At 45.3% G+C, this 243,793-nt stretch overlaps 2 protein-coding genes across 5 annotated transcripts; one reads left to right on the top strand and one right to left on the bottom strand.

Moving 5' to 3' along the window:
• The first annotated feature begins 18,877 nt into the window (after positions 1-18,877).
• On the top strand, positions 18,878-102,247 carry SLC25A26 (solute carrier family 25 member 26). 4 transcript variants are annotated; one of them, XM_050313237.1, is made up of 10 exons: positions 18,878-19,043; positions 21,408-21,564; positions 23,085-23,194; positions 37,983-38,087; positions 39,282-39,329; positions 77,556-77,600; positions 88,679-88,748; positions 96,652-96,716; positions 97,822-97,895; positions 101,790-102,247. In XM_050313237.1, the coding sequence occupies exons 1-10, from the start codon at positions 19,011-19,013 to the stop codon at positions 101,884-101,886; spliced, it is 804 nt and encodes a 267-aa protein (XP_050169194.1). In that variant the 5' UTR covers positions 18,878-19,010; the 3' UTR covers positions 101,887-102,247. The 4 variants fall into 4 exon arrangements, with proteins under 4 accessions (XP_050169194.1, XP_050169195.1, XP_050169197.1 ...); XM_050313238.1 differs by lacking the exon at positions 77,556-77,600; XM_050313240.1 differs by lacking the exons at positions 18,878-19,043; positions 21,408-21,564; positions 23,085-23,194 and adding exons at positions 24,390-27,615; positions 27,847-28,001.
• A 2,524-nt stretch (positions 102,248-104,771) lies between these two features.
• LRIG1 (leucine rich repeats and immunoglobulin like domains 1) lies at positions 104,772-195,796 on the bottom strand. Its single transcript, XM_050313236.1, has 19 exons — positions 195,401-195,796; positions 159,628-159,699; positions 154,773-154,847; positions 136,673-136,810; positions 135,516-135,659; positions 133,129-133,272; positions 132,183-132,326; positions 127,986-128,129; positions 124,060-124,140; positions 119,023-119,094; positions 117,653-117,724; positions 115,581-115,744; positions 113,310-113,630; positions 112,490-112,771; positions 111,540-111,959; positions 110,113-110,235; positions 109,383-109,529; positions 107,953-108,261; positions 104,772-107,710 (listed from the first exon to the last, which is right to left on the bottom strand). The coding sequence occupies exons 1-19, from the start codon at positions 195,568-195,570 to the stop codon at positions 107,484-107,486; spliced, it is 3,249 nt and encodes a 1,082-aa protein (XP_050169193.1). The 5' UTR covers positions 195,571-195,796; the 3' UTR covers positions 104,772-107,483.
• Positions 195,797-243,793: the final 47,997 nt, after the last annotated feature.

Genomic DNA, 243,793 nt, shown 5'->3' with positions numbered 1-243,793 from the left:
TATCTGCCTATAGCTGGCAGCAGAAACTCGTGATTTTTATAAACACAGGGGCTTTTTGGAGCCCTAGACTTGCTGCAGGGCAGGTGTTTATCCATATTCTTGGCTATGAGCTTAGGGAGACACAGGACCAGCTCATTGAAGCCAACGTGTTTGAAGCTCCCCTGGGCCCATAGAACAGGTTCCCATGGGATGAGGCAATCCCAAAACCTCATCCCAGTGTAAAATCCAGCCTGCCTGAGCAGCCAGCTCCCATGTCCTCTGCATGGGATGCACACACAGAGTGCCAAAAATAGTGATAGCTGAGAGAAGGGTCCATGGCCAAATGCACCCATCATGTACCAGCCCCATCTGGGGGCCCCTGGGCCAAATGCAGCCTTTTCCCCAGGGAGAAGCACCTGTGAGAGCCAGAGTGGTGGAAAAGCAGCTTTTGGGATGTGGGTTGTTGGTGTCACGTGGTGCTGGGGTGGCCATGGAGAGAAAGGTCATCCTGGACCCGACCTGAACTTTTCAACCCCGTTGCCCTGGCTGGCTTAGTAAGGACAGAGGGCTTTCAGCAGGGCTTGCAGTGCTTTGCTCGTTAGCTCATTTACTCATTAACTCATCGATAAAGAGCTTGAACAACAGCCCTGCCTCCAGACGCCATCACGGTGCTTACCAGCCTTGCCAGAGGAGGGAGGCACATGGCAGTCAGCTCCCCCAAGTGTAGAAATTTCACCCTGGGGATGGATTATCCTCAGTGTGCTTCCAAAGGAGCACAGGCAGAGCCCAGCAGCTTTGCCTTCTTCATCCCACACAGCTCTCTGGACCAGCAGCTGCCCAGTGAGACCCAGCAGCACGGAGACTGCCCAGGGATGGGATCTGCTCCCCAGGAAAGGCTTCTCCTCACACCACATGCTGGGAGATGAAGCGTAGTGAGAAATAACAAGAAAGGAGGGTAACCAGGAGACAGTAAAGAATCACTTGTGCTTTCCTCTGCTGAAATGTCTCTTGGCATAGAGCTCATTACAGGGCCACAAATCTGAGTAAGGAAACAGGCAGGTTAGTATTGTATTATTCATTCCCAGTTTGGAGATGGCCAACAGAGGCACAGTGCTGGCAGCTACCACCACTTCACAGCTCACCCACGTTACCTGTTTCAGCAGCATCCTTCCCAGGAGCCTTCTGGGAAGGCAGAGAGCATAGCCCAAAGCCTAGATAAGAAATAAAGATGCACAGTTTTGACAGAATGTCTGTTATTAAAGAATAAAAGTCACTCATGAGGTAACTGTGCAAAAAAATACCATTTCCTAGAGAATTCTTTGCTAGAAGTGGAAGCTTATGGCAATTAAAATAGAAATATTTCTTTCTTTATCAGGCGTGGGAACAGAAAACCAAGCATTTAAAAGCAGCTTCTGGGAAGGATTCATGCAGGATTCATGCGAAAGGAATGATCTGAAGTTGATGGCAGCACTTCCTGATGTTCATGCGTCTCTGCACAGTGCCAGGGCTTTTACTTGGCAGCCCTGTGACATTCAAAGCTGTTTCAGATCCTCATATGAGTAGCAGAAAAGTTCTCAAAATGGTCAGAAATGGGGATTTTTCCAGCAAAACAACAAAAGATTTCCTAGGCTTCTTCAACATGAAGAAATGCATGTCTCCATGTCCTCCCTGCAGTAACAGCAGTCCTCCAGCTCTCAGAGAGTCACAACCACCCTCCCAAAAGGCCACTGCTCCAGCCATCACTTTTAGGATGAGAGCTGCATTCCCACCTGGAGGAATGTGAAGAAATGTGGCCTTCCCCTGGTCACTGCTGTTTCCTGTGCTCTGAAGGAGATGGTTAAAGAGGAGCAGGTAGAAGCATCAAGATGCTGTACCTGGTAGAGCTGCAATTTCTCTGCCAGATTCGGCCAAGGGGGAGTGATGCAGCTCCTGGCAGGCACCAGGCAGTGGCCCTTGGAGGGGAGCAAGCCCTCTGCCAGCTGAAATTGCCTTGCTTTGCCCATAATGACTAGTGCAGGCAGGAGCTGAACATGCCTCCAAGGCAGCACATGAAAAAAAACAACAGTGAAAAGGATTTTAAATGTGGTTTGTGAGCAATAAGGCTTTCCCATGTTGGCTCAGTCTGACAATCTCTCCTCATACAAATTTCAAAGAGGGTTTTACCCCAGTGAAAATACAGTGAAAGACTCTCTTTTATATGTTTTTTAAAGCCTATGCAATCAAAAAGCTCTTTGAAGCTCCAGGAGCTGTAGACATTGTCTAAAAACATCTGCTTCCATTTTTCCACTGTATTTTCCCTTGATGGGAAATAAAACCAATCAAACTCTTGTTAGGGAGGAGAGGCAGGATGGCTCTGTGCTGACAGCCATGGTCCCAGACTGGGACCCAACTCTGCCAGGAGGGGTTGGTGGCACCTGCACAAACCAGCACCACTGGGTTTCCAAAAGCCAGGTTCTGCTTCCCCCTCCGTGAGGGATGGGATTTGATCCAGAGTGCTCAGGATGACCAGTGTGGCTGCAGTCTCTTCTCCAGCTATTTGCTGTCCCCAGCCCTCAAGCCCAGCTCCCCCAGAGCCAGCAGCATTTGCTGCTCTCTGTCCCTTCCTGCAGGTCTGGGTGGGGAAGCCTCTCTGGATGGTTGGTGCTGAAGGACACAACTGCCTCCCCAAAGCTCAGCCTCAGGAAGCTTTTCCCTTGGTTCAACCCCATCTATGATGGAAAAGAGAGCTCAATGGATGGCAACACTGGCCTCAGAGAGGCCCCAAGGTGATGCCCACACCATCACCAAGCCAGGGAAGAACATGCTGGCAATGCACACAGCCATCACATAGATCACTTTGAGTTTACAGTGTTCAAGCAAGCTGGAGAGAACAGCTGTGGATTTGTCGTTTAAAAGCATTTTAATGGGAGGAAGCTCATTTTTCAGTGCAAAAGCAGAAGCTCAAGGAAATATTACAAACTGTGAGCATTACTTTCTGCTTCCTTCACAGCAGGTCTGAACCATCTCATCTGCTGCATTATGAAGAAATTATTTTAGATTTTCTAAAAAAAACCCACCAAAACCAACCCAGAAATAATAGCACAGCTACCTTGCTGCTTCTCCCAGGAGGTAATTGCTTAATAGGAATATCTCACTGTGTCAAAGAAAAATAGAATAACCAGGCCCTGTAGGTCTTCTCTCCAACTGTTACCCGCAAGTACCCACAGCTGCTGCCTAATTTCTAGCACCCTGGCTGCTTCTATGTCACAGCTACAAGAATATCATCACCACAATCTACCTCGTTGTGTAAGAAAATAGGATTTACTAAGCTGGAGTTGATTCCTCGGTGACAGCCAGGACAACACATTCTGTGTCCCAGGAGAGGCAGAGCTGGTCCAGCCTCAATGGCAGTCAGGGTTGGCACACATCTGTCACCTGGGGGTCAGGTTGGGGAGCTGTTGGAAGGGCAGGGACTATCACAGCTTCGCTCCTTCACTTCTTCAGCCCTTTCGCCTTTCCGAGAGCCAGCCCCAGCTTCCAGTGACTCTGATTTTTGCAGCCTGATTTCTGCTCTCCTCCAGCTCTTCTCAGACAACTTCCAATAGCTTTTAATCATGTCTCCAACTGCTGCAGCTGCTGCCTGAAGACTCCCTGTTTCTCTGAGGGAGATGAGAACACTCTCATCCTGCTGTGTTAGGTAAGGTGGGCACTAAAAGCAGAACAGAGCTCTTAGTCCTTCCCTGTCCCCAGGGTGTTCTCCCAGGCCCTGAGCTGATGTTTCCCTCCTGCTGGAGGTGGGAGCTGGAGACTCCTTACCCTGGATGTCTGTCGACTGAAAGGCAACACCTGCAGCAAGGAAACTGTTTGGGAAAATGAAATGGCAGGAGGTGGAAAGCTCAGTGTAAAATTTTGTGCTCAGCTTGAGGATGAAAATCAGTATGTTCCCTATTCATTCACCTGATTTCTTTGCTCCCCATTAGCCTGAGAGGGCCATCAAAGCATCACAGCTGAACAGATTTCTGTACAGAGACGCGAGGAGTGATGATTTGGCATTCAAAATGGATTATGCAGCAGTTTGGGGGAGAGAGACTTGGAAGTAAAGCAGGAAGATTTTAAAATAAAGATTCAACCCCCCCCAAAAAAACACACACAGCCCCAGAAACACAAGGGAAATAATTTTTAACATCAAGGCCCAGCAAAAAAACCCCAGAATGATGTCAAAGCAAATTGCAATGCAGCGTGAGCCGCATCTAGTGGCCAAGGAAAGAACTGCTTGGCTTTGGAGGAGCAGTTCAGCTTGGTCAGAAAAGTAACTGTCAAATCCAGGAGTGGATTTCATGCTTCTCTCCTTGCTGTTCAAGGTTGGACCCAAACTACAATCATCCTCCCTGAGGGAGAACAAGAGCTCCTATTGAATCACCAGCCTCAGTATTTCCAACAGCACTCGTTCAGAAGGTGCCACAGGTGCCTCCTGACCCAGGTTTGCAGCAGCCCTGGAGCCTGGAGGCTTCTGTGGGCACCTCTTTGGAATCATCATAATGAAATCAGGAGGGTGATTCACAAAGAGGGCAGCGTGGGCTGAGGATTCAGGGCCGAAAGGCAGCAAATGCAGAGCAGGGAGTTGCACGGATTAGTCAAGACACCCAGAAAGCTGCCAGCACAGGCTAAGCCAGCCCCTGCAGCTTCGTGTTCTGCTCAGAGCTCTGTAATCCCTGGCTGCACGTCGTCAGGATGCTCAGCATTTCCTCCTGTAAATTTTGACAGTGTACTGATAACTCAATTGGAAAGCCAAGGTGTTTCCTTGACACGGGACTTTTTCCAAGAGGAAGGCAGAGTACGTCAACCCACGGCACGATTCATTACCCTCAGCTCAGCATACATAGCATGTCAGGGATAAAGCTGTGAAGTTTTGATTTATACAGGTTAATCAAGCAGAAAGCTATTAACTGAGGGGCAGTGGATTATTAAATAAAATGACAGGAGAAGCATAATGTCAAAACACCTGGTTCTGACTCCTGCAACATATAATTGCTCTTCTTATCTATCCCAAGTCTTTGCTATAAAAGTTAAAGCAATCCCTCCAGCTCAGATACAATTTTAAACACATTGAGGACTTGAGCCAGCTCCTATTTAAGCATTTAGAGCATGACAAAACGTTTGAAACTTTGAATAATATCACTGAAGGTCTTTCTTGGAGTACTCAGAGAGTTGAAAGACCAAGACCTGGGCACTATCTGCTGCAAAACTTTCAGTAAATTCTCCTTGACTGACAGCAGGGTCAGTGTTGGGGGGCACAGCCTGGAGGGATGTGCCACAGCATATGACAGAGTGTGAGAACCACATCCATGGTTACCCTTCCTACCACATTACACCACCTACCCGAGCAGGCTGCTAACCTGGCAGTGATTACACGTGATATGAGCCCCTGCAGCCAGCCCAGCTTCGTTTATGGTGATTCCAGTCAGGTAATGTCCTACAGCATTTCTCAAATATGACAAATTTGGCCATAAAGGTTTCACAGAGGGGTTCTGCTGCCACAGGTGGATTAGTGCTCTGTCTCTCCCCTTTGTATCAGTTTTCTTAAATTATCAGCCTGAGATCTCCTGCTGGGTTTAAGCTCTGAAATATTCTCCTGGCTTGCCTAACCCAAGCAGACCTGTAGCTTCTGGGAACCTTGGGAACTGCAGGAGGGGAATTTTGTTTGGGTCTGTGTAACAAAGGCACTAACAGGTGGAAGGAGAGAGAAAGGACATGAAAAACTCTGCTGCTATGGATATAGATAAATATCCCTAGGATATGGATACCACTCTGTGGTGGAAACAGTCTGTGAATGGCCTCTCAGGTTCCTCTGGTGGCTGGATATCTGTGGCAATAGAAAATGTTGGTGGCAAATCTGTCAAATAAGGTTTTCTCTTTAATCAATAAAACTACTCTCCTTTAAAAGGGATTTCTTGGCTGCTGCCACACAGCTTGCACTGAGAGAGAAAAGAGCCATCAGGTTTAGATGTCAGCAGTGTCAGTTTAACGTTAGAGAGAAGGACTTGCCTCCATGTCAGTTCTGAGACATTTTTCCCTCTTATCACATCTCTGGCCAGACCAGAAGTGAGATGGGCCATTGATTCTGACCCTCTTTGCTTGGGAAAGTCCCTTCAGCATTAGTTGGCTGGAGGGGTTTGCTGCTCTCTGACGCTGTGGTCTTGGCTACGTCTCCACAGCAGGAACGGTTCAGCTCTCGTCCTGGGGTAACAAAATTCCCTTGGGTCCATAATACTGAGCAGTTTTAATTTTTAAATGACTTTATCAGTCTGAGAAGAGTGATTAGGTGTGATGAGGATTACAGCTGAGGTGTCTGAGCTGAAGGAGAAATTTGAGATTTCTTCACAGTTCACTGGAGAGCATGTTTTAAGCATGCTGAAAATGAAAGGCAAGGGTTCAAGAGCATTGATACCTTCAGCCTGGGAATGTCAGGACAACATTGTGAAACTGTGTCAATAATTTGAAGAAATAAGATGCCATTATGGCTGCAGCATCAAAAGCAATGTAATGGCTCTTCTTTGCTATCAGCAGGTTAAAGGCTTTCTCTGAACTACAGTGTTTGAGTGGAAGATGGGTATAATGACCTGGCATGGTGCAGTCTGTCACAGCTTATTCAGTGTCTGCAGCAAAGCAGAGCTGCCTCAACAGTCCTCAGTGCAGTATTTTTCTAGTGAAAAATGCTGTTACAGCACATTGAAACTGTAAGTGGGGAAATAAGAAGATTTGAAGGCAAATTTAGGCACAAGAGATTTTTTTTTAATGTTTTTGAAAGTGTAATCAAAGTCAAAAGCTGATTTTTTTTTTTTGCAGTAACCTGGCCAGAACACAGGGTCCTCTTCCCTGTCAGGCAGTTTTTTAGGGCCTGCAGATCACTTGATGTCTCTTTGGACTTGTTTTTTCAGGGTGGGCACAGGAGGCAAAGACTGTCACATCATTAGGCTGACATTGCTGAAGTCACCTGCCCCTTGCTGAAGCAGCCAGAGCAGACCATCGGTGTGGCTGGAGCTCCAAGAAGGCTCCTGATTTGGGAAACTTATTTTAGAGGAAAACTAACTCTTCTAGCATCCTAGAGAGGCTCTAAACATTCTCATCATCCCCCATCAACAAATGTGAAGTCTCTTGAAGTGTGGCTGGTCCTGCAGAGCTGTGTAATGAGCCTCTCCAAGGAGAGCTTCAGATGTTTCTAAGGCAGCAAGAGCTGCCCTGTGAGGCACTGAGATGCCACACTTCATCTGTGCCAGTTTTGTTGAATATCCCAGGTGTGCTAATAAGAGCATTAATGTGTTTGCAATTTTACTGGACCTCTGGGAGAAAAATATGGAAAGCAAACATATCACTTAGGCTTCCTGTGAGAGCTATTAGTAAACCATCTCAGGGCTTTTTTCCCCCCAAATCATAAGCCTAGTTGACTTTTCTATTCTAATTCAAGTGGGAAAGCAAGCTGGCATTGTGTGGCCTTCAGTCTCTCTTCTATTTGTGCGTGTGTCTCGGGAGATGAATTATTTATGATAATGTAATTATAGAAGCAAACAAACAAGTGCATTGTACATTTTCCCCCCAAGGAAGCCGCAGTCTGTGTTCAGGACACTAGATGGTAGTCTCGGTCCAGAAACATTTCAATAATGTCTGACATTGCAGCGACAGTAAACTGGCTGTTTCAGTGGGGTTTGCTCCTTGCAACACAAGATTTGAGGAGATTTGGTTGTGATGGGGTAACATTACTCAAAAACAAGTTGTTTGTGGTTAGGTTTGAAATCTGTAACCAATTTCTAGCTGTTTTCCAGAAAAGGAGATCTTGAGTCTGATAGTTTTGCAGTTAGCCATCACTGATCTGCCCAAAACCAGTGAAATATCTATTTAAGACGGTGTGAGCACAGATTCTGCTCAAAAGAGAAACCCAGTCCCTTGGTATCTCAATCACTGACACCAGTGATGTTAAGGAAGACTCTCAGCCATTTTCCTGCTTGCTTTCAGTGTAAGGTTAATAAAAAGTGTGTGTGAGATATGGAAATCACCATTTTAAATTATTAGATATCATAGATTGCCTTAGAAATGAAACCAATTCTGACTGGGAATAGAGTGCAAGGAGAAATCAGGCATATGTTCCTCCTAATGTGATCATTTCAGTTTCAACAAATTGCAAACTAGTATTGATTTCTATACATAAGCTATGAACAAAAAAGAATTGCAAAACTTCTCAGCAGCCTGCAAAGCCAATATCGACCAAACTAGAATGGCATTTAGGAGAGGAATGCTTGGCTGATGAAAATAAATAGCAGTAAAATAGCTTCTCACTTGGAATTTTTATCTAATACCATATCAGGTCTGTAATGCTTTCCAAGTGTCATGCAATGCATCACTGGAGACTACAGAAATGTGCAGAATTAATAAAGAAGGTGCCTGGATGTGGAGTAGCTACCCACCTCCAGCCTTCCTGAAAGGTTTCAGTTTGATGTATGATATTCCTCTGGTGAAAGTATAAACTCTATTAGTTCACAAAGTGAGTCTTATTCTTGAGTTCCAGCAAAGAAGCCCTTTGCCTGAGGCCCCAGTTTCATACCATCAATCTGTCTTTATCCCAACATGCATCTTCAGCCGTGAAACTGCGTGGTTGTGTCACAGCACTTCTAACAGGAGTGACTGTGGGGTTGTAAACATGTGGATTAGAATAAAATCTGGGTTAATACTTTGCTAACTTTAAACTCCTGAAGCAGAGGAAGGGAGTAGAGCCAAAATACAACAAATATTGCCCAGAAGATGTGGGATTGGTTTCTCTGGAGATCCTTTCTGTTCTGTTGTCCTACCCCTAGAATGTTACTGTCCCACATGACAAGCATCCATAACTTCTAAGGAAAGGGAAAGGAGAAAGGCTTTCTCACTAGCACAGTCCAATCATCGTTTTGCACTTAAGAATCATCCTTTCCTATGTTTGTTTCTCCTCTGTTTCAGAGCAGGGGATAGAGCGGGCGGGTGGGAGAGCCCATAGGAATGGACATCAGCAGAGCACAGCATGTGTGATCAGTCCATTCAGTCATGCAGGGACAAACACAATACCCCAGTGCCAGAAGAAAAGAGCCTGTGGAGCAGTTGTTAGATCTCTGAATGCATCTGCCCAACACCTCTAATGTTTTGATGAAAACTGGATGTTCTGAGCCTTCCTTCCCTGACAGGTCCTATGTCTCCCTCATGTTCAGCAGAAAGACCCAGCGGGATGTTCCCTGTTCTGGAAAACAGCCTCCATGGAGCACTTCTCAAAGTACTGGACCCTTTTTTTCAAGGGAATTTTGAGGAATCCCTAGTTCTTTCAGTAACCTACTCTAGTAAGTTGAGAAATCCCTACTAGGTAAGTGCCACTGTAATTTTTAGGCTCAACGGGTATAAACCAGTTTGTTGTACTGGTTCTGCATAGATGTAAGATCCTGCTAAGGATGGGAGGTTGTCACTTGCAGTCAGATACAGGTATTTCAAGTTCAACACTCGAATCTTTATCTATTTGTGTCCAATTGCAAGCAAGAGCAGCTCCATCCCTTTGGTTAGAAACATTACTGTGTGACTGGTATCACAGTTTGAAAAGAAACTGAGAAGCAGGTTCTGCATATGACCAGACAAAGAAAAAGTTCAGGAAGCCTCTCTGTATCTTCAGATCAAGATGAACTTTGATAAACTTGGGTTATTAAAAACACAAGCAACATTTTTCTTCCTCTTTTGACTTGCAAATTAAGCTAAACTCACATAATCAAATCTGATGGGAGTTTATTTTCAGCTGAAGAGTTCACCACAGACATGAAAGACTAAACCCAAGATGATAATTGCATATTGTGGACTGCCCCTGCTGCAAAATTTTTCCTGATTTCAGAGCAAAAAACTACATGGTGAAAGGTGGTTGAGAACTAAATGAACAGCTAGAAATGCAGAATTTGATGTTGCTCATTCAAATGTAGTAAGGATTTTGATTTGGATCCCTTCTCCCTTCCTTTGAAATGCTATTTACCTACATCAGAGTTTAATAAGGTTAATGTGTTAGATGTTCCCCCAGTGTAAATTCTATCAGTGAGAAGAATACTGCCTGAATAGAGTCCTCCAGCTCTATTCGTTTGCTTTCAATGTGTCAAATTAATTTTGCCACATGGGTAATAAAAGCTGTGCTTCTGTGTATTTCTGTAAACATCGTACGATTTTAGAAAGTGTTTATGATTTCTTTCAACAATGAAACTTAAACTGTGCACAGTCCAATATCAGCGAGTAATTTCAGAAGCGACTGAGGCATGTAATTGAGTTTGTCACTGTAATTGTATTTTGGAATAGATAGTGGTATGTTTTTTTAGTCGTTAGCGAGTCTTGTATTTAGAGTGCTGATTAATTCTATTAGAGGAGTTAATTAGACCGAGAAGGTGGGGGTGAGAATGGATACAAATCACTTTAAAGCACTGCATTTAACTCAGGGTTGATTAGTCCATGCACAGAGAAATGCCACCTCTCCCTGTTTGGACTCACGCATGTGATTAGAGCTCATCAGTGCAGCCCCACGCCTGTGACAAGGGCAGATGATGAGTATGGATGCAATTCTCTCTCCTTTCAAGTGTGAACTTCCAAATTAAGGCACTGCAGGATAGAGGGTTGGCCTGACTTAAAAATAATAAGCTCCTGTGCATACTCTGTAGTAATAAAAATAATAATTACAATATCTGTATTTCTGGCACAGCCTCCCCATATTCTTTCCTGTAAAGAATAAAAGGCATAAGGAATAAACAGGCATCACTTAAGGGCACTCTCAGACTTCAGAAGAGCTTGGGCTCAAGTCTTAGCATAGGAGATTCAGATCTTCCCTGCAAAAAGAAAAGAGACTCGGATGCTGAAGGTCTGGCATCTCCAAGCAGGAGCACATCTTGTCCACAGGCACCTGCAAGGGCCCTGCCTGCACCAGAAGGGTGGATGCTCTGCAGAGCAGTTGCCTTGTCGAGAAGTGGGAGCTGAACTTGTGGCTGCATTAGAAAAGATCTGTAGACCTGACCCAGGGCCTGGGCTGGTGGAGGGCATGAAGTATTTTTAGAGAGCATCACTAGCAGCCCTGGGATGACAAATGGTGGAGGATGGACAAACATTTATCCTCCCTGTCTTCTAGAGTACTGGGCACAAAAAATGTACAGTCCTAAGAGTGGCCAAGGAGGAGCTGATGTGGCTCTTGGGTCCTCTGCATCTGACCCAGCATGAGCTGTGTGGGCAGGCTGAGCTCAAGCCCTTCTCCCCCTCTCTATCCCCACGGTCTGCCCCAAAGCCCTTCTGGGTGTGAGATGGGTGGGAGGAGGAAAGGGGGGATGGAGAATGGAAACAGCCTCCTTTAAACCCAATACATGTGAGATAAATATGTGCACAATAGATTTTTAAGCAGCAGTTGGTGTGTAATTTTTAATCACCTGGAATACTTCCAACCAGACAAACACAAGACACTGTCAGAAGAGCACAAAAACAGGCCTTGAGGCATCATCTGAGCTGCACAAAAGTCAGGTCCCTTCATAAAGCAAACCTACATATTGGGAGCTGGTGCAAAATTCTGGAAAACAGTCTCAGTCTGAATAGATGCGAAGGAAAGATACTGTCAAACGAAGCAGAGGTCAGGGCTGCACAAAACCCAAGTCAAGAGCATGCACATTTTCAAGGAATTGTGACACCATGTCAGGGAATTCCTCCCAGGCTGCCTGGTCAGGCCATTACAGTGCTGTCAGTAAAAATGCCCCTTATCTTCCAACTCCTTCCACACACAGATAAAGCGGCCGTGCTCAATACAGGGCATATTTTAATAAGATTCAGAGTGGTAACATCTGGCAAATTCACATGTCATGTGCTGCTCCTTCCCCACGTACAAACAGCCCCTGTTCCCATGCTTTTTTTGTTTCCCTTAGATAATGGCTTTTCTGCAGCAGAACGTGACCGGTAGGTTATCGGCCGGGAATGGCAATGGGGCTCACAATGGCACGATAGGAAGGGATGATCACAAACTTCCATCCCCTGAAAACCTCACAGCAGAAGGCAGCTCTGATACTCCCAGTGAGAGGAGAAGAGCTGGCAAGTTTCTCACTGCAAAAGAGAAGGAAAAGGAAAAGGGCCCTGGAAAGTCAAAGGAAGGTGAATAAGAAGTTCTTGTCACCAGCCTCCTTCCGCGGGTCCTGGGAAGGACCTCTCGGCTGCCTCTCACCGAAGGGTTGTGCTCCACAGTGTCAAAGAAAACATGGATGGGGGCCCAGCAGTTCTCAGCTGGTGGAAGAGCTGCTTATGTCCCCTGAGAGACTCAGCTCGTGGAGACACAGTGACTCTTCTAGAAAGAGTTAGCAGAGCTACCAAGCTGTCAAAGCCACCCACTTGTACCAATAAATCTGTGTAATTCGGGTTTGCTGAGCAGAGCTCTGTGGTGTATGGACAATGTGATGAATGGAGTTGTCCCATTCCACGCTTTTCTGGAGCTGCTGTTTCACTTCCCTCCAGGTGCTGTGGGTTTGACTTGCAGCTACTAGAAAACAGAAGAGGAAGACTGAGCTTAGGCAGCCTTCCTCCCTCTCCTCCTGAGGGACAGGGCAGCACACACCCCCTGTCTGTTTTGGATTTAGGGATGGGACTCTCCATGGAACAGCCACCTCCATCCACTCCAGGGATGTCCCTGGCCCTGCAGGAGGGAATATGAAGCAGGACTTCACATGGTCTTACAGGATATAGGCAGCAGTGTGGAGTGATGGCAAAAAGGGATGTGCAGGAATTTTGGGACAGGCAACACGTGCCCCAGCAGCTGGTTCTTATGAGTCTGTGCTCCCTTCAGCCCTCTGCTCCCTGTCCCCACGCTGTCATCCATGTCCTTTGGTTTCTTTGTCCTTCTCTGAGTAGCCTAAGCAGATTGAGAAGACTTTTCTTTGAATTAGATGATACTAAAAATGAATTATATCAAGCACACAGCGCCAAACACACAGCTCATTTTTTAAGGCAAGCTGTAGTATTTTTACAGTTTACATTTAAAAAATAGCTGTAGTTTGCATGCCAAAGTTCAGTTCAAATAAACCCTTAAGCTTCCTCCTTCAGTGACATGTCCCAATAGGTGGATTGTTTCAGCCATGGTGGCTGCTCTATATGTCATTGCAAACATTTCCCATGAGCCTTGCTCTCTGGGAGCTGGTGAGGAAATTTAGCTGATAAAAACACTGAGCTGAGCAAACAGCTGGCAATGAGCTAATTTTCTAAAATATTGCTTCTTGTCTGTACAGAAACAATTCCAATTTATTTCTGCCAGAAGCTGATGAAGCAGAGCAGGGGAGGTGAGTCATCCTTGAATTGGAGCAACACATCTCTCCCAGGAGTCACGGCCACCATCTCTGAGTGGTCATCCCAGAGTACTGCTGGGACACAGCATTGGGATGGAACACAAATCCAACCCTCTGGGACAGGGAGTAGTCAGTGTCCAACTCTCCAAACCCATGAAATTCAAGAAAATCCAATTTTAATTGAGTCTTTCCTTACAAGGGTTCAGCAAAATAGCCGGGGCGGGGGGTCATGCTGGGCCCGGCTGGAAGTGGAAGGAAAGTGGGTCCAGCACTAATGTTGCATCCACCCCTTCTCCTTGGAGAGACAACACACCTCATGTTTTGCTACCTCTGGCTGCAGCCTTTGGAAGAGACCATGTCTGTTAATCCTCTTTCTTTAAAAAGAAGGAGGACCTAAATCACCAGAATGACTCAAGAAAATCGGTGGCTGAAGGAACTAGGTTTCGTGGTTCCAACCACTCTGTGGGAATGTCAGGGATGTTCCTCTGGGACATTTGGAAATGCATAATTGCCTGGGCAGCTTAGGGCCACTGTGTTGCAAACTTTTTCTTAACTCTGCTTCCTGAGTCAACCAGGTCATTGCATCAGCCACGAAATGAGCTGAGGACAGACATGAGTGATTCCTGTGTCAGGGACTATAACCACAACTACAGGCATAATTGAGATTTTCCTTCATTTCTCTTATGTGCTAAAATGGAAATATTAGATTAACTCAGCTGTGCTGTAAGACTAACTGCAGAGAGTCTCTGGAAGACGTGTTCACACGGAAAGGTCACTACGTTGCCACTGGATGGTTATTTCACTTATTTTACTCAGTAGTTAAAATGTATGTTTTCTGTCTTTCCCAGGCCGTTCATCTTCAATTGTCCAGGCAGCCAATAAGGCAGAATAAATGAGGAGCATCCAAAAGTTGTACAGTTTAAAGCTTTCTATCATTATGCAAAATCTATATCATCATTAATCACCTTTTTTCTTAATGAATTTGGGGACTGGTGTTTCTGCTGCTAAGTACTCAAAGGAGTTATTAAATTTATGGCTGTCTGGTTCCCCCATCTGTTTCCATAAAAATTTACTGCAATTAGTATTTCAGCAAAATTTCTAAACCCTGCCAGACTTCTTAAGAACAGGGAACTCTACTGTAAGCGTGAGGGGGAGCTAATGGTGTATAAGTGGCAAAAAATAATCTGAAATCCACATTAAACCGGTTTTGCCTGTAGTTTGCAGGAGGGTTAAGGCAGGAAAATGGGGGAGAGGCTGGAAAAAGTCCTGCCCATCCAAGTCCAGCTGTCCACTGCTGGCTAGATATTGGGAAAATGTTTAGTTCATTTTCATTTTTCTGAAGGAGGCAGCTCCAGAAGAACGTGGACAGAGGTTTGCAGCACAGCTGCTGAGCACACAGAGGGGAACCAGGCAGTGGGGTGGCAGCTGGAGGCAAATATCAGTCCTGGGGGTAAGTCTTGGGAACAGGGCTCTGCTTCCCTGTGAAAAAGTCCTGGAGTCAGGGGCCTCTCAGATTCTACTACACTGACGCTGTGGCCAGGAGCATTGCTGCCCTATCCCTGGCAGAAATAAGCTGCAGAATATAAACCTGCACTTTCACAAGAATCTGGCAGGAGCTCTCACCTTAGTGTGGGCAATCAGATGTTTAAGGAGGCTGGTGACAACGCTGCCTCCTGGAGAAGGACCAGTGTCACACCTTTCTGCTGTGTGCAGCCACACCGCACTCCTGCAGAGGAAAAGCCCTTTGCTCTGCATTAATTTCACAGTTCTGTGTTTGTTTGTAATAAAAGGGGACAAACAACATTTTGATGGTCAAAGGATTGTGTTTTGTTCTTAGTGGGCCACGATGTGCTCCTGTGGTGCACTGCAGCCTCTTGGGTGCCGTATATGGCTGTACTATTGAAGTTCCCCTTTCAGCTGGCTTCCCTGGCCCCATCGTGCACCTGCTTATTATCAAATCAAAAGGATCCCCGAGTCTTTATTTTCACTGTATTTATGCCAGGATAAATTTTTTGCAGCTGATAAATTTCCAGCTGCTTTTACGAACAGCGGGACGGGCCCAGTTTCTCAGGAAGGAAAAGTTGCTGGGCGTTGTCCGAGCTACAGCAAAAATGACAACCCGAGAAGGGCTGACTGACTGGAAGGGGTTGGCTCCGATGTGCCTGGATTGCCCAGGAGGAAGATAATGAACAGAACGAGGAGAGCGGTTGCTTCAATAAATAAACTGGAACATGTGTGCGACCGATGCCGCCGGGGGCCGATACATGCCAAGAAGTCTGTTTCTAACATCTGCTCTTCAGCAGCCTTAATATGTTATGACCAGATCAATACATCTTCTGCTGCTGGTGTCAGACACCCTACAGCAGCTAGAAACTGGGGGAGGAAACGCAGGCAAACAAGCATACAGACATGACTACATATACACAGGTACACACATCCAGGCATTTCTGTGCAGCGTTGTATCATTAGGAGCCCCTGGTGGTCTAGGGGTAAAGGCGCCGCGCTATCACCGCGGAGACCCGGGTTCGATTCCCGGTCAGGGCCACTCCCGGGCAGGTGGGGCTCGTCAGCCCTTAAAGGCAACCCACCTACGTCCTAAGGACCTCACTGCCACCGTCCAAGCTCGCTTGGCCCCGGCAGATGAACCTTAGGATTAAAGGGTGGGCTCAGTTCCGCGCACACTGTGTCTCACCTAAAAAATCCAATGTGCAGGCTGGAAGGTGGAAAGACCTTCCCCGGATCTTCGCTCACGAAGACTGGCCATTATTGTATCATTAGAAGGATTTATAATGTGAAATCAATCAAAAATGGTGCTTAAGTAGCCCTGACAAAGAAGAGCCATCAGTGACATTCACTCCCTACAATGTCTCTTTTTTTTTTGCAGAGTTTTTTGCTAGAGGATTGCTATGTTTTTGGAAGCTCGTATCCCACTCGGTGCATTCATAGATGCAATATGTTCTTTATGCCACTGTAATTAAAAGGCTTTTCATCTCTTGCCAAGGCTTTTATGTGCTGCAAAGGCTGAGGGAGGCAGGTGAGGTGGTGTAGGAATAATGGCCATTTTTAAAAGCATTCTGGACAACCTGCAGCCACGGGCAGGGGAGGGCAGAGAAAGAGGAGCAGGGAGCAAAAAAATATGAAAGGAGTGGCAGAGCAAAAACATGTTGGCCAGCAAGCTGCTCTGGTGCTGGCATCAGAATGAACACAAGTGTTTCTTCTCTTCTCTGCTTCAGGGTATTGCACTCACAGTACCTGTGAAAAGCACCACATGGCTGTTCCTCACCCTCCAGACCCTGAGCTTCAGCCACAGCTGGAAGCAGGCCTGGGAGAAGGCACAGGACCATGGACGAGAGGAAAACAGCATCAAGCAAAGATATGGGACCACAAACATCTGTCATTCAGGTGAAGTCAGACACCACCTGCACCTGTGCCTGGTTCTTCTGCTCAGCCCATCTTCTCCTTTGCAGTGAAGATGCTGGAGAGCATTTTCTCAGAGGGCAGAAAGAACGCAAGAAACAGGATCTCTTTCTTCACTCAACTTACTCTGCAAGCCTGGGGAGAGCCCATTCAAGGACTTGGCACAAAGATTAATGTTTGGCCTGTGGCATTAAGCAGAACTTGTTCATTTAAGACAGGACAGTGGCTTGGAAGAATAGGGGGTTGCGACCTCCCTGATGCAGCAGCAGTTCTCCTGACAGAAGGTGATAAATAAAAGTCAGTGCCACAGAGTGTATCTGAAAGCTTTGCACTGTACAACGTGAAAAATGCTTGCTGTGACTCCAAGAACCTTTACATCAGGAGATCTCCTGTGCACATGTGGGTAATAAGGTCTGGTTGTAAGCGCTGCCATCAGTGGGTTGTATGGGAATAGCGGTAACTCTAAAACCACGCTTCATTTGCTGCAGATGTCTGATTTCCCCCCTCAGTATCGCTCCAAAGCACCTAATTTAGTGACAGAAATGGACCTGGCAACTGAGGAACTTTCAGCTTTTGTGTTTATTTAGCCCCTTACCAGAGCACCGGCTGCAAATGGTAGATTTCAGATCCTTTTCATTTCTATGTAAATAGCAGGGTTCTTTCAGCCAGCCAGGTGCTCTGCTAGATGTTAACTGCTCACAGTCCAGCTGTATATATTACAGCTGGAATACGTAACTGTGCCTCCTGCCTCTTCCAGGAACCAAAATCAAAGTTCTCATAGTATCGTTGAATGGTTTGGGTTGGAAGGGACCTTAAAGATCATCCAGTCCAGCCCCCCCGCCATGGGACTTTTTACAGACTAATTCCTAGGATAGCAAACTTGCCTGTCTTAGGCTTCACACACTAATCAGGCTTTGGAGGAAAGGTGGTCAGACAGTCCCAATGGGGACAAGTGTGGCAGTAACCTCAAAGGAGACCATTTGTTGCATCATTCCTGATATGAAACCAAGAAGTGTTTCTCTATAAACACTACAAAGCCTAAACTAAAACAAAATATTGATAATTCACCAGATTGTCATTAAAATGATAAGTTAGGACCAGAAAACCAAAGAGCTGCCTCAAAAATCAAAGGAAGCTGAGAAATATGACATTCACGTTCTTTCTATTTTTGCCTGCGGAGCTTTGAGCTTTTCACTCAAAAAGAAAAATAAGACTAAATGAAATGAAGAGTGCTCTGACACCGCCTGTCTCTGGGGACTGAGGCAGCACAGAAAAAAACCCAAATCATCACATTCCCAACCGCTGTGTCCAAGAGCCATCCCAAGGGATGTGCTTGCAGCCAAGGAAATCTTGGAATCGAAGCCTTTCTGGTTCTGCCTTTGCCCTTTCTCCCTCCCCTACAATCACGTTCGCCATAATTTCAGGTGTGGTTTCCTGCTGGGTGCGGGTTACGTGAGGGCTCCGTGCCAAAATCCTCCCTGCAGCTTCTGGAACCACCGATTGTTCGAATGCCCCTCGTGGAGAGGGGGAGAGGCCTCAGTGAGACACAAACGCAAAGCGTGAAAGTGCTCGGAACGGGAGTCAAAAATGGCGTTTTCCCTTCCAGGAGAGCCAGCACACCTCGTGGGAAGAGGCAGGAGAGATGACCCTGAAGAAAGGAGACGTCTTTTATTCAGCAAGGTGGAGGTTTCCACAAATCAAATTAAAAAAAATTACATCTTTTATACAGTAGAATTTACGTGAACCCTCCTATCTAATACATTCTCCGCCCACCTAATGCACATCTTTTTGGTTGATGTGATCTTTATTTGATGTGATCTTGTGCAATGCTTGAAACACAAAAGTTCTTTTCTTTATTAAGCGACTTCTATTGAAGTTATCTGACGTCACCAGCTAGGCTTACAAAAAGCGAGAAAAGTCGGCGTGAAGGCATCGACATCAACAGAGGAAAAGCTCCAAGGGACTTCGGGAATGTTTTTATCTTAAGAGTGTATATATTTTTTTTTTCCCCCAGGGGTACAGACGGCGGCCAAGCGATAACTCATTAACGCCCGGCGCTAATTGAGGGCACGGCCAAGGGCACGGCCAAGGGCGGCGGCGTCGCTTTCCCGCTGTGCGCAGGCGCGGTGGGAGCCGCGCTCACGTGACCGCGGGCCGGGGGAGCCAACATGGCTGCGCCCATGGGCGCGCACGCTGCAAGGTGGCAGCGCCGGGGCCGCTCCCGCTGATCCCGCTGATCCCGCGCCGGGGCCGAGGGAGCCGGGTTGGGCCCCCACACCCGACCGGCACCCCTGCATGGAGCCGCGGGAGTCCTGGGCGGCCTTGGCGGTGAGTGAGCGCGCCCGAAATAGGTTCTTTCGCCGGGTGCGTAAGAGAGCGATCCGTACACAGAGAGGAGTTATTTGGTTTGTTTACAGTTCTGCGGCGGGAAATCCACAAAGCCAGCACCGCGACTGCCAAAGCTTTTCCCTGTTTGTGCATTTTGGCAAACAGAGCTATTGGTGTTCATTTGCTACACGTTAAATAGCTTTCTTACTAGTATTCTGTCTTCTATTGGTTAATTATTTTCTGGTTCTTATGCTGTTTAGTCCATGTGCTTAGTCCTTCTCTTCTTTTGGGTTGGTGGGTTTCTTGGGTCGGTTGTTGTAAATTACCTCTTACCCAGTTGGAGCTGATTCAGCACAGCTGCTGAGTTGTCCTTTTCTCCTTCCTTTCCTCCTTATCTATGGGGCTCTGCCAAATGTCCCTGTGGCCTGTAAATTCTGTGTCCACTGTCAGCTGGAACAACCTTCTTCCCAGGTTTTGGTAACCTCCTCCTAGGTCTGAGATCATTGAAAGGTGTTGAGCCCTAAACCTTAACAAGGCAATTCCACCAACAAGTAATTTGCCTTTTCAGCACCTGGACATCACTTAGAGCTTGTTGGCTGCTCTCTATTGCATGGATTGAATCTCCTTTCTTCTTGGTTAGGTTTCAAAGTGGGCAAAGATCAAGCATCAAAGGACATCCTTTCTTAAGGAAAGAGGCGAGGGAGAAGGTGTGTTTTAGGTGTCTTGTTACCCCAAAATCATCCCTGTTCTCTGCAGATGGCGTAAGCACACAGATATTGTCACCTGCTGGCAGGTGCTCTGTTGGCTGCTCCATGAATTTAAATGACATTTAAGATACAGAACTCTGAGAACTTAAAGAAGCAATTAGTAACTTTTGATTCATGCTTTAACAGGTGGCTAGATTAAATCTGATTTAATCTGATCAATGTTATTTTGAGCAGATAAGGATTTTGATGAGAAAGAGTAAAGAAAAATCAATGCATGCAAAATAGCCAACTAGATTAAAAGAGTAATTAACTTATTGATTAAACCTTTAGTAGTAGATAGTGAACACCTCTCTGAATCCTCTGTTGCCCTGAAAAAAATTATCAGAGTAACACACATGTGATTTGTTTTCAGGCAGAGTTAAAAATCTGTGCAGCTGTTTCTCATGTGCTATTCTATATGAAGCAGACTTCAAACTGTCTTTTGTGTTCTAGCACTGCATCTAAATGATGTCTCATAATGGATTAATGCTAACTATTGATTTATTTTTTTAAATTAGGTTTTCTATTTATTTCAGTCTCGGCTCCCCATTTTTGCCAAGTAATTCTTTTCTACAATCAGCCATGCCATGGGGTAACTTAAAAAAAAATACAGTCATCTAGAAACATAGACAGTGAAAGAAGATTGAGCCCTAGTTGAACCAATTTTTTTAGGGTTTTGTTTTAACAAACTGCTTTGGATAAAATCCTTCCCCTTTTCCTTATGGCTTTGAAAACATCTTTATTGAACATGATTTCCAGTACCTGAAGAAACATGGAGAGTGACTTTTTACAAGGGCGTGTAGTGACAGGACAAGGGGGAATGGCTTCAAACTGACAGAGAGTAGGTTTGGATTGGATATTAGGAAAAAATTCTTCCCTGTGAGGGTGGTGAGGCCCTGGCACAGGTTGCCCAGAGAAGCTGTGGATGCCCCATCCCTGGAAGTGTTTCAAGTTGGACAGGGCTTGGAGCAACCTGGGATAGTGGAAGGTGTCCCTGCCCCTGGGACAGGGAGTTTGGACCTTTAAGGTTCCTCCCAACCCATACTGTTCTGTGATTCTATGATTTTTTAATTTTTTTTTAATATGCTTTTATCAACAAAAGAAAATAAAGCAGCTTTACTTTAGGCTTTGTTCAACAAAGGAAATGGGCTGGAAGGAACACTTTACATGAAGAAGTTTGCTGGAAAAATGTGAATGTGCTTTCTAAAGGTGCTTACAGGGGGAGCAGAATTGCTTCAATCTTTCTCTGATCCTATCACACAACTCCTGCAGGTGTTGGTCACTCAGTGCTGTGTCGATAAGTGACATCCACTGTCTTGCTTTTCTGTATAGTGGGGAAGTGTTGCACTGCTTTACTTGCGCTATTCAAACTGAGATTGTTTTGAAAATACCTTAAAAATGGTTTAAAAGTTGTAATATCCTTTCTTTTGTTGAAGCTTCCCTGTTATAGCTATAGAAGCTATTGAGGTCTGTGTAAGACCATCAATTTACAAACTGACCACAGGAAGGCCACAATCAGCAGTGCTTTGGGTTCGTCCTGCCTGAGTTTCTCACATAAGCACCACAGCTTCCCCCCTGAAAGTATTAATGTGCTTTATTCCATGGTTTTGTCTTGAAGGCTGGTGGAGTTGCTGGTGTCTGTGTTGACTTGATCCTTTTCCCCCTGGATACTGTAAAAACAAGACTGCAGAGTCCTCAAGGATTTAGGAAGGCTGGTGGTTTTCGTGGCATCTATGCTGGTGTTCCTTCCACTGCGATAGGATCCTTTCCAAATGGTAAATTGTCTTTGGGTTATGCTTTGTCTTATTACAGTGGGAATTTGTGTTGCACAGGACATTCATGCTTCCTCTCCTGCAGGAGCCTGTTTGGATTCTGTGAGTCCATGTCCAGCTGTGAAGGGCAGATTCTGGAATTGTGCAGTATTGAGCAAACTCTTGAGCAAGCCTGGAGTGAAGGCTGCTGCATGTTCACTCTGAAAAGCAACCCTAATTCCTTGGAAGGGTACCTGGATATAAACCTTACTTATAGGGGCACCCTAAAGCATTTCTAGGTGCCAGAGAGGGCTTGAGTCTTCCTTGCCCTGGACACTTTAGTCATGAACCCACTCTGCCACAACACTGGAAAGGGATAAAAGTCCAAAGTGCTTGACCAACAACATACTTTTGAAATACTTTTGAAACTGATCTTTTTAAAAAGTAAATGCTTGTAGTTCCTGCAGAGAAAAGGCATCTGAAATTCCTGATGCCTTTGTCCATTTTGTCTTTGGGGGGGTGGGATGAAAAAAAGGCAAGCTGTGCTGTCAGACGTAAATGTCAGGAGAACTTTGCTGACAAATGCACTGACACCTTCAGATGTTTGATGTCCTTCATAAGGTGATATAAAAAAAAAATCAGTTCTTTATCTTGGCTGCTCTGTTATCTCCTATTGAGGTGATAAGCATCTTTTGATTAGCAGAAGGCAATTCACATGGCCCTTCTGTACAATTAAAATCTTTTCCCCCGCAAGACATGTCATTTTTTCCAGGATTTACATCTCCAAAATCTGAACTGTGGTTTTATCTTTCCAACATATGACTGAGAACTGAAATTATCTTTAGGAGAAGAAATAACCCTTAAGGTGTAAGTGCCTTTGTAGCTGACTGTTGCAGTGAATAAACACAGCTCATGTTGCTGTGCTCAGCTTAGTTTTGTATGGTTTTTGTTCACTGCACAAAACTTTTACAAGTCTTTGACAAGCTTGCAAAAAAAATTGTGGCACTAAATTGCAAAATATTAAACTGACGATAGCAGGCAAGAAGTTATTAATAAACTGCTGCTGAAATAGTTTTGCACGTTAAGGAGGGCAGAATTGTATCAAGTGCCTTGATGAATTTTGGGTTGGTTTGTTTTTTTTTCAATTAATTGTTTTTTGTTCATGCCTCAAAAAACCACCATCCATTCAATTACACCAAAAGATCTCTCCATCTGGGAATATGGAAGGTACCATTTATTCAAAATGTGCTGGACGTTCATGACTAATTAACACATCTTTCCTTATCCCTGTACTAAATGTGTCCTAAAGCCCTGGCACCTTTGTTATTAATGGGGATATTTGCCGGGATAGCCAGGAGCATAAACTTCTGAAGGGATTATCCCACAGATTTTGTTCATACTATTGTATTGTTTTGATGTAAAAATATCCTGGTTTTAGCTACAGTTGCACAACAATAGGTGTCAAAATCCACCTCTAAATGCTTTTTGTGGTAGTTTTGTGATGGAGGAACAGTGAAATGATTGCATGTATTCTTGAATTTCAGCTGCTGCGTTTTTTATCACCTACGAGAATGTGAAATCCCTGCTGCCCCATGGCTCTTCATCTTACCTGTCTCCAGCGACACACATGGTGGCTGCCTCCCTTGGGGAAGTGGTAAGAAGGAAGTTCATGTATTGTGTGTCCATGAGAGGAGAGGAAACCATTCCATTATGAAAACTTGGGTTTGGCATCGTATCTTTCTGAGTGTTGACCATAATTGTGACAGTTCTTATAAACTGGCACTTGTAAGGATTGCTTCAAAGTGAGTAAATGACTTAATAAGAATTCTTTGTGGGTCTGTTGGCTGATCTGGCTAAGTCAGTAGGGGGTGAAAGGGTGGATTATTCAAAAACATAAACGAACATTTACAGGATAGAGCTGTGTGACTTCATGTGCCAAACAACGTGAAAGTTTTCCTGATGAAGCCTCTGTCAGTGGAAAATATAATGGATAATCTAATGAAGCTTCTTCCCTTGGGATGAACATTTCTATACTTTAGTGACAGCTTTTCACGTGGTCTCTCTGATAGCTGCAGCCTTTACTTTAATGTGTTGGTTGGGTTATTGCAGCTTAAAGATGCATGTAAATAATGGAAATAATTTCTATATATAGGCTTTTTGAAAACTCTTTCCTCCCACTGTTTTGAAAAGTTGCTGTGTTTCTTATCCATTAAATCCATTACTTTGTTTATAGCAGGTTCTGGAGCTGCTAGTAATGGCTTGCTTTGCCCAGGTTTTTACAATACCCAAAATAACTGGGACCAAATTTAGTAAACACTTTAGATGTCATTAAGGAAGGTCACAAAAGAAGCCTCTCTTGTTTTGCTGCCTAGATTACCCTTGCCTTGTTAACAGCATGGACTTGGCTGAAATTAATGGGAGTGTGTGAATTTTTTGTTTGTTTTATAAGTTAAAAATGAAATAGCATTAACCCATTGAATTTAAGTAACAAAATACTTCTCGCCCTCCTGATTTTCTAATCTGGCATGTGTAGGCTGTTTCCCAGCATATATTGACCACTCCTTAGAGTTTTTAGGTTTTATTTTATTTATTTTGAGAGAAGGAAAGGTTTTCAGTACTAAGGAAATGCCAAGGCTGTATGTGAACGTTTGAGATTTTAAAATTAATTTCATCACCAACGTGCAATGCCAGGATGACTGGACAACCTGTAAATCCACAGAACTGAAAGTGTGGCTCTGGCAGGAGCTGGTAGGTGACACTCTGTGGCAGATGTTGAAAGGAACACTCTTCAGTGTGATCAAACTATGACCATTCCTTCTCTGTAGGTAAATACCAAAGTCACTTTATCCACACTCTTTATCCCAGAAGCTTGAATATTTTGTTTTTAAAAAACTGTCTGAGCTTATTTTCAAACAAAAAGAGCAAGGCTGCTTTGGCTTAGCTGAATCAAATATATTACAGGTTCAGCAAAATCCTCCTTTCCCTGGATACTACTCTCACTTTTATCTGTTGGCACAGTGCCTTGGCAGTGTTTGGGGATGGGTGTTGAGCTGTAAACAGTCCATGCTGTTCCTGCCAGTGCTGGCCACCTCTCCTCTCCAATTTTTGTCACACAGGGTGTTTCCTGGCACTGCACTGATAAAATGGGGTGTGAGTTGATGTGTCTCCACAAGTTTGGGGCTGTATGGAAATGGCTTTTCTGGCTCTTTTGCAAGTTAAACTTGGGCTGTGGTGTGGGGCAGAAAAAAGTTGTGTCTGTGGTTTCATATTTGCTTTTATTAACTGATTTTTTCTTTTCTTTCCCATGGTGATTTAGCTCAGATGTAGGTTGGTCCCAAGCTCCCAGGAGTGTGGAGGTGCCTGTGCCATCTCAGGTTAACACCAGGTGCCTCACTGCTACAGCAGCACAGCCTGGCTACTTTCCACGGGAAGCAGTTCAGCTGTTCCTGCTCTCTGTGGGTTCAGTTTTGATCCCCAACTAATTTTCATTCTTCTGTGGAAATGATACTGATTAGATTGAATGGGATTTAGCCAGGAAACTTAATTTAACATACCAAGCACATGAAGATATGTGAGTACAGCATCTATAACCACTCTGGTAATGGCAGATAGAAGGTGATAGATTTAGGGCTGGGTGGGATATGTTTGTGTTGCTGACTCAGGTGGGTTCTTTCTGATCTTGATTAGAGCCTGTGCTGTCAGGTTATGACTTCCAACTTAAGGCAATGCACAGAACTTATTTCCATTAAAATTCTCTAAAGGATGTTTGAAATCAGCAAGAGGTTCTTCACCACCATGGCAGTGCATAGCCCTAAAATTCCTTGTTTCCTGATAACCTGATAGAATGGCAGATCCATGAGGTGTTTTAAGCTTCTCAAGTGCTGTTGCAGAATCAAGAGAAATGACAGTTGGGCTCATGAAGAGGTGCCAGTGATTTGGAATAAAATATACTGGGGAAAAAACCAACCCCAAACACCCTTCCTTGTCAAGTAGGTTATTTATAGTATACTCCCTCTGCCTGTGAGGCTTCTGTGAGAAAGCTGTAACTGGGTAGGTTAATTAATAGCAGCCAAAAACCAGTTGGCTACAAATTACTCCATCCAGCAGAACCTGTTGCCCGTTTTTTTCCAAGTTGGTCTGTAGTCTGTGACCCTTACAACTCAGACACTTAATGCTTTCATTTTGGAGCTGGCAGAGATGGTGCAGAACAGTTAAATGTGTTGCTCAGGGCTGTCTCATATGCTTGGCTCTTGCTACTCGAAGGCCAGAGAAATGTATATTGGTAGTCATCGAAATGGCAATATCACTTAATGGTGTGGAAACTGCAGTGTTGTAATAGCCATTTTTCAGCTCATTTTTCTGCTTTTTGCTAGCTTTTCCTCTCCTCTTGGACTGATGGGTGTGAGGGGAGAACTAAGCTGTAAAATACCTGAGACAGGGATTTGGAGATTTGCTACAACACACCTGTAATAAAATAGCACAAAGCAAGACCTTCTCACATTTAGTCTTAGTTGATCAATAGAAATATACAAACTAGTCCAAATTGCACCAGGGTGAAAGTTATAATTATAGTTTTATTGATTAGTCATTAAGTTTTAATCAGGGCATAACCACTGGGACTATTATTTTGTCAGTAGTTCTTTCTGATAATATGTACTTTTCTCGCATCGTATGCTCTGATAGGTATTTAGTATAAATTGCTTTTAAATGTGAAATAATAAACCACACACTCTGTCATGTTAGGATTCCTAAGGCATGTCTTTGCATTTCCACACTGTTTTTTTAGGAAACAGAGAAATTAAGATTTAGAGCAAAAAAGTCACGTTGGATTTCTAGGTTTGCTGTTCTTTCACAGGTGAGCATAAATGAGTCAGATACCTTCTTGTGCACCAGGAAAACGTGATTATGTGCAAAGCTTAAATGTGTGTTTATGCTTACCAATCTGTGTTTTGAATGTGACCCGCTAAAAATAATAAAATGGGTAAAGAGGAAGAGATACGAAGTTTGCATCAAGACATGATAAAATATATGTGAGAAATCAATCAAATGGGAAGTCTTAGTTGTTATAACAGCCCTCTTCTGTATTGTTTGCAGTCTGTGGAAATTCATGGGAAACAAAGTCCCCAGGGACTGCTCTGGTCCATTTTTCCAGGCTGGGAGGCACAAAACCAAGCAGTGAGAAGGCAGTGGCTGTAACACTGTTTTGTTTTTTTTTCTTTGCCTTTTAGGCAGGAGAAATATAAAAAGCTAATCTCATCTCCCAGAGTGAGATAAAGAAAAGTACATTCAAAATCTGACCCTGTTAAACGTAATTAGTTTTTCCTATAACTGAATCTCGCTGTATAGGGACTCTGAATATCCCATAATACATGAAAAATTACTTAAAAAGACACAGCCAAAACTCTGGAGGGCACACACATGGTACATCATCTCATCTCATCAAGGAAGAAGTAGGTTGATGAATATATGAGTTACCAAGGGGGGGAAAACCCCTTATTGTACCACTTGTGTAACTGAAATGTGGAGATAGGAAACACACTCCCTGCATCCAGGACATTGGAATTTTTCATCTTGACTCGACTTTGCCCTGTATGTTTAGTCTGCCTGTATCTTTACACTGAGCTGCCAAATGTGCTTGGAAAACATGATATCATAGGGAGTGGAAAGGAAAACCAGATGTTCTGAAATTTTACTTTTAATATTCTGAGGCGGTATAAGTAACTCTGAGAAGGAACAGTGTTTTTAACCTCCTAGTGCCCATTTTAAGTAGTAACCAGTTGTGTCTTGCAGAACCAGAGTAAATTGTACAGCTCCAAATTGGTTTGTACCGAGTTTTTTTAATGTCAGTTTAATGTGACAGTGTATGTATTAATTACAAGAAGCTTTGATATGTTGAAGTCCTGCTCTGAGCCTCTCGCACCAACCTCCTGCAAACATGGTTTTGTGGGACAAGTCTAAGGTTGTCCCAGTTTGACCGATGAGGTTTCCTTCAGGAGTGCCAAAGTGGTTGGATTCAGCACAGCTAATTTGGATTCAGCACAGATAATGTTGCATCCTGCTGGCCTTTCCATGGAGGTGAGAATAAAGTCGTTTGGCTCACGTTGTGGAGAAGGGAGCTGACAACAGCCTTTTCCATCTAATGTTTAGATATTGTTATGGTTACCATCTGAGCTTTGCAAGATATTCAGTGAAAGTTTTGGGCTGTTGCTTGTAAATACTGGGTTCACTCTTATCTCTCTGACCTTTTGTTCTTGATTGGCTATTTTTGATGACATTGTCTTTCTATTTTTTCCCCTACTCTGTAAGACAGCAAGTTACCTTTACATTCAGAGAGGAAGTGTGTGGGAGGACGGAGGACCAGAATGGGAAGGAGATGTCCTGTTCTTTTGGCAGGTGTTTGTAATGACCATGCTCTGGAAGTAGATTACCAGCTGAAGTTACTGAGCTGCTTTTGTCCTTGGGTGAGTCTCCAGAGTACTTTAGGGAGATTTGAATGCTGGAGGTTTGAAATGTCCAAAAGTTCGTCGCTTCAATGGGGAGAGGGGATGATGTGGCTCCACAGGGCAAGGTGAGGACAGGTATTCCAAGGTGAAATTCCAAGCTCACTTGTGTATTCCAGTGTGTTGCCACTTGAGGTACTTCTGTGATAAGAGCAAAATGTGTGGTTCATCTGTGATTAGCATCTGACCCTCCATATTAATAACTTGGGAATTTTTTTATCTGCTGTTGGGATGTGTCAAATAGGAAAACTTCTTTATGTTAGTTATCTTTCTGGGGAATTCAGTTAGCTTTCTCTGCTAGCCTTAACTTGTTTCTTACAAGAAGCAAGTTCGAATGCAATCAAGTTTACAGTTTACAAATCATGATTCTGTAGAAAGACATTTTGAGTGTGCTTTAAATTCAAATAAAGGAGGAAAATCTATGTATTTGTTTTATGCTTGTGTTTTTTGGCTTTCTTTCCTGGATAAAAAGAGACATTTTAAGCATGGTAGACAACACAGTGTTGTCTACCATCTGTGGCTGTGAATCAGCCCCTTTTTCCCTCTGCCCTGGCAGTATGGTTTGATACAGTTAACTGGTTTCAGTTTAATGGAAGAACAGGAATCTCCAAAAGTTTATTGGTATGAATTCCATGAGTGTAACTGTCCGGGTCAGAGAAGAAAGTTGCTATTAATGCCTGTTCTGAGGAAAAGGCAGAAGCATGAGTCAGACAAATCCACAGAGTAATGGAATGAGAGGATCTCCAGCAGGATAATTGGTCAGGGCTTTACAGCACAGTAAGCTCTAGATCAGCTTGCAGGAGTCCAATCTAACAGAGATAAAACAGCCACTCACAACAGACATGAAGTTAAGATTTTAGGTATTTGAAACTCCAAAAATTGCATGTTGGAAGATGTGGCTTTTCAGTTCAATTGGCAAGTTGGACACTGTAGGCAGAGCTGCTTTTAGTTCAACAAAGAAGTGATTTAGTACTTAGAGTGTCTAGACTTCGGGCTAATGGCTTTGAATTTTTAACTATCTCTTTTCCAGGAACTAATTAATAAATGGACCAAACTCTTTGTTTAAAACTAAAAAGCTGCATTTTCTGCCTTGCATCCCATCTCCTCTCAACCCATGTAGTGTGGGCTGGCAGATCATGGTATTCAAAGTAGTATCCAAAGTCTGACAGCAGCCAAAGTTTGGTGGGACTTCTTCCACAGTGCTTCAACTTTTTTTTTGTATCTTCATTGATCAGTACTTGTAATTTTAGCTGTGACTATGCCTTTTGTGCTGTGCATATCTGGCTGCATCCAGGCTTTTGGAAGGGGAGTATGCTGACCCTGGCAAGATGAGCAGTGCAGGGGAGTGAGCAACGTCGGTGGTCTTTTGAGTTAATCGTGGTGGGGTTTGAAATACTCATAAATTAATCTGTGTGAGGTCAGGTCTGCAAGACAGATGCTGTAGGATTTTTGCCAATTCCTTTTTCAGAAGCAGTGGTTGGGAGATGGTTGGGAAGGTGAGACTGCTGCCATTAAGAGTTAATGGGGAAGGAGCAGAGCTGGAGAGGATGGAGACTCAAATTAGAGCTGTGTCTGGGAATTGGTTGTAAATAAAGATGAATGCAGGAGTGAATCCACAAATGCTGCCAACAAATTCATCATACAATTAAAGGCTGAACAGCAAATTAAGAACTGTCAAACACCTAACCAGCCACCCACGCTGATCTTTTCTTGTATGCTCCATGCTAACTGCATATATTGCCTCTTCTTCATCAGCTGCTCTTCCAACACTGCTTTGTGTTATCTGCTCAGTCCAGGGCTCAGAGGACATGCTACTTTGCAGTAAAGCTTGATGGTTGTCGTGTCTTTTCTTTTAATGCTAGGGCTGATACTCAGTTGATTTAGAAATGTTCGTAGCTCAAAGTGTCTGTAGAGGAAAGCTAATTTGGATTAAGGAGTGTAAGTGAGAAATAAATAATCTGAAGGTATTTCCTGATGGATTTCCTGACTTATTCTACCAAATTCAGATTTGGAAATGTCTGAGATACTTTGGAATAAACTTACCTTAAACTAATGTTCTACGCAGGGTTTGTCAGGAACAACTATGAATAGCTCCATATGTGGACAAGCCCATAATTCTTCAAGTGAAAAGGCTGAAGGAAAGAGTAAGGGATCAATTAGAGGAAAATACTTGATAAAATACAATGTAGTTGAAATTTCCGTGTTCTGGGCCAATGTAGCCCCCAGAGACCGAGCAAATTGTAAAACACTAGTCATCTTTCAACAAGAGACTTAATGTGTTTTCAGAAAATATTGCCTGTGTTCTCTTGCCTGGAATCTCATTACCGTCTGTCCTCCTGTAACACAGCCTGACCCCACTTGGCTCCTTGGAAACGGTTTTATGCTGGATGGGATGCACCGTGCTACTTTTGCTGAAAGAACAGTTTGGCTGGTGGATTTGATTAGTTTCTTAAGCCTTTTAAAATAAGTTTAACAGACTCTCCTGGTGAAAGAGTTGCTGGAATAGATTGGATCATGCAGATGGTTCTGTACATTGAATTAAAGGTCTACTTCTCTTTGGTTTTAAGGCTTTCTGTGTTTAAATGTGGTAGTAATTTACGATTCAAGCATCAACCAGGTTAAGGAAGATTTTTTTAAAGCTATTCATCTGATTTTTACCACTTGTGTTTAACTTGTGACTCCTAAGGAACTTCAAAATCCATGGGACACTTAGTTTGTGCTGGAGTACAAAATTTGTAGGGAATGTAACTGGGCAATTGAAGGGCCATGTGTGGGGAGGGAAATCTGAGAGAGGGGCAGGAGCCCAGTAGCCCTGAGAGGGCTCCTGAGATGATGGATGAGGAGCCAGCTGAGGACTTCAGGCAGCTGGGGGTGAAGAGGCTCATCCAGGAAGGCCATTGTGAAGGAAGAAGTGTGTGGTGGTGCAGATGATGCTCTGAAGCAGGAAGAAGGGAGCTCTGGAAAGTAATAAAATGGAGGTGACTTAGGTTTGACAATGACAGGATGAAATAATGCTCTGCAAAACACCTCTGCAGATTCCAGGTAAAATTGTCTAAGGTGGGAACTTGGAGGAAGTTGAAGACATTTGTGCAGAAACTCCAGTTTTCCAAATGCTTATGACATTTGGTCCCTGTGAATGGTCTCCTCTCTGAAATAGTGTGTTTTTAAGCTCTGGGAGGTGCTGAGATCTGAGGGATCTTGCTGGGTGAGGTTGTTCTTTGAAGAAATGTTTCCTGCTGGCGTACAGGGGAGCTGCAGTTAAATTAATGAAGGCCTTATTGTGTCAGTCAGAGGCAAAGATGGGACAAAGAGCTTGGCATTGTCCAAGCTTTCCCATCCAGAGCCCATTAGTCAAAGCTTGTTCTCTCCATGGGGTTTAAATTAGGAGTGGAGTCACCTGTTCATGACCCCAGCAGCTTTACACAGGACTGAATTTAACTGTGCTGGAAGGGCACGTCTGTGCTGTGCATGAGAGGGGGAGGGGAAAATAAGATCAGCATATTCTGAGTTTTAATGCTAAAGATGAACACTTTTTCCCTGGGGCTGGCATTTAAAGCAGAAACTGATAGTGGACAGTGCACGTACTGGGCAGTTTCCGTCACCCCTGGAGGCAATTTCCTCATTAAAATAGGTGTTAACGCTTCAATTCTCCACTTCAATCCTTCTCCAGCAGGTAGCACAGCCTGCTGACAAGCACGTGTGGAGGGACTTGTTCTCATCTTGAGTTGTGACCCAGAGCAAATTACTGACCATAGAAACCTGTATTTTTGTTCTGCCTCGGTCAAAGGGGCAGTGATTATTTAGATGAAGGTTTGTTGGTGTTTGAGCTATTATGGGTCTGTGATTGCAGCAATTCAGGTGCTCTGTTCAAAGAAAATATGAAACCAAATGACACATGAGTATTTCCTGTTTTCTCTGCTTTTCTGTTAATTTTCCTGGTGGTGGAAAGGGGGAGGAAGTTCATCTTCCATCTACGGATACATCTCATGTTCCCTGCTAGCAAACATTTCCAAGAGCTGTGACTACAGTTTAGAAGCAGTTATTTGGAGGGTGCTTTGCTAATCTTATAATATTGCATTCACTTTTCTCTTCTGTTTGAGAGGGCAAATCCCAGAGAGATCTGAAGAACCAAACATAAATTTACAGGTTTTGGAGAGGCATGACAAGTGGCAGTGCTGAATTCAAGGTTTCTTGAGAGCCTCTGACTTGAACCAAGAGGTTCAAATTTCCCCTACTTTCTCAGGATCCAGAGGAAATCAGTGCAACTTCAAATGTCTTAATTTTAAACTCACCTATTATTTTAATAATTCAGTTACCTGAGAAGGGGAAAAGGACATTTTTTGTGTTTCAGATTAAAAATAGTAACTTCCTGCTTAGAAGGGAGCATCTGACATAGAAATTGAGATGTTCAGATTATGACATTAACCCAACCAAACACAAAACCAGCAACAAAACACACTTAAGCCCCAAGGTAGCTTTTGTCTGCAGGAGGTATACAGCACCTGTAGGGTCAGGGCTAATGCAGAGTACACTTAAAAAACCCACAAAACCAAATTTACTGCTGCTTCTCTTTGAAGGGGTTTTAGAATTATTCCATCTCTTGTGCTTATTTTACTTCATGTTGCAGCAAGCATTTCTTCTGACCTTCAAGAATGGGGTTGAGAGATTAGGATTTGTTAGAAGATTGACTGCAGCCTAAACATATGTCCTCTGATAAGTCATAGCCTCTTTGTTGTGATTTTTGTGCAGCAGCCTTTTCTCTCTAATGGGTTGCCGATTGTCTTGCCACAGGTATCGTGAGGTTTATCTTAAAGTCTCTGCTCTCTGGATACAAAGTTTTATAGTGTCATAAATTAGATTCTTATTTTATGAAGAGTAAATTTATGCAAATGGCATTTAAGAGTCATTGTCCCCAGGTATGTTCTTTTAGTTCTGTGTTAAGTTATATTTATATGGTGAACATCAATTAAAGCTTCTCAGCCTACTTAGGCAAATAAAGTCATTAAAATTAACCTCCTGCTTGAGAAATTTAAATATTAAAATCCTTTAGAAAGGGTTCTAAAGGGTTTAAAGGTGCAACAGAGAAAAGTTTTCTGGAGCTTACTGCATGTTTCTGTACCAGATTTTCCAGTAGGCTTAGTTGTGCAACCCAGAGATTTGCTCGGAGTCGCCGAGTGCAGGTTCCTAAATCACCAGCCACTAACAAATTCCAGAACAGTTCTTTGTCCTCAGACTACTCTTCTCCTGCCATGTAGCAGAATAGCTGGCTAATTACTACGTGGACAAAATTTGGTCTTGATCATCACCCAGGCCCAGGTTAGTACAGAGAACAGCCTCAGCTTGTTAGTCAGGAAGGAGTGCCTTAATAGAATGGGCTTCAGCAGCCTTTCCTGAGAGCATGGGCAATATCTGCCTCTTACTAAAGATAGGAAGTGCTCAGATTCAGGTTGTTGGAGCTTTTAAGAGTGTGAGTCAGATCATCAGCTGTGCAAGGTGCAGCCAGGCTGCAGCAGGAAATAAATGCCTTCTCAAGCTGCTCTCCTTAGAGCTACAAAGCTGCTAATGGTTTAGTACCAGCTGTATCCCTGGTTCTGACAAAACCTGCCATGCATCAACCCAATTTAAATACCCAGCATAAGCCCTTAATGGCAACTATAACACCTGCTGTCTCCTCTTCCAAATGTTTCTGGATACACCTTATGCACAGATCGTTTCTGCAAGGTTAGTGGTCAGGCTGCAGTGTAGGTGCCTAAAAACAAACACACATGTTAACTTTGATTCCCTACCAAACCCTACAAATCCAGTCATGGAGAAAATGGTTTGCCTGGAGCACAAACGGTGGAAGCAAAGGGCTGTTAATCTAAATGAGATATGTTAATATTTGGATGATAATGCAGCGCTGAGGACCGGGGGTGGGTGTGTGTTCTTTCCTAAAAACGTTGGCATTGTCTATGTTTGGCTTTGCTAAAGAACTGAACGTGTTGGATAGTGGAGCAGGGACCTGCTAGTGAGCTGGAAGTGGTGTCAGGGTGATTTGCAGTTAAGTGCTTACTCCTGGATTTGCAGTGGCAGTGCTGTTGGCTCTTTCTAGTCCAAGCAGCTACTTCAGATTTTTGGTCATGTTAACCAAAAAATCACTAACAAAAGGTAAAATAAAAAAAAAATCTCTTTGGTTGCGAATTTCCTTCAGCCATTTCATGGAAGGCTGTGTTTCCTGCTGGTTTCCCTGAATGAGCAGCGAGTTTTGGGTATCCTGCAGCTTTAGCAGTGCCTGGCTATTGAATCGCTAAAGCCTGGATCATCTACTTGCACCAAACCTTCTTATCCCTTTTTGTTCTTCTGTGTATTATTGTCTGGAGTAAAATGCTCAGTATCCCTGTGCCAATGAATTAGATGAGTCTGCCTGATTCTAAACAGCTGCTTTAGCTTTGGGTGGGATTTGCCCCTATGCAGAAATTACAGCTTTAAGATCAGGTGTTTCCAATAAACTTAGGTGAGTGAGCCCATGGAAAAGGCTTTGGGCAGGTTCCTGGTGCTCTTTGCAGCAGATCTTATTTTCTGTTAGCTCTGGCCACATGGGCATGGGTTTCAGGTATACTGAAACAAACTGTTTGATGTGGTATTGTATAAAACTTCAGGGCACTTTTGAGGCTTTATTTGTCCTGGTCATTCTTCACCATCAGTTGAGACATTGGTGAGAACAGCTAGGAAAATATTGTTCCAACGTGAATGCGACCAGGAGATGGCAGCATTGAAGCATGCAAAGAGCATCCAGAAGTTAAAACGCCTTTCCCTGAACTGACAGAGGTAAAAAATTACCTTGATTTAATTAGAACATATACTGTCTTAGCAATACATAGATAAATGTTAATGAAATAGTCCTGTTTTTATTTTTTTGTCCCTAACTAGCTAATGCAAGTTAGTAAATTAAAAATGCACTTAGGTTTTTGTCTAAATACTGGAGTCACCCTCTCAGCTGGTAATGATTTGATACAAGAATTTTGAAATTCAGTACCCTCTTGCTCAGAAGTTGTTATAGTCTTAAAAGGCTACAAAGATAATAGATGCTAATATTGTAATTTCTGCACACCTGCTCTATAAACTGATAATAGCTTTGCTCATAGCTGTAAAATCAGGTTTTCTTAAAGCTTAAATTTAAAAAATCTCGAACCTTTAGTTTTTCGGCGTTACCATCTTCCCACTCCTGTGATATGTATACATGTGCATTGACAGGGCAGAAGAGAGTCTGAAAGCTGGAAAACGGTGTTACCTGACCTGGTAAATAAGGAAGGAGCTTATAGGACAGCACCCATTTTTCCCCTGAAGTTGGTCTGGAGGATCTTGATTCTGTCTCTTTACTCCCATCAAAAGATGGGAATAATTCCTGGCTCCAGACCTTGCTTGTGAAAATAAGTGTGGCCCCTATCAACAGGGTGCTGTTGTCTGATGCTGTAAGTCAGCCGAGGGCCCACTGCTGGGCTCTCTCCATGGCTGGCTCTGCAGATGTTCTGCAGAGAGCTAATTTGTCACAGGGTCATCCCCAAATCCGGTAGGATGCACCGGGAATGGCCTGAGTCTGTCGGGCTGTATTGTACTCTTCTGTGGCAAGCAACAGGCTACATTTGTGTGAACAGCCAAGAGATTAAAAAGCAATTTCTTCCTGAGATCTTGGTGATCAGGGAGCTGAATGGGCTCCCACGGTGTGAGGTCACATTATTGTCTGCGTTCCGTGTCTGTTAATCCCGTAGTGGGTGCAGGTAAAAGCATTGACATGGGCAGTTCCTGTGGAGAGGCTGCACAGTTACGGCTTTCACCCTGGGCTATGCAATTTGCTTATAGCTTTCAGATGTCTGAAAACTGAAGTGTGAATTCTCTCCGTGCAGAGTTATCACACTGGTGCTGTTTGAACACGCTTATCTAAGAAAGCAAACTGTGGAGACTCACGTCGTGTGCTTTTACCTTTGGCAGCGTTACCGGGAAGGCACCGGAGCGATTGAGATCTGAGCGTGATAGAGCTGAGATTTTTCTGCACCCATCTGTCCAGGTTGTTACTTTTTAAATAAGATACCTGCGAACTTAATCTTGCATACTTGCCTTCGGAGACCTGTTCTCCACATCAAAAGGCTGCTGGGATTGTTACTGATACAAAGGAAGGTGCGTATGTAGGAACAAACAAGGCAGCGCGTTGGAAGTTCAGGTGCACAGCGCAAATGTCACCGTTCGGTCTGATCTTGGCAGTCGCAGCTCGTGGCTTTTTGAGTAGCAGAAGTGCCCTATGGAGCCAATCTGACAGCACTGCCCGGGTGACACGAGCCTTTATTTCCTTTCAGAGCAGCGCGGTGTAATCACTGTTTTTGTTCTTGTGCAGCCACAGACTCCCTTGTAAGTGCGAATTCAAATGGGAGAAACATCAAAGTTAATTTGAAATGAAATGCGCACCCCAAGTAGTCTGGGGGAAATGGAGACATTACTTTGTAGCCACCCTTCTGCTGCCAACACTGCAGCACCCCAGATGTCAGGAAGCCACGCTGCGCTCTTTGTCTGGTCTTGATTGACTAGATTGTTTTCATCTGAGCCTTTTTAAAGCTTTCCTCCTGCCTCCATATTTTTTAAGGAATAAAAAGCTAATATAAGGACATGGAGTGTTATGAAGCATGAAGTTCTATAAATATTTATGCTGAACTATCAAAAAACTTGACAGTTCTTATTTTCTTGACAGATTGGGGTCACTTGTTATTTTTGACCCTGAGAATTGAAGAGCACATGGAGTTAGATCTGTTTGTAATGACTTTTGGATATTGTTGTCTGGTAAACTTGTAGAACTGTAACAGGATAACAGACCTTTTCTTGGTGTCTTCATGAAAATGAAACTTAAAACTTATATTGTGTTAGCCACGAATGACCACTCAAGTTACTCTCTCTCACTGTAATCTCCAGTGAATTCCTGTACTTTCTTTGGCACACATAGATTTCCCACTTAGCTGCTTGGTTTGCCACTCTGAATTTGCAGTACTCTGTGATCACCTTTATGTCTAGGAATAGTAGTGTGCTCCTGAGCCCAGCACAGAATGGGATCAAGGAAGGCTAAAAGTCTGGCCTGTGGTGTCTCCAGTGTTTAGCCACCAGTCCCATCACAGTATTCCTGGAGCCAACCAAAGACAAACTCTGATTAAAAGTTTAAGTCCTGATGAACAGGCATTTTCCAGAGAGATGAGAGGCTTATAACTCCCACACTTCAGGATCCTCATTCCTTAAAATTATGTGCACAAAAGCTTAATCCTTACCTGAAGCTGAAGTGGCAGGTGAATGTTTTATAGGCCAAGTCTGGCTTTTTCAGAAAAGCTGGACCTTTATGGCAGCAGCCATGTTATTACATCCAGCTGCAGAGGCTTCTTCTGCCTTGAAAATTCATTGTCTAGGAAAGGATCAATCCATTGCTTCACCTTGAATGAAATCTAGTGTGTGTTTTAAGGTAAACCTTGAATACATTATGTGTATCTAAAACTGACCAGAATGTCTCTTGCTGTCAGTCACTAGAGGGCACAAAGGAACTACCAAGGAAAGAAGGTTGTTCTTAGGATCCTAAATCTCCGGTTCAGATATGTGAAAGTGTGGGGCAAAATTCCTCTAGCTGATAAAGGACGGGATGGCTTCAAAATTTTGGTTTCATTGGTGATTTTCTCCACCCAAATCTAGCTCTAGTTTGAAAGCTAAATATTCCAAGGGTCCTTCCATGTTCCTGTTAGTGTAATATTGTGTTCAGAAAGTACATGGCACTCAGAGCACATACATAAGCTGCTTATAAACAGTTTTTAAGTTCAGCTCCTATAATTACAAAACTGATTTCCTTGTTTGTCAGGTTTCTTTATGAAATTAGCGTCCAGTGTATGAAGAGAGAGGCAGCAAAGGGAATTGCTCTCTGACCATCTGGTTCTTCTGCAGGTGGCGTGTCTCATACGGGTTCCATCTGAGGTTGTCAAGCAAAGGGCCCAGGTTTCTCCTTCCTCGAGCACCCTCCGGATTCTCTCCCACACCTTGTACCACGAGGTGAGTTCAGAGCAGCATTTCTGAGTTGTTTCATTCTTCCCACTCGGTGCCATACATGTCCAGAAGCATTCCTACAACTTTATTCCAGTTCTGTGCTCTCCCAGCACTTTCCCCATCTATACTTGTTAAAAGTGATTGGCTTGTTAGGATTAAGGGAACCAAAGCCCTGCCTCCCCCTTGTGTGTGCACTCACTTGCATGCTCCAAACAACTCTTTATATGGGGTACCTCCATTTAAATGGGAGAAAAAAACTTTTAAAAAAAGGGATTTAGCATTCCAGGTTCCAAAGCTCTGCTTGTATGTATGCACACAGTCCTTGTCTGGGGCAGCAGAACATCGAGTCTCTGTGTGTGGAATTTGCTGAATGGTCCCCAGTTTTCGAAGCAGGCTCTGGAGGGGTTGTCCTCTGTGGGAGCCAGGAGGAACTCTGGAAATGAGTGCTCATCCAGTATTGGTGACTTTTGAAAGATAAGGGCTTTTGTCATCTTTTCAGGAGTTATGCTGTTCCCTCCTGTAGAAACCTGTTCGCTTCTGTTTTTGCAGAGTCTTACAAAGCGTGTTTCTCAGGTTGTATTCCATAAGAGAAAGTGGCTCCTGAAAACACTGTGGGGAGAGAATACTGTGCACATTTCTGAGCGTAAAATAAAAACCAGGAGAAGGAAGACATAAATATGATCTTTAAATGATTCACTTGATTGTTATTTGCTTTCAAATGAAAACTATTGTGATAACCTTGCACAAGAGGTTCACTGAAACTTCTTTCTGTGACTTGATCGTTCTGCTCTAAAAGCTGGTGTTCTCAAAACCAGATGTTTTTCCCCTCCTGTGTTGCTGTCCAGAGAACCATAAGCCTTTCCAAACACTTGAATGAACTGCCCTATAATAGTGAACAACATAATTTTATATATCCTTATAAAACAAGTTTTAGTTGTTTTGAATATTAGTCAGCTGGTTAAAAATATAAACTATTTCTGTTGATAAAAGCTCTGAATCAAGGCTAAGAAGGTGAAAATAAAACCCTCTGGCATTGTAAGTAACGGAACACAATATACAGTGTTACAATGAATATAGTCAATTTGAGGTTCAGGTGTGACTCTGGGTAAGGCTGTAATGCCTGCTGTGTAATCATTGACTAATTGTGCTCTTTGGCAAACTAATTCCCTCTGGATGATGCTTTCTTTTGTTGTTTTACAGGGTGTTCAAGGACTTTATCGGGGTTATAAAAGCACAGTATTAAGAGAGGTAAAAACACTTGTCTTTTTCTCTCTTTTTTTTTTTTAAATTGATTCCTTTGCCTCACTTAGTTTTCTAACAAGAGAGAGTTGTTCCGATCAATTGCTTGAACCATAAGCTCTAAAGCCCAGCGTATTTCATTGTAGATAAGTTACTAGTCTGTAATTTAAATAGAATACTGATAATGTGCACTAAGAAAAGCTGTGATTCATGCATCCTGTCTCTCAGTTCTCTTGCTGCTAAATCGAAAATGGAGGGAAAGGTATATGTTAACATGAGAAAACCACAAACTACAGTACTGGAAACTTTCTCAAGTCTTGTGATTGCATCATGTGAACTATATATGCCAACAATGGTGAACTGGTGGCATCAGGCCAAGTTTAGCACAGACAGATTTAGTCTTTCTTTAAATATATTCGTCAGCAGATGCCAAGAGATTATCTGTCATCTGTATATAGGGAGGATTGTGCTCTCTTTTTTTCTTTTTTAATGTGTGAAAGAAATGTATTTAGTCACCCAGTCTGTAGATTTGATATGGCATTACTTAACTCTAAATCAGAAGTACTTCACTGTTGGGGAAAAAAAAAAGTGTGGCTAAAAATATTTTTGCCTGCTTGGCAGAAAATAGTTCCTAAACTAAAATCTTTTCATAAGTGTAATGTGAATTGCAGGATTAGTATCATGGAAGTGTTTGATATGCTGTGTGGACTGAAGGCAGATTATAAAAGAAGTAGAAAAATCTACTGATCAACTCCCAGTCTACAATAGTTTCAGAATCAGATCCCAGGAGGTCATCTTCTGACAAAGCAGAAATTGCATCGTGTATGTGTAGCTCAGACAAAGAGATGAGGCTTTGTTCCTCTGAAAACAAAAAATCACAGAAAGGTTTGGGTTGGAAGGGACTGTAAAGCTCATCTTGTTCCAACCCCCTGCCATGGGCAGGGACACCTTCCCCTAGACCAGGTTGCTCAACCTGGCCTTGGACACTTCCAGGGATGGGGCAGCCACAGCTTCTCTGGGCAACCTGTGCCAGGGCCTCTCCACCCTCACAGGGAAGAATTTCTTCCTGAGATGTGATCAGGCATAACCCATGTTGTTCAGGAAAGTGCTTTATATGTGTATGTGGGGGGGTTTGTCCTCTCCTTACATAACTCAACTGAGTAAAACAACTTTGGCTCTTTCCTCTTTTATTTTTAACCACAGGTTCGGATCTGTTGGCTGTGTTGCCATTGATAATAAAGCCAGTTGCAAGGCCTTTTAAGCCTTGATTCAATAGCTCTTTTAAAAGCCTTTCTTCATGCTGAAAACTGTTGTTAGGTACAGTTCTGTTAGCCAACTCTTGCTGCAAGCATGGAATAAAGATGGGTATGACCTAAAGTAAGAAATACAAAACTTAGTGTTCCTTAAAGTGCTGGCAAATGCTAATACACTGCAGCCTATTTTAGCAGTTTTGAGTGTTTAAAAAATTAGTTATTTGTGCAGAGATGACACCTGCTTTTCTGAAAAGTAACCTCCACCACAGCTTTGTCCTGTACTTATTTTCTGGCTCACTAAACACGTTATTCACTCAGATTTCATTTGCAGACGGGGAAAAAAAAGGCCAACAAATACGGATCATTTTGATTTCTCTGAGGGGTTCTGAATAAATGAATAAATTTAGATCCCATTGAATACAGATTTTGCATACTAACAGGTAGATAAAACACACACTTGCTACTGGGTGCTATTCTCCTTAAAATTTGTTTTGACATATGTCAGGATGGTAATTAATTTGCAGGCCATACTCATGACACAGTGTGTGACCCTGCTGAGATAACTTTGTTTACTCAAAATGGCAGCACTTTGTTGGAAATTTAATGGGGGTCCTCTCCATTATGTATATTCATAAAAGATCCTTCAGAACTGATTTCAGTTGAAGTATTGCTTTTTGGGAGAATCTGTCCAATAGAATGAGAAATAAATGATTACCAAATGAAATGTGCTTTCTCTTCAAAATGAAACAAATCATAGGTGATGTTCAAAGTGAAAAAAAAAAATCTTTGAATTTAACACTGTTAAGACTGATGCATTTTTCTGACATTAAATTTTCTAAAGCAATGTCCAGTTGAGTAAGAGCAGATTATTGCACCTTCAGCTGGAGCTGTTGCAAGCCTGACATTTAATCTTGGGATTTTTCCTTCTCTTTAAGTACATTTCTTCCTTTAGGCAAAGTCTTTATTTTCAGATAAAAATCTATATTAATTCATTATTGGACACATCCTGGTAGCTGCATAGCATGTATAGGCTGACATTTAATTCCAGCTGACTTTTTTACTTACAGAGTTTGTTTACATGCTTTGGTTTTTTACCTACACAAACCCCTTTGTTACAGTGGAGTGGGATTTTTTGGATAGAGGGGCTTCAATGCATGATTTTTCACTTAAAAGAAGTAATTGGAAGAGGCTGGGAATATTGATGCTTTTCAGATGATGATATTCTCGCACTGCCAAAGTTCTTGAGCCAGAATTTAAGAAAGGTTAATTTTAGCTGTTGCACTGGGATAAAACTGTGTGTATTACATCAAGCAGATTTCAGTGCCTGGGCAGAGATCTGCTTGCCAGTTGATTGGACTTCAGTGGGAATGAGTCTGTTTATAAATGGAGTGTAATGTTGAAACCTCATATTTTTACTACAGCAGATCTTTTCAGGACAGTTTCATGTAATTTGCTTTAGCTGCTGTGCTGCTGCTGTTCTGGTGCAAGGTAGTTGTTTCATCCTTCATTTTTGATTCTCAGTCTTTCACTCACCCCTTTATCTTCTCCTCAGAATACTTTCTGAGCAGATGAATGTTGATAGAGAAAGAAGATGGCTAAATATATAATGCTTTTGGAAATAACTGCGTGAACTTCAATGCGTGAAAGGTTTGACTGTGTCTCTTTTCACCTACCTCCTTTTTGGTGACTTTTCTCTCATCTCCGTTAGTTTTTGGTCTTTATATCTTGCTTTGATGTAGTTACACTGAACTAATCCTAAAAGGGAAGGGGAAGTGAGGTACAGTGCATCGTTCTGTTGGCAGTAGAAGCCCGAAAAAGACATCTGTGCTCCAAGAGGAAAGCTTTTGTAGTAAAGCACAAAGTGAGAGTATGGTTATTAGGTTGCTGAATGAGACTTTGAATAAATGGCAGAAATCGGAGGCTGTGAAACGATGTGGAATTCCCATGATGTCATTTCCAAAGCAAATCCAAGTGAGAATTGTCCTTTCCTATGGTTATAGAGTACCAATGTTCATCGGTGTGGAAAGTGGATTACACTACTAAGAGCAGTCAATGAGCAGGTAAATTTATTCATGTTTTCCACAACAGAGACAAGTTAATTTGTAAAATCTCCAGCCATCTTATAACAAGGCAGGACCAGACTATAAATCCAGTGTAAATCCTCTAGAATTTCTTAATGGGAACGTAGTTCTGCTGCTGAGATCTCATATAAGCAAATGGAGCCAGATTTTTAATTCCTGCATAATTCATTTTATTAACTATGACCAAGTAGAACATCTGTTAAAATTCCATAACGTTCAGTTCATGGGAAAAAGAAAGAAACCCCTGAGTTCCCGTTGGAGCTCTTCCATTTCCGTTCATGTTACAGGACTCCAGCAGATGTCTTAAAGAACGTTATTATGAATGAGGGGGCAACACAAAAGGAAAGGAAGTGCTTTGTCCACTTTGCCTGTGTACAATGAGTTACTTCACCCTTGGCATGTCTGTGTGCAGGTTGCATCTTTGCACCAGTAGTGCCACAGTAAATGTTGTGTCCTTTCAGTCATGAGATACCATGGCTTGGAGGAACTGAGCGAGTGCTGAGTGGGTGTCCTGTGTGCTTCAAATTCAGTCTGTCACTTTAAAAAATGTTGCAGATGGACTGGGCTCCAGCTTAGAAATAGATTCAAAAGGAGCTAAAATTTAATATTAAACTCTTCTTATCCTCTGTGTTGCCTCACAGACTTTTCTGAGACAGTTCTCACTCTGGCCATAGTGGCCTCCGTTCATGTGGAGATAGCAAAGATGCTCTACTTGTCAGTGTTGTTTCAGAATTTATCTCAGAGCTCTGAATTTGAAAGGAACCTACCTGACCCCACTCTGGTACAGCAGAGTATTGGCCTTGCTTTCAGTGAGATGGCCAAGTTGTGCCTTTTGGAAGTCCCAGTTTGTTAAGTTAGTACACTTGTGGGCTGGTTTGGGTTTTTTCTATTTGTTTTTTTGCCTTAAATGGATTCAGGTCAGAGCCTAAATGGACAAAGGCAGCTGTGCTGTCTTGGGAGGGAGAGAGCACTCCATGGTATGTTAAGTTTGGGGAAAAGAAGGACAGCTAGTTCCAAATATGCTGTTCCATTTATGAGTGGCAGCAGTGTGACAAACAGCAACACGCTCAGGCTCTTGCCAGTTCCAGAAAGCCAAGAAGTCATAATGTCTCCTGAGGAGGAGAAGGTGCTGTTTGGTGTGTGTGTGTTCCACAGAATGCTGTCCTGTAGTAGGGTGTGTCTCAAAAGGGCTATGGAGAATATGCATCTCTGCAGATGAAGAAGGAGCTAGGAGGACAAAGACTAACAAAAACCCCTCTTCTCAAATGATTTGCTGCCTGGCAGAGGGAAACTAAAGCAACTAGCAGCAAGATGGGCCTTACAGGCACACCTTCTGGGTGTTTCTAAATTTAAGGGGTCAGTGAACAAAGGATGCTGAGAGAGGTTTGTATAAAAATGTGAAACCCAGCTGGGATAGGTTGACCCTGTTGACTGAGGGCAGGAGGGGAGCTGTGAGGGCCAAGCTCGATAGGGAACGCTCTGCAAACAAGGAGCCCGGTTTGTTTATTCACTCAAGGTAGTTTTGCATGCTTTTCTTTTGTTAGGACATCTTTATATAAATATCCTGTTCTCCTAGCTGTTAGAGGGTTTTTTTTTTAAAGTTTATCTCTGTTGCTGTAGGACAGAAAGAATGTTATTAATACATTCTTTGACTTGCACAATTAAAACTTTGATCTTCTGTCATTCTCTGTGTATTACATAGCAGATGTCGATAGAAATAGGCAAACAGGACACTATCTTAATACAATATTTGGAAAAATAAACATCCTCCTTAATGAAATATGTGCAGTATCTGTCTTTTGTTACCTTCTGGAAAACTGAGCTGGCTTTATGTTATTTTGTGATTCTAGATAGATTAGATTTAACCAGGAATTTGCCATGCAGGAGCCATACCACTGGGGTTTTGACTTTTACTGAGCAACCAGCATTTCTGTGGCTTGGGGGTTCCATATAGAACATTAACAGTCTCATGAAAGGGATGGGAGCTGTAAAATGGATTAAAGAGCTATGTGGAAAATTTTACAGAAGTTATGTGACATGATTAATGGGAGGAAAAATTGAAAAATAAGTCCCTGCTCCCCCTTCTCCTTAACATCACTTTGTCTTGGAAAGCCTATCTTGTATCAGCTCTTGTATCACTTTTACACTTGTATCCTGCTAGATACCAATATTCAAGATATTTTAATCTTGAGGGATGTATGAGGATTAAGGTAATTCTTGAGGGATAAGAGCAGAGGACAAGTCCATCTTCAGAGGTAAGGGCTCAGGCACATCACAAATCCTGACTCTGGAACACCAGTAAATGGATAAAAGGAATAACTGTCCTTTGCTGCTGTAGGTTGTGCTCATTGTCTTTTCCCTGCAAAAGCTGGAATATTACTTGGAGATGAAAATGGAGATCTCACAAAGCACTTACAAATGCATTTTACAGACCACAAGATAACCCTGTTTTTTTCTAATTTACAAGTTGTGGGATATAGGCCATGCCTGAATAGCAATTAAACTGGCCAGGGTGGACAGAGGCCTAAAGCAAATTCCTTGAAGTCTGAGGGGAAGGAGTGTCTTTTTTTTTTTTTTTTTTTTTTGGTCAGGCATGTTCAGTGGTCTCAGATTTTCTGGTTGAACCCTCTCTCTCAGGCCAGGTGCAGAATCCATGCAGACTGGCCAGAAGCAGAATTCTGCCATCCATGTGCAGTTCACCAATGGAGCACACAGTTATTGCACCAGTGGGTGTCTTCAGATGAAAAGAATTTCATATATGCAGAGTATTTCTGTACTTTGAAAACTACAGCCTAGCATCTGGGGTCTTTGAACAGAAAAACACTTTGAAAGCCTTGTGAACTGAAAGCACCATATGTGGTTTGATAATGCAGATTCTTTCCAACTGAATGTGTGTGCAAGCAGAGTCTTGCAGGAAGCGTGCTCTGCTCCAGGCTTCAAACAGAGATACCATTTCCATACATTCTCAAAGCAGTTTACTGAAGTGTTCCTGCAAATGATGTTTTCTGTAGCATTCAAGGTGTAGGAATGTGTCTTGTGGGTGAGTAGCAGCATTGTGGGCAAGATCAGGTTGGGAAGAAGAAAATGCCATGAAGAAAAGGTTCTGATTTCCTTCATGCTGTGACATTTTTGTTTCTTTCATTGATTTTTTTTTTTTGGTTGTTGTTTTTACTTTTTAGATAACCTAAGAACTGTATTTCTTACACTGATTGCTTTGATTTTTACGTTTCACAGTAGTTTGAAGAGCACACTCCATGTGCTGGCTCCAGTGGAGAACGTGAATTTCCCCACTGTGCTCCCCCACCTAAATAAAATTATCTGTTACAAAGGATCAGGAGGAGGTTGCAATCCCTTATGAGGGAGAACACACAAAAGGCATCCCTTTCCCTCCTGAGAAGGTGGGACTGTGACAAGAGGGAGGACAGGCAACAAGAGATAGTGTCCTCATTTTAAAAGGAGGAGAAAAGGCTTCAAATAGGAACACTGGTAAGTCACAAATAAGGGATTATAAGGGATGTTAAAACGTAAAAAGCTATCTGATATTAAAATCTTCAAAACTTCCGGGGAAGCTAAGAATATTAGAGCTAATGGAATAATTTTGAATCTTGGAATCGTAGAATCATTTAGGTTGGACAAGACCTCTCAGATCATTGAGTCCAATCATTAAGCCAACACTTCCTCCAAGACTTCCACCCACACCTCCACACAGAGACCAGAATCTTCTCTCACTGTAGCCTGATAGCTTGACACTGAGGTCAGGGGAAGACCCTGCAAGTCAAATGGGATTAGGCTGTTGTACTTCTATAAAATTTGGCTGGCCTTAACATTTGTGACTGTTTAAAACCAAGCAAGCAAGAATCAAAGAGAAATTTGTGGAATTTTTGGCTGAGTGATGGCTTTTAGTTTTAATTCCACAACTACATTCCAGTATGGGCAACTGTATTTTGTCCTAAGTTCTTTCTTTAGGTCTCAGTTCCTGTTTTGCTAAGCTGTAGAGTAATCCTGTCAATGGCTGAAGGGTTGCTGGGCTGTTTCTGGTGAAGACCACGTTGCATTTGTGGGTGAAGCAATTTCTGGATGTCTGTGCTGAAGTGAGTAATTCTCTAACCCTACAAAAATATGTGTGTATGTATCTGTTTATATAAAATCTGTACAAAGATCATACAGATGTATCTACATGTAAAGTAGGGTATTGTTTTTAATAATTCCTTGTCAAGGGTATTGGACTCTCTGAAGCAACAAGTCCTATAAATGTATGTGGTCGGTGTGGAACAGCAAGCAATTTAACAATTTTGCAAAAGCACAGGACTGTTTTTCATGGGTGAAATTCTTGCCTGAAGTAAACCAAGGCATGATTTTACAGTGGAAGGCTTTCACCAGCGGGATCACGCTGCTCTCAGTATTAATACCAACTACCTCGTTTTTATGCTTAGGTTACTATTACCTCTTTTCTTTATACCTGCTAAAAAACAGAGGAAAAGAATCAGCAATGCAGGAATTGAATCTGAAGCCCAAAGGGTATGGTGAGGGTGTGAAAAAGAAACCAGATCTGTGGCAGAGAGCTTATGTAATTTATCAGTTATGATAATGTTTGGAAGCAGGGCTAGAGAGGCACTGTGAGAGTCGACTGCAAGGACAGTTCTTCCACGTGCTTAATGCACATCGTACTTCAGGTTTTTTTGAAAGGCTACCTTCTTATTACCTTGCAGGAAATAGGAATTGATCCCAATGTTTTGAGCACAGGAGAAGTGACCTTCATAAAAGAAAATACTCAAAGCCCTGCCTGGCTTCAGGGTATTTTAAGGGCCAGACTTGGGAAATGAAACAGCTTTCTTAGCTTGCTTAAAGGGGAACCTTGGGAGCGCCCTAGCAGTCAATCAATTCACTTGACCAGGTAAAGGAGAAAAAGTTAATTTTGGGGCACGAGAAGTCTTTCTTCTAATAATAATAATAATAATAAAAAATATAGAAGGAAAAGGGACCGGTCTCTTGCCGGCAGTGCCCACGGTCCGACACCAGAGGGCAGCAGCGCCCGCACTTGGCAGCGCCAGCCCCAGGGACCGCGGGGATCGAATTTTGGGATGACCTGGAATCGGTCCTGGATGTGGATGCGGGTCCTGGAACTGACTTGGCCCTAATCCCACCTCTCAGCCCCAGTTGGGTTGATGCTGACCACTAGTCCTGCTGAATTTCCTGGGAAATTCAGACGTGTGAGGAAACGGAGAGAGCTTTAGTTTAGGGATGATTTTTATGGGTTGCTGGGGTTTTTTTTAACTTTAACCAGGTTTTCATGTGATGGGAATGGACTATATAAGGTGTGCAGCATTCCCCGTGTGTTCTTGCCCAGTGGAATAAAGCCTAGGTGACACAAAGAAGAGGAAGGAGGATGTGTAATCCTGACACATGGCAGTGTCTGGGCTATGTAATAAACTGTTTTAAATTTTACTATTAGCATCAGTTTTTGCTAATATTCTGCATTTTTCTAGCTTGTCTGTTTTTAAGAAAAATCCAGTGAGATTTATAGTCTTTGAGACAATCTCAGTGTGGTGTGCACCTTAATTTGAAAATCCCATGTCACTTTCTAGTGTCAATGTAGTGGGAAATTCATGTGGGGGGTGGAGCAGGAGAGACCAGTGGTAACATGATTTTCATTATTTTTATAGAAATGTAGGCAAGGCAGGCCTGGTGTGTGTACTGCAGATGGAAATAGTGTTATTAAACCAGGCTCTTATCTCACTTTTATTTTTCTGTTAATTTTATGGAAGCCAGTAAAGCTTAAGGTCTGCAAATTTTCTTTTTATGTTGGTTGAATATGTGAAAATCATTTTCTTGCTTTTCAAAGCCAGCAGGTCTAGAGTTTGGCCTGAACATTTTGCCATCACACTGCACATGCTTGGGCCCCTCTGCCAGATCTGGCTGTCCCAGGATTGATTCTTTCCCAGTTAAAGGCTGCTGGTGATGCACAGTATGTGACATGGATGAATTTCTGTCCTAAGCAGACTGAGGCATCTCAGTGCTCTTTCAGACAGAGCAAACCCTCAGAACAGAGGCAGAAAGGTAGTACTTTATATTCTGTGCTCGCATTTGGCATTGCAGAGTCTCTTAATGTAAAAATGAAGAGCAAATAAAGAAGGATCCACAAGGTATCAGAACAAATAATATGCTCGTACCTCAGTGGGAGGTTATCTGCTCCCTCCTTGCTTCTCCTGATATGAAATCCTCAAGTGCAATAAAGCATTTTAGGAGTCTCGTGAAACACAAGACCATAAGACACTTAACTGAACTGAATCTTGTCTTGCTGACTTTAATATACTGAATGCCAATTTAAGCAAAATTTGACCCGGTATTAATCTTGCCACTGGCTACATACCTCACAAGTTTTGAGTGGATGTTTTGTACCCCTTTTCCTCCAACCTTCCCAGCGTTTTGCCTTCTGGCCTGTACAGCTGTGCTGCTGGTATCCTTTCTATTTCTGGAAGTGACCCATGCAGTTAGGTCAGTTTGTTTTAGCCTTGCTCCTTGTTGCTGAAGTAGAATAGCACATTTCCCCTAACTGCATGAAAGCCAGGGTAGACAATCTTGATAAATATGATTAATGGGCCTCTCTGCTTTACTCTGCAGCTGAAGACTTCCTGAGGTTCTGTGTCAGCTGGGATACAGCTCCCCAAACCAACCTTTACAAAGAAACTATGTCTCAGGTTCAATTATGTTGTTAAAGATATTTTTATTCCCAGATTTTGCTATAGGAAAGTCTTTGCAATTGAAATATGGTAATAAGAGTCTGATGTGGCAGTTTTGGAAGGAAAAGCAGTTCATAAATATGGGTGAGTTTGGATGTCTTCCCTCTGCCCTGTTACCTGGAAGTTTGTTGGTTATGTTTCCTGAGAGTGAAGTTAAATCTGGGGTTAGTGAGGTGTTCAATTCCTTGCCCTGGTCAGCAGGATAGGAACTATTATAGGAGATAGTAGCAAGTGATGGCAGCTTTGAGTCGGTTATAACTTGTCAGTACATGGGATATATTTGTAAGTTCCTGTTATGTTGATCTCCAGGAGATTTTGACAGAAAATACTTTCCTGTTGTCCTTTTTGTCAAAAGGCAAAAAAAAAAAAAAATCAGTATCATATTATCTCGATGGAATATGTTATCTAGAGACTCCACTAGTTGGACAACTGCTCCTTCAAAATGGAATTAAAGAATGTGGGGGGAAAATCCCCACATTGACGTGAGTGATAACGAAATAAAATATGTGATTGGCATCAAGGAACACTGAGCTTGCACCTCTCTATTAGTTACCAAACACTCAAATTTGGGAGAGTATTCTTAGAGCTGTTCTTAAAATTCGGAGGCCAGACTTGTGCCCTGCATGTGGGAATTGCTGGCTGCAGCACAGGCTGAATCCATCCAGCTTTCCTGGTGACTGCTCTGCCATTGTAATTGCACAGCAGCATTCTCAATAATTGAGCACAAGTCTTAATAGCAAATAATCCTCTTGAAGTCGCTCCCCCTCCACTGCAATCAGAGGAGAGCTTTGTTAAGGCATTAACTAACAAATTAGCTACTAAATACTGGTAATAACCTATTTCCCAAAGATTGCTTTTTAATTATAGCCTAAGCTGTGTGATTCCTGAAATCTCTTCTTTGGCAAACCAGTGTTTGTGATCATTTCCAAGCACAGTAAGTAATTGGCAAAAAAAGTAGTTTTTAAGTCTTTTCTGATATCTGAACACACTTTGCTTCTATATTCCTGCCTGCAAGAGTACAAATCCACTGTTACTAGTATTTTAATTTAAATGTATTAGGCTGTGCTGTGAAATTGTTGTTTTAGTTTCACTTGCATGAACAATATATGGCTTCATTAGATTTTTAGATAGCACAGATATTTTTCCACTCAATTGTTACAAGAAACTTTTCCTATGAGACAGAAGGAATTAACCACTTTATTTTTATATGTACTGGTTATTGCAAACTATTTATTTTGCTAATCTGTGTCACAGCAACCAATTAGAGAACTAAATTATGTTTAGCTTTTGGCAAGAGGGGGTATTTTTTTGTATATTCATTACTTTTCCTCCCCAGATTTCAATAAAGGCTGCATGTATTCCAATATATCATTCTGCTTCCCTTCAAACCTGACTTTTTTATAAGGGAGCACAGGCATCAAAATTGGCAAGCATTAAGCTTGATAATTAGTTCAATATAGTGACCAATTCTGTGAATTACGAGTTCAAAGCAACACATGGACGTGGATGAAATCAGATTTTGGCATTTCTCACTTAGATTGTTTCAGGACACTGCTGGAGCTTCTTTGATCTGTAAATAACAACTGCAGTTCAGTGCCTTACTTAAAATACATCAAACGCATTCATGACTTTTGCTTTTACATGTAGACTTGACTTCTAGTTACAGTTTTGAATCAGACTTATAAAGCTACTCATGTTTTGGGATTTCATAGAGAAAGCTACCAAAGAAAGCTCTTTTCATTCTTCTTGTTTTAAGAAAAGCAGCAAACACTTCTCTGGTGTGATGTGCACCCCAGACTACACCAACAGGTGCTTTACCAAGTCAAAAGTGACCATCTCCTGGAGTGCAGATCCTCTACAACCTGTTAGCAATGGGTGTCTTCCTTTCTTCTTTCAGCAGTGTAAAACAAGTGAACCAAATAAAACACTGAACTCTGTGGCGACCTCCTTTCCCTGCTGGAGCTTGCACAGACCAGCCTTTTTCCCGGTTCTGAACTTTTTGTTGGTTTGAACTATGCTGTGCCAGCCAGAAGGCAGTAGCTGGAGATGACCAGACACGTTATATTTGTTACTCCTTAAGGATATACACAGGTGCTGACCCAGTTCAGTAAGTCATTGCCTTTCAATAGTTAGTTAACTGCTCTACCTTTGGGCTTATCAGTTAGTTATAAAAGAGCTGTATGATTTCTTGGTAGCAAAGGAATGTGGGGAATTACGGCTTCTTGGTGTTCTACCACCAGCTTTCCAGCTGGGTAACTCCATTACTTCTAATTTCAGTGTTTGGCGTAGAAAAGTTCAGCATCCAGCAGGGGTGCAATGGGGTTTTTTCTACTCCGTGGTTAGTGTAATTACCCAAGTTCTACACAAACACTTAGAGTAGTTTTCATAGGGCTTTGGAGTCTACTGAGATAGAAACTCCTTGTTCTCTACAACCCTTAATATACAACAGCCCTGTCCCTTTTCTGGTTATAATCCCTTGATATGTCATGCTTGGAGCTTTTATTGCTGTGGGTGGCAGATGGTAAGACCTGAGCAGGCATGTTAGACTTTGCATGATGGGATCAGATCCATGTTCCATCCAGTGTCTTGTCTCTCCTTGGGACCAGATGTGGAATCCTCAGGGAAGTCAGGACGTAGGAAAGGTGCCCTGCTGTGTTTCAGGCTCACAGCTGGCAGCTCTTACAAGACAAGCATTCAACCTCCCTTCTGTGAGTCCTTGTTCTTACCAGCACCCCTGACAAAAATCACTGTAGCAATAGGTACTACAAATCCTGAACTTTCACATTAACCCTTTTAAATGGATGCAGCTGCCTCAGAGTTCTCTTATACTGATGGTTGATATTTTGAGGGGGAGGCAGCTTATATTTATTATTTGGGAAAACAAATTATCCTTCCTACTTATTCTCCATCCATCTATCTTTCCTTTCAAGACTGCTCCAAAACACCCTTATTTATTTCTGTGTCCTGCTTTGCAAAACATCATTTTACACAGATAAACTTCTAATCCTTGTGGGCCAAAAATCATGCTCCCATCAGTATTCTCTTGCTGACTGCCCTCTCAGCAGATTGTGGGCCAACAAGTTGGGTCACAGTCCAAGACCACATGTCTCCCAGACCTGTGTGGCAGAGGCTTCTCCAGGGTGGCTGCATGATGGTCTCTTACCTTTGTTGCAGAATCTTTTGAATATTGCAGTTCATTGTTTGGAAAGTAATAACCAGAGGAACATCTAACAAAGCTGTGGGTAGAGAAGATGTTTCAGAAAGAAATTCTCACCATGAAAATTCTTGGCAGCTTTGGAACAACTTCATCCCCCACCTGTCATTCTTGGCAGAGGATTTCACTTCTGTGTCAGGGCTGTACACATCCAAAGAACCCTGAGTTTATGTAGATAAAATGTGATATGAGAGAAATAGTTGACATCAAAATTCAGCTGGAACTGACATGAAAAAGAAAACAGCAGGAGAGGACAAGGAAAATCTAAGGAGTGGCACAGTGTGGGCACTGAGGTGCAGTGAAAGGAATTGATGCTGTTAGTGTAGTGTAAGCTCTTGTGTAAGTCTAGATATGTATTTAATTTGTTAACTTTGAATTTTAGATCATTGAGAGATGCTTTTTCTGAATATTTGCTGGTACTAACCATTATTTTCAGAACATGGAGTTTCTGAAAGAATGCAATTAGAAACTAAGCCCAAGAGTTTCTGAGGCAGGTCAGGCACTTCTGGCCTCAACTGTCATTGACTGGAAGAAGAATAAAGCTCACGGTGCCTCTGCAAAGCACTGAAGCATTCCCTTCCCTGATGTTACGATACAGGTCATATGGTCTGTTGAGAGACAATATCAATGTGCCTGGTGGATAAATGTTCTCTGGGTAAACTTGGATGTTACTGTTTCTTCTCACCGTGCCTTTTATGATCCACATCTCTCAGGCCGATGTGAATATGTAAAATATGAACTGCTTTGAGAAAACAGAAGTGTGTGTACATCTAACAACCACGGAAAGAATGTCTGAGAAGTGAACTGGATGCTATGGTGAAGTTTCAAACACCAGCCAGCAGAAGAGCCTTGATGTGTTTGTTTTCATTCCTGTTTCATGATTGTTGGTGCTTGAATCAGAATTTTAGGAGAGTGTTTGAAGAAGGCAGTGTGGTTTTGTGATTTAAGGGGCTGATGAACTGCCATTGCCTCTCTGCATCGTGACTGAAGGGAAACTCACCTTGCCTAGATGGTCCAGATGCCTGTGAGGGAAAACAACAACAATGTGAGTGAGGAAGTCATCGTTAAAAATAAATCCTGTGGGTTGGCACACTGTGGGGAGAGAATTCTGCCCAAGGTCCTGCTGGGCTGTGCCGTGTTCAGAGGGGCGAAAGGCAAGATGCAAAAGATCTTTAGGTCTTTGTTTTACTCTAACATCTGAGTCAATACGTTGCACAGATCCACGGGTCAGGTGAACATAAACTGTGCTGTTGGAATTTATCCGGCCGGTAACTTAACCTCTGACTCACCCCGGCACTGGTACAGCATTACAAATGTCGTCTTCAAGGAAGGATGAACAAATTTCTTAAGCCATTGGGCACAAACAAAACCTTCAAAATCAGTCAAGAATACCTCCTTGTTCCACTGCTCCGTCACCCCTCGTGCCCTGGAATGTATTTATTGCGGCTAATGCTAGGAAAATTCAATCTGTCCATCTGTGCTGAGAGTGAATCAAGGTGCCTTTCCTCATCTTGTCCTGCTCATGTTTAGTTCTGTGTCCTTTAAAAAGTTTCCAGACCACCAAGTGTGATGAATCTCAGCTTAAGCATATGAATATCTGTGGTTTGACAAACGAACCTCTTTTGTTGATATGGGTCAGCAGAAGGGAACATAAAGAAGGGAATGCAAAAATGTGATTTTCTTGACAGACCCAGCGCTTTAGGAATTAACTAATCTCGGCCACAGGAATCCTGTGCATTAGTAAGGGACCTGAAAGGAATGTGTCCTCTCACCTGGGATTTTATTTTATGTTCATACTCTCCCAAAAACAGCAGCTATGCAGAGCTCCCACGAACAGTGGGGAAGGAGCTTGGTACTTCCAGAAACAAAGAATGCTTAAATACATGAATTGGAAATGGATCTTGTGTGTGTAAGGGAATTCCTATTGCTGAATTTTCTTTCTCTGGATTTCCCCCTGTTTTTAATTGAAAAAAGGAGCAGACCTGAGTAATAATGATAGGAACAAGCCAACTCAAAGATCCAGGATGAATTTTGTCCTGTAGCTGGAAGACCCTGCCTGGGTTATGGGCATATGGACACTGAAACATGGGACTGCTGGCTGAGGTTTGATCTCTCAGTCTCCTTGGAAATCATGATCTTGAAATAAGATGGCCCAGAATGACTTAAAGTATTTATTTTCCCAAGGCCAATGAACTGCCAACACAGGGAGTACTTTTACTGTAAAAAATACTGTGTATTTAAAGAGAATTCCTTGTTTTTGAGGATAAATGTGACCTTGATTAAATTATTTCTATTTTTAATCAACTCTAAGGTTTCTGGAACTTCTATAGAAGTTCTCAGCAGCTGTTTCTCAGATGTTTGCTGGCCTCTTGGCCTCACAGATTTCCCCATCTCCTTGGGAGGACTGAGGACTCTGAACATCCTAAGCAGCCAGAGATAACATTTTGTGGCCAAGAAAGACTAAGTGGTGCCCTGAGCTCAGGAAAGCACTCTGTAAATGGTCTCTAGAGCTTCCCCAGAGAGGTTGTGTGTTAGAGAACCCTGTTAAAGAGCACTTCAGCTTTAGGAGTTGTACACTGATCCCAAACACTGGATCTTCTTTCTCTGCCAATCTTTCTTTTGTGCATTATGCTTCCTTTGAGAGCAGAACACAGACAGAATCTCTTAGGCTCTTGCTTTGCTCTTTAATCTGTCACCACAAACCAGAAATCCTTGGGGTTTAAGCAGCTTCACCATTTATTTACACAGGTCTGCAGCGGCTTTTTGTTTTCTTTGTTGTTTCATCTGTGGTTTTCCCCCCGCAGTGTTTTGGATGGTTCTGTGTTCTGTAGGAAATTCTGAGCTGTTGAGCTATTGAACTCCTTCTGCAGCCTTTCCTGCAAACTAGAGTTCCCAAATTGAGTCCCTCAGCTCAGCTAAGATGCCTACAGATGCGTTTGAGGTGTTTATGTGACGTTCACAGAAGTTTTCAGAGCTCTGTCCCTACCTCTGTCTTATTTGTCTAAAATCAGATGAGGAGTTCAAAGGCTAAGAAGAGGGAAAAGTGGGTGATTTCATGCACCACTTCAGCAGCAAAGCAGTCTAGAAATGCAGTTCTGTATAGTCAGAGATGTCAGTAAATATCCTATTGAATGGCTCGTGTTCCATTACTTATTGGTACAGCAGTGAAATAAGTAATTTTTGGAGCCAGATTACAAGCATATGGTGAGGATAGAAACCTTAGTACTGATTAAGTATCATTATCCACATGGTTAACTAAAATTGTACCATCCAGACACTGTGATGGAAGGCAAAACCCAACAATGCCAGCGAAGTTTGGATGCAGGCCATGATATAGTGTTAATAATTGGCAAAGGCACTGGGTTTTACTGTACTAACCAAATATTGTCATTTATCGTGTGTCAGGTACCCACTGAAAATACATGGGCTACAGTCCAAATACCTGTGGAGATTAACAAGTTGAAGTTTAGTTCAGGGCACTCCTGAACAGTCAGGTATTAAAAATGAGAAATACTTGTTGGTACAAAATGTCCTCAGACTTCGTGAGCGCAGATGTCCTTTCAGGAGTTGTTGTGGATAGTCTGCGAGTAACCAAACCATGATGCAGCTCTGAGGCACCACTTTCCTTTTCCTGGTAGATATGAGACTCTTTAATTGGAGATTTAGTTATGGAATTTTCTTTGCATGAGCAGAATTCCATAGTTTATTATAGTAAAATGCCTGAAATAGCAAAAAAAAAAAAAATCATCCTATAAAGGAGGATCAGGGAGTTTAAAGCCAAGATATTAGAATTGAATGGTGTTCTGTGGGCATTGGGTTGTAATGGCCTTTACCCACTGGGAATCAGACTTGCAAATGCTGTGTGCTTGCAGAGGTGGAGTTGTTCCATTGTTGGTTTATTTACAATTAATTGTATCCATGCCAGATAACTGTGACAGGTACCTGAATGGGCCTAGAAATCTTTTTCTTAAAGGTATCTGGTACTTTGCTGCTGTTGAGCTTTATCACAGACAGTCAGGCTTTATGTAAATCTGTCAGTGTTATTTCTACCATTGGTGATCTTATTTCTGACTTCAAGCACTACTATTTAATTCTGCCAAAAGTGTTTCCGTAATTAAATTTATAGTGCAGCTTAATAACAGTTCAGAGAGCATAAAGCTCCCAATGTGGTTTAGTTCTATTTGAAAATGGATACCCAGGCTACAGTTTGGATCAGAGACAGTAAAATTGGATAGTATTTTGTGACCCTAAAGCTTTTTTCTGCTCAATAACACCTTAACATTCCATTTTGTTGGGATGGAAAAAGATTTTCGTACAGGCGTGTTTTGAAGTATTTTCAGAAATATTAAGAAAAATCACAATGAAACAGAAATGTTGGCATTTCTGTGTATTAAGACCTGTTCTGCTCTCCAAGCTCCTGTTAACTCAAGTGTGAACTGCTTGAATGAGATGTTTGTAGGGTCAAGCTGCTTCCAGGCATCTAGGTGGAAGATATCCTGGTTTCTTACTTGATGCAGCATGTTGAATTAACAAGAAGTTATTAGTACCTTATCTCTCTCCTTCCTGTGTTTTTCTATGAGAATAATCAGAAGATAGGAGAAGTTTATTGCTTAACAAAGAACTGATGAGTTTCTTCTTCTCTGACAGTGAAGAAATTACAACCTTAGACAACCCTATTGACCAAAAGTGTTTTTCAGGTTTTAGAAACTGAAGTATCAGGAATATGGACACAGTGCAGATGCCCAGATGCCCCAGCTTGAATAAACTTTCTGATCAAGGATACAGGTGTACCTTTGGATGAAAGAACGCAGCGTTGAGCATTGCTCCCTTTTTAGCATGAGCTTTACCCCAATATATCCTTTAATGCCTGTTCTTGGACTACCAGAAAACCTTTGATTACCAGTGCCTATAAAGAGCAGATGGTATCTTCTGCATCTGTTTTTATATGAGGAGGTATTGAGTGTAGATTGAGACCGTGCATATTCTAAATCAACTGTGTCTGTAAACTCCATTTCAGCGTTACCTGCGCTTTGAAGAACTTCAGATATTTAATATGTCTACAGACATCCCATAAATTCTTATTCACCCCACCTGCCTCCATGTGCTAAGTTCCTGCTGTTACAAGCAGAGCTTTGATGAATATTTAGATTGCACTGTAAAGTTCTTTCTTTCAAAGATATGGATTTTCCTCATGGAAAAAGCTTTGTTTCTGTTCAGAAACACAAGGAGAAAAGGTTTCTTTTATGTCCACAGTTCACCAGTGTTGCAAGTGGGGTGGGAATGAACAGTTATTCCTAGAGGTGTACAGAGCAACAAATATGGGTTCCTATTACCCCAAAAGCTTGGTCAAAAAAACCCAATTTATTATATACTTAAAAGTTTTGGTACTAAAACCATCTCTTTCCCTAATTTTGAAATGATTGCCGTAATCATTTTCTTGATGGATATTGTTCTGTGTTTGTTACATGCTTGTTGATCTTATGACCTTCCCTCCCTCCTCTCCTCCACCTTTCCAACCATCTATCAGAAGTCCCAGTTATGCTATAGGAACCTGACTGGGATTTCTTTGTTTTCCCTCTCCAGGAATCAGCTATTTAGTCCGAGGTAGAGTTTTACACAGGCAGCTGTCTGAAATTGCAGCCCCCTTTTCTGAAAGGGGATGTTTACTGCCTCAGTAATACCAGCTAGAAGTCCTGCTTTATAGCATTCCATCAGCAGGAGCAAGGTGGAAACACTAGTGAAAGGCTGAGGTCTGAGGCTTTCATTATTGCTTTTGAGTGTCATTACTGTCCTTGTAAAGCTACAGGTAAGCCAGTGTTCTTGGGAGAACTGTGTGCCCCTTATCTGGCCAGAAGGTTTATAGAGCTTTAGATTTATCAGTTATCATCTTCCTTGCCGTTCATCACAAATGACCTCTTTGTGGAGCTCTCTAGTAGACAGCTGTTCTATTAGAGTTGACTTTAGAAGGTTTCCCCTAGAACTTCCTGGAAGACCTCATAATTTAATGGTTTAATTTTATCTTGAAGCATTTGTGTTCCATGAGAAAATCTCTGGTATGGGTACATACATCCCTCTAAAAGAAAAGCTGAGGTCTTGCAATTACTGAAGATATTTCTGTTACAATGTGAAAATCTGACTTTTTACCATCCTGACAGAGGACTCAGCAAGAAACCTGGATCCTGTATATGCTGCTTTAGGCTTCAAAGCCACACTGGAGATCTGCAGACATAATATGAATGTTCTCTGTGTTGCTGGGGAATAAGATCCACAGGTGAGATGTATTGTTAGAGAAAATGCTTATACAGAAGTTGTTCTCCCTTCAGGGAATTTATGCTTCTGAATGCAAAGTAATTGTTAAAGAGAAGAGGTTGTGTTCTCAGGTGGACTTCGTGTGTGTTATCTTTGCACATCTGAGCTGGCTCATGATGTTTGAGTCCTTCAGCCACTGCTGTAATATGAATAATCCAGAGAAACACGATCAAAAGCAAAGCCTTACTGTTTTACTGACTGTCCTCTCAGCAAAAGGTCATCTTTGAGCTGCTGACCTTCTAGTCCAGTGGACAAGATGAAGGGCTACCATTTTTTCCAGATGTCAGTTCCAGAAAGATGGAGTGGTTTGCCTGAGGTTATGCTCTGAACTTCCTATGCAGTTGGGGCATTCTCCTCATTGCCACAGCAGTTTCAGAAATGAAAGGCTATCCTGCTGCCTCACTTAGGGGTTTTTGTTGTGAACTAGCAGTTGAGCACACACGTGGCATTTTGCAAGGCACCGAGGGCTGAAGCTGTCACACTGTCTGACTCTGCTAATGATCTACTCCAAAATTCGGTCTATGTGTATGGGGCCTTCTCTACTGTTGAGCCCCAGAACAACACAGTCCTGTAGCCCAAGCTCCTGCAGCACAGCATGCCTCAGACTACACAGGCTTGCACAGACTCTTAGGGCTGTACTTGTTTCCCACAATTTTCTGCGTGTTTGTCTCTAAACGAACCATGAAATGATTCAGTGCCCGCATGTGGTTTTAATAACAAGCGTATGTGGGCAAATGAGAAAATACAGAATGTTCAACTGGAAGGTTCCAGCACATGCTATGGGTTAAAATCCAAGTAGGTCTGTAGTGCAGTGATTGTCAGAGTTGGTTAATTAATTTTGGGTTGTGTGGCATTTTGGATGATACTTTTCTCTCTAACCTTGTAGCAACTGTTGAGTAGTGGAAGACTATACTTAATCAAGGGCAGATTTGGAGCAATAAGCTCCAGCTTGATCTTCACTGGGTTCTGATTGTTTTTCTGGGAAGTTTGTGTGATGTTGTTGATTTTTCGGCTTTTCTGTTTTGCTGCTGTTGTTGATGGTTGTTTGGGGGGGGGGGGTGTTGGCTTTTTGAGAGGGACAAAGAAAGTGCAGCAAGTAACTTTCTGATGATGTTTAGCTGAGAGTTATGTCAAAGGCTTATACGTCCATCTCTTGAAAACTAGAACTGCTGTTTATTCATTCTGGCTATAGGTGGTCTTTTCAGAGTACAGAGCAGTCCTTCCCTTTGCCTCTAATCCTCAGCTTTTCAAAACGCTTCCAAAACAACTTCCTGTCTTTCATTATTATTTTGTTAGAGAGCAGTAAATTCTTAGATTTTCGAAACTGGTTTAGTGTGCCCTTCTCCCTGTTCATCTCTGATGTTTCCCCTTTTCCATGCCTACTGAAGGGAGATTGGGATATCCCACTACCCTGAGATCAGCAGAAGTTTGTTCTGTCAGATGACAGAATCTCTCAGACTGTTCTGACTCTGTTTTCTTTTGCTCCCAAACTTGAATAGTTAATGTTGATTTAGACTTAACCAGCTTTTTCTAACAATCTGGCTTAACCTTGCTGATGAAATACACAGTGAGAATTGCCTTTGGCAGTCTTTGATGTCCTTGTGCAGGAAAGGGAGGAAGAGCGCTGGAAAAGCCACAGGAAGGTAAAATGATAAATAAAGACAAGTACTTGAAAATTTGCTGCAAAGGAGAAAAGAAAAATCTGTTCCTTTGCCTGGGATGAGGAGGTGAAGAAGTAATGACTTAAATTGCTCTGGGGAACTATCCAACAAAGCAGCACCTGAGCTGATCATCTGTGCAGTCCATCCATCAGGACAGGCTGAGAAAATAAGTTAGACAAGTTGGGAACAGGCCCTGCCCTTGGTCAATGGCCTTTGGATCTCAGTTTCTCCACAAAACTGTAATTCCCATGAAAGGCAGGTGTAGTTGTAAGAGAAGTCAAAGAAGAAATGCAAAGGAACACAGCAATTCCTGTGACAGCAGTGCTTTGGATGTTGTGTAGAAGAGAGATTTGAGTAAAATAGATGGATAAAGTCTATAAAATCTGTTAAACTCCATGTTTCTCCACTTGTGTTATTGGAAGAGTTGCAGTATCTAAATGATGTGTCAAGGTCACTGTGAGTGTAGAGATACCTGAACTTAGTGCATAGGTGTGTATATAACCTGTGTTGGGCTGTGTTGGTTTCTTCTCACTGTTGCCTTTGGGCACCACATTTGCTTGCAAAGAGGAGTTATGTGAGCATAGATGTGCTGGCAGCTGTGGTCAGTGTAGAAATCTGAAATGACAGCAAGGAAACTGCAGTAAAATTTGCTATAAATCCTGACACCTTTATGTGACTGACTGACATAAAACTTAACACAAAGTATTTTTGGCCCAGAATTTTGAAACCAGCTGTATGTCATCCAGGCATATAAGCTGGAGAGGGCCAAGTGGTGTGTGTTTTGGGGTACAGAAGGTTTCAGGAGGACACTGAAGCTGAGGGAATGGCAGTTCCCCATGCCTGTTCTTGCTTTCTGCTTCACTGTGGAAGTGGAACCAACCCCAAGGCAGTTTATGGGACTCCTCACAAAGCAAGGGCTGTAGCACTGAAGTGAATATTTGCATGCTCTAGAGGGGAAATGCACTTCTCTGAGGCACAAACATCCCAAGGTGCTGTAGATGATAACACCTGTATGCAGTTATTTTATCTCTGGGCTCATCGGGCCTTAGGAGCAGAGCCATATCTTAAAGGAGCTGTCACAGCAATCCTTCTTTGCCTTCAAGGTGTCTCCTGAAGTGCTCCTGCAGGTAATTAATCACCTAATAAAATACACTCTTTGACAGGAGGTGGAATTTGGAAATTAATTTGCACCCCTTAAATGAGGCTTCTAAAACTATAATTATCACGAAAGAAAGACATGAGCTGTGTCAGGTGTGTAAATGATTTATTTATCAAGAACAAACTGTCACCAAAGTGGCATTTGGCTTGCAGCATCTGTGCTGCATTTCTTTAAGGTGAATTGAGCAATGACTTTTGCCTTCATTCCCATATTTGCAGGTCCTGGGGCAAATCTTCCGTTGTTTGTGAAGTGTTTGGTACAAAAGTGACTTGCAACAATATTGTAGCTGCCTTTCCGGTGTTCTTTCTTTAGTGTGTGATCACTTCTTGCTGCCCCATCGTTGCCTGCTTGATGCCTTATTCCCCCAAGAGCCTCTGGCCTCCCCAGAGGACACCCCAGACCTTGTGCAGCCCAGCTGGCCATTTGGATTTCTCATTATCTCTCCAAATGGTGGATTTTGTGAACTGGATATTGGTAGCATCAGGAAATAGAAAGGGGAGCAAGTTTTAACTAGTTGGCTGGACTGCATATGGAATAAGTTACCTGGAATAAGAGGAAATCCAAGATATTTGATTCTCCCCCTCGCTCTCCTTTTTAATGATACAGGTTTAAAGATGCCCGAGAGATCTATTTTTGTAGGTTGTGAGAGGGCAAATTTTTTTTTTTTAATCCAGAGAAATGTGAGAATAGTAACATTTTAAAAGCAAATAATTGGCAAAAATATTTACCTTCAAAAATACCCTTTCAATAACATGCTAGTGGAGCATCTGAAGTCTTATTTTAGCTGCATGGGTAAGGGGGACGTGGGGTTCATTGCAGCCTTCCCTACAAAATTGCCACTAAAACCTGTTCTAGTTGCTACAGCTCAAATGTATTTGTTGCTGACAGAAGTTTGTTGGTTTCAAACTGCATGTGAATAGCTGATATAGTGTGTGTAGTTTGTGGACATGAAAGAAAATTCATTATTACATTTTGATCTTACATTATTAGTGCATTTATTCCTGAGAAAGCGCAAGCGATTTCTGTTCATTTTGTGTCAGATTGACTTCTCTAATGCAGAGCTCCTGGGAAGGGCCATGCCTGAATATTTCCCTCATACCTGTCTGCCTGAAGTTAAGTTGACTTAAAAAAGGGATGAGAGTGCTCAGCACCACTACCTTAATTCAAAAGTTCTGCACACCGTGGGATTTCTCAAGTTAAAGCCCCTTGAGAAAAAAAACAGTGAGTGAAATAATTTACAGTGGCCTTTTAATTTACATTTTAGTAATGTCATCTCTTACACCAGAAGTGGCTTCTGCTGCAGAGTAGACACAAACACAAACCAAAACAGGGTGCCATTCAAAAAAAACCCCTCCATGTGATGTGATTAGATTGGCAAGGCCATATTTTAGTTGTGAGAACTGAGAGATTGTAAACAACCCATGTGAGGAAAAAAAACCCACTTGTGATGCTGACTCTTCACTTAGGAGTATAGGTTGGAATAACGCTATGCAAAATCCTTTCAATATAAACTAACACTTTTCTTCTCTGAAGTTTTACCAGAAAGTATTTTTACTGTATTGCAGATTTTTTTTGGAAGTGTTCTGGAAATATTTTTCACGCAAACCAAGTGGCAAAAATTAAACACTCAGGAATGCAGCTGAAGGGGCAGTCCAACTACCCTGAGCATGTCCTGGTTTGCTTGAAATATGGTTGCCCTTTCCAGGCACTCAATTCATCTTGAGGCCAATTTTAACAGTGCACGGTGCAGAAATGGCTGTTATGACATGCCCTGAACCAGCTCTGGTTCAGCTTGTGTAAATTCTACATGTGGGGTGCTTTTGGAGCTGACAGGTGGAATTTTATTGTGATTGTATTTAACTATTCCACCACAGTAAAGGCTTTGGGCATTTATCTTACTGAGCTGCTGCGAAGCAAAGGCACGAGTTCCTTATTTTTTTATTGGTTTTTTTTTCAATCAACATGTCTTGTAAAGACTCTTGCCCAGGGTAGGATCTTCCCTGTGTTCAGCTGTGCTTTCCAAGCGAGTTCTTTCCAGCTGGTCTGTGGGCACAGGCCATCATGTCAGGTGCTTTTCTGGGATGACCCCTGCCAGGCACACTGTGGTGGTGGTGGAAGCAGCTCATCCTTGGTTTAAGCCTGAGTGAAATCATCCAAGAAATTGTCTGTTCCTTAGGCTGGAGCAGTCCTCTGAGGAGCCAGACCAGTGCTTAGGAGGGACAGGGACAGTAATATGTGGTGAGATAAGCACTTGGGAGCAGGATGGAAGTGGTGACAACTGCTCTATCCCCACAGCTGCAGCTGGAAGGGAAGTGCAACCAGACAGTAGACATAGAGCTCATTCTGTCTCAGATTCTCTAAGCCTACTGGAAATTTCCAGCATAACAGACTGTTTTCACCATGTCCATTGGCATTTCAGAAAGAATTTGGGAACCTCCTTTCTACGCCAAATTACTCCCAGACCTATGACACTGATAGTGGAAGTTCCTGCCCGTGGCAGGGATTTGGAACGAGATGATCTTTAAGGTCACTTCCAACCCAAACCATTCTATGATTCTATGACTTCCAAACAAAGTCAGGTCATTTACTGGCATCAGGTCAGCTGAGGCTTTAAAATTGTATGTGAGAACACAGAATCAGCACACTGTTCTGCATGTTTCTTAACTCTTTTCATGATCTGAAATCCCTCTACCAACATTTGGTGGTGATACTATTTAAAGAAAGATGTTAATGGAATTATATCCTTTGATTGAAAGCCACAGTTGATTTTTGCTCTTGTATGAGTTCTGCAGGTTTTGGTTGTTTTGTCTTAGGTGGCCTATTAGCACTTGTGCTGAGGTAAAAATTGCATTTTAAGTGAAGAAAGCATTCTGGAACAAATCAGAAAATCCCAGGGAAGATAAATGAAAAATGTAATTAGAATGCCTTCAGGCTGAAACATTATGGGAATTGTAATGTATAGCTTGCTAATCTTATTAGAAAAAAACTGGTGTAAGTCACCTGGTTGTATTATATGCTGCTAACACCACTCTGTTCCTTTTCAGCCCAAAAGGTTACAAACATTATGCTGTAAAAGGCACTTGCTTTGAGATCAGCTCGTTCTTTATATTAGGCAGCAGCACTGCTTTCCTTCCTTTTCTCTTTGGTCCTTAACTTGCTTGATTTTTCTTTACTGCACTGTCTGTTGTCCTGTTCCTTGAGTGCAAGTTGCAGTGCAGTCTCTGGGGCACCTTGGCTTTGATCAGGATCAGTGTTGTTTCTGCAGATGCTGCCTCGTAGTCTTGTTGAACTAGTTTGGACAGAGACATCCCAGTCAGGGTGAAAGGAGCGTTGTCTGTGCTTTATGGGGGCTGTGAGTAACCCAGAATAAGGCATCCAAATGCTGAAGGAACAGAAGCAGTTCTAGAGACCTACCTAAGGGCAGGTTTCTCGAGCAGTTACTAATGTACTGTCCAGCGAGAAGGTAAAATTTCAGGAGATTCCTCATGGCTGGGGAATGCCTGGCTATTTCCCCAACTATCATTTTTGTGTTTGATTTCCTTTCCTCTCGAGTAGTGCCTGTTGGCATGAAAATTATTTCATTGCTGAGTGTTTCCCAGCTGGAAAACAACTGGGAAGACTATGGTTCAAATCATATGTATGTAAATCCCATTGACTGCTTTGTATCACAGACAAAATCCTGTACCTGGCAACACAACTTGAGCCGTTGCACTGTGAGTTTTATGAAGGTACCTGTGACAGAAGGGAATTGGCAGTTCTGCCACTTGGCTGTGATGGGCATTTGACATGGCTGCAAAACCAGTGAGGAAAAGAAATCATCTCAGTGGAACCTTCTGGATGCAAAATGGCCTTTAAATGAATTAAAGCTGTGAGAGCAGCATTTCCCATCCCGTTCCCTCTGGAGCCCATGCTGCAGTGGGCGTGGAATTTGGCTTTCTCCTTTTGGTGTCAATGTTTTCCACAGAAGTAGGTTTCTTAAAGGGGCCATCAGTGCAACAGATGCTGTGCTCAGACCTGCTGCGTGAGAGAGGAGCGTGCTGGAAATGGTGGGATCTGATCCCATCGTGGGGCCCTGGCAGTTACAGTCATTGCTTGGATTTTTCTGTTGCTGGTTGTGATTCTAAAGCCTCTTGGTGGAGCTGCAGTTGTGTTCTAACCTTGTCTTGTCCTCTGTTGGGTGTTTGAGATCACTCTGAGTTCTCCATTCTATATCTAAAATAACCCACAGAAAAGATTAGACTCTATTAGTTGGCTTTTCTCTTCATCCACCATATTGTTGGCAGCCCAAATTTAAGAAGAACACTTCGTTTAGGCCTCAGTTCAACAAAACACTTCGGCCCAGCTCCAGCTCTGGAAGAGCTTTTAGATTAATGGGAAGTTGGGAGTGTAAAGAAGAGCATGGAGTTTAAGAACTTGTTTGTGTTTGGTCTGTAGCGTTTTTAAAGCATGATCTTGCTCGTGTTCAGCAATAGTGAAAGCTGTTGTCATGGTTTAACCCCAGCTGGCAACTCAGCCCCACACAGCCCTGGTGGGATGGGGAGAGAACTGGAAGAATCAAATTGACAAAACTTGTGAGCTGAGCTGTGAGTTTAACAGGTAAAGCAAAAGCTGAGCACACAAGCAAACCAAGGAATTCCTTCACCCTTTCCCATGGGCAGGCAGTTGTTCAGCCATCCCCAGGCTCCATCACGTGTAGCAGTGACCCGGGAAGACAAACACCATCACTGCAAATGTTCCCCTTCCTTCTTCTTCCCCAGCTTTACGTGCTGAGCGTGATGCCACGTGGTCTGGAATGTCCCTTGGGTCAGTTGGGGTCAGCTGTCCCTGCTGTGCGTCCCCCAACTCCTTGTGCACCCCCAGCCCCCTCGCTGGCGGGGTGGGGTGAGGAGCAGGAAAGGCCTTGGCTCTGTGTGAGCCCTGCCCAGCAATAGCTAAAACATCCCCGAGTTTTCAACACGGTTTCCAGCACAAATCCAAAACACAGCCCCGTAATAGCTGCTGTGAAGAAAATTAGCTCTAGCATAGCTAAGCATGTGCTTGAGTGCTTTGCCAAGCATGGAGGGGATGATTTATACTGGTAAAGTGGAAACTCAGTAGTGTCTATTTTGCTGATCACAGCCATAAGCAGAGTTTCATAGAACAAGCATGAGCTGCTGTCATGCTCTGCAGTTCAGTGCCTTCAGGCCCTGCAGATACCCTGAAGCTATAGCTGGGCTGTGTGAACAGTCAGGCAGGACAAGCAAATGAAGAAAATAAGGGTTTGCGTGTCTGGGGTGTTCCAGTTGTTTAGCTGTCTTGCCCACCAAAGCACCCTTGTTCCTCTTGATCATATTCCCATGCTCTGGTAGTCTGGCACACTTTCCTAATGTCCAAGCTGGGTAACTTGTGTGTGAGAAATCATTTTGGTTTAGCTTTATGGTTTAACATTGTGGTTATGAGAGTTCCTCAAGGCAGGCAGAAATGAGGTGGCCATATAAAGGCATGCAAAGGAATTCAAAGGCTTATGATGAAAACATCTTCTCCATAAATGAATTAAAAGAAATCATCAAAAAAGAGTCACGGCTTTTATTTCCCCAGTTCTCACAACGGTGCTGCTGTTGTGCAAGCGGGGTTAGGCTCCTTTGAGGAAGCTGCAAGAGGTTCTTGAAAGCAAGAACCCTTCTCTCTGCACGCTGTATTTGCACATGCAGCCAGCCTCACTGAAGTTTTTTTTCCCAGCTTGCTGACAGGCAGGAAGTTGGGGGCTGCAGGCAGCGAGACAGCTTTCCCAGGGGCTTGATTGCCGTGGACAAGCCTGCAAGTCCACACCTGGGAGGGCAGCAAGTCCCAGGTGGCCCTGCAGTGTCCGACCCGACATCGTACAGCTGCTACCTTTGGGTGGGGGTGGAAGAAATGCTCCATTAGGAGCAGAGTAACCCTCCAGCTGCATAGGCAGGGGGGTCTGCTGGGTCCAGGGAGCTTCCTGTTTAAATAGTTACAGAGTCTGCAGAATTGGTTAAACTGTCAGAAAAGAATTATAGAGGGTAAAAAAAAAAAAAAAAAAAGAAATAAGGGAACCGTCCTTCCTGTATCTGTACATGCATTGTCTTAACTGCTCATTTGGGTTTGACCAAATGTTTGCTGAGATTTTTCAGTTCACTCTAATGAGTTTTAGATCAGGTCTTTTGTAATGTAGAATCAGATTAAAGTTTGTGGAACTGTAGCTGCGGTGCAGGAAAGCTTTAATGTGTAAAAAAGTAGGAGAGATCGTGGTTGTAAGCTAGTGGGTCATTTCACTTCTGCAAGACTGTGTCTTGTGTTTGGGCAAATGCAACAGTTTATTAAACAAATTAAAAAGGTAGATGAAGGAGGGAGAATAGTCTGTCCCATTTCAGACACACAGGATAGTCAGACTGTTCACTACAGGACTTAAGAATATATTTAACTGGTTCCCTATAAAGAGGTAGGAAATTAGATGTGTTTTGTAGTGCTTTGCAGATCCATCTTCTATTCAGCTGATGCCAGTGGGGATCACACGTGGCAAAGTGTTCTGAGGAGTCTGTGAAGGTCAGTCCTGTATAATTTGCCATTTAGGCTGCAGTGTGACAGAGTGCCCACCCTGAGCATTGTTCCATTGGCTCCCACTGGGAGGAGCACCTTGTGGGACGAGGCTATTTCTCCTTTTACCTGTGGCATGCAATGCAGATGTGGTTCTTTGTAAACACCTGAAAACAGCAGCCACAGAAATAAGCTTAACGAAGCCTCCTTTTGTCAGATACTCGCAGAATTCTGAATGTGTATACACGTGTAAGATAAGTAAAATAGCGTTACCTGAGCAGTGTTTCCTAAATGTGACATTAGTCTGCAATCTTTCTCTCTGCCACATGATGGAGATAATGATGTAAGATATATAGACAGTGTTGCACAGGGCTCTCACTTCAGGGAAAGAAGTTCCAACTTGGTTTATAGTAGTTGTTCCATTAACGTTGGTTTTGCAACTAGCATTGATAGAGGAATTTTCTCAATAGTATCTGTGGGGTGTTTTGTTTAAAGCATTGTTTGCTTACATGTTCGTTTTGGTTTTGGTTTGGTTTGTTGGGGTTTTTTCCCTCCACAAAGGCAAATAAGCAGGAATGCCTTTACCAAATAACCAGGGGTAGTGATGCAGCAAAACACCAAAGTCTGTATTTGGTAAAACATTCAAAAGAACTTGCTTAGCCTGCAGTAACTGTATTGGGACTTCAGGATATACTTAAAAGCTCACAGTTTGGGCTCAGATATGGCCAAGAGTTGGGCTGTTCTTCTGTAAAAGCAGGGAATTTGCAGAAGTTCATGCTTACCAAGTTAAAAAGAGCACATCCTAGATCCTGCTCTCACCATGACTCTGGGTCTGTGCATCCTGGGGAGGCCAGGGGAGAATCTGGATTAGTTGATCCATGTGTTGTACACTAGAATTCTTGCATCTGCTCTCTCCCCTTTTCTTCATCCTGAGCATCAGTCCTGATCCAGAAGCTGTCGAAATCATATGTGCAAATTTCCCAGCAATTTATGACCTTTGGATCAGGCCCATATGCAAACACAGAGATGGATTTTCTCCTGGAAATTTTTTTAGCGATACTCAGAAAACTCCTGGCAAGAGATGTATTTAATTTTGATGGTGAGAGTTGCTGTGTTGTACTTGTAATCATAATGTAGTAACAAGACATTTGCAACAAAACTACTATAGGCTGAGATACATCCAGAAAGGGAGAAACCCATGTTCCTTCCCAGTCTGTTAATTTTTTTTTTTTTCTGTGGCTGTTACACTGAGGACAAAAGTTCCTTTGCTGATGTCAGTGCAGTTACAGCTGCACTGTTGTCATGTTTCTTAGATTGAATATTTGCCTGATGAAGCAATACTCTCACTCCTCTCCACAGATCCACCTGCCTTGTGAATCAAACATGCTGTCCTTTATCCAAATCCTGTGTTCAGTTCTCAGCCCCTCACTACAAGAAAGAGACTGGGGGCTGGAGCGTGTCCAGAGAAGGGAATGGAGCTGGAGAAGGGTCTGGAGCAGAAGTCTGATGAGGAGCAGCTGAGGGGGCTCAGCCTGGAGAAAAGGAGGCTCAGAGGGGACCTTGTGGCTCTCTACAGCTCCCTGAAAGGAAGGTGTAGCAAGGTTGGGGTCAGTCCCTTCTCCCATGTAACAAGCAACAGGACAAGAAGAAATGGCCTCAGGTTGCACTAGGGGAGGTTTAGATTGGATACCAGGAAAAATTTCTTCACCAAAAGAGTTGTCAAGCATTGAACAGGCTGCTCAGGGCAGTGGTGGAGTCACCATCCCTGTAGTTACTTAAATGCTGTGTGCATGTGGCACTCAGGGACATGGTTTAATGGTGGGCTTGGCAGGGCTGGGTTAATGGCTGAGCTTGATGATCTTAGAGGTCTTTTCCAACCTAAATGATTCTATGATTTTGTGATTCAGTGCTGCTTGTTGAATTCCTTGTGCTTAGGTCCTTTTATCTCCTGCAGAATTCTCATTTGAGGAACTGTTCAACTCTGTGATGCTGCAAGTCCATCAGTCCGGTGTCCGCCTGTGAATATTTTTTCCTTGATTAGAGTTTGTATTTAGAGGCTCCTCCTCGATAGGTGCCTTTCATAAGGCATTTTTGCAATTATAGTTACATTTTAAGTGTTACATATATGTAAAATGTCCTTTAGAATGCTCTCAGAGTTCGGAGAAGTGACATTCTGCCCGGACAGCAGCATGTAACCGTGTGTGTGTGTGTGTGCACCCACGGGCTGATGGAATAACTTCTCCAAATGTTAAAGAGTTTCTCCTCAGAAGACTTTTTCCAGAGATGCTGCTCCCCGTGCTCTTGGGTTCTGCGCTTATGTTTTTTTCATGAGAACAAAGATTAGTCCTTCATGGTCCTAAACTCAATGCATGTGCATGACTTAAAGGCATTACCTACCAATAAATAGGAGATTAGCTGCGGCTTGTGTGTTTCCTGATCAGTTCAGGTTTTTTCAGATGGCTCGTTGTTATCCCGTTTCCTTTAACGATGGGACACTTTAATGAGTTTGCCATCTGACATACATCTGCTTCCTGTTAAACAATACCTTCATTCTTCTAGAGCTGCTAAACTCATCTTTTATCCTACAAGATTTTTATCTGCGCCTTGAAAACAGCATGTACAAATCAGTGTCAGCATATTCGTTTACTTGCTGAGGACTTTTTTTTTTTTTTTTAATATGTTGTTGAGAATGAATAGCAAAACAGGCATCTCCTTTAGTGCTTATTTGTTGGAAAATGGGAGAACATGGATATTATTTGTTTAATTAGGGGCTGGTCAGTCCAGCTTATGTTTGACATCCAATAATATTGACTTTTGTGGCTGGCATTATACAATCTCTAATAGTTATTCTCTTCTCCCAGGAAAGTAAGGGGCTGGTTCCAAAAGGGGGTGGGGGTGGAATTTCAGGCTGTTAATGTTGTTTCTTTGAGGGAAGAGTCACCAACAGCTCAGTGATGGTCTGTCTCACGCGTGTGCAGAGTTAGGGCTCTGTGATCATCAGGCTCTCTTAAATCAATCCAGCCTGCATTGAGTTTGTGCATCTGCCTCAGTGCCTCTCCTTTTCCCCTGTTTTGGGAACACACAGCCATGCCGGATCTCTGACTGTGTCTTTCCCCTTCACCGCTCAACATTGCCCCTCCAGAAAGAACTTTTTTTCCTTTTTTTCTCTTCTCTCTTTTAACCACAAAACCATCTTATAGTAGAGGATAAACCAGATAGAATTTTCCTTGTATTTATCTTTTCTACGTAATGTCCCTTATATGTTGCTTTTATGAGCGTGTGGTGCTGTTTAAAACAAAATCCTGTTGGATGTGAAGTTCTGCCACACTGGTCCAAAGCACATCTGTGAGAATGGCTTGTAACCAAATTAAGCAACCCTGTGGGGCTCATAATGTTTTGTCTCAGACAGGAATTTAGTTCCAAACATTCGCATATGCCACGTGACAAGTGGAAAATCTTTGGGGTTAGAGCTGAGGAATGAGAGGAAGCAAGGTGCAAATATTTATTTGAGGCTTAGTGGCTGCCTGAACCAGAATAACGAGTATAATTCAGGAATTTTGTATTTCTTCTTGTTTATATTTTGCAGTGGTCTCCCAGCTCACACAGGGTTAATGTTATTTGCTTGAATATGAGGGAATTGCCGATTACCTCAGGTGGCTGCTGATGCATGATCTGAAACCTTTGTTTTAATTATACTCTTGGCATTGTGGAGATCAATGTTTCTACCACCCTTTGCCTCTGGCAGTGCTGCAGAGCCACGTGTTCAACACCAAAGAGCTGTGGAAAGTTGTTTGGTGCAAATGCAACTTGGTATTTTTCCTTGTGATGGCCCAGCCAGGGGTTTCACCTCTCTTTGGCTTTGTGCAGTCTTTTAGGAAGGTGCTGTGTGTGAACTTGGTTTTTCACCGTTTTTCTTAAGTAATGAAGCCAAGAGATCTTCCCTGGTCCTTGCTATGCCAGTGTTGTCATACTTGCCTGAAAAGTTTTGTTTCTAGTACCATCAGTTTGTATTAACAAAGCTCTTCATCATTCATTTAACATATGACCTCGTCTGTTCTTTCCCCACACTCCCACCTTCCGTCTCTCAGAGCTGCAGGAACATCACTGATGGCTTTGACAGTCTTTAATTCCTGTTAAGATTACAAATTACCTTCACTGGGTTCCTTGTGGAGTCTGCAATTTATCGAGGAGGATCTGGGAGACAGTATTAATTGAAGGTTTGGAAGAAAATAAGTCTACTGTGTCAGCTTTAGGGTATCCCATCGATGATGGGTCCTCTACACCTTCACCTTGTGTCAGTGCTGTGGAAAGCTACAGGACTTCATGAGGGTGGCTATTGCTGTGGCCTCTGAGGTGTCCAGGGGAGAGGTTTACCTCATTTCATGCTGTCTTTTCACATCCCATCCTGGGGAAAGTATATTTATCAGTTTATCGTAATCCAGATGTATTGGGCAAGTGTGTGAAGAATTTTAGGAGGACAAGACACTGAAACAAATTTACTGTGATTATCAACGGAAATGTTTAACTCCAGTGGGCTGACAGGATTGTTCTGTTCTGCTGTAACTTGAACCTGTTAAAACCCCCCCTATCTTTTATAAAGAGAATGGTTTAAAAAAAAAATGGGGAGTGTATAAGGGATTAGGTAAAGGGAAGATTGTTCTCCTGAAATTAGCTGTTTATGTATCCTTGAAAACCAGTATATTTTTTATGATATTCAAAAGTGGATTGTTGGACTTTTCTCTGTAATTACAATAGAGAAGGCACAGTTTGGCACCCCAGCTCAGACGCTGTGTACAGCACTCCTCAACCTCCTCAAAAAGACTTGAACAGTGATGGCATCTCTGTCCTTGTCACAGCGAGTGCAGGTGGCAGGTCAGGTGTGAGGGCTACCTCATGAGCAGTCTGTCCTCCCTGAAGTGAACAGATGCCCTTGCTGTTGGCCTTTGTGATGTTCATACTCTCAAAATCCTCATCATGACTGTTTGCTCTTCTCCCACCTCTCTTGATGGAGGGAACAGTGGAGGGATGGGTGAGAGCAGTTTCTGGGTTGGAGGTGCAGTTTCAGGGATGTTGAGAAAGCTCTTAACAAGGTGAGCCTGTTCCTCCTCTGGCTGTTTGTGCCAATCTCTCCTTCAGTATTTACTCTAACGTTTGTAAAAGCAGATAAGTCTTCTGGAGAGCAGAGCCTGCTGAACTGGAGACAGGGAAAACCTGAATAAACAAACATGTGCCACAGATTACTAAGAACATCTGTACGTTTTATATTGTTTTGAGAACACATACCACAGTTTTTCATTTCTTAGGCTTTTTTAGTTTCTCCCTTTGTTTCTGTCTCTTTCTTTTCTTCTTCTTTTTAAATATATTGCTAATAAAGGTTGGAGGTAGAAAGCACAGCTGGACTCTGCATGACATGCCACTGTTTAATTTCTAGCTTGGAGGATGAGAAGAAGAGTAGTTTTATTGTATCCTAGAAGAGAATAAAGCCACATGCAAATTCCAGCCATGGACATCTGTTTCCTCTTTGTGCGAAAGAATTCTCATATTTGGAAGGGAATCCCAGTTGTGAAGGGGCTGATGAGGTTTTGTGTTTTTTTTTTTTTCTTTTGGTTCTTCCCCCCACTTCTTTACCACTCCTTCAGCATTCTGCCCACGCTCCTCGGCTCCTGTTTTCCTGGGACAATGTCAGCTTGCAATTTAGCATCAGATATCAAATGGGTGAATTTTGATTTACTTTAAAATGTTGTGTTGTAGCTACAAAGAGTATTTATTAAGTTCCTCCTTAAGTTTCTTTTATTTGATCAAACAGTATTTGGTAGGATGACTTTTGCTCTGTCATAAATCTTCAGTACTTGCAGTTTGGTATTTTTCTTTAGAAGTGAGATATGTGTGTCTGTTGCTCTGGCCATGAAATACAACTATTCCTAAAAGAAACTTATTAAAAATAATCTTTTGAAATCATCTTGTATGAGGGGAATTAAGTAGATCTGTAGAAGTAAGAATCTGCAAAGTTCATTGCCTTAAGTTAGGCATCAGGTGCTAAGGACTACAGGAACCAGAGTAAATGATAATTTCACTAACCTATAAAACATTTTAGAATAATGATTTGCAGCTGTCTGGGGGCTTTAAACTTGTCCTTTTTTTTTTTGTGTGTGTGTGTGTGTAAGGATTGACTCTGTTGAACAAACAGCACAGTTATATAACATTAGGCCAGACATGAGAACTGGTACTCTCTGTCTATTTTATATTAATGTCGAATGAGGGGTTGGTGGAGCTTGCCAGGGTTTCATATTTGCTGGCAGCAAGTTACCCACATGTGTGGACCACATTTTTATTGTTGCCTTAGCCTATTTCAAGCATAAATATTGCTGCCTAGCAGGGTGTGATCCTGTTCATTGCTGAAGAGCTTTTCTTTTAAGAAGCAGAATATGAAAAGGATTGAAATGCTCCCAGTGTTCTAATTAAGACTCTGAGATTTTGTCACGTCTGTCGTGGTGGAGGAAGAAAGGGCAATAAGCCATCTAAGGGCTACCCTTGCAGAGCTGTTTCTTTTTGCATATATTAATCCTACTTTTGGGTGTGGGCTGTTAGTCTGGTCTCTTAGGGAAACAAGGCTTATGCAAGCAGGGTGTATGCACACATGAACACAGCAGCCCTTCCACATCTTGACCACGGAAATGTGGCGGAAGGGCAGAGGCTGCAAAGATAAATAGAAGTTCCTATAAGTTTCTTGAAAATATGTCTGTGAGGGGAGAACAAAGGTGATTAAGAGGTTTGAGGGAAGGCTTGTAATAGGAACTTTCAACAATGGCTGTGGAATAGATCTCGAGAAGAAATGTGATGGAAGTCCCTTCCATGGGAATATTGCTGAATGTGGCTTGGAAATGATTTGGCTTCGGAGAATCTGATGGCAAAAACAAAATCTGCAGGAAGCCAGACTGCATTTCATTCCAATACCCGTTAAAGTGCTTGTGTGGGTTTTGTTCTTAAGTCAGGTTGTTGTCAAACAGGCTCCAATGGGCAGTGGTAAGAAATATAGGGCATCTCATTTAGGACCATCTTAGTGCAGCAAAGGTGCTGCTGCTCTGCTTGTTGTTCGTGGTGCTTGGGTTTTGCAAGTTTTCAAACTGTTAAAGTGTGACTTAAGAATATTTAGGCCCTTATTCTGCAGCCATCCTGGAGAGGAGGGGTCCCAGTGGCTGTGCAGGTCCCACTGTCACACATCCAGAATCTTCCCAGGTGTTTTGGACACTGCACATCTCATGGGGCGTGCGGGGAAAAGTGAAACTGATAATCCCCATCCAGCTCTGACCCCACTGAGCAAGACATGGAAAGCAAACACCACTAATGCCCAAAATCAAACAGCAGCCGTGAACAAATTTCCTCTTTGATTGAAGTGCTTCTAGCGAGGAGATAAAAAGGGGGTTATGTCAAAAGCTTCCCTTGTTGTCTTATTAACAGCTGCGTAATTTTGCCACTCATTTACAAGCATTAAAAAGCAAAACTTGGAGACTGTATTTGAAAGCTTGTTTTGTTTGGTGTACAGCTGGATACAGAGCATTTCCTTTTCTCTCTTTTAACAGATTTGAAGCAAATGTATTGGCTACTGTTTCTTTTTTTCCCTATTTTTTTGGCCTAGATAATATAAGGTTATGTTACTTTTCATTTTACACTGCAAAGAAACGATGCCATATAACTCCAGTTCAACAATGATGCAGTAGCATGGTGTATATATATCTTCTCATAAATATATTGCCACACATTACTGTCAAATAGCTGGACTTTTTCACCCAGTATTAAAAATGAAATTTAATTGCTACACTAGAGTTTCAAGACCCTGATAAATAAGAGCCATGCCTGACCTTTATTGTGGGGCTCTGAGATGCCACCAGGGACATTGCTCATTGTCCAAGATGACAAACTTCCTCTGAGATTTCAGTTTGTCAGCTCAATGTACAGCAGTGACATTGATTTCTTCTCACTGCCATTTCCTGCCTGAATAGATAGCAAATTTTCTGTGGCAGGTGTCTGTCAAGTTTAGTTTTGCCTGGCAGATTAACTTAATAGACTCATTTATTAATCATTAGTTGCAACACAGTGAAGCAGACAATACTCTTTAACTCTTGGGATGTTGAATAGATGTACCATTTCAGATTCCTTTGTGTCCCTTAAATTTGGGTTTAATAAGCCGTTCATATCTTTACTGAATGTTTTTAACCTGACATTACTTAGAGCAAAGATATCAGCATTAGTTAAGCGTGTTCTATGGAGTATGTACTCCTTTTCATGGCAAAAGGTGAATTAGTACTTTCTGAGACTAATAATTTGATGCAGGAACTGGTGAAGGACAAGAAAGAATTTGCTGGAGAATTTTGAGGAGGAAGGAACTATAAGAGAAGGAATAACCTCGTAAAGTGATGTCTCTTATTGCAAAGAATCACTGTGTTCATGATGAAAACTGACTCAGTTGCATATTAGCCCTGCACAGCCCCCAGAGCTGATGGAGACATACATTTGCTTCTTTTGCCCATGTGTTAAGAGGGTCATGAAGTGTTTATCAGGGCAAAATCTGTAGAGGACCTGGAAGTGCACAGGCACAGCTGGGGACACATGACAGCAGGAATGAGCCTAGCCAGAGATACAGGCTGTTGCTGTACAGAAGCACCTCGTGTTACAGGCCATGAGAAGAGAACCACCAAGTTCCTCCCTTGGGTTTTAGTTGGGTTGTGGTAGCTCTTCACAACCTGCTTTTAATTCTCAAGGGAGCTTGCTCATGGGAAATCACCAGGAGACATTCAAGGGAAGTTTCTGCAGCTGATGCCCAACTGCAAAACCCAGGTTGGAGCACAACTGCTTTCAGCTCAGCATCTGTGAGAGTGTGCATTGCTGACGATGTTTTTTTGCCAGGCTGTGCTCCTGGCCTTGGGAACGTGTTTCTTGAACCATCCTTATGGCTTTCTTGGCTGAGTGTCAAACCAAAAATGTCCCTGCACTAGATCACACTGCTTATTGCTCTTCTAGGCCACCCTGGTAACAATACATTAACCTCTCAGCGGGGAATGTGATAAACAAAGTAAAACTGCTTTAGTGAAACCAGTCATTTAATGGCAGCGTACATAAAGTGTCCGTAAAGATTTGTAAGTGTAATAAGCTGCAGTTCACTGGGGGAACAATAACTGTTCCTAATTTAGCCAGTTGAGGAACATGCCAACCCAATTTGCTTTTGTAACATTATGTTGTTGTTCTGTTTTTTTTTTTTTTTTTTCCTTTTCCCACCTCTCCAGATTCCTTTCTCTCTGGTACAGTTTCCCCTCTGGGAGTCCTTAAAGGTAAGTCCTCTTTAATGATAGAAATACAAAGTTACACAATTTGCAAAGGTTTTCCATGGTAACCTATCTAATTTGATTGTTGCAATTAGGGGCATGTCCACGAATCAGTAAGTATGTGCCTACCTACCTGTGCATGTGAAGATCATTTGCCTGAATATCTGAAAAATAGCAGGGAATATCTAACCACTGCTCTGTGGCCTGCAGGCTAAATTTTACTCCCAACATGCCAGAAATCTTATCTTCGGCTCAACCTTTTTTTACTGCTTAAAAAGAGTGGGCACTGTCTTGTGTTGTGATTTTTTTTTTTTTTAAATTTTCATTCTTTTAGTGCTCTGCTCTTTAAAGTAAGAGGAAATTGTGAATGATACAGAGAAAGCTGTTTGAGACAGGGTTTTGTAGACATGGAGAGACTCTCAGTGTATTGCTGAAAAGCTGTTTTGATTGGCTGCCTATACTTTATTTTGGGGTCGTTTAAAGAAGGTGTCAGTGGATGATGTTTTAATAGTGCAGTTGTTTGGAATGATGTGCTGTTCTCCCACCAGCTGGCTGCTTTGTTTGTCATGGTCAGAGTCAGGGTCTAGATTTTTGAGCAGAGCTGGGATTTGAAGACATGGAATTTCTCCTTCCCTCTTTGAACTCACCACAGAAGATGAATGGTTTTTTCAGGTGCTTTGAGATCCTGGGTTGGAAGCACAGAGAATTATTGCAGGCCATTAAAAGCATTGCAGCAAAATATAATATTATAAGAGAGAAGCTGTGGAGAGAAACTTTCTTCTTGTTAAGGGTGCTGGACTACAGAGCAAGCTCAGCACTGAGACCCAAGCTTGGTGCTGGTGTGTTGTGTTGGGACAATAGTTCTTCCTCCCCCTCTGTGTCTCTAGCTTGGGGTGGGGGGAACAAGCCCACAGTGTGAATGTTTGCATGTAGAGGCTTCAGGGAGTCCAGTATAAAGGTGAGTCCACAGGCAGGAGGAGCATGAAATACATCAAGAGCCTTCACAGAACTGTGTTTCACAGAGGATCCTGTTGGTACTTTGTGAACTCTGACTTACTGTGGTGTCTGGGTATCATCCCATTGCACAGGGCAGCCTGAGCTGCCTTATTAGGAATCTGTTTCCCTGCCAGTGTCTAGGAATGGCTTTCTATAAACTCTTCAGCAGCTTCACTGGCCTGACCTGCTCATAGTTAGTGCAGCAGCCGTGTTTGGGAGCAAGAGGTGGCAGAGCTTGAAGAGAAAAAGTGCAGTGTTCTTGCCAAAACCACATAAACCAGCACCATTGTGTAGCTGGTTTCAGAAAGTAAAGTTGTTTTAATTAATATCCACGTAGCTGTGACAATAAAATGTATTGTTTACATTACAGGCTTTAAAGAAGACAGTTTGAATTTAGCCAGCTACAGGAGTGAGTCACTTAGGATGAGGCATCATGTTTAATCTACAGAGGTCAGTGCAGATCTGAAGAGAAACAAAACCATGTCAGTTTGTTCCACAAACCTGTTGCAATGTATTCTTCTACTGAGGAACCAAGGGTAGGAAACTGCAAAAATCAGTCTGGCATGCACCAGACACTTTGGCTCAGCAGAGGGAGAGAGCTCAGGGTTTGTCATGGTCAAAGCCAGGCAGTGAAAGCAAGAATACGTTTTGTTTATCTGAGTGAAGCTCTTAAAGAAATTGTCAGTACAACAAATGACAAAAACCATTATGGTCCCATCAACAGGCTGGATGTGGCCTGTAGCACCAATGAGAGTGTGGCTCAGGGAAAGGCTTCTCACGGGTGCATGAAGGGAGCGTGAAGAGACAGTAATTATGAAGGACTAGGAATGCAAAGGATGAGAGAAAAATGGCATGAAGCCTGAACAGAAAAGAGTCATTGAGACGATGCCTGAGGGACCATTCTGCACTGTATTAATGGGATTACTTGAGAGAGTAACTGCAGGAGCAGTAGTGAATGATGCGTGTGGGCCGTCTCACAGATCAGAACAGAACAAGTGCCCTGGCTGTGTCATTTTTAAAACCACTAGTACAAAGTTGCGTAAGCAATGGAACATAGATTCGGTCTCACGATTCCCTGAACAAGCTAATCACCATAAAAATGAGGAAAAATATCTTTCCACTATGAAAGGACAGTTAGTGAGGCACATGGAATTGAACAGTTTCCTTTTCCTTCAGATATGTGCTGGTTGCAACCAGCAGCAGGGTGTTAAGCTTAAAGAAGCCTAATAAAGGCTTGTCACAGGTAGCAAATTGGGTGTTTCTATATCCCATCTTCTCTATCTACGTTGCTCCAAGCTGCTCTAGTTATTCCATATGCTTCCAGCATGCTTTAGCCACATAATTTACATGCACAGTTTTCTCCTGTCTGTGAATGTGGGCCAGCTGTCCTGTGTAAGAGTAAACTTGCATTTCATGCACTAAACTAAGTTAGAAGAAGAGAGAGCATTGTGTAGATCCCTGAACTATAAGGTTACGTTTGCTGTGGGTGCTGGCAAAGGGGGTATTGCAGTGATTAGCAAGAAACAGATACTGCTTCAAATACAAGTCTTACTGCCAGTGATTCAGGTGAACATAGAAATTAGCAAGAGTTAATAGACTTCTTCTTTAGTTCACAATGACTCAAGAAACAACAGTAAAGAAATTATGGTGCTTTTAATTAAAAAAACCCCAAAACTCCTCCTCTTTTATTTCTGGATGTAGGTAGATCCACTGCTATAATACGTGCTTAATGTAATTTTTCTTCCCAATTCTCTGTTTTTCTATATTTTATTTGAAGTATAAATTTTCTATATAATTTAACCAAACCAAAAGGGAGAAGGAAACTGCTATGGTGTATGAGATTTCAGGACAGACATTGTAATTCTCTGCTGAACTAGTGTAGTGCTTCTCTGTCCTTTTAATCCAAGCCTTACAGCTAAAACAATTCTGAGTTTTTCTCAGAGTTCAGGGCAAGAAGGGGTGTTTGAAATCTCATTCACTTTCTGCTACAGCAGCCCTCAGAGGAGCACCGTGGTTGAATACCACTGTGACAGTTTGATCAGGTTTGGGTTCTTTTATGTGGGGCTAATGCTTCTGATCCCATCTCAAAACCAGCTGGCCATGAAGAAAGGCAACAGAGCATAGATGTAGTGTGCTTCCCAAATGCCAGCCAAGCACAGTGCCTCCCATATTAGTTCAGGTTTTGGAATAATGTTTTAAGATACAGTCCCCTTGTATGCTGCCCTGAAATTTCCAGGGTGCCTCTGTAACTTGCTTTGGAAATACTATATGTGTGTTCTTCATTGTGGGAATTTCACATTGTGGGCTGTGCATTTGGCATGAAATTGTTGTGGGTTACACAGAGTCTGGTGCAGCTCTTGCTTTCACCCTCCTGCCAGGGCTGTGTAGTCTCTGTTCAGATGACTGCAGTGATGTGGAGCCCATCCCTTCTTTCTGTTTTGTTCTGGTCAGGCATTTTTATTCAGCACTTGTAATCATCATATCTGAGTTCCTACCAGCAGCATATAAGTGATTTATCATTTACTTCATGTTTTAATCCATAATTCTTCTCTTTTAGACCTAACTGAGAAAGATAACTTTAATTTCTGCTGTGGGGGTATTACAGAAATACAGGGCATCAGGTTTTGGGGTATTTTTCAATAAAATAGAGTTTTAAAACCATACAGAAAATCAAGAGCCTCTGGTTAGGTTTTGAGTTCAGAAACATCTTGTCAAAAATGCCTGTTTCTTATGGCTCACTGGAAGCAGTCAGCTCCCTCAAAGAACAGTGCTGTGTGTAAGATAAACCCATCTCAGGTGAAACAAGGCTCAGTCCTCTTGGGTTTTATATTTCTGCATGTTGGCTGCGCTTCAGAGCCAGCCTCTGAGAGTTACTCAAATGCAGCTGGATGTGGAGAATGGTCTCTTTAAAGACCCAGTATATTGTATGTCTGGAGAAAAGGCTTTGGTAGCCGGTGAGGAGGGAAGGAGCAGGCAGGACTGGAGGACATGGGTCTCAAATGAGTAGGCTTGAAAAACAAGGGGTTTTTTGTTTGTTTAGTTGGTGGGAAAACAAACCTACTGTCCTGGGAACCCTTTGTCTTTTTCACTAGACATGTCTGATTCTAAGATGAGGCACTTGGATGTTCCTAAGACTGTGTAACAACAGGGTCAGCCAGTCCTGCCCCTGCACACCCATCCTCTCTGAGAAGGCTGGCTGTGCTGCTCCACTGGCCCAGGAGCTGCTAAGAAAGATAAAAATCTTGAACTGACCATGCTCAAGATGAGCTCTGGCTCTTCTGGCACTCAGTGGGGCCAGGGTTTCCCTCTTTGTCTCAGTGCTGAGCAAAACTTAAAGCTCTTGGACTTTCTGCAGCTCCAGCGAACCCACAAGTTTTTTGTCACTGGCTTTAGAAATAAGATAATTTTCTCAAATCTGTAGGTCTCACAAATTAACAGGTGTTTTACAAAAAGAGATATTTTGTTGGACTTCAGGGGCAATAGCTGGAGACAGGGAGCTGAGATACATGAGCAGGTCTCCCTCGGGGCTTGCTGTGCTGTAAGATGCTGAACAAGCAGAGGAAGGAATGCTTTTGGTGGCTTCAGGAGAAGAGGGTGAATGCACGTGGGCACATTTCCACCCTGTGAAATAACTGGGCAATTGTAGTAGAGAGAATGGAGAGAGTCCAGCTGTTCCTCTGTGAGGCTGAGCAGGATCTGAAAATTGGTTGGGTCAGAACAGAAGTTCCTTGGGTTGGTTCTAAACTAGTTTCTGCCCACACGATGGAGAGCAGATTTGGGATTGGATTTAGGTCCTCTGTTATCTGTTCAGGTTCATTTGTCACCCCGCACAAGGCATTTTTATTGAGGGGAAATCTTCTGGTGAACTGAACCATAGGTCTAACATGAGGGAATTGATGTGTGTATTCATTTGCTTGGTTCTCTTGGTTCCCCCCTTCAGAGAGCTCAGCTTCTGGGGCCTGGGGTAGGCAGTACAGGGTGTGGACAAACTGTTTTGAGTGTGGGCTCAGCCTCACTCTTAAGTGGTCAGTGCAGATATATTTTGAGACATATCTTGAATCTTACTGTGCAAAGACTGCTTGGTGGCTTTCTGTGGAGAGTGAAGACTCTAATCTTTCTTGGAGCTCATTGCACCTGATTTTTAAAGTTAATAAGAAGGAAAAGTTTACAGAATGCCTCTGCCCAGGCAGCTGGGGTTCTCAGCAGTAATATACGTGTTTATAACTCCACCATTGAAACAATAAACCACATGCTATTTCCCTCCCAAAATTTACAGTCAGATCTGTTGCTGTTTAACAGGGCAAGTAGAAAATAGAAGAATGTAGCCAAACTAGGCCTTAAATGGCTCTTTCTCTGCTCTATGGGTAGGTGACTGTTTTCCTTTTTTCCTGGGGAAGCAGTCTAGTATTTCTTTTCTCTGTGCTCAGCTGCATGTAAGTCAGGAGTAAATGAAACCCAGGCCCAGCTTTAAACCCATTTCCTTGCAGGCAGAGCGGTAAGTGCTCTACCATACCTTGCTCCCTCTTTGAGCAAGGGTTGGGCTGATTTAGGGATTAAGTCCTAATGGTTAAATAACCCTAATGTGTCTGCCATTTGCTTAGGTGCTGTATCAGGAAAACATATTTCCACGGGGCGTTCGGAGGCGTGATGTAACGTGCAGCGTGTGCATGCCATTAGCATAACGGCTGCATTTTTTCTCACAAAGGAACAATGTACCCAACAGCTGTTCAGCAAACAGCCCTCCCTTTATTGGTGGCACAATAAGTGTCATTCACGCAGTCTTGAGGCGCAGTCGAAGGAATGCTGCCCACCATCTGCACCAAAGAGGAGGAAACAAATGCAACCCTCACTCACAGCACTGCAGGCACGTTTGGGAGAGTCAGATGGTCTTGGGTCATCAGTGCAGCATTTAGAACGGCCAGAGGAAAGCAGTCAATAGATACAGAGCCAGATTGTGACGCTCTTGGTCGTGCCTAGGCCATGAGTGGTTCTCTAGAAGTCGCTGAGCTTGCCAGTGACATCTGGAGACGTTTGGTAGAATATCGAAGTAATCGGGGGCTCACCATTTGATTTGGGCACTTGCTTCTTGCTGAAGAACCTTAAAAGACTCATGTAATCCTCCCATGTAATTTATTCACACAAGCCTATGAAGCACAGATTTATTAGCAGGTAGTAGAAGTGCAGAAGCTCAAGGAAAACTGTCCGAACTTTGAAGTGATTTTTCAGAAGTGTGTTTTCCTCCCCAGACACACACACGGCCCTGCGTGCCATGGAAACAGAGTGTAGCTGTTCTGCCTTGCCATGGGAACACTGTTTTGAAGACATTTTCTTTAACCAGGCTTTTAGCACATGCATTTTGATTTACATCCAAATGGGTCACAGACATCAATGCAGCATTATATGGGCAGAAAAGGGGAATGAAATGCTTTTAACATGAAAAATATGCTCTTGCATGTAGGCCAACTTTTGTTCTCTTCCAATTTATCTAGGATTTGGGTGGGTTTAATTCTAGGACCAAATTCAGTACTGGCATAAGTGAGCACAACTCCATTAGTGCAAATGGAGTCTCAACATTTGTGTCAACAGTGAACTTAGATCATTGAATTTTTCCCATGTTTGGGCTTACATGTTTCCTGCAAGATAATATACACATGTACTTGCACATATGCTGCACATATGCACATAAAAATTCACTGGGGAGGACGTTTGGCTCTGTGCTCCATGTTTGACTTTATGTACAGAAACTGCCATCAGCTTATGAGTTTTTTTGCTTCTCCTGTAGCTAATGTGCCATGCATCTGTAAGGGTCAGCCATGCAGAATGCCACGTTGCAAGTAAAATCGCCAGCAACAAAGGCAGACGCGAAAACTGCTTTTCTTCCCTCAGCTTGCAGGACTGCACGTGCTCACAGGCCCATGTGATTAGGTTGTACAGATTCTTCTCCCCCCTGTTCTCGTGAAGTTGAACACTGTCTTGGACAGGGGGATGTGTAGAAATACTAGAGATGCTTATCACTGGAGTGAATTGTAATATTTACTCAGCTGCAGGCCTCAAGTTTAGTGCGTGCCATGAGGTCTGCTCGCCTCTTAGTGCCTGAGGAGTAGCAAGGCCAAGGCAGAGGTGTCTCATTCTCTGTGGTGCTTCCACAGCACATGAGGAGTTCACGTTTGTAGGCACCATAGATTCCCCCCCCCATCCCGTATTTAAAGGCAGCAGTAATATTTTCCTTTTTTTGCTTGTTTTCAAGTTGGAAGGCCTTAGGTATATCCTGAGAGCGACATTTCCAGTGCTCCCTCTGCCCAACAAAATGGGGTGTCCTCGTGTTCTCAGTATCAAAAGAGCTGAATAACATTTGTGGTGAGAATTAGAGGACGCTGGCCTGTAGAACAGTGTGAAATGGGATCTCTAGGAAGAAAAGTAAGGCTCTGCCCACATATAAAACTTGACCCTTCTCTGTGAACATTATCCCTGTGAATAATTGGAAATCTGCATTCAGGCTTCCTGCTGTGTCCCATCCCCTGAGGCCACACCCTCTGTATTGCTTTACATGGTGCAGCAAAGCACAGCGAGATTTACATATATATCACATAAAAGTGTTTACAAAAAAAATTAGCATGTGATTGAGCTGGGAAGCTGCAGAGGGCCCCAACTGTACGAGTTTCCATGTGCTTCAGCCAGAAGATTTATTTCCAATTTGTTATTCATAAGGGAAGAGCGAGAGATTGGGATGGGGTCCTTTGAAGTGGAAAACAAAGTCTTCTATTCAGCCTTCAGCTTAATAGAATACACATGACACAGGCTTGGCATGGCGGCTGCTTTCATGTAATGTGCTCCTTGTCATTTTGCTTCCCTAGGCTGTGAATGCTAGTGGGAATGGGTATTGCCCTGGAAAAGTCAGGTTATCCCCTGCAGCCTTCTGCAGGAGGAGCACAGTGTGAGCAGGTAGGAGCCTTTTGGTGATGGTGGTGGGGAACCCAGGCTGAGCCAACTGTTTGCAGTCGTGTTGCTCGTAATTCCTGGGCTGTGTTTCATATTGCAAGAGCACATGTAAGCAGAGTGGTGTCATTGCAGGGCTTCTGCAGGCGTTGCATGGGCACTTCTGCCCCTTTTGGAGCTGCTGAGCTGTGGCCTGTGGGCTCTGAGCCTGCCTCTGACGCCCATCCTCTGCCTGACCTGAGCTCTCGCTGTTATCCCCCCTGACTGGAAGGCTCTTTCAAATCTGTGCAGCATCTAAGATGGCAGAGTGAGATCTGGGCCCTGTATCACTGCAGATAACCAGGCATTCCATTCAAAGTCAGTGCTTTTGGGATATTTGAATATGGACCCTGAATTTCTTTCCAGGAACAAGGCCCTGGTTAACCAGTAATCCACAAGTATCCAATATCTTCTGTGCTTTACCCTGTCTTAATGGTGGTAAAACCTTCTCAGTGCAGCACGAAGGCAAGTGCTTTCAAAGAACTTACAATCCCGACTTACCACAAAGCCCTGCCAATTAGTTGGCCCATAGGCTATTGAGAGAAAGCATGAGTGGCCTTCAGCACGTCATCTTGGCCCATAGCATTGTGTGGTTAGAAAGAATTTGGACCAGAGTCCTGCTGGTCCTCTTGGCCTTGTGACACTTGTTCCTCTTGGCTTCCTCCGGCAATGATGTCCTCGTGCCCTGCTTCTCTCTTGCTCTTCTGCCTGTTCAGGTTTGGAGCTCTGGGTGAATCACTGAAACTGGAGATGGAAAGAAATGCATGAAGTCATCTCATCCTGCCCTTGCCAGCGCAGGATTATTCCCCACAGTACAATCGTGAGTGCCTTCTCCAATCTATTTTTAAATGACTCAAAGGAGAGGGCTTTCCTCTCCTCCCTGGGGAGGCTGGCTCTGCGGTTCAGTAGACCTCACTCTTGGGGAATTTTCTTCCTGTTCTCCAGCCTCAATTCTCCTTTTCCCTAATTTAATTGAACTGTTCCTGGCTCCACCCTTTTAAACAATTTTCCGTATTGCATGATTGTTGCAAATACCTGTTGTCAATTTGCAGGCAAAATGGATGGGAATTCATCACCGTTTGCCTTGCTTGGCAAAGGCTCTTTGTGCAGAGCTGCACTGGGAAGCCAGGCTTTATCAGAAACTAGATTTCAGAGCTACATGCCAAGAAATAAGAATGACCTTTTCCTTCTTCTTTGGACAATGACATTAACATAAAACCCCATCATGATTGAGAATAGGCTGGGCTTCTGGCAAAGCCATGGATGTCTGTATTAATGGGCTGATTTTTCTCTTAGTCCTCCAGCAGCTCTTCGACGGTGCTTTCTTTTCATGGCAGAAGTAGCTGCTGTAAGTTCTTGGATTTAGCTGTAGAGGTGCAGACATTTGGAGAACGTTTAATGAAAAAATACAGTAATTCTGTTTTTTGTCAAGTGGCTCCAGCATTTAAGTTTCAAAACTCCTGATTTTCAATTTGAGCGTTTTTTTTAAGCACCTGAAGTGTTCTGAAAAGGGATGTTGAAGGTGGGATTTATGCTATTGCAACACCCAGACACTTTGGAAGGTAGTGCCGTTTGTCTTAGGGAGCACTGTGTCCTTCATCCAGCAGGACTGAGCTGTGGGAGAACTGTGTGTCCAAAAGGCTGTAAGTTATTCCAGAAAAGCATATTATGGTTTTGAAGAATTATGAATCCCTATTTACTTATTTATGAGACGAAAATGAGTTTCTGCTGTGGGTGAGGGCAGAATACCATCCCATACTAAAAACACCAGGAAAAGAATGGCTAGCATTAAAGAGGCTGGAATCCCTTCAGTGCTCTCGTACAGCAGAGCTGCAGCTATTTAGCTGTGGCAGGGTACCAAACAACATTGTGGCTGGCCATTGTTGCTTGAACAGTTTGATTTTTAAAACATTCAACTGAAATATAACCACCAGCCAAGCTGGAACAAGCGAGTCATGAGGACAGCGTGTTAAATGAAGAGTCAGCAAACAAGGGAAGAGTTCTCCTGCTCCAGTGGAAAGTTGCTGTACTGAAGACCAGGAGCCCCAGAGCAATATCTCAGCCTAGCACAGCTACCAATTGCTTTTAAGGAGATTTTTATGGTATAGAAGTCATATGACTTTAAAAAGAAGGGGAAGGCCACAGCTATAAAATAAAATTCCTGATTTCTCCGTGGTAGGCCTCAGAAGGGCCATGGATCCCATCCCGTTTTGCTCAGCGCTGATCCTCACATCGTAAACCAGAAACCTCTCCTCCAGAGAGCTTCCAGCGTTGAGTGTTTCAGGAGATGGGGATGGGGGGATGCAGCAGAGTGGAGGAGGAGAGAGCACGGTGACCACATGCCATGGTACAGCCAGCCCAGCTGGCCCTTGCTGCTGACACCGGTCGGGCTCATCAGACGGGGTGAGGCGACTCTTGAGAGGTTTTTAGGAGGTTCCTGTTGGTGCTTTCGAACGGTGCATGTTGAAATGCTGCTGTGAGCTGAGGGGTGGCAGCAAGGTGTGGGGGAGCTGAGGAGAGGAGGGTACGTGGTCCTTAATGATGCCAAGTGAAAAAGAGAGACACACCTGCTCTGGGATATAAGGGGAGTGATGAGAGTAATTCCTGAACGACGGGGTTTTGGGGGGAAAGTGACGGGAAGGGTTGGTTTAAGAAAGGTAGGGGAGCAAACAGGACTTAGATCTCGTGGTTTTGGGGACTGTTCATTTTAAGTAGGAGCCTTGGTACATCTGAGCCGAGCTGATATTGGTTCTTGCATGCCTCTCCCCCCCTCCCCTTCCTGCTCAGTGTTTTTGCTTTGCGTTGTTTTATCTGCCAAAAAGAAAAATAAATTCACAAAATATTTGCAAAGTTGCATGGCCACAGGCTTAAATACATACATATGAATTCCCTGAAAGCAATTTGCTTCAGGCCCTTGGTTCCAGACGTCTCTCTCACTCCATCTGCTCGTTCAAGTACACAAGTTCCTTGGGAAAAATCACTTATTACATCACTGAAAAATGCCACAAAAATAGCTTTTCACTTAAGTTCCCATCCTCGGAGTTAACTCACATGGGGATCAGATAGATTCAAACATTTAATAACTTTTTATTTTCCTTTCTCTTTAAACACAGGATCTCTGGTCATGGAAGCAGGGTCACGTGGTGGATTCTTGGCAGTCAGCAGTCTGTGGAGCTTTTGCAGGTGCAAAGGATTATATGTTATACTGGGAAAGACTAAAGAAGAAAGGGAAAAATGTGCAAATCTATTAAGTATAGCAGAACAACATTCCTTTGTAATTCAAGTTTGTTTAGAAGAAAATGGACCAGTTGTTGTTTGGAAATAGGAAAGTCAGCAAAGGAAAGAGAGGAATGAAAAAAAAGAAGACTCAACCAGGGTGTCTGTTTGAAAGACAACCAATTTGTTTTTGACAAATTTCTGTTATTTAAAAACCAGGGACCTGTCAGTCAGGCTTTGTGATTATTTCAAAGTTGATCTGGAAAATCCTCATCCAGGAGGAACTTTGCTTGGGTGGGGGTTTGTGCAGCTGTCCCCTCCCAGCGCTTCCCCAGGGGCTGGAGTGATTGCAGCGAGAGGCCATGATTCACCATTCATGTGACAGCCCTGACAGCCATGTAGATTAACTGGAGGCAGGAGAGCAGAGGAGAGCACTGCTCAGCCTGGAGGCAAAAGCCTTCCACAGCAAAAAAAAAACCCAGAGGACAAAACATCTGGGCAATCTCCAGACACTAGAACAAGAATAAAGAGTGGCAGAGTACAATACTGCACTATTTATTAGCAAACGAGCCAGAAGTTAATTGAATTCTTCAGTAGGCTTCTTGCTTGATTTTTAGACTACTGTACTTGTTTAAAAAAAAAAAAAAAACAAAAAAAAAAAAGAGAGGAAAAAAATCAATTAATGACTCATCAGTATAGCTGACAAGTTTGAGGGAGGAGAGACTCAACTGTCTTAATAGAAAAAACAGATTAGTAGTTAAGAGATGGATAGCCAGAGCTTTTCCCCATGGAGCTAAAATACATTTTGAGATTCCAAACCAGTAACAGAATATGTGGAAAAAATAAATCCTGTTTAAAGGGAAATTATAGCATTTCTTGAAATAGAGACTATCGAAAGCAAAGCTTGTTCTTTGATAACTTAAATTCAGAACCATTACATTGTATGTAATTTTTTTTAAAAATAAGTTGTGTTATGGGAAATGAAGTATTAATAGCAGCAGAATTCCTGCAGAGACTGAGGCTTCATTTTGAAGGGCACTGAAACTGCACAGCTGAGGGAAGGGACTGTGCCTATGGCTGCACAGTTTAGTAGATTGGGTGTGTGAGCAGTGAGGGAATGGTTTAGGTAGAACTGATTCCATTTTTGGGCAGAGGGAATATTTTAGATGACCTCTCGTGGTCTAGTCCAGCTGTAATTTTTGTGTTTATGTGATGGGAAGGGAGTTTTATCCTGCTTAAAATCCCGCTGCTGGATTCTACACTGACTGCATCAATCAGTGCAAACAAAATCAGAGCCGATTAAAGCAGATCGTTCATTTTTGTTTTGAAACAAATCAAGCTACCAGACTAAAAATGTTTAAAATGTAATCTGTACGTCTGCAGGTGTGATGGGGATCATTAATTTACCTCTGTTGATTTCTTTACAGTCAGATTGATACAAAAACTGTGTTCAGGCATGTTCAGAGAGCTGGAAGGTTATCTGATTTACCCAAGGCCTTGCAGAGTAATTTCCTGAAGTCCAATTTGGTGCCTCAGTTGGAAATGTAGCCCAGTGCCTCCAGTTCCTTCTCTGAGTGCCTTGATTTTGACCAGCTGTGCTTGGACTTGCTGCTATTTAATGGATGTTCAGCAGTGTCTGCTGCTTTTCTAGCAGAAATATTGCAGAGGGAGCTTTCAGAGGCACTCTGGGGAGACCTAACACTTGGTGTTGGAGGAGACACCGGGTCCTGGAGCAGCACAGAGACTTCCAGGTCCATGGTGGTGGTAAATGGGATAGTTCAACCTACCTGCCTTTGTAGGCTCTATTCCCCGAGTACAAATCTTTGCAAATCTGGAGTCCTGTTTTGTAGGTCTTGTTGTGATCAGTGATCATAAATATTCTCTGGGTCATCCTTCCAGCTTCACTTCCTCCATCCTGGTTTTCCTTCTCTGTGCTTTGTTTCCCTATTCTTTCCTTTTCACCAACAGTGCTGTCAACTTCCTTTCTCATGTGTCCTTTGAGGACCTGCTTCCAAACTCACAAGGTCCAGCTCTTTTTGCATCAGAACCTTCCCCTCTGTCTCCATTACCTCCCTCTGCAGACGTGGAACCTTCAGACCCTCCTTATTGACCTGTTCTGGTACTGCATCCATTCTATTTCACAGAAAATATTTGGCCTTCTTGCTGAGGGGAGGCAGTGGAAAAATAATTTCCTGCTTTCTGAAGAATGGATTGCACAGTTAAAAATTATTAACTACCTACATAGGGCTTCAAACAAGCAAAGAGAAAACAGACCAAACCCTTTATCCCTTTCTTTCCACCCCAAAACATAAAGAAATCAAAACCTCACCAGTACCCTGTGAATAAAACAAGGTGGATGTGTGCATCCAAGTGATTGAAAATCTTCATGTTATAAACCTGAAAAGAAGAATGTTATCCAAAAAACAACCTTTACACAAAGAGATGCTGTCAAATGCCACCATGGTAGTAGTGGGATGGTGAAATCACACAGACACACTTTTCTTCTCTGTTCTTTGCTTGAATTCAATACTTTCTAAAAATATGTTAGAGGTCCTGAGGGGCAGGGTAATAAGCTGAAACAAACTGAAAGAAAAGTCCTATATAGCTTCCCTTTATGGCACACACACGTGTCTGTGTGCATTGGTTAGTTCCTAGCTGAATTATAACTATTTGGTGAAGGCAGAACCAAGAGCAACAATCTGTTGATTTCCATCCCCAGTGCCTGTGAAAGTGGCAGCAGTTCCAGGCAAAGTGCTGTGAGGGGCCTGGTGCTGCTGTGTTGAGCACACGTGTAACGTGTATGTATGTGATCCATGGGGGTTTTATAGAAATGGAGCAGGCATGAGCACAGATACCAGAGATGTGGAATCTGCTCTGGCTCATCTGTTAATAATTTAATCCCCTGAGACCTTGTCCAGCTTTATCATTGTTCTGGTGTCTTAGCTAGAGATGTTTGGAGCAGTGATGGAGCGGGAGGAGGTGGTATCTGAGCAGCCGGTGGGGAAGAACCCAAGGGTAGATCTACATATTTTAAGCCTCAGGTTGTGTTTGAACCAAACCTTGCCTCATTTGGACACCAGCCCAGATTTGGGCACAGGGGGGAGGCAGAGGCATTGTCCCCATGCTGTGGGCAGGCCTGGCATGATTGTGGTTGTGCTCCATGCTGGAGTCTTCTCTGGGCTTGGGCTGCCTGGCTGGACCACCTGCAGTGTACAGGGGCAGGCAGTCCCAGAGGAGCTTCTGGCTGAGCCTTGTGTGTCCTCCAGGGAAGTGAGACAGTGGCAAGGAAACCCTGCCATCGGGTATTAGCTGTCAGGAAGGCAAAGTACTGCCCTGGAGGTCTCCAGCTTGTCAAAGAATCTAAATGTCCATTTGATGGGATTGAAAATTAACCTCTGTTAAGATGCCTTCTTTCTCTCTATCTAAAAAAAAGTGTGGCTTCGCATTAATAATTAATGCTCTGTGGTGACAAAGGCAGCAAGGATGGAGGTGCAAGTCTAGTGAGACGTAAGGCACTAACGAGAGCTTTTTGCACATTAACAGGGAGGATTTCCCATCACTTTTGTTTTGATCTAATCGGCTCTGACAAGATTACACACTGTGTCTAAAAGCCTCTTTAACTCTATAGCTCTGAATAAATTTTGAGTAGTTCTCAAGATTTCCCTGCAGAGTCTGCTTGGACTGGACTCCTAACCCTGAATTAGTTAAATCTCTGAGGAAGCAGTGCTTTGTCTTGGTATTTCTGCTGAAATCCAAAGAGGTTCTTAGGTCACTTTGTTCTACCATTGGCAGGTGCTGTTCCCACACTGATAAAGGACCAGAATAAACTTCCTCTTAAAAAAAATTAACATAATATCAATAAAATAAAAGTTCAAATAAGAACCTATTGATTGAAGAGTTCTGAAAAAGGCCATTTGTGAACTTGGAATTCAGTCAGTGTAAGAGGATGCTGTGAGGTTTAGGTTGGACCTGAGCCACTGAGTTTTTCAACCCAGATTTGGGATTCGATCCTGAATCAGTCCTTGGTAACCTTCAGATGACAGTACAGAAAATAATAGTGAAGAAAGCCAATAGCACAGCTCATTGTGGATTTTTTTCTTTTCCTAAGACAGGCTAATTCCAACAAGCACATTAGTCAAGCACAAGTTCTTGTCTCTAGAAACAAGCTTGAGCTACTGAACTGGGCTGGTATTGCAGAAGAGAGAGCAGGGGTCTGGTCAGATGACAGGAACACAGAATCAGGAGGAACCTCTGTGAAGGCCAGAAGGGTTCCCTGGACCCTTTAGAACAGGTGACTGAAGGAGAACTTGTCTTCTTCCCTTCATAGGATCTTGTCTGAGGATTGTGTCAAAGTACCTGTGAAACATTTTCCTGTAGCAGCAAATTCTACAGGCAGCCACCTTACTGCGAGGACCCAGGGCTGTGTATTGTTCTCAGGCGAAGTATTTCACTCTGTTCTGATGCTTTTATTTGTGTATGACAGCTAAAAAGAGCAGAAAGTACCAGCAGGAACCTAGGGGAAAATCTTTAATCTTCAAGACTTTTTCTTCTTGTTGCCAAATAAAGGTAGACCATTCTCTGCAGGTGTCTGTCACTAGCACTTCCATCAAGAACTGGTCCCTGGGAAAGTGTGAGTAGCAGAGGGATTTTCTGTTTAACACCCTGAGCTCAGCTGATGTGTGAATATACAGTGACCATTGTAACTTCTTGGGAGACAGGTGATGAATTTCCCACTACTGAGTGAAGGTTTATTTTCCCAGTAGAGGAATTTGTCACTCTGCTAGAGGTATTAATGAGCCAAGAGCCTTCTCCCATGTGAAAATCCATGTTTATGCCTACCTGCTGAGCCCAAGTCTTTCTAGGGCAAGGGAGAAAGGAGCCTTGTCCAGGAGTGAGCTGGTGAGTGAGTCTGGGCACAGACTGCCTGCAAAGGTGCCCGTTTCTCCATCAGCTCTGCAGAGAGGTTGGAATGATTAGGAGTGTGAGGCTGAATATGTCTGGGCCTTTCTTGCCCATTTGATACTATGATGGTTTTCCTGGTTGCTGACTAGTTGAGCAGACTCCAACCTTATATGGCAGCTCTTGGAGAATTCAGTGACAGCAGGAGTAGAATGACTAAATAAATAAGAAGTGATTTAAAGATCTGTTGGGCCCCAATGTGTCTTAGTGCAGTGCACAGCCCTCCTATTTTCAATGAGTAGACTCTGGCTGTACTGGTTTGTATCTGTTGTGTTAATCTGATGATTGGAAACAGTCATGTTTTAATTTCCTTCACCTGGCTGGAGTAGGTGGGACTGAGCAGTGCCTTGCTGATGGTGTGGCCTGTTCCTGGATAGCTGTGCACTAATGTTGAGGAGGTCATTCTAAAATTACCTTGGACATTTAGGGTTAAGGCTGGAGCAAATTCATTTTGTCAGACTCACTGCCTTCAATAAAAAGGCAGTTCCCAGCAAATGCTAGCTTTAATCTTGTGTTTTTGTCAAGCATATACAAACTTGCTTTTAATTTAGCCGCTATCCTGCTGCTTGTTGTGCTTATGAAGCATTTTATTGTTGCTGTTGTCGTTCTGAATTGATTGGTAAATCTGTCTGTACCGAATACTTCCCAGTGATGGAAAAAGAAACATAGAAATTTTAATAACACAAGAGTAGGAAAAATCCAGATGTAAGCTGGGGAAAAATGAAAACCAATCAGCCTTGATTAAACTTTTCAGATAAGAATTTGGGAACATCGTGTCAGGATAAACTGTGTTTGTTCTAATCACTCTATCAGCCAAGATTAAAGCTGCTGCCAATAAGAAACTTTTAGGACCAAATGCAAAAAAAAATTTAAGGGATCTGATAAGAGAAATAAGTGGGTCTGACTAACGTGTTACCATCAGTGTTGTAGCTGGATGATGCTTTGAGATTTTTTTGCTTGTTGCAGGTCTGACAGCCATGTGTTCACTGTTTAATTTTATCTTGTTCTGTGGGCAAAGGAAGGGCTTCTACATCCAGACTTGTAAAGCCAGTATTTTCCATGAAGATTATTTTTACTGTTCTAAAAATACACCGCTGTCATGAGTACCAAAGTTTCTATCCAGACCCTTCCCTCAAAGCCTTTGGGTCACTCACTCAAAAACTGGCTCACAGTAAAAAAGGATTTCTGGACTGGAATTTACTTTAACTTGCTCATGGTTTCTGCTTTTGCCTTCTTGAATACAACCCATTTTTCTGCTTTTCAGTGAGGCACCACTGCTGGAAAGGTTCCGGCAGAGGGAACCACATGGGCCGACCCTACGGGAGCCGCAGCTGCTCCTAAACCAGGCATTTTGGGCTCTTCACTAACTCAGCTTTCCTGCTATTCTTGTTTGAGATCCAGGGCACTGCACATGTGCCTAACTGCATCTCCTGAACTGTCATGGGACATTCCTTAATTAACTGTAAGAAGTCAAGGAGGGTGCCAGCTGGCCCAGCCTCCTCTGTCATAAAACAGGGGTTTAATATGTTCAAGCTAAGGTGATGGAGAGAGAGAGAGATATGCAGGTAAGAACATGAGCCAGCAGGGAAAATGGATTTTTTCATTACTTTACACATTTTGGAAGAAATGCCTTTTCCCCCTCTCCCATCCCAAGAAAAGAGAAATCAATTTTTTGACATTCCTTAAAACTTGGAACAGAAAATAGATTATTTTTAGCTTATTCCCTGGGTACTGTGTAGGCTCCAGCCTTTGGAGTCACTTTGTTCCCTGCTGTAGCAGATACAGGATTTATACAAGCTCCACAGAAAAAAAAACAGGAGGAAGAAGAAACATTTCAGAACAAGTCTCTCTTTTACCTCCCCACCCTTTCTTCCCCTTTCATTCTTCACTTACTGCTGCTCCTGCATTTCAGAAGTTTCCTTCACTTTGGCTCTTCCTCAGCGTGAATTACTTACTTGAAATATTGTGAACAGAAGAGGAGAGATTAAAGTTAATTTTAGGATGGGGAAATAAGGCAAAGGGAGTAAAATTCTGGGAGAAAAAGCAGCAAAGCTGGTCCCTGGATAGCACAAGAGGCCAGGCTGTAGCCACAGGGTTAGAATGTGGAGCCAGACACACACGTTTGTGGGTGAGACATGCAGATGGATAAGCTGGCTTTCTGGCTTTCAGGAGGAAAGTCACAGCTGAGCTGGCTGCAGCAAGTGAAAGTAATGAGCTCCAAGGGTGAAGTTTGGGAGTGATTAGAGAGAATAAAAATGGCCCTGAGGCGAAGATGGCACTTGTGGCAGCAGACTTCTAACAATTTTCTGAGACCTTTGGGCAGCTTCACACTGTTGTTATCCAGGGTGGAGCTGATTTCATTTGTTGGAGGTGAGCTCCATCCCAAATACTGGCTTGTCTTTTTTTCCTTGAAACAGAGTCCCAGGTCTAACAGTCCAGATCCAGTCTCTCTGTATCTAGTGATTGTCTTTGCCCCTGAAGCTTGTGTGTTTCAGATGCAGAACATCTTTCTATCCTTGTAGCATTTGAATGGTCAGACTTTAATTCTCAAGGCTGAACACAGTGGCACTGGTTTATTTTCCCATCTCTGCAAATGAGTGAGCATTTGCTATCATTACAACCTTCATGTGTTCATACATGTAGAGTCCAAAACAAAAGGACAGTGGTCTCCCTGGGGACGTTTGGATTTACAGTTAACTAATATAGAGCTGTTTTCTTAAGTCAACGCACAGTAACAAAACACTCTGTGTGCAGACCCTCGACAAACGTACCTGGGCTCTGACGGGGGGGAACAGGCTGTGGGCATTAATAACAGAGCAGTGTTGACCACAGCCCTGGGAATTATAGGCAGTGTGGCATTCATATTCACCCAACAATGTCTCACTTGTGTTTGGTATTTTAATTTTCTCAGGTGGATTTGCAGCTGTAGTCACCACACCTCTCGACGTAGCGAAGACGAGAATTATGTTGGCAAAGGTAAGAGCGAAGGAGTCCAGCAGACACACAGGTGACTGGCCTGGGTAGTTCCAGGCTTTCTGTAGGGTTGTTACAGAATGAAATCCAGCACCTATTAATAATCATTTCTGCTCTTGTTCTAGAAGGCAGGATTAGATGTGAACAGGCAGAACTAATGAAATTGTTGTGTTCCTTTCCTTGAATTGCCCCTCTGGTCCTTTCCCAAAGGACTTGTCTGAAACAAGGCTTGGACTTGTGCTTGACTTCCAGAGTCTCATGGAGTGCCTTTAGGAGAAGATCCTTGCAGAGTCAGACACCCAAAGTTAAACTGCTCATCAGGGATTTTTTCCTCTGTTGTTTTGATAACTGTTGGGCTTCAGAGTGTGTGTGTGTCTTTTCTGAGGAGGGCTTGGCACTGGATTTTCTGTCCTAAAATTTTAAGCCACAGTGATTGTGATGGCCTACATCTGCCAACCAGAGCAAAAGATCAGTAAGTTTAGTAAGTTTATAAATTGATAGTGGGTCTGATGTTCCCATCATCATCTCACTGACCGGAGCAGAGCTGACAGCTACATAGCTGAAAGCCCTGAGCAGGTGGATGTTCCTAAAGCCTTTCTCTGCCCTCAGAAGAGCTGTTATGTTGGCAAAGGACAGGCATCCTGGAGGTTGTACGGGTGGTTTTCACCCTGCTGCTCATGTCTCTTAGTATGGAGGTGTAACTTGTTGATAACATGCACCTCCCCAGCCAAGTCACACACGTCTGTGCTCACCACATTGCTGGGTGTATCTGTCATTGCTGGGGTGTATCTGTCATTGCTGGGCTGCATCTGCTGCAGATTCTTTGTCTTTCAATTGTGTGGGTGCTAAAACTGTAAGAACCAGGTTTCGATTATCTGTGCCCCTGTCCTGGGCAGCCAGGTAAACATTGGTAGGGGAAGAAGGGTGCTGTGAGGTGTTCTGAGACCACTCAGACAGCTTCTTTATATTAGTTATCTCCACAAACTAGATCACACATCTAATAACTACAGAATCTGTAGTTCTGCTGTTTGTCCTCTGGTTTCCACTTAAGGCAATTTTCTCATGCAGTGCACTGCTCACGTTCTCTCTCTCTCTCTCTGTGGTGCAGGCTGGTTCCAGAAATGCCAGCGGGAATGTTCTGACTGCCCTTGGTGGCATCTGGAGGACACAGGGCCTGTCAGGGTAAGGACATGCTGCACCTCGGGTGTTGTATCTTTGTGTGTCAGGGGGTGGGAGAGGATGGGATGGTCTGCTAATATTTAAATGCTGCCAAAGAGAAAAGATTTTGGTTGCTGTACACCTGGACAGGGAGCGGGTAGCTGAGAACAAGTCCCTCAGGGAGGGACTTGTATCCATTTAAATTCAGGCTTGCACATCTTGTGGCAGTGAGGACCACAGTTTCCTCTTGAGGTGTGTGAATCCCCCCTCCTGAGATGTCAGGGAAGGACGGCATAGGAGTTGTGTTTCCCTTATGGACAGTCTTTTCCACCTCCTGGCAATTTCTTATGCTATGGAACTCTGAGATGATGTCAGTCCAATCTCTTAACTACCTCACTTTGCTCAGGCCTGAGACAGAGAATTGCTCTCCTGACCTTGGAGTGGTGTGGGAACACAGATTCCTCTGCTAGCATTTGTAGAACATTTTGAGGTATCAAAGGCTTATAAATGATTGTTGATTTTTACCTGCTTCGTTTACGCCACCTTGCCCTCTTTGGGGGTGTGCTTCCTTCAGTAGGGTTTGTGTCCCACCTGCCCATGGCCTGGAAGAGAAATGGAGAGATTTTTGGAAGCTTTACTTGGGTCTTTTCCCTGTAATTTCTCATAGGTTTTTAACCCCCTCGCTGTGGCCGATGCTCTCAGGGCGCTGTTTTAACCTTTGCAAACCGTTCCCAAAGCATCCTGCACATCACTGCTCTGTGGGGGACAGCTTTCTCTGAACATCTGATCCCTGCTTGCCCAGCTAATGAAAGTTCAGTCCTCTTTCTACACATGTGGGAAATAATTCAAAACAAATTGCAGGAAGTTCCTGAACACCGATTCCAGGAAGACGTCCAGCTGTGCCCCCAGGCAGTGCTGGGATGGGTTGTCTCAGGTTTGCCTCTCTGAGGTGATGAGGTGATGTGGCAGTAGATGAGTTTTGAGTCCTTCATGGCTTGGTGGACTCTAAGGCATATTTTGAAAGGGAATGGGAGAAGTGAGGCCTGCTGATGGCAGTTGAGCTCTGGGGGGTGTGAAGAGGCATGGATTTGGCTGGGGAAAGCTCCCCTATTCCCCAGCCAACAGCAGAAAGTAAAAATTTGTGTTTGTGTTCTTTCAGGGTGTTTCAGCAGTGCCCTTTTCTAAACAACCCAAAATTAAACTCTGCCTAAAGATAGTACCCGTGGACTAGGACCAAAGGGAACACAATTCAGTTGAAATCAAAACAATAAGTGATCTGGAGAAAAAGTAACATGTAAAGGAGGCCAAGCTGCGTCAGCTGCAAGGAAAAGGAAGAAAGTCTTGGGAAAAATAAACGTAGAGGCTGCCATGCCTGCTGCCAATTATAAATCTATTAATCAAAAACAATAAAAATGTCGGGCTTTTTTGGCCAGTTGCAACATGACATGATTTATGGCTCCTCTAATAAATCTCGTGCTTGAAGAGGAGGAATTCTGAGGGCAGAAAGACTCATTGCTTATTGCCACCTTATTAAAACCAGAGCACAGGGCTCAGCTTCCTGGTCTGCACCTAGTAAATCCCTCTGCTTCACGCCAAGAAATTTCACATCCCTTTCTGTCCAGGGAGAGCCAGGCCTGCGGGAGGAAGGTGGGATAGGGATGGGGTGAGAGGATCTGTGTGCCTCTTCAGAGGAGTAGCTGAACCATTCCCATGAAAGGGAGTTTACATCTTGTCCGGCTGCTTTTCATGCAAGGAGGTGGAGGTGTTTGAAAGCCATGGATGAAGCTTCACAACTCACTGGTGAGAGAGATGAGAGTTATTGGAGTGATAAATCTGGTGAGATGGCTTGTCCCAGCCTGTGTGTACCTGGGGATGGAGCTGACAGCTTGTACCGGGTGTCCTGTTCCTGTGACGAGGTTCCTGGTTGGAGTGGGCTTGGCATGGCAGGTGTGAACCACATTGCTTGCTCTGCACAGCCAGATCCTGCTGGCTGCTGTGCAAAACACAAGCTGCCCACAGAGTGAGCTTGGTGCAAAGCTGTAGCCAGAGAAAAGCAGTGGTTTGTCTCAGCATGGCCACCTCGTTGGTCCAGAGGGCACTACATGAGTTTTGTGGCTGAGCACACAGTCCCTTTTTCAGTGCTGGTCCCTTTGTGCTGTGTTCAGGCCCTGCAGTGCCTTATCCACTTCTGCAGGGAAGTGGTGGACTCACCAGCCCTGGGAGTGTTCAAACACTGTGTAGGTGTAGTGCTTGGGGACATGGTTTAGTGGTTGGCTTGCAGTGGGTTAATGGTTGGACTTGATGATCTTAGAGGTCTTTAACAACCTAAATGATTCTATGATCCAGAGGGTAACTGCAGGGGTCCTGTTAGTCTCCTCTTAGGGGTTGAGGAGTGGCAGAGCGCCAGGTGAAATCTGTGCAGACAGAGAGCAAATACAACTAGACAGCAGACCTGTGCCCACCAGAGCGGTTTCTGATGGGGCCAGCAGAGATAAATCCAATTTATCTCATCTGTTGATGGGGGCAGGCATGGCCCAGTGGGGACCAGTTTGGATAAGACCTGTGGCAAAGCTCAGCTCTCTAGATTTGGGAATTGCCTGCAGCTGTTCAGCTGTACCCTCCCCCAGAAGGGAGCCTTGGGGGGAGCGTGAATTGGAGAGGCCACAGGTACAGGTGGGAATGGGAAAGTGGAGGAAGCAGGGCCAGGATTCTTGGAAGTGATGCTTAGTAATAGGGGTTGCCAGGGATGCAGCTTCTGGATAACTCAGTTATCAGCTCCTGTTTGTGTAATAGGGGTGTCTCGAGCGGGCTGTTCTGGAAATGAGTGTCTGCCACTGCTCCCGTAATGAGGCCGCCTAATTCGGCAGGAGAGGGATGGTGTGTGCTTAGGGAGCGATGCTGCTCCATAGGATTTACCCTATCAGTGCTCTGTCCATACATGCCTCGTACAAATTACTCTGTTTTAAAGCTGTCATTATGATAATAGACCCAATTGCTGTCTAGTAAAGCCATAAAATGTTTCCATCTGCCTGTGTGCTCCAGGCTCCTTAGCAAAGCTCATTACAGCCAGAGTTCCTGCAGCCGGAGGTTTCCCTGTGCAGCACGAGTAGCCAGGCACAGGCCGGGAGCAGGGAGCTCCTGAGCAGTCAGGCCTCACCAGGAATTACACCTTGTCCTGCTGTGGACATGCTCCTGGGCAGGGACCATGCAGTGTTTGGAAAAGCCAAGGGCAGCGTCCCTGCAGAGCTCAGCCGGACTGAGGGCAGTGCATCCAGGTGGGGGGGATGCCGGACAGGTTCAAGCCTGATGTTTAATCCTTGCTTGCCACAAAGGAAGTAGCCTGTAATCCTCTGGGGTAATACACTGGCCTATCCCGAAATTGTTGAACCAACTAGGAGCTTAGATGTGTCAAGCAATTGGCTTCTCATGAGTTTCCTGTTCATTTCCCAGAACTGTTAGGATCAGGCACCTAAAAATTGTGGCGGCTGAAAGCACCACAAGTTGAGTATTGCTGCTCTATCCCAGCTGGACCCTGTGTGTTACTGGGAGTGGGCTGCTGTGGTGAGCAGGGCTGTCTCTGCAGTGGGGTTGCCCCTGGCAGAGAGAGGAGGTCCCTCTGCCCCGGCTGGATGCGGGCAGCAGAGGATGGGATGCTTCCCATCTGTCTGCAGCCCTTTGTGTGGATGTGTCTGAGCTCCTGCCACAAAGACCTCCTGCCCTTTCCTTCTGCACCTGCGGAGTGTGGAGAGGGGTTAAAAATCCCAAGCCTTGGGAGTCCTGTGTTAGGGAAGTCCAGACAGATTTCCTTCAGAGAGCAGTGGGGTGGGATTTAAGAAACCAGCGAGACAGAGTTTTTCTTGGCTTTGTTTTCCGAAGCCGGCCGAGCACCACCAGCAGCCACCTTTCCTTTGCCTTCAGCTTGTTCGCAGGTGTTGTCCCACGGATGGCAGCCATCAGCCTGGGAGGCTTCATCTTCCTGGGGACATACGAGAAGACTCGCCAGCTGCTGCTCTGAGCCAGCCCGGCCGGTCCCGCCGGTGGCCACCGAGGAGCTGGAGAAGCCGCAGGAGGAGTCGGGCAGCGAGCACAGCCTTCCTCCCGCCACAGCAGCTGTCCCGCAGGCTGAGAGCCACTCTCGCTGTTAGAGGGAAGCAAATCCTCCAATAATCCAATTTCCCAAACATGAAATTTTCCTGCATGGAAAGTGAGTGAGGTCACTGCGAGAGTTGTGCCAGAAAAGTAATGTTTTGGGGGGGGTAAACAGCTAATTACGGTGGCTGCGAAAGGCGTTATTAGAACTCCTGCAGGGCAAGTGTTTTGGAAACCTCCAGCTCGGGGGCTGAGCTGGGAGGCTGAAATAAAGCAAGTTTTCATCATTCAGTGGCACCTGCCTCGTAACGTGGGGAGGGGAAGGGGCTGATAGAGTTACAGCCTTGCTGCCCTCCAACAGCACCAAAAGTATTCTGGGTTGGGAGAGCTCTTTGTAAAAGACAATCATCCATTTGTTTCTGATTTGAGCTGTATTTGTGGAAGTTTATATTCCTGTTTATACCTACAGGTGCTCAGCAAGCATTCCTGTGTGGGAGCCAGTGCAGCTTTATTAATCAGACTCACATTTCTCCAGTAAAAGCACAGGCTTGTATTATTTTACAGCTGTGCTTTTGCAAAGACATGGAGCTCTGCCTTCTTTTGGTCTTCATCCCTCAGCAGCTGAAGGAGCAGGAGGTTCAAGTGCTGAAGCCCAGGAGGAAGCCTGGGAAGGCAAGGCAGGGAGAACACAGGAGTTCTCCTGCTATGGATCCTGAGGGCTCTCAGGGGGCTGCTGGCAGGCAGAGCAAAACTCTGCTGCAGTTCTCATGTAGGAAACAGAAGCTGTAGCGGCCAAAATGGTGCAGGGACTATCATGGTGAAAAGACCTTACTGGAGTTACTCAAAATCATTACCAGCATCAGGGCTGAGCTCCCAGTTTACAGCAGCTTGGCTGAGTGGTGCTGTGGAGTGGGTTGGCGTGGGGTTCTCTGGGTGGGCAAAGCCAAGGGCTGCGGGAGCACCAAAAAGCCCCTCCCTGGGCTGCGCCAGCGCGGTGGGTGACGGGGCTGGGACAGGCAGTGGTGTCTCAAACCTTGCTCTGGGTTTGGCTGTGGTGCTGGGAAGCTCCTCACGCGGGGTGAGCAGGTGGGAGCTGGCACGTGTGGGCTGAGCCCTGCTGGGTGAGCGGGGCAGCCGTCGGGCTTGTGCCTGCTCTGCTCCGTCCTGGACATCCCAGCACGGATGTACCAGGGGTGATGTGCTCCCCTGGAGTGCTGTAATTTAAGTTTGAGATTGTTTGCCTCATGAGGGTGATATACAGGTAGGTGGAGGAACAAATGCCAAACCAGGTTAGTGCATGACCAGCGAGCACGTGCGACCCAACCCGGCCCAGCATGACTAAGGCTGTCATGCCATGACATAGTAATGAAACTTTTCAGAGGCCAAAAACTTAGAAAATAATTGGCAGACAAGTAAAACATACAGAACAAAGGACTTAATTCTTAAAAATAATCTTCAGTTAAAATGGGGAATTTCAGCCAAGTCCCGTATTGGCTGGTTGTTAACGCTACCCGTTACCAGGGCTCGGTGTAGCTGTTCCTGCCACTTGGAGGTTGTCTCTCTTTTATGACATTCTATATATGCAACAGAGCCAATTTTAGGGGCTGGGGGAGGGAGGAGATTTATTGCTCTGTCTCAAAATCTAACTTATATTTGCTCTTTAAACATGGTGACGGGGTTAGCAGTGCGGTTGATGCATTTAATTACTTGCGCTCTAAATAATCATCTTTAGTAAAGTCATTGGGTCGCGATGCATTTTTTTGTTGTTTTTATTAAACATTGCATAATCAGTTTTTGTCATCACCATTTTGGATTTATTTTTTTTAATTTAGGAAAAAAACCCCAACATATGCCAAACAACGAGCCAAATTGTTTTAACCAGCCTAATGGTGGGAGGAGATGCACCCCCAGTGCTTTTTATTCTCCTGTGCTGATGGATCAGCTCCACATCCCAGATTGCTGTGGGAAGGCCAAAGGTACCCAGGAACAGCACCAGGCAAGTGAGAGCCCCAGCAGGTGGCCAGGGCTGTTCTGCATGTACCAATTTTTCTAGTCCTGATAAAAAGTTTTTTAGTTTTGGGAGTATGGGTGGGAAAAACAGACCTAAAAATGCAGGGTTTTTTCCCTTTGCCTTGAGTTTTAGCAATGTTTTTTTTTCAAGTTTAGCAAAATTGTAAAAATTAATTTTAGCCCATTACTGGAATGAAGTAGGATAACACTTGAATCTCAGACCAGGCACCAGCCTCCTAAAGGCTCTTTCTTTTCCATTTTAAAAAAATTTAACTCTTACATATGTTAAGGGACTTTGAGTAGTCTCAACCTGCGTTGTACCCAAATTTATAATTTGGAGGAGGAAATACTTTTATTATTTTTTAAAAATGTACAGAGACTGAATTGAGATTTTTAGTTAAAGCAGGAATTCAGGCTTATCTCCAAAGTTGCCGCTGGAATTTCCATCCAGGGTGGGGCTGGGGTTTGGGAACACCAGAGGTGTTCACAGCTGCAGCTGGGCCTGGTGCTGTCCTGGCCCTGTTTTTACTTACACACACACTCACACCCCCCCATCTGTTCTGTTCTCAGTGCCAAGATAAGGGGGATTTGCCAGATACTAAAGCAAGCTGATATACTGGAAATCTATTTCGTACGAGTTCTTTGTTCTGTCTTTCAACCCAGCCCCCAAATTCCACCCCATCCACCCACACCAGGCTGCCAGAGCCTCACGCTGTTGCACAGTATCTCACGGTCCAATTTCAGGAGCGGGTACACTGGCAGTTGGTTTGCATTTTCACCAGAGAAAGACAGAGAAGAGTATAGCAATGGATTAGAATTTTATTTCATTTTCAACTGAAACTCCCAAAAGCTCACTCTCAACAAAACAGCTGTAATATTATAAATGAACCTTTATTAAAGACACTTCAATGCCATTTGTTAGACACTTCAATATCTTACATGTTTTTCAATGTACAACATTGTACCAAATTTTCTAATAAATAAATAACTTTGTACACAAAAGTAATACTTCCTCTTTCACATTGCCTCTTAGAAGCAGCAAATTCACATATTTAGTGGAAGTCATAACATTAGGCAGTTAACTTTATTCAGAAACATTATTTTCAAATGTTAACGTGGCAAATATGCTTTTGTATCCGCAATGGTGATGACATTTCCGCCAGCAAAATGAATCCACTGTATCATTCCCATCTTCCCTGTGTCCCTGGTTCCATGAGCCGGTTCTGGAGCACTTTTCCCTTCGGCAAAGGGAAAACTATGCTCGGTTTATAATTTTCTAACATCCATTTCCTTTGCTTTGAATAAACTTGGCACTCAACATAATTCACCACCTGTCTCAAAGTGCAAACGTGTCAATAGTCAGGAACTGGTACAGACAGGTACTGGCTGAATTACGCCTCGATTCATCCAGGGGCAGCTGCTGCTCTGCACTGACACTCTCAGCAGCTGCTGGGCACAGAGGTGAGGTCCTTCCCTCAAGGTAAGGCTGGGCAGGACCAGCTTCTAATAACACCAAGGGGCACCTTGCATCCCTGGAAGCCCACAGGTGTGGCAGCACTTAGGCAGACCTGAACTGAAAGTTAAGTGTTTCTGTCCTTGTCTCTGATGCTTGTTTTGAGCCCCAGTCCCAGCAAAGGTGGATTCCCACCAGACTCGCCCTCAGTGGAACTGGCATTTGAGTTGCTCCTAAGGAAAAAAGTAACAAACCCCCCTAATAAACCTTCCCCCAAGTAGTCATCACCAGAGTTAGGAACCTCATGTTAGCAGAACTCAAATCACAAAGAACTGGGAGTCCTCCATCCACAGGTCATGACGCCAATGGAAAGCAGCCCTTCTATAAATAAAAGCGTCACAGTGAAGTCAGAAGTGACAAAGATCTGTTTGACTGAGGTGGGTATTTCTTTATCCCCCACAATTAATGGATGAACTTAAAAGACCACATAAAAATATTTGGGACATTGCCATTTAACAGTCTATTCAACCATAAATGCACGGTTCTCCTTCTAAATGAGTGTATTTCTGACTAGCCCAGAATTGCTACACGAGGCAGCATAACTCACTTGAAGGTGACATTTTCATAATACAGAGTCTGGCTGCAGATGGGGCCAGTGGTGTTCAACTACAAAGTGTAATATTGTGTTGCAGGGGGAAAAAAGCATCGTATGAATTCATGGTACAGCTGTCCCCTTAGGAGTGCGATTTAGTTTTGTTGACAAAACAGCTCTATGGTTTCCAACCCCCTCCAGAACAGATGTATTTTTTGGGTGTGAAAATGCATTATACTGGCACGAGTTACTCCCTCTAAGCAGGGCAAGGCTGGATCGTTACAGGCACCTCAGGCAGGTAAAGCTGGATCCTCTGGGAGCGAGTGTTGTGGTGATCAGTGCTGTGACAGCTCACATGGCAGGTAACACCTTCTGTGATGATGTTTTTGAAAGGTGCACTGTGTGAGACCACCCCTGGTTTACTGCACAAGTTATTTATTTTGGTAACGACTGCTTCCTAGCCATGACAGCCTTTTCCTCTGGTTGTTTTGGGGCTCCACACTGTTGCTGAGTTATTTAGTGCCTCTTGTGTGGTCCACTCTAACATCTCACACAGTCACAGTTCAAATACTAATTTTTATGCAGTTTTGAAAAATAAAGGAATTTAAGTTCTTCCACCAACAGGAAAATATCAGGTTGCTATGTAATTTCCCACTGCTTTTTTTCCTTATAAACTTCATTTGAAACAGTTGAAGATCTCTGTTTAAATGTGTTAAGTGCAATAAATTTCAAAGGGGAAGGAAATTTGTGCTAAGTAACCCAATTGATATTTAGAATCATGCACATGCACATGGCTGGCTCGTGTCCAGCCTCTCATCCACCAATACAAGTCTCTCTCCACAGGGCTGCTCTTGGTCACTTCTCTGCCCAACCTCTACCTGGGATTGCCCCAGCCCAGGTGTACTTGATGTAAAGGATCTTCCATTGAAAAGAGGACAGTCCCTTTGGAACAGTCTGGCTTTTTAAAGTTCGGTTTATGCATTTAAGGCACCAGAATTATTTCTCTCACAAAGTTTAACAGCAACCTGATACTGAAAACAATATTGCCAAAATTGTAAAATTTCACTCAGTTTTCCATGCACTAAAGATTAAAATAGCCTCTGTAAAAGATATATATATATTTATATATATATATTTATATATGAAAACTCTTATGTACAATTGTATCAAATACTTTTCTCTTTACACAATAATCCCTTGCATTTATGTGCTTCATATGCAAGTTGACTTTTGAACACTTCATACTTCTCAGGGAAGTTTTAAACTATGTACAATCAGATGACGCTCGAACAGGAGTTTGTTCCCCATACAAGCTTGTTTCTCATACCTCAGTCGGTTGCCTTTGACAGGTCATCAGTTCGAGATTCGAGGTAGAAGTAAGTAGCCTATATACTCTGTGCAAAAAAAAAAAATTTAAAAAAAAAAAAAAGATAGTGTGTTTGTTAATTTGCACCGTCAGTCTGTGCTCTCAGTCCGGCGACCTGGTCGGTGGCTTGGGCTCGTGAGCGGAGTCACAGGGCTGGGCTCCGCTGGGCAGCAGGACCTGCTCCACCTCTGCTTCACCCTGCAGGTCCAGTAGTGCTGGGGGCATCTCAGGAAGCACATTCAGTTGCTTTAATGACCCTCCTGCTGGTGAAGCTCTCACCAAATTAAGGTTGTTAAGCTCTGAAGGCTTTGCTGCTGCCTGTGAAGAGCCTGCAAAAACCCAAAGGACAGCGGGGTCAGCTGATGCTCAGCCTGCCAGCACTCATCCTCCGTGACCCTGGAGGTCTTTTCCAGCCTTAGTGACTCTATAATTCTGTTTATGATAAAACCAACCCCGCTGCTATCATTCACCCCCCGGCTCAGTTAAAAAGGCTGATGGGAGCACACAGGGCCCTGCTGTAACCCTGCCACTGCATTTGGGGAGCAGAACGGACGCCCAAGGCAGCACATACCGTGTGTGTCTGTGAGCAGCGGGCTGGCCGAGCTCACAGGCCTTATCCTGTCGTGGTTGCTGGGGTAGAGGGTCCCGTCTGTTTCCACCCTCTTGCCGCTGGCAATCCCGTTGCAGGGCTGAGGATGAAGAAGGCTGGTGCCTGCACCCCTCTTCCTATTCCGTTCCTTGCTGCTCAGTGCGTTGGGGTGGGGGTTTTCCACAGTCTTAAGGCTCTCGGGGTAGTACTCGGAGTCCCTGGGGTAAATGTGGACGTTCATGCTGTCCGTGCTGCTGCTGCAGTCCGTGCACACCACGGGCAGCCCGTAGCCTGTGGGGGAGGAAGGGAAAACGGCAACGAACCGAGATCAGCAGCTGGAAGTGGTCAGCACTGGAGCACACAACTTGCGGATGGAAAGGGCAGCTCTGTTTAATTTTGGGGTGGGAATCTCTCAGTAACACAGACACTTCCTGGTTTTACACAGGGCTGCCACACACCTGCTTCTCAGAACTCTGTAGCCATCATCACTAAAGGCAGTTTTAACTAAAAGGCTTAGCTGGTTGGGGTTTTTTACTTCAAAGAATTTGTGACTTAAAAAAAAAATAAAACAACAACAAACTTGTGCACTTATTTCCTTTCCCAAGCCTTTTAGTCAGGGTAGAAATGCAAAGTGGAACTTTCTCTCTACCTGCTTTAAAATACCAAGTTCACCTTTCTCATTGGTCCTTTACAGGGATGACCATCAACTCGCACTGTTATCTCAAGGTATGCTATTACTGTTAGTGGGAACAAAAGATGAGCTGAAATCAAAGCAGTTGCAAGCAGGAAGGAGTTGCTAAATGTTGGAAGTTAATTTCCCCAGTGCACTCAACAACTTTCCATTATTAAACTTTATAGTTTCTCCTGGAGAGAAAATTTGTTTCACTGGTTCTTTTTGTGTGGCTGTAACAATACAGCACGGGAACAGAAAACACATCCTAAAAATAGAAAACTATGAGTGTAACACCCAAGAAACTGGTAAAGAGCAGAGGCAGGTGTAGTGCCCAAAACAACCTTTAAATTTTGAAAATAAATGAATTAAAATGAGGCTGAGCTTTGAAGCTGACAGCCTCTTTCAAAGAGCGTGAAAAAATTAACACTTTCAGTTTGAAAGCACTCTCACATTTTAGGAATATTTCAAATCAAAATTCCCATCAGCCAGCTGCAAGGAATGGTGATCATGAGCTTTAGTCTGTCTCTTTCTGATGGTTCCTCAAATTCCAACTATCCAAGCTTGAGAGAGGATCAAAGCAAGCAGGAGAAAGTAAATTTACTGTGCTCGCACCTGAGAATCATTCTGGGCTTTTTTTTTCTCTGAAGGTAAAAATTTCTCGTGTTAATTCTGTCTGACTTGGAGGGCTTTCTGATCTGTACAAACACGAAATGCCTTCCCAGATTAATGGGTTTTGTACCTGTCTTATCTGGAACAAGCATTCCATCAGCCATGTCTTCAGTTTTCCAAGTGTCTTTATTATAGCTGATACACAGCTTGGGCTGTCTGCAACCTACAGCGGGAGCTTCAACATCTGGACACCTTCCAGCATCAGTCTGACACATACCTGTAGCAAACAAACCAGCTGGTTAAAGAATACAGCCATCTGCTCCCAGTTAAATGACTTGTTAGTCTTATTTCTACTGCAAAAGGGAGAAAAAATAGCAGTGGAGATAATAGATAATTTTCAGATAACGTTTAAAAGAATAAATGCTGTAAAATCTCAGGAGAATCTCAGTTCAGAACGCTTAACTCCTCCTTCCTAACGTGCTGTGTTTAAATACTGTAAAACCCCAACATTTAATTTCTGAGCCTGAAGGCAGGGACAGGCAATGTTAATGTATTTTCTAGTAGAGCTTAACTACGGGTAAATCTGACGCCAAAAAACTAATCCAAAATTAGCAAAAAAATAGTCCTTAGGGCCTGACTGAGCAGTTTCTGAGGCAGCCTGCTTGCAGGAACACTTACTCCTGGGAGAGGAGAGCTCTGTGAAATCAAAGACATCCCTGCTCTGCATAAGTGCAGGAGCCAGAGAACTGCGTTATGAAGATCTCTCAGATAACTCACAAGTATTTTGGGCTGCAATTTCCACCTCCCCATTTCAAGTCCAGGTACAGCACTGCAGAAGGAACAGTGAAAGCCTTTCTCACCGTTGCTGTCGATGTGCCCGTTGGGCTGCTGGGTGTCCACTCTGATGGCCACGTCCTGCCGGTCCGACAGAGTCCCCTGGGAGGACAGGTAGCTTGGCACGTCAGGAGGCACAATAGTCTCATCTGGAGCAGTGGGGGCACAGAAATGTTAGTTCCCAGTAAGATTTTTTTCAAAGGCAAATAAAATCACGTTTCTAAGAGAAATTTGGGACCAGATCTAGAACCGGTATTTTCTGTAGACGCCATGGAAACTGAGCTGCCTAAGTACTCTTCTCCCATTCCTGGTTTGTAAAAGCTTAAAAGCTGTGAGAGATAGTGCTGATAAAGGCAATTTGAGTATCTGACCATTTGGCATGGTCAGTACAAGGTAGGTGAAGTAGAACTGTTTCTTCAGACCAAGTAAATCCTTCCCTTTCCCCTGAAAATCAGAGTCCCTCCTTTGACTCAAGTCCTCTGTCTCCTGAAGTCAGGAGTAAAAGGAGTCTGGAGAACAGGATCATAGATTCACTTAAGCAGGCAAATAAGTCTTAAGCCTCTTGGCTGTCCTTGGCTCTCTCCACTTTCCATGAGGCAATTTCAGTTTCCCGTGTCACACAAATCCAAGTGGAACTCAATTACACCAGGCATAAAGCCCTACATTTTCAGGACTGAAAAAAGTAGTTAAAAAAGAATCCCACTGATACATCACACTGCTGTTAGGGTATCCAAGCAGCCTACCTTAGCTTATGTCTTTAAAATCCTGTCACACTCTATTCTAAAGCTAAGCATAATACAGGAAGACTGCAAATCCCAGCAGAGTGGGAAAGTCTTAGGCTGCTTCTTCCATACTTCTGTTCTGTTCAGAGGCTGCATAACATTGAGGGCAGGAGACTTTATTGCCACTGCAACACTTATTTCAGCACCAGATTATCCCTTCTGCCTATCAGGAGGAAGCAATAAACACTACTTCTTCCTTTAAAAAGTAACAGATACCCCACATCAGCAGGGCTACAACAGCTCTTACAGCCAACATGGAAAATGGGATTCCAGCTTCAAAGTCTTAATTTTTCAAGTTTTGAATTTGAAGTCTTTGAAAATACAAATTCCCAAGAAGTAAGACCGGTTCTGAGCATCACAGACATAATCCAGACTGTCTCAAGAGTTATCATTTATGGTCACGGAAAAATCAAAGTAGCAAAGCAATGGCTGGAACTACTGCCAAGTGGAAAAGACCTTCCTGAAGAGGAAGCCAAGGGGAGAAATGCAGCTCTGAACCTGCTTCAGCAGCAAGTGAAAGCTGGCTCCAGCTCTGTAAGCCAAGAGAACCAGAGACAAGGCAACTGCTGCTCCAGCGTGGTTGTGTGGCTCCCTGACGGGTGACTGACCCTCAGTGGAACATTTGACAGCACGAAAGGCCAGAGGAAGCCTCAGCAGGAGACTGGAGCTACCTGTGTTGGTGACGCTGTATTCTTCACTCTTCTTCCTGGTTTGGTAGATGATGCAGACCCAGACCAGGGAGGTGAGCACGATGCTGCACACCACGGCGATGGTGATGATCCCCACCGTGGTCCGGTCCTTCCTGCAGCCCAGGGACTGCAGGATGCTCACGTGGCTGTGCGCGCGCTCCGTCCCCAGGGTGTTGGACATCTCACAGGTGTACTTCCCAGCATCCTCCAAGACAACATTCCTAATAATCAGCAACTGGTTGCCAGAGGTGAAGTGGTGCCTTTCTGTCACGACCAGGGGCTGGTCACCTTTCAGCCAGGTGATGCGGGGCGGGGGGCTCCCCGTGGCTTTGCACTGGAGAGCCACGGTCTCACCCACGGACACCACGTGATCTTCCAAGGGATGAACCAAGGATGGTGTCTCTGCAGGAGAACAAACACAGAAATTAGCTCTTGGGGACGGTGTAACAACAGATTTGACAGCACTGAATATTCCTGATGACCCTGCAGACACAGCAATGCACGAGGCAGGCAAATGCCCAGGAGCATGGCAGCTGCAAACCACGACAGATCCAACAACCACAACCGAGGCCTCACTTCCCATAACCAGTTGGTGTTTTAGTCTTCCCAAAAAGGAACCCCTGAGGACAAGGGCCAACAGCTGACATGAATTATTTCATAGTATGAGAGAGATGGAAGGTGATTTCCTTTTGAAGGATTTCCCAAACAGCAAACAGGCTGGTTGGAGGGGCTCCCTCAGCACAAGAGGAAATGCGACTTACTGCTCCTTCTTTTAATTAACTTCATTAGTTAACTACAGTGTAAAAGAATGAAACAAGACAGAACACGGATTCTGTCTCTTTTCTGTATCTTGCAACTGGCAGAGCACCTGACCAGCCATCCCTCCCAGCTCCCCATTCCAGGCCGCTTGTGCTCCAGGGGCCCTGACTTACCCAGGACGGTCAGGGTGGCGTTGGCGAGCACGGAGCCCGCCGAGTTCTGTGCCGTGCAGCTGTAGACACCCATGTCCTCGATCTTCACATCCGTGATGAAGAAGACGTCATCGTCAGGCATGACGTGCATGCGGCGCTCCCGGGCCGCGGGGAAGTCGGTGCCGCCGTCCTTCTGCCAGGCGATCTGCGGCGTGGGGTGTCCCTCGGCCGCGCACTCCAGCCGCGCCGTCGTCCCCGTCCGGCTCGTGATGTCGTGGGGAGTTTTGATAAATGAGGGCAACACTGGTGTAAAGGAAAACAAGGAAAAGGATGAGCAATCCCATGGGGGAAAACACCATCTTCTGCACGGTTCTGTTTTCTGTCTGCAGAGTCCATGACCAGCCCCGTTCAGATCACTGGAGCTTGGATCAAAACCAATTTTCTTCTGTGATTACCCTGGGAAATAAAGCTATTATCTTTCCTACAGAGAACTTCCAACCACAACATCCCTCTTCTTTGTATCCTTCTGTATTTCCATTGGCTGTTTTCGTTTTCATTGGCCCATTTTACTGGGCAAAGACTCCACCTGAACAGCCAAAGAGCAGCATCTAAAGTTGTTAAGAATGTGCTGAAGTGCTTGGCTGGGTGGCAGCCATCCCAAACCCAGCGTGTGCTCCTCACAGGGCGCTTCTCACAATCCACTGAGCTACAAGCAGCTGCTGTGAAGAGGTTATGGAATGGACCCTCGGGAATAACTACCCACCAGAAAAGAGTCCCAAGGAATTGTACCGTGTACCAGCTCAGGCTGAGAAAAGGAATGAGAAAGCAGCTTCCCACTCACCATTAACAGTGAGCCGGGCCTTGTTGGAGTAGGTGGAGCCGAAGTGGTTGGTGATGATGCACTGGTAGCGCCCCTCGTGCGCGAAGGTGACGTGCCGGAGGTGCAGGATGGTGGTGCACTCCATCACCTCCCCGTCCTTCGCCCGCACGTGGGCAAAGTTCTCGATCTCGGCGTTGTGCAGCATCTCGTTGTCCTTCTTCCAGGCAAACATCATGGGGGAGCTGCTGCTGCTGGCTGCCAGGCAGGTGAACCTGATGTCCTTCCCAAGGACTGCCACTGTGGTCTCGGGCTGGATGATGATCTGCGGCTTGGGGAAATCATCTGAGAGGGAAAACAGCAGGAGCGGTTAGTGCTGGACTGTGAGGGAAGACTGCAGCAAGCCAAGAGATGCAATGAGAAACTGAACAGTGCCTAAGTGGAAGTTATTATTGCACATCTGCTTGTACACCCACTGTTGTACATGCACTGCTCTGTAGTGCAGGTGTGCCATGCACAACTCCACTGACGGGATGGTTTAGGTGGGACTCCTGTTCCTCTGGTTCTTTCTGTCACCAGTGGGCTCTCAGACACCTACAAGATGCCCATCTCCTTCACCAGTGTAGCAGAACCTTAGAAAGACACTATGGTCTACAGAAAATATCCTTCCTTGTACAACCCGTGCATGAAGAGCATGACTGAACTTACAACTTCACCTCCAGGTTTGCATCAGCATGAAGCAGGATGGCAGAGCAGGAGGGCACTTAGAGGGCTGCAAATGCCACCTCTAGGGAAAAATGCCCACAAGAGGTTGCAGTGAGGTAGGAATTTGTCTCTTCTCCCAGGTAAAAAGCAACAGGGCAGGAGGAAATTGCCTCAAGTTGTGCCAGGGGAGGTTTATATTAGCTAATAGGAAAAATTTGTCAAGCACCAGAACAGGCTGCCCAGGGAAGTGGCAGAATCGCCATCCCTAGAGGTATTTAAAAGACATATAGATGTGGCACTCAGGGACGTGGTTTAGAGGTGGGCTTGGCACTCGCAGGTTGACAATGATTTGCAGGTCTTTTCCAACCTGAAGGATTCTATGAATCTACACAGCCTGTGCTGTCAAGGCAGAAGCAGCTTTATTTGCCTCTGTCACACGGACAGGGTGGAAAGCTTCACACACTCTCTCTGTGCCCTGAAGACTGTTGGTTTTAGCAAGGGTCCAAGCAGATTCATTTATTAGATTTCTACAAATGGTGTAATTTAATATCTGACTAAAGTTTAATTAAACAGCCAGGCCTCTGGAACCAGGAGTATACTAGTGCCTGGAGGACTTGGCAGGCAGCGGGAAGCAAAGCTGTCTTTGCTTTGTGATGTTGCTGTGGGGATGGAGCCTTCAGGATCTCTTCTTCCAGATGAGCACAGCAAGCCTGCTCAGACAGAGGCCACCTAGGCAGAGTCCTGCCACTGGGGGATCAGGAGGGACATGGGACCACAGGTGGAACAAAGCTTCTGCTCAGTGTTCAATGCAAGTCATGCATTCAGCTTAGTTAAATAGTGTTTGCAAAAGCTCGTTTTTGCTTTAAACACCCATCTGCAGCTCCACCCATGATCCACACTGGTTGGCTCCAAAGCACAGAGTTTGGCTCCCAAACCAAGCCTTTATTTTCCCCAAAAGCTGGGTGCATGAGCAGCATCGATTTGGCCTCCTCCGATCATTTAAATTTCTTTATTAGAGAGGTAGTAGATGTTTGTGTGAGCTGGATATTAAGTAGAGCTGCTTTGCAGCCACAGGTCAGGTGCAGAGTCAACTGCAGTATTTGGGTGGGCCTTACTGGTCCAAAAAATCAGCTGTGATGAAGAGATTCTCTTCTGCTTTTTAATTCTTTGTTATTTCCAAGAGGGAGAAAAGATACGTGAAGAACACAAAGCCACAGAGCCAGGTCAGAACACTGCAGAGGGGAAAAAATTACAGCCTCAGTCTTGATAGTATCAAACTAAGAGGACTGAGGAAGTCTCTGTGCAGCCCCATCTGGAAGCGGAACAGGCATTAGTCCCTTTTGATTTAATACTCAGAGAGCCCTGCAAGGAATACACTCGATTCAAGCAATGCACTGTGTGGTTTTGGTGGGAAATAAATTGTAGCCAATGACAAATTTTTAAAATGCAGGCTTGGGCTCCCTTTGATCCCACTGAATAACAAAACAAAACAGAAACCCTCTCGTAATAACATGCTGGTAGTCAAAAGAAAATGTTTCCCAAGTGAATCCTACCCTTCATACAACCTCAAAACACGCAGGCGAGACTTACCACACACAAAACTTTCTGGCAGGATGGCAAAAATGCTCTTGCTTTTCAGTGACTCAGGATGGGCACAGGTGGCCACCACAAAGGACTGCAGCTCCTTCTCCACTAACCACTGGGGCAGCCACTTCAGCTGGCAGTCGCAGAGGAAGCTGTCGCTGTTAATGTGGCTGCAGGGAAACAAAACCAACACGAGCCTGCTGTGAGTCCTACATGCAGAGAAGGCTGGAAGGCTCACAGCCCTTTCATGTTAGACACATTCCTCCCGCCCCCCCAGCATGGGTGGAAGGGAAAAAAGGCCTGCAGGGATGTCCTCGAGGCACTAAAGATGTTAAATACATGACACATTTAAACAGCATTTCATCTCCACATAGAGCAAGCCACTCCTGTACTCCAGTGACACTCTCTAGCACCTTGTATTTATTAACCACCTTCCAGAGTGATCCCCAGGAACAGATAAATAATCTCATCCCTGGCTTAAGGGACACAAGCTGAAACAGATCATCTACAATGCAGAAATGCAACAGAGGCACAAGGCAACAGGACAACCTGTCCTGCCCTCTCACATCCCTCATTACCACACACGTTCCTCCTCTGCCTCTGTGGTTTGAGCCTCTTTGGTGGGACTAAATTCAGGACTGAACTGCTGAACAGTGAGAGGATGCTCAACTCCCACTGTAAGGCCTTGAGTTCCCTCTGTGGCCAACCCCAGGGCAGTAAGTGGAGAGATCTGCCTTCCATAAGGTGCATATTCACACACTGGCATCACCAGGGATAAGAGGTGTAGCTGGAATTGTGTTTACTGATTAACAGAAGCAGTGAAAGAGAAATAATCAAAAGTTATTTGTGTAAACCCAATAGAAACAGTCACTAGTTTGGAAAATAAAACACAAAAACATTTCTGAGTTCCACTGTCCCCCTCCAGCACCCATAGCAGGGGCTTGGAACTAGATGGAAGATCTTTAAGGTCCCTTCCAAACCACTGCATGACTCTATGATTCTATGATCCTAAAAGTAACTCAGCACCTTCTGTTAGGAAAAGAGCTGTGAAAAAAGGAGCAAAGAAAATGGGAGCCTCAGGATTAATGTGTTTTTTTAATATTCTGGGCCAAATTGTGGCATGATGGGATAAACCCTACTGGCTAGTTGGGACAGGTCACAGAGACCCTTCAGCATAATGCATTCTGCATGTATATGTCCTCTATCTGAACTTCTCCATGGTATAAACACTCCTTCACAGTATCTGGGATCTCACTAATTCTTCCCTAATAAGATCAATCTTTCACCTCAATTTTGTTCCAAGAGCCAGTGCAAAAGATAAGGTGGTTACACACACAACAGACATGCAGCGTTTATCTTACTCATTCCCAGTCCCTGGTATTAAATGTCACTGCTAACAGTGACCATCTGATTCTCATTTCCAATGTCAGGAAGAAGAACCTGTACCTGACCAAATACCAAATAAGTGATTTTGTGTTCCACAGACACTGCACTACTCCAGAGTGTAGCAATGCACTGACAGTGGATTAAATATTTATGCAGAAGAGGAGAAAAGGAAACCAGGCAAGACTGGAAACAGTATCTGATAACAGTGCAGAGCCCCGGCCTGGAGCACAAGCAGCAGCTCTGATAACACATCCGTATTTTTACACCAGAAGGCTGGATGACAAGTGGATGCAGTTCAAATGGTGCTTATCACTGAAATATCAGTCCTGTGTGTGAACCCTAAACACAGGCACGGCAAGGGAGCAGATGAGCCACTGGGAATTAAATCCATGGCAGCGTGAGGAGGATAGCTGGCTAACAGGACCAGGGCTGGACTTCCTGAGCAGACATGAATAATTGCACAGATGCAAACCTGCTGGAAGAACCTGTCCCAGTGATCTAATTTCACTCACTATTAAATGCAGGACGTTCCCATGACAGCTACTCATGTGTAAAAATACCCCTCAGAGGAGAGGATAGAGGGGAGGGGGAAATAAACGAGTGGAAATGCAGATAACACCCGTGCTACTGCTCACGTGCAGGGCAAGGAGGGTCCCTGCCTCCTGAGTGGGGTGTGCAGGGCAATCACTTACAGCTGCCGCAGGCTCTTCATCCTGGCAAAGGCGTCGGCCTGGATGGAGCGGATGGCGTTGTCCCCGAGGTTCCTGCAGGCACAACCACAGGAAACGTGAACAAAAGGGATGCTATGACTGGGACAGAGCCTCTCCACGTTTAAGCAATGACTCCAGGAGCAGCTGATTTGGTAGCTGCTTCTTAAGGCCATATGCATTTGCAGCTCACAGAAACGTTCCTCAAAACATCTTGATTTCGATTAAGTATTGGTGAACAACAGTCAGCCAACAAAGATTACAGGAATAAATCACTAAGCCATTCCCTACCCCATCTTCTCACTATGCTTTCTTAGTCTCAGCTACCTCCATCATCCAGAGCACAGAAATTCCTCAGCCCCCTCAATAACCAAAGATAGTCAGGAATGTCATACCCCAAGCTGGACCTTCAGCAAACATAAAGAAAGCAAATACTTGCTCTGAGCAACATCTGAGGAGTTATTTGAAAGTGACTACTACTGAGTCTGAAAAAAGCATCACAATGTTTCCAAAAGAAGGGATTCTTAAAAGCTTCCCTCATAACTATTGCTAATTAAAAGATTCATCTGCTCTCTGAAAAAGCACAGTGCCAGATTTAGGGCTGAAGTTTACTAAGTGACGTGCAGGGCAGACAATCACTGCTTGAAGAGGAAAATCTCAGCAGATCAATATGGGCACCTTCATTTGGGAACGTAGCCCCAGTCAGGCAGCTCTAACCTTTCAGTGTGCTCTCGATGGCCATAACATTTCATACACTCAACAGCCAATAAAACATGTAGAGCACAGCCACATATACTTTAACTGTCTTAATCCAGAAAGGAGGTTATTCATGAATCTCTGCTGGAGTCATCAGCCTTGGGATAGAGAAAAAAAAAAAATCACAGAGGCAGCCAAAATGTGCTTCTTGCAAGTGGCTCTAAGGCAGTTGTGCTGAATGGGGATGTTCAGTGCCTGGATCGTCAGCAGTCATCTGCAACATGTGTCACTGCCAGAGCCTGGATTTGGGAGGAAGTTGGGGCAAGGGAGGAGGAAAAAGGGCTACAGCTGAAACGGCGTATTTTCATTGGTAACAGCCTGCAAAGCAGCAGTGAGCAAGTCAAGGCGATACTTATCCAAGAGCAAATCAGAAAATTAAGGAGCATGCAGATTTGCCATATGTTCTATAACTTTGTTCCTGGCACAAAAAAAGGCCAAAGTTGAGGCGGACTTATAATGAGAAGGAAGCAGGTGGCCCCCACAAATGGACTGGCTTCTCAGTTTACAAAGACACTATTAAATTGCTAGCAGATCTCTCGAGCAGCTACTTTTGGCAGACCCCCCCCTTCCCAAGCTCTGAGGCATGGTGGGTTACTCACAGGTGCTCCAGGGCCTCCAACCCTGAGAACGCTTTCTTGGCCACCGACTTGATCTTGTTTCCAAACAGAGTTCTGTAGTTTCCAAACATCCAGTGCCAGGTAAACAGAAAGAAAATGGGGAGAGGGAGGCACAAAAAGAAGGAACACAATTAGTGAGGCTTTATCTGATATACGCGCCCAGTGCAAGTCCCGGGAAATCTGAACTGCACAGAGATTAAGAGGGCTGGAGCACACTCGCTTTCCTGCTCCTGAAATTAAATCCTTTTATCTGTATTTGAATTTAATAGTGATGACAGCGCAGAAGGGAATGTGCCATATCACGTAAAAAGGCAGGTTTGCTCCCGCGCTTGGAAACCAGCTTGCTGAGTAACAGAAGGTCCCCTGTATTCTTTGCAGGCTGACTGAGGACAGGATTAAGTGCAATGACAGTTTAACAAGATATTGGTCTCTCTCTGAAACACTTTTCATTTCGAACTTCTTCCCAGACAGGAAAAGAGTGGTAATTTATTCACTGCTTGGCCTGAATGGCCATTTGCACACAGGGCTGAGGGCTGGCCCTTGACTGCACGTTTACACAGCAGCTGACTGCAGGGGCTGCTGATTCCTTCCTTGGCTCATTACAAATGCAACTGCAAAATAATATAATGCAACAAAATATAGCCAAGTGGTAATTTCAAGGGGCGAAAAGTAGAAAAGGTGATGTCCAGAGCTGAGGAACGTGCCTGCTTCCATCCGTGACCAGAGAGCATTCCTCTGAATCAGCAGCAGCACGAGAGGGACTATCAGTGGGCAACAGCCAGCTGGAGAGATCCCAGCCCAGCTGCCACCTCCAAAGTAACAGTTCTCTATAAATATTGACCAGTGGTGATCGGTCAGGGGCAGGGTTCGTGCCAGATGGACAGTCTCCTCACCTGTTTTAATAAAACATCAACCACTGTCATTAATTAGAAACTGCTTTCCTTCCCCAGGCTCACTCTAAGGTTTATCCTCCACGTGCATCTCTTATCACCATCTGCTTCACATGGTGTCCAATGCTAGTCCTCAACCACACCTCAGGTAAAAAACTGGCCCATCTAGTGCTGCCTCAGATTTTGACCTTTCCTTCAAGAGTTTTCCTTCAATATAGGGTGTGACCTATCTGCAACCTACTTTATTGACAGAATCATTCTTAACATCCACAGTGAGCTTTACTGAGCTCCTGGTTACAGCACCAAACCCAAGGTTATCAGAGGTCCTGTCCATTGCATCCAAGTGCACGTGGCTGTTTGCTCTGGGTGAAATGACCCCAGCACCAAAAGATGTGTGCAATCATGTGCACCATCATTGGTAAAAGGGATGCTGCATTAATGAAGGCTTTGAAAAATCCATTAGAATGATTAATATAATAAATAATTTACTATATGCAAACGCTGGTCATATGGCTGCATCCATTTTTCCATCCACTGACTTTTGGAGCCCTGTTCCTAAATAAGGACATGATAAGCGTAATAACGGTAAGAGGAACTGGCCTCAAGTTGTGCAAGGGAATGTTTAGATCAGATATTGGGAAAAATTTACTCACAGAAGGGGTTGTAAAGCATTGTAACAGACTGCCCAGGGAAGTGGCAGTCACCATCCCTAAAGTGTTCAACGTATGTGTGGATATGACACTTGAGGACATGGTTTCATGGTGAACATGGTGGTGGTGCTGGGCTGATGGTTGGACTTGATGACCTTTCCAGTCTTAGTGATTCTATGAAAATTAGATGGGCATCTGTTGTTGAAAAAATTAAGTAGAGCTTGGGTTTGATAACTGGAGATTTCTACTGATGGTTTATGGTAGATTTTGGACTTTGAAAATTGGAGATACTGATGGTACCTGTTTACTTATTTGTGCAGAGATCTGGGGACGGCAATACACAATGTATGGTGCACTTGTGTAGGTGCATACAAATTTACAGCTGTACATGAGAAACACGAAACACTCGTAACAAGGCCAGGCCTCAGGGAACTCCTGAAACTCAGTCACACCTTCCGAATTTCAACTGTGCGCTTCTCCAAACCTGAAATGGTTTGAACCCAGCAGCCCCTTTCAAAGGGCTGTGGCAGGCTGGAATGTGAAGGTGGCAGGCTGGAATGTGAAGGCAGCAGGATGCAGCTCACAATTAGCCAGCCCACTGCCATCCCTGAGCGCTCCTCCACCGGCAGAGCCGGGCACAGCTCTCCCTGCGACTGCTCAAGTGTAATTACACGCCAGGCATGCAATTCATTAGAAGGCAGTATTTTCTCATCCTGCCAGTTTTGCACCTGCAGGAAGATCTCAGCCTCTGAGTGAGCCATCAAAAAACCGGTTGCATTCAGCAGCTTGGGTAATTAGGAACCTCGCTGTTCCCCAGTGATTCCATCGACGCTTTTTATGCTTTGGTGCTTCTCAAGTCCCGTTCTTGAAACAACATTTTAATTTAGGCCTGTGCTCTCCATCCTGGAGAGCTTCATATATAATTCAGAGAAGGCTTAAGTGACTGGCCTCCCCATCTCTGTTTAACACCTTCATGTCAGCGAACAACCCTCTCTGTGCTAAATCCTTTCAGAGGCTAATCTGTGCCAGATCAAAGGGGAACGGCTTTTAAGGCAATCTCCACAGAGCTGAGGTGATTATTAATTCATTGGAAGGTCTCCTCTGAAGTGCCCATTTATTTTTTGTATGCTAATGCATTTAAAGCCGGCTGACAGTTTAAACACAGGCCCTAAATCACACAGTGAAATGTTTGCTGTAGAGGCTGATCTTTTATTTAGGAAAAAATCCTGATCCTCACTTCAGCCTAAGAAATCACGAGGTTGGGATTTGTGTGCTGATGAGCTAAAACAGTTCTGAGATCCTTTTAAAAGTGGCCACTCCCAAGTATCCTGAAAATGCCTCAAGAAATAATAATAAAACAATCTCATATTCTGAGGGGTTTTCTAGCCTTACACTCTGGATGACAATGAGTGATCCCAGCAAGCTGTCTGTCCCACAGTAGGTTTGTTCTGTCAGGTAATCAAACCACTCCTGCCTGCCCAAAATCAACCCAATCCAAGCACTCTTCCAAGCTATGAAATGTACTGCAATCCCCCCCCAAACCTTCCCTACATGTCCTTCCCTGTGTTCAGCCAGACTCAGAGCTGGCCCAGGTCCATGTGCAATGGAAGACACAGGTCAGCATCACATAGAGAGATGCAAACCCAATTTCCTTAGTCTTGCACAAGCCCCTGCTGAATGCATCCTTTGCTTCTGGCAGCCCAAATCAGCCATCTTTTGAAGGGGCTCCCTGTGCTGATGATAAACATCCCATCAGGCCACGGCTACTTCACAGGGGAGTGATAGCTCCTCTGCCCAGAGCTCCCAACACACAACCCCACAGGCTGCCCCTGCTCCCTTCCTTCCTCCTCCTGCTCCCTGCTGTACCTCCTGGCCTCTGCCTGACCCCCACAGCTCATCAGGGCTCACTGTTCCTGGTTGCTGAGTCAATCTTTTTGCTGAACTCTTTCCTTCACTGCTGTCTCCTCTGGTTTTTTCACCTCTCTCCTGTTATCTGCCGCATCCAGCAATTCTAACACATCCCAGTCACATGGGACCACTACTTTTGCTGCCATGCCAGTGGCCATGTTGGAGGGATGCCCTACAGGGGATGTCCCACCAGGACAGCCCTCTCTCTCCACGCCTTTCTTCCACCTCCTCTCCCTTGTCAAAGCAGCACTACAGACTCACAGTCCCTGCAGCCTGCAAATTCCAGTAGACAAAGTTTCTGCCCCCATTATCCTTCTAGATACTCACATGGTTTCACTGGTTTCAAAACTGGTTCAAAAACTTCACTCAAGCAGCCAAGGACTCTTCTACCCACCACATCTGCTCCTCTGCCTTTTTTTGTAGCAACTTGTGGGAAGATTTCCCGACTCCACGTCCACAGCAATTCCTACTGGCCTCTCTATCCCACACACTACTTCCACTTCCCTGCCTGGCTCCCCTTGTCCTTAAATCCTCCTCTGCCTTCTGCCTCACTTTACTTGCAGCTACAACTTGGTTTCCCTCTCCCTGGGCCCACTGACTCCCCTCAGCAACGATCAAATGCCACCTCCGTCTGTGATTTCAAATTCTTCTTCTCTAAGCGTTACATCCCCACAAATCCTGCCATGGCTCGTCCCGCTCCCTGAGGAGCCTCTAATGAGAGCATGACAATATCCCGCCTGCCAGGATTCATTCCAGCCATCTGCTATCCATCGAGGTACTTTTACTGCACCTCTGGCTGTGCCATCCCAGCATCAGAGACAGTGGGATGGGGGGGTGCTGAGAACTTCAACAAAGGCAAGAGGTAACGATTAGAGACTCTTGATTTGTCACAAGCCATCAGAGGCTGCTCTGACAGGGCTGATTTATGTGGCCCGTTTCAAATGGAGGAGGAACTTGCACCGAGCAACGTGAAAATCCCTGCGAAGGCCGAGCAAGCCATAAACATTTGCAAGGCGCATGCTTGCCTTGGGTTTCTTTTTATCTCTTCGAGAGCCTGTGCCCCATGGTGCCTTTTATTGTCGCTGCACATGGAAGCAAGCCCAAAAGATCACTCTCAGACAGAGTATCCCACAGAAACGAATCCTGTTTCAATCCTCTGTTGTAACAGGAAGTGGGGTGATTTTTCTCTTCTGTTTATTGTTATTTGCAGCATCAATCAGTCCCTGGCCGAAGATTGCAAGGGGTCCTTTTTGTTGTTTGTTTGCTTTTAGAAGTGAGGAACAGTTGTGCTGAATTTTACAAATGAAACAACTTAAACCTCTCTCTCCTGTGTCTCTGAACTACAGTATGTGGCACCGTCTGTTCACCACTTTAAAAGGAAATAATTGCCACATACCTCCTTAGAAATGTCATTTGCACTCTTGCAGTGAGCCTGCAAAACTATCATCTCAGATTTTCTGTTGATTATCTTGTTCCAAAGGAAGCAAAGGCTGCATCAGAGGGAGCAGACCTACCCCCACACAGCCACACAACAAAACTGGTTTGCAGAATTCAAACCCAGGGATACTCACAGCTTGCTCAGGTTTTCCAGGCCTGTGAAGGCTCCACTGGTATCTTCTATCGTGCCTGAGATGTCGTTGTGGTCCAGTTCCCTGGGGAGAGGACAAGAGAGAGCCTGGAATCAGCATCTTAGTCCCGGTTTCATTGTCACAAATGGAAGAAAGTTGGAGAATGCCACATGAGGTCTTCCCATTTTCTCCTGGTGGTTATCAGAAAATGCAGAACCCTGCAGCAAAGCATTACTAATCTCTCCTCCTGCGCTGACCCATTCTGGGATGGTTCATTCAAAAAATACTCCTGGCTTATTCTTAGCTGAAACCCTCTGAGACAGAAACAGGAGCAGACAGATACTCTTTAACAAGTAACTTCAGCCCTCTCGTAGTTTTGTGCATCCAAACAGAAAGAGGAAAATGAAAATAAAGTGCCAAAACTAAACTGAAATAAACAGCTGTCCTTGAATGATACACTTTGTCTATTCCAGTGCATACATGTATTTGTCTGCAGCTGCATCTTAACAAGATGTTTTGGTGTTATTTACTATAAAGCTGCATTCTTTCTGGCAAAGAACTTGAAAACTCAACATAGGAAAGCACCAGCATCCCTACAACACCCTAACTCTCTGTATAACCAGATTTTAAAAAAAAAACCAAAACCAACAAAACAAATAAGAATTCCTTTTTCAGAATTAGCTTCTTTTGGCTTTCGAATTGGTCATCAATTACAAGAGTCAAAGAGCTCTGAAGAAAAACAAGCACAGAGAACAAACACAGAGATCCACAAAAGCTGTTTAAACAGTGTGTTTAAAAATCCTTCTCTCCTAGCTTTAATTCCAGCTAGCAATGAATACCCAGCAACACAGACAGAAATTCATCATTTCCAATGTTAAGTAAAAAGAAAGAAAAACCAAATAGGCTTTGTTGGTTTTGTTACATCACTCTGATTTAAAACCTGGCAAAACCCAACACCAAAGCAAACTTCATTATCCAGATAACCCCCGAACCCTCAGGTACTCCTTTTGCACCTTTTGAAGATTATTATCAGAACATTTCCAGATAAAAAAAATATTAAGACCAAAAAAAGAAAAAAAAACAATCCCCCCTGCATTTTGCAACACTTCACATAGGCATTACAGTGCAGATTCTGGGCTCTGCAGCACAAATACACAGTAACTCACAAGAGGGGAAAAGAAATTTAAAAATTAAAAAAAGACAGTTATAGTAAGGGCATGGTTTTCCTCAGCTGAGATGGAGCTTTTTGCTCCCAGTACCTCAGCTGGCTGCAGTCTTCGCTCCTTTCTCGGCTTTGGTGTAAGAACTAAAGGCGTGAAGGGAGATGGCCAAAAGCCACAATTCCTGTTCCTCAGCTGCCTTCAGCCTGAGACCTGAATCCCCCGTCCCTAGGGAACCCTGGCCTTAGCCAGCAGCACTGTGGATGTCAGGGTGATCTGTGGGTTGCTCTGTGCCAAAGGGAAGGATAAAAACTCAACGTCCCCACGGGGTGTGGGCGCACAGAATGCTGTGGTGGCACAAGAGACAAGTCCAGGAGAGACGCTTTGATGTGATGGCATTTCCAGCACTATTCGAGTGGGACAGGAGCAAATACATCCTCCTGGAGCTGAGTTTCTACATTCTCTCTATGGTTGCCAAGCCAGTGTCCCTTGTTCTGTTTGTTTTTTAAGGGAAAATCCCTTCTCAGACATTTCTCCTCTTCAGTTTCACCACGGGCTACTGGTCTTTGGAGCTTCAAACCCTTTCCCATGGCAGAGACAGACAAGTGGGAACAGCCTGTAGGAGCTCTGACACACACTTTTATTAATTGACTGCCACACATTGTGTTTTCTTGAAAAAGGGGAAGAAAATGGTATTGCTTGTTCATCCAAAGGCAACTCAAAGGTTTAGTGTTAGAAAGGAGGAATAAAAACCTTTTTAACAAATGAGTGAAAATAGAGAGAGGGGAAAAAAAAAGAGTGGGGTATTTTGGCCCAGCTTTCTTTGTATTCCAACTCCTCTCCCAGCCCCTGTTGCCAATTTCCTATTCTTTCTGGCTGGCTGAGCTTGAATGCTCGCAGCCTTGTTAATCATTGTGCTCCGAGGTCTCCGGGCCTGACCTCTATTTGAATAGCTCCACATTTCAGCAGTTTCACACCCACCAAAGGCTCCCCAACAATAGCCCATAATTAAAGCATGCTCGGCTCTTTTTCACCAGGTGCAGGACCCAATAGGCCTTTCTCTTTATTAAATTAGAGCTCGCTCACACACTCCCTCCCCGCCTCCCCCCTCTGCCCGGGACATAAAAGAGGTTCCACATTCACTGCAGAGCAAAGAGAACTACCAGCTCCCCTTCCCCTCCATTTTTCTTTGGAAACCTTTAGTTCCGGTCTTGACAGCTGCCTCAGAGAGGTCCCTTTCTGAATGCCCAGTGGCTGAAAGGCTTTGGCTTAGGTTTAAAAAAAGCAAACAAACCCCAAACTCGCTTTCCAGTCACTTCCTTCACTATGAACTTTCAATAAAGGAAAGAGTAAGATGCAAAAAAGTACTGTAAAGAGGGGAGATCTCTCTGTTCCCATTTCCTTTTAATGACTCGGGCCACAATGGGCTTCTGAAGTGGAATAAAAGTATCAAAGTGCGTTTTTTTCTTTTGAAGGAAGAATTAAATCAGTGTGGTGAACCCAACCAGCCTGGGAGTGTGGCTGGTGCTCTAATGTGGACTGTGAGAACTTTGTGATGTGCCAGGAGAAGGTGCTGAGCCTGCAGCTCCCAGAGAGAGGAGAGCAGCCAGCAGCCCTGCAGGTGCCAAACACAGCTCTAGCAATGGACAATTAAGAGCAGGATTCCCCATCTTCTGATGTTCGTAAGACAAGCCCAGATGTACTTCAAACTAACACAGCTCTTGGGTTAACAGTGCACAATGGCACAATGCTAGAGCTGGGATCCCAGAGGAGGTTCACACGGATCTGTCTAATGTGCTCTGCTAGTCCTACGGTCTTAGAAGTTGGTATTTGGATCAGCAAGCTCATTTCTGGTGTCACATTTCCAGGTATTGTATTGTGTCAAGTTACTTTAAATTAAAGCCTGTGTTAAATGGCCACAGCCACTGCTGGATGGATCACTCTGCAGTTCAATATTAGGGCACATGAAACTTTTCCTTTGATAGGATGGCAACTTGTTTGTTTTTCAGAGTTTACCATGAAAATCACAGAGCACAGAGCATTTCATGACACAAATGAACCAAATTCTGCATTAAAGAGAAAGACTTCTTGTGGTTACTCTCATGGTGCCTGCAGCCTCTTATTCCTAAGATTGAAGATTGAATCAAAGCACTGGATAAAGCTTCATGTGTTGTTACACTTCTGGTATAATCAGATCCCAAGCCCAACCTCTACATTTGTTTGTTTTGCCATTGTTTCTCAGTTAACACCATCTTAGCCCTTAATTTTATATTTATATTTACTCAATATAAAAAAAAAAGTAACAAATGTGCTTGATAGCACATTTAAGAGGATATTCAAATTTTCATTGCTGTACTGAGTGCAGAACGACCCAACAGAAACTAACATTTTCTAAGAATTTCAATTAAAGCCAACATGGTAGCAAGAGAAGTTCTGCTATTAAGCTGCATGAATGAGACCTCAGGGATTTTTGGTCAGCTGGGTTAGATTCAGGATCCTGTCCTATGTTCCCATAATTTTACTCCAGAGCTCTCTACTCTGAAAACACCCTACAACACTGAGCTGTCTGACTGCAGTTCTCCTAACTACTCTTAATTAAAAGAATACAAGTTCACTGAAGTTGAATAACAGGGCAAACACGGAAGACAACACAGCAGTTAGTAGGGGACTTTGACACTGGGGACAAGGGCACCCAAAGCACCTGTCTGGCAGGACACAAACAGTGGAGGGAAGTTGGGTGTTAGTTGACAAAAGCTGGGAGCAACTTACAGGACACGGAGGTTTTTGAGTCCCTTGAAAGCACCTTCTGCAATGTGGTTGATGGAATTGTGGCTCAGCCGCAGCACGTGCAGTCCTCCGAGGTCTGCCAAGCTTCCCTCATCCAGCCTGGTCAGGTTGTTGTAGGAAAGTATTCTGAGGGAAAAAAAACAAACACAACAGCCCTTGTCAACCCACCTGGTATTTTCCAAACTCCTCTGTGCCAACCAGCGCCTGCCTCCCACAACCACCTTATTAGAGGTGATGTACTGGGTGGATACAGAACAGCTGGATTAGGAAATAAGACTGCAGCCTGCAAATATCCTACAAGACACCTGTGGGGAAGCCTAGATGACTCACAGGAGCAAGAGACAGCTGATACCCACCTATGGGAAAGTCTTCTGTGTGGGCTACAGAGAGAGGCTCCCCTGGAGGTGACTGAGACCAATAAGCCAACACACACACACAGAGTCAGCTACAGCAGGGACGAGCTACTCCTGCTCCTGTATGGCTGGGTGAGGGTCTGGGAGCACCATCCCCTCCGTCCCCACAGGTACAGGCAACACTCAGATGGTTGTGTTTAATCCCTGTTCCCATTTGGATTCTCTCCGAGGCTTACAGGAAAAAGCAGTCCCTCCTTCCCTGCGCCCTCTGAGGTGGAGAGAGACGTCAAACACATGGATTTTGAAGTTCACACTTGCTCTTGGCAGGGTCCAGGCTTCTGAGCTCAGGAGGTGTCTTATCGCTCTGCACTGGTGCACAGCGAGCCCCAGGCGTCTGGGTGTGGGTGCCTCCACCCCAGCCCAGATCCAAGAGCATTTCACCACCAGGCAATTGGAAGCTTCTTTTCACGCACAGGAAGGAGGGATCTGCTGTAAACCAGCCACCTTCCGTCCTGCTCCCCTTTGTCGAGGAGCACACAGTCTGCCTGAAATCCTCTCCACTAACAAGACGCTCGTGTTGGAGGGTTGCTGGTTTTTTCCTAGTTTTCCAGCTACCTCTTCCTCTCTGCCTGCATTATCTCTGGTTTGGGAGATTTTTTTAAGTGCTACTCCTGTTGCAGTTTGGAAGCTGGTAGGAAGAAGCTGCTTTTCTCTCCCAGGAAGGTGCAGATGAGGTTTTGGAGGTCTGACACCAAGAGCAAGCCATGGGAAGCTACAGGCCACTGCAGTCACCTCTCACACTGTGCAACCACCTTCTGTGCAGCAGTAGAGCCACAGTGTTGCTGCTGTGGAAGGCCAGCTTGGATTGCAAACGAGGCACCTCTCAGGATAGCAGCAGGCACTGGATTTTTGGAAATACTTTAGAGACCTGGGACCACAAGTCACTTCAAAGAATGCGAAGATTTGAGCTGCTCGACTTTTCAAAGAGTGGAGTTATGCAGCTTTGAACAAGAACTGAAATCTTTCACTGCACAGACAACAAGAAAAAAAAAAATCTCACTGAGTTCCAAACCTCTGAATTCCTCTTCTAGTACTGCCTGTTAATGAGTTTGCTTAAAAATGTGTCTAGGGCTTGCATGAAACTCACTGCAAAGCCAAAACCTAAGTCAAAACAGACACATACTCTAAAGCCCTGAGAGTGTCATTTACTTGGCAAAAGTGCTGTCTATCTTTTAGCTGTGTGAGTGGGCAGAGGGCAAGCTCTGGAAAAAGTTCAGCAAAGATTAATGAGTTTGAAGGTATGGGACAACATACTTTCATTCCTAAAGAAGTTGTAGTGTTAGTTATGAAGAACTGGCATCTGGTCAAAATTATGTCCTCACCTGCGATTAAAGAATTTGTCTGGGAAAAAAAAAAAAAAAAAGTGTTCAAAAGCAATCCTAAACCTGGCTGAGAAAATAAATAGTTCCTTTTGATTCTGCACAGAATAGCTCCTGCCACGACTGGTGAAGGCACGTTCTCTCTGGCAATTGTGCTGTCACCTCAAGATGGACAGACAGAGCAGTACTTGGAGAGTCCCCCAGTGGTGCACCCACGTGGAAGGTTTCAGGAGCTACTGCACCTGGCAGTGGCTTCTTCAATGTGCCAGGGCTCTGCTTCCCACCATGGGACAGGCCAATTTGCAAAACAGCAGGTTTCCCTCCTCAGCAGTGTCCTGCTGTGCAGCGGTGTCCTGCTGCCAGCCAGTTCTGGACCAGGTACACCTGACACGCTTCATTCCCATTGACCAAACTACGGGTAAAAAGTGAAAGGGAAGACCCGACAGCCAAGTCATCATTTACCTCTGGTGAAATTCTAGGCTCCCACTGTGGGTTTTGCCATGATGCTGATGTTCTAGCACCTGACTGGTGAGTACAATCAGCCCTTTCTCATGCTCATAACAAGGCAAGAGCTTTCTTTCCTTGTTAGCTTTTACATCAGACCCAAGCCTTGGGGTCACATTTTGTCCCAGCAACTGAACGAGAGACAACTTCTTCTTCAGATGACCAAGTCCTTCCTTAGAATTGGAATTCATTCCCTCTACAACCATACACAGTGTCTTCTGGTAACTGAAACCCAGTAGATTTAGCAATAGTGGAGACGAGCAAGGATCTTTCAATCAGGAATGAAACGTTCACATTTAATGAAGTGCAGGAGTCAGTCTGGATGTATCCACTGCTTCCTTTCCTCACCCTTCAATTTCAGAGCAGACCTCTCCTACAAATACTCTACAAATTCTCGGTCTGTGGGAGTTTCAGTTAGGAGATCTGATGGCTCCCTGCAGCAGCCTTACCCTTAAGGCAACACCTGCAAGAGCTTGTAACATTTCGCAGGGCTGTGTGCTAACACCCACATAATCGCCTTTCACATCTCAGTCACTGTCGTCTCTGGCCTCACACTCCAGCACAATCCTGTTTGTCAGGCCGAGCACACCCCAATGGCTCCCACCACCTCACATTTCCAAATCTACCCCATCCTGCACCAGCACAAGTGACTCCTGCACTGGGTTTCTGCAGTTACTGCACAGGATGGCCCTTAAGTTGGATGAGATCCCAATCCATACCTGACAAATAAAGGACTCAGCACGACATGCAACCTCCAGTCTAAACCTTGGGTGTTTGCAGGACAGTGTCAGGTATAATATAAAAGACAAGCATAGCTTTCCCTAAAAGAGTTCTGACATTAGTCCTGGGCCAAGAAAAGGAGCCCTTTAGGCACGGGCAGTTTCGCAGTAAATTGAAACATTAGGTAATTAAACAGTCACACATGTATTTAAATAAAACTAAAAATAAAGCCTTTCCTTGCGCCCCTCACATCCGAATGAATAATTTGGGTTCAACAGCTAATCACAGGGCTAATATGCTAATTCTAAACTTGAAGGGATTACACGGTTCGTGCCCACCTACCTCTGAATCCACAGCCCAAAAGTCTAGGGGCTCACAGCTGGGTGGGCAGGCACCAACCTAACATGAGTCCAGAGTGAGGCCTCTGGCAGCAGGAAGCTGCTTTACCGTGCTTTGTGGCGGATAGGAGAATCCCTAACAATGTTTAACATTTCTGAGCACCGAGCAGAATGAATTGCAGTCCCACTAACCACATGTGTCAAGCTCTCCAGAGAAAAAAGTGAATCTTTCCACAGTCCCACCGAGGGGATGACAGCTACTTCTGTAAATACTGCAAGTCCATGTGTGCCTCTTCAAAAAGGCATTAAGCAGTGCCACAGACCCAAAAGACACCCTTGTGGGGCTGTCCTCAGCAGCAAGGCTTTCTTTCATTTATCAAACACGCTGTATTCACAGCTGGAAACCTCAGGAGAGCAAAGCCAATGTATTTACTTTTCAACAACTGAACCCTACAGGAAGGGGTAAAGTGTAAACAGGAGAACTGCCTTTAAAGGGCCAAATCTCTGCTGGTTAAAAACACGATTGTTCTTCGTAAATACACAGGATAAAGCAAAGCTTCCTCCAGGCTGTACAGTCATTATATGGCAACTTACATGTCTTGTAACTCTCTAGCTAAAAGCATTGGCAAGCCACAGCTCACAAACTCTCCAGGTCTTTTGGCACTGTGTACTTCTAGTGGGTTCTAGTCTTTGTTTCTCGTGTAAACACATTTTAATCAGGTGCTCTGAAGGTCATAACATCATAAATAACGAGGGCATCACTTAGGAGGCTGCAGCTCCTGCATTTCTACAGGTTGATAATACAGTGGGAGCTGTAAGCCTTGTGACTGGGAAAATTCCTTACTCTCATGCCAACATTACACAACACAACAGAAACCAACTTACAGCTCATGCAGCTTCTGGCAGAAGCTCCAGCCATCGGGGTTGATGCGGGATATGGAGTTGTTACTGAGGTGAAGCTGGTGCAGAGAGGAAAGGCCATAGAGAGAACCGCTGTTTACTTCTGTCAGGCTGTTATATTCCAGGTGGCTGTGGAGAAAAATCAGAAGGAATTGACAGATAAGCAGCACTGGTCAAATTGCTGGAGAATTTCCAGCAAGAACTGGAATTCTACACACCCATGTGGATACATGTATGTGTGGGCATTTCTTGTCAAAGGCAGGATAGAAAGAAATCCAAGGACAACACAAAGGAAACGCCCAGAAGGAGCTGTAACTGCAGACATAAGCTCCACTGCAAGTAAACTGGGTTTAAAGCACCCCAAACAAGTTTATATTTGCAGTGTGTCAGTTGTGTGACAGCAGCATCCAGAAACATGCTGCCTTGTGACCTTGCAAACACACCTGAAAGCCAAGCATGCTGGAAGCTTCAGGCATTTCTCTGCAATGACTAATCAATTTGTTCCCTAGTATGGAAAGAAAGCATCATCTAGATAGGGCAGTTTGGTTTCTAGGTATGCCAAGAGGTGGAATAATCATGACTGCAACACAGAGTTCCCACATGTCAGCCAGACAAGCTTTTACTCAAAGACCGATTGAGATCATACGGAATGTTCAAATCGTCAAACTTTCAAAGGAAAACTCACAAGTAACAGGACTTTTTTGACTGAACACCTGGTAAAGCAATGAGTTTTAGCAAACTGTGGGTCAACTAAACAGAAACTGCTGCAGCATGGCAGAGCTCTGGGCGTGCAGGACATAGGAAGAAGCACGAGGACTGGCACAGGCGCTCAATGGGTCTCTGGGGAGTCCTCGCTAAAATGCAGAGAAAGACATGAAAGCAGGTAAAGTCCTGTCTGTTTAAGGGAAAAGAACCCCTCTCACAAACTTACAGAACTTGCATCTTGGCTAGACCCCAGAAAGCTCCATCAGTCAATTTGCTTATGTTGTTGCGCTGGAGTTTCAGGACTTCCAAGCTGTCCAGTCCCTGGAATGTCAGGCCTTCGATCAGGCGGATGCGATTCCGGTTCAGCTCCCTAAAATCACCAAGGCCATACAAGTTTATTAAACCCCAGTCCTTTCTCACGAAGTCATCTGTGCAGCACACAATGGGGACAGCAATGCCAACAACTCCTCTGTCAAACATTCCCGGGAGACAGCAGAAACGCACCGGAAACTTTCAATCCCAGAGCTATCCAGGGAAGTCAGCTGGGTGTGATTGCTTAAATAAACTCACCCTGGGACAGCCTTTCACTATAGAGGAATAACAGACTGCAGCAATCCCTCTTCATCCCTCCTTTCTCTGCATTTCTTTTAAGCCATTGATCCTTTTCATCAATTTTCACACTTCATCTTGTCTCAAGGGCAGACACCATTTGAACCAGTACAGCCAAACATCAGAATTATTTCCCTTACAACCCATTGTTTTTACAGGATTCGTAATTGCCCAGTAAAAATGTGCTCTGAAAAATGCAGGTGAGGTGCCCCAAGAACTGTGGGCTCAAGAGGAAACTTTATGGCCAAGTTTGAAAGGAAAGCTTTCAGTTCCCCTGACAAATTTCACATTTTTTTTTCTGCTATAAGAAACTAATAAAGAGTGAAACAAGTTGTTTCCAATAACAACGCAGTCTTAGTACTTTGTGTATACAAAGTTCTCCAGCTTGGTTCATTAAATTTCTTTTTCTTTTCCTCGGGTGGGGAAGGACTCCTAAATTTTGGGTCTACATTGTTTTCTGGATAGCAGTATGAACAGAATCACAGCACACTTTATCAATCTATATCAAACAGTCTTATGGATTGCTTGACCCAGACATACCAGATGAAAAGCCAATTCCATAAAGTCAGTGGAAAACCTCTACACAGTGCACTGAAGTAAAGTGAGAGCTTTTAAAATGGATACTTTCCCCACACATACAAGACTAACCTAAGGGTAGTTCCCTAGTCAGTGTTTGTGTTGAGGAAAATGGTGGAAGTTACAACATCAGAACTTGTTTTGGAAAAGATGAGGAAGCCATAGAAACTTTTAGCTTACTTTTCAACTGCCTAAAAAAAACAATGTTGAACTTGCACTCAAGTTGAGTGTAATTAAAGTCAACTGAGCAATTAAGACTTTGCAGGCTTAAAGTCCCTTGTCGTACTGCACTTCCTGGGCTATTAGTGAAACAGGCTTTGCCAGAAAAAGTACACAAATTCTACAACACATCAATCTGTATAACTTGCAATTCATTCATGTTTATCCACAGGGTTAAACAACCAGCTGTGAGGCTGTCATTAAGAGTACCAATTACCCCAACTTTCAGTGCAAACTGCGTTCCTAAACAGTCTGAGTTGTTTCTATTACAGTTTTGCACATAATGCAGTCAAACACAGGGGATTACAAGCTCTCACTCAATGGACAGTAACTTCCAAAGGAGAGGCCACAGACTTTTAAGATGCATCTGCTGCTGTGTCACCCCGTTCAACCCCGAATTCACTATAAATCCTGCATGCATGCAAGCACAAATGCACACACATTCCTTGGGCACACCACGGCTTAAGGATCTGCCCCTGCCATTTAGAGGTGTGAGTTCCAACAGCTTGTGTGGACTTTATGTTAACAGACAGAGGTTGACCCTTTGCCTATCAAATTTGATGGAATGATTGCAACAAGCCTCAGGCTGGGCCCGTTTCTCCAACAGCAGCAGAAGGGAAAAGCTAAACAATTAGTGCTACTTTTTTACACACAGAGCATGTTTACAGCTGCAGATGTCTGAGTGTCCCCATGCAAGCAGGACAACGACAATGTGTGTGTTAACTCACCTCGAGTGCTGTTTTCTCTGCCCAGATATCACTGCACAGTTTAACAACCTTCCCTGATTGCATTTTTATTGCCACATAAAGATACCTGTGTGGTCTTGAAAAACTAACATGGTACCTGAGCTCTGTCACTCGCAATAGAAACATCTTCCAAACCTCTCCTGCACCACAGACATCACAGCAGCTTGCAAGGGAATGGAACTGTCTCACTCTGCCAAGCACTCAAGATGCTGATGTCTGCTGCAGCATCCCTCCCTTCCCAGCTGATCCAAAAGGTGGCCTGAAAAGCCAACAGTTACGAGACAAAAAGGACCCCCTCCCAACATATTTTACTAGGTGCTGGCAGGGGACTGCTGCATAGTGTATTCTACATTTTACAGACAGTAGGTGAGGAAGGGTGACATTTGGTGTGTGTATATCCTCAGGGATATTTTGTCTCCATGAAGTGGGGCTGAGCTTAATTAAAGTGGACATTTCTACTCACAGCTGTATTAGCCTGGGTAGCCTGAACGCCTTGACAGGAAGCTGAGTGATCCTGTTTTTACTCAGACGAAGTGTTAGCAGGGACCGTGACAGACTATCAAAAGCACCAGGCTCCAGGGTGCTGATTCTGTTGCTCCCCAGGTAGCTGCAATAAATCACAGCAGAAAAATGAACAGTTCTGTCAGAAATCTCCTTTTATCAGCATTTAGTCGGTCTCGAGACAGGCTGGTGAAATTACAGCGATGGCTTCAAACCAGTTGGATTTCTGGCTGCACAAAGAGCACAAGAGCCTCTGATGAATGTGGAGAATCCCTGGGCACTTCCCAAGAGCTCCTTGATACCTTCCTACTTTAGAGCAAGGCAATCAGGAGCAGAAGCCAAAAATTGGAGAATATTCCAGTGCAAGATGATTCTATTCTTTCCCTGGTTTTCCTTCAGTATGTGTCCCAGGGCTCTTTCTTACTTGGATCCTAATCTTAGCCAGAGAGGCTGTTTTTACAGGACAACAGGCAAATGTACATCACACCACCATTCTCTGATACCCTCTTACCACCAGCACCAGAAACTAAAGTGTAAACTTTAATGCAGGCAGGTTATTTGCCTGCACTGCTTCAAAGGTACCTAAAATACAGATTACTTTATGTTTCTCTGAATAGGCAAACATCTCTGTAGGGAGGGGGTTACTCTGCTTAACCCCCAGCTTTCTTCTAATAACTAATGAGACATTTCTGTTCTTTCAATAGCCACTTTAATGACAAAATAGTTGTTCTCCTTCCACTCTTCCAGATACACGTGGGCTGATCTGGGAAACAGCACAGAGACTTCCTACAGGGCTAGAGACACGAACAGTTCTGCTGGCTTGTAGGTGGTTTGCAGATGTAAATCACCCACACCTGAAGGATGCAAGATAGCTTTTCTCTGCAACACAGTAATAATCTGCATTCATAAAGATGCATCAGAAACCAAAAAGACATCAATCAAAAAATAACATGGCAGTAGAGACAACGTGCTGCCTTTTTATTCTCCTTTGCACTTAAAATCCTGACAAATAATACCATACTTCTTATATTCATTACTTCTCCCTTTTTTTAAAGGTTTGAGGCCCTTTCCTCTGCTGGGGTAACTCAACAAAAGCTGTTCCCAACAAGAAAAACTCACAGCTCCTTTATGTGAAGTCCCTGTGGAAAGCAGCCGTTTCGGATTTCCGTGATGTCATTGAAACTCAGGTCCAAGGTTTCCAGGGTAACGTAGGGCTGCAGCTGACTTGCTTCAATGCTGCGGATCCTGTTGTGATGCCTGAAACGGTCAGGAGGAGAAACAGAAACTATTTAGTTCTCTTACAAAAACAGAAAGAATACTCGAGGCTGGCTGCAGGTCCCCAGGCTGGCCCTAAGTTTGCACACTCAGTTATGGTGCTTCCTCTACAGCTGTTGGAGGAGAAACCCATCCCAGAGAGACGCTCCCTAATCCCCGCGCTGTTCCTCTGTCCAGAGACCAGCTCACAGGTACCTGAAGGCTTTAAGACACTTTTTCTGCTATGGCACAACACTTTTCCCTTTTGCAGAACTATTGACTCCACTCATCGGTTTTTCTTCCAATCATCTGGGCTCGTTCTTCTACAGGCCTGCACTTCCAAAATGGATTTGTTACACACAAGGACTGCGTGGCTGGATTTTAATCCCGCAGGCAAGGAATGCTGCCAACGTTATTCAGAGGATGGGACTTCCAGAGAAGGAAACAGAGAAGTAAATACAACCTCCAGAAAAGTTACAAAACATTGTTTTCTTAATTCCTAAGGATTCTTCTAAAAATTCCCAGTTTTGCACTATGTTACAATGATTTGTAACACACAGAAAAACTTTAACAGGATTTGCAAACGTTCTTGTAAGTGTTTCCTCATCTTTTGCTACTTTTGTCCCACTGTACCATCAGGACAACTCTGCAGTGCCAGACCTGACCAAGGATCAGACCTGACCACAGATCAGACCCTGCACTGATCACCTGTGATTGCTGCAGTACAGCCTTAGGGTTCAATCTAAGGTTTTTCTTTGGAGAAGGTACTACAAGCTGTGTCTCCACAGCCACCAAACAGTTAAATATCTTTAAACCTCATCTGTACTCAACAAGGTCTAACAAAAAAATCCCCTTTCCTCTGACTCCTTTCTGGCCTGAATCACTAGAAGGAACACTAATCAATTAAAAAAAATACATTGTGCATTAGTCACAAGAAGTAGAGCACATGCCTGATGTGAATTCAGACCAGTCACTGATATTACTGGCAAGGTTGTGAGTGAGGCACTCCAAACACAGACACTCACCAGACACTTGGGAACTTGCTGAATAATAAGAGATAGTAGAGAGAGTTCAGACAAGTCCCGAGCCTTAATCCATCCAGCTACCTACTGGGTAACCAGAGGAGGAGACAGCAGCCAGTGAAAGAACTCCTGAAAGCAAGTCCCAGTTCTCCTGACAAAGCATCAGCTCTTTGAAACAGAAAACTGAAGGATGACCGACCACAGCCTTCCAGGCACTGGAGTTGACAGCTGCCTAGGAGTCGGTCTTCTCCAGCCTCACCCCAACTTCAGGCTCTTCCAGGGGTTCAGACAAGCCCCTTTCAAAGCAAACCTCCCCCCTTCAACAGCAAATGCCAACAGCACGTGGCAAAGGACCTGCTCCCCACACCGTCATCTGCTCCTTTACCCTCGCTGTTATTAAAACCAGATTGTTTCACCACCACATTTGCTGGTGTCTGCAACAGGAAGAGGATAAAATCTGCAACCCCAGAACAATTTGCTTTTTGGAGACTCACCCTTTAAATAGCCAGCACATGACCCTCCCTAAGCACTGGGGAAACAGGCACAGAAATGCTGCTTTGACTGAGGAGTTTTAATGATACTTAATTCAGTGCAGGCTCCCAAAACATTAAGGACCAATCTTACATCACTATAGCAGTATGCTGCTAATACAAGGACACAAGGTGTCAAGAAAATCAAAGTAAAGCCATAATTTATGTCTCCAAACTAGTTATTCCATGGGTTACAGGCACACAGGTCTCTACAACCAGAAACTGTATAAAAGACAATGACATGGCTGCTATCCAAATGACCAGTATTAATTTACAGCTAGAAATAAAGAGTGAATTTTCACATTCATGCACCCAGGAGAAGGAAGGTCTGGTGAATTTATACTATACTGAGACTAAAAGACAAGAATAATCACCATACCCAGAATTTTGTCGTCTCCATTAACTAAACACATGGAGGCAAAAGGAACTTTTTTCCCCAAGGACTAGTTGTGGGGTTCTTTTCAATTAACTCAATTAGTAGAATCAGCAAGTTCAAAAATTTCAGTCTTCTCTTCCTCCTCAAAAGCAGAGAGTCCAATAAATGTGTGTGTGTGAGCCTGATTCAGGAAAGCACCTCAACGCAGACATAACTGAAAGCAAACCCTGAGCTCTCCTGAAGCAGGGGCTGTGAGTTCAGCTCTGATCTCATCGAGGCTGTGATGGCTGAGATGAATCTGGCCGTAAATTAACAGGAAATGAAGACTTGTACAAACGAACTTGGAGAATCCATAAATCACCTGACAATCTCTGCACAGGGCAGTTAAGTCTGCAAGGGACTGAGAGCACAGAGCGAATTTGGACATGAAGTGCTCTTCAGAAGCCAATGTTATTTTTTTGGAGTATTAATATTTCTGTGCTTTGGTTACTCAACATATATCCAATCTGCCTGCCTGCCAGATCTCCCAGCCCGTCCCAGAAGACAGACTTTAAGAAAGGAAGAAAAGGACAGGAAAGATATTTTGTTTGAGCCATGTTAGCAGTTTCCAGGTGACTTCTGTCTGTTTGCCTCTTGCTTTCATGTGCTGCAGCTGGCAGATGAGATGGATGCGTTATTTTACACAGGAAAAAAACAGGCTCCCTTCTCTCCCTGTCTCCTTCAAACATGGGCTGACTCCAAATGTAACTCTCAGCTCCAAACACCATCCCGGGCCAGTCCCAGCTGGGGAATGTCAGACAGTTCGCTGCAAAGCACTGCACCCTCTCAAAGCACTGCACTTCAAACAAAGCCAGCCTGGCTGACTTTTCCTATACACAGCATGTGATATGAAGGCAACATTGCCCAAACCTTTTACTAGCTTGATTACAATTTATTTTTCATTCTTTTGGTAAGAGCCCAAATGTGATTTAACCCTTCCTGTTATTACTTGGATCCCCTCAGCTCTCCTGCCTTTGTGCCCCAGCTCATCACAAGGGTGTTTTACAGGAAAAAAAGACCGGTGATGTTATGACTTTGCCTCTTCTCTTTATCACTGACTGGAAAAGGGTTGGATTTTTCCCAACTAGCTCCTTAGTTTACACTTGGTTGGCTTCAAAGGTGACAGATCAGATTTTAGTACCAATTGCTGAAACCAGCCAGGAAAGCACAAATAACTGGTGCTTGCACAACCGATTTGCCTCCAGGTGTCTTTCCCTTTCCCTACTCCTTAGGTATCACAGTCTGGAAACAGCTTTCCCTGCCTCACTTCAGCCAGTGTTACCTCAAGAGTATAGGATGACAGGGCTTCAATGTGAGATTGTGCAATTAGAGCCTGGAGCAGCAGCCAAGTCTCTTAGTTTCTATTCCCAGCTTTGGCACCAGCTCATCTGCCTTGGGCAAGTTCCTTAACCCCTCTCTACCTCTGGTTTACCAATGTGTATGGAAAAGCACTACCCAGCTAGGACAGTACAGAACTGCCTCTGATGAGGACTAAAAATCTGGAGTCAAAGCAGCTCAAGTGAAAAGGAAATCATAGGAACTAAGGAGCCCGTCCAAGTCCATTTGGGTTTGTTTATGAATATGGGAGGATCTGGTGAAAACAGCTGAACTTCCCAGTTCATACCCAACGTCATTCCCACAGACACCTCATCTGCAGCTAACACAGGCCTTGAACTGTAACATCTCTGTGCCAAGCTAAGGTAACTCAGAGTCAGCAATGGATTACTTTTAGACTCCGAGGTCTGCACATATGGCACTTGCTCAGGAACTGCTTCACCCTCGAGTCAGCCCCAGCTGCAGAGGAAGAGAGGGGAGCTGGGGGGAGTCACTCTGCAGTCTCTCAGCTTAACCCACCGGCACCCAGCCTCAACACCCTGAGGGAGCACAGTCTCTTAGCCCCTGCACTCTGCAGTGCTCTTGAAGAGATCCCTCAGGATTACAGGAGATCTGGGTTAACCTCAGCCAGCTCTCTGCTGAACCAAGCCCACAAGGACGTCAGGAAGCGAATGTGCGCTCTCTGCTCCTCCGGGCTGAGGAAAACAAGCAGAACGTTCCAGTGAAGCCAAAGCGTGTTTGGGTTTGCTCTGAATCGTGAGGGAGCCGAAGGGGGTGGCAGGAAAATAACAGGTGGCGCAAAGTCAAAGGCTTGCAGCATTTCCAAGAATCTCAGTTTGTATTTTAGAGGTAAAGTTACACTTCAATCCCAGTGGGTTTCCTCGTTCGAAGCATCTTTGTGAATATTTATTTGATAAACAGGTTGTGAAACATTTTCCACTAGACCTAATAGGAGAAGAATTCACCTTCTTCTTTGCAGCAAGCCTGTCCTTTGGAGAACACTAATCAGTTTAATTTAGACCGTGGTTTCAAACTCCTTGTGTGAAATCGATGCAGAGAGCAATGCAAACACGCTCCTTTGTTGTTTGAGCCACCTCCACTCCCCCCAGCAGCTGCCCATTTGAAAGCTGACAGCGGAAAATCAAAGCAAGCAGACCCTCAGATGGGAATGTACGAGGGGCTTTGGATGGACTGATTTAAATACAATCAGCACAAAACCTCCTGGTTTAGACAAAGCTTGAATTAAGGCTGCCTGAGCTGCTGAGAGTCTGCAGCGCAAATGTTCGGTGAGAAGCGAGGCTAAAGGCAGGGAGAAGTCACATGCTTGGCCTTCATGTAGTGTCAGCTTACAGATCTGGCTGGGCTCACCAGAAAAAAGGGAAAGCTGCAATACAGCAAACCTATTAAACCAGCACCTGTTACAGGCATCAAAAATAAAACCGAGCTTCAAACGAGAGGCTCCGCACCTCGGGGAGGGTTCTATTAATATGGCAGCACATTTTCAAAATTAGCAAACGAGGGAAATCACAAGGCTAGAAAGAGAGAAATTTTAAAAGTTCAGGGTTTGGTTAATATTTTGATACTGAGAAAGTATTGAAGAAACTAAATGCTGGAGCCAGAAAGGGTTATGGGGTTTGCTACTGAAGGACAGGCAAGGTTTGGCGTCAGAGACTGGCCATGCAAAGAGAGGGAGATCAAAGGCATTGAAACAGGAGAGGGATCGCATACACTGTGACTAAACGATGCCTGGAACTACCTGCCATCCTTCTCCTCACCTCAGAGAAGATGGAGATCCAGTATCAATCCTCCTAGAAACACTGAAGAAGATCGAAGACATGGTTTCCTAAAGCTTCTTAGGTGATTTTAACATCTACTCATAGATATTTACTTATTTTTTTTTACTTCCAAAGACTTTTATTTCAGAAAGATTTTTCTTCTGTACTGTAAGTGGTGAAATATCTCCTTGCAGTGGTGAAGCTCTGTCTGCAGCAGAAGGTGAAGTGAACACTGGCAGGTGACATGTTGGAAGTCTGTGGCACACCATACTCTCTATTTCTTCACATCCCAGAAAAACTGAACTTCCCAAAGTGGATGAGCCCTCGCATCTCCCAGCTGCTCTGGGAAGCCCCACTGACACTGTCTGACACTTTGCACTGTCACATCAGCCTCTCCATGATAATCCACAAGGTATAAGATTTTGGACCATTACAAGAATGTGTATTTTTATCCAACATGTGCTGTATTTGCTTATGGGAACAGCACCACTGTCCTTTCAGGGTAAGGCTGCCTGGGTTACTGTCTGGGCAGGAAGCAAGGATGCATGGCAGCAGCCCCCACTTTTCTCAGATGCTCTGAATCACTCCTTCCCTGAGGAATCCTGGCAGATTCCCAGGCTGTGGCAGATACAGCTCTGTTTGTTCAGGTGCTGGCTGCACGCACAACAAGAGCAGAGCAGTGGCAGGCCAGGCAGCCACTGCATTTTAGGGTCAGCCACAAAAGAAAAAATAAAAAACAGAACAACCCAAACCACAAAAAAAAAAAAACAAACAAAAAACAAAAAACACTTGCACAGCTTTTTACAGATATCCAAACTTTCCCTTAAAGGTTTACATGTTCTGCCCAAGACTGTATGTCAGGACCTTCCCTCTCCATAGTACTCCTTTAAAAAAAGGTCTTTCTAAGATGCAGCAAACCAAAACCCATAACCCTTTTACAGTCTTCCACTTCACATCATATATAACAGTAATGCAAGAACAAGCTGAGGGAGCTGCTCCAACTATATCAAACTATGGCAGACATTTCTTCATCTGCTGTACATCAGCTTCAAAACAAGTATATGTCAGGGGCTTTATTTATCAGGTCACGTTCTCACCCTGTTTTGTGGTTTAGAGGATGAAGAAGCATAAAGCAAACTACCCCCCACGCAGCTGGGAGAAGACAGGGGGTTCAAAAAACAATGTGAGTTCTATTGGGGTTTTTTTGAAGAAGAAGGAGGAGGGGTGGAAAAAAATGCAACCTTTCACAGTGAAGTGACTGCATCTCTGTTCCAGGTCATGGATGTTTGGAGGCAGAAAGCAGCCTGGGAGATGAGATTTGCTAATTCACCCCTTTGGGCCCGGGAGCAGTGGCCACCTGCAAAGGGCTGTGCTGTGAACTCTCTATTCCCACAAGCAAACTATTACTCACGCAAATAGTTCCACTGCAGTCAACAGGACTATTCATGTGAGACCAGTGTGACCCAAGGGCTCTGTTTTCACTGTCTGTTAAAGGCTCCTCTGTGGTCACTCACAGGACCAAGCTCATCTGCCTCTCACACTGACAGACTGTAACCGCTGACCCTGCAGCAGTTCAAGCGTGGCCTCGGAGCATCCCTGAACCCTGGGTACCCAACCATGGGGCAGATGTTATCCTCCTGCCAGGCACCCTCTCACAGCTTCTTTCATAAGGCAGCCACATGGATCAAGCATACTCTTTAGAGACTTCCATGCCAACTGGACATAAGCAAGGGCCTGTATCTGATGATCATTAAGGGGTTTTGTTGGGTTCAGTATGAACAGCATGAACGAAAAAGCCTTTCTTCTAATGTAACCAGAAACCACCCCATCCAGTGAGATACATATTCTAGCACTAGCATTGTTTATGTAAAACTTTCGGACTCTTTGATGACCTTATGCTATGCGATTAGATCCACTGAAGTCAGTCGTGTAATTTTTAAAACATCTCTCCCTCACTCTGATCTCCATTTACTCTCACTGGATTTTGACTTGCCACCAAATGATTTCAGATATTTTTTGCAACACACAAGTTCGTAAGCCTTCAGAATTTCATTCCACTAGGAGAGCAAAATGTGTGGGACAGGCAGGATTAGAAGTTAGTCATCTTTAAAACAGAAGCTGTCTTATCTCTTCAGCAGATTACACAACCTCCTATGACATCAAAGCAAATTAAGATTCCTGAAGACAAGACAGTCTCTGTTACAGGCACAGTCCCCCATCGGCAACTGGGTGGTTCTAAGAGGACCTGCTCTCTTCTGGTTACACTGGATGTTTCATCAAGACTGTGCTCTGCAGCAGCTTTTTAAATGATGCATTCACAGAGGGCACAGATCCATTAAACAGGCTGTGCAAAGCATCTTTCATTATCTGGCACAGCTTCTCTGTAAGGAGCTTCCCTGAACTTCTATGAACTCAATACCAGAGCACAAACCTCATGGCCCTGTGTACAGCTCTACCTCAAACCTCTCATCAGTGATTATCTTCAGAGCCACTGAGCGCATCCCTGAAATGCAGTTTGGCCACTTCCACAGCACAAGGGAGGGAGAGGAGCTCTTAGCCACTCAGCACAATGAATGCTGGTTTTGAAACAGCCAGTCTGCAAGCACTCATAGATGTGCTAGTCCTTCACCCCCTTCTCCAGCTCTCAGTCCACACCACTGCTCCTGCCACTTCTCACATCCCCTGACCTCAGTCTGGAGCAAGCACTGAGAAGGGCTGCAAAGGAGACGAGAGGCTCTTCTGAGTGCTGAACTCTGCTAAGGAGGAGAATTGTCCTATGGGAATAAAAGGAAGGGGAGTCATATAAGGTAAATGGCAGTTTTCATACAAGGATGCAGGAAACCACACGGCTCTGCACCAGCCGCCTGAATGAGGTCGTGGGCTCAGCAGAGCCTCTTTGAAGGAAAGGCTGCATCAGTATTTGAAAGGGGTCATTCAACTGCTGGCAGATGACAGTCAGGTCAATGTTGCCATGTTCTACATCTTATATCTTCAGTCTGCTACTCTCTTACTCTGCCACTGGCTTTTCCTCTTGCACTTTTACCTCAAGGGCTTTCTGCTTATACGTGCCATCCAAACTCAATCTTCTATCACAAATTAAATGCATAAGCCACTCCTTGTAGCCAAGAAAGAGGCCAGCTGCACCCCCTCCAGTTCAGTGCTCTGAGGAGTTCCTGCTCTCCACAGCCCCACACTTGCACAGCACTCATGTCAGCGCTGCCACCCAAGCCCTCCCACCCTTATCACAGGTCTCAAAGGTGAGGCAAGTCTGTGATAAGGAAGAACAGACACTAGAAATCAGATCCAGCCTGGACCAGGAGCAGTAATCCTGCCCCACTCCCAGGCAGAAACTGCAGCCTTCTTTCATTTTCACTCTGAGTTTTGTGTTTTTAATCAACAAGGACGGCATTTTCGACAACCAAGAAGGTCCAAAAGCACAAGGCACAGAGGCACTTTTATCATTAAACCCTGATACTGATTTTAGTTTCTCTTTGTGTAATAAACGATCAAAGAAGATCCACCACAGCCTGACGAGTGCATGCGTTTTGTGGGTGGTTTTGTTTTGCTTTTGTCTCTCCACAGGAGTGAGGAGGGGAAAATACACAGGCAGAGAAGCAATTAAAGTGCAACTCAAATGTGATGGCTCTGCCCATGATGCTGCAATATTAATCCAAATAGCAACTGCAAGCAGACTTCCTGATAGGCACTGCCTGTGCCTCTAAGCCATGATGTGACACAGGGGCTTTTCCTACTTCTGACAGGACCACAACAAAACCCGGTGGATTTAACTACACAGGAGCTCTGCTGCAAATGGAGGTAGATAAAGGACAACACACTTGAATACATCTACTCTCCAGACCATCAGTCTCATTGAACTTGCAGCAGAGGCTGCTAAAAGACTTGCCCCTTGAAGAAGGCAGCAATTGAAGAAACACATTTTTGACTGGCCAGTCAAACTCCTGTTAACACTTGAGAGATGCAGATAGGCTGGCGGGTTAGTCTGCTCCAACATGACACACACTTGTGCTCTGTTGAAAGGGCTTATCTGTCCTGTCAGCAAGGTCACCGGAACTGGGATTGCCTCTGGGCAGACTCCACCGAGCTCTGCTCACACTGCTCAGCCTGCAGGAAGGAACAGCTCCTCTGCGGAAAAGCAATGGTCAAGCTAGCGAAGAAAATAGCTGCTCTTAACAAGTCTAGACACCCTGTTATTAATAAAGCGTGTCAAGTAGGAAGGGTGCTTTGCAAACTCCAGAACAAGGTGCCAAAATATCCAGAGAACAGAAAATGTGAGCTCTGGAGTAGAACTGCTACTGTGCTAAGCCAGGTTGGTGTAAAACGCTGTTCAAGCTTTCCTGGAGCAGAACTTGTTGGTGGTAAGCATTCACCACCACTGAGCCAATAAGTTCTTCAAGTTTCTTTAGTAAGACCATTCACTTCTTCAGTTCCTCTGATTTTGAAAAAGATGTCAACTCTCTAAATAAAACAACCTGGAGGGCAAAATAGTCTTCAGTAAGACCACCCAAAGTGTTCCTTTTCCAAGGCACCTGAAGGATTACAGAAAGTCCAATGCCTTGACCTGATTGCACTTCAGCAACTACTTCCATGGAGTGTGACCTGCAGTATAATGGACTGGAGATGGTATTTTAAGTCTAAAAACGAGCCATTTATAGATTCTTCTTTTACCCCTCTCCCCAACTCGTTTTTCTCTGTTCATATCTGACCTCTAACAGTTGTCTTTTCACCCTGTGCTCCTGTTTCATTTTCCAGCTGCCTTTGCTATTTTCCCCGATGTGCAATCGAACATTAAACGGTTTGACAGGCAGAACATGTACTCACCCAACCACTTATTCCCAATCAATATTCATGTGGAATTCCTGTTAACAAGCAAGAGTTATGCACACACTGAAGGGAGGGTGGCCTCTTCAGTGATCACTTCATTAAAGGTATGACAGATCACTCTCTTGTCTACCTTAACCAGCAATCACATTCTCCACGCTGCACACCCCCAGCAGGGCTGGTTTTGCAAGAGTAAGATAATAACTTTTGACATGATCTCTATTGTTCACCTCTGCAATTAATTGGGGGATTTGACATGGGTTACAAATAACAGGAAATCCAGCACATAGCCAGCTTTTATTCATGTAAAAATGAGCTTTCTATAGGCTTTTACTGCTAATTTTTTCCAACCTGCACACAGCAGGATCACATTTTAGTGAACACTGTTTACACTAAACTTTTTACCCTACACTGTTTCTAATGGTGCCATGGAAGCATTAGGAGTGGTAGAGTGGATAAAGTAAATTACAAAACTGATGTGGTTCAAAGCCCAGTTTGTAAAATGAGAGCAGAGTTCATTTTTTAACACCTCTGCTTCAACAGTTTAAGCCTTGTTATATGCAAAGGAACTAAACCACACTGCCCATTCTCAAGCCTTCCAGGGTGCTCAAAGGGTGGCAAAACAGATGTATTCTGAAAAGTGCTTTATGCCACCCTACTTAAAAATCACAATTCTACCCCCACTCCATTCTTCCCCCTCACTGTCCATCTATTTGATGCTCTGAGCAAGCACCACTGGTCTACCAGCCAAGAGAGTCCTCACTGTCAGCTGTCATTGCAACTGGGCAATCTCAACGGGGAAGGAAGCACAGAAACATATTGATAGCTTCCTGATTTTGTGCAATTTTAGTTACTTTAGTTAAATTCAATTATAAGAATGAATCTCCCAAGCTTTCAGAGAGAAAACTTCTACGTTAACTTGCTTTTCTTGCAGCTTCAGCTTTGCTTTTACTCACCTCTGAGCAAGCTAAATATCCATTACTAGCAGTTTTCAGGCAGGAAACTCCAACATGCTAAAGAAACTTTCAACTCAGCAAGTTATTTATATTTGAAATCTGCTCAGTCTGTGAAGACTAACAAAGGAATTGCTTTTGTAGACATGTGCTTTATTTGCCATATGCCATTAAATGAGACAGTCACTCTACCACAGATATTAATAGTAGAGTTTGGCCTATTCTAAGGCTCAAATATGAAGCTATTTTTCATACTGACCTTAACACAAAAGATCATGGTTGCAAATAACCCTAACAACTAATCTGGGCTTGATCTGCAGAGGGACAGAACTTGGTAACCATCTTGTGCATTGCACACAATATGCACCTGCCCCTGGAAAATGCACCAGGAGATGCTTTACATTCACGAGTTACATCTGCCCTGAGGTAGATCTTCTTCAGCTCAGAGGAAGCAGATCCACCCAAATGGGAATTTACTTGTTCTTGGGATGTAATGAATATGTGGGTCACACACAAAAAGATCCTGTTCCAGGATTCCAACTCCTAGCCTTGTGCTCTGTCCCACAGGACCACTTGTGCCCTCTCCTTCCTCCAGACAAATACAAGTCCTGCCATGTGCTAAAGAGCACACAGATACCAGAGCAGATCTGACCCAGCTCAAAGCAACTCTCTACTCACAGAAGCAGCTGCCACAGCTGCACAAAATGCTTATCCTCAAGGTGTAATTGCTATTCCGTGAGCTGCCACCAACTTTCACTATTTTTTCCTCTGGCCAATTTACACTCCTCTATATGTGCCCAGATTACTTTCCAATGCTCTTTTGTTGAGTCTGATAACAAGTGCTGTACTGCTATTGCTTTTCTAGAAGAAATAATTACTCATTTCCCTGGAACAGCCTCAGATCCTTTGCCATTTCCATGTGCTCATGTTATATCTAAAAGCTCAAAGAGGACATGCAAATGATTAGAACAGTTCCAACAGCCCAAAAGAGAAGTCAAAACAGCATCTCTTCTGGTGCTTGGGAGCACATGATTAATGAGAATTTCCTCCACGGGGAAAGGCTCCTGCAGTCTTTGGCCTCAAAAATTTGCAGACTTTTACACACCAAGCCTTATTACAAACTGAGCAAAACAAACAGAAGAGGTGGGTTTCAGGGTATCTTTGCTGCACGCTGAACTGCCAGCATCTGCTCTATTTCCCTTTTCCACGTCAATACATTCACATTCAAAAATAGAAGCTCAGTAGTGTAGCTTGTACTGTGAACCAAACCCTCGGAAAACAACACTCTCTCCCAGCTCCAAGGGGAATTGCCTGAGTAAACACTGGAGGACTGGCCCCTGCAGACATTACACCCCCTAAGCGATGCAAACAGGGGTGGGGGGTGAATCTGCTCCCACTTACGTATCTGCAACCTGCATGTATCACTTTCCTTAGTTCCCAGAGAGTTTTCTTTGTGCCAGTAATCAGGCAGCGTGGTTTTCTGAGCTGCCCAAGGCACGTCCTGCACACAATCAGAGCCTGCTGACTTCAACCAGACCCCGCGCACGGCTGCGTCTGAGTCATCTGGATTTTGTGCTTATGAGCACAAAACCTCTTGCTGCGACCCAGATGGAATTAACAGAGCAGTCTCCTTATTTCTAATTGTTAGATCATCCCTTTTTAACTCCAGCAAAGATGACTTGCAGATTAAATCTCTTGGGGGTCAAGGCAGTTGTTGTGTTTGTACAGCAATTAGCACAGCAGGATCCCAGGCCACAAATGGCCTCCAAGGCTATGTCTGTACTATGGTGTCAGCTCAAACCTCAGTTCCTCATTTAAGCCAAACTTCCCAACTATCAACACCACCTACACAGAAGTTTTTACTCTGGCCTAGCCAGGAACAAAAAGTGAGCTCAAAAATCGTGTAGAGACCAGCTCAGGCTTCAGCTGTGCTCAAGCAAGTCTTCACCATCTTAATTTGAAAAGCAAAGATGAACTGAAGTCACACGTCTCAACACCACCAGATGCTGGGCAAGTCTGCAGAAGGAAAGTCTTATTTGCAAGATCTACTGGTATCAGCAGAGCACAATGACTGCTTGCATTGTTTCAGCTCACGCAGAAAGACACCTTTGTCTTGGGTGGAAGGAAAACAGCAGCTCAAAGAAGCTAATGGACCATATGGGTCTTCAGAAACATGCAAACATCAGTGAAACAGTGCAAGCAGCACTAAAGTAACAGCTGCTTTTCCAAGCCTTTACTTTGAAAGGATGAGGCAACAGCTCCAGGAGTAAGATCAATAGCATGATCCTGATTCTGCCATGTCAGGGAACTCGAAAAACAGTCAACTCCAATCTAGTACAAAGGTCTAATGAGATACAAAGAAAATCAGACAAGAAACAAGGGTCACGTTACTAACCACATGACTAACTTAACCAGAATTATAATAAAGTCTCCAACACTTAGAGGAAAAGCTCTCCAAGAAACCATGCAAGTCAAATAGTAACGACTTCAATGTAGAAATTACTGGCTGCAGTCTGTGACCTACCTTACTCCTGACATCTAGATGGAATACCACAGAGTACCCTTCTTCCATGAGGACCATGCTACCCTGATCAGCATCTGAGCTCACCAGTCCTTTCAAGAAGCCCTCGTATGCTCCCTGCCACTCCCATCTTCCAATTCTCCATGTATTTCGTTTTCAAATTTAACATGATACATTTTGCCTGTGGCAGAGTAGATCACTTACCTTTCCCCTATTAGCCCTCTGTTTAATCACAGTTTAATGTGAATTGATCTTTACATTAATGAGTCTGTAAAGAAGATTGATTTTCTTCAAGAGACTTTTCTGCTCAGTTTGGCAGCAGAGTAGTCCTATTGATTTCGCTTTCCCCAGTAAATACACTGCAGTGTCACTGATTCACTTCTTGTGAATCAGCTAATCCTATTTCACACCCCTTTGCTCCAAAAATCCTTTCTCTGACTTCCTTGTTATCTGTGCTTATTCAGAGCAAGATGATGGGGCCAAAGCATCTCAGACAGCTTTGGCTGTTGCTAACACACAGTCGACTGTTGTGGGTCACCATCCCCTTTGTTCCTAAATGGTTGGGGCCTTAAAAGACTTACAGCAAAAGAAAGTTATTTTTAAGTATTTAATCTGTTAACTTCCTTAATTCCTAGTCAGCTAAGGATGTCGCACAGTGTGCTCTGTTTACCATTCTTGCTCCAGAGGTCTGGTTAGCAGGCTGAGCTCTACAGCTGCCCAACAGCCTGTGCTGGTGTGCCTGAGTCAGAGGATGCTGCCTGAACCAGGTTGGCCACCTTGGAACCAGGGCAGAGGACAAGGATCCACCTCCATCATCCTGTGCAAACATCCCCAGAACGCTCCAGGATGCATTTACCCACAGGCAGGTAGACAAAGCAACGGAGACAGGCCCAGAGTAAGGGTTGAGCTCAGGGGTTTGTAGGGAATTCACAGTAACAGGGTTGATTGCAGCTCAGGTCTTCATCTCACCTGGCATGCTGGCAAGGCTAAGAGTCCTTCCAGGCCAAGTTAGCAAGGAAGTTAGAGATAAACAAGACTAATTTCTGGTGCAAATAGGCCATTTCTTCCATCTTCCCCTTCCCCACCAGATCAGGTAACAGAACCTCCTCGAGAGCCTACAGAGTTAACACACTCCTCCTGCATTCATATGGGAAACCCTCAGCCAAGAGCATGTCAGTGAAAACATCCTGCCATCAACTCCCAAATGTCCAAGTCTAGGAACTGTAGCTAAATTACAAATGCTGTGGGAATTTCAGGCAAGGTTCTCCTCTCAGCTATTCCGATGTAATTTCGGAATGAATCCAGATTCAGTCTCTCCCCCTCCCAGCTGAATTTCCTGGCTTTTGTTTGCACTAACAGATGTTTGCATTTAATGTCTGTCTTTATTTGGTAACTCGTACATAGATTATTTTTCCCTTCTGTTCTATTAAAAGCCTTATCAAGTCCCTTATGTTTGCTCTTGTTGAGATGAACGACTTTGGCGGCGTTTTCAACGGGCAAGGCAAACAAACTGACTCTTCGAGGAATAATTAAACTGAACTAAACTTCATGGCAGGGTATTAGGGCAAAGCATTTTTGATAGATACGTTATGTCTGTGTCCATCTGCAGCCTAGAACATCCAAAGACTTGCAGAAAGCTTTGAGAATTCTCTCTGCAACAGATTCCCACATATATACTCAACTGGCCCATGGTCCACACACACACACGGGGTCAAGCAAGTTTTGGATGATGGAGACAGGTATGGAAAACCCAAAAGCAGGGAATGCAAAGTAAAGCTCATTAAAGAAAACCTTTATGGAAAACGTGAGTTTAGCAGTATGGCAGATTTCTTTCCCACCTACCCAAAAAGAGAAAAAGTCTCTTCCCCTGTTTAGGAAGAGTAGGAGATGAAGTAACTCATTCAAAAGGACTGTTTTGAGTGACAAATATACAACTCTTGCTTTTATAATACATTAACAGCCCTTTGGAAATACTTAACCACATGCAATATACAAAACCTACTTCAGAGGTTTGTGAGGTAAACACACTTCACACATTTCTAAACACTGAAAGAAAAAAAGGAAATGTATTTATTTTTCTTCAGCAGTAAGAATACACTGTAACACTATACACTCAAACACAAACCAGTTTCTCAGTACACAAGTCTTCATTATGAGTCTTCACTCTGGGTTTGGTTTGGCAGCCTCTCCAATTATTACTTCACAGATTTGAAGGCCAGAAGAAATCAGTATGACCATATAATCTGATTCCTTACATCACACAATGCTAAATAACTTTACCCACCAATTTGCTTATCATGCCCATTAACCTGGAGTTGAATTAAAGGAGCATCTTTTAGGAAGCCATCCAATTGATTTAAAGACTCCCAAGGATGGAGAAAGCTTCACTTCCTCAGCAAATCATTCCAGTGTGAGTTAGTCAGCAACATCGATTGAAGTAGGTACTTTAAAACATCTTTCAAGTTATTTTTACCTCTGATAAAAATTAAAAGGAAATGCAAGGGGGGAAAAAAGTGGTATTCTCTGAAACAATCTAAACAAAGAGATCCTTCTTGCAGAGGTATGACAGCAGCATTACAAATCCCACTATCAGAGTTATTTATGTGTAGCAGCTGAGAAGAGCAAAACAGATTTCTGGAAAATGATACTAAGCAGGTCTGTTTAGAATACCGTCCTTTTATCACTTGGCTTTGTACCTTTCCCTTCCTTCTGCACCACTCTGAAATTTCAGAGGAGCTGTAAATCTACTGCCTTCCACCAGTGATTATTCCTCCCTTCCAAACTGCTCATTTCATTTCAGGAATAAAAAACCCAAAGCTCCAGCAATTTGGTCCTTTGCCAAGGGCTAAATTAATAGCAAAAATAACAACAGGGGCTTGTGAAACTCAGATCGTTTATAGACTTCGTGAGAAAGAAAAGCCGATCTTGGGGGGGCCTAAAACTATATCCTGGATGGTAAATTCTGTTGAAGTTTTCCACCCACAAATCAGATTTCTGGAGCTCTTCTTTGAATCCCCACGCACAACACACACGGTAATGCAGCAGCCCGGTGAGCTCAGATCAAGTGGCAGGCAGATGCCTTCTCATGCCAGGGGAGGCACCACCCTGCCCTGCAGCCCCCAGACCATGCACCCAGACTGCACATGGGGTCACAAGAAGCAGGGAGAGGCGGTGGCAAGGGGCAGAAACCAAACAAGATGGTTTCACACCAACTCCGTGTGACATTTGGCAGGCTCGATAACTGCGGAGACACAACCCAGCCCTGCGCCCAGGAGGTGAAGTGGTTATTTATGCATCCAACAGAGATGCTTGCTGGATCCAACACTGATGATAGCAGAGGAGCACTGTGGCTCTTGGTAAGCTCTGCAGGAACATGGTATTCCCAAGAACCAGATCGAAGGCACCATATCTCTAAGAAAAGCTAAACTCACTTCATGCCAGGAGTGAGAGATGGACACCAATTTGAAGCTGAGATCCTTAAACTGAATTAAGGCAGTGAAGGAGTTGTTCTCTTCTGCATATTTTAACACTGCCTAATGGAAGAGCAGGAAGAGTGCCAGTTAACTCAATTCTGTCCTTGATTTAAGTGACAGGAATGTACTCTTAATCAACAGATCAAGATTGTCTCAGAGTAAGTCAGAGCCCTTTGAGCATGAGAAGTCAATCACCTGGTGGTGTGGTGACAGGTATTTTCCACTACAAAAAAAGTAGCAAATCCAGGGTAAATATGGATACCTGCTTGCAGGTGTACACTGCAGGCTGGAAGTCATCACTTGAACAGCTCTAGCACTTCGCTGAAGTCCCCATTAGCCATAAACACTTCCCCTTCCCAGGAACTTGGGAGGTATCATGCATACCTCAGCAAAATTCCTTCTCGGTGTGCATTACAAGCAGACACATGCAAAAATACTTTTAGAAATCCACACTCTTGGGGTACTAAATAGTTTGATATTATAACGTTTTTATTCCCTTCAGCAGCGCCATCAACCCAAGATCCTTGTGGAAGGTACACAAGGCCTCTCAGGTGTCTAATGCTTCTGTGGTCATTTACATCACCAAAGTTAGGAACTTTAGATCTTCTGCTGGAATCTAGCTTTACAATCGCTGTTCTCTCAAAAGAAAATTTTTTTAAAAGAGTTGAAAGAGACCATAAAACCAGGTCTGGAATAAGTTCCCTGAAAGATTAGGATGTGAATAGTCTCTGGTTTTAAGAGAAAAGAAGAAATGATCAGAACAGGGCCAGGGAGAACAAAAGAACAATAAAGAAAAGGTAAAATTATATACTCCATTAATAGCACAAGTATGACATAATGGTTGAAACCCAAAGGCAGATGAAGAAAATAAAAGTTTTACTCAATATGCAACCAACATGTGGAGTTTACTGACGTAAGTTACCACTGACCATGTGAACAACATTAATCGTGCCCAACCTCATGCAAATCGCACTGCTCCAGATGAAATTTCTTAATCGAGGTGCCAACAGCCTGTTCATGAAATCTAGACTCAGCAGGAATGAGGGTGACACACAGGAAACTCTCAGAGAGCCCAAAGCCAAGGGAGGCTGCAGTGACTTACAGGTGGAGGGAGCGGACGCCGGGAGCAGCAGATCCCAGGGAGGGAATGGTGGTCAGCTCGTTGTTGTCCAGGCGCCTGCAACAAACAGAAATGAGTGACTAAAGCAAGCAGCCTGTGACCAAGCCTATGGGAGCAGGGGATGGCCGTGGCACTCCCTCATCCAGCCCCCCACGTCCCCAGGAACAACTGACATTTGGGCAGAAATGACATTTGTCTGGGACTCTGATGGCCCCACCTTATTCTTTAGTGCGTGAGAGCCACCACCACTGGTCCCACAGTAGTGTCTTTATAAAAGCAAAGCTTTCCCCCTCCCCTCTTCCACCCATTCCCTGGAAGTGCCACTGAGGAAGGCACTGTGCCCCAGCCCTCCATCTGCCCCAAGTTTCCAGTCATCACAGAGGCAAGCCTGATACAGGAGACTGTTGGCACCTACAGCCATGGGTCCCACTGCCTCAGGACTTGGATTTAACCCCCTCCCAAGCAGCAAACCTCACTTGCCCCTCCATGCCAGGTCAGGGCCTGGGGGCACAAGAGAGTACCAGCCTCAGGCATCCTCTCCACATCAGGAAAACCTCTGGAAATCCCACAGGGATTTCCCCACAAAGCCAGCAGTACACACACAAAACACTGCTGCTGGCCACAGTAATGCCACCAAAAACAGGGGACCTGCTGTATCCAGCTGGGGAGCACAGGGTCATGGAATCACAGACCTCCCACTCCTGCAAACACCAGCACAAAAAACGTCCCCTTCAATGGCCTAATGTTTGAAGTGTTTTTCTGACTGAAAACAGATCCTTGCCATGTGACCGGCTCTTCCTTGGTTTAAAGAGCCCTTGTTTGTATGGTGAATTAGTCAATTAATTACTGTAACAGTTGCTTGTCTGGCTGCTTGAAAATTACCTAATTTCTCAGCCACGTTGCCCGCTCCCCCCTCACCACCACATGCTGAAGCCATTAAAGCCAAGCCCCAGCCAGGCTGAGGTGGGAGGCACACGGGGGCTCCCCGGGACCCCCAGCCACCTCTGATCCCATCCATCAGCCACTGCTGGCCTTCAAACTGCTCCCCTTCCTCAGGGAATCTTGGAAAGATCGCAGTCTGGGTGCAAGAAGCAGAGCACCCTGCAGCTGCACAGCTGAGGTGTGCTAAGCCAATGGGCACGAGCTGGGGCAATCCTAAATTATGCTGCTGGGTTTTTGTTCCTCTTCTTTCCTTTCAAACTATTTTTGGCAGGTGGGAGAGGGCAGTGGTACATGCATCCCAGAGCTTCCCTTCTGGCTCCTCTGAGAGGAGGCAAGATATTTGATTTCACGAGGAGTTCCAGGCACTGCTGGGATAAAAGCTTTCCTCAGGCTCGGCTCTGTCCTCTGACATTATGCCCATGCCTTAAAATGTAAGGGAAAAAAAGCCAGCCAGATGCACTGCAGTTCAGCAAGGAGCTCCACTCTGCAACTAAAAGATCACTCTTGCTCATATGACAGCAAGGTCTAGAGCTTCCAAAGGTACAAAGCAAGCTGGAAAGAGCATTAAAATGCTTATTTGTGCCATGTCTTCATGAACATCTAACTGAGCATCTTTTGGAAAGCCATGGGAGAAGGAGGAGAACTAGGTCCACCCCCTGCTAGCCTGGGTCAAGTCTGGTTAAGCAGCTCTGACACCAAACAGCGCCTAACAACTGGTCAAACCCTCCTCTGACATAAGTGTGATATTCATATATCAGCCTCCTGTCATGTCAGGAGTCAGTCAGAAGTGGTTCTCCCACCTCGTTTTCTCTCTTGGCTCACAGGCACCAGTTGCTGACATAGAGGAGACAGCCAAGTTCTGTATTTGCCTGGGATTTCCCACTCATCTTCCCCTTCTCCCATGTCAAGGAATTAAAAAAAAAAAAAAAAAAAGAAAAATCTTCAAAACAGAACAGTCAGGCTCAAGAGATTCAAACTTTCAGTCTCCTTTCTCTTCCCCAGCCCTCGCTTTTGACGACACAAACCCGCTGCCTCTGGATGCTGAGGCAGAGGAGGAGGGGGGGCCACCCATATAAAATATTTACAGTCCAGTTGCCAGGCTGGTGTCAAACTGAAATGGAGCCTGCTCAAAAATAGCACAGCTCTCCAGAGCTTTCAGTGAAAGGCACTTTAGAAAATAAAAGGTGAGTTGTTTGGAGAGGAATTTTAGCACAGTTACTACCTTCTTTGTTACAAATGAGGCTGGAAAACCTCAGAGGCACACAACCATCACTTTGGTGGACCCCGTGATCCACATGACCCGAGGAAACCCCAGAAAGGACCACAGGGCCTACCCCACAGCAGCACCCTCCATCCCACCCTTTCAACCAAGGTACAAGAATGGATGTACCCAAGAGATTGTCATCAGAGGAAGCCACCAGAAGAGATGAGAGAAAGCACAGGTGTCCTGAAGGGAAGTAACATCCCACCCCAGCACACCCCCCGAGCTTCCACCACGTACTTCACAGCATGTGAGATCACAGGGTTTTGTGCCACTTTGAGACACTAAATTTCATCCCACACAGACTTAAAGCTTTAATGGAAGGAAAAGCTTCTCAAACCACAAAAAGGCCACCAAAGCAAACCACACAAACAACTGCCTAAGCCCAAGGAAAGGGAAAAGTGTAGGGAAAGTTCTGCCATTACTTTATCACAATCTCAGTAAAGCACAACAGAGCATCCAAGATAAACTATGAAGTTTAAATCTTTTGGTCTGCAGACATTTTCTTAAAATCAGGGGAAAGTTTTCAAAATATATCACACTAATTATTCACACAGAGAGACACACAGAGTTAAGCCTCGTGTAATGCTCAGGAACCACAGACTCCATGTTTGAAGCATCATGGGAGGTTTCAGGTCTTATCAATGCATCTATTATTTGGGGCAATCTCTTTCCCTGAGGGTGCCTTGGTTTGCCCAGCACAGCACGCACAGCAAAACACTGACTTGTTCTCAGGACATGCCACAGCATGATGCTTATTTCATGAATGTTTGTAAAGTGCTTAAAAAAAAACCTCAGAAAGAAGATGCTCTGGCAATACAGATGTGGTTCTCCTTGTGAAATGAAGTTTATTTCAGTGGTCTGTGGTTTAGCTGTTATTGAAAAGCAACCAAGATTGGTAGATAGGGCTTTTAATAGAGCTTCTCCCTCACACTTTCCAGAGCCTGCCTTCCAGGCTCTGCTCCAGACCTCTGCCTCCCTTCCAGTCTCCCATTTCTGACTGCTCCCTTTCCCTCCTACTCAGCCCTATGCTCTCTCCCTTCTCCCTGCCTTTCTGACACAGCAAGCAGCTCTCATCTGCACCATTACTTTGTGGGCTGCATTACCTCCCCCAAAACCCTGACACATTTTAGAGTGTCTAACTGTTCAGTGCAGCACTTTGCACAAGGGAGTTCCCTCCCTGAGGAATCAGCAGCCATGCACATTTCCCATCCCATTCCCCTGAAGTCTCATGCCTTCAGGCGCTTCCACGAATGACAGCTATTGCTAAGCCACAGTCATGTTAGGATAATTCTGAAGTCTCATGGGATCAGGGCTGCAATTCTCTTCTTTAAGCCCAGAGTAATTTAAAGCTTTCCACAGTTTAAAGAGAAGCTGAGAAAACAGATCCTCTAGGCAGCATTTTGCTGACCTGGACCACTTTCTCTCTGAGGATGATCATGAGGAACTGATTTCAGAGCGCTGCAGTCACTCCTGATGCATATTCCTAACTTAGTCATGATTCCTAGCAAGTCCCTGCTATTAGTGTAAGCAGGGGAGCCAGTGACAAACAGGTCAGGGGAGAGATGCTACAGTAATCCCCATACTCCAATCTGGCATCAGTCAGGCAGAGTCCCCCCTTCTGCCTATTTAAGAATCACAGGATCAGGCCCCTCCTTGAGCCCCAGAGCCAACACTTAATGAAAATGGACAGATGACAAGAGAAAATGCACGATACACACAGAGCACAGTATTGTTTCTGAAAGGAAATGTTTTTTCAGTTTCCCATGAGGCATCAGTAGCTCTTCAAACAGAGCCCAAACCTCAAGTATGCCAGCGATTCACCAGTCAAACACGAGCTCATTACCTCAACCCAATGCCTGCAATTTCAGTCACTTTCGTTTTTCCAAACCCAAAATCGGAGCTCCAGGAATCCTGTGAATGGCTGACTCTGTGAGTGTAACTGCTGAGCCTCTACACAGATCAGGAGCTTGGAAATCCTGAGATTCCCCCCCCCCCCCAAAAAAAAGGTTTATTTTGCCAGCAAGGGGGATCTGGTAGAGTCACTCAGACCTTCACCAGCTCCTTCTCTTCCCCACCAGAGTAGAAGACAGCTCTGCTGTTCTAGCCTGTCCTGGCAGACTTCAAACAGAATTTGTTCTGGTTCCCGAAGGAGCACAAATGTCTGAGAAAGGAGGAGGCACAGTTAAGTGCTTTGTTATCCACTACACTACACCTTTGTTTCCTGGGAGATTTGGGCTAGGTTGGCATCAGGTATCACAATCCAGGCTGTTCTGCCTTGCTTCAGGGTTATCCTTTCAGCAAGGAGCTTTGTGTGTATGTTCAGGTGTGTTGGCTGAACTGCTCCCTCAGAGCATTGCACAAGACTGAAGGAGGCAAACTCCAATGATTTCCAATAACAGCTCTGCTGTTTTAATTGGAATGTTGTGTTCTGCTAATTGATTAGTTAAAAAAAAAAAACAAAAAACAACCAGCACAAGTACAATATGGACAAAAAAACACCCTCCACACCGAGTCAGACCTCATTGAAGTTAGCTAAAGGAAGGTGCTGTCTTAGGAAACGAGATAAAATTTCCCTCTGGCCCACAAGCTGCCCTGGCAAAATACAATCAAAACCTTTGAAGGAATACTTACACTTCCTGCAGGTTCGACAGCTCTGCAAAGGCAGAAGGATCAATCTCCGTCAACTTGTTGTAGCTCAGGTTTCTGTTAAAATAAAAGACAGTGGGATCAGCAAATTGCAGTTCCCCTGCTCAGCAAAACACAATAATCTTAATTATTCTGAACTACACTTGTTTTTTTTTTTTAAAAACAGAATTTAAATGGCAGAGCAGTACTTTCCTGCTGAATACCAGAGTGAGTTTAGTTCCATGACAGAAGTATTATCTAGCTCTCCCTAAGCTCTTTCCTCCTTTGCATTAGATTACTGTGGTTTTAATTTGTCTTCGTATTACACAATTACATTTATTATTTTACTATTGGTTATTCACAACCACAAAACTAATCACAGATGAATAGGATATTTCCTGACAAATTAAAGTCTGAACTGAAACAATCAACAAACCTTCCACTAAATATTTTATAGCTATATTAGTATATCAGTAAATGTTTTTCTAATTAGTGAATACAGCTTTCAGCCATGAAGCAGTACAGGCTTTGGTCCTCAACAACTTCAAACAACACTTTCCAACTATCCAAAAGCACAAATCTCAATCACATTCTAGCACCTCACTGATGGATGGCAAATGGGTCGTGCTCTATTATCTGAAAACAGACTGGTGGTAGAACAGATCAACCTCACAGGACACCCCCGACTGGAAACACATCCAGAGCTCACCGTGCTTCGGGAAGGAGCACACTGCAAGGATTGCTAGGGCCAGCAAACAGCCAAAATAATGCAAATAAAGTACCAACTCCAAAAACCACAAGCGAGAGCTTTGCCATGCTCTGCTTTAGCACCAGATGCTGAACAGCAGAGTCTTCCCTCCGAGACAAGCACACCACACAGGACAGGTCAAACCTGCAGCCAGGGACTAACCAGAACACAGATCAATTAAGACCCAGTGACTAATGATGTGGAAAGTAACAAGTGGTTTAATTAAATGATGTATGCAGTGCTGGCATGTTTCTGTGAGAGTGTAATCTAAAGAGGGAGGAGGCAAATTGATGGGTGGTAGCAGAAAAGCAACCACAGTAAATTGTAAGGAAATTGTGAGGGGGACCTTCTTTAATTTTGCTCTGCTCCACACCCTGCTCTAGGATATTACCGTGGGTAAAATTCATCCCTCCTGTCTCCTCTGCAGGGAGGTTACACCCTCTTACTGCACCTCTGAACACAACCCAAAAGATTCACGGCCTGATTTTAGATAAGCCTTCAAACATTGAGCTGCTTATTCAAACCACCAAGCCAGTCTGACTAGAAAACCAGCCAATCTGCCCTGGTTTGTGTTTTTCCTTTGCTTTAAACCTGTGCCCGCAGAATGCAAGCAGGTCTGGAACCCAAACAGGTAAACAGGACCTAAGTCACCGAGGCACCTACTGAGCACAAGGCACATGACACAAGAGCTGAGGCACACAAAAAAAAGGGTAGAACAGCACTGACAGAAACCACCTGCTTGAACCACTCATGCCAATCCCCTGCACTCCATGGGAATGCAAAGGGAAACTTGGGCCCACAGCAACCAAATACCAAGACTTGAAAGGCTACAAAGCTTACCAACTTTGCATGATTAGCACGAAGTCATCAACACCTCCTTCAAGCTAAAAAGCAGATATTGATCACCGGCTCTCTTATAATGCATTTATGGGAAGTCCTCAAAGCGTTCCCCTGCATGAAGGAATCATTTGAGAGCTTCATGATCATGCTGTTCCCCATTTCAGAGCAGACAGCTTCTTGCATCTTGCCCCAGATGTTCAATTTTTTTGCCAATAGCTGCTGTGGAAGAAGGCTCCACAAATCAACAACACAGGCTGGCTCTTAACAGAATCTAGAACTGAAGCTATATGGGAGTGTAAAACCTAACCAAGCATCTCGGTTTAAAATATGCTGTCCTGTAAGCCCCTACTGTCTTTTAAAACACTCAAGAGACCTTTAAATCAATACCAGCCTACAGCAGATATCCATTTCACTATGAACTCAAAGGCATTTATCTAAATAAAAGTCAAACTGCAGTTTAAACTCGGAGTGCGTTTGAAAGCCAAGTCCATATTCATAGCACAATTACGAATTAAAGTGCAATTTGCCCACAGATTACATTACTACTTTTTTTTTTTTTAAACCACACAGCAAGATCAGGTTGGAGCTTGTCCTTGCCTGATCCACAGGCAAAAAGAGAAAATGCAACAGGTAACATCCTATAGGCTCAAAACAATAAAGACCAAGCCGACACAGAAATACTAGTGACAAACTGTAAGAGGGAAATACAACTGTGGACATGACCGTGCATGAATCCATCTGTTTTCATGTATTTCTATGCCTTTATTGCAGCCAGCCTTTGCATTTTTTAAGGTTATGTATTTCTCCTCAACACGTTCCTCTGCAATAGGCTGAGGGGCTATTTTATGAAGGAAAAAAACCCCAAGAATCAAAAGCACCAAAGTGATCATCCCTACACTTGTCAAAAGGACCAGATCCTTGGCTTAGCCAGAGCTCAGCAACTGAGAGACACTGACATGAAACTCAGTTCACAAGTGAAAAGAAGCAAGGGTCTTCGTAAATTGAGGGATTTCACAGCCACAGTTTAACATCATCCCAAATGACTTCCTGATTATTGTTGCTGCCATTCAAGATGTTTGAACACCTAAGTCACTGCACGAGTAGCTGGCTCTTCAGACAACACAGCCATGTTCTGTTGCTCCAGCAACAAAAATTTCAGTGGTTGCTGCAGAAATGCAGGTGAACTCCAACTTCTTGTATGCCCAAGTCTTCAGTTCTCCCCACTCTACCCACCCTGACCACCAACAGTCCTCACCAAACACACAATACACTGCTCAGAAATCAGTGGGGACACGAAAGCTAGAAATACAGTCAGTACAAAGTAAGTAGGAGAGTTGAAATTACATGAGATATGCTAAAATAAAGTTTACTGGTTCTCTGACACTAGCTGTACTTTAAAACTTACATCAAAATACCCAAGAATTTCCAGCCTGAAGCATTAGCAGTCAAAGGATGTGTTTCCCAGAACTCTGATTCCCTCGCTAGGCAGTATTTGGCATGCAAGTCACAGCATTTAAGTGAGAGAAAGAATTAACGTGCTCCAATAGATAGATCATTGGGAGTCAGGAAACCTCCGTTTATTCCTGGCTCTCTTAATCTCCTGCTGTGTGACCGGGTCATGTCACATCACCTCTCTGGAGCTTTTGTTTCCACAGCCACCCTTTGTCTGTCTTGTCTATTTAAACTGTAAATAAAATTGAGGCAGGTATTGTCTTGGTTTGCCTGATGCTGATGAAATGAGGCCTCGGTCTTGGTTGGGCTCCAGTAATGCAAATAAAGAAGGGAACTCAAAACTCGAGGTCATGGGTGCACACGATGCTCCCCCAACCCTAAGCGTGGGTCCCAAGTGTACAGCAGTGCACGAAGCACTGCAGGGGCTGGAACATTCCCACAAGTTTGGTCTCTCCAAGCTGAGTGGAGATGCCAAGCTTGGGAGCACAGCTGTCCCACTGCTGAAAGCTGTCACATTTACTGCTCTCCCGTAGCACAGAATGCATTCCTTCTTGAGGAGCCCCTTGGGATGATGCCACGCAGCACTGGACAAATGTTTCTGCCATCAGTATTCCAAAATGTCTCCTTCAAGGACATCTTCATCAAAGCCATCAACACCCAAAGCCAAACCCCTGTCCCTTCCCAAATCAGCACTCCTCTAAACCATCTGAGCTATCTCACATCGTGGGCATCTCTTCAAAGTGGCGGTTTATAAAGCATCATCCACAGTGTTTTATGCCAGTCCCAAGAGCCCATGTCTTTGGGGTCTGTTCTGCCCATTTCCTGGCACCTACACACAGAGTTAAGCCGGGCCCAAACATGGGCATACCCACACAAGAGTGCCCAGTGCTCTCCCTGCTCCTCTGCATGGGTACATGTTTCTACTGAATTACTCATGGGAGGACATTTTGATCCCTCCAAGGCAACTGTGGAAAGAAAACAGAATTCAACCAATATAAATCTGGGACAAGAGCCTGGGCTATGAGTTCAGGGAAGCATCCTAGAAAGGTCAGAAGCTTCTGCAGCAGGCAGAGAACATAAAGCAGAGCACCAACTTGAGTAGCCCTTAACAGTCAGCTGGGGTTTTTTTCAGATCAGCTTCTACTGAACTGGGAGTTTGTGGGGTTTTTTTTAACTTTAATCTGACTTAATGGCATGAGAAGTGCTCTGCATATTATTTATCCACTACATACTTCGAGTCTTCCTTGTACTGGTTAACCCAACAATGCAGGGTTTTCCCCTCTTGTCACTAAGATACTCATGATCAGGAACTGAGAGCCTGTTAAATCAATATGGGAAGGCCCCTGTTCTGTCTGTTCAGCCATTCCAGTCTCTAAATAAGAAAGCAGTGTTTGCCTTCAGTTGGCATTGTGAAACTGGCACTGTGGATCACTGAACACTGCAGAGACTGAAAAGAAAGCCTTGGTAAATAACCAGATATGTAGCCTGCCTTCAAACCACCTCCCAAAATTAATAATGCCGTCACAAATAGAGTCCTGCTTGCCAGTGAGGAGGCATCAGACAGTTCTCTGGACCATGAGACGCCAATCCTACCTCCTTGGCCAAAGTGCAGGGCAGACTGGGAGTTCATGTACAGCTTTTGGCTCTGCTTTGGAAACTTGACCAGTGCAGAGAAAAGCCACCTCTCTTTTGAAAGCAGAGGTGGCTGGCTCACCAGACAAAGGAATTGAGACATATGTGGCTCCTGGTCTCTGCTCACCAGGATGATGGCTGAATTCTGTTCAGAGAGGTGAAGGTTTCCGACCCTTACATCAAAACCATTTATCTGTGAGTGCAGAAGATTATGTCAAAAGTGCTTCTGCACCTTTTGATGACAGGCATTGGAGAAAAGGAGGATGGCTTTAAATTCTGCCACTGCCAACTGCAGCTTTCATTAAAACACTTTGTCAACCATTGTCATAACACAACTTTTCACTGCTCCTGCACAAAAGGGAACCGAGGGCCCAGAACAATTGAGCCCTGCCATAGAAATTCCTCTGGCTCATCCGTCGAAAGATCGCTGCCTAGTCTCAGCTTGCTGAATAGGCACCATCCTCTTCCCACATGTTTGTAGATGGCTTTACAGCGCTGGAATGGAGGCCCCATGCACACTTGACTGGGTATGAAAAGCGTGGTTGCAGCTGAATTAGCTTGGGCATGGGGGCCAGGGGGTGGAAGGGGAGTGGGAGCACATTGCCCATGCTAGAAGCGTACAGCTGTGCAGGGAAGAAAGCACACTCAAATTTCTCCTAAACAAGCTTGTAAGGTGCCAGAGATGGCAGAGTCCTCATAAGCAGTGACATAGAAGGCTTAGTGCTGAAGCATTAAGCCATCAGAGAGACTCATGGATGCAGATGGTTGTACGGACTGTCAGGCAGAAAGAAGCAGCTTTAGTCCAATTTTTACTCTTGTGCACAGGACAAGTCCAAATTCTACTCCCATGAGACAGGAGCAGCAAACAGCTCCTGCACCTAATGCCAGCTACCCACATCTGCACTGCACAGCAACACCTTCCCTGAAACGGGAAATTTTCAGTTCTCCCTAAAACGAATCACCACTAAATGCAGTTGCCATCGCAGTGATGAGAGTCAGGAGGAGCTTTCACATACCAGACATGCAGCCCTTAATTACCTTCTGGAGGATTTCTTGCAGGTTCCTTTGAAGTGGCTGATGCACTCCCAGAAGTCAAAGCCTGGACTTGGAGAAATCTCTCCCCCAACCCACCACAACTATTCCTGGGTTTCCTTTGAATCCACCTGCTAAACTGATATAAACCTATAGATTCTTACACCCTTTACCTCCTTCATCACCCTTACCTCCCATTTTACTGCTCCAGAACTCAGCACAACAGGCCCCCAGTTCCTTCCCCAGGAAGGATAAAGAGCAGAAATGATACATCTTTTGGACTGAAGGGCTCTGCACCCACACTGTATCTTGCAGTTCAGCCTCAAGCATGATCTCCCACTCACTGCTGAGCAATACCTGGAATCACAGAACTGCTGAGGTTGAAAAACACCTCCAAGATCAGAGTCCACTTACCCAGCACTACACAGGGAGGACACACGGCACCCATGAGGGTGAAGCTGTGCCCCACCACTGAGAGGTTCTGTTAGCAGCTCAGAAAATGTGCTCACTCAGGCTTTACTTATGTCCTTGTTCAAATTAGCAGCAGCATCATATTAGCTTGGGTTAACAGCCTGCTCATATAAGGGGCTTTATGTGCAGAAGGGAGTCAACTTAAGGGCAACCCTCAAGCCATAATATGAGCTAATTTGACAGTGAAGACAAACTTTGAGAGGTCACCCAGACACCAAGAAAACTGTGCCATGAATGTGTCATGACCAACGATATCGTCTAAAGGAAATTCCTGCAGCATGATCCCCAAAGAATGGGTACCACACCGATCCCAGCAGATGCACGTGGCCATAAATGCAAAGAATACTAATTAAAACCACATCCCTGAGAAGCATTATGCCAGACTACAATTTAATTTAACATGTGGTTGATGTGGCTCAAGGAATTCAGGAATTGCCTTGCATTTAAGTACCTTTCAGGAGGGCACATTTTCAGCCCTGTCCCTTCTTCCTGCTCTGTCACTCTGTGCTCACAGCTCTTTGGGCACACACACAGACCACACGTCTGGCACGTAAAGGTGCCTGCATGTATAAGCCTGGTGAGCACCCACCACAGCTGGTCTGTTCACACAAGGCTGTAAATGTAAATATTTCCATTACTGTCGACTTCCAGGCTCCAACAGGCAGCACAGGAGAGCAACCATGCTCCTGGTGTCTGAGGAAAGGCAGGAGTCCTTCTCAGGAGCACTGGGTAACACTGCACTGCTGCTGGGGCTTCCACATCTTCACCAAGGAACTTTTACAGGCTTGTTTGTCTCTTTCAAGAGGGCAGTGTCCCTTTATTTTAGGTCCCATTTGATTTACACAAATGTTTTTTGACAAAACCTAGGATCTCATTTCCTTCTATTTTAATACCCTTAGCAAAACTGGGGTTCGTGTCTGCTTTCTTCTTTTCTTTTTCTTGGAATATCATCTCCTCTATTTTATCCCCTTGGAATACCTTGGAATATCACCTCCCCATTTTAAGACAGAAAAATTAGATTCAACTTAATCTACATAAGTAATTTCAAAGTCACTCAATGGTTTCAATGGCAGAGAACTGTGAACCCTTGTACCTGCAATGTGCCCCCCCTGCCCGGCCCAGCAGTGCTCAGGGCTGGGGGCATTTACAGCCCTCCCCTTTCCTGGGGACACTGACAGCCCTTCCCAGCAGCGAGTTTGGGACTCAAACCAACAGAGGATGGCAGGGCAAAGGAAGCAAGAATGACAAGGTATTCAACAACACCTTCTCTGCCTCTAAAAAGAACACCACGAGCAGCCACACAGCCCACAGTCACTGAGGCTACAAACCCTCCCGTCAGGATTGCACGTTCCTCTGCTCCTAACAAGGCAGCCCAGTCAAAGGCAGTATTGTGTGCAGGGAGCAGGGGATCCTGCAAGGGTTAGAGCAGGCAGTATTTAATTGCAGCAATTTTTCACTTTATTTGCCTCTCCTATTAAGCTGCACTGCCTGGAGGAGACTGATCCTCTCCAAAACACACAGAGCCATCAGCTCCAAGGATTGCATCAAAGCAAAAACACATTTCAAAGGGGGCATGGACATCTAAATAAAAATAACTGTATTTAATTCCACATAAAGCAATCCTGCTTTACCACCTGTGACAGGTAAGAAGCTGGAAGGAAAAGCAGGATGTGGAAGGGTTTTTTTTAACCCGCAAATAAAACTCCACCCTTCATCTGCCCAGACACCCATAGGGTTTGTTCTGAGTTTACTGCTTTAATTAAAGTGCTGACTACTGTCATAAGAAAGACATACCCTAAAACCAAACCCCTGCAAGCTGTTTGCTCCACTGCATCCAAGCAAACTCACCTTTCTCTAATTTGATAGAAATTTTTTTGTGTGTGTGATTTTGCACTCACAAGGCAAAGCACTCTGTGTCTTAAACCACTGAAGCAATGGCTGGATAGCCCAGCTCATAAAGAAAATACTCACAAAACACAATGCTCCGGCTTCCATCACCACTGTGTTTCTTCAGGAAATCAATAAAGGCCATGACTTCTTTACTAACATTTTCAATTAAGGTTTCCCACTGTGTATTCAACATATTAAACCAATTTATCGAGGATTAACAACTATATAATTTACTATACAAGTCTACCTTAGAACTGCTAAGCCTCCTTTAACTAATAACAGGGGCTACACTGATAAATAAGTGCTATTTACAGTTTAAAAATTGCTCCTTCTGCAAAGCAAATATTTTCATCTGAATGTTGTGCAATTTTTCACAAGTACTCACAGCAGATAAACCATGTTAAAACCTTTGGCTTCTTCAAATGTTTGGGAAGACCCACAGCAATGTTTGAGTGCTGGCAACTGAACCCTCCCACCACATGACTTTGCACAATCCAGCTGTGGGTTACAAGTCGAGTGCAGAGAGAAGGAGAATTCAGAAATTCCTTGAACGCTGTTCAGAAGTTTCCATGATTTTAGAAAACTTCCAAGGTCAATAATTCAATAATCCATATTTTAAGATAAGTTTTCTCCCAGAACACAGAATTGCAGCGCGCTCTGCTCTCCTTGGGGATCCAAGTGGTTTCAATCATGTCTGCAAGCATTTCTGGTAGGCTCAGAGTTCTTAACTAGCCTAAACAACATTTTTTCACTACTCCAACACCACTGTTTATCAGAAATATTAATTTAGTAAATACACGACCAGGCACAAGGCTTTGGTGCAATTAACCAGCCAGCACCACATGTGTACATGCTGCACACTGGGATGGGAGATCACCAGACCCTGATGTTTCAGCCCACACCTGGAATCACCCCTTTGCAGAGCCCACAGTGAGTGAGGATCAGCCCTGCCTGGTCCAGTGGCACAGCTGGGCACGGCCTTGCCCAGCCCAGTCAATCATTAATGGTGGGGAGAGGGCAGGAACCCACTCCCACTGTGTTTGCTCTAGAGTTTCACTCTCTCCTGCTTCTTCTCATTAATAGTTAATCAGGAAGGACTGATCTCCCCCAAAAACATGCTTGCTTGGAAGTGGCACAAAAGCTGGTCAGGCAAAAAGTTGGGGGGATAGCCTTGGAAAAATGGCACACAGATTTTTCCTGCTCAGGTTTGCTCCTGCTTCTCCTGCACTTGACCACGCTTTTCACACCTGCAGAGAGGGCTGCATCATCTCCCTGCTCTCATGATGATGGTCCATAAGCATTCCTAAAGACATTTCCCAGAAAGAACCACTGCTGTCCTGTTCTCCATCTGGCTGGCCACCTTACACTGCTGTTTCACTGGTGGCTGCTCCTCGTAAGACACCTGTGCATCTGCTGTGTCATCATCCAAGAAAAATCTCAGCAGATACATTGACTTTAAGCTCTACCTCATCAGATGTGCTGCGAAGTTTAACAAGCCAATGGACCAGAGCCCAAGTGGCCAATTCAGCTGTACCTGTCAGGACAGGGGCAGTGGTCATCCCTCCTGGCTCTGCTCCCTGTTCCCACCTGGCAGCAGTATCTCTAGTCTCACAAAACACCCAGACAACAGTGGAAACAAATCCCCTCTGATCCCAGGAACAGTCCAAGTGGAATTACAACACTGGTCTCCTTACTATGCCCACCATAAACTTACTCAAGTTTAAGATCTACCAGACCAAGGACTTTCCCAGCACTTTCCAATGCCATGGGCTGAAAGTGAGCGTTTGGCCAAATCCAAAGACCTTGTATGTGGAAAGGAATGATGTATATAACTTCCAAAAATCATCTAAAGGACTTGTTACCCACAGGGCAGTGCATGGCTGGCAGTGCTGCCTGTTGCAGGCCAGCTCTAATCCCCCAGAGGTGTGAGAAACACATGGCAGACAGCTCTCCCTTTCCAGTTTAAAAATAGTTCTTCTTTGTAATAAGAACAGTATTTTAAGGGCAAAACCTGTAGATTTTAAGCTAAAAAAAACCCTAAGGTGGCCATCCTGACTGGAGGTCTGTGGTTTACACAAGCATCCACCCTCTTTCCTTTTGAGTAATCAATGTCCAATCATAATGCACTTCCATTCCAAGCACTTCAATATTGCCAACAAAGCACCAAGCAATTTAATGGATTTCTAACCCCAAATTGGAAGCTGTACTGCATCCAACTGATTCAGTTTGTTCAGTCTTAGAGGAAGCCCCAGGAACAAAATGCTAGAAATAAAACCACATGGACTGGTAACATTACAGAAATAGATACAACAACAAGCAAATGTTGTGTCCCTTTTATTTTATCTGACCTCCAACCTGGTTTAATTGACCTTCAAGATGGAAAGGCTGCATTTAAAAGAAACCATTTCCACCTAGAGCAAGAGAAATAAAAGCCAAGCTATATATAATGCATTTGCTGCAAAACAAAGCAAGTCAATCTAGCATGAAACTATCTTTCACTTGACAATGAAAAGACGGAAAAGACTTTCAAGTTAATTTACTCCCTATTTTAGGTCCTAGCCAAAGCTATTTTCCTTGATAAACTTGTTTCTCTGCACACGGCCTAAGGACAGCAGAGATGGCTTCCTCTACCCTCACTTTCTCACATCTATCACTTGAGGACAGACAGCTGTATTACCATCTCTGGGTAGCAAGAGGCTGAGGCAGCAGATCAGGAGCACAGGTGTGACGCAGGAGTTTCCAAAAGTAGTCCACAGCCAATCTCATGCCAGCAGGTCAGATACTGTATGACATGGCAGATTCTTTCCTTACAATCCAGGTGCTGTAGAATGCTATCAGAACAAGCATTCACACTTTTTTGGCACAACTCCTGCATTAGTTTTTGCCACTGGGAGAGCAGCAGGACACCAGCAAGGATGTCAAAGGAGATGGAGCTGAAGCTTAAGTCTCTGACCAAAAAAAACCACCACAAAGTCACTGAAGCAAAAATTAAATCTACTGCTGTTTTCCATAACATGCCAGCTTTCATGTTTCTTATATACAGCAGAATGTCACAAAGCATATATTCACACTTAAATAACTTGCACGTGTACGTGACTTTCACTACATGAATTTACAGACACACAGGCAGTTATAGACACAAACATGTACAAATCCATATATGCATGAGGCAATACAATTACAGTGATGTATATAGCTAGAAAAGCTTTATCAGGAGAGTTTGGGACAGCTGTACAGCTTATGGCTGAGTTGTGAAGAGCTCTAGTAAAAAATTTTTATTACACTCTGCCCCAACATATAATGTCACATCTTTTACAGAAGCACTATTTTAAAAATCTTTGAGAGATTTACAGTTTTTATTGGTGCTATTTTTCAGCTCCTTGCACTTACAAAGCCAGACTTCTGTATTAGGGCAACTCAGACTGCAGAAAGTCTCAAGAGAAGAGAAAGTTCTAGCCAATAAAATTTTAGAAAGCGCTTCAAATGAGCTTAATCTTCCCAGCTCTGATATCTCAGGACTTTGCAGGATTTAAAGACAAGGACTATTTGCAGTAGCTGCAGTTTTTTGCTCTTCAGGTCTCTTAACCTTTCAGGAGTCCTGGGCAAATAGGGCTCCAGGTGAGGCAGTTGCTCATGAGCCCACAGTTGCTCCTGCTCCATCTTGGGGGTCACTTGAGCTGAGCTCAAACCCTGCATTAGCATCAGTCAGGCGCCAAAGCTGAGCACACGATTATCCTTCAGATCAGGAAGGTATTTTTTCATCTACTTCAAAGGGCTATGATGTACTTTGCTGGATGGACACCTTGATTTATTATTCAATGAACTCCCTCGGATTTGTGCCTTTTCTCAGCTAAAAGCATCACAGCTAATTCAAAGGGAAGGTGGATGTTGAAGGTTAAATCAAAGAACAAACTCTTGCCTCTATAGATTTTCATCCTTTCCATGTTGTAAAGGGATGGAAAGGAGAACACTGCCCTATTCTTTTGCTATGGGCAACAATTAAGAACTCTTACAAAATTGCTGGATTCAGAAGGTATTTGGATAAGCTAATTTCTTCTTCTTTCAGCTGTTATTACTGGAATTATGCTGCTCCACTTGGCACTTGAGATCAGATTTTTGTTATAACTATCTTAGTTTCTGCTCACTAGAAGATGTGCATGTGCCAGGGGAGCTCCAGTCCCAGCTCAAAGGACAGGGAACCCCTTAATCTCAACAGATGCTGCATCAAACAACAGATTCTGCAGGAAGATATTAAAAGGCAGACAGATCCTTCCCTCTTGCTTTGAGCCCACTTCACTTGGGAATAATCCAAAGTAGATCCCATCTTCAAACTGCCTAATGGCCTCTAAAAACATTTTAAAAGAAAAAAAAAAGTCCCATAATGAAACTCCACATGGGTGGCCACCTGGCTGCACTGAAAATAGAAAAGCTAACACTACAATTCAGCCAGGAGCAGAAATACCCTCTCACTCTTCCGAGTGGTCCTTGCAAGCCCAGGCACTGTGCCAGGGGCTCACCATTCACTACTCACACTGCACCTCTCACGGGGCCAAGGGCTCCTTGGCTTCACACCAAGGCCTCGTGCTCCAAACCGTGATTATTTGGAAAACATGAATGCAGAAGGTGCTCCCAGGGTTTGTTACTGTACATGGAGGGCCACAGGTGCACTCACTCGCTTTGGAGAATTCAAACCGTGTCCTTTTGAGAGCAGATAAATTAATCTCTATGAAGAGAATAATAATAAGCAGCATCACCATTTCAAGGGAGTCAGAGAACAAATTCTAAGGGCTGGTGGAAAGCATTGCTGTTGTAAGAACAGACAGGAATGGGGGAAAACAAAGGTAGCACTTCACATGCAAAAGATGAAGAAATCCTGAGGTGAACCACAGTGGAGAACCCAAGGCACCCCACAAGAGGGGTCATGGAGGAGATGAAAGGGGACAAGCCCAAGGAGACCAGAGGGTAACAGCACATCGTGTGGTTGACGAGACAAAGGAACACCCAAGCAAGTCACAACCACAACTGTGCAGCTGCAGAGAACAGACAGTTTTCTCTCCTTCAGGCAGGTCACAACTTGGCTGTGAGATGCACAGTCTTCTCAGTCCTTCCTAAAACCAGGCACTGCCAGGGTTTAGATCAGAGGCAGGACCCTGGGTCAGACAGGCCACCGACCGCAGCCTTGTGGGAGCACACGCTACGTTTGCTCCCCGCTCCCAGCCTGGCCAGACTGCAGCAACACTGCATTCAAAAACACATTTTCCTCAATTTGTCACAGCAAGTGAGGTATGAAATAAAAATCTTTCCAGATCTTCCAAACACAAAGGCTCCCCCCCACCAAAGTCTTTTGCGAACCAATGAAAATTGCATAAAAATAAATTGCAGTGCATTTTATAGGGGAAAATCACTCTACTGCAACTGGAAACACATAATCTTGCTTTTCTCTAGCAAAACCTACAGGAAATGGTTCTGCAAAAGTTAACTAAGTGATACTGAACTTTCTCCAGAGTGTTGTATAGGAAATAACACTGAACAAATGACTGCCTGATTTAACCTTTTGTCCAGACCATGCTGTAAGTTGTACTGCAGAGGTATCTGGCTGATGTTAATAATCCTCTGGTGTATTCTCTAGAACTGCAGCAGAGAGAGCAGGTTATCTCACACATGCTCACCCTTGCCACAGCACAAAGCCCAGGCAGCCAATTGCTGATGAAAAACAGCATTTTACAATTTTCCCTTTCTGTGGCTGGCAGTTGGTTTTTATTTTGTTTTATAAGATGCGGTGCAAAGAGAAGAGCAGAGCAGATGCCTGCCTGTCCTGCACTTGGACCTGGACCTGTACTGGCAGTGCAGACATACCAAAGGTGTCCCATCCTTCTCCACATCTGTCAGACCATCCATCCATTTGTTTAGAAATCTCATAATGTGATCCCAGAGCATTTGTGGGTGAAACCCACATTAGCATCACATTTCTCAGCTCCACCACTAACACTCACTGAGCTTTTCTCCCTTTATTTACCACTTCCACCACCCCAGGAGGGGCTGCTTTGTGCAGCAGCAGGAGCCAGTGAAGGATCTTTTACTCCCAGGGCACCTCAGGACCGGCAGGTCTGCCAAGAAATCTGGTGTCAATATTTGCCTGGAGCTCTGCAATCACAATTCCACAAACTAAGCCAGGCTACCCTCCCATCCTTTCTCCCCCAACATCCTCATGCTCCAGTGGGGAGAAGGTGCTGCTGCAGATACCAGAAACGAGTCTGGGTTTCCGACTTTATTTCTCTCAGTCAAAGAGGAGGAGCCACAGCTTTTTATATGTGTAATACACATATACACACACATCTACTAAATCTTCAACATCTCACTCAGTCTTCACTTTCCATTAAATACACTGTATGGGGAAGAAAAAGGTAAGAAGACGAAACCAAGGCTTCTCCACATCCCCACAAAGCCTGGGTCCTGTGTAATTAATTGCTTTAACCAGGACAGAGCTTCTCAAGAGTTACAGAACACATTTAGTGCTCCATCACATTAGCCAGCAGGAAACCATTTCATGCTCTTTTTTTCAGCAAATTTGACACTACCACCAAAGCTCCAAGACACACAAAACACACACCCATAGGGGAGAGAGCCAGAAAATCTGTCTTAGAGCAAGGGAGGCTCACAATAAAATGACCCCCCCATAGAATGACACTGAATTCAATATACTGAATCAGCCACTGGGAGGAAAGCCAATACACAGGAATACTGCAATCAGCCTTGGGAATCAGCTCTAGTAGGTCGTTTCTTTTCCTGCAGCCCAACAGCTTACGTCAAGTCACATGAACACAATTACATAAACTGTACCTCTTCCATGAACACCTTCTCTGGGATAAAGGTTCTCATTTTACTCCACATAAAAACACTCTCCACAGGTTTATAAGCTTTAATTGCTATGAGAACACATAAAAAGTGCCCAAATAAGTCTATTTAATGGTTACACATTAACCATCATACACCTCCAGGCCTGTGTTATCCACCTATTTGCTAAATCAATAAACCACTTGTAGGCAAACTTTTTAGAAATGCTGCTGCTGCTGCTGAAAGTGTTCCATTTCTATTTACTAATAACTTCACGGAATTGACTGGAAACTCCTACCCAGGTCTGAAGTTTTCTGCTTAGTTCTACAGGAAAAGCAAGCTGGTTTTCAGCAAAAAGAACCAAAATGAGTATCTCTCCTGTGGTTTAAATTGGTTGCTGGCTCACAAAGCAATGCATGAGCAGTGGGGGAGGCTGGGAAGAACTTGGGTGAAGAGAAATGTGTGTGTGTCTGCAGAGTCAGAGCTCCTCTACACCCTAGGAAAACCCTGTAAGCCTGGACATCCAGGAGCAGGGAGGGAAGGTGATCACACAAGGACAAACAGGAAGCATCAGCAAGGGGTTTTAGGACAGCATACACCCAAAATATTTATTGACAAATAAAACTAAGGGCAATTGTATTCAGTGAGACCATTCCTCCACCTTCACCTGCCACTGCCCCATGCTGGCCAGCAGGCCAATTTGGCCAGTGAAGCATCATGCAATGAGGTGGCTTGTCTGAAGCTCCTGTGCATCAGCAACAGATGGGACAGCATCAAATACAGCCTTACCACAGTAGCACCTGAATCAGACACTTCACAGAAGCTCTGCAAGGCTGCCTGCAAACAGACCACACACCACCATGGAGGAGGGCAGAGAGCATTCCATTTACTGCCCTAGACCTGAAGGGACATCAGAAACCTGGTGCAGCCCCACTGCTCTCTTATTATTGCATCAAACACCTGTGAAATTTTACCTTGGGCACTGACAGATGTCCTCATGTGCTATCACCCACCTCACAGACACATGCAGTTGACAGCAGGGGCACAAAGCCAACTCCTGCATCCCCCTGCCTCCTCTGGGATGGGGAGAGGGCGGGTGAGACTGAGCCAAGCAGCCTGAGCGTGATGAAGTGTTGATCAAATCCAACTATTTCATAAAGTTTCTGGTATGCCCAACCAGCTTTAATGGTCTCTGCACTTTGCTGAGAAATCTGTGGGATGTTTATGAGAAGTCTGCAAATGGTTCCTTGGACACTTTTTTTTCATCCTCCTTAAGTCAGATGCAGTTTGAAATCCAGGGATGCACTCTGAAATCCCAGTGTGGCTTGATTCTTCAAGTGAGTGCTCTCAGTGTGGGCAATAGCACCAGAGCCCCACACCTCATGACGTGCATCCTTTTGGAGAAGGGATGATTCTACGGATGGGATCCTGAGTTTCCCTGCCTGTGCCGGGGGGAGGGTTGGAACCAAATGACTTAAGGTCCCTTCTGACCCAAGCCTTTAGGATTTCTATGATTCCACAATTCTAGAAATAGTTAACACCACTGCTTTTTCCCTAACCAGCACCCCTGACCCCATAGTTGAGGAAACATCCCTTCTCCCACACCACCTTCCCAGCCACTCACTTCCCAACCCATCTGCAGACGAGCTCCCAGGGGGGGCAGACAGACAGCAGGCACTTCACACCTCCCCACCATAAACCTGCCCAGAGCAATTATCCGGCCCTTTTCCAGCTGGGAACACATTGCTGCCTCATTTATAGCACCAGAGCTGCAAGGGCAGCAGGCCCCAGCTAGGCACGTAGAGAATCTGGAGCCCTTCAACAGCAGAGGAAACTGCAAACACAGGGGGCTCACACTGCCTGCCCCCCTGCCTGTGCCCATCTTAAAAAATTAATCCCAATCGTAAAAGCTGGAGCACAGCCTGTATTTCAGGCCAAATAATAAGGGGAGGCCTTTATAAATCACTATTTAGGGGGAGGGAGAATTATGAAGATTACTTAAATTAAACCACACAAACAAATAAACCTCTCTGTCTTTCTCCCCAGCCCCAATGTCGGCTGCCTGCTCCACGCATGTTATCTGCAAACCACAGGCAAAAGCCATTCCCTGCTCCATCCACACTGTTTCACAATCTGCTCGCTCTGAACCTTGTGCTACGTCAGGAATTAAACAAACATTTCCTCCTTCTTCGGGATTTCCCCCTGCCCCATCCAGAGCTGAGCTCCAAAGTCCAGCGGAGCACTGCAGGCACAGGGCTGAGTTGGAACTGTCAGCTCAGAGCTCAGCACAATCCCCACCACCTCCAACAGCCCCCCAAAAGCATCCATGGGGGCGTGGTAATGGTGACAAAGCACGCAGACCCCTTGTACTGGGAAAACCCAGGAGGAAAGCTGGGGGGCAGGAATCCATGGCAGTCTTCCATGAAAAAGAGCCTAGAAAACAAGAGATGGGCTCTGTGAAACCCCAAGCATCCATCCCCCTTCCTTCAAGTGAGGATAAAAATGCCACAGGCAACAAATCACTCCATTTATCATGAAAAACTGAGGAGGGGGTGAGACTTGTAGCTGTGCTCCCAAAAGAAGACAAGGCTGTGGACATGTCTTCATCACAATTAGTCTAAAACCAAGATGAGACCAGAGGACTGGGAAGGATCAGGGAGCTCCTGCCAGAATGCAGAAGAAGAGGCAGGAAGGGGAGAGAGATGCACATCCCTCACCCTTGGCTTGGGATCACCTGGTCCCAGTGCTGTGGCAAAGGAGGCAGCCCCACACACTCCCAAAACACACCATGGACAGTCAGCATGGGGAAGGAGAGCAATACTAAAGCACAACACAGATAATGGGAACACTCTGCAGAAGTCAAAATCTTAGTCAGCCCTGGAGACAAAAAATTGTCAGGAAGCCAGACTTCTTGAGCCCATTTTCATGCAGATTACTGGAGAGAGTAACTGCAGGAGAAAAATTCCACAGGAGTCTTGTCTGTGTTACCAAACAGGTTTATGTTACAGATTTGGGGTTTTACCTGCCTTTGAAATCCCTGCAAGGGCCAAAGCAGGGAACCAGCAAACCGAGAGCACGAGATAAACCAAGGGGCTGAACATTAGGGAACCAAGTCAGGTTGGCTGAATTTGTGTGGTTGCTACTATTTAATGGCAATGCCTCATTAAAGTCTGGGATAAAGGAAGCTTTTGTTAATGACCTGCTCTTTCCCTCCCCCACGTACTTTCCCTCAGGGTTTTGGGATCACATATAAAACACACACCCCCAAGCTCCTCAAGGGATTTTTTTTTTTCCCCAGCAAAGCTAAGGCTGACAAGACTTGACATTCCTGAAATGTTTAAATGGGGGGAAGAGGGAGAAACAACATTTTTTCAAACCCACTTTATGCATCAGAGACAAGCAAAAATTGGCCCATGGCCAACACAAAAATTTCAAAAATATTTGTGAGATCATCTGAAATACTCCCAATATTCCTGATGGAAAAGTCCCGAGCTGCACAGTGGACCCAAGCCCCCACGCTGAATACTGCACATTCCTGGAGGGAGGACAGAACAAAGACATAATCAAGGTGATTGACAAATCACCACACAGGGGATGTGGGTCCCTCCCCCGAAAAAAAGCCCCACATCCCAGGGACTTGGTAATGAGCTTGGGATTAGGAAACCTGGCTAATGAAGAGGCAAGGGCCAAGATATCCAATTTCTGCCAAATACCAGGGAAAGCACACTGCTATCAGTAGCCATTATATTAATTAATTCACACACCAGCCTATTTTGTAGCTTTTTCCAGGCTGGGATTTCACTTTCCCGATACTGCAGGACAGAACTGGGCAAGGGAAAGGGTGCAGATGGAGCACTACAGCCTGCCATAAAACCCACTGAAGGTGATACAAACCAGATGTGGATGGTAACCCCATGTGTTCTGAGAGGTGTTACAGCTCCATACGTCAGACACAGCACGTCAAACACTTCAGAGCAAGCACCCAACACCGCCAAAGCACACCGGAGAACTGGGAACATTTCACGGGGTGCAGAAGGGGTTAACAGGAACCCACCGAGCTCCACCAGCCAATTATTCTTCCTCGGTTTACTAGCACAGAAATTTGGGCATCAAAGAGGACCACAGTGTTCCACTTGTGCAATAAACTCCTTTCACCAACGTCACTTCACACTTTCTAGAGTGCAAAGTTCGCGCTGATATTGTTGGCTTTCTCGCTCGCTGCTTTTTGGCACCGTCCCGCCTGCCTGGCTGTTCATTAATATGCAATCAGTACATTAAAGGCTTCATTCCACAGGCCCAGCCAGGCTGCAACAGCCTTTTCCAGCAAGTGCTGTCTTGTGCAGGACAGAAGTGCAAATGTGTTTAGGTGCTCCCAAACAGTCAAAATTAAAAAACAATATTCACACCAATTGGGTTTTGCAGAACAAGGAATTATCACCATCAATGCCACTAGTGTCCACAGAAAATCTGGAAACTACACTGAATTTCCACTCATGCTTTACTCCTTCATGCAGCAGTTACACTGCTGAATTTTTGCACCATTTACAGACTGACTAATTGTAGCTACATGGCAAAGGCTGCCTCAACTCTGATGAGAAAATTTCCACTATTTGCATTTGAATGATGGCTCACTGGGATGCTGTGAACAGTCTTCCAAAAAATCCCACCTGTTTTTTTCAGCTATCCTCTAATCTTCCAGACTTGAGCAGGAAGCAGGACAGTCCTGCCTCATTTACCATCATCGTGGTTGCATGGAAAACCATGTTGCCATAGATCAAAAAAATTTCTGGTCTTTTGGGAGCACTTTCTGAATGGCTCCACTCCCCGCAGCCCTCACTCCTACCAGCTCCATCGCTGAGCAACACTCAAACCAACTCAGCTCAAGTTCCCTGTCGTTCTCTACAGAAAACAGCCCATCAGCTGCTGGCTAACAAGCTCCTCAATTAAACACCTTGTATTTCCTTCACAGCCTCCTCTTCTCCTGCCCCTGGGCTTGATCATTTCAGCCTCTGGTCCAGCCCATCCCCTCCTGGCCCACCCAGCATCACCTCCCGCTCTCCCTTCCAAACAGGCACAGAAAAATTACCCCAGCCTCCCATAATGTATTATTAAATCCTGTCTTATTTTTCTTTCCTAGGAGACTAAACATAGGCACTTAGTTCAATATAAAACTAAGTACATGCTCAAAACAGAACAAACAGAGTTTAATTGTAAGGAGTACTAAAAAAAGCACTCTGGTGGTTCCAGGTCATTTTAAGCCACAGTAATAAGTTTTCATCCCAGTTTTTCCAAAAGTTGCTTATGATGGAGATGAGCCCAACTGGAAAATCAAAATCAAGAATCCCTGAACTCTGAAGGAAGGTTTATCTCAGTTTAGGCCCATATCTGTGCCGAATACAGCACAGCCAAGTAACATTTTTCCATTACTTTTTTATCACTATTGCTTTGTGTTCTCCTCCCATGAGCACAAGGTCCCATGAAAATTTCTCCAGACGGCTCCCAGTCCCATAAATTGTTACAAATCTGGACTTACATCAGTGGGATTACAGGAGAGCAGACAAATGTGCACATGCTGAAGGGAGAGGGGACAACACAGCACTTTCAAACTGTGTTTCAAACTGGAGAGTATTTTTCATTTATAAATAGTTTACATTTTTTGGATCCAGCGGCAGACAACCCGCTCAGTCTGTACTGAAACCAAAGAAATATCATGTGTGAGCACTAACCACAGTGTAGCAGAGATAATAAACAACAGACAGGCAACCATAGGCAGTGAGGCTAGTGTTTTTGGTAGGGGAGGCAAATTAAAAAGACAAGAAACACCAAATGCAGCAACCTAATCGCAGCTAAAGGACTGTTAAATGTCAGAGGGACCCTCTCGCCCAAGTCAGGCTGCAGGAGTAACCTCCACAAGGGAGCCAGCTCCCTCCACCACACTGTACTCATGGTTTTAGGAGGTCTCAAACCGTTATCCCAGCACAAAAGAGGGCCCAATCCAGGTATCTGGAGCAAGGAGGGACAAAGTGCTGTCCAGGTGGTCATACCAGGCAGGTGCATAACATGCAGTGTGGGGTGGCACATAAGTCCCATGGCAATACTCTGGGTTAAGGTGCACAGGAATAGCTCAAATTCTGATCCAAAACAGACCTAGTACACTCTTCTAAATGTATGTAGCAAAGAACTACAAGAAACAGGAACCTCAAATACACTGTGCACCTTGCCATTCCCAAACGTGGGATGTGGTTGCATCCCACGGGGTGTGAAAACAACAGCCCACTCTCAGCACCAGGCGAGCGAGGGCTGCTCCGTACAAAGGTTTGCTGGGCTCCTTCAGAAGCCTCCAGGCTCGTGGACTTCACCATGAGGACCAACTGAGCTGGACTACAAACCTACCCCAACCTCTGCTTTCTCAGCAAGTATAAATAAAATTATCTGTGCTTTTACGAATGTTTTCGATATTACATTAAACAGTATCCTTATATCCCACAGAAGAGACAAGTCTTAAAAGGAAGCGGGACAGCTCTGCTTGCCAAGCTGAGAAACCTGGACTTGGAGCATCTCTATTGAAAAATCAGGCTGCCAAGACCAATTTGATGTGTTTTATTACTGCAAGGAATTCCACAAATATGCTGGCAACTTTGGAACGTCAGTGTGGGTTCCTAGGTAGGAAAAAACCTCCCTAAAGTACGCACTTTCCAGATTTCGCAAACATTTACCAGATGTAAATTCACGGGCAGTTCATCTGCCATGACAAGTGTGCAGACATCAAATCCAGCAGAAGAGGCTGAGCACCCATCTCTGTCGTGAGTGAAAGCCCGCAGCCAGATTTGCCCGGCTGAACAAAGGTTTGTTTTCAATTATATTTCAAATTCTTCTCACAATAACTGCGTGGCATCTGGCACCAACACATCTGAGCCTTTGAAGTGGTTCTTGACTTCAAGGGGGAAAGGGGGAGAGCACAAAAAGAGGGAATCAATCAGTGATTTCACTCCAAGTCAAGCCTCTTCTCTGAAGAGAAAAAGTTAACACTGCAATTCCCCAGCACTGTAACTGTGATAGAAAACAAACAAACAAATCAATCAAAACAAAATCCATAACTGGGTCAAAATACCAATGCTCTGGGATTTCACCTTCAGAAACAAGGACATAAGGCATGGGAGCCAGTGGTCCCAGACACAGGAGCCTTCCTGCCTCCTCCCCTTGGGTACTGTTGACACTCCACATCCCCTTCCCAGTCACTCATGCTCATGGCCTGTAATTAAATGCTCATGAGAAGAGACATCCAATGCACAAGCCCCCATCTCAGCAACAGCACAGTTAAGTCAGAACAAGGAGACAGTAGGCAAAGCTTGCTGTCACATTCCCCATTCAAAATGCCATCACTGGTCACCCAGCCCCAAGGAAAAGGCAGTGCTTCCACTTCCATAACTCTGGGCAAAAGCAGCATCAGCTCCTCCTGAGCTCTTCCACAGAAACTCACTGTGAATGTATGTTTGGAGCATCCATGACAGACCAGGACAGCAACACATGGGTGCTGCAGGGTGCCAACTACGAGCTGCTGGTGGCCACAAGACAGAATCACCTCTGGACACGTTCAGGAGAACATTCCCAGGAGCCTTAAGCAGGTTTCTACTGCCTGCAGGTAGATGAGCTGTCATTACATCCTTATTTCCCTTTTTTTAAGTCCACCTTTAGGTATCTAAACTCCTTCTCAGATCTAGCCTTAAATGACATTAAGACCACTGGGGAAGTTAGTGCAAGAGAAGGGCAAGCCTCAGTTTCTAAAATGTTTATCATTTTTATCTGACTTATTCAAATAAGCACAGCTGTGGTTTAAGAGCAACAAGGTGGCAGAGCACAGCAGCTCCCAAGACTGGGGATGGTGGTTTTGATCAGAATGATGTTCATTTAAAGAGGGAATAAAATGCCTTATTCATTTTTCCCAAACCATGCCCAAGTCCTACCAACTCTTTCTTAGGTCAGGCATTTTCCAGAAACATCTTCTGGCTCAAAACACTTGCAGAATTTCAAGAATCTGCTCCACAAATCTTGAGGCTGCTTTGTTCAGGAATGCCGACATGTGGGCAAAGGAAAACCAAAACGTTCCCTTGAATGCTGCAGAAAACTTTAAACCCTGCCCAAGATGAAAAACGCAGGAGTCAAAACTCTGAAGGAAGTGTGGGATTTCTGTAGCATTTCAAATATTGCCCTGGACACTTTCTTCCAGGAGGGGAAGGTGTCTTGTGCCAGGACAGCCTGCATGCTTTGCAAGGCTCAGGGCCTCCAAGTGCTCCCCTCAAAGCAGGGCTGGAGTTAGGAATGAATAAATAAAACAGACTTTCAGATCAAGTTTTCTTGGCCTTTATAGAGATGATCATGCTGTGAAAAACCTCTGGGCAGAGTCTCTTCTCCACAGACAGGATCCACCCATATCCCAGTGCCTCCCTATCCACAAGCACCAAAGGCCAAGCATGCACTTGGTCTTCTGCTTGCATGGCTCCTGGGACAATACTGGAGTTGTTCTCTGGAAACGGCCATTGCATTCCATGAAACTGAGAAAACTAGACCTCTAGCTAATCCACTAAGCCTAATGTTGACAGGCTTACATTAGGTGAGATGGATCTTCACTACCTTAGTTACGGGACCATTTTCAGGCTGAGGGGTCTTGCCCAAGCCAAGTCTCCTGCTGGCTGCCAAAGTGCAGCCCAGCTCCTGCCACATCAGCTTGTCATTTATTCCCACCCTGCTCCCCAACGAGTCCCCACAGACACCATGAGATGTGGGCTGGAGGGAATGCTTTTGGCAGCAGAACACCCATGTCATGGCAGTGGGCTAAACACAGACCAAAGGTGGGAAAGAATGACTGTGGCAGGCTGGGCACAGGTCAAACAGGCACATACTGCCCCAAAACATCATCAAGTATTACACACACAGCACTGGCTCACTTTGTCTCAAAAGCCCTCTGTGGAAGTGGCCAGAGGATGGTGAAGGAGCCAGCATCTAAATGCCCGGTAGAGGGAACAGTGCAGGAGGGCTCCCTCCTGCTTGTCCTCTGCCTTTGACTTGCATGAACCCAGACCTGAGCAGACATCCTGCAACCCTCTCCCAACACCAGGGAATGCCAGTAGGGCCAGCTCTGCTCCTTCACAGCTGACAGAGTCAGATGTCTCCAAAGCCACCTAAACAAACCAAGAGGAATTCTGCATTTCAAACCTAAAAAGCAAGGAAACCATCAAAAGGCATTTCAGCTATGACAGACAATAACCTCCCCAAAACATTTCAATGCACATTTTCAACTCACTCCCAATCCCACCCCAGTCCCATGAAGGTTGTTGCTGCTATTGTCTATCACACAGACGCGTCAGGAAACCAACTTCCAAGAGGGGCTGGAAATTTTCCTGCCACTGGCTGCCATCAGCCCAGGGAGCCCACAGGGAGGATGGAGGAGCCTGGAGGGACAGTGAGCCAGAATGAGATTTGGAGGGTGATGCACCCTGCAACAGGGAGGCAGACTCATGGTTTTATAACTGGCGGTCAGAATTACTCAGGAAACCATAGAGGAAGCAATTGGAAATTGTTGGACAGGGAAACTTCCCCATTCCATTTCCAAACGCGCAGGCTCATAACTCTGCACTGAAATCTTCTTTTAACCATGTCTCTCACAAACAGAGCGACATTAATTAGCACGCAGCTCCAAAAGCGTTCAGCTGCATCCCCCCACCCCCAAAAAAGGTAGTTGTTTTGACTTGAAGAAAAAGAAATCTCCGGCAAGCCAAAATGGTTTAATCACGCACAGCCTGTTCCCCAGCACGCCCCACGCTGGCATTACAACCTGCACACGGGGGTGCTTCAAGCCCTGGCCTTTGAGCTGGCTCGAGTATCCGCAGCTGGAGAGTGAAGCAAACACAGTAAACAGCAGGAACCGGAGCCCGGCCAGCAGCCTGTGTGCACCGGGGCTGCTGAGCGGGATGGGCTGGGCACAGGGGCAGGCAGAGAAGGTGTGGGGAAAAAGCTTGTGCAGTCTGAATTAAAGGAAAGCCTGGGAGCTGCAGTGAGCCCAGGAGACACACAGAGGGATGCAGCACGATCCCAGTGTCCCTGCCAGCTGAAAGGACAGCTCAGGCTCTTGTGGAGCAGACCACAAAGTGGTAGCACTTGAGACAAGTGCGAGGAGCCATGAGAGAGAAACACCACAGTAAACAGCTTGGGCTGCGATTTGGCATCTCCCAAGGATGCTGCCCAGATCCCTCGAGTAGCCAGAGTGGGAAGAAACCCCAGGCAGGCACCCCTGCCCTGCAAGGGGGATGCAGACACCCAGGGCCACTGCTCCCCACCCACAGCCCACCGCTCATCAAGCCATGTAGGCACCTTCTTCCTGGAAATCCTTCTTCCAGAGGAGCAGCAAGTCACCAAAAACAACTCCATGCTACGCAGTCACAAGGCCTTGCTGCTCTCTGGCTGAGACCTCTCCACTACACAAGTGGCACTATATACACAGAAAAAACACCATGTTGGTCCCCAAAGAGGCCTGGGTTTGGGTGCTGCTTCCACAGCATCCCCTGCTCAGGGGCACAATGCATGGAGTAACCCAGCACCAAACCCTCAGCTCCTAGCTATGGAAATTAGCTAATCCCAGCACCATCCCAGCAAGACCCTGAACACCTCCTCACAGAGGTAAGCACAGCCCTCAGCAGAGTCCTGTCTCACAGCTGGCTTCCCGTTATCCACTTTTCCTGCAGAGATGGTTTAATGGCACCACGCTCCCCCACAGAGATTCTCTGACGTCTCATACAGGATAATCTCACACTGCTTCCCTCCCCTCAGTGGGGATACAGCCACCCTCCTCAGCCTGCTACCTATGGAGAGACAGGCATTCCAAATTTGAGCTCACTCCTTAAAGTGAAGCTGGCCAACAGCATCAAAAGCTCTGGGGGAAGAGAACGGACATAAGCACCATGACACAACCTCCTTTCTCAGGAAATGTGGATAAACAGCTAAACCTGCCTCAGAGATTATTAAACCAGGGAGGAGCAAATCCAACTGTAGTTCTAAGCAGACAGTATAAGCCAAACACATCCTGTTAAATCTGTACAAGTTTCTGTCCAAGGAGATTAACTCACAGACCAGTACATGTCTCTGCTGGTAAGGTCAGCAAGGATCATACTGGAGCTCCTGGAAGAGGTTCAGCTCACCAAGGAGCCAAAAGCCAAGCAACTCCACTGGGGAACTGGACTCAGCCCCACAAACAGATGCATTTACTGAAACTGCAGGAGCTGAAGGAGTTCCACGCACACCCCTGTGGGCTGGAGGGACAGGCTGCCAGCTCCTTGTCCAACAAGCAAACCAAATGACACCACTGGAGATGGAACTGCTCAGAAACCAGGGGCAAAGTCTCAGCAGTGCAGACCTGCTCCCAAAGCAGAACACTTCTCTTTGCCCACTCACACAGCAGAAGTGTAGTCCACCTATTTTATTATAACTTTCTAACTTACTGTAACAGTAAAGGTTTATTCATCTACTCTTACGAAGAGAGTCATTCAACCCCCTTAATTTCATCAAGTTCAACAGCTTTTGGGTGGTCACCATCTCACTAACAAAGATTGGAAAGGGGGAGGGAGGATATACAGGAGTTTTACAACCATGTGAAACAATAAAGGTGGAACAGCTCTCACAAATGCTTCCAAATCAGGGAAGTCTAGAAATACACGCTATTTTATTTACTGATTCAATGCAGAATGGATGCCCTACTCCAAAAGAATCCAAAGGTATTTGAAAGCCAAGAATTCTGACTTACAAGACTTGTTTAAGGAGGAAAAAGGAGGAACAGAGTTGTTTATAGACTAACAGACAGAAACAGCATAAAAACATGTTTAGCAAAGGGAAAGTGCAAAATATTATGACACCTTTCAAAATAAAACATCATATGGTTTATTTAAATCTCCTAAAACAAGAGAAGTCTCCCCATTTTGCCAAAACAAATGAAATACAAGTGTGGATGTGACTCTGCCCCTGGCTCAGAAGGGGACAAAGGTTTATGTTGAGTTACAGAGACAAATAGAGCACAGGATGCTCTCCTCGCTCCTCTACAAGGCCAGACCACAGGCAGCAAAGAGCTGAGCACCAGCCAACTGCCCTGTGTCAGCAGCAGTGGGTTATTTCTGCCCTGCCCATGACTGTGCCACCACCAGACAGGTGCAGGAGTGATGAAGTAACTGGGCATGAGAGAAGGGGAACAGGATGAGGAACATCCAGGATCAGAAATACCTCCTCATCCTCTGCAAATGACAGAGCTCACTGTTAACATGGGCCACGAACCCAATCCTGCCATACCCCCCATCCTCACACCTCCCTGGGGCTGCAGAGCCTGGTGAGAAAGGAGAAAAACCCATGGCTCAGGGCACTTTCTGGCTCCAACTCAAAGCAACCACCTTATGCTGCAGAAGAACCAAATTCAGGTTGCCTGCTCACGGACTGGGCTGCTGCAGTGAGAGCTCATCCTGTCCAGACAGCTAAAGGATATTTTTTAAGTCTGTGCTAAAGAAAGGCTTCTGGAGCTTTTTCACAGCTCTGGAACCCAGGTGGGTCTCAGCTGACCAAGACACAGCATAAAGCAAGCACAGGCTGCCCGGGGCTGCTCCCCAGACAGTGGAGAAGAACAAGCCCCAGCCTCCCCCCGCACACAGCAGAGGAAGGAGAGGCACCAGTGTTTGGACAACTGGAACACATTTAGGGGGCAATTTTTCACAGGGCCTCCAGCCAGGCCGTTTCCTACGATCACCGTTTTATTACCCGTGATACAACCCACAGACCAGCAGCTCCCCCATCCAAAACACCTCCCACCGCCCCACTCCTACAAGGACATCACCCACACCGAGCCTATGGGGGGCCTACTCACCCAGGGTACCTCCAGCAACTACAAGACAATGCCCAGTAATCCCATCATCTCCATGCCAGTATCTTCCACCAGTTCAACCCCAGTACCCATCTGTGCTGGGCATCAGCCGAGCACTGCCACACCTGGCCAGCCACCACTTTTTAGGAGTATTCTTTAGATGACAGATAACACAGAAAACCTGTGTTTATACTGGTGTGCAGCAGGCTAAAACAGGCTTCAAGTGCAGTTATAAAACAGCCCAGCACACCAGCTAGGCAAAATGTGTTTGGAACTCACAGGGCAGTATTTGGAGAGGCTTGTGAGTGGCTGGTGTTGATGGTAAACTCTCCAGAGCAGAGGAGTATTCACAGCATTGAAAGGCAACAGGGGCCCATTCTGGCAAGTGCCCATCCCAAAATCACAGGCTTTGGACAACCAGACAGAGATGTCAGTGGTGAGCATGGATCCATCTCCCTGTGTGTGGGCAAGTGGGAAGCAGCACAGCCCTGACTTGGCATTTTGAATTTCTCATTTCCTTCTTGCACCTGAGGATTTGTCTGCCTTCCTGCAGGGAGCAAAAAACTGCAAGCTGAAGGAGGTGGTCTTGGAAAAAGCATCTTAATTCAAGATTTCACAGCCAAATTTCCACTGAACTCAAGCAGGGTGTTCTCTAATCTGAAAGGATTCATCTGAAAATAGGCACCTTCAAAGCAGAAACATTTGCAACACAACCAAGTACGGCTGAGTAGGATTTACAAGAAGGAAAATTCAGGATTCAGGAAAATTTAGGATTTACCTAAGGAAAATTCACTGGAGTATACATTCAAAGAATTTGTAGCTCTACATAAAACGATTTGATTGTTAAGTGCCTCCTACACTGTTCCTCCTGAAATCCATGCAAAGCTACTGTGGGGAACTAGAAAACTGCCATGACAGATGAAAATAACCAACTGTCCTGCCTGCACGTCCAGCATGGTTAATATTAATAAAACCAAGTAGATGGCTACAGTTTGAGACCTGTCCTTCAGTTCCCACTCAAACTGAAAATGCAACCACGTGGAAGTGAACCGTGCTCCTGGAATTGGATGTGACACGTCATCAGGTCTTGAGAGGTATCCCTAAAATAGCAGGGCCTGCTTCTAGACATCTCCAAAATTATACAGTTGTGGCTTGAGAGACAACGTGCTGAAAACATAATGAGGGAGCATAACATATTACATATGTTGTGGTCCTGCTCTGAAGCTGGAGGAGGCTGGGGTTGAAGGACTTGGGCTGCAGCACAGGACTTGGTTAACTATTAATGCATGACTCAGCTATAACAATAATAGGTATTTCATGTGATGCATTAGCACAACGGCATCCCGGTCCTTGACTTAGGCCCCTAAGCACTGTGGAAAAAAATATCTCAGAGCACATCGTTTAATAGTTGACGTATCAGGAAACAGGTTTGATTCACACTTTAGTTTCTTCCTGCACACTCTGGAGCCTCACTCTGCTCGTTTTTTCATGTGCCACTAAAAACCAGCAAGTGACTTCTGAAAAGAGCTACAGGAGATGCCCAGGTTTGCATGAAACCAGAACCCAGACCAAGGTGCTTTATTTATTTACTGTTATTCACCAATAGCAGATTCTATGTTAAATGGATCCCCTCACCCTGAATGAGGTGCTAATTCCTGCCCAGCCCCGGTCCTGCAGAGCTGATGAACCCGAAGCCTGGATTTTTCACAGATGGCTCTTCGCAGCAACATTAGTCTAAATTATCTCTACTCCGCTCACGCACATGACCCCATCCAGCTCCACACTGCAAGACAAGGGAGTCACACCGGGTGATTAGGTTAGCAGCACAAAATGATTGTGTTAAAAGCTGATGAGCTGAGCTAACTCAATCCAAGGTGTCTGGCGGGGCAGCCAACAAGATCAATTAAAAGCCCTGCAGCCCTAATTGAGAGTTTCTGGGTTCCCTGACACACCAGTCAGGGACAATACACAAATCAGGGGTAAATACACAAACTCTGAGCAGAGCTGGCTACCGAGGAATGAAAGCCCTCATCCCAATTCGCAGCCACTCAACCTTCAAGACACAACTCTAACTCCCCTTCAAGGCATCAAAGTAATCGGAACCCAAAGACAGGCACTGCTGGGGCATGCCCAGGGTGGCACCCAGCAGTTCCCAGCTGCCTCGCAGAGCCAGTGGCAGATGCACATATATTCATGAGCCCAGGTGCAAGCACAGAGTAAGGAAGGCATTTCTCCAGCACGGAGAATTCTTGGGGGATTGCCTTAACATGAAGACACCTTTAACCCTTCCTTCCAGCAGGCTCTTCTGCAGCTATACACAGGGAACATCCTTCCAGTGCTCTCAGACTTCCCTGCACCAGGTGAGGCTCACACCAACTAGAGCCCCCTCTCAGCAAAGCGCTTCTGCATCCGCCTAAATCCCCAGAGACAAGACTGCAACACCAGCTTAACTTAAGCAGGGAAGTGAAATCTCACCCATGCTCAAGGAAGCATTTAAGTACCTGAAGTGCTTCATTGAAGTGTCTGGGCTCCCAAACCTATCAGTTTACCACCTCTGTAGCTTCTTGATGCCATCAAGCAAAGGGACAAGAACCTCATATTTGCTCCTTGAACTCCAAGCAAAAAATTTTATCCTGCAAGGCTCAGCCATACCCAAAACTTACATCCACACAACTTCAGAGCACTTCACACAAGTAAAGAAAAAAATACTAAACTGTACCTAACACCTAAAATAGTTGGGTTTTTTCTAGAGAACAATTGATGGTTGTTTCGGCTGCCTACTGAGATGCTAGTTCCCCTGCCCTGGGAATTTTCCCTCTGCAGCTCCTCCTCCCCCAGCTCCCAGACCATCCATTCTCCCCTTTTCAAACTGCACCCATTGTAAACGGCACTGAATATTAACACAGCCCATTGAGCACTTGCTCCTTTTGTATGGGACCCCTGCGTTTCAAATTGCAGTCACTGCAGAGAGGAAAAGTCTCGAAGTGATTAAATGCCATGAAGTTTCTCAAAAGGAGAGAGGAATATGCAGAGGAGGCTGAGGGGGTCCTAGAGCCTTTCACTTGAAGCCAGGGGCTTCAGCGAGAGCCAAAAAGGCTTCTTGGTGGGGGTATTTTATCCTTCGTTAAGAATCTCACGTGTATTTCTAATCCTAGTCCAATGAGCCGCTTTCTGCCCCGGCCGAGGCTCAGTCCGGGATGAACAGCAGATGCAGAGGGTTTGCTGTTAACTGTGGCTCTCCTGTAAGAGCTGATAAATACTGAGGCATGCTGAGGGTGGTCAGCGAATCCACCAACACATGTTCTCACAGGAGGGGTGGATTTACTTGCGAGCACATGTATTTATTTGTGCTTAAGCAGCAGGCCCACAGAGGCATCATTTTGCAAGGAGAGGCTCTGCTGTTACCCACCAGGGCCAAGCTCCAGCGCAGGAACTGCAATCCCTTGGGGTGCAGAGCCATCCTGCAGCCCTGGGGCTGGAGACTATCCCCAGCAGGACCACTGACAAGGACAATGGTCCAGGAAGCACCAAATCCAAGTGTGGAATAGCAAGCCAAGCAGGATTTCGTTTTCAAAGCACCACCAGCTCCCAGCACTGTCCCATCTGAGCAGGAAACCCTCCTTGTACCATCATGGAGGAGGGAGCCGCTGGTTTTGCAGCGTTTCTTTGGGTTTTTACTCTGTTACCCCAGGAGGAAGGAGGGAGACCAGCCACCTGCACCAACCCACATCCCTGTCCCAAGCCATCCTTCAAGCACTCGGTGAGGTCTCTGCAGCTGCACAGGGCCAGGCACCAGGAGCCCAGGGTGACGATTACTTAATCTTTGTTCCATTATTTCAGCAGGCCTGGAAGTAGGACATGCAGGAGAGGTGCTGCCAGCAGCACTCCCCTCTCCCAGCAACTGTCAGCAGGACAGTCCCTGCACCACCTCCTTTTCCAGCATCTGCAGGAGAATGAGTTATTCCAGAGCTCAAGAGCAACTGATGTCCTTCTCCCAAAGTCCCATGCAACCTGCAGCAGTACAGCCCATTACCAAGTAAACTTCTACCCTCTAACATGTGAGAGCAAAGCAAAGAGACCTGACACATTAAAACCCAAGTTTAGCAAGAAATATCAGTTTATTGGTAATTTTGAGCACAAACATTCAGTTTCGTTGCCTTTAACAATATCTCTTTGTATGTATACACTTGAACACAGCAAGAGTCTGCTCCTGACTTCTAGTTGAAATGCATTTCCAGGCCCTAAAACTACTGACAGGGACCCACAGGACTTTAAAAAGCATCCAGACACTTTGCCTGGATCTCTCCAGAGAGCAGCAGCACCGTGCAAAGAGCCAACAGCCACGCAGCTGGTGCCTCGGGGCAACTTATCCATATAGTCAAACCCTGGGAAACAGAGAGCAGCTCTCAGCCCAGCTCTCCTGGGCACTTGAGGACCGTGCATTTTCCCAGACATGCCAGGCACATGCACACTGACAGAGAGGCAGAAGGGTCCAGGCACGGATGCTCAGTATCCCCAAAAACATACCCTAGTCATTTGGATCAAAAATACACAATACATCTGTTTAAAGTAAGAACTTCCTTTCCTGCAGCCCATACCAGCAATGAATTGGCTATCCAACTGCAGTCTCACTGCCTTGAAATCTTCTCACCAAAAATCCACACCAAAAATACTATTGCTTTGTCACTAAATAGTAAGGAAAAACAATACACGATGCCTACAGGAAATATCTTCTGTCACTCCTCAAACATTAAGATGCGTGGAGAGACAGAAGCAGAGGATGCCGGGGGATGTGCCATGTCCCCAGTGCTGCTGGAGCCCTGGCCTTTTGGAGCATTAAACATTTTATACTTAAGCTTGGCCCCGCACTTTATGCCGCACTTTACACTCCAATGCGGAAACAAGTTTCAGACTTGAACACTTAAAGACACAAAGCACCTTGAGCATCTTCCAAGTGAGGCACCGCAAAGGATCCCTGTGCACAGCAACTGCCCAGCACAGTTTGGCTCTGCCGACATTCCCCATGGACCTTTCCCAGCTGCAGAGCTTGCAGCAGGCTGGGTGCTGGTGCAAGGACAGGATGGGTCATGGCAGAGTGTTGCAACGTGCCCTCAGCAAGTCAAGCACACTTATATAACTGGCACACAACGCTGAGGTGTCCGCTGCTTTTAAGAAAAACAAAACAAAACCAACAAAAAAACCAAAATAAAACAAACAGGAAAAAACCACCCAAACCCCCAGAATAACAAAACAAAAAACCTCACACATCTTATGCCACACTACATTAACTGTAAGCGACTGCAGCCCCTCTGCATATCAGTTATTACTTTTGAAAGCTTGGGAGAAAAATTACAACTACGAGCTCTACTGCCAACAGAGAAATAACAATAGTTTCCAAAAGTCCCAGTGCTTTTCCTCGGTACTGATAGTCCTGTTGACAAAATACGCGCCGTGATTAAGTCTGTTCCAGAACCCTCCCCGGCGTGCCGAGCAGCATTTCCACCCCTACAAACAAAAGCTTTATCTCCAACACACTGAAAACCGACTCCAAGCACTGCCCCGGCATTGTGGCACTCGTTAGGAATAAAGATAAACTGCTAAGGAGGGACTGTTCAATAGAGTTTTAATGAAGTTAAAGCACAGCCACCACAGTCACTGGAAACTGGATTTATCCCGTCACCCATCAGCGATCGAACCAGCCCGAGCTTATCCCCCCGGGGGAGCAGACACCTCCGGCGGGACACAGCCTGCCCAGAAGTGATGGAGATGAGGGATGCACAGCTCCAGCATCACCCATCTCACCCCAGCCTGTGGCTGGGGAACCCGCACTGCCCGGGCTGCCCTCGAGCATCAGCCATGGACCACTGCAAACCCTCACGTTACCCCAAACAAACAAACAAAAGTAACAGATAGTTGCAGAGGTAACTTTTCTCCAGCACGTGGTGCTTTTATAGAGGATATTAAACTACTAAAAGAGTTAGCAACTCCGCAGCAAAAAAACCAGCATTTATGATCCTACCAAGCATGAAAAACGTGCTTCATCTTGGTTCCTAAACTGAAATAAGCAATTTTAAGCAATTTTAGTAATTAGAAACAGTATTGCTTTAAGAACGAGCGTATTTACAATAGCTTCAACGTTTGCTTTTTATACTAGCTATGGAGTAGGAAAGAAAGCCTTAATTTTGCATTTTCAGATACGAAAACCATCACTTTAACCAATTCTTTGGCTAGTTTAGAACAAAGTTACAAACCATATTTCAAGTGGCTAAGCGACCAACGGCCCACAGGTCCGCAGCAGAAGATTTATACGTGCTATTACCTTACCAATAAAATTCAAAATGAACACAAGACACTCAAAAATCTGTTCCATATGAAAAAGACACTCCTGGGTATTAGCACTCCGGAAAAAAAAACACACAACAATAAATTTGTTCTGTCTGGGCTATTAACGCATTTCCCTGCCCGAACAAAGATACACTGTCCTATTTTAAGAGGTGCATGGGAATGCTGGAATTATGCTGACAAGACTAAAAGCTCGCTCTGAAAGGTGCCCACGGCTGAGGGAAGGATCCTTCAGAGTGCTCAGCAACAGGTGAATGGGATGAGTCAGGGTTTTAACGCAGAGGCCACACGTTCCTCTCGGTATGACACCTGATAATTTCAAGTAAAAGAAGGCATTTCTGCAGCCAGAAGTGAATACCACCAGGAGGATCTGACAAACCTCTAATAATTCTTCTTAATAAGGAGCTGGACGATCTCCAGCAACACTTCAGTGACCGTTCTCTCTCCTGGCAGAGCTGAGAAGTATCTATTACAACCAGGGGTTTTATAGATTCAATAATCTATAAATCTGTTCAAACAGCAGAAAGGCCACACGACAGAAGCACTGTTTTCCCTCTCAATTCCTGGATCCTTATTTTCCAGAGTTTTACTCATAGTCGAGGGCACTTTTTACAAGTTTGTGAGCATACACATCCTTAACTCTCTGTCCTCCTGGACTGTCAAACGCCTTGAGCTGTCAAAGCCTTTCTCCCCCGAAGTTCTCGAGCTTCAAGGTGTCTGATGTTTTATTCCAGCTTTTACCAGCCCAGAGCAGCGATCACACAATCGGAGCGGGAAGTCGCAGTGCCCCCGTCCTGCGCTTGGGCACGTACCTGAGCACCTTAAAACACCCTTCTAGGGATAAAACCCACCCCACAGTGCTGCCCCAACCCCCAGGTGCGGGGCTCTAAGCTCTGCTGCCGTCCAGGACACACGCAACGCTGCAGGTTAATGACCTCGCTACACGGACAAGTACTTGGGGAGCGCCGCTTTCACTGAAAAACACCTGGATTTTATCGAAACACCCCAACAGCCCGCGACTCCGTTTCGACCTCCCCCGAAACTCACACCCTAAAAAGCTGACAGCACGGAAGGGCCAAAAGGGCGATCGCGGCCCCGGTCCTGGCGGTCCGAATTCGGCCACCCCTGCGCGATGCTGGGCGCGCCCCGCTCCCAGCGCCGGGACAGCGGGGATGGATGGATGGATGGATGATGTCCTAATAAGGATTCGGGAGCCCACGCTGGCCGTTATCTCCAGCAGATCCCATCGTTAAGACACCAAACCCGCTCCCAGCTTCCCTTCCTCCGGGACGCCCGCCCGGCGCAGAGGGAGCGCCAGCCCCGCACGGGAGCGGGCGGCGGGGGCAGCCCCGAGCTCCCACCTTTGTCGCGGGACCGGCATCGCTCCCGGTGTCCTCCATCACCCCGGGCGGGACCCCGAGGGGGACAGCGCACCGCGGGCCAAGCCCCGCACCGCGCCCGCAAGGCGGTACCGCCCGCTCCGCTCCGACAAACCAACCACCCGGAGTTTTGCGGGGATTTCTGCTGGAAGTTTTCCCGTCGCTGACAACGCGCCAGCGAGCGCAGGTTCGGCCACCCACACACCTCGTCCCCGCGGGTGCCCCCGCGCCGCTCGCCCCCCGTGCCCGCAGCCCCCCGGTACTCACACGTGCCGCGGCCAGCGGGGCAGGTCCCGGGGCAGGGCGGGCAGCGCCAGCCCGCCGCATCCCAGCGTGTCCCCGCCGCAGGAGCAGCCGGCGGGGCAGCCCGCGGCGGCGGCCGAGCCCAGCGGCCCCAGCAGCAGCAGCAGCAGCGCCGCCCGTGACGGCAGCGCCATTTTGTATCCGGCACCGGGGCAGCGTCCGCGGCGGGAGGAGGAGGAGGCGGCGGCGGTGGCGGGAGCGCTCAGCGCCGCTCCGCCGCCCGCACCATCGCCTCGCCCGCCGGCCCCGCGGGGCGCTCACGGCTCACCGGCATCCACCGCCGGGCGGGCACAGTGCGCGTCCTCCGCCGCGGAAAGCGCCTCCTCCTCGTCCTTTCAGCCGGCGGGCGCTGGCGCTGCCCGTGCCCGGAGCGCTGGCCGTGCCCGCCGCGCCGTGTCCCGGTGGTGCCTCCGCTCTCTCCTCCCTCCGTCCCGCCCGCCCCGAGCGCCGCTCGCCGCGGACCCACGTTGGCCACACCGCAACATGTATGCGCGCCGCCCCCCGCGCGCCCGCCCATTGGCTGCCGGGCGGCCCCGCCGCGCCGCCATTGGTCGGAAGCCCCCCCCGGCGCGCCGTCGCGGACTCCATTGGTGCTCTCCGCCTGTCAATCAGCGGCGCCGGGGCCCGCCCCCCTTTGCCACTCCAGGTGTGAACGCGCCCCCCCCCGCGCGGCGCCTCTTAAAGGGGCCGCGCCCGCCGCGCCCTCCCCGCGGGACGCGAACCTCCCTCCCGCGGGTGGGGGAGACCTGCTGGGACACCAGGCGATGGGGGCTTCCCTGCAGCCCAGCGAGCCCTCCTCTGGGCGCCGCGAAGCGCCTGTGGGGCCACACTCTCCACAGTGTGTCCTGCCACGACCCCGTCCACGCGATCCCCGAGTGGATCGATCGATCCACGCTGCTGCGCTTCCCAAATATGCCGCTGTGTTTGGAAGCCCAGCACACGGCAGATGTAAAAGGAGCACACCCGGGTCGAAGTGTGACTCACCAAGAGCCGCACCGAGAGCATCACGGGCACAGCTCAGCTCAGAGCATCGATACACCCCACGGACTGACTTTAGAGGCTGCTTCTGAGCTTAGTGGAGAGCGTCCAACTGGCTCTGGTCAAGTTTGGATGTGGCTCGACACAGCATTTAGGGGAGGACACTGTTGGAAGGCGGGTGGGAGTGTGGTTTAACCCCTTACACCAGGAGCTGCCTGGGGAGAGAGGGCATATTTTATGGAGAGAAACACATATCACAGCATCCTCACCTGAATCTCAACCATACATTACTGCTATTACTGGCACAGCAGTTCCCCGTTCCTCTATTTACTCCTGACAGCCACCTGCACAAGAACTATTTGGCTTTTGGGACAGCTTTGAATGTATCAGATTGCAGAGACTGATGACAGACAGAAAACTCAATCATTGCAAAGGCTAGGTAAAACTTGGGATTTAAGCTTTTGATTACAAAGAGGGGAGAGATTAAAAATATATTCATATTATTATGGTTTAGGGTCTTACTTCAGCCTTCAAGAACGGAAGTAAACAGGAGAATAACTGATATTTAGTCTCCTGATTTATTTGAAAGCTTTTTGCAAAGTAAGAGCAAGACTTCCCATCCTTGGGGAGGGGACCTGATGCAGAAAGAGTAGATGTATTATAGAAAATATTACAGTCTTATACAAATAAATACTTCTTTAGTTCCTCAATGTGGGAAACTCAAAGTCTAAGGCACTTTTATGGAGAGCATTTCTCTTGCCCAGTAGGGAAGGCACCATAAAAATAATAAACTTTTGGTTCTTTTACAGTGTTTTCAGATTTGACAATGAAACTTTTAAGCTAATTTTAACCATTAATGTTTTTTAATATGAGGGCAAGAGGCAAGAGGATGACCATGGATTTTCCCATGGAGAAAGAGATCCAAGAGCTTTAGATAACCTTTATAAAACAGAAATGTAGAAGGAACTGTTCTAGAAACTGGGTAAAATCACCTTGCATTTGCACAAGATCTCCATGCACTGAAAATAAGGGCAGTTGGTAGAAGCTGAGACAGCTCTCAGTTGTGCTTTCCCTCCTCCCCAAGCTAATGCCTGTGCTGGAGAGAAGTCTATGTACAGCATGGAGGATGTTTCTTCCTTGAACCTCATTAAATCTAATTAAATAGCTTACAAAAGTATTATGAAAACAAATTTTAAAATGGCAAAGGCATGCCAACAAGGAAGATATTTCTAATTCTGTCGGTGTCTTTTTGTGGATTTGGAGTCAGTTCAGAAGTGCACACTTGGAAGGTAATTGCTGACAGCATGCAGAATCCATCAAGCTATAATTAACACTCTACTATTATTCTAATTGCCTCACTCAAGCTTCTGTGTTTTTTAATTGTAGAGCAATTTGCCAATAGAGAATTTAATTGCAATACATATTTTATACATTTTGGGACAAAGTACCATTATTTCCACTTCAGCAAAAATGCTCCTCAGTTTAATAGCTTGCTTTATTCCTTTCTGGGATTTTTTTTTTTTCCCGATACAGGAATTTGATTGCAACCTCTTGTGAAAGTAGCAATGATATAATATCCAGGAGTGCCTGGAGGCTTCAGTTTGGATCATGACTCTATTAAGCTAGGAACTGTACATACTTGTATCAAGACACAGCCCTGAGGAGCTTGAAATCTAAACAGAGAAGACAAACTGAGGTGAGAACAGAAGCATTATCCCTGCTTTACAGCTGGGGAAACGGAGCCCCAGATGACTCACCTTAGGCAACCTCACACACCTGGGGTGCAGCCAGGAACTCACAGGAGCCCTGAACGCAGGGCACCCTTCCCCTTCAACATCAGCTCAGTTTCTAAGCCCTGGTTCCTGTGAAAGTATCTCTCTGTAATTTGATTTGCAAGATAGGCCTTCTAAATAACTTTTACTAACCATCCAGGATCTACAGGATCACCTTTCAGGGATGCCTTGGCTTTCAGAGCAAGAGCCAGTCTTGAAGAGGAGCTGTGGTAAGGCTGCAGAGCAACCCAGCAGTGGTGAAATTCTGCATGAAGGACAGTAGCAATGCTGTCAGGCTTTGGGAGGGATGTGTTTGACTCATCCTGGAGCAGGCTGAAGGTCAGAGGCAGTGAAATAGAAAAGGATGGACCTTTGTTCATGGTGACCATCCTTGCATTTGACAATTTTCCTTCACTTCTACCTGATATAGGTATCTGCAGGGCCACAGATCCCTCTGTAACAACATTTGTCTTCTTCTAATAATGCTCACAATGGCTTTCTACCCCACACCAGTGGTGCTGAGATTTGCAAAATGACTGATGCCCATGGCTGCAATCCCTTATATTGTCACCCTGTTGCACTGATGTGTCAATCAATATTATCATGGCACCAAATGCCAAAAAAAGCTTACAGCACGTGTGTTTTGGGGACAGTGTGTGAGATCACAGAGATTATTCAGCACAGGAACAGTCCCATTCATACACAGCAACAGTGCTCTTTGGTATTAGCTGCTCGTGGCGTGCTGCATGATTTGGTTCCTGGCATCCGGCTTGTAAGAGATGGTTTCTCTGGTATGACCAGATCAACCATGGCATCAGCATTCCAGAGGTTTATTAGCTGATCTGGTTACACCAGATCTGCAAGGACAATTTTATGGCTTGTTGCCACCCAAAGCTGGTCTCTGCCTCTCTCGGATCCCAACCCTGCTCCTCAGAGCTTGTTTTGTTGGAACAACCCGCAAGATGCATGACGTGATCCAAAAGTGCCCAGCAGCAACAGCTAATGATAGCATCACTTCTCACTGCTTTAATGGGTGAAACCAATGCTGCTGAGCAGGAGGCAGCATATGACAGTGAGAATTAAAGGAAGAGATGATCAAGTCAAGCTTCAGTATAGGGTCACTAACAGCACTGACATGAAAGTTTACCTTGGGCTTAAACTCCGAAGAGTTTGCCTTGCAATGACACACAAACCTTTTCTGCCTTCAAAATTAGAGGCCAGTGCTTGAACTCTGGTCCCCCAGTAACATAAAGTCTTTGATCAAGATCAGATCATGCTCGTTAATGTGAAAGTTCACTCAAGTAGCTGCTGTCATTTCATTTTTCACAGGCAATGAGTTAAATTGCTTTCCCAGCCTGGGACTGGCACAGTCAGTTAGCAAAAGATGGTGCAAATAGCTAGATCCAATTAACTAAATCCAAGTTCTGTCACAACTTTGTCACCTCTGATCTTCCCCCCAAAAGGAATTGTTTTAAAACTTTTGTATAAATGTGCATTTATCTTTTTAAAAGTAGACTATCAAAATAGCATGTCAGCACCTTACTGTCAAGACAAGAGGGAGAGAGAAAGGGGACTGCAATATTCCCTGCCATTTGGATGGGAAAAACACATGGTAAGAGTGAGGGTTTCAGGGTAAACCTGGTTTTTTGTGGACAAGGCAATGGAGTGACTCCAAGTGCAAAAAGAAAGCTGGTAGACCTGAAGCCTGAACACAGTCTGCTCGGATCACACATTTCAGCACGACATTATTCCTCTCTAATCACACTCAAGCTCTCAAATCCAGAAGTTTGCCCAAGCCCAGGGAGAGATTTGGCCCCATGTGTGAGCTGGCAGGTACTAGGGTTTGCTCTTCAGATCTGGGCTTGGGCTCAGATCTGTGCCGAGTCTCCGACAGCAAGAGCAGAGCTGGAGACACAGCTATTCCCGACAGTGACTCGTGCTAACAGTGTTTATGCTGTGAGGAGCTCTATTAACTGGCATAATAACTATAATTACATGGTGTAACTTCTCCTCGTTGCTTTCACCTCTAGGCTGAGATGGAAGCGTGAAGTTCTTGCAGCCCCAGAGGAGCGTGTTAGATGAAATGATGCAAGTGGAGCAAAGAAGCTGGAGTCCAGCTGCAGCTAAAATCAGAGCCACCTGCCCCTGCTCAGAGAATAATAGAAAAAAAAATTAGAAATATTGGAGGAGGAAGAGGAGTTTAACTTTTATTTCAAATAGGGATGATTTAAATCAAAACTACTTCTTCACTCTAGACAAGTCTTCTCTAGAAAGGGTTAGAGATTTCAGGTGCAGCTGGAAAATAGTAGATGCTTTATTTCACTGCAACTCCTTGCCTCAGTGTAAGTGGGAAAAGGAGCCACTAGCTTGCTTAATAAGAGTAATGGACTCCAAAGCGTTTCTAGAATAAAGGTTGTACTTCCTTGTTGGTGGCTGTTGACTTTGAGTGACTTTCGTGGCAAACAAAGGTAACCCACGCCATCCGAAACAACCCCTACCTTTCTGTGGGCTCAGATAAGGAAAAACCCACATGGAGTAAGTGCAGGGTGCCCTCTCAAAAAGCTGCTGAGTATTTATTTAATAGCTCACTGTCCAGACTTTATAGCACAGATGAAGGGCATCATCAGCAAGGGTGGTCTCTGCCTGACAGGGTTTTCAAGGCAAGTTTAGCTGAGGGTTGCACAAGTTAGGGCTGTTCTCAAAGGTCCAGATCCCACATAACAATTAAAGGAAGATGATTGCAGAATGACCACAGCAGCCAGACTTTGGAAGCATCTGGCAAGCAAGGACTGCCTTACAGGTCAGAGCTAGTTTTTTCCAACTGTTGTGATTGATCTTTATCCATACTGGAAATGTGGCAAGATACCTTGTGACAACTTTTATTGGGACTCAGTTGCTGCCTCTGTGATTACCATGGGCTGTTACTACCAAACTGCCTCTTGTTGCTTCATCTGGCTGGAAGATATTAGAATTTGTCCTCTGCTTCATCATACTTTGATCCCTTGTTTAGGAAAGAAATCTGTTTCCTTGCTTGAGTGCCTCGTTCTTGGCTAGGGATTGAACTGCAGGCTGATATTTCTGTTTGGCCCTTGAAGCCAGCTATTAACCACACTTCTCGTCCCGCTGGTACCACCCAGGAGTGCATCAATAGAGCAAGACAAATGGCACAGCATCATTATATGAAGAACAAAATATGTGGCAGGGCCCTGCTGTGGCTTAGAGGCTCTGAGAAGAATCTCTCAAAATATCTTAGACATCTGCCATGTGTAAAATCTCATGATTGTTCTTCAAATTCTTCTATGGATACATCAGCCTCTCCTCCACTTCTCTATTCGCCTCCCTCTGCTAACACATGTGTTCTTACAAGCAGTGTGTGACACAAGGCCTGTTTTCCTCCACAGTTATTCTATTTATTCAGTACCTGAGGTATTATCCTCTGATTTGAGACACCCTAAATCACTCCCATAGTACACAGTTTGGATGACATGAAGGATTATGACTTCATGTGGGAATAAGGAAGAGCAGATGAAGGCTTAATAGACACAGATCCCGCTTTATGCCAATGCCATAACTAATTAGAAACAGGGGGAAGCAAGTAGATGGGAAAGGTCTCAAACTTCTCTGAGAGTTTGCCATGGCACATGAGTGAGTCTCTGGCATCATCACACCGTCACTGCAGTAGCTGGACAACTTCGCCCACAGATCCAGTGGTGGATGTTTTAGAATTTGAATATAAGCTCTGCGTGTCTTCAGTGACACTCATTTCTCACCACACGCCTTCTCCGTCTCCCACAAGATGTGAGCAACCACGGGAAGTTGCAGGGATACATAATGACTGTTTCCGTTGTATCCCAGGAGGATTACATTCCTACTGCCTTTTGGGGACAGTTTCCGTCAGCTTGGCAGAAAGGCATGCTGCAGTGGAAGAGCTCACACAGAAATAATGAGAACAGAAATAATGTTCTGGAGGCAGCACTGTCTGAGGAGGCACAAGATGCCTTATGTCCCCTACCACCCAAATTTAAAAAAGAAAATAACCCTACTCCAGTATGGTGCAATTTGTCTCTTGAATTGGAGAAAACTACATAGACCATTGAGCCTCTCAACTGTGTTGCTCCAGAAAGGAGCTATATTCAAGTAGGAATTCTTTCTGCTCTTTAGCTTCCATATTTTTCTCCAAGAGGGCTACATTACTCCCCTCCACCCGCCTTGGCCAGAGCCTCTTTGTTCTGGACAGTAGCATCCCCTATTCTGTTTTGGAAGATCCATAACCAGACACCTTAGAGGTAGAGCCAGACCGACCAGCCACCTCTGCTCCTCACACAGCCACGGCAGCATCATCTAATCCCAGGGGATTCTTCCTGAGGGCAACTTAGAGATCAGGCAATGCCCAACTGAACCCTGAAAGGAGAAGGTGGAAGGAGAAAGGAAAAAAATCCCACTCTTACCTCCTGCTTACCCCCATCTCAGGGAGGTTTTTGCAGTCCCTGAATCCAGCTGGCATCAATGCAGTAAATAGCCACGTGCCCTGTGCAAAGGCTCACTGCCATGGGCAAGCACAGGCTTGCTGAGAAGGGGAGCTGAACTCCTTCCCTTCTGCTCCATCGCCATCATCTGATGATACACAAGCCCTTGTCTATCCAACCCTTCCCTTTGAACCTGGTGGGCTGCCTACAGCAAAAGAAAAAAAAAAATGACCTCTCCTCAGCATTTATGGGGTGCAGGTTTGGGTTTTTTTTGTGTGTGTGCTCTGGGTCCCTAGATGGGCTACAGCTGTGAGGATTAAAATCAGCTGTGAGCTATCAACAGCCAGCCTCACCTCCCAGGCACCACCAAGCTTTTATCCTTCAAGGGAGAGTTGGGGGTGAGGTGGTAGGTAGTAAGTGTTGCTTTTTTGTATGATGACCTTGCTGGCCATTTTGCTAGAAATACCAGAGCTGCAGGCCAGTTGGTTCCTTGTTACATGTCCTTGTTTTGGGCGGAAGGAAACCTCTCTGGGGTGTCCTGGATATTTTTGAGTGCGTGGTGGAGCCTTATGACACTTGGAATACCTGTGGTGGTCCTAAGCTACAGCATGAAGGGTAAGTGAATGAGATTTTCTTCTCTTGTTAAATGCTATTTATCAAGTGCTGTCTGGTTTTGTTCAATTTACTTCCCTGTTGTGACTCTGTCTGAACTCCTGTATTGTTTGAACTGCTGCCTGTGTAGGGTGTTTCCTTGGGATTTCAGATACCTTCTATGCTTCTGTAGAGAGCCCAGTCTTGGATATGGTCAGGGTGGGTTGCTGGTTCCCATGCCTAAAGCATTTTCAGATGGTTTCTGTAAGGACTGGTGGTTTCCCTTGGCTCTTGGATGGCTTTGAGGCTTGGGCAGTAGTTCTCCTTTGTCAGCTGAGCAGAAGGCAAACAGCAGGATGCTGTGTAGACAGGAGGTCTGTATGTACCTCAGTGCATAAAGGTAATGCAAAGCTGGTTTGTCTCTGAGATACCTGAATTGCATAGGTTTGGGCAGCTTCCTTACATATGGCAGCCTGCAGGTGACTACAATCCTCTAATAGATCATCCATAATTTAATAAAAGTTATCTGGCTGTATTAATGTAAGGCAACACATTGGAAAAAGTCATTAATCATAGTGAGTCTCGATGGCTGCTCAGTCTGCACCTGCGAGGTTGGAGCCTTGGGAAATAGTATTTGAGCAATCTGCATGGCTTTGACAGAATGCCTGTAAGTTTTTCCCATTACATCATTACTGGGGCCAGCACAAAGGCTATCTGGGTTGCTCAAGGAAGTGTATTGTGGAAAACAATTCTACTTTGATGACTGATCCAGGGTTTATTTAGGCAAAGCAGAAGCAGTTGCATTGGCTCATTTGATCTGTGCTGTTAATGGGAGACAACTCAGTGCATGCTTTTGTTGTACTTGCTCTTGCTTGCATAAGTTCTTGAGATTTTTTTTCTATGAACAAAACTGTCTATCCCTTCACATGGCAATCATGCCAGTGTCACAATCTTAATTATCACTCAAATTTTCCAGATGGGATTTCTTCCAAAATCTAGCTCAGAAGAATTTACCAAGGTTTAAGAAAGTCATTGAATATGGTACTGAAAAACTAGAAAGGTGTATGTATATTGCAAGAAAATAAAGACAGGATGCAACGTGTGCGGGCATGGTGTGAAAATAAAACAGCTACTTGATTTTCAATTGTGTGTGTTGCTTTTGCACCAGGAACATGTCAGAAGCCCCCCCGTGTCCTTTAGCAGCAAGGATGCAAAAATGACTGGTTCCCTGAGAGGGAAGGAAATCTGTTATACCAATCACACTGATCTCTGGGGCTCTAGCACCTTGCAAACCATTTACTCATTTTTTTAACCTTCATTCTCTGTTAACATTTCTCATATCTTAGTGGCTGTTATTAAAGGCTTGATAAATGGTTTGAATGAAAAACTTGCAGAAGTGGCCAATTCACCTCTTTGGTATCAGACTTTGAATCTTTGTGTACTCTCTATCAATTAAATAGGATAAACTGACCTTTGGAAAAAAACAAGTGGGACTTTCAAGAATGTAAAATCTGAAAATAAAAGGTGAAAACTTGGTGGGGGAGGCTGACAAATGGGCATTATGTTCTTCTCGAGTCTATGTAATGTACTAAAACATGGTGTCACTGAAGGATTTTTTGTATCATAGCAGTCTTATCCTTTTTTAAATCTCTTCTAAAGGTTAATGTTTGTCACCCTCAAAGCTGTGGGAGAGGGAATGGGTTTCCAGCTGTAGCTCACTTTTGCAAGAACCTCAGTGAGAAAAAAATCTGCTCCACCCTCTGCTAAGGTGAAGTGACTGGCAATAAATCTTTCCTCCTAACCTGGTTTTTGAAAGACTCAGCAAGACTTGGCCATGAATGTTTCTTGCATAAAAGGTAGTTCTGGTTGTCCAACTTGACACTCACGAGTCCACCAGCACCCCCAGGGCAGCTCTGATGGGAGCTGGCTCTGGCATTTCTCTTCCTGCAACAGGTCAAACAAGCAGTGGGCACTAGAAGACTTTTCAGGGAGTTTCCAAAAACCAGGAGGGTAGACCAGGGCATAGCTCCAGCCATGACTTTCTTGAATGTCTCTCCTAAAGCATTGCAAACTGTAATGGGAAGAACCATAAAACCAGTGTCCAGACAGCTGGGACTCAGGACCTGTGGGATAATGGAGTGTGCAGATCTGCACTGTGGTGGATTTGATCCAAGCTGACTGTCAGCTTGCATGGATGCTGAAGGAGCCTGTGGGGGGAGTCCCCTCCACAGTGTCCTTCAGCAGAACAGTCTTTCCCATCCACTGCCCTTTGCTGCTGGATCATTTGTCTGCTTTGTGGGCTCTGCTTTTGACCAGGAATGGCACATCACCATCTCTTCTTAGTTTGTTTTTTTTTTTTCTTTTTGCAACAAATGTTTGTAACTAGCTTTAACACGACCTCAAAAGCCTGCTGCAGTGTGAAGCTGGAGAAAGGCAGAGCTGTGTGCGTGCCTGGTATCATCTGCATGCACCAGACCCTGCAGCTACTCATTCCTTCTTGTGCAGGCAGCTGAGAGCGTGACAATAGCATTTGGATATCATCCCATTTCCTCCCCTCCCTCAGACCTGAGCGTTGTCTTCCAGGTGTTACAGACGTTTTTGAAGTCAAAACACTTGCCAGCTCCAATTAAACGTGTGGTTTGCAGACAAATTGGGAGCCGGCCGGAGAGGAAGCTGGCGGGAGAACAGCTCTGTACGTGTGCCGGGTTCCAGGACAGCTGGGTTTCCACAGGTTCTGTGGAAATAGTGATCAGGGTGGAGATGAGGCATCAGTGATCTGCCTTTGGTGAGGAAGGTGTAAATACTCAGCTGCACTGTGACTGCTGTGAAGGACTCCACAAGAGCAGGGACCTGCTTTGGTTAAGTAGGGTGAGCTCCCGTTAGAGATTAAAAATTGAAGAACTCAGATTTCGTTTGTCCAGCTCATGGTCCAAAAGCACAGGCTCAGTGCCATCTCTCTGGGTGTCCTGCCTGCAGGGGCACCAGTGGTTGGCTGCAGTGGGCTGGAAGTGGTCTGCTCATTATTTCTCTACAATGAGGGTGGTAAAACACTGGCACAGGTTGCCCAGAGAGGTGGTGGATGCCCCATCCCTGGAAACATTCAAGGTCAGGTTGGATGGGGCTCTGAGCAACCTGATTAGTTGAAGATGTCCCATGGAGTGGGAAAGAGTTTTCCCAGACTGGGAGTATTTGAGACACCTTTGAGCAATGTCTTTCAGATTACATAGTGACCAAATTCAAACACTTGGGTTTTGTTTGGGGACAAGGTGGGGGGTTATTTTGATCCTTTTCCTGCTTGCAATGTAGGGAACACATTTTGAACAGTAACATAAAAAAGGACCTTCAATTTTGGCACTCACTTGAAATAGGACACCTCACCTGGATTTAGAAAATGGATCAAAATCGTCTCAAAACTAAATGTTTCTTGCAAAAAAAAGTTCATTGTGACAATATTATTTTTTTTCTGTGGGAGAATACTGTGAGGAAACTGCTCATTAGTTCTAACATTTGATACTATTGGAGAAGTCTTTTATAGTTTAAAAAGAAATTACTTTTTTTTTTTTTTCATTCACTCTACCAGCCAAAATGGAATCTGAGAGTAAAGTCAGACGCAAAACCAGGAGGAAACAGTTTATTAGGTTGGGGGTGAGTTTTGCAGTGCATCTCACTGCCCTGTTTTAGTGATCTTTCCAACCTGACTGGCAGCATTGCAAGCACAGCCATAGAAAACGTGTCCCTGGTGTTGCAATGGAGTTCCTCCCCGGCATCCTGGTTCAGCTCCGGGGGAATTCCAGCCCTCTTGCGGAAGTTACTTGCTGTTCTCTGCCTGAAGGCGCTACAGCCGGTTCCCAAAACATCTGTATGCCCTCGGCTTGTGTCATTCCCCTTCCGATGTTGCTTGCTGCACCCTGTCTGCCAGGCCTCACTTCCATTTACTGCCCCTGCTGTACCCATTAAAGCTCCACTCTGGTGCCTCTGAAAGCCCTAAAATGAGCTGTGCTACAGCAGAAGTGCTTGATTGCCGTTGTGAATGTGAGGATAAAGAGGATTGGGGAATAGTGCCAAATGACCCTTTAAAAAATACTTTCTACTGCAAATGTATAATTTTGTACGTCCCTTGTAGGAAGTGCTCCCGGCCCAGGCACCACTGGGGCATTTTGGAGGGCGGAGCTGGGGAGATGGAGACCTCCAGGGAGGTCTGTGTCTCTCTGATGGCTGGAGACAGGCCCAAATCCACCACTCTTCCCACCACCAAGACTTTTCCTTAGCCGTTCCCTGTGTTGGTGGACTCGTGGTGTCCCAGCTGGCCAGGCAGCAACTGAATTTTCAAAATCAGTTACTTTGAGTGGCCCCTCAGCCTCTCATCCTGTGAGCAAGAGCTGTGCCCTGCTGTTTGCCCACCACCCAAGAAAGGAGGCACGGGTCTCAGTGGGTGATACTTGTGCCTGCTGGAAGCATCTCTCCTCCTGCAGCCTTCTTCTTCCTGACCGTGTTTCTGTTTTTCCTCTTGACTGTTTTGCCATCCTCCACCTCCCCCCACCTCCATCTGGTTTCTATCTGGGCTAAACAGATGTTTTTCCACTTCTTAAATGTCCTGTACGCTCACCTCGCCGATGTCTAACAGGGATCATTCATTCTTCTTTCCCCAGGTGTAAAACTTGAAAAACTGGAGGGGCTGGGGAAGAAACAGCTTTTCTTAATACCTTGGTGTGCATTTAGTGTTGGTGGAGGGATGAGGTAAACCTTTCCTATTATTCACCTTGCAGCCTAGAATCCTGTTACTCCTTCTAGGTCCCCTTTCCATTGCCAGTGTATACAGAGGATCAAACCTGTGATTTATGCCAAGGGCAGTGTGTATAATATTCTCACTTTCATGTTGTAAATGTTTAACAAATCCACAAGGTATCAAAAGATCTTGTGGAGGAGATTTGCTAAGAAGGCTTGTGGATAAACCTTTAGGACTTGGCTGGAAAGCAGACATACACAGTTTATTGCTTCCCCCTGCTGCAGAGTGACAATAGGTTAATTGCAGACTTTTCCTTAAAATAAAAGTTCCTTGCTTGGCAGTTCAATCGAGTGGTATCTGTCATGTGGAGGTCTCATGAAGGATTTATTCCCATTTTAAGTAATGTTTCGGAGGTGAACGCTCCATATGGAATATATTAGACAGCAGCAAGGTTTGCTGGCATGCTCGTGGGACTGGGGAAGGTGCGTGTCCTGTGGGCACTGGGGCTCGTTGGTGGGGATCTTCTGCAGTTCAGCAGGCATCTGGTTTCCCCTTGCCTTCTTTCTCTCCTTTTCCCCTTACATGGCTCTGAAGGTCTTTGAGAGAGGGTTTCCCCAGCCTCTCCATGGAGAGACCTGGAGCATCACAGCACAGGGGCCTCTGCCCATTTCCAGGTGTCTGGCAGGAGAAAACCCCAGGTCCCTGTCCATGGAAGCAGGAAGCCAGCGGCTCTCCCAGTCACTGTGGGGCAGAAATCCCACTGGCAGATCCCAGCTCGTGTCCTTGGGGCAGAGTTGGTACAGCAGCCAACAGTCCTTGCAGGGCTTTCTGGGTTTGCAGAGATGGTTTGAGCTGCTTTGAGCCTCAAAGAGGTGGTGGCAGCTACAGTCAAGTGTCCCTTTCTGGCCATGATGGTGCTCAGGTCCTGGGCAGGGGGACTGAGGATGGGGCTGAGGTGAAGAACCACTTTTTTACCCTGGAAAAAAACCAGCTGCCTTCTGTGATGGGAACTGAATGGCTAAGTGAAATAGTGTTATTTGGAAGCTGCTTTCTTCTTGGCTTTAGTATTTATTTTTTAGTTGGCTGGACTCTTTCTCCAGTAAAAACAGTAACCAGAGATAGGATAAGTGACCAAAATCCTTGCAGGGCAAGTGCCTGCCAGGTGTCACAGCTCTCTGCCACCTCGGGAGGTGGGTGCTGGCCCCTGGCCACCCTGGGCTCTGGGTCAGCCTCTCCTGCTTTGCTGTAGGTTATGGAAACTGTCCTCCTTGGAGACCATATCTGCAAGCACTGGCATTTTCCACGCTGCCTGCCAAGGGGGGCTGTGCAGTGAGGATTAGCAAGTGAATGCGAGCACTGCCTGCTCTCGTGGGGAATTTGGCTTTTGTCAGGCACCAGCTGCTGGGACCAGCGTACCCACGTTATTGCTCTGTAGGTGCCTGGCTTCAAAGGGCTCCTGCAAAGGGCTCCTTGCTGTGCCACAAATGAGCTGGGAGAGGTCCCCATGGTGTGCTTGGGTGCTGGTGAGGAGCAGTAGGGAGAGGGAGTTGCTTTTGCTGTGAGTTTGCTCTCCATGGTCAGAGGGATGTGCCTGCTCCAAGCAGGTGTGAGCAGAGTGCTGCCCTTAGAGGGGCTGAGAGACATAAAAGAATGGATTGCACAGAGTAAAAAATCAACCAGCCAAAAAGCAACAACCTGAGCAACTTGAGGCCCTTTTAATCTAGATTTACCTGTTATACACACCTGTAGTTTTGCAGCATTGTGCACCTCAGCACTGCCTCACCCTACCGTGTCTGATCACAAAGCGTGCAGGTTCTCTGCTCCCTGGGACTATGGGCACTGGGGCACATTCCCTGAAATTGCTGCCAGTCCCAGAAAGAGCAAACATATCCCCACGTGCCCCAGAGGAAGCCCATAACGTGGGGGCAGAGGGAGAAGAGGCAAAAGTGGGGTTTCGGTTGCTTTTGTGAAAGTATGTTATGAAAGTACATTGTAATGACAGAGAAAGCCCATCCTCTTTGTTAGGGCAGCTCAGCATCGCACCCATGTAAGGTCTTTTTGGAGATGGGACCCTTCTCTGGGTGGAGCTGGTGACACCAGCACTGTCGATAGCAGAAAACAAGTTTAGTTTTTCACGGAATGTATTTCCCTAAACATTCTGACCTTGAAGATTCCATCCAGAGCTTTGGTATTTCATGTTCCCCAACCCAGTGAAAGCTGAAACTCGGTGCAGGGCGAAGGGGGTGCAGCAGGCGCGTTACTAATGGGATGTGGAAGTGCCATATGGTCCTGAAAAATCACTGTCAGTGAGACAACGTTGAGGAGCCCCCCCTCAGAGGGGCAGAGGGGAGAGGCAATTAATCATCCTCACCTCCTAATAAGCATGTGAGCTCTCATACCAACCAGTGCTCTCGTCAGAGGAGCAAAACTTCAAAGCCTGCAATGCCCTGTAGCCCTGCAGATGCACAGGGCATTGCTGAGCTGAGGCTGCATCCCACTGGGATACAGTGTGTGCATCTGAAAGCACCAAGAACTGGTGACAAATGTGACAGGGATGGCTGTAAATGCTGCCTTCAGACAGGAATATTGTGTTTTACAGGGCTTCACCTGGCTTGTGCAGCTTGCAGCATTCCCCTCTCATCCCAACACTGCTCTCTCTGACTGGGGAAAGCGTGCTCCCAGGGGTGTCCAGCTGGAGAGCCTCCATTTATCCTTAAAAGTGAGGAGTCCACAAAGCAAAGAGGATTTAACTTCCTAGAGCACTTGACTGCATTGGCCTCACAGGGCCCAAGTTCCCCTCAGATCAGCCATGCGAGTGCAATGCTCAATAAACACGTCCCTGAAGCCACCAGCTGACTTCCCACTGCTGGAAAATCAGCAGCTCCTTGTTCTTTTATCTTTAAGCTCTGGCTGGATGAAGCTGAAAGTGGTATTGGGTGAAAAAAACTGTTTATTCAGGCTTTTCTTACTTTAACAGGCTTCCCTTTGTCTCCAGCACCTCTATTTCACGTTTCCCTCCGTGGTGGGGTCTGCAGTACCGTCCTCTGGCCACAGACGGGCTCGTTCAGCCCTTTCCACTGTTTTAACCGTAATCTTGGTGTTAGGCTGGAAAAGTCTTGAGCAAATCGTGTTTCAGCTCGTCCTTGCTTCCATTGTTCGTGGATAAAATAATACTTCCAAACCTCATAGCACTTCATAAATATCACTGCCTGTGTGGAGAGCAGTGGGTGCTTTCCAGAGCCCTGTTTGCCAGGCCATGGAGATTTTGAGTATTTATTGGGAAGCCGAGCTGGATCCGTCCTTGCCCACAGTGCTGGCAGTGGCTGTTTGCTGGGGAGTAGGGGTAAGGACAGTGGCTTGCTTGGGGCAGGCCTGAGACTTCCAGGGGAATTTATGCACCCAAGTCTGTTATCTTGGGAGCAGAGGAATTTGTCCCTTGCTGGTGGCAGAGGAGGCAGGCAGTGGGTGCACACAGGGTGCACTCCCGTGTGAGGAATGATGGCACTGGGAAGAGGGTGCTGGAGGAATAAGCACTTTGAGTGCCTCAGGAAGTTTTTTCTCTGCCTTCTACAAAGATTACACCTCCAAGAAGGACCTTGAGAGCAGCTTCCAGTTTGTCCTCCTGTCCGTGCCAGCCACGGCGATGGGCTCAGCCCGGCACTGGCACTGCTACTGCGGGAACCACAGCGCTTCATGTGGGGTATCCAGAATAAAGGGAGTCAAACCAAGCTGTCCTTGGCTCATGTTTAGCTCTGGTTAAGCAAACAGGCTTTGCAAATTCTGTGGTCTGAACAAGCTTCCACTTGTATTTCCACATGTGGCATCGTCCCGAGCTGTAACATAAAGCAGATCCCACAGAGGTCTGTGTGTGGGAAGACCTCTGCCCAGGCAGGGATCAGCCACCCATGTCCTCCTTCTGGCAGTGGTGTCTGGGCACAAAGTGCCTTTGCAGCACAGAGTGGAGAGAGCTTGGGGCAAACGTGTGTGGCATGTTGCTTAACCATAAAAACCAATACCCAGCCTGGGGTATGGCTTTTGCTGGGATTTTTTCAGATGTCTGAGCCTCAAAATTTCTGTGTGTGCATGTTATTCTCCCTCTAGTCCACCACCAGCCCCAAAAGACAATTTCCTTTTCCTACAAACCCTGCCTCTGTCCTGCGCCCAGGCAGGCAGCACTGTTCTTCCAGCAGCACCACAAAATCATTGGTTTCGGTTTCCTGTAACCACCCTGGTGTATCTGTGGGGGGGAAAACATCCATGTGATGAACCCAGTCATGTTGTCAGTCACAGGGAGGGCCCAGCAGCAGCCAAGCTAGAAGCAACTGATGCTCTGAATGGGTTTTGGAGACCTCCTGCTCTCTGTGGGCTGGGACACACGGGACTTGGCTGAGCACGCCAAGGGTTCCACTTGGGATCGAGCATTACACATCCAGTAATCTCTGGCAACTCACTGTATCCTAAAAATATAGTTTCATTAAAGCTTCTTTCTGAAGCAGCTCTGGTGTCCCAGTGAGGGGAGGTAGGTCACTGAACCAGCTGTGGGGTTTTTTTGCTAGTTTTCTGTACTGGAGTTTTAAAACTCTGCTACTCAGTTTGCCAACCGCTGTTCTTTCTGATGCTACCCAGTTGTTTTGCATGGCCTTGAAGTGGTTTCCCAGCTATTTGAACTCCCTAAATGACAATGCTTCATTATTGTCTAATGGAGAAGTGGATTCTTCTGTTTATATGTAAAGGTTCCCCTCCTTCCCCCCTACCTCCCTCAACATATGCAAAGGCACTGCAGAAACTGGAACCAGATAAAAAGAAGAAAACAGGCTTTTAAAGCAAGTTCTGAAGTGTAAAGATGTGAAGGCCACTTAGAAATCATTGCCTTGCTCTTTCTCCCACACTGTGATTCATTTGGTCCAATCCATCATTGATTCAACATGCTCATGGGCCAGAGCCTTCAAAGACAACTGTGCATCTGCTTTAGCCATTCATCAGGGAGGAGCACAAAGGAGAAGGGCAAAGGAAAATGTATTGCCAGCTCCCTTTGGTGCTGTTTAATGGGTGTGAAAGAAGGACAGTCGAGAAGCTGGGTTAATGAAAGCCAGGATGACTGAGGAAGTGCCCCCCGGGACATATATTTTTCAGCCCAGGTATGGACCTTGCTAAATTTGATTCTGCAGAGGAACTTCAAACACTGAGCAAGAGAGCCAAAATGAGGTCAACATGCAAAAGAGTAATCCAGTGCAGGTGGATGCTGTCCCACAGATGTGGCCCCCGGCCCCATGTGGACACCAAGTGCAGAGGGGCTGTGGTCTGTGCAGCTCCATTGTGTCTCTCGTTTCCCTGATAAGCAACAAAATACTTTCAGGGAGATGATGCTCTGCGGCTCCAGAGAACTCCCATAGCCTGCCTGATCCCTTAGATCTTTAGGGGATCATTCAGCTGCAGCACTGCCTGCAAATCACTTGCCTTGCACAGCTGCTGCAAGGAGAGTCCCTGCAGCGCAGTCCTGGTCGCTGGACCAGGCCCAGCTGTGCTGACTGAGAGGTTGAGCTGTGTGCTCGTAGCCCTGGTGCAGGACCTGAGGGATACCTGAGCTCACTGGCTCCCTGCTAGCACAGGCATCAGCTCTGTGCCCTGCTCTGTGGGGGACAGGTATGACTGAACAACCTGCCGAGCAGCAGCACCTCCTCTGACCGACCCAACGTGGCAGCAAACCCGAATCCATGGTGGGCTCCAGGGAAAGTGTCTTGTCTTAACACAACCTGGACAATATTTTGTTGAGGTTGCTGGGCTTGTTTCTCGTATCATCTGTGACCCTGCTGACTTGTCTGGCGATTAAGTGAGGGATGGTTTACCTCATGTATTTCTATTTATTTTCTTGCCTTCTCACATCATTTCTCCTGGCTCTTCTTTGCCCCCCATGGTCCTCTCTCATTGTCTATCCCTCCTTCTCATGCATCTTTCCCCATGGAAAAGAAGGCAAGAGATGACTATTTTTCAGGAACAGGTTTGACACTTTTTTCGTTCACCTTAAAAAACTGAGGATGATGGAGGGAAAATATTCTTTTTGCAATTCTCTAAGTCTACAGGAAAAAATTAAAGGAAAAATACAACTGTAACCTGGAGAGTATCATGTCATCTGCCTGCACAGTGTCGTGCCTCTCCAAACACCCATGTTCAAACAATGCTGGTGGAAAATACCAAGTAGGACAAAAGGAGAGGAGACATTGTCTCCACTTTCCACCTTTCCTCTTGTCCAAGCAGAGTCACACCTGTGCAGGTGGGAGGGTGAATTCACAGAAGACCTGAGTTGTCATTGTGTAACATCTCCTTTCCCACAGGGCATTAGGTACTGAGATGTGACTGTGCTCTGCTGGGCAATGATAGGAGTTAATATTGGCAGGGTATATTTTTATATTTTTGGAGGGCATCCTTGAAGCTCATCCTAAATTCCCGGGCCAGCCAACCCTCTGTTAACAGAGAGAGATTATTTGTCCTTCTTTACTGTGAGTTTATCTCGGTGGAGGAAGATTTGCACAGAGGAAGAAGGACACTCTGTACAGTACCAAGGGGAATATTCTTGGGCAACTTATTGGCTGGTACAGAGCAGCAAGTGATAGAACATGTCTTGCAGTTACTTATCTCACTTTTGGGGGAGGTTGAGGCCTCCTGTGTTCTCATGTGATCTTATTTATCACTGATATTAAGTTCTTTTCAATCAAAGATACTTTGCCTGAAGTTTTGTGAAGACTCTTCCAAGTCGTTGAGCAACAATTTGTTCTCGGAATAAACCAATTTGCAGCTGGGGCCTGAAATGCTTTGAAGAAGATGAGTTTATACTTGCAGGCACTCTGCTTTGTGCTTATCTTGATTTGGCCTTGCAGATCTTAGTCCAGATTTATAGCTGAGTGCAGTCTTCAGCTTTAGCATGGGGAGTGAAAGCGCTGTGCTTCCCAAAAACATGTGAATGGGTGAGCTCTTCTCCAAAATCCTTCTCCTGTGAACTAAATAGAGCTCCTGGACTTATGTAATGCATGGCCCAGTGCATGCTCATTTCTGGCCTTTCCATACTGCAGGATAGAGGTGGAAGCTGCTATGAATTATTAATCTTTGTGCTTCAGTTCTGCAAAATGAGAGAGTTTGAGGTTACAACCTCTGTTGGACAAGGTTGGAAACTTTGGACAAGAAACCTGTAGAAGTTCTGTGAGGTTTTTATTCCTTTTAGTGCGTCTATCATGAAAGCCCTGCTATACTTGTATTTATGTTGTTTGTCTTTCAGGCCAACTATATAGGCTTTCTTTTTTTCAGTCTGTATGCTGCAGGTTGGGATTTGCTTTTCCTGGCTGTCTCCCCTTCAGCTCCCTTATTAATACCCTGGCTTTAGCTTTTTGCTCTTGAATTCCCTTGAGTCCTTTTTTGAGCTTTAAAACTAAGAATTGGGAGATCTCTGCTCATTTGCTTGAAGCTCAAATCAAATACAGAAACCCTTCTCCACAAGTTCATCATTGTTACAGAAATACTGTAAATCATTCTTGTGAGTTTTGAGTTTGCTAATGAAGAAAGCAAGACAATGTAGGCTGCTAAATGAGTGTACTCATGTTAAAAGGCTCTTGATGGGAATCTGGGGCAGTGAAGTCACATAGCCCTAGTCTGGGTGCGGTCAAAATTGTGAACAGACATCGGGTTTAGATAAAACAGAGTTCCAGCATTAGTGTGCTTTTACTGAAAGTTAGTAGCATGGATGTTGACCTTATGTTTGGCAAAAGTAGACTACCCAGAACATGGATGCAAGGCAGATGGGGAATGCGATTTAATTAAAAAAGAAAATATTATGATATTCTGAGAACAAAGTGGTAAAATCTTCTGGCTGCGCAGGAATTTCTTTTGAGAAAGGGAAGGCACTGAAAGGCTGGGCCGGGAGAGGACGGGATCTGAAACGTCCTTCTGCGGTGGGGAGGAAGAAGGACAATCCCGGGGTATCTGGCTGACAGCAGGGTTATCACTTTCCCTCTGGAGCAGGGATGGCTGGAGAGCTTCCAAGCACATTTTTCCATAGCAGGGTGCCAGCTTTGCTGGAGCCCAGGTGCTTCTCAGAGGAGGGTTTGATCCCAGAGCGATAGCGGCGGTGGCTCCCTGCCCACTGCCGGCACCCCTCGGCTCCCCTGTGCTGCCCACCTGTGCCTGCCCCGGGGCTCCCCCCGAGCCCCCGTGCTGTGCCAGGAGCCTTGCACTGAGGAAACCTTCAAGGCACCAGGTGATGCAACGGGGAGGTGGGAGCCGAGCTCAGTGAACAAGGAAGGCCTTCGCCCATCTGTGTTCCCATGCGTCTGGATTTCCCTCCGTCCCTCAGGGATGTTTAGTGCAGACTGGGAGCCTGGGATTGCTGCCTCCCAGATCCTCCGCTCTTGGTGAGGAGTGAAGCCCTTTGAAGTGCTGCTTGCAGGGAGGCAGGTTTTCGGGACCAGGGAAGCCCCACGGGAGGGAGGACAGCTGTGGAGCCCTTCTCCCGGTGGGAACGACGTGACCCCAGATTCCTGCAGGGTGGGATAGGGCAACAGAAACCTCAGCCTGTTCCCCTGAGGTCTCGCGATCACGCTCCGCTCGCTGCCGTACGTCCGCTCCTGCCGGCCTTCACCCTGTCCAGGGATGAGCCTGCAGCTGCTGCCCGGCCCCACACGAGCAGGGGGGGCCATGGAAGGGGTCTGTGTGGGGCAGCTGCAGCCCACACCGGGCAAATAAACAAACAGGGGCTTTCCTGAGGGAGGGATTGCAGCTGCGGGGTCTCTCTCCACCGCGGATCCTCGCTACCCACGATTGATGCCTCTCTGGGGACTCGAGCAGATTGCTGAGTGGGCAGGAGTTCTGGAAACCAGGCAATTTAAGGGGCTTTTGTGTGGATTTGAGAGCCTCCAGATAGACACCTGCTTCTGGAAATACACGCCAAGGGCACCAGAGAGTAAAGGACGTGGGAAAGTATCCATGAGGTTGAGTAGGATTGAGGCTGCTGGGGCAGGGTGGGGTGCCAAGGAGGGGACAGTCCTGGATGCAGGTACAAGGGTGACCTCCTTGCTCAGCAGAGGGGTTCTCTGGTGGGTAATGGAGAGATGCCTCAGCTCAAGGAGGACCTCCCTTTCCATGGGGCTGCTCAGGTAAAGCTATCAGCCCTGCTCACAGCATCAGCCTCCAGGCAGCAGGGTGGCTTTGTCATAGGCTCAGCCTTCCAGGGAAACCTCTGGAGACCTTGTAATCATCATCCACCTCCTGAATGACCTTTGAGAGCTGCAGAGAAGGCAGTACAGCCTACAGCCCTGATCCTCCAATCCATCATCCAGTCCTCTCCCTGTGCAAAACCTGCAAGCTGCCTGCCTGCCCTGGCTCTGGGGGTCTGTGGGGACCACGGGAAGCAGCTCTGGCTGCAGCTTCCAGGCCTTCATTTGTAAATAAGCACCTAGCTGCTATGGTAATGCTTATTTAATTTAGGCTAAGTATTTCTACAGCTGTTCTGGGGGAATCATGCTGCTTTGTGCTAAATGTTAATTCTTGTCTGCTCACAGCTGCAGAAGTGTGTTGGCCAGGCATAGTCCTCAGGACAGGTTCTGCTGCCTGGTACAGCACAGCCGTGGGGGCTGTCCCTGCTTTGGGGTTCATGGAAAATGCTGTTTGCTCCCCACACAGCTCACACAAGACAGCGACCAGTCCTGATCTGTGCTAGCAAAGCAGGTCCTAGTTGTAGGTGACCTGAGGCATTGTAGAAGAAAAAGGATGCTGATCCACTTCTCAGATATAGCTGTCTTTTCCTGCCCTCTACCCAGTCTTACCATGTCACAAAGCACACTGGGTGTTCCTGCCTTGATTATAGAGCATTAAATCTCCACTTTCTTCTTATCTGGGCTTTGAGTGACCAGGGTGGGTCACGGTGCAGAAGCCAAAGGGACAGACACTGAGCACAAGGCAGAGGCACCTCTGAGCCCAGGGGTTACAGGCTGTTGGTGGAGGCAGGTGGGTGGCAGGGAACTGCCTGGGGTGGTCCTTGCCTTGGAGCAACCATCATAGCAGAGCTACTGCAAATCTGGGCATGGCAGCCCTGCATGGTCCACCTTGTGCTCCATCGCTGCCAGTTCCCCTTCCTTAGAGGAGCGGGGACAATCCACAAAGACCCCACAGATCCCCTCGCCCCTCTCTGCAGTGCACTGTAGTCATATTAGTCCCTGCACAGCTGAAACCTCTCCTAGCCATGGGATCGATAAGGCTCCAAGGCTGAAATGCTGCCAAACCATCCTGCTGCAGCAGGTGGGCCCCGCTGGCGGGGAGGAGCTGCAACGAGTGCTCACAGCTCCCAGCGCTGGCTCCTCTGGTGCTGCGAGCAGCTGGGAAGCTGCTGCTGTTGGCCAAGTGTGATAAAAGTCTCCCTCCAGCTTCCCCTGGGCAGGGGTGGATTGGAAAGCCCAGCTTAGGTTGAACTGGGGGTGCAGGCTCTCTGCAAAAAAAGTAGGTTTTAGGGCGTGATGGGCTGAAGTCAGTTTTTTGTCGAGGATTTCAGGCCAGGCCTTGGGGGGCAGCAGGGTGTGTGGTGGTACATCCCCCTCATCCCAACCCACCTCCCCTGCCATCCTACCCCCCCTCCCCAGGCTGCATTATTTTTTGAGTGACTTCAAAACACTCATCTCACGACAGAGTGCTCTCCAGCAGGCAGACTGACCATGGCCTCAAGCTTGCCATGGCCCCAGCGTCACATCAGGGGCACAAAAATTTGTGCCAGGTGAGACGACACTGGGGCCAAGTGTACTCTGGGCTCCAGGTCATGCTGGGTCCGACCACGCTGCGGATCCAGCGGATCCTCGGCATGATTGGACACACCCTCATCTCGGGTCCGTGGCGTGCTTGAACCCAGCATCATCTCAGGGGATGCACAGTTTGGTCCTCAAGCTTTGTGCCCCCTGAGATGATGCTGGGTCCGTTCATGCTAAAATAAGCCCCACTGTGACAGGAGCCTTTGCGTGAGCTGCCACGCGGTGTGTTTATACCCTGCGTTTGTCTCTGACTTTTAAACACAGCAGCGAGGAGTAAACGCAGAGAGCCCGACCCAGGCTTTGTTATGACATTTTGTTGCAGGCAGGAGGCGAGCTCCGGCTCCAATAACAAACACCCAGTGTTATGACACTTTTACCTTTCCAACTATTTACGTAAGCACAAATATTTTATTTTAAGGCTTGAGACGCACCGTTAACATAAAGCAGTCTCATTCCTTTCGGTACAGCCTGGTTTTCACTCGGGGAGCTGTTGTTTAATGAAAAGGTTAATTGTGTTTTATAGGGCTGTATCGCCTGCCTACCAGTTTCTGGCTTGGAAGGAGGTGAGGTGCGGCTCCTGGTGCTCTTGCCAAGTTATGGGCCGTGAATACAGGCAGTTCCTAGGAAAAAAACAGAATGTATGACAAAAAGTGGCTCAGAAACCAGGGGGTTTTGTGGCACAAATCCATTCAGATGCTACAGAATTAATTTTGTGTGAAGTGATTTCCAACGAGGCTGCCCCATGACAACACCCAGTGCAGTGGAAGATGAGAAGGGAGTTTCATGGAACATGGACTGTTTTCCGCTGAGCAGTAAACACGCTCAGCCTTTCCCTTCCGTGGCTGCACCATGTTAAAGAAATCCTACGAGTACTTTCCCCTCCTGAGATTGAATTAATTAACTTGAAATTTCTTAACAGCCCATAATGAGTGGGGAGAGCAGGAGGAACTGAAAGTTTAATCTTGACTTGTCAGCAAATTCCTCCTCCAGCAGCCCGAAGGAGCAGCAGCCATGCACTCGCATAATGCCCTGGTGTGGCCGCCGGGCTGTTTTGATTAAATGGATTCTGGGGGTTTAGGAAAACTACAGATTTTATAGCTATGGTGTTCTCTGAAAAAGTGATGTAAAACATCATAAAGCTGCCAAACCACCACTGCGGTGCAGGGATCCATGCCGGCCTCCTCTGCAGCAGGGACTGTCAGCCCCACAAAATGCTGTTAAGAAAATAATTTGAGATGGAATTGGCGGAAGGGCGTGGGGGGAGGTTTGTGCCTTGCAAACTTTTGTTCCCTCTTTGTGAACATTTAATGCCTTTCGATCAGTGCCACTTAAAAGCCACATCTGAATTTGCCCTGGTGCTTGGATCAGATACAGTGAGCCAAGTGTTTCTCTGCAGCATCGCTCACAACATCAGTAATGGCATCATACCTGAACTTCCCTTCTTCCATTCCAAGAGATTTAACACCAGCCCTGTACTGTGGAACTTCTTCTGCCTTCAGATTGCACTGTAGACGGATCCAGGAGAAAGCTACTATCTAGGCAGTGTGGTTTTAGGGCAATTCTTTGAAAGAAGGTTCTATTGACCCAAAATCTCACGTGGGGAGTCATCCTCTGCCCCATATTCCACCTGTGCTGCCTCCTGGTTGCCCCAAGCAGTTGTACCCAGCCCCAGCTGCCCCTGAAGGGTGGACTTGTGCCTGGATCAGGGTGGCAGATGCATGCTATGGTCCCCAGGTCACTCTGTGTCCCCTCACACCTAATTCAGTTGGCAGACCTTGCTTTGTTTGTTTGCTCAGGAGTGGGAAGGTGACCTGGTGCCCTGCAGTAGCAACAGGCTGGAATATATAGTCATGATAATGTTTGGCTGTAGGTTTTTGTCAGCTCCCCTGGTTGCAAAACCTCACAGGGTTTGTCTGGGCTGGATGGAGGTGCTGGGAATGTGTTCCTTCCGCCGTGAGGGGTGGCCTGTCTCTGAGCTTTTAGGGAATGCTCCCTCTTTTGGCAAATTCTGATATATTTTCCTATGGATTGAAGATATTAAATGCAGTTCAGGGTTCCTTGGGGATGTGAAAAACTTAATTCCTGAAATCAAATCGATTGCATTAAAATTACAGCTAAAATTACAACCACTCTTTCTTGCAACCAGTGCCAGATGGGTGTGTTGTGTACAACCGATGATTTTAATGGCCAAGACCTGAGCATTTCAACATCCCAGGCCCTGAAGACGAGTCAGATTCAGAGCAGAAGGGGAGAAAATCGAGCCTTGTTCACTGCCAAGAGGCAGCAGGGAGGACAGGCACACACAGAAACAATGCTCTGGTCAACACTGCCACTGAACCATTTGTTTTGCTCTTTCTTCTTCTTTTGTTCTGCTTTTATTTTATTCCTTCTCCTTTTCATTGGATTGAGGCACTGGGGCAAAGTATTTAGTGGAGGCAGGTCCTTTGGCATGGACCCAGGGGTGTGTTCTCTCCAGCTGGAAGCTCAGCCATGGTTCCAGGCATGCCCTTGGACCCAGCATCATCTCAGGTCCATGGCACACTGGGACCCACCCCTGAGATGGTGCTGGGTCCAAGCACGTTGCAGATCCAGCATCATCTCAGGTGGGGGCAGGATTCATGTGAGGCAAAAATTGTGCTCTAAATGAAGCTGGTGGAAAAAATTTAGAATCAAAATACTGTTAAGTTGCTCTAATGTATAACTGTAACTTCTCTAAACTTGAAGGTTTAATTGATATTTTTTCTTCAAATAATGGGCTAATGTTGAGTAATTTAAACCATTTTACAGCAAAGGCAATTGAATAATTGCTAATGGCTTTCAGCTGAATGTATTTAAAGTCAGGTCACAAATCTGAGCTGATTTAAAGACCAAGGGTCATTATTTTCTCTTGAAAAATAATTAGATAACAATGGTAATTAGCAGATGGGATTCAAAGGAAAGTTGGGATTTGAGTATAAGGCTTGGAAGAGCAAGAGGATAAGAACTGACCTGATGAAGAAAAATCGTGATGAACTATCTTGTGGTGTGATCAAGGGTAGCAAAAAAAGAAAACAGAAACCTTAGAAACTTGAATTATGTTGATGTGCTTTAGACAGGGAAAACAGAAGGGTTTTTTTAGCCTGGTGTCACAACACGGAGATCAGGCTGGTGCAAGATTTTCTGGCTGCGACTTCCATCCATTCATGGTCTGGAAAATGATGTGGATGTGGGATGATGGGTGCTTTGGCTGGAAGATCCTGTGGGGACATTGTGACATGCAGAGCAGTGCAGACTGGCAGGGGAGCACTAGGGGTGGTGACAGGGTGAAGGTTGAAAATAACCCCAAGCTCAGGAGAAATACATGCCCCCGAATACTTGTGTGGGTGTTATCAGAGCAAATAAACCTCGTGCTTTTCGAAAGAACAATTTATTGATACTTCAGACAAGCTGGGACTCCTGCCCCAAGTTGCTGTAGGGGCAAGTCATTGTTGTATGTGTTTGTTTTCCCACTGCTGGCTCAGGAATTTGTTGGCTTTGGGAGCTGGCAGGTGTCTGTCCTCACGTTGCTGCACGACCTCACGTGTGTCACTGAAGCAGCATTAAACTGTGTCATTGAGAACTGCCTTGTCTGCTGCCTGTCCTTGCCTTTGCCATGGGGCTCACCCTGCTGCTGGGGAAGGCATTAAATCTTTGCCCCAGGCAGATCCATGCACATCATCTCAAAAACTGCTCTGAATAATAATTCCAAGATGCAACATGTGCCCAATCTGGGGCCTGAGGGATGATTCAGGATATTCATGCCTGTCTGAGTTGCAGTTGCCTCCTGAAGCCAATGGGGGCTTCAGTTTCAGTGACATCTCAAAGTAGTGGCTTCCATGTCCCAGTGATGAGGCTGCGTGAAGCTGTTCATTTTGCTGTCCTCAGGACTGGTCTTGCTCTGGTAGTTCTGGAGTCATGGAAGAAAGAATAGAGGAATTCCTTGTCAGCTTTCTTCAAATAGAAAGTGGATTCCTCTGTCTCCTCCTCTTTTTGTTTCCTTTTAAGGTAACTTGTTCAGGCTCTTCAGAGGAGAACTTATTTCTTGCCTCAATGTTTGCTCACCTTCTCCAAACCCCTCCTTGCCCTGTGTCCTCCAGGATGGAGTGTCCTGTAGCAGAGTGCCACACCCCTGCTTGTGTCCCTGTTGCTCTCCATGATGGAATTTCACTGCAGTGTGTTGTTCATCATTCAGCTGAACTCTCACACTGTCTTTCGCTGCCTGCCCCGTGCAGGGATGTGAGCACCTTCCAGCCTGTACAGCTGCCTCTTTCAGCACTGAACCTTGATTGCTATTGCTCTGTTTGCTTAAGGTGATAGTCCTGCCTCTGGAGTGTGGCTGTTTGGGAGATTTTACACATCCCAACCTGCCTTCTGCTGTCATTTATCTCTTTTTCTTCTGCCAGCCACCACAAGTGGCATGTGGAGGTATGATCTGTTAACACAAACCTGCACTGAACTCTGTCAGCATCACCCAGGATGTGATGTGGGTAGTTTTGCTGTGACTCCCATCTCTATGGTTTCCTTCTGGCAGTTCAGTAGTGCTTACAAAGCATTCTTGCAGCCCTTCATCGCAGTTCTCATGGGCTTTCCTCAGGCTTTATGGCTCCTGGCAGAAGATCCTTCCTCACTGGATCCCATCTGTTCAGCATCCCCAGATGAGGCAACCTTCATTAAGGTCTCGTTCCTTGCAGATTCCCTTTTGGATGCTCCTGTTCTCCAGCAGACTTTGGCAGTCTTCATCCTGATGCCACTGGAGCAGCTCATCATCTGAAGTCATGGCTACTCTTCATTTTCTTTCCCTTGCCCTGTCACTTGCTCCCCAGGATTCTCAAGGCATGAGATAAGGAGAAACCAAAGAGCAAACAAAGCTGCCAGTGGACTTTTAACATCCCTTTGTCTTGGGAAAGGCCCTGGGTCTTGCTCTTTGCTGTTTTCTTTGCTGTCACCCAACTTTCCATTGCACTCTAACATGGGAACAGTTCAGCAGCATAAATAGCAAACAGGTTCAATGTGCCTAAGCACTTCCAGATGCCCGAGCAGGTAATGCTTTGAAATGTCTTTTAAATGAGTGCTGAGTTTTGACCTGCAGGATAAATGCTGGCTGGCATGACACAAATAATACCAATCTTGAAAATTAGCCCAAATTATCCCCACCAGTCATAATGGTGGTAACAGCTCGGAGACCTGCCCCTCTGAGGGGTGATTTCCTGCCAGGATACTGTAGAGCCCTGTAGTGACTGTCCCTGACTTGTACTTTAAATTACCATGCCTCTGCTAATTGTCCCTGCTTCCTCAGGAGGTCTAAGCACAAAACGAATTTTTAATTTATTATCTGTTCATACATCCACGCTCAGCAATGTCCAATTTCTGTCCTCTCGCACTGATCCTAAGGAGCTGAGTGCTGCATGCTCAGTGTTGCTCACAAAGAACCTTTTCCCTTGGTTCACTTTCCTCATGCAGGGATTTTGCAGCTGTTCTCTGCAGGATAGAGGTGTCCTTTTCCACTCCTTCTCCCTCTCATTACACCACCTCTTTTTGAGGAGGATGGTGCTTCTCTTACTGCAAGAGCAGCACTACCTAAGGACTAATATATCTAGATGCTTACACATCTCCATTATGACTGTAGGCTCCTGCAATCCAAACAGCTTAGATGGTCCCAGTACATTTAGGAAAATAATTAGGACAGGTTGTGTTTTGTGTCCTTTTAGGAAGAAAAGTCTTTGTAATCACTCACACTTGAACATAGGCGTAAATCAGAGCAGATCAAACTGGTACTGGTGTGAAAATATTCCTCTTGCCTATGAAATGGGGGAGAGGAGGAAGAAGTAAAAACCTGAATCCCACTCCTGGATCCTCCTGGAGGACTTTTTATCCTTAGAAATCTTGGCATCAAACCCTGACTTCTTCAAATCCAATGAGCTCGTGAGAGATGATTTCTATAGAAATTCTCATTATCCACAGGCTCAAGAAATTCCCCTCTGAGGTTTTTTTTTTGCCTTTTTTTTTTTTTTTTTTTTTTTTTTCCTGAGAATGAGTATTTCATCTTCCACAGGAGAGAAATTAACAGGCAAAAATCCTGAGGTCTGTGTGTGGGATAAAGCAGTGAGCTGGACCATACCCTGTAGTATCACACAGCACAATCAAACTGTATTTCTAGTAACTGTTTACAAATGCTTGTTCCTTGGAAACTCTGCTATATGTGGGCAAGGAATTAAACTACTAGTTGAAAATTATTATAGGGGGATCATTTTACTTTGTGCTGAGTGATAACAAACATCCAACAGAAATTTAGAGCCCTTCCTTTCTCTGGCTATTAACATTTAAAATTTAATACTAAAATAAAATATTAAATGAATTATTGCCCCTTTACTGCATTTTGTCTGCTCCCACCTTCTCCTCCAATAGCTGTAGGAGACCTTTCCTAATCTTTGCAATTAACTTGGTATTTCCTGCAAGGCTGACACTGAAGAGGGTAAGAAAGGAGTGTAAAGCGAGGAAAGACATCTGTCAACTATTGGAAATACTTTCCGTGTTAGAAATTGAAGGGAGCCCACACTTGAAGCCAGATGATCCGAGGAGAAGAACAATTGCAGCGTTGGCTTGAAAAGAATGCGGGTGATTTGTTATAGCTGTCCTCGCAGTAGGCACCTGGTTGTCATGTTCATATGGGAATACCTTGGAGATATGCTAAACACATATCCTGTTCCCATCAGGAGTGCTGAAGGGCCAGAACAGGCAAGGTTTGACTTGCATTTTCTGAAAGACATAAATTACCATTTGTTCCTAAATCTCCATCTTTTCAAATCCTTCTCATTCCTCTCTGCTGCCCCACGATTAATTCAAAGCAAGCTGTGAAGAGTTTGTGTGTTGGGTAGGCAGTTTAAAGTGTGTTTTACCAACTTGGAGACTCCTGACTGACCCTTTTTGGGGGTGAGGTTGTGTGCAGAAGGGTTGTGGTGGTCTGGTTTTGACTATGAGCTCTTTCTGATAGGTCAGCAGAGACCCATTTTGCTAATGCTGCAGTAAAAATATGAAACATTTTCTGGGGAGGAGAGACCCAGCGTTTCAGCTGGTCTGACACATAAACTTTTGGATTGTTGTTTGCTCGCTTTACTTTTTGATTTATTCCGAAGCCTGAAAATGGCTCCAGTGTAGCCTGAAAACGAGCTGGAACAACAGCTCAGCTTTGTGAGCCAGGACACGTCCTAACAGGAGAAAAGGACTGCAGACTTCCAGGGCTCTCTCACTTCTCTTCGCCTTGCCCAACCCAAAGTAAATTAATTCTAGATGCACAGAGAAGAACCAGCTTCATCCTCGTAAAAGAAAAAGCGATTTCATTGTGATAGTTTCTGCACCACTTGGTGTCCTCCTCCTTTCCCTCGTCTGATCAAAGCCCAGCTTGTCAGCAGTCCCTCCCCATCCCCATCTGCAAAAAGAGACCTATGAAATAGTCAAAATGTGGCCACACTAGTTTGACATTATGCTCTTGTGTTCTCCTGCACTTCATCTCCCTCACTGTGCCAGGCTCCAGGAAACAGAAGAAAGTTCTGTGAACAGCTGGATTAGTTTTAAGGGCAGAGAATATCACAAGATCAACAACTGGAAGTTTACATTTCATGAATCATGGGATTTACCAGTCACCCTGGCAATGGGCCCAATAGCTCTTTTTCCAAAATGGCCTGCCAGTGGAGACGTCAAGGAATGGAGACTGCCTTAGCAGCTCCTTTGTTATCTTTGTGCTTAGTCATGATGATTGAATTTGAGGATGTTCATTCCTAAAACAAATTCACACCAGTCCTTCCTCCCTGAATTTAATCAGTGGATGTTACTGTGGAATGAGAAAAGGAGAACTCTGGAGGTCACTGATGTGTGTTGAGGTCCATCAGAGCAACTTGTGCTCTGGATCTCATAGAAGAACAACTGCCTTGCCTGAGGGTGCCCAGCAGCACCTCAAAGGCATCTGGCTTGAGAGTAAGAATAGCCCTGGAGTTATCCCTGAATGAACCACCACATCTCTGTAGATATGTCCTCCCCTGTTGGCTTTAACACAGAAGGACCTATTTCAAATAGAAACCCTCTATGATAACTGTTGAACATGTTCTCCTTCCAAGGGTCAAACTTGTTGTCTTCTGGGCATTTTCCTTCTTCAGTTGTATCTCTCTGTCTGGCACTTCATAGGGATGGACCCAGCCAAGGGCAGGAACTGATGTAGGGCTTACGTCAATGCACTGTGGGTGACATTGAGCAGGAAACCTGCTCCAGCCCATGCCTGGATAAGGCTCTGTGTCCATCACGAACAACAGACCCATCCAACGGCATCATTCATCTAACAAATGCTTCACCTCTTCCTGTGAATGTTGCCTTTCTTCAGCCCCTTGACCACAGTTGGTTATGCTGACCTGTACTGTTTGGTGGGACTTCCTGCCCATCACCACTTCCAGCCCCTGCCTTCATCCTTGGGATTTAAACTCCTCCCTCCCTCCCTGCCTCGCACGTCTCCCGAGTCCAGCCTCATGACATATGTGCTGTTTGCAGAAAATGTTTGTCGAGACCAGGTGGTTGAAAGTAAAAATGCCAACAGATCTGCCTTTTGTAACCGTGTGAGCAGCTTGTTGAAATTAGTCACAGGCTGAGCTGCAGTACATCTGTGCTGTCAGCCGTCCAGAGAGCCATCGACACCGCCCACCCCGACGGGAGCTGTGCTCCAGCGCCGATCCGTGGGGCTGCGCGAGCGCATGCTGAAGTCATTCCCAGAGCCTTTTCCCCACTCCTCCAGTTCGCAAACCTTTGCCCAAATTTAGCCACGAGCCTCCTTCTCAATGCATAAACACTCGTGTGTCCTGAGTTTCAGATACCCGCAGACAGAGCAACCCAAAGCAAAACCTGGGAAATCTCGATGATGGCATTTGCTTCAGAAGAATTTGTACTTGGCTGTTCGGAGAACTTTATTTGTTTTTCAGTTAATTGAGCAAGGATTGTGATTTCCAAGGCCTTCTGGGGTGTGAGGTACCTTCCTGTTATTGGAGGATTTATTAAATTTGTGCCCACCTCCCATTTTCTGCTTGGAAATCTGAAAAGCAAAATTATTCCTCTCTGTCTCTCTGCCGTTGTACAGCTGGAAAGCACCAAATCAGCTGGTAATAAATAGCTATTCCCAGTGTTGAGCAAGAGTCATCTGTTCCCACTTTCTCTGTGGCACCCAGCACCAAGAACCTTTGGGAACAGCACCACAATGATCTCATCACGTGGGGCCGCGATGGCAGCGCTGTGCCTCAAACCCTCCTCTTCCCCACCGGGGGCTGCCTTTGATGCACGTCCAAAAATACGGCTTGAATTGGCTTCTTCGGATCCATCGTGCTTAACTGCTCTGTCAACATGCCCCACTGTTCAAATGCATGAGCAGTCTGCATGTCTGTCCTGGAGCCAAGGCTCTCAGATTTCTGCGTGTCCTACCTCCGATGACTTCTCCTGACGTGCTTTCACCGACGCCTGTGCTCATCCTGCCCCACGTCCCTGCTCCCACCTCTGGGCACGTGGCCCCAGCCTGTTCAGCTTGAGAATTGCTGCTCCTTTTCCCTGGACACAGAAACATGAGGGGTTTATTCTCCCACCCTTATAACAGGGATTCTCGTGAGTGTGGCCGAGTTTTCTTGCACCAGCAACAGACCTCACGGTCCACGCTGGGTGGGGAAGGGGAGAACGTTGCTCTGGCTTTGCCTGTTTCTGGGCACATTTGGTGCTGACTTCTAAGCGCTTTGCACACAATTCCCTGGCTGTGTGAAAGCCCGACATTGTGCTGGGAGGCCACGAACACAGGACCTTTGTGCTCAGGGTATTATGCTTTTCCCGCGCACATGCTCTCTGCTCACACGCGCCGTCTGGCCAGCCCTCGGAGCTGGGTCCCTTGCATACCACGCTTTCCTATGGAATTTGGATTCAAATGTGAAAATTCTCCGCCACACAATAAAAGTGGCATTTCCATGCCCTTTAGCACATCAGTCTTTTCTTGTGAATAGAGTCCTGAGTTCTTTGGCTTTTGCCGTATGGAACAATTGATCCCTTCAGTTCACTTGCCAACAGTAATCGGTTTCTTCTAGCCATAAATTTTAGCCATTCTTTTTTTATTTTTTTTTTTTCCTTTTTTGGGGGGCATGGAGGGGAATAAAGTAATAAAAAGAGACAGCCATAAAGTAGGCAGCTGTTGCTAGTCAGTTCTTAACCTGGGAAAGAAGCAGAGGAAATATCAGCCTGGCTTTTACCTGCTGCTGTTTGCTGATGTTTAGCCATCGGGACAGGTTGCTCTATGATGGGTCCCACTGCCAAGGTTCCTGCTTCCTCTGTAATGATTTGCCACGTGGGGTCTTGCTGTATTTAAACTACAGGAGTAACCAGTTTGAAGCACCCTGTGGACTTTAGTGGTTGTAGGAATAAGTCAGGTAATAGAATCTAAGTGGGCAAAGCAGTAGTAAGATAACTTTTTCAGAATAGAAATTTTGAATTAATTTTGAATTTTCTGTCTGGTGTCATTATTAGTTTGCCTGTTCTCTGCCTTGCATCAACAGGCTGCTTGCACATTTTACCAAGGCTTTCCTTTTCTGTTTATTGCAGTATCTGCTCAGGGCTCCTTGCTCTGGTTTTCACAGTGAGCTGCTGGTTTCGTGCTGGGTGGCACTGGAGAGGTTCTCCAGAGCACCACAGCATCCTAATGCCAACCCCTGCAAAATCCCCCTCTCCTCTCCTGTCCTGGGGACCACATGTGTGTTTTGCTTTCCTTCTGTCTGCAGCTGAGGCAAAAAGGGATGGGAAATGCCAAGGAAAACAGTTCCCCCCTCCCCTCCAACATGAGTTCCACAGAGCTTGCTTTATAGGTTAAACCTAGAGTGTGTCTTGAGAATGGGTTTATTTGAAATACATTTGTCCTGGAGGCAGATTTTCTATCCATATGGCCCAGTACAGTAAAGGTTGTTTCACACTTCTCTGGTGGTTTACAGTAAACTAGGAGCACCTGCTTCTGCTGGGCTTGGGAAGGGCTGAGTGGCTTTGAAATGGCAGATAAAACTGTTCTGAGGGAACTTGATCTTACTCAGTTTCCTTCCTGTGCCTGCTTGTTGCTCCATGCTGTGCTATCAGAGCATGAGGGTGGGGACCTCTGTCATGAGCAGCTTATTAGAGGAAACACATCAGATTTAGGGTCCAATCCCTCAGAATTACAAAAGAAAACCTCCTGCAGCTCTGGGAGGGAGGAACATCCTACTTGAGACCAACCTACGCCTCTGCAGCTGCTGCTGCTGCTCCAGTGACAAACATGAGGCAATAAATGGGTATGTGATGGGGCCTGGGCGTGCTGGGTGACTTGCAGAGAACCAGAAAACCCTCCAGCAGAAAGGGCTGCTCCTTTCCCTGCGGTTGAGGATCTGCAGACATTTGCTTTCTCCCCAGCAGGACTCTGATTCCTACGAAGTTTTTCCAAAACTGATGTCATCTGAGCAGAGACCTGCCAGATTTTCTGACCTCTTTGACGTGCTCCCAATATCCACATTCCCTGGGGACTCTGTGAGATGACGTGTGCCATGGACAAAGGCCGTGGGGCTGCTGGCCCTCAAGCAGGGTGCTTGGTTCACAGGCTGCCCTCAGAGAGACAGCCCCAAACTCCACACTCCAGCTCCCCCCTCCCACTGAAACCATTTTATTTCTCTAATAACCCTCTACAACTACATCTTGATTCTGTAGAGAGCTTAGGTTCCTTCCCACCATCCCCACCGAGGATTGGAAAAAAAATATACTTATTTTAAACCCCCTAGATTTGGCAGAATCAGCTCTTTCCAGTGCTGTCCCTGCCTGCTGGGTTTGTGCATCCTGTGCCAGCATCCAACTGCAGTACAGCCACAATATCACCTTGTTTCCGTCAGTTCAGTATGAGGCATTTTTAAAAAAAATCCATTTCAGTGCCCTGTGTAACCATGGGCCTTATCTTCCACCTTAAACACTGTGCTGGTGTTTGTAGTTATGTTGGATGTCCCACAGACTCCCCTTGGCATCACCAGCCACGCTTGAGAAAGGTGGATGGTTCTTGAACACGAGTTTGAAGCAGCTGGACCAGCCAGCCTGAGGGGTGAGTCTGAAAAGCATTACCTTAGGCCAAACACATCCCTGAGGCACTGGGGTTGCAAAAGCCATTGTGTTTTGTGTGGGCATTTCATGCACAAAAGCAGAATTTGAGACACTGTTCCAGAATCCTGTTCCAGATCTTGACAGGTTGGAGCCACCCTGACCGAGCAATGGCTTTCCACCTTCAGCTGCACGAAGTCTGGAGCATGGCCTTGAATCAAGATGAGCTTTCTTTGTCCATGCCAGGCATTTGCCTGCATGTGAGGCTTCTGACCGTGTTTGTGCAGTGTCTGTTTCGAGAAGAGACCTGCTCAGATGGATCACCAAAATGCCGCTGACACCCGGAGAAGATTAACAAACTCAAGGGAAGGCCAGAAATAACATATACTACTCACATTCTTGTCATGACCAGTTAAAAAAAAACAAATACACATAACTGTCAGTCCACCACAGCTGAACACAGTTGTATTATCTGCTCCACTTTGTGATTTATTTGTTAGAGTAGAGCAAGGCACTTATTTTCTGTGCAGCTCAGAGCTGCTCTTTCATGGGCAGCAGAAATGCTTACGCATTCCAGTAGTTAAATGATGCAATATCCAGGTGGATATTTAATGGCCCTTGACAAATCTGGAATGACACAGCAGACACCATAAATATCTTCACTCCAACAGATAGAACAAAACCTTTCTTATGAAAGCTGTTCCAAATATTTTCCACGTGCTGGCCATATTTTTAAAATACCCTTTAAGAAGAGCCCAGGGAATCGTCCCTGTCCTCCAAGCAGCCTGGTCCTTTCTGAGCTTTCTGAGGATGTGGAGCCTTTGGTACTGCAAGAAATGGAGGAAATCTCTTTCCCATCAAACAGATACTTCTTGGCATTTCTTTAATGCCAAAAAAAAAACCTTGAAGAAGTTCATTCAGGTGAATGTGTCCAATTTGCTCAGTGAAACTTCTCAAATTTATGAGCATTTATGGGCTTTTACATAATCCTAGAGGTTTCTTAAGCATGTGCTTCTGCCTATAGGTAGGTGCTGTCTTGGTTAGGGCAAGGTGCTGCAGGATGTCAAGGCTGGCAGTCACTCCTGGGGCTGCTGTGGGCACTCTTGTGTCACCAGAGTCCATGAGCAAGGAGATGTTGTCCTGCAGATGCAAGACAGACACAAACACTGCCCACACTGATGTGCCTGAGCATCTTCTCTGAGCCTTGTCACCCTAAGGATACACATGAGATGCTAAAAGGGGGCTGGTGAATCTTTGAAGTGAAGGACACAGTTTTAAAATCAGGTTTTGAGAGGTCTGGAGCTCTTGTGAACTGAGTCTGAACTTGTCGAATCTTTTCTACTGAAACTTTTAAAACCCCTCAGGCTTCATTATGCCATCCTTCAGATTTGAGTGTATTCTAGACCAGAATTAAAACGCAATTTCGAAAAGAGAAAAGTTTTGGTGTTTTTTTTTTTTTTATAAATAAGCCTGAGTAACCCAAAAGTGATGCAGACTGTTTTATTCTGAATGAAGAAAAACCATGCTATGTGTTGAAGACTTTATTTGAAATTTTTCAAAGGGTAAGGAGGAGACATGAGTGTTTTCCTGAAACATTCCTTTTGGTTTAAGATTAATACATAGTTTTATGTTATTTTATTTAGGCACTCATTGACTTGAAAACTCTTGATTTTCTTGGCTCCCGTACTAAAACAGTGTCGTGGCATCCTCAGTTTGACACTTGGCTTATGGAGATGTTATCTCCAAGTGCATGTACCACATCCCCCCAGCACCAGCACAGACAGACAATGGTTGGGTTGTTGTCAAGCACATCTGAAAATTCAGATCTTAAAGAGGAAAAAAAAAAGAGTGAAGGGCAGAGCAGGGTGAGGGCTTGGAGTGGTCAGATCCTGCTGGCCACAGTTGCCAGGGCAGAGCTGTGATGGTGCCAGGGACCCTGCTAAAGGGATGGAGACTGGTCAGTCCCTGGAATACACCTTGATCACTGAGCTCCTGAGAAACGAAGGTTTTAGGAGAGTTTTGGCATTGCTTTACATAGGATTTGATCCCTTGTGGAGTGTGTGGCAGAGCCCATGAGGAACTGTTCCCAAACAGGCCATAAAGATCCAGAAAAATGTATCTCCTGCTACTGTCCTTATTTATGGGCTTTTTTTGTGTGTGTGCTTCTTTCCAAAACATTCAGAAAGCAGTAGGATTTCATTGGTGATACACGTGTGCCTCAGAGGCAGCTACTGAGTCCAGTGAAAACATCATTGCCTCTTGGAGAGTGAGACAATAAGGCATTAACTAACCCCTTAGGTTTAACATGCTGGTACAAGGTACCTCGGAGCCATTTTTCAAGACAGGCAAGTCTGTAGTGCAGCACTCTCAGCTTAAGGGGCTGTACACAAATACAGCCTGTGCACACCTCCCCTCCCCAGAAATGCTCTTTATTCATTCAAATACATCCTTTATTCATAAACACTGAGGAACTTGTCAATTTGTCACGGTCTCTATATGCCCTTCTCCTCCCTGCAGTTAAATCCTTGTTACAGGCTAACACAACTGATCTTTATCTGTTCTTAACCACTTACCCTTTCTGCTGTTTTGCAGTTGCTCTTACTGATACTCGTGTTTATTTCTGTTTAATCTCCGGTGTCAAAGCACTAGAAATCTCTCTCGGTCTTGAGTTATGGGACACTTGTCTCTACCACAAATTAATAGATGATGTAATCACAGCTGCATCTTGAACTAGCAGGAGAATGCCTCCACAGTGCTCTCCAGACACGACCACGTCGCACTTGCCCTGCAGAAATCCGTGTGCTCAGGCCAAGCATCAAAGAGCCTTGCAGATGCAGATGTGGACATGTGCAATTGCTCCATCCAGCCAGGGTTCTAGTGACTGCTCCAAGGAGGACGTGCCCTGGGTTCCCAGTGGGGTGCTGGGCTTGTCTCAGGAGCAGGTCTGTCCGATGGCAGATCTCCATCTGGAGCGGTGGGGAGAAATGTCCTGGCCACTGCTCAGCCTCCCCAGCATCAATGTTTTAATGTCTCACTCTATTGTATGGAAATGTTTGTGTTGTTCTGTGAAACACTGAGGAGTCTTTTTTTTTTTTATTTTATTTTTGTAAATGTAGACAAAACAACCCTGTTTTCCATGAGCTCATTCTACGAAACACGAGACATATTTCAAGTGTTTTCCCCCCAAGATCTAGACTGAAGCAGATGCTCACTTGGAAAAGTTAAGCCTCGATAGTTGAATTTTGGCAACAGCAACTGAAAAAAGTGCCTTGTCAGTGGAAGCATCTGACAGCCATAACCACTGAAAAGTGCTACATAAAATAAATGCAGGGAAATCATTCAGTTTGCAGGGCAGCGTGTGCAGATGAATGAATGGGGAAGGATATCTTCAGGCATGTGGTTTTCCCCTTGCTTTTGGGCTGTGTACGGTCTAGTGGGGCTGGGGACCACTGGGACAGCCCAGCTGCAACCAAACCATGCTCTTTTTATCTGGGAAAGCATTAGCAGAGATCATAGTGACTCACAGCCCCGACCTTGGCTTGGCCAGCATCCCTTGTGCTCCATCTCTGCTGTGGTGAGCAGCCACTCGCTCCTCCTCATCCTCCTTAAAAACGTCATTTCCCACAAAACCATCCGAGTGTGCAGGTGTGAAGCTGTCCATGTGCAGGGTCTGCAGCAAGGGCAGGCTGGGCACTGGCACAGGCTGATCCCAGCCAGGGGAGCCCCCCTGGAGTGAGGTTTGATACCAACCTGCCCTCTTTAGGCACAACAAGGAGAGATGCTCAGACTTCCTTGGCCCCTCTTGACCAGCACAAAGGCATCAGGGAGAGTGGCCTGACCTAATTTAGGAGATTTTTCTTCCTATTCCCCCTAATTCACTGATGACTTCCTTTGCTCATCTTTCTGTTTTCCTTCTCTCCCCTTTCCCCATCAGTAACAGCATGGCCTCTTCCTGGGGCATGTCTGCCTGGCTGGGAAGACTTGAATTTCCATTAGTAATGTCCATCATGTGTTTGTCAAGTCCAGTACAGAATTATCGCTTTGTATTCCAAAACTGTTAAATTGCATTTATTACACAGGACACCAAGGGAAAATTGGCTAAGCAGTTCATGATAATTGTGTTTCTTATATTTTCTCATTTTTCTTCCTGTAGAAAGGATTTGTTTGGTGAAAAGACCTCTGCATTTTTATCCAGCTTTCCCCCCACTGTGATGGAGCTGTGCTCTTATTATTCACTCAGTTTTTATCTTTTATGGCAATGAATTTAGGGGGTTTTTGGCCATGAACTCATTTGTTCTCTCTTTGCCCTGATTAGCTCACATTTGCTTTTCCTTCTCTTCCTTCAAGAACATCTTTTCCTACAAAAAACTTCATGTGTTTATCTTTAAGGCATTTATTTGTAAACCACCACCAGGCCTTTGTACTTAATCCAAAGGAAAAATCCCCAGTATCTCCAGGAGCTGTTTGCAATCTGACCACAAAATGGGATGGATTCTGTATGTGGCTGGTGTCTCTATGTAGGTTAGAACCATTCTCCCAGATCAGACCAAAGCTTAGCCCTGCCTGGTGTTTGGGACCATGGAGCAGATGCTGAGAGAAAAAAGCCTGAGGGCAAGGCAAGAATGTCCTGATACCACCCTTGGCATTGTTTTGATCGATGGCTGTCGATGGCTTGGGGACTTCCCACGCTGGAGGTTGTGTTGGTATTTAATGTCCGTGTCTCTAATCCCAGTTAAACACTGTGTTTAGTAACATTTGTCTGTGTGGTGGCTCACAAAGCCTTCTGTAAGTGGCTTTTTTATTTTCGTTAGCAAAATACTTTTGGGTTCCATAAAACGTTTTCCTTAAAAAAACAAACAGAAGAAATCCTGGTAATCTATCAAATTTAGCACTGTAAAAATCACAGCCATTCCCAAGCCAACCCCCATTGTCTTGGGCTCGGCTCAGACTCTCTGACAGCTTCCCTGTGCAATGGGAGCTTCCTGGGGTGCAGGGAACTTTGGGCAGACCATGCAAGCCTCAAGACTGTGACTTCTCCTTGCAGGAGTGAGTCTACGTGTGCAAAACCTCCCCAGGGTGGAGTGACTTCAACAGCACTTGGCTGGAGTTTTTCCAAGAAAACTGATTTTTCCAGGTGCTCTTCATGAGCCCTGAATTGAAAATGCTGCCATTATTTGCAACGTTTTGGGTGTTCCTTGGGTGACCCTGCTGCTCGTCGTGCTGTCCAGGGACTGATTTGCTCAAGGGCTTGTCTGTGTCACTGAACAGACCATCACCAAACAGAGCATCCCTGCATCCTGATGCTCACAACTTCCCTTTGTGCTGTAGAGAGGGGGATAGAGTCTGCCCCTCTGCACCTCCTGGTGTCTCCTGGACAGAGATATTCTTAGAGGGAAACAAAACCCATTTTTGGCACATGCTCTTATATAGCAGCTCTTTACCCCAAGAATTTTTTTCCAAACTGGGATTCATTTCTCCTTGATGTATCAGGTTGTATTCCTCTCCCAAGCAAAACCACAGAATCATTTAGGTTTGAAAAGACTCCTAAGATCTTTGAGTCCAACCACTAACCTAATGCTGCCTTCTGCTTTTGACTCTTCCCCCTGCATCTTCTTTCTCCCTTAAAGCAGTTTCATTTCCAGGGTGATTTTTTTTTTGAGTGACTCCTCTGCTGTTTTCATTTCTCTACTAAATAACACTGAGTAAACCTGACCTTTGGCACAGCCAAAATCTCGGTGCACCTCTTTTACTTATCCCTGTGGTTCTGCACACTTGGCACCACATTTCCCACGGTTGTAGGTCTCTCTATAAGTGACTGGCTGGGATTGTCCCATGTCTGGAAGCCTGGCCCCAGCCTCAAAGGCTGTCCATGAATGCCTGGGAATCAGGGTAGGAGTGGGACACAACTCCACTCATCTGAGTTCTCATCTCATCTTACTCCCATCTGAGCCTGATGGGATTTGAAAGTGCTCCGATGTCCTCTGCATCCCTCTGTCCACCCACAGCTGGGAGGTGGGCTCTGCCAGGGGCTTAAATGCAGTCCAGAGCCAGAAAAACTCTGCTCTGAGCACTTGGGCAAGAGCCTGTTTTAGGAATTTGCTGGGGTGTCTTGGCAGTGGTGGTTGTTTTCCAACCCGAAGCAAGCCATCAGTGCAACAGATGATGTTTACTTCATGTGACATAATACTCAAGTCAAATATTATTTAGTAGCGCTTTCTTTCATGTCCTGACAACTCTTAAAGTGCCTCTGTATGACAAAAAGCTGCCTAACAACTTTTTGCAGTTTTGCCTTGTTTTGTGTGCAGAGTGAATATTTGTCTTTTCTTTGGCCAAGTCAGACTGATCCCAGCAGAGCTACATCAGGTCAGACTGAAGCCATTTGCCTTCAGTTTTAGTAGCACAAGTTTATTATGTCCCTCAAAAGAGACTGGAAAAAGCTCCAATGGGTTTTGGACTGGATTTAAGGTCAGCTAGAGCACTTGGTGAAGTGGGAGAGATTAATGAAATGTCAGCAGTGGATGACAGGGAAGATATCTCATATTATGACCCCAGAAAAAGTGTAGTGCTTTTCAGCTTTCAGGTTCTGCTCAGGGTCCTGATCCCACCAACATCGTTCACTGGGCACCACTGCCCTCGTGCCTGGTCAGGACTATGCAGATGTCTGGTGCAGATGAGCACTGCTGACCCCTTGTACCTGGGAAGGGTCACTGACTCCTTTGGTGTGCCCAGTGTTGAGCCAGCTGATGACTGGTGAGGGTTCTGGAGTCTGTCTGAGCCCCTCCTGTCTTTGCTTTGTCCTTGAGCAGAGGGAAGTCTGCCCAGTGGGTTGCTGCCAGTTATTTCATTTCTGTGAAATAATATGATAAAGGTACTGTGTGTGAGCCCCAGCAAGCTCCAAACCAGAGCTGTGGCAATTATAACCCAGCAGCATCTTTGGGACCAACCCCAAACTGTGTCCTCACACCCATGTCAGAGAGCATTGAGGTGGTGGTGTGCAGAGACAGCACCACCTCCTTACAGCAGTGGCTGGTTTATTAACCTCTGGTAAGCCAAATTTCCACAAGGAATTGACACATTTTAAGGACTTGACCTGGCATCTTGCAATATCACAAGTTGGCTGAATTTATAGATCACTTCCTGCTGAAGTTTTGTGGATCCAACAACCCAAAATCCCTGGCAGTGTGGTAGCCATGATGTAATGGATGTACTATTTAATTTTTATAGTGTGCTTAGGCATATTTTACTGACATGTTCACTGCAGCAAGCAAACACTGTCTGTCTTGATGAAGGTATTTCTTTGGGGATGGTATTTCAGGTGACTGAAACTGCCAGAGGGAATTGTGTCTGTACGTCACCCACAACAGGCTTTGCCTCTGAGAGTCAACAAGACTGCCATGAACAAGGTAGAAATATACAAAGATTTTGTTAAGAGTTTTGCTCATCAGTGAAAATATTACTAGTAGCACGCCTTCTAGCAGCACCCAGAGGATCTGGCTGAGCTCAGGTTCTCTGCCCTGTGCCAGGTGCTCTCTAAATCAGTGTGAGAAAGGCAGTGCCCCAGCTGCTGTTTGGTTTTTAGCAGAGGAGTCAGTGGATCTGAAATTATTTGGAGAGGCTGGTGTTTGCCCTGTATTTTGAGGCTGCAGGGGTAGAGCACATCAAGAATGACTGGAGGGCACATCTTGGATTGAGGATTGTGTTTAGGATGTTTACAGGCTGTGCTGAGTGCTGGAAAGCAAAACTGTGTTGGTCCTAATTTAGCAGTGAAGGGTTGACAACTCTTGTGTGAAGAGCAAGCTTTTCCCCTTCCCCACAACTGGCTGCAATGCTGCTGGGAGAAGTCCAAAGTGCTGGTGATGGCTGAATGCCACAAAAATGTCATGAATACTCACAGAGATTTTTACATGAATTTGTCTAAATTGTGATCACACCCTTTGTATCCACTTTTCACTGATACTCAGTCCATCAGGTTTTACTGGCAGCCACATGCAAGTATTGAAGCCAGAATGTCACTGTCATGAGTATTTGTAGAAACTGGGATTTACATTCCCATGCAGGGAAAAGAAAAGGGAGGTAAAAAAATCCCATAATAATCAGGAAATATCCAGGACATTGTTTAATAACAGCTGGCAGGAAAATTGGGTCCTTGGAGTTGAACTTGACTTTGTGGTGGGCTTGGATGCTGGGGTGCCAAGTACAAAAAAAGCAATACCCAACAAGACCAAGTAATACTTAGTTCAGTCTTTGCAAAGCAGCATCTCCGTGCTGGTTGGGGTGGGTTGCTCTGTGTTTTAATTGCACATAAAACTTTCCTCTGGATGCCCAAAGAACAACCCTCTGTGCAAATTCTCAGACTTAAACACATCCAGGAGCGTTACATGTGTGCAAGCATTAAACAGGTTTTACAGTTGCAGAGAAGTATCTGTGTGCTCTGGAGCCCCATCAGGTCCTCTCTGTTTTCTTCGGTGGTGACTGTATGTTGGTAGTCCAGGAAAATAAACTCCAGCCCATTAAAGTAGCCTTTGCTAAGAGTATTGGACCGATAGAACCTGCTTTATCACAATAAAGTCACCCTTACAACCAATATAGATCTGAAGTCACTAATTGCTGATGTGTTTGGAAGCAAGATGTTTGGTCTGCTTTGTGCGTTTTATTGTTTTAATAGATGACTGATGTTGCAAAGGTCTTTATCATGCTGTCAGCAATAAAGGGGGGGAAGGACACGGCACATCCAGAACTGTGGAGCTGGTAGCTCATCCCGGGTCTCCTGACTTGCAGCTGCTCTCCTCCTCTGCCTGGCCACCCTGCCTTCTCCAGCACACTGGACCGTTGTCAAACGCGCCGCCGCATCCCAGCTCAGCTCAGCGAGCCAAAGCCTGCAGGAAGGAGAGGGGTGTCTATCAGCAACTCTGGTGGGCTCTGCTTTGAGAGCTTCAAACCTTGTGGGAATTTCAAACGGCGTATTTTCAAGCCCAGACAGTATCCCAGGCTCCACTCGGGGCTTCTGCAGACGCGTCGTAGCCGAATCGACTCAACATTCAGATTGGAGACAGGCAGCAGGGTTTAATCCAGAAAAGATGGAGACAGTTGTTAAAAAAGGACTGTTTATAAAGCTCCCCACTGCTTTAATGCCAGGAGGGGCATTTTAAGAAGAGAGTGGTTGGGTATCTCTTTCTGCTCCTCCCTTCCACCGTTCACAGCAGGGTGCAGATCACACCCCGCAGGACCCGGTGCTGCTGTGCCTGTTCCCTGAGCCCAGTTTGGCAGGGCCGGCCCCACTCCCCTGGCACACAGACCCCAATGTCCAGGCAGCAGCAAGGGGCATCTCTCACTTTACTTGCTCCCTGCCTGCTTTTATAGGGCAGCATTTTTCTGCCACTTTGGCAGCAGGACAAGCTTTGTCTGAACAGGCAGGAGGCAGTCTTTGTTGGCAGCTCCCCGTCTCCTTCCTCGTTTCCCCTGGTGCTTTGGCTCTTTCTCCCCTCTCTGTTTATTCCCTCAGGAGCCCAGCAGAGCTGTTGAGACTCCGGCAAGGGTGCAGCAGTCACAAACATGCAATTACATTCACTCTGCAGAGAGAAACAGAGCAGATCCTGCGTGCAGGGAGCTGCCCTGGGGACGGGGACATTGGTGCAGATGCAGAGTCAGAGCCGTGCTGGCACTGTTTGACCCACATCTCAGGTTGCTTTAAGTGCCACCAGCAATGGAGAGCACCACGTCAGCCACTCTCAAAGCCAGCCAGGACAGGCCAGGCTGGGGGGATGAAGATCAGAGACAAACTGCAGTCATCTTGCCCCTTGGAAAACTGCATGGGAGCAAGTCTGCTCTGCAAGGGAGCATTTGTAAAGTGCCTTTAACCCCCTTGTTGTCTCTCAGTGCCTTTCCTTGTAGAAATTCAGATTTTAGATGCTCAAAGGAGAACACGGGGTCTGGATACTCGCAGATTTGGCTAATTCAAGCAAGGGCTTTGAATCCTCTCCTATAATAACTGGACACAGGAGATGTAGGGGTGTACTGCTGCCTCTTCCCTGTCGTAGCAGGAGATGAGGATGTTTGCTTCTCCACTCCTCACCTGCAGCTCTTGAGGCAGCTCTTTGGCTGACACAAGATGCCCCAGGAGCAAGAGCTGTTTGTTGGCTTATTCCAGCCCAAGAGCTGTCTGTCCCACCTTCTTCTAGAGGTTTTGATATATTTACTTTTCTCCTTAACTGTGAAGGGAGATGCTCGTGGGCTGAGCCCTGGCTTTGTAAACCTTTTCCTACAAGCCTGGGATGAACAATGTTCGGTTTTCCAAAAGGAGCTTTTTTGGCTTTGAAAGAGATTTTATGATCTTTTTTTTTGGTGATGGCAGGAGACTGGATTCAGAGGTCTTTTTCAGTTTCATGTCCTTAAATCCAAAGATTGTAACTTAAGCATTAGTTTTTACCTAGGGAGCCTGGTGTCCTGTGTTAAAAAGAAGCCCAAAGTTGGTACTGACCAAGTTTTCTTACTTAGCATCACCAGCTGGGGAAATGGGACCAATGTGACTGTCTGATTTATCCCCATCAAGAGCTCCTGTGGTGCTGACGTGATAAGGCCACAGCAGAAGGGCTGTGAGGCTCTTGGTGACATTCCCAGCAGGACAGATCTGAACCTAAAGCCTCCCTGCCAGGTGTGCAGGAGCCAACACCCAGCCCTGGTGGCTCTGCCATCCATGGATGCCCCACAGGGGTGACTTTGAACCTCGCCTTTATCCGCTGGAGCTGTTGGCTTGCCTGGCACAGGGAGGACCTCTGTGCTCCTCCACGGGGAGCATTTGCTGGGGGGCTGAGTTGACTTGGATGTCCCACCCCACATCTGGCAGGATGAGTGATGGCAGGGAGGGCCCAGCTCCCCTTCCATGTGCCCTTCCCGAGCGAGGCAGAGAAGGCACAGAGAGGCTTTCAGCGCGGTCCAGCTCCCCGTGGGATGGCCAGCGGGGAGTTTGTCCTCCCCACAAACCACCTATGAGTGTTTCCTACGCGGGTCTGGCCTGGAGCCTCGGTGCTTTGAAGGGCAGGACCACACAGAAAGTCCAGCCACCCCACGGGGGACGCTGCTAATTGTCTGTGTCTGCCCGGGTGTCTGGCTACTGCTTGGCAGGAGCCACCCCTGCACACTGAGCAAGGTGGGCTCCAACGCAGAGCCCGGGCATCTGCAGGACACGGCAAGGGCAAGCGGTCCTGCTGTAAATTCCTCTATAAATAGCTCAGGAGTTACCTTTCCATTTCTCTCAGGAAGATGTGCTTAACTAAACAGAGAGCAGCACCGAGGGGTTGCTTTGTTTGTTGACACAGTTGGTCTCCATGCAGTCCGAGGGCTCTGCCAGGTTGGAAACCCCAGCAATATTTTGGTGACATGGAGTTACTAAGCTACTGTCAGACCTCGCCGGGAAAGCCAGCAGAACACCTCCCTGGGAGCAGCACGCTCTGCTTAACTTGCTGCTCGGCATTTCTAGCCCCTTTTTACATTTTATGGCAACGTTGCACAAGGGCATTAGCTGGTCCTTAGCTTCGGAGGCTGCTGGAATCAGGGTGCTCTTCCTTTTCCACCTGGAGATGCTGAGCGGATAATGTGGGACTGGGAGCTGGAGGAGTCTTTTCTTTAGGAAGCCCATCCCCAGCCCAGTCCAGCTCCCCAGCCTGGCTGTGGTCAGCCCACTGGGGGGGCTTTGCATGAGGCAGGAGAGCTGGGCTTGGCTGAGGGATGTTTTGTTTGTTCTCCTCTCCCTGCTTTGACTTGGAGCCTTGGCAATGCCTGCGAAAATGCCTTGGGGTTAGAAAAGTCTGAAAATGTGTTTGTTTCAAATATTTGGCTGGGCTTTTTTTAGGCAAGGTTCCCAGCACAGGTGTGAACTTTTTTGAGTGCTGGTTGTAATGCAAACAGTGAAGGAAGAGATCCCAGATGCTGCCTGGATTTCATAACGTTCTGGCTCGCTTTGGGTTTTTTTGGACTTGTGGCCCTTGGCAATATTTGTTTTATTTCTTATTTATACGTTTATTACTTAAAAAACACCCTCTCTTCCCTCTCTCCCCCAAGTCCCAAGCCACATTTGGAAGCAAATGGGGTGGTAGGAGAAGCCGTGGTCCCTTGGTGGCTTCCTCCCCACTTGGGGACACTCCCTCCCCTGGGGCTCCTTCACCCCGGAGCTATTTGGCTGGGTCTGGCCCTTGCAGGGCTATCCATACAAAAGAGAAACACTTTTTTTCAGCTCTGCTAAAAAGGCGATAATTCACTGAGCTCCCAGGTTGGCATTTTGCCGGAAGGAGCAGTGGAGGTAGGGGGGAGGTGTATTTCTCTTTTAAAGACAGGGCAAAAGTGTACCTTGTTTGTTTTACCTTTTTTTCCTCCCCCCCCCAGTTTTGATGGAACAATTGCAGGACTTGTTGAAATACGACTTTAAAAGTCAGACAAGCTTTTTCTTGACATTCAAGGGGTCCGTGGTGTTCCTGTCAAAACATGGCTCAAGTGAAGGGACATGGTACTCCAAGATAAACTCCTGTTTCTCTGGAGAATAAAATGTAAAAAAAAAAAGAAAACAAAACCAACACGAGTTTTGGCAGCAGAGTAAATGGGTATAAACAAGTAGAAAATGAGAAGGTTTGTAATCCTTAAAAGATCAAGTCTGCTGGGGTTGCTGCAGGTGAGAAAACCAAAGAGGGTAGAGGCTTTCAAGCTTGTGATGCCTTTGGAAAGTGCCTTTGTGGAATACAGACAGGTGATAAAAGAATATTTAAGGTGCTCAGGGGAGTAGGAGCGCTTGCATGTTGTATCTCATTTATTAATGAGAGTATTTCCATAATTAAACGAATAGTCTGGTGAGAGCAGCAGTGAGTCCCAGGTTTTTCCCAACCATAATTAGTGCTGCCATCTCATTTGCTTTGTTACTCCCTCAGATT

This window comes from Myiozetetes cayanensis, unplaced genomic scaffold (genome assembly GCF_022539395.1).
Source record: "Myiozetetes cayanensis isolate MyiCay16 unplaced genomic scaffold, myiCay2020 scf18, whole genome shotgun sequence".
Taxonomy (NCBI): domain Eukaryota; kingdom Metazoa; phylum Chordata; class Aves; order Passeriformes; family Tyrannidae; genus Myiozetetes; species Myiozetetes cayanensis.
This window is presented reverse-complemented; position numbering and strand designations above follow the sequence as displayed.

What these genes read in the sequence shown, in the direction of transcription:
- SLC25A26 (XM_050313237.1), top strand. Translation starts at nt 19,011, where the DNA reads ATGGAGCCGCGGGAGTCCTGGGCGGCCTTGGCG. An exon ending in CCCTCTGGGAGTCCTTAAAG is followed by an intron (nt 77,601 to 88,678) that starts GTAAGTCCTCTT and finishes CTTTAAACACAG; the next exon opens with GATCTCTGGTCATGGAAGCA. An exon ending in CGAGAATTATGTTGGCAAAG is followed by an intron (nt 96,717 to 97,821) that starts GTAAGAGCGAAG and finishes TCTGTGGTGCAG; the next exon opens with GCTGGTTCCAGAAATGCCAG.
- LRIG1 (XM_050313236.1), bottom strand. Translation starts at nt 195,570, where the DNA reads ATGGCGCTGCCGTCACGGGCGGCGCTGCTGCTGCTGCTGCTGGGGCCG. An exon ending in CTGTCGAACCTGCAGGAAGT is followed by an intron (nt 154,848 to 159,627) that starts GTAAGTATTCCT and finishes TGTTTGTTGCAG; the next exon opens with GCGCCTGGACAACAACGAGC. An exon ending in GCTGCTCACAGACACACACG is followed by an intron (nt 107,711 to 107,952) that starts GTATGTGCTGCC and finishes GGGTTTTTGCAG; the next exon opens with GCTCTTCACAGGCAGCAGCA.